Here is a 288358-nt window from a genome sequence, read left to right as displayed (position 1 = left end):
TAAAAACATGTATCCCTCAGAAATAATAAAACAGAGGAGTGAGGAAATACCATAGTAATACTGGAACTCTTTAAACACTAGAGCTATAGAAAGCACCAGAGCAGTTCGAGTAGACTACCCAAGAAGAAGAATAAGGAAAAGTAGGGGTGAGGTGGAGGACAAAGAGAAGGATGAGAGGGAAGGAGGAACAGGAAGGGGTAGATAGGAGAACATAGTGTGGTCACAAGCCATACACAGTCCTCTGGGGGCAGAGGGTGGCAGAGCAGGAACAGCTACTGGTAGGAAAGACTGTGTGAGGTCTTGAGAGGCAGCACTCAGATCCACTTTCTTGTTTGCTGGTCAGGACTTTGGAGATGGGGGTTTCCCAGTCAATAAGAAAGGAAACCAGAAGGAGAAGGGTCCCTAGCCAAAGGAGAGAATCAGGCAAAGAGAAAGCCCAGAAATCTAAACGTTAGTGATAACCACAGATAATTTTGATTCAGAAATACTCTAGCCATTCTTTGAGAAACACTGAGCCAGATAAGACAAAGTAAAGTTAAGAAGCATGTTGGTTAACTATTGATGGAACCAAGAACCCAGAAGTTGGAACTGGCAATAGAAATTAAAACATTGCATAAAGCCTGAGAAGCAAAGAAGAGACAAACAAAGCAAATTTAAGAGGAAAAGAAAAAAAGACCTGAAGGAGAAAAGACCTTAAATGCAAGTTTTGGTAAAGCAAGACTGAAAGCAGATACATGGGGAACAAATGGCATAAATATGAGGAAGGATAAAGAGAAATCTTTCCTGCAGGTTGATTTTCATTTTTTAAGGATGAAGATGAATAGAGAAATTTATTACTTATCAAGTATGCTCCTGGATTCAAGGATGGCAATCACGTAGGGAAAGCTTTTCATGGAACCCTGGACTTGTAGACACTGCTGACCCTGAGACCTACAGAAATGATAACCAAGGAGAGAAACAGAGGAAATGTGAGACAGAATAGTCAATCAGATTCAAATGAATAAGTGATGCCATAAGGATAAGTAATGAACAAATCGGATGGGCTAGAGCCCAAGAGGTCAGCATGAACTCAGGGCAGTGAGCTCAGGACCATGGATAGCTCTGTGCCTGCCCTGTGTCTGGAATAAGAGTGGCCTTTTAACCCATTGCTACCTTGATTGGCTTCACTGCCTGGGTCTCATTTTGGATGTTAAAAAGATCTGCTTACCCAGTTAAGGTTTAAGACTTCAGAGCTAGGGAATAGTTGCTATCTAGCTGGTGGCCTGGAGAAGGTGGTGGCACCCCACTCCAGTACTCTTGCCTGGAAAATCCCATGGACGGAGGAGCCTGGTAGGCTGCAGTCGGGGTCGCGAAGAGTCGGACACGACTGAAGTGACTTAGCAGCAGCAGCACCAGCAGCTGGTGGCCATTGATAACTCCATTCAGAGATATTATAGGATGTAGAAAGAAAGAGTACCTTGGAACCAAAGACTAGGTTTTACTTCCAGTATTACTACTTGCTAGATGTGTGACTTTAGTGAAATCAAACTTGATAAAGCTCAGTTTTCTCTTCTGCAAAATAGGGTTCATAAGGTTTTCCCTACTTCCTATAAAAACCTTTGTGCTCATCTGCTCAATCATGTCCAACTTTTTTCAGCCCCATAGACGGTAACCTCCCAAACTCTTCTGCCCATGAAATTTTCCAGGCAAGAATACTGGAGTGGAGTGCCATTTCCTACTCCAGGGAATCTTCCTGACCCAGGGATTGAACCTGCGTCTCTTGCATTAGTGGGTGGATTCTTTACCTCTAGTGCCACCTGGGAAGCCAAAAGGACCTACAGGAAAAAGCAAATAAGATTACGATGCAAAACACTCTTAAACTGTAAAGTAAAAGTGAAAGTGAAGTCACTCAGTCATGTGCGACTCTTTGCGACCTCATGGACTGTAGCCTATCAGGCTCCTCCGTCCATGGGATTTTCCAGGCAGGAGTGCTGGACTGGATTGCCATTTCCTTCTCCAGGGGATCTTCCTGACAGTTAAATATGTATAGTTGTGACTAGCTTCCTACAAAATGAATACAGAGGTTCCCTAGGAACTCTACAGGGTCAGGAGACATGGGTGATAAGCTAAAGGTGTATTAGAGCCCAGCATCTCTAAAGGTAGAGATAAAGCTGTGAGAGGAATGTGGATTTTCAAAAGCTATGGGAGCTGGTTGGAAAAATGAATGAATGTAAAAGGAAGTAAAAGAGGGAAAGGGAAAGTAAAAGGACAGACTTGCAAATATTCATGACTTTCTCAAAATGAGCAAAGTTGATTATTTTATCAGTTTACAAGTAATACCTGAAACAAGCTAAAATATCAAACAGGTGAAACAGATTTATTAGAAATTCAAACCCATTTCAGCAATATCTCTTCCTGCAATATGTAAACACAAAACACCTCTATAGCAAAACTGAATCTTTTTTAATTATTTTAAAGCCTTTATTTTAACCTTATTACAAAAGTAATATATGATCATTATAGAAAAAAAAAACAGAAGAAATAAACAAATCTAAATGATTATATTAAAAATACTCTCAATCCTATCAACCCAAAGACAATCTTGCATTCTTCAAATTCTTCTGTACATTTTGAAGGAACTAAATTCACTCACCTTTTTAAAAAAACATATATGGGCTCATCTTCATGCTGTTTCACAATATGTCTTATTAAGTAACCATGTCAAGAATATATTGTCATATAGATAACAATAAATAAATTTGAGCAGCAATTTAAATGGCTACATATAATATTTATTGTGTAAATATTCATACTTATTTTACCATTCCTTTATTTTTGGATAGTCTATTCCCAACATTTCTTTATTATATACTGTGATATAAGGAGTTCATGTTGAAACCTGTGGGTTCCAGTGACAAGTTAAGTTCTGCTCCCAGATTCCTTGAATGTTGACTGTGTATCTTTGGGAAAGTTAATCTCTTTAAGGCTCAGTTTCTTCATTTGTGGAATGAGTTTACTAATAGTATCTACACTAAAATCTCTTGTTAGAATTAAGTGAAATGATATATTTTAAACTCTTTGTACAATGCCTGGCACATACTAAGTACCTACTAATATGATGACAATTTTGTTCAAGTCCTTACAGCAGATCTCTGTGTTCATCCTCAAATAAACTTCCAGAAATAGAATTTTTATCAAAGGAAGGACATATCTATTTCAGGACAATGCCATATTTTAAATAGAGAATAATTCAGTTGTCATGAAGAAAAGGGACAATCAGATATTAAAAAATAATATACAGATGTAAAGACTTTAGACTCATTGCTATTAAACGAAGAATGAGCATATTCTAAAAGCTGTGATTCTGTATCTTAGAAAATGTCTTACAGAAGTAACTGCATGAATACATATGTACAAGTACATTCATTGCAGTATTATTTATAATAGCAAAAAAACAGAAAGCAACCTGATTATCTCATTTTTAGGAGATTGATTAGATTAGATTATGGTATGTCCATACAGTTGAATATTATGCAACCATTAAAAAGGACAAGGTAAAACTACATATCTAACTTTGTATTGAGTTCCTAATATAAACTTATGGGGGAATGTAGAGTGACAAAGGGGAAGCATAGCCTGATCATAATCTATGTGATAATTTTAGGGATGCAGAATGTAAGGCTCATTAGTTACACGCACTACCACTGGAACAAAGATAGATAATAATAATAAAAGTATTGAACACTTTAAGTGGTACAGTAGGTTCATTATCCTAGTAATCTGACATAAACTTACTAAAAGTGAGAAATAGCTCATAAAAAGGACAGGATAATCATGAAATAAAAGTTATTACAAAACAAAAGCCATCTCTTTTCTAATCAATAGAAGTCTGGGTCTTAAAGCAGAAAAGATGCTTGAGAAGTTAGCTTATCCATCACTTTGCCTTTCAGTAAAGTATGTTTATCCCTTTATTAAAATGGAAAAGCAGAGATGCACAGAGCCAAGTGATTGACCCAAAGTCACATGGCTCAAGGAAGTGGGGTGATGACCAAAATTCTCCCTCCTGATCAAAATGGTATTCTCAAAATCTTGGAAACTTGGCAAGATCAAATACAGCATATGCAAATTCCTATTGGAACAGGAAGAAAGTAGAACTATAAAAGGGATCATTAAGGGGAGAGGAGACTTGCTCCCTTTTCAAGATGCCATGAAGAAGTAGGACATGTTAAAAATAAATTTTAAAAATGCTCAAAGGGAGGCACCAAGCCAAGGACTTTAAATAACAGAATAGCTCTTCTCTTACTCAGGAATGATCAATGCAAAGCAAGTTTCCCCTGTAAAGGTGAAAAAAGAGAAACAGAAATAGGAAAAATCAAAGAATAAATGAGGAAAGTTTCCATAAACATGGCCATGGAGATGAGTGACTATAGAGAAGGTTAGACAAGAAAAAGGACAAAGAGAAAGATGGAAAGTGACACACCAGAAGGAGAGGTCCAGAATGTAGCCTGCCTTCCAAGAGCCACTCAAGGATCAGCCCCGAGAGTGGTCACGACAGACATCAGTGCTCCGGAAATCAGTGCCCATCAGGCTGATGAGAGGGCCATGCCCCAGAGTTCTGTAACCTCACTGCTAGGGACCACACAATTTCCCACAAATGTAGTGAAGTATGGAAAAACGGTAAAATGACCAACAGGTGCAGCCAAGTGGTGGTAATGCACAGCTGGTGGGAGGGAAATCAATGGTTCAAGGAAGGAACACTGGTGAAAACCTGAGATGAACGCAGAATCTCAGCAGCCTTCCTATCCTTAGAGTTTCCAAGTCTCTGCTCTAGCTTAGCTGGCTTCTCCCCACTTCTCTGCCTGAGAGGGCCATCAGCAGCACTGTGCCTATCTTCAGTTCATGGATTTTTCTCATTGTGCAAATAGAAACAATGGATACCTTTCAAGTTAAAACCTATAAAGAAGAATATTTTGGAAAAGGAAACCCAAACCTCACTCCCCCAGTACTCACAAATGCAGTAATCATCAACAAAGGAAACTAAGGATTAGTTTAACGAGCATGCACGATCTTAGTATCCACAGCTCTCCAGCATGTCATACCTTCCCGAAGTACAATCAGGATTGGTCAGCCTGAATGTTATTTTGTGAATCTATTGTTCTACACTGTGCCTTGAGCCTAGCCTCAAAGGGGTCCCACAGGCCATCCTCCAAGGAGCCTCTAGTCCTCAAATTAACTCTTGCATAAGAGACAAACTTCTCACCTCATCTAAAGCTCACAGCCCCTGTGTGAACCAAATGCTCTCTGCTTCAGGTCCAGAATTACCTAAGTTCTTCATTGCACAAATAGACAACTCCTTCCACATCCCCAGGTGCTTTAAGGGACCCCGTTCTCAGGGAATAGTTACTAAATTTTTTTAAAAGTTTAGCACCCTTGCCCCTATATAAGCTAGTGTTACAATGAATTTTTTAAAGAAAGGAGAAAAAAAGGAAAATCAGCTATGGCCTAAACAAATAGGAAGTTCACATTTCATGTACTGGAGACATAGGGTCGGGGAAGCAGTTGCTCAATCCTTCCACTGGGGACACTTGGGCACCTTCTTCCCTTACCTCCAACTTGGCTTCCCGGCTTCCATCTTCTTGCTTGTTGTCTACAGCCATGAGGTTGTAGCCTTGCATCCATGTTTAAGGCAAGAAGAGGGGAAAAACGGATGAAGGGCTTTCTGCCTACAAGTCTTTGTGCTTTCATTCAGGAAGCTAAGACTTTTCCAGTGGACTCATCCACATTTCATTGACCAGACTGCATTATACATCACCCTCAGTAGTAAGGTAGCTGGGAAATGGAGAACTGTGTCTTTACACTAGGAAGATAGCAAAGAAGGTAATTTAAAATGAATACTCATAAGTTACTGAATGATATCTGTCATAATTACTTCTTTGGCTCTTTGGAACCCAAGGGTTCCTATTCTTTTACATATTCTCACACACACCCGCCCCCACCCCGCAACCCACCCGTCACTAAGGAAGAAAACCCAAAGTTTTGTCCATTTCAAAGTATAGGATTTCTGGTTACTGTGCAGAGTTCCCTATCAGCCTGTGTGTGCTTCTCAGGACCACAGTCTGTTAAATTGAAAAGACAGTTCATCTGCCTGCCTATACCTGATGTTCAGAGGTAAGGAAGAAAACAATAACCACAATAAAAACTCCAGCACAACTCACAGAAAGGGAAAGTACCAAATGCACGTCGCACCATAGAACATATCAATTCCTACTATCAGAAACAGGGAAAACTTCCTGGCCTGGCAGTGAAGTAAAACCAATCTGGCAGGTCCTAGATCTGCTTTCTGGGAGGAAATTCCTTTTCCATTATTCCCAATTGTAATATCCCCACTAAAACTCTCTGTGGCAAAGACTATTCCCATTCTAAAGATAAGAAAACTGAGACACAGAGAATAATTTGACCATGGTCATATAGAACCAGGATCCAAGCTCAGACAATCAGATTGCAGGGTCCCTGGCTCTTTACCATCAAAGTTTTTGTAACATAACAGGAGTTCTCCCCTAAGGGTCCAGGAAGAGTTCTGGAGGGTTCTACAACAGTGTGAAATATACTTAGCACTACTGAAATGGACACTTAAAAATGGCCAAGTGATACATTTTATATTTGTATTTTATTGCTATTTTTGAAAGCTACATAGAAAGTGACAGGAAATTTTTAAAAATAGGACCAAACGGTATTATGCTAGGAATGTCTTATCAGTAATAATTGTGCTGGCTGGTCACATTTTAGTTACAAAAGCATTTTTACACTCTTCCTATTTGATCCTTACAACCATGTTGACTGATGGATATAGAAGACTTTTAGTATCCTCATTTTATGCACATGCCAAATGAGACCAGAATGAACGTCTGTCCAAGGAGGCAAAAGCTGGAGTTAAACATAGGTCTTGTGATTGCACAGGTAAGTGTTCCTCTCATGATACTATGCTCCTGTTAGTGAGGAAAGAGGGAAAGTGCAATGGTTGGCTTAGGAACTGACATTTATAGGCAGTGGCACCCCACTCCAGTACTCGTGCCTGGAAAATCCCATGGGCAGAGGAGCCTGGTGGGCTGCAGTCCATGGGGTCGCTAAGAGTCGGACACGACTGAGCAACTTCACTTTCACTTTTCACTTTCATGCACTGGAGAAGGAAATGGCAACCCACTCCAATGTTCTTGCCTGGAGAATCCCAGGGACGGGGGAGCCTGGTGGGCTGCCGTCTATGGGGTCACACAGAGTTGGACACGACTGAAGTGACTTAGCAGCAGCAGCATGCTGTGCCAGGCACGAGGCGCTATGGTACCCAAGCCTCATTATCTCTTTAAGGCTCAACCATGTGAGGTCAGGCCTCCTAGTATCCTGATTTACAGTTATGGGATTGAGACTCAGAGAAGTTAAATAACTTTCTCAAGGTCACCTGGCTAGTAATGGAAGCACTGTATTCAAGATAATATGATGCTTAGGGGCAGAAGGCGGCCACAGGGAGAGGATGTCGGCAGGAGGTGATTCAACAGCACCTATTTTTGTGCCTCTAATTGCCCTCTGGTCAAGAAAGAATTTAAAGACAGTTGGTTAAACAAGTGTGGGAGGAGGAGGTAAAGGGGCAAGCCACAGGTGCAAAGAACAAGCCTTTTCCAAAGGTAAGCGGAAAAAGGAACAAAAGGCTTACAATCTTGGAGATGTAGACAGGAAAGCAAAATTGCAGAAACCAGTAATTACGGTGTCAAGAGAACTGGCCAGAGGAGGAAAGACTGCTTTAGAAAAAAACAGAGAAAAAGGTGACAGGATTTTTTTTTTTTTTGCATGTGCTGCATTTATTAGAAAGTAAGAGACAATGTTTGTGGAAAATATGTGGGTTGGGTGGGGAGAATTATAAATACATCTGACGCTAGCTAATTTTTAAACAATTTTAAACGATGAGGGATCCAATGAGACAATGCATGGGAAATGCTTAAATTATAAAGTGTTTTACAAAACTAGAGTGGTACTTATTTTTATATGAGTGTATTTACAATACAACTGGAAAGTCGAAGAAAAGCCAGGCCAAGGGTCTGCGCTGATGCTGCGCCAGGCTCTGCCGGGCTCCCACTGTGCTTGTCTTGCCCAGGAGGTTCCTCCTTATCTGGCTGAATTACTGCTCTGCTTCACCTCTGGTGCTGAGTGCTGCCGTGGTTCAGCTGTTCAACAGCTGGCCTTCATTTACCCCAGGTGGTGGTATCTGAGGGATCAGTTGAGCAATGTCTCCACTATGCGTTGTTTGGGTTTTGCAAAATCCCATCATGATCCTGAAAAACCAGAGTCATCTCACAGGACTCCCCCAGATTGGCTGGAAGAAACCAGCATTGTGTGTTGGAGAAGTGGGTTCTAGGAATGACGGGGGAGCGAGGAGAAGTCCTAGGGAGAGAAGTTCTGGGAAGGAGGAGGCAGGGTACATTTGTAGGGAAGGCACATTCTCCTTCCCTGAGGGTTTGCAAAGGATGCCATTGGCGTTGGGGCCACAGCTCTCTCACTGACCTTATTGATTTTAGGCGGGACTGATCATACTCCCCTTTTCCCTTTTCTCATCTAACTCTGCATCTCTCTTCTATCTTCCTGCCTCACTTTTCTTCTTTACTTTTCATTATCACGCTTTCTTACTCTTTGCTCCTCTCCTTTTCTTCTCATGCTCTTTTCTTCTGGCCAATGAACATTTCCAGAGTAGATTATGTGGGGCTGAGAGGGAGGCTAGACGGAGTTTTTTCAAAAGATGAACTATTCTTAAACCATATGTCACACGCAGACAGCCTCTCCTACCACCTGGAGAGTCAAGCTATGTGAGCAGAGTCCAGGGTTAACAGAAGGGGTTTTGCAGGAGCCATCACTTCCTTCAAATAAAACCCATCAGTCTCCCTCCAAGAGAGCCTTTTGAGAGCCCCACACTGGGAGAGACTGTCCCAGAGTGAGGGTGTGTGTTTTCTGCCCCATCTTACCTAACATGCTAAGAACTGCTTGCTCCTGGGTATGGGATCTGTTCTGCTGGTGAAGAGGCTGATCGTTCCGGAGACGGAAGGTTTAAAGGAGTGATTCTCAATATTTTGTTTCCAAGAGCCTCTGCCCAAACATTTGCTTTTAAAAGATTTGGTCTCCAGGCAATTAAATGACTTTTTTAAATGATCCATTAAGATGACTTTGTTTCTCCATGTTCTAATTAATCATAGAGGAATGTGTTTGCCAGGCAGGCTTCTGAGGAGTACAGCACTCAGCGTCCCCACAAGAGCAGGTACAATGCAGCCCTGTGAGGCTCCAGTTGACATTTCAGTTGACCTTTGAGGTCTGATGACTGATAATGTGCTTCTCCCTCTTGGCTTCCCAAAACGTTTGAACACCGTTGGAGACCCAAAACACCCAGTCTACCCTCCTGGGGAACAGGGCTTTGAGGTGCAGAAGATGATAGTTAAGGTGACAAATAAGGGGTGGGCACACTCAGGACCAAGAAACCTGGCATTTGAACACTTAGGAAAGAATAGATGCCCCAGGAATAGGGAAGGAGGAGTCCTGCCTGCGAGAGAAGAAAGGCGCTCTGGATGGGGGTGGATCCGGCTCTGATGGAGTTTGAAATTCGTGTCACCTGGGGGATCCTCTCAGAAGTAAAGGCTATGCAATCACAAATGCAACAGTAGCTACTGGACCTTAAAGGGTCCTGCAGGTTTAGGTTTGCTAGCTTCCCAGAAAAATCTGCTCTGACCAGTGGACAGCTTCCTCGTGGGGTTCAGCTGCTCAGGGGACCCTGGGAGCAAATGTTGCGTAATTCCTCTAAGGGGGTCCCTGAATAGTAGAGAAGTTCAGAAACTCTTCTAAAACAGCTCTCATGCTGTCCTTTGGCCTCAGAGGCTGTCGTGAGGCAGGAGAAGTTGCTGTGGACAGAATGCCCTTGGCTTCATGTTGCTGTTCAGTTGTTCAGCTGTGTCCAACTCTGCAACCCCATGGGCTGCAAAGTTTGGAAGTGTGATTTTGGAGCCCAGGAAAATCAAAGTCTGTCACCATTTCCATTGTTGCCGCATCCATTTGCCAGGAAGTGATGGGACCGGATGCCATGATCTTAGTTTTTTAAATGTTGAGTTTTAAACCAGATTTTTCACTCTCCTTTTTCACCTTCATCAAGAGGCTCCTTAGTTCCTCTTCACTTTCTGCCTTTAGCTGGTATCATCTGCATATCTGGGGTTGTTGATATTTCTCCCAGCAATCTTGATTCCAGCTTACGCTTCATACAGCCTGGCATTTCTCATGATGTACTCTGCATATAAGTTAAATAATCAGGGTGACAATATACAGCATTGTCATTGTTGTTCAATCACTCAGTCATGTCCAACTCTTTGCGACCCCATGGTTTGCAACACACCAGGCTTCGCTATCCTTCACTATCTCTCAGAGTTTGCTCAAACTCATGTCCACTGAGTCAGTGATGCCATCCAACTATTTCATCCTCTGTTGCTCCCTTCTCCTCCTGTCCTCAGTCAGGGTCAACTAGGATCAGGGTCTTTTCCAATGAGTTGGCTCTTCCCATCAGGTGGCCAAAGTATTGGAACTTCAGCTTCTGCATCAGTCCTTCCAATGAATATTCAGGACTGATTTCCTTTAGAATTGACTGGTTTGGTCTCCTTGCTATTCAAGGGACTCTCAGGAGTCTTCTCCAGCACCACAATTTGAAAGCATCAATCCTTCAGCTCTTGGCCTTCTTTATAGCACAACTCTCACATCAGTACACGACTACTGGAAAATCCACAGCTTTCACTGTACAGGACTTTGTCAGCAAAGTAATGTCTCTGCGTTATAATATGCTATCTATGTTTGTCATAGCTTTTCTTCAAAGGAGCAAGAGTCTTTTAATTTCATGGCTGCATCACTGTGTGTAGTGCTTTTGGAGCCCAAGAAAATAAAGTCTACAAAAAGTAGACTTTCCATTTTTTCACCATCTATTTGCCATGAAGTGATGGGACCAGATGCCTTGATCTTAGTTTTTTGAATGTTGAGTTTCAAGCCAGCTTATTCACTCTCCTCTTTCACCTTCATCAAGGGGCTCTTTAGCTCCTCTTCGCTTTCTCCCATTAGAGTGGTGTCATCTGCATATCTGAGGTTATTGATAGTCCTCCCGGCAATCTTGATTCCAGTTTGTGCTTCATCCAGTCCAGCATTTCACATGATGTGCTCTGCATAGAAGTTAAATAAAGCACAGTGACAGTATCAGCCTTGATGTACTTCTTTCCCAATTTGGAACCAGTCCGTTGTTCCATGTTCAGTTCTAACTGTTGCTTCTTGACCTGAATATAGGTTTCTCAAGAGGCAGGTAAGGTAGAATGGTATTCCCATCTCTTGAATTTTCCAGTTTGTGGTGATTCACACAATCAAAGGCTTTGGCGTAGTCAATGAAGCAGAAGTAGTTGTTTTCCTGGAATTCTCTTGCTTTCTCTGTGATCCAACAGATGTTGGTAATTTGATCTGTGACTCCTCTGCCTTTTCTAAATCCAGCTTGCACATCTGGAAATTCTCAGTTCATGTATTGCTAAAGCCTAGCTTGAAGGATTTTGAGCATTACCTTGCTAGCATGTGAAATGAGCCCCGTTGTATGGCAGTTTGAACATTTTTTAGCAACGCCCTTCTTTGGGATTCATTTAGACTTGCATTAAAATCTCCAACTCTGTCACTTACTGGCCGTAAATGACTTCATTTGATTTACTTTTTTTAGCTGAGTGGCTTTAAGTTCATTTGAAAAAGGGGATAATATCTTCTGCTAGAGGGAAAATCTTCTTGTAAAGATAACATACTAGAATATGTGTCAGGGACTGGGCTCATTAAAGAGCGTGTATTCCCTCTTCCCCTCATCCTGAGTTTGTGTCTATGCCTGAAAATATACCTGGACTGGATTTTATTAATATGTGGGCAGTTTAGTGTGTCCGAGTTGGACTTTTTGTAGACTCTAAAAAAAAAAATGTGTACCATTGCCCTAGTAGTTACTCTCCTAAAGCACTGTTTGTAGTGAAAGATTACTTATGACAACTCTGTGAATATGATAAAACAAAAACTTATTGAATCACATACTTTAGATGAGTGAATTATATCATATGTGACAAACATCACAACAATATAGTTGTAAAAAAGAAAAAAAAAAAAGATGATTTGTGGAGGTTAGTTTTCTGCTACCAGATTATTTGGTTGCAAAGAACCAATGAGAGCGAAACATCAGTCACCATGATTTTCTTGTCTTCATTTTCTCAGTCTTAATCCTCCTTGAGATATCTATGTCATTTGGGGGATAATTATGATTGCTCAAACAACAGTGCAAAGGGGGTAAAGCCAATGTCTCTTTTTTAACTTACAAATTAAAAAATTTTGAAAACCTAATTGTTCTATTAATATTTATATGAGAGTTTTGTTGAAAGAGGAAAGGCTCATGGCATCAAAGAGGGTATCCTTGAAGGAAACAGGATGGCAAGTTTGCGCTCATCATTGATTAGGAAGAACCTGACCACCCCACTTTAGCCCCTGCTCCCAGGGAAACCAGAGAAGTTCCCCAGGGTGGGGAGCTGCATGGGAGGGCGATGAGCAGAAGACCAATGGCTAGGGTGGAGAAGGTGGTCCTGGCAGATTCAAGGAAACAGGTGGAGTCAGCAGTGACCCAGTCAGTCTTTTCCACTGAGGGGGGTGGAACACTTCCAAAGACCATGCCTGTAGGCCGCCATCAGCACTGAGCTGTACACGTCTATTGAGCGTGCTGATGAACAGCATGGATGCAAGTCACTGCCCTACAGCTGCTTGTCACCTGTGGACGTGATAAGTGACACTTGTCCATACCCCAGGATTTTGCTGAGCCCCATCCCGACTGCCCCAGTTGCCTGATGGTGCCACTTCCTTTTCTATGGCCCCAGGCCCAGAGAGGGGATCCTGTAGCATTGACCCAGCACACCCTGCAGGCAGAGCCCTGCCCTCACTGTGTTCCAGCATCAACTGAAGCTCCAAAGCCTTGCATGGTCCCCTGCTGTGCGCTTCTTCTAAGTACTCTGTGTGGGAGTCCTTGGTTATGGTTGAGTTCTTTTTATCTTTTTTTAAAAGCTTAACTCCTACTCTGTCCAATTCTTGCATCAGCCACTGCTCTGCTTCCTGGCACCAAATGTGAAGCATGAAGAACCCATTCAGCTCACTTTCTGAATCATTTGAGGCTTTCCAGACTCTCTAGCCTGGGGGTAGCCAAGAATAGGAGGAGGTAGAGGAATGGACCCATATATGATTGTCACTTCTGAGTTTACTTCATCAGGAACGTTTCCAGCTTGAATGAAAGAGTTGAAATGGAGGACAGGGAAGGATAAGATTCTTGCTTTCTAAAAAGAGGAAGGCTGCATGCCCAGAGGGGAAAGGGAGAAGAAATCACTCAGTTTCTCCTAGAAGCCCCCACTCTGAGCAGTGCCCTTCCCCCAGAAAGCCTTCAAGAGAGAGTGTTGAGATTGGGATCAGGAAGATAAACAACTCAGCAGGGTTCCAGGCTGAGCTGAGTTCCACGTTGGCATTGAGGTCCAAGTCAGACCCTGGCTTACCAAACTGAGCCAAGTCTTGAATTTTAAAATTATGGTGAGGCTTTGTTGTGATTATTTCCAGAAAAAGAGAAAGATGAAGGGAGGTGGGCTTGCTTAAAATGTTCTTTATTCACCCCAGAAAATGTCCCCTGATGTTGGAAAGGGATTGAGCTAAAAGCAAAATCCTGCAGGTACAACACCCCGGCTGAGAAAGGGTAGGGGTGGAATACCTTAAGGACAATTCATGTGCAGAGGATTTAGGGGTGTTACCTGAGTGTCCAGAAGAAGTGTTGAAGCTTCAGAAGGGCATGTGTAATTCAGACCTGGACTTTTGTTAAAGGACTTGGAATAAGGAAATGGTTCCCTTTGTGCCCCTCACTAGTTGGACGATGTCTGAAATGCTGGGTTGAGTTTTGATAAAGGAGGCCTTCCAGCTGCAGATACCTTTAACCCATTGTCACTGCCAGCTGTTCCCATTGTCCCATCCTGGGCAGTATCCCCAGACCCAAAGCTAATCCAGAGTGGTAGACATCTACCAGCTATGCTTTTCCAGAATTCTGGGAAATCACCCCTCCATCATTCTCTGCCTTACATAGTTAGACATCCGCTTCTTTCTAGAAATGTGCACATGACCCAGTTCTGGGATTTTGTATTAGAATTCTTAGGAAATATAAGTTCGTTTTCAGCTGAATGTGAAGCTGAGAGGAGCTACCTCTCAGCTTTCTCAATGAAAGCTGCTAGAAGCTACCATTTGGGCACACCTGCCTGAGAGGAACATCAACTTAGAGCTGAGAGGTGAAGTCACCTGGGTCCAGCAGTCCCTGAAGCAGAAGCTGCCCTCAGTACCAGTACTTTGCAGTTATAGGAATCTTTGTGCTTAAGGTTAGTTGTGTGTCTGCCCTTCCAAGCAAAGGAATCCTTATAATACAGACAAGGGATAGGTCAGCAGCTTTAGTCCTATCTTCTGTTGAAGCTCAGAGTTAAATAAAAATTCTTGACTCAGACTGCTCCTCCAGCTTCCCCCTCCCCAAGCCTCCCACACGTCAATCATGTCCAGGCTTAGAGACTAGAGTAACCTTCAGTTGAAGGTGACTACTTCCTCCTTCCACATTATCCCAGTGGGTATCACTGGACTCTTTCTTTGATTTTGACTCTGTGGCCTAGACTTCCAGATTGTTCTGGATTCTCTGGTCTGGGACTCTATTTGGACTTTTCAGAGTTGGCCTTTAGTTGGCCAGGATCTGAATTTAGTGTGAACCTTGAGAAATCTTTGGTCAACCCTGAACTGCCTCCATATATCCAGGTCCATTCTTTGTCTTGGGAAGAAGGATCTTGAGCCACGGAGACTTAAATATACCTCAACAATACTTCTTAACTCCAGTGTGAATCAGACATACACCCAAAGGGAAATCCCAAAGAAGACTCACCAGTATGACAAGGAAACGGGAAACCAGGTCCTTAAAGTCAGATGCAAAGAACCTGTGGCATTTGGCCTGTGAAAGAGGTTAAAAGAGAGACATGATATCTTTCTGCAAATGTTTATAGGACTGTCATATAAGACTATAGCCAATGAATGAATGTCCCAGGGAGGTGAATCCAAAAGAATTACTTTGGATTATTTTTATGCACTTGAGAATTGCCCTTGGCTTTAGCAAGAACATCTTTAACTTTCTTTTCGTCTTTCAAATGCCAATCTCTGTGTCAGTGCATGAACAATAGTAGATGAATTTGGGGGGATGGCATCTGAGTATTGCCTGGAGAGGGTGGGGAAAGCTTGGTGACCTTCATGGAGAACATTCACTACCCAGAGCTGGAGCAAACTCCTGGACCTTAGGAGTCTGGGAGTAAGAATCATTGCCCATGAGCCAAACTCACTTCTAGGGAGCTGAAATATTTCCTTACTGAGGGACAAAGAGGGAGAGCCCCCTATGCTAAATCAGAAGGCAGCTATCTTCATAAGGCTGGTGGGAAATGGGGGCCCAAGTTTAATAATGGTAAATCTATCAAAACCAAACGGACATAGCTCACATCCTGTGGGCAATAAACATCCACAGGTGAAATTTTATGAGGTTTTAAAGGGAACTTTATGAGTTTTGAGGGAGCCTTAGTATAAACTGAAACCAGCCATGGAAAAACAATATAATGTGAACTGTGGAAAGCAATATCTGAAAATTCTGTCACTGTACCAGACCAAAGAAATTGTTCAGGAGCAGGAGAAAGATATGCTAACCTTCACATCTCTCCCACAATTTCTGGTGAGGTAACTGTCTCACCGGCAACACTTTTAAGTCTTTGGGAGCAGAGGCTATTGAAGATCTCTCATTTCCCATATAGCACTTCATACAACATAGGTGCACATACACATGAAATATTTCTAAGAGATGGCCAGTAACTTTTGTGAGTACTTCCATAGGAAGTCCCTACTATTCTGGGGACTTTGTGTATCATGGGAAGGAAACTTGAACTCTGAGTGTTAAGAAGCTTTCCCAAGGTCACATAGTAAAGAAATAGCTGAACCCTGATTTCAATCCATGTTGGTCTGTCCCTGGAGCCCATGTCTTTTCAGCCACAGCCATGGTTGCCAGGCTTTTGGATTTCATCAACCAATGCAGTTTCAAAAACACTCAAGAGAACCCCGATTGGGTTGCCAACATTTTATTGAGAGGCTATTGTTAAGAACTGAAAAAGTTGGATTAACAATGGGCAAAAAGACAGGACATGATCTAAGGAGAAGGAGAACAGACTGGGCATTATGAAACGCTCCACGCCTTCATGTGCGTGCATTTGTGTGTGCATATGTGTGTGTGTACATGTAAAAATGCTGTCATTCGTGAGCGGGAGACTGGCTCTTGGGACCTCTACTCTCTGCCTCACTTCACCTTCTTTAATCTTGTAGTATCTGGCACAAAGCGTCCTACACAAAGTAGGTACTTAAGACTTGTTACTGAGTGAGTGACATCATTTGCTCTTTTCTGTTTGGTCTTCTGGAAACACCTCCATGATGCAGGTTCTCAGCAGCATCCCAGACTAGCTTCACTTAGAACATATGGTTTAGTAAAACCTGGGTTTTGCCACCACCTCCTCTCCCTCTCCTCCCTACAGCTGCAAGATTTCTCCTTTTGGCAGACTCTCTTGATACAACTTCATTTCTTTTCGCTAAAGAGATTCCATCACTACCCACTCTGGCCTAGACTCTCACCCTCCGAGATTCTTTAAGAAGTGGGGTCAAGGAGGTCTGTCCATCCCTAAGAGATGAATGGGCACCTCAGTCTGGGGGTTCTGTGTTTCAAGAGTTCCATTCTCTTGTCTGGGTTCTTCCACTTAGGGAAATCTCTTCTCTTCTTTGGACCTCAGTTTTTTCATGTACAAAATGAGGGGGACTGAGCCAAAACATCTTACAGGGTACTTCCAATCTTGGCAATCCACACCTCTCTTCCATCTGGCTGATTGCAGCTCCTTCCACATCAGGGCTCCTTTTGTTTGAGAAAATCTGGAATTTGGGGATGGATTCAATGACAAGTTGGCTCTTGAAGAAGGGTCTGTAATATGATCGTGCAGCTGTTTAGTGATTCTACATGAGTGTACGATCACTTCAGGGTGGAATGTCAAAGTTTACCAGACATTATCTTGGACCGGTTCTCCTTTTTCCATGAGACCAAGTCATTATCCTCAAAAGCATTACTAATTGTGCACATCCACCAGATGCTGGAAGTCCCTCGCTGGAAGCAGAGGACCCTTGCCGGGGGTCAGCCACCTCATTCTGCTTTCTCCTTGGCTGGGCTTATGCTGGAGGGCCTGGCAGGAAGCCAGCCTGTGCCCTGGAATAAATGACTTGTCAAGTCACCAGCCATAGCCCGGGGAGGTGCTCTCACACCCACTCGGCCTTTCATTTATCTTTATGGCAGTAAAACCAGCTGTCCTAGAAGTCTACCTCATGGAGGGAAAGGCTAAGTTAGAGGACCTAAGTTTTATTAAAAAAAAAAAAAAAAATTTTTTTTTTTGCAAAGACTTTCTTTTTAATTTTAGAATAGTTACTTTCTGGCAGTCATCAGAACAGGGCTGTTTGGATGTCATCTAGAAGCAGAGAAGAAAAGGAGATGGCTAGCTGACTGGGCTGCCTGCTGGATCGACTAGGGTTGCTTTCTCACAGGCAGATCAAAAGCCTCCTGAGCAGTTAACCCTCAGCAAGGGAGTTACTCCTACAAATGCAGAGGATTTAGCAAAAGCAGGCGAGTACTGCATGCAAATGCTTTGCATGTATCAGCACTGGAGATTTCCAGTGGCCTCTATAAATATCCTGAAGGTGAACTTTGGCTCCACTCTAAAAACATCCCTGAGGTCTATTAACCATCCTAACCCACAGGGATAAGGTTCCCCAGACTCTTGGGATGGGGCAGAAACCTCTTCTCCATTGCAGTAACTATGTTGGGCAGGGCTGTTTAGGTCTGCTTGATCTCTTTTTCCTTGGTGACACCTCGGTGAGACACTATATTTTAATCTCTGATAATCACTATAAGAGCTAGAGTAAAAATAGAAAATGAAAGTCTTGGAGAAGAGGCAAGACCGAAAAGGAAGAGATACAATGAGTCATATGTCCAAACAAGAAATATTGGTAAGGTCAGTTGTGAAAAGGAGTTGACTCAGGGAAGGTCTTCAGGGAGTGGTCACGAAAAAAGTTTGGAGATCAAGAAAGGACATGAAGAGCCGCAGAGAAGCTGACTTGGGGAAGAGATGCCTCAAACTAAGAACACACTTATAAGAAGTTCCTGTAGGGGGAGGGCAGGGCAGAGCGCCCTCGAGGAGCCTGGGGACCTTCTGAAGTCAGATCCAAACTGATCTCTATTGAAGGCCCAGAGAACCCAAAGAGAAGGCTCCCCACTCATGCAGCAGCCAAGGAACTCAGGGGTAAAAAACAGTTTTTGGGAAGGTAGGCAGAGAAGAGGGAGGGGACTGGGGAAGGTGTTGGGTAGAATTTAATGGGGCTCTAACCACCAAGATAGAGTCCAGGTCCTCTGAGTGCCTTTGACCCATTACAAAAAGTTACAGGGAAAGAGTCAAGAAATTGAAAAGGCAAAGGAATGCTTTCTATTTAGGAGCCTCCTGGGCCATTCCACCACCAACCAGGTGAGCCACAGCAGCTTTTCTCTTCCTTCTGTTGAAAATTCCTCCCGTATCTGTGAATACAAAAGTGCGTCAGCATCACAGAATTGGAAAGCAATCCTGCCTTCTCATTTCACCAATGAAGAAACCCAAAGTCACCTCGAGAGCTGGTGGTCGAGCCCCAACTGGAGCCAAGTTCTGCTCCTTCCCATGCCCCAGTTTCCTCCCTTTCTCCATCAGTCTCTGGCCCCCCCTGAGGGTGTGTGTCTTTACACCCCCACTTTAAGGATCTGAGAGTCTCCCGTGGTGTCTGTCTCTCCCTCTGCCCTAGAGAGCCTCCCATCTTGGCCTCTTGCTCATGTGAACCTCTGCTTCCTGGGTTCCCACCTGTTTGGCAGCATCTGCCAGCTGCTGTGGGCCTGTTGGCTGCCACCTCTCGATGCCAGCTCAGGAACCTCTCCCGGCCTCCTCAGGGGTGTGGACTTATGCTCTCAGATCCACATGTTCCCTACCTCCTTCCAGGGTAGGCACGTGTGTGATTCCAGGGGAGGGAACAGGCAGGTGGCTGCTAAGACCTGTCCCCAGCGCCCTGCACATGTGCAGACACACAGATGGGAGAGATGAGCATGTGGGAGTCTGTGGGTAACACATGCCTGAGTGCTAGTTACATCCTGCTCTAGTCCAACAATGAACAGTGAAACTCCCGTGACTGAGAAATGTGGATTTCCTTGACTTCTGATTGTGGGTTTACTGCTGAAGTCCAAAGCTTCTGTCTTTTTAAGAACTAGTTAAAGGTTAAGGGGATCCATCCAATAGGGGGTCAAAAAGATCATTTAAAACAGGTTCCATTAACCAAGATCCTGTACAAATCCATGCAGGAAAATAGAAGTGAGACTTAGGGGCCAGAACAGCGGCTCTGCAGGAGGACCTGGTTTCTGTCTGGGGAGATGAGCTGTCAGATCCTTTGCTGTGGAGAATCACAGGCTCCCAAGTGGCACTGAGCTAGGATGGAAGCGAGGCTCAAGATAGGCTATAGGAAATGATCTTTCTCCTGGACTGTCACGTGGGCTTCATAGAATCTCTCCAGACCAGAGGCCCTAACTTTGTTCTTTCAAAGGTAAATGACTCAGGTTCTCCCACTGAGACCCTCTAGGTGCTATTTATTCCTTTGAAGCCAAAACAAACTTCTCAAACACCTGTTCTGAGCCAGGCACCGTGGTTGGGTTTCTGGGGAAGCAAAGATAGGCTGAGCAGGATCTGCAGCCTCGCAGAACTTAGAACAAGGTCAAGAGAGCTCAAACTGCCTTGAATTGGGGAAGTTTTAAAATAGCTTTCCAAAAATGCTTCCCCTGCATGGCTGAGAAGTCAGGTCCCCAACAAGCCTGGGTGCAGGTGGCATCAGAGCCCCTCTCTGATGGAGAGGTGGCTAAGGGGTCATCTGTCTAGGCCCCTCTCACTTGCCTTTCTGTGGACCTTACTGAGCGGCTGCCTCTGCCAGGGGCGGGGCTGAGGCAGCTCCTGGCCCTGGGAGTGGGAGGCACTATGGACCTGAGCATCTGGTGCTCTGGGCCTCTTTTGAAGGAGTCAGGTGGGGACATATCTGTACCTCAACTCATCCTGAGCATCCCCAGGGAGATACAGGATGCTTCTCTCCTTTTCTATCCACAGCTTTCCTTAACGTCAGTGGATGGATCAGGGTCTTGAATGGAACCCCCAGGGAGGCTTTAAACATTGAAAGTCAGTCCCAGGCCAGGGCCCCCACCGGATGGGGAGAGAGCATGGGAGGAAGCAGAAGTGCTTGTGTTAACAGAATGTCATTTCCCAACATGATTCAGACCCCGGCGCAGAGGCAGGAAAAGGAGAGCAAAGCCTCCCCATCCATCACGGCGGACACAGCTATTTTTAGAGCACACACCACCAGCTCGGCGCTGGGCTCCAAGGGCCCTGCCGTGCAAGGAGATGAGGCTGGGCTGATAGAGTCAGTCAAGAGTGGAGATCTTGCAGGTGTGTGTATGCGTGTGTAGGAAAAAGAGGACTGGTGGGCAGGCAGCCTTCTTCCCAAAGTGCACCCCTGAGCCTGGCCCTCATGTGAGCATGAAGGGGAGACTGAGCAGGAGGTGATCTTGGGTGGGGGGTTGTCAAGGGAGAAGAAAGGCCCTCGGCTGTCTCAGAACCGCCTGCCTCCCTCCCCAGCCCAGCCCCATGGGGGTCTGACCTGCCCTTTCATATGTTTACGGGACTCTCCTACCCCCTCCCCCACCCAGGTAGAGGGCAAAGCAGCCTGAGTCCTAGGCTTGACAGGATGTTGGCAGCCTGTTTGTGCCCTTGGTTTTGCTATCCCAGACTTGAAAACATCTGGCCAACGTGAAGGCACCCATGCCCAGATGAAGAAATCCATGCCCAGGGGCATCGGGGCCCTCTGCACAGGGGCGTCTAGGAAATAGTTTCTGCCCCAGTCAGCACCTCAGCACCCGTGTTTCTAAAATACAAACTCTCACCTGGGAGTAGAGAGAGAGCCCTTTGTATAGGGAACAGAAAAGTGGCTTCTCTTCGTTTCCCCCCATTCCTGGCCCTCTCTCTCTCTCCAGCTGAAGGGAAGAGGAGGCCTGCCTTGAACTCAGCCCCTAGGGAAGACTGGGCCCAGGAGTAGCCCCAGGCAGTCTGTCTTCTCAGTTCCAATCAGTCTCCTCTCATCTTCTTAAATGTCCTGCCCTCCTGACTTCCACTTCTATCCTAAAAGACGTGCCTAACCTGGCCTGTCCTAATCCTGACCAACATGAACTGCCTAGGAGGAGGCTGTCTCTCTCTTCCTTTTCTCCATGAGGCTCTTCAGATGCACTGTGCAGTCCACAGAAATGTCATTTATCCTACATGGGCCTCACAGGGCCTTGGAGTTGATCCACTTTCCCTTAATAGCTCAGATATCCCTGAGGTTCTGGCCAGTTTTGAACCTTCTTACTGGCAGAGAGTTGAGCTGACTTCCGGCACAGTCACGGGGTGGCCTTCCACAAGCCAAGGCTGCTGGAGAAAGCATCCCAACATGACAAGTCCTTGCAGTCCCAGGAAATCAGGTCAAGGCTTGAGGGAGCCACTAGCTTGCTGTAGGCAGGAGTCTCTCTGCTGCCTCCAAACAGCACCCAGGAGAGGGAGGGTTCTCTGCTTTGTACCATGACCTGGGGTGGTCAGAGGATGGGGAGGAATAAGGAGACACACAGCTAGTTCATTTAGTTTTAACCTGTATCTTTTCCTCTGAGGAGTTATCACAAAGAAGTACCATCCAGTTGGTAATATAGCAGGAGAAAATGCACTTGACTGTGTCTGAGGACAATCAAGATGGATCAGCTGCACAAACAGGCAGGCAGGTGGGGAGGAAGTAGTACTGCCTTGGAAGCCAGGTACCCCATCCCAGCTCTGCCACCAGCTTACATCCACTCTGATCTGAAATTCATTTTTCCTGTCCATAAATTATTTATTATTATAAAAGAACTGCAGTGCTACCCACCTCAAACTGTGCAAGGAAAAGCAAGGAATAATGTTAATAAAGCAGCTGTCCCAATATGCCACCAAATCAACCTTTTTACAAGTGATACTCAGATGACCTCATCTGTGTGTTCCGGGAACTTGGAACAGAGTAGGATGAGTCAGATGCCAGCCTACTTCTTTTCCAAGGACTTGAAACCAACTAACCTCTGCTCTTTCTTCCTTTGAAGCCCTGTGTATGATCATGCTTGAAGTCCCTGGGAGGGTTAGGCTATTTGTCCGGCTCCATCACGAGCTTTGTGATGTGGGAGGCAGAGGTGCCCCTGTATGCCCCATTCTTCCTGCTAAAGCTTTTCCCCTTTTCCCTTTGGCTTGCCCTGGTACTTTGAAAACCTATCACCTACCTCTCCATTATGTTCTTCTCCAGCTTTCTCTTTTCATCTTTCCAGTCCCTCTCCCTGGTGACTGTTTGACCTTTTCCCTCTGATCTCTCTGTCTTCCCATGCTTCCTTCTCTTTTATGAGCAGGTGGCTAATGAAACTGGGAGACAGTTTATACACACCGCAGGTTGAGATCGCCTTCCTGCAAATGCAGAAATCTTCATAATACTGCAGTGCCAGATGCGGGGTTCCTGGGGGGCCGACAGAGGAGACATTCCACTTGATGCTCAGCAGGGTCTGGAGCTGAATGAACCACATCATCAAGACCCTAATGCACAGATTGCAGCTGCTGCATGGAGCATTCAGTTGTGCAGGAGAGACTTCAGCCTGCAGATCCTCAAGAGCTCATAGCTCTGCTCATCTTTCCTCCTCACACACCTGACTTAGCCATGTGGCACTTTGGTCATAAGGATAGCAAAGGAGTCCCAGGGACACAGGACATAGGCAGCCTTCCAGGATAATCTGGCACTCTTCTCTTCCATTCACAATAAGGTTTACTTGAGAGGAAACTTGCAAATAAGTTCCAGCCTCAAAGACTGGCACCACTTTTTTTCGGGTCCAAGAAACTCTCCAAGTTGAAAAACCAATGAAACTGGCATCCTTCACTGCAAGCTCAGCACAGATAACTTCTCATTCTTGGTAGGTGGGTGAAGGCAATTGTACAGGACTGTTGGAATAAGTTGAGGCTGTGTCTAGACACATTGATCTGTAGGTTCAAAGGCTGTTCTGTTATGCCCAGTTCCACCTCTGACTTTACCTGACCCTAAACATTGTTTCATTTTTTTGCGTGTCTCGGTTTGCCTCATTTATAAGACAGACTGATAACAGGGAGAAACCAATACATAACTGGGGGGGAAAAAAAAAGGAAAATGCTATGTAAATAATAGTAGAGATTCCCCTGCTGTTTGCTTGACAGCAGTTCACTTTAGAAAGTTCAAGATCCTTTTGATCTGAGATGAGAGGGACCAGCTGCTGAGAGATGGAGTCTGATTTAATCCAGAGTGAACTTTCCAGAAGACCTTTGTAGATAATTTGCGATGCTTCTTTGTAGTCTAAATGCAGGACAAAGGTGGAGACAATGGTTTGTGGCATTGCTAACAACCACAAACTATAATTTCTGATCAAACCATTTTCTTCTTTCTGCCCTGTTTATGCTTCCAACGTAGGTCATTCTGTAAAGACTCAAGTGACCATTCCTCCGAACAGGTACTTCTGACTCAACCAAGACCATTCAGGCTATATATTAATATTTAAGTAATTGTAGCTCAGTTGGTAAAGAATCTGCCTGCAATGCAGGAGTCCTTCTGCAAAGCAGGAGACCCGGGTTCAATTCTGGCTCTGGAAGATCCCCTGAAGAAGGAAATGGCAACCCACACCAGTATTCTTGCCTGGAAAATCCCATGAACAGAGGAGCCTGGCGGGTTACAGTCCATAGGGTCACAAGAGTCAGACACAACTTAGCAACTAAACCACCAATAGTAAGAAATGATAACTCACTGTATCAGTAGGTGTGCAAAGTTTATGGAAAGTATTTCCAGCGTCTCTGACTCCCTACTTCAGGGATGTTAAGACCACGTGACTCAGGGAACCAGTATGGAAGAGGGCTAGTTGTGGGGCAGGGGGGTCACAAAACGTACTTACTGGACCACATAGAGCTGTCTCCCAGCCGTCCCCCCTCACGTCTCCACGGCCAGATTGGAGCAGGCTGTGGAAAAAATTCCTGTCTATTTTCAGAAACAGATAAAAGCATTCAGATTATGCAGTGCAAATCTCAGCCTGAAAGCAGCTGGAAAAATCTGTTCCTTGCCACTGTCACTGACCCCCCTGACCCCTTCAAGTAATGACATTCAGGCCTGCTTCTCCTCGTCTCCCCTCATCCCTACCAGCACAGTGACCCTTCCACCACAGACCTGCTCCTTGTCTGCACTGTCAGAGCGGTCATGCCTCTGAGAACTGGAAACAATGAGATTGAAGACAATAATACATATACATATACATATACACATACATATACACACACACACACATATATATATATATATAAGATCAGCTCATTCAAGGAGAAATCGGCAGTAAGTCCATGTTTCTTTTTCTTAGGATTTTAGGGGAGCATTTTTACAGCACTGCCTGGCCCGGGACTCCCTCCCTGGGGCTCACAGGGCAGGAGCTCCAGTCTCAGGAGGGCACACTGGCCGCCTCTGCTAACAAGATCTCCTCTGGGAGAACAATACTCTATGCTGAACAAAGCTGCCCGAGACCAGATGTCTCTGTGTCCTGATCTCCCCCAAGCATATGAGGCTTGCGAACACTGAATAGTTCATCAAACTGGACCTCTGGTACAGGGAATTATTCCTGGCTTTAGGGTAAAGCCTATTCAGAGACGCCTCCACTGTCCAGAGCATTCTGGTTTGCAATGAATCAGTTATGCTCTGAAGATACGCAGTTGTAAACACAATAAAGCAGGCTTAGTGCCTCAGGGAGCAAGTAACAGTCATTCACAGTCCTGAGGACCATGCTGTTAGCTTTTTACCTGGGAAGCCCTGGGGGTCTCAGGGCTCCATATTGAAATTTTCCTTCCTTCCAGAATGTCTTCTGCTTAGTCCTCTTCAGTGAATAAGTCATTAAGCACCAAACTCCTCCTATAAGAGCATGTCTAGATTGCTTGTTTTCCCACTTTCCACTCAAAGCAATGGGTTCACAGTTCAAACAGCAGCCAAAGCAAGCAGCTGCTGAATGAACCAGAAGGGATGACTCTCCCCTGAGGGAGTAGGGTGGGCCTCTCTGCTTTCCTCCTCTGGATACGCCAGAGAGAAGGCAGGGCTGGGATGAAGGAGCCACTATTCAAGCAAGAATCTGTCTTTTCAAGATAGAACAAGGGCTCATCTATCTAGCAGATGGATGGAGCCAGTTGTCACAGCCAACAGGGCTCTTGGATTGGAGAAACGGGGCAGGAGCACATCTGCTGCCATGTAGGTTCCAGGCGCTCAGACAACCACAGGATGTGGGGAGAGCTGGGAACCTGGGACCCTGCTAAACCCCACCAAGGCTCAAGCTTCACATTTCTGTTTCTTATTTTTACACTGAAGGCTCATATTCTGTGAAGCAAGAATCAAGGATCAAAGTGGACATGATTTTGATGTTTAATAAAAAGCAGCAGCAGACAACAAGCACATGAAAAGATGTTCAATGCTGCTCATCATTAGAGAAATGCAAATCGAAATGACAATGAGGTGTCACCTCCCACACCAGTCAGAATGGCCATCATAAAAAAATCTACAAACAATAAATGCTGGAGAGAGTGTGGAGAAACGGGAACCCTCTTGCACTCTTGGTGGGAATGTAAGTTGATATAGCCACTATGGAGAACAGTATGGAGATTCCTTAAAAAAGTAGGACTAAAACTACCATAAGACCCAGTACTCCCACTATTGAGCATATACTCTGAGAAAACAATAATTGCAGAACATATGTACCCCCATGTTCATTGCAGCACTATTTACTGTAGCTAGGACAGGAAAGCAACCTAGATGTTCACTGGCAGATGAATGGATAAAGAAGCTGTGGGACATAGCTTCCATTCCAATACAATGGAATATTGCTCAGCCATAAGAAGGAACACATTTGAGTCAGTTCTAGTGAGGTGATTGAACCTAGAGCCTGTTACACAGGGTGAAGTAAGTCAGAAAGAGAAAACCAATATATATTAATATATATATATATAGACTCTGATGCTGGGAGGGATTGGGGGCAAGAGGAGAAGGGGATGACAGAGGATGAGATGGCTGGATGGCATCACCGACTCGATGGACGTGAGTCTGAGTGAACTCCGGGAGTTGGTGATGGACAGGGAGGCCTGGCGTGCTGCAATTCATAGGGTTGCAAAGAGTCGGACACGACTGAGCGACTGATCTTATCTGATCTGATATATATATGGAATCTAGAAAAATGGTATTGATGAGCCTATTTGCAGGACAGGAATAGACACAGAAACATAGAGAAGACTCTTAGGACATAGAAAAGGAAGGGGAGAGTGGGACGAATTGAGAGACTAGCATCGAAACATATACATTACCATATGTAAATTAGTTGATGGGAAGTTGCTGTATAACACAGGGAGCTCAGTTTGTTATTCTGTGACAACCTAGAGGGATGGGAGGGAGGCTCCAGAGGGAGGGGACATATGTATACTTATGGCTGATTCATGCTGTTATGTGGCAGAAGCCAACACAATATTGTAAAGCAATTATCCTCCAATTAAACATAAATTTTAAAATCAGTGGCAGAATACTAGGAAAAATCATAGCTAAAATCACACCATCTGTATGTCTTTGAATGCTTCATATAGCTCCAGGTCTTTGCTCAGGTGTGTCTGTCTGCCTAGAATGTACCACCTTCTCTGCTTGTCAAACCCCTCAGTTCAGTTCAGTTCAGTCGCTCAGTCATGTCCGACTCTTTGCGACCCCATGAATTGCAGCACACCAGGCCTCCCTGTCTATCACCAACTCCGGGAGTTCACCCAAACTCATGTGCATCGAGTCGGTGATGCCATCCAGCCATCTCATCCTCTGTCGTCCCCTTCTCCTCCTGCCCCAAATCCCTCCCAGCATCAGAGTCTTTTCCAATGAGTCAACTCTTTGCATGAGGTGGCCAAAGTATTGGAGTTTCAGTCTCAGCATCAGTCCTTCCAATGAACACCCAGGACTGATCTACTCATCCTTAAAAACCCAGTCCTAGTATCTCCATTTTTGCAAAGCTTTCCAAATATTCCTTCAAGCAAAATAAATCACTTCTTCCCTTGTATTCCAGCAGAATCATTTCTCTTTCCATTGAGATGCTTACTGTCTTTTGATTTGTGGACTAGTTACTAAAGCATGCATTGGTGTCCTCCATCAAGGTGAGCACCTTGAGGACACAGCCTGTGTTTTATTCATATTTTTTTCCCACCCACTCCCAGAAGCTACCATAAAAAGTGCTTGTCAAATTGAATTATGTCACACATGGTCACAATAGAGTCCCAAATGCCAGCTTAAATCCAGAGCAGTGATGTGTAAAGGACCCTCCTCATTCTATTCTTTTTTTTTTTTTGAGATAAAATTTACATGACACAAAAGTCACCATTTAAATCATTTTCAACTGTAAAATTCAGTGGTTTTTAGTATATTCACAGTGTTGGGAAACTATCAATTCCATTAATTCCAACATCTTATCATCCTTGAAAGAGACCCCATAGCAATTATATAATCACTTCCTATCATCTCCTCCATCAGCACTGGGGAACCACACTAATCCACTTTCATCTCTATGGATTTGCCTATTCTGGACATTTCACATAAATGGAATTACATAGTATGTGGTCTTGTGTTTCTGGCTCCTTTTGTAACATAATATTTGCAAGGTTCATCCACATTGTAGCATTTGTCGGTACATTTTGTTTATCCAGTCATCAGTTGATGAACATTTGGGTTATTTCTACTTTTTAGCTATTATGAATAATGCTGTCATGAATATTAGTTTACATGTTTCTATGTAGACATATGTTTCCTATGAGAGGAATTGGTGGGTCATATGGTAACTCTATATTTAATATTTTGAGGAACTGCCAAACCTTTCCAAAGCAGCTGCATTATTTTGCAACCCCACAAGCAATAGATGAAGGCTCTTCACATCTTTGGCAGTGCTTTCTATTTCCTTTCTGTTTTGTTGTTGTTGTTTTACTTTATTTTTTAAATTACAGCCATCCTGGGAATACCAGACCACCTCACCTGCCTCTTGAGAAATCTGTATGCAGGTCAAGAAGCAACAGTTAGAACCAGACACAGAACAACAGACTGGTTCCAAACCAGGAAAGGAGTACATCAAGGCTGTATATTGTCACCCTGCTTATTTAACTTATATGCAGAGTACATCATGTAAAATGCTGGGCTAGTTGAAGCACAAGCTGGAATCAATATTGCCAGGAGAAATATCAATAACCTCAGATATTCAGATGACACCACTCCTATGGCAGAAAGCAAAGAAGAATAAAGAGCCTCTTGATGAAAGTGAAAGAGGAGAGTGAAAAAGTTGGCTTAAAACTCAATATTTGGAAAACTAGCATCATGGCATCCGGTCCCATCACTTCATGGGAAATAGATGGGGAAATAGTGGAAACAGTGCCAGAGTTTATTTTGGGGGGCTCCAAAATCACTGAAGATGGTGACTGCAGCCATGAAATTAACAGACACTTGCTTCTTGAAAGAAAAACTATGACCAACTTAGATAGCATATTAAAAAGCAGAGATATTACTTTGCCAACGAAGGTCCATAGAGTCAAAGCTATGGTTTTTCCAGTGGTCATGCATGGATGTGAGAGTTGGACGATAAAGAAAGGTGAGCACCAAAGAATTGATGCTTTTGAACTGTGGTGTTGGAGAAGACTCTTGAGAGTCCCTTGGCCTGCAAGGAGATCAAACCAGTCCATCCTAAAGGAAATCAGTCCTGAATATTCATTGGAAGGACTATGCTGAAGCTGAAACTCCAGTACTTTGGCCACCTGATGCGAAGAACTGACTCATTTGTGAAGACCCTGATGCTGAGCAAGACTGAAGGCAAGAGAAGGGGGCAGTGTTGACAAATGATGAGATGGTTGGACGGCATCACTGACTCAATGGACGTGAGTGTGAATAAGCTCTGGAAGTTGGTGATGGACAGGGAAGTTTGTCATGCTGAAGTTCATGGCATCACAAAGAGTCAGACACGACTGAGTGACTGAACTGAACAGCCATCCTAGTGGGTATGGAATGGTATAGCACTGTGGTTTTGAACTGTATTCTCTTTAATGACTAGTGAGGTTGAGCATCTTGTCAGGTGCTTACTGGCCATCTGTAGATCTCCTTTTGATGACATGTCTATGCGAGTCTTTTTTTTTTTTTTTACTTATTTTTAAGAGTTCTTTATATATTCTGGATACTCCTATCAGCTGTGTGATTTAAAACTGTTTTCTCCCACTCTGTGGGTTGTCTTTTCAGTGTCTTGATAGTGGCCTCTGATGCACAAAGTTTTTGATTAAGTCCAATTTTTTTTCTTTTGTTTTTTTTTGTACTTTTGGTGTCATATTTGAGAAACTATTGCCTAATCCAAGGTCCTGAAAATTTATACCCACAGTTCCTTCTAAGAGTTTTCTATTTTAGCTCTCATATTTGTCTTTGATTTATTTCCAATTAGGTTTTATATCTGGTAGGATATCCAAGTCCACTGTCTTGCGTGTGGATAGCTATCTGTCCCAATACCATTTGTTCAAAAGATTATTCTTTCCTACTCAATAGCCTCATACTCTTGTTGGAAATCAATTCCTCATTCATATTTTATACTGTTACTTTCTTGAACTCATCACTTGAAATAAGGTTATTTATTCATTCCTGGGATATAAAAAATTTGACAATACCAAGATTTTAAAATATATATATAGCAGTTGCATCAATCTGACTTCCCCCTACACACCTCAGAATCCATTCCAGAAAAAGGTAACAGCATCCAAGCTTGCTACATGTTCACAAGTGGAAACCACATGGACTTTTAAACTAATAATGTAAAACAAAGGGAGTTAGAAAGTAAATCTCATGGGTTGTTTTTTGGTAAGCAGAGCACATGAACCGATAGGAGGAGGTGAGCTGACTTTACAGCCCTCCATAAATGTGTATGTCTTGTTAGAATCTGTCATAAATTAAGCAAAAAGGGAGTCATTCCTTGCCTGTAAATGGTGACTCAACACTAACAGTGGAAGCAGCACCATAGAAAATTCTTTCCCCTGCCTCAAACCAGGGTTAGACAGGAGGCTGAAGGATGGTGGGAAAGCTATAGAAAATGTAAACATGGGGTTAGAGATGAAAGGCAAGGACTTTCAGGAAGAATAAAGAAATAACGCAGAGACAGAAGCAGAAAGGAGGAGACCAGGAGTGAAAGTGGATCAAAGACTGGGGTCCCCAGTATTGGGTTGACCAAAAAGTTCATTCCAGCTTTCTGTAACCTCTTACAGGAAATACCCAAAAAAATTTTTGACCAACCTAATATAATGCTCAAGAGAAGGGCTTCTCTAGCATACCTGAATGATTAAAAGGAGTGGATCTTGTCTCTGACACTAAAATAACTTGCTTCTTAAAAAAAGCAGCAGGGAGCTGAAAAGTAGTTCTCAGCATGCTTCCCATGCTTGCTGTCACTCAGACTGGTCCTTGCTAACGCTGTTACCCCTGTCTCAAGCACTTCCACTTCCTCCCACCTCACCCTTCCCTGGTAGCTCAGCTGATAAAGAATCTGCCAGCAATGCAGGAGACCCCAGTTTGATTCCTAGGTCTGGAAGAGCCCCTGGAGGAGGGATAGGCTACCCACTCCAGTATTCTTGGCTTCTGTGGTGGCTCAGATGGTAAAGAATCTGCCTGCAATGGTGGTCCAGTGGTTAAGACTGCACTTCCACTGCAGAGGGCACAGGTTCATCCCCTGACTGGGGAAGTAAGATCCCACATGCCGTGTGGCCAAAAAATAAATTAAAAAAATAATGATAATAATAGAAGTCACCCTCATACAAATATTTTCATACTTTTGCATATTTTCTTCTTGTTAAAACAGATAATTCCTTCTACATAAATTGTAATTATTATCTTGATACAATATTAAATCTCATATTCTCATTTTTGTCATTTTGTCATAAACATTTTCTATACATTAACTATTTTTTTTTAATTTATTTTTGGCTGTGCTGGGTCTTTGTTGCTGCAAGGGTTTTTTACTAGTTTTGGCGAGCAGGGGCTGCTCTCTAGTTGCAGTGTGAAGGCTTCTCATTGTGATAGCTTCTCGCTGCAGAGCACAGGCTTTAGAGCATGTGGGCTTCAGCAGTTGAGATATATGGGCTCAGAAGTCGCAGCTCGCAGGATCTCCAGCACAGGCTCAATGGTTGGGGGCACAAAGTTGCTCTGTTGCATATGGGATCTTCCCCAAACAGGGATCGAACTGGTGTCTCTTATACTGACAGGCGGATTCTTTATCACTGAGCCACCAGGGAAGCCCTACATATCAACTTTTTATTATCTTTAGTTTAATATCAGCATAGCATTCTTTTTTAATGTAATTTTAAAAATTGAAGTATAGTTGATGTGCAACATAATATAAAATGACAAGTGTACAATATAATGATTACAATTTTTAAATGTTGTATTCCATTTATATCCCTGCATAGTATTCTTAAGTTTTCATAATCATCACATTTTTCTATATTGTGCCCTCTGGGTGAACACTCAGTTTATTCTTTATTATTATTATACAAAGCTGAAACAACATTGATCATATAGATTTTTCTTATTGATTTCTTTCTTTGGGATAATTTGCCAGGAGGGCACTACCTAGCTCATAGTGTGTGACTGTGTCTGTGGGTTGTGAGACACCTTGTCATATTCCTTTCAGAATGGGTTACAATGATTCAGATCACCACCAGTAATGGAAGGCTTTCCCTTGTCACTCATAACCTGACTAGCACTGTCTGTCACCCTGTATCTTAACCTCTCCTGGTTTTACAATGTAAACTCATGCTTCGATGTTGCTTTTATCTACATTTATTTTGTTGCTCAAAAATCCAAATGTACTTTTTGGTCAACCCAATATTTAATTATAAACTTTTCTTCCTTCAGTTTATAAGCTATCTACAGTGGTTTTTTTTTTCCATAAATTACTTCTCATTTCATTTTCTCATTCACATATTGAGATCTTACTATTCTGTTCTGTGTTTCTAATGATTTCAGTTCAGTCGTTCAGTCGTGTCTGACTCTTTGCGACCCCATGAATCGCAGCACACCAGGCCTCCCTGTCCATCACCAACTCCTGGAGTTCACTCAAACTCACGTCCATCGAGTCAGTGATGCCATCCAGCCATCTCATCCTCTGTCGTCCCCTTCTCCTCCTGCCCCCAATCCCTCCAAGCATCAGAATCTTTTCCAATGAGTCAACTCTTTGCATGAGGTGGCCAAAGTACTGGAGTTTCAGTCTCAGCATCAGTCCTTCCAATGAACACCCAGGACTGATCTCCTTTAGGATGGACTGGTTGGATCTCCTTGCAGTCCAAGGGACTCTCAAGAGTCTTCTCCAACACCATAGTTCAAAAGCATCGATTCTTCGGCACTCAGCTTTATCCACAATCCAACTCTCACATCCATTCATGACCACTGGAAAAACCATAGCCTTGACTAGACAGACCTTTGTTGGCAAAGTAATGTCTCTGCTTTTCAATATGCTATCTAGGTTGGTCATAACTTTCCTTCCAAGGAGTAAGCATCTTTTAATTTCATGGCTGCAGTCACCATCTGTAGTGATTTTGGAGCCCAAAAAAATAAAGTCTGACACTGTTTCCACTGTTTCCCCACCTATTTCCCATGAAGTGATGGGACCAGATGCCATGATCTTCATTTTCTGAATGTTGAGTTTTAAGCCAACTTTTTCACTCTCCTCTTTCACTTTCATCAAGAGGCTTTTGAGTTCCTCTTCACTTTCTGCCATAAGGGTGGTATCATTTGCATATCTGAGGTTATTGATATTTCTCCCGGCGAACTTGATTCCAGCTTGTGCTTCTTCCAGTCCAGCATTTCTCATGATGTACTCTGCATAGAAGTTAAATAAGCAGGGTGACAATATACAGCCCTGACGTACTCCTTCTCCTATTTGGAACCAGTCTGTTGTTCCATGTCCAGTTCTAACTGTTGCTTCCTGACCTGCATATAGGTTTCTCAAGAGGCAGGTCAGGTGGTCTGGTATTCCCATCTCTTTCAGAATTTCCCACAGTTTATTGTGATCCACACAGTCTAATGAGTAACTTCAGTATATACTCTTTTCCATGTTCAATAAAAATATTTCTCCAGTCTTCTCTTGGTATTTTATATTAGTTAACATTTCCCATCATTTAAAAACTCTTAAAATATTTACTTGTGCCTATCAATTTTGATGATTTCCTTTATTGCTTCAAAACTGGTGAAACCTTTATGCTGACTTTTTTGGTAATTTTGCCCTATAATTCATCTGTTTATATATAATTCTTAGCCTATGTGGAGTTTCCTTTATGATATGATAGAGAGTATTGATCTAAATAGATCATTTCCCAAATGTATGATGAGTGATGGTTATTAAAGTAAGCTTTTTTTAAACTCTCTTATTTATTACAGATCAGATTTATACTTTTGTATAAGTATGACTGAGTTCTGGAGTCTCTCTCCTTCTGTGTTGATTCATTTTCCCTATTTTGTGATTTAAAAAAAATCAACCTGTTTTAATTATTTGTTTTTCTTAGTATCTCTGGTGTTAGCTATATTGACTGCCATGTAGTATGTGTTAAATGAATCTTTATTGACTTGTATTAAATTGTTAGCACATACTAATACCATCCTAAGGTTTCAATTTGGAGTATTTTTTTATTTAAAAAATCAATTTTTACCTCTCTTTGCTGGGTGACTGAATCATACAGAGGAGTCTTTTACTCTTTTATCTCCAAAACATCTCAATTTCTTCCTACATTCATTTCCTGTCAAGTACTTTTGAGAAGCAAGAGAAACTGAAATAATAGAATATGAGGGTAGGGAAGTTTCCAGCCGACCTGCACTTGTGCACGGTCTCATCTAGTCCTCAGAGCATCCCCAAGAGGCAGTCACTCTCTTTGAACAGAGGAAGGTAGAGCTCAGAGCGTTTTGCTCTCTGCCTAGGGTCATACAGCTTGGAACTGTGGCTCAGACCTGGGTCATCTGGTTCTAAGTCCAGTATTCTTTTTCTTTCTGTCTTTAATAGATTTTATAGATCTAGGATTTTGTGCCTTAGTTATCTAGCCTGTACAGCTTATGAGCCAGTCAATATTTTCAAGCCAAAGGCTGACACGAGATATTTCGAAGGAACATTCTGGCAGATCAGCCACAATATTGGAGAGACACAGCACAGCACCCCACCCAGAAGTAATTCTGACCACAGCACAGGCTACGTTTACAGACATGTGACGGGGATGAGGGAAGCCACACACCCAATCTGATACATGGCATACCAGGGCAAGGGGAGGGCAGCTGGTGAGCCCTTATCCCCAAGATGGCAGACTGAAGGGAAGCTGCGGTGGTAGGCTTGAACTTGAGCACTGCTGCTGCTAAGTCACTTCAATCATGTCCGACTCTGTGTGACCCCATAGACAGCAGCCCACCAGCCTCCCCCATCCCTGGGATTCTCCAGGCAAGAACACTGGAGTGGGTTGCCATTACCTTCTCCAGTGCATGAAAGTGAAAAGTGAAAGTGAAGTCGCTCAGTCGTGTCTGACCCTCAGCGACCCCATGGACTACAGCCTTCCAGGCTCCTCCATCCATGGGATTTTCCAGGCAGGAGTACTGGAGTGGGGTGCCATTGCCTTCTCCGGAACTTGAGCACAGAACAGCTCTTTTTAAACACAAACCTTGAGCCGAGCACAGGGGTCACAGGCAGAATGGCCAACAAGAGACAGGACTATAAACAGCAGTTGTGACTGGAAAGCACAAGACAGGCTTGACCTGTGCAGAGTGTAGAAAGGACCCTGGGGCAGGCATCAGTCTCCCCAGATGCTCCCTCCTGCAATGTGAGCACCCCCCACCCCCAACAGGCATCCTGGTCTCCTGCAGAGCAGTATCTCTGGGAGGGCATTGCTCTTAGATCGATTTCTCCACTCCAGTCTTAAGAGTTAAAACTCAAAACGGCAAGTCAGCCTGGGATTTGGGGACAAGGCTCTTCTGGGTCTGTCCTGCAGGCGGCCGTGAGCTGATCCTTTATTTATGCTGGGTTGTCTGTCTTTGTTCAGTTCTGTCTGCTTCGCCAGATTGGAAATGGTTTGCTGGAAAAAATTATGGTGCTGTCTAACATGATGTAACAAGATGTCATCTTCTAACTCCAACGCATAAAATGGATTTACAGGAAGGAGGAGGGAGAAAAAAACAAAGCCCCAGGGTGCACTTGACTCAGATAAAAACCACTGGGTTTTGTTTGTGAACGTCAAAAAGCTGCATGTTATTTTACTTAGAAGAACATGAGAACATACTGGCGTTTCAGGGGGAAAGAAAAAGATATGTGCTCTCCAGCCCAGAGGAAAAGTTTGCTGAGAAAACTGAAATTAATATTCATTTCACAAGGCACACATGGACAAACACACCACCAACGCTACATACAAATCACACAGACACACAGAACATGTGCCACAAATCCCGTACACACAAACAGGTATTGCCCTCACCATCTAAACCTCACCCAGACAAAACACACACTCACCACCCACACACATCAGCACACATCCTCCAGAATCACCCCAGTGATGTCACCACAAAGGCAAACGCCCCTTATTTTTAATCAAGAATTCAGTAATTCCTATACCACTGGGCCATGGGAGTGAGCCTAGATTCTGGGTCAAAGCTTTTCTAAGGAACATTTGCCAAGTCTTACAGAGCTCTCTTTTATGAGGAAGCATAATGGAAAAGACAAAGTGGAAAAAGGGTCAAAGGTTTTGTGGTTCTTTTTAAATATACAGTGCTTCTAGAAAGGCACATTCCAACCCAATGTTAATATAGTGCAGGAAAGTAACATGAGTAGGAAAGGACATGATAGAGTTCCTCAGCCATTTGTGTTTCTGAGAACACCAGTGCCTTATTTCTGGGGTGGCCTTATATTCTGGGGTGGCCTCTGGGGATTGTCTACATAAACACACGTTGACATAGAAGGGAAGGCACTCATAGGGCAACTGGTGGTCCTTTTTCCTTTTTTTCCTTCCTTACCCATCAATAAAGTGGAAGACAGTGTTGGTAAAATATCGTGTATCAAGAAATTAAAATGAATGAGTTGTATGCAGCATTTCCATTGTTCTGGAAAAAACCGAGTGGATATGCAAGTATGAGCTATGAAATGCTCATTATGTAATGTCATGATCACATGGGAGAGTTAAATGCTCTTGCACGTAAAGTGGCATTGCATACTATAAAGGTGAATGGTAAAATTCATGCAGATAGGTTTGAAATGATAGTTTTCTTGGAATGACAAAAAATAGGACATAAAAAGTGCTATGACAAGAGGGAGATCGCAGGGGGAATAAAAGGAAAAACTGTATAATTTTGTACATCTCATGGCACTTTTTCCTGCTGTTTGAACAAGAGGCCCCACAAATGACACAATCAGCCCTGATTGTAAGTCTCTATCACTAGAATGTAGAATTCTGGTGCATCACAGGTGAAACCATCTGAGTACCACGAGAGGCACACGTGGGTCCCAGTCCCCAGATTCCTGGGGCTAGAAAGGCCTCTAAGTCTGATACCCATGTCTGTAGGGAAGAATGTCAATCCTTGAGTTGGCCCAGACAGATGTGAGGTCCTCTTCTTCCGAAAGTCTCAACTTGGCAGGATGGGACTGGCACTGGGAGGTACAATGACCTCTGAGCACTACCTGAGAAATGTGAAAAGAGTGACTCTGGGCTCTGAAGCCCCTGTGTTCAAGCCACTGTGCCAGAATGGAATCATCTGATGCAGATGAAAAAGCTATTAATTAGCTAACCAAAAGCTGTTTCCACTCTGACTAGCCTGGGCAGATGTTCATTCTGGATTCAGCTTTTCCACAACCATAGCTAAGGGTGCCAAGACACCAAGTCAAGCTGGCAGCCTCCTAGCCTCTGAGGTTCAGCATTCCCTCTCCAGCTGTGGGTGAAACACTGAGTTGCCAATAATGAGAATTTATCCCGTGTATCTCCCCTCTCTGGGGCACAGTGGTTCAGGGCTTGAGGCTTGAAAAGTGTTACTTTATAAAACGCAAGGTTGGCAGACTGAAGGACCAGAGCTGATGAAGAAGTGATCAAGATAAAACCTCAAAAGCAGGATCTGTGGGGCCATTGGATTCTTAATGCAGCTGTGAGCTCCAGAGAGCTCGGGGCTCTTTCGTTTAAAGTCAATTGAACATTTATTGAGTTCCTATAATATACCTAGCCCACACCTGTAGGGAAATTCATAACACTTTTTGTTGTTCAGTTGCTTAGTTATGTCTGACTCTTTGCAACCCCATGGGCTATAGCATGCCAGGCTTCCCTGTCCTTCACCATCTCCTGGAACTTGCTCAAACTCGTGTCCATTGAGTCAGTGATGCCATCCAACCATCTTGTCCTCTGTCGTCCCCTTCTCCTCCTGCCTTCAATCTTTCCCAGCATCAGGCTCTTTGCATCAGGTAGCGAAAGTGTTCGAGCTTCAGCTTCAGCATCAGTCCTCCCAATGAGTATTCAGGGTTGATAATACTTTTATCCACCAAGAAAAAATAAAGTGATAGGGAGAAGTAGAAGATTATGAGAGTAGTGAGCTTAATGGGTAAGGTACAGGCTCTTGACTGGAGAAGGAAATGGCAACCCACTCCAGTATTCCTGCCTGAAGAATCCCATGGATGGAGGAGCCTGGTGGGCGACAGTCCATGGGGTCGCAAAGAGTCGGACACGACTGAGTGACTTCACTTCACTTCACTTCACAGGCTCTTGATGTGATTGTCAGATCTACTATTCCCCAGATGCTTAAATCTGGGCAAACTAAACCTCTCCTTCCTCATCTAAAAATGGGGATGATAATAGTGCTTTCTTCATAGTACTGAGATAAAGATTACACAATGCGTTAAATTTAAATCTCTAGGCCCAGTTGAACGCCATAGTGCTCAACATCTGTTTGGATGGCAATGGTGATGATGATTTATGATGCTGATGACAACAACAAAAGGAGGAAGGGGTCCTTGATTTTCTTTGAAACGTGGGGGAAGTATCTGTTTGCAGATATATTTTTCCCAACCTTAAGTCATTTTTCCTCAATCTCAGAGTGCAGAGAGGAAGGTCTTGAATCTTGTGACAACCTAGTAAATATTCATTGGTGATGGAGATGCTGAATTGATGATCTGGGAATGGGACACCAGCGGGTTGACTGAGAGGAGAATCCAAAAGGGAGGATCAGAAGCATGGGGTCCAGGCCTTTTGTAGGAAAGCCATGACCTGCATCTAGCCAGAGGGGCAGCAAAGACCTAAATGAAGAGGACTTGAAGGTCAGATATATACAGAACTCAAGTCTGTGTGCAATCTCACGGGTTCACACAGAGGTTAAAAAGGCCAGTTTTAAAATTCTACACTAGTGAGGCTGACCAAACAATTCCTTGGTGCCCTTGCATGGGAACTGCAAAGCTTGGGGATCTCAGAAGCTGAGATCCTCTGTAGCATTTGGGAGAGCTGTCATCAGCCCCCACGTGTGTCACGGACATATTGACAAGGACAATAGGGCTCTTTTCTGGAAAAAGACCGAGACTTCTAAATACTTCCAATTATCCAGCGTCTTACAAAATATTCTTATCCCTTGTTCCAACTACCCACTCTAACCCCTTGTCTTTCTTTATCCTGCTTTGTGTAATTGGATTTCCTATTTGGTTCACATATTTTCCCCTTTATTCCCTCGAATTGGTCTCTATTTCCTTGCCTTGCACCACATCTGCCTTTGCCAACTATAGTAACTAAATAAAATAAATCTTTTTTTATTTGATTGTTTTGTCCTGTATTATTGCTTTGCCTTTGTTGTTACTCTACAACCAGGAAACTTGGATATGATACATTGGTTGTCAGCATCCAAAAGTAATAAAACGTTGCTCTCCCAAATCTCTTTCTGGCAGTTCATCACCAACAATGTCTTCTTACCTTGAAACATTCAGTTTTATTGCTCCCCTTTATTTCCTGCCCTCAGGCCAGTCCATGTTCTGCCAGTGCCAGTTTTCCTCTTGCCCCTCACACCCCATCTTCAAAGCCATTGTCATTTCAGGCTCTGATATGTGAGTCACAAGATTATTGCTTTTCTGAGCTCCTGTCTTTCTGGCAGAGACCCTCCCTGAGCAGCAACATTTTGCTTGCAATTTCCCCGAGTCCCCACCAGCCTTCATCTCAACAGAAAAGGCAAGGCAATAACTCCTCTGCCTTCTTTATCTAGATCCAGAGCTGTCTGTCTGATGCAGAGAACCCTCCTGCATGTGTTATCTGAATCCTCCATCTCTTCATCACTTACAGAATTGCTCCTGTTTATGTTTAGCAGCATCCTGTGTTCAGAATCTCTCAGATAGGACTTTTTTTCTTTTTTTGCTTTTGTTTTTGTATGGTTCCAAGTCTGATGAATCAGGAGAGAACTGATTGGTTATTTACATATCAGTTCAGATAATGGAGAAATTCCATAGCTTGTTTTCATTCACTTTTCTGATTTGATTTTCAGAAACAACGCTTGAATGCTTTTGTTTTTCACACTTGAAATCTGCTAGAGTTCCACCCTGCCTCCTCCTATGTACTCTTTTCAATCTGATGCCATCTCCTGGGTCCGGAGAGCTGAGTACCAGATAATATCTGTGAAGTAATTGTATCAACTGCAACAGAAGCAATGTTCAGATTTTATCTTCGTGTCCCGGTGAAGGTGTTCTGTCCCAGATTGGAACTCTCCACTTCTCTAAAGCAAATTGAAGTGGTGATAAAAGTTTTGCAGCCCCTAAACACATTTCTCTCCTCCCTGAGTGTCTGTGTGTGGGTGGGAGGTACACTTCCTGTGTCATGGTGATTTTGAGGAACAAGAGTGGGCTGGGGTGTTTAAACCTACTCCATAGAGAAGTCCTTCTCAGTTTGCAAAGTCTCTGTGTCCAGGACTCCCTGGAGGTCATTTTACTCAGTTTGTCTCCTTGTCTTGCTTGGAGGAGAGACCATAGAGTGTAGGAGGTAATTCATGGAGTTAAAATGAGAGTAGGAACTGATCCCCAGCACTGGATGTTCTGAGGTTCCCATAGACTTCATTAGCAAGGATGGAGGTTCTTTTTTTCTTTTTCCCCCAGAATGAAAAATAGCATTATTGAGTCTGTCATTTCCAAAGAACCAAAAAGAAGAAGAAAAAGGAGAGGAGTGGGCAAAGAGGAAGAAAGAAAGAAGGCTGAAAGGGAAAAGGGAGGGAAGTAAGAGGGAGGAAGGGGGAGAGAAAGGAGAAAAAGAGAAAGAAAAGAAAGAAAAAGTGGCCAAAGAAAGAAAATATGTCTCTATATTGCAGGCCCCCTCCCAGTCTCAAGCTGCCATCTGCCTTGCAGGCAATGCAGGCCTAGATGGGGTGATCTATAGATTCTTTTGAAGCTGCTTTTTGCTTCAATTCCTTGAACCTCTCTTCCACTGGTTATCTCATCTAAGGAAAGCTTGAGCTAGATGAAGGGATGGGTGTATTTGGTGACATTCTGCCCTATTATGCTTAACTTGGAATGTTTAGATGAGAGTTTTAGAGTCTGGCCTTTAAAGTAACACAAAGTGAGTCTAGATTCACTATTTACTGGCTGTGCAATTTGGACCAAAGTCACATAACCTCTCTGATTCTCAATTTCCTCTTCTGTGAAATGGCAATAATAATACTACCGACTTGGTAAGGTTTTGTGAGATTTAAATTAAATAATCCACAGTTCTTGACCCATGGTAAATTCTTAGAAAATGCTATCTATTGATCTAAATGTATTTCAAAACTATTAGAGAATAAAAAAGAGATAAACAGTTCTAACAATATAATTGGTCAGAGCTTTACAGTATTTCCTGCTATGCATCTTTCCAGTGCCCCCTCTCTTTTTTTAAACACACTTCTAATCATATTATTTAATCATATAGTTCTAATTATATAATCATAAATCTAATCATATAATTTGGGTTTCCCTGGTGGCTCAGGTGGTAAAGAATCCGCCTACAGTGCGGGAGACCTGGGTTCAATCCCTGGGTTGGGAAGATCCCCTGGAGAAAAAAAGGCTACCCATTCCAGTATTCTTGCCTGGAGAACCCCCATGGGCAGAAGAGCCTGGCGTGCTACAGTTAATGGGGTCACAAACAGTCGGACACAACAGTCTGAGCACCTAAGCACAATCATGTAATTTGGTGCCCTGCATCATTCCAATTAACATCACAATGAGCATTTTTCATGTGGTTACATAGACTCCATAACATATGGTTGGAGATTAGGACACAAACTGATTAAACACAAACCATGTTAACCTTGTAATGCCTCCTCATCAGATGAGGAAACCCCATTAGCCAGGAGGTGAGGGCATTGCAGCTGGCAGATAAGTAACAGCAGCCTGAGCAGCTCTGTGGCTCAGTCCCAACTCCTCCCAAAAGAGCAGCCAGACCTTCTCCATTTGTCTATGCATCCCAGCATTCACAGAGAAGGCACTGTGTTACCTCTTAGGATAAAAAAGACTAAACGGACCCCCACCCCTGCCCTTGGGAGCACTTAGTCTCCTTGACAAGAAAGTAAGGGATGAAGTACAGGAGGCTTGCCACTCTACCAGAATTGTCACAGGAGGCTGTGAATCAGGTGGGGAGGCTCACCTCGCTGAGTGGGGAGACCGGCGCAAGCTTCCTGGAGGAAGCTTCTGACTTCTTACCCGTCATCTCTTTGGCATCTTAATCCCGTCCTTGCTGTCTTCTGACATTCATTGCCCTTCACTCCATTCTATTCATTTGACCCTCTGGCCTTGCTGTCTGCAGTGCTCTCCCCAACTTCTGTTTCCTTTACAGTCTCTCTCTCATTCCCTCCTCGTGGTTGGCCGGGCTCCATCAAGTATAGACTTGGCAGGAGATGACCTGGAAGAGAGAGCAGCCAATTCAGTTCATTCAACTAGTGTTTTCAGAGTTCTTTTAGATGCAAGATGTGCAAGGGGCTCTTTGGGTGTGGAGGGATACAGAGACCAGGAAATGAAACGGTTCCCTTCTTGGGAGGATCATTTGGTTCAGGGGGTGGAGTGGTAGAAAGAGTTGAAAACTGTAACAGCTAGACCTGTGATCGTGCTTTGGTGAAGATACAAACAAGAGATAATGGGAACACAATACAGAAACTCATGAATAAAACTGGTTGGTGGTGGGATAAGTATCTGAATAATCTGATATTCAAAATTAACTGGGCATCCCGTGTCTTTATTTGCTAAATCTGGCCAACTTATTTTTATTCAAATTCATAGTATCAGATGTTAAAATCAGAATGCTATTATCATTCAGCCGGACCTCCTGGCTGAAGTTCATTTTCTTCCCCCTTAAATTTCATTATCTTCTTAACTATTTGTTCAGTTTTCTGGAAGATCTCATTAACTTTATTTTCAAACCTCTACTACGATTTTTTCTACTTGTTTTATTGTTGTTGTTGTTACTGTTTAGGCCCTGATTCATGTCCGACTCTTTGTGACCCCATGGACTGTAGCCTGCCAGGCTCCTCTGTCCATGGGATTTCCCAGGCAAGAATTCTGGAGTGGGTTGCCATTTCCTTCTCCATGGGATCTCCCTGACCAAGGGATTGAACCCACATCCTTTGCACTTCCTGCACTGGCAGGCAGATTGTTTACCACTGAGTCACCAGGGAATTTCTACCTTTTTAAAGAACTACTTTTTTGTCCTGCTATGGTTCTCATTTATTTTATTTTATTTTTTTTTAGGATGAAGATTTTTTTTTTTATCTTTAATTTTATTTTATTTTTAAACTTTACATAATTGTATTAGTCTTGCCAAATATCAAAATGAATCCACCACAGGTATACATGTGTTCCCCATCCTGAACCCTCCTCCCTCCTCCCTCCCCATACCATCCCTCTGGGTCGTCCCAGTGCACTAGCCCCAAGCATCCAGTATCGTGCATCGAACCTGGACTGGCATCTCGTTTCATACATGATATTTTACATGTTTCAATGCCATTCTCCCCAATCTTCCCACCTTCTCCCTCTCCCACAGAGTCCATAAGACTGTTCTATACATCAGTGTCTCTTTTGCTGTCTCGTACACAGGGTTATTGTGACTATCTTTCTAAATTCCATATATATGCGTTAGTATACTGTATTGGTATTTTTCCTTCTGGCTTACTTCACTCTGTATAATAGGCTCCAGTTTCATCCACCTCATTAGAACTGATTCAAATGTATTCTTTTTAATGGCTGAGTAATACTCCATTGTGTATATGTACCACAGCTTTCTTATCCATTCATCTGCTGATGGACATCTAGGTTGCTTCCATGTCCTGGCTATTATAAACAGTGCTGCGATGAACATTGGGGTACACGTGTCTCTTTCCCTTCTGGTTTCCTCAGTGTGTAAGCCCAGCAGTGGGATTGCTGGATCATAAGGCAGTTCTATTTCCAGTTTTTTAAGGAATCTCCACACTGTTCTCCATAGTGGCTGTACTAGTTTGCATTCCCACCAACAGTGTAAGAGGGTTCCCTTTTCTCCACACCCTCTCCAGCATTTATTATTTGTGGACTTTTGGATCGCAGCCATTCTGATTTAATTGTTCTCATTTAATTGCATATGGTTCTCATTTAATTGCATTCTATTCTTGTTTTATAGATAAAACACCTTTTCATATCTCTTTTTACATCCCCCACCCTCTTATTCCCTAAACTATCTCTTTTTCTTCTGAGTTCCTTTTTTTTTTTTCTGTTCATTGAGTTAGTCTTTTTTATGTTGGGTCTTTTCTCAAATGTCAGGTGATTATTGGTTGTTTGTAGATATTTAAGAGCATGGTAAAAAGCTATTGGAAACTTTGAGGAATGGTAGAGGTTTAATCAGAGAAGGCGATGGCAACCCACTCCAGTACTCTTGCCTGGAAAATCCCATGGGTGGAGGAGCCTAGTAGGCTGCAGTCCGTGGGGTCGTTAGGAGTCAGACAGGACTGAGCGACTTCACTTTCACTTTTCACTTTCCTGCATTGGAGAAGAAAATGGCAACCCACTCCAGTATTCTTGCCTGGAGAATCCCAGGGATGGGGAAGCCTGGTGGGCTGCCGTCTATGGGGTCACACAGAGTCGGACACGACTGAAGTGACTTAGCAGTAGCAGCAGAGGTTGAATAGTGGAGGAATTCCTTTTTATTGATGGGGCAAATTAGACATTTCACTAGCACAGTGGAATCTCATGGATCAATTTCTGGAGGCTCCTGGGGCTGTTCTTTGTGTCTAAAGAAGGATTCTTTGAGCTACAGCCTAGAAGGTGAACATCTGGTTGCTAATTTGCGTCTCATCTCCTGTGATTACCAGATGTGTTTTGTATTCCGGTGGTACCAATGAGCTCCTCTCCACACAATTTCATTTACTTCTAAGTCTTTGTTTCTGGAATGTCTTCCCTCCATATTCTCCACTTTGCAAAATCCTGCTCATTCTCCAAAACTCAGATATATAACACTTTCCCAAGGTGTTGATTCTTCCCAAATTGATGTGCAGATTCCATGTAATTCCAACCAAATTAAAACAGAATTGTCTGCAGAAACTGACCAGCTGATTTTAATAGAAATGCAAAGGTCCTAGCAGAGCCCAAACCACCTTTTTAAAAAAGGACAGAGTTAGATGACTAATTTTGATTGTGGTAATGGTTTTGTCAACACAAATAATCAATAAACAATCTATAATAGAAACAGGAATGAGTTTTATTTGAGCCAAACCAACTACAGTCCAGGAGACACAGATTCAAGAAGTACTTAATTGTGTTCTGCCAGACTACAAAAGTTATGTAAGTAGTTCATCAGGAATTAGGATTGGAGCTGGTAAGAAGTAAGGGTGCTTGTTAAGCAAGGATTGTTTGGGATCCAAAATGGCTGCATAGTTATTGCTACAAAGGGAGACTTTGGCACCAGAAGGTTGAAGCTGGAGCTATTAACACTAGCAGGTGTTGTCTTGAAAATAGCTAGTGATGTCCCTGAGTTTGATACAGTTTGGAAAATTCAAGCTCTCAGTGATGAAGGAATGTGTCTGCAACCACATCCGCTAGGGCCACCAGGCTCCCTTGTGAATGCCTGAATCACTGTCGCTCCATTTTGACTTTTAAATACATTCTTTTCTTTAATGGTTAAAGCAGATGTACAATGTATATTTGATAGGCTGTAAGGCTGTTCTTAGCATAAAGTTCAAGCCAAACCATGTATAAGTCAGAATGACTTCCCCATGCCTTAGTATGTGAAAATTTCTCCCATCAGTTTCATCAGTGAACCTTTGTCAAAATTTATGGAATTGTACACTTTATGTGCAATTTACTATATGTCCATCATAGTTCAATAGCACGTTTGCAAATAAAAAAAAAAATCCTCACCTACATATAAAGGAGGTAGCCAAGTTTATTGTTTTCTTTAACTTTTTGTATTTATGTATTTTTGGCTGTGCTGGGGCTTTGCTCCTGTGCATGTGCTTTCTCTAGTTGCAGTGTGAGAGTTTCTCATTGAGGTGGCTTTTCTTGCTGCAGAGCACGGGTTCTGGACACATGGGCTCAGTAATTGTGGTGCACAGGCTTAGTTGCCCGGCGGCACGAAGAATCTTCCCAGACCAGAGATTGAACCCATGTCCCCTGTACTGGCAGGCAGATGCTTAACCGCTGGAGGACCAGGCAAGTCCTGCTATAAACCTTAAAATTGAAGGGTTGGGAAATAGCAATATAAGCAAACTATTTAGAAACATGGAGCTAAATGGCACAAGAACTGCCAAAAAATAAAGAAGTAGAAGTTAGCTGCCTCTGGTAGCTAGAGCTGGGGCGGGGATGGTAGGAAATCAGTGGGGAGTAGAAGCAAGTGAACGATGTTTCCCATTATGGGCCTTTTGTTTCAGTTTAATTTTTGAACAATGTTCAGGTGGTACTTGCTTTTCACAAATATCAAAAGAGAAAAAAAATGTGTTTTAATATTTATCTTCTTGTTTGCACCAGGTCTTAGTTGCAGCATGCAGCATCTTTGATCTTCATTGCAGATGTGAGTTCTTTTTAGCTGCCTGCTGCAGCATGTGGGATCTAGTTCCTGGATCAGGCATTAAACCTGAGTCCTTTCACTGGGAGTACAGAATCTTAGCCACTGGACCTCTAGGGAAGTCACAAGAAGAGAACATTTTAAACAAGAAAATATAGAGAGTATAAAAACTACTCAGGGTGGCATTTGGGGGAATGAGTCATGAAGAATGGCATTCGGAAGCAAGGGACCTCAGTTCAGAAGTTCCTGCATAACCTTGGTGGGAGGATGAACCCAGAAGGTATCTGAACTTAACCTCTCTTTGTTTGATGTGTGTTGAGAGTGATATTGCCTGTCTTCTCTCTCAGTCTGACTCCTATCACTATCCCTGCAAGCCTCCATGCTCTCCCCTCCACCAGCCATCATGCTTCTTATTCTGAGGCATAGCTTTTATAGGAGGTGCCGGAGGTGTGCACGTGTGTGGACTTGGCAGAAGAGCTCCATAGATCAGGGGAGGAGACCAGGCCCCAAGGCAGTGGGGAGGGGCTTCTCAGGATACTGTTAGCCAGCTGCATGGTTGCCAGAACCTGAATCCTAGCCTGGGTTCATTCTTTATACAAATACGTGTTATATGCCTGCTACCTTACCCACTCCGGGGAGGGCCAGTGCCTGTAATCTAATTTCTGGACGCAGATGCTGGAAGCCAGTAACTTCTGGTCATTTTCATCGAGTTTTTGCCAGTTACCCATAGTCTCTCTTAATCAAATTCTTCCCTTCCTTTGAATTCCTACATTCCTTTCTTGCCTGGGCTGTTGACATTGGCTGTAGCGATGGAATTTTCCAGTTTCATAGAAACTGTAGCAATTTTAAGGTTATGGCTGCTCAGTAAACTCTTTGTTTCTTTTACAGCCTGAGCCCTGGAGCCCTTGATGAAACAAACATTTCATGGGATGTAGGGCTTGTTTCTGAGCAGACACCACTGCTCAAAGCACAGATTACCACTGCATCAGTTAGTGAGAAATGCTCTCCCCGTTGCTGACTGATTTGGGTTGTTTGGACTTATGTTGCTCATTTTGTAAATAACTATAAGCAATTGATGACCACAGAAGTGGGTCCTTGGGGGTGGGGATTAATAATAATTCAAGATGACCATTTAAGGCAGCGAGGCATTGTTCTGTGAACAAAGCAGGTCACAAATCACTAAGTACAGGATGACCCCATTTTTCTAAATATGTCTGTGTGTGTGCATGCACGTGTGTGTGTGTGTGTGCATGCATACACAAAACTAGGAACACTAAACAGTGATTCTCTAAGACTTAGGGATTTATGAAAGATTTGTGCTTAATTTTTGCTTGCCTGGTTTTTCCAAGCAAACATGTGTTATTTTGTAATAATATGAAAAACAAGTTATTTAAAAACATAAAAACAGCAAGGTCGTGGGCAAACACCATATGTTTTGTCTGAATTTCAAATCCCCCTGAGTGAAGGGCCAAGGCCTGGCCTGGCTGGTGGGGGCCTAAAGAGCTGTGGGTGGTGGGGCAGATGAGTCTCCCATGTGCCATCAGGGCACATCCAAACTGAGGAGCCAGCACAGTCATGCCCCTTTCAGGAAACTAAGTCCACAGCCACGAGATACGTGGCCAGAGAGTTGACAAAACAAAAGAGACAGAGGCACATATTAAAACTGTCCTCAAAGGCAGAAATCCAGGCACATTCATTTATTCATCCACTGAGGATCCACTTTGGGCCAACACTGTGTTGAGAATCAGGGACTTATGAGCAAAGGCAATCAAGGACGGCCTGGGGAGCGTCTGACTGCTCATGGCTCGCTGGGATGTGGGTCAGCCTGCATGGCTTCAAGATCCCCAAGAAGAATAGCCAGGCTAGGCCCCTACTCAGCGGGACAGAAGCAATACCACTGCAGTGGGGGCTTCCTTCCCACTTGGACCCCTCCATCAAGCCTCCACACGAGTAGTTTCTGCATGTTTCCAAGTTTGATAGAAAAACTAGGCAGCAAGGATGACTGTTAGGTGTGATTTCTAAAAACGTTAGCTATACAATACAAATAGGCACTCTTCCAAACATTATTTTCACAATAATGTTGTGAATAAAATAAAGTAGGCCCTATTATCATAAGAGAATAAACTGGGACTTAGAGAAAATAATTGCCCATATTTATATAGTGGTTGGGTCAGGGCAGGCCAGTAGTGACTGGGATCAATCCCCAGCTCCTCTCCCTTTCCCAGAGGTCAAGGTTAGGAGGAAAAGTTCCAACCCTCTAATCACAGGATTGGTTCACCTGGAAACCAGCCCCCATCCTTAGGTTACCTAGGAGCTTTCCAAAAGTCACCCCATAATACTACAACTGAGGACATGGTTTTCTGGCCTTCAGTCCAATACTCTTTCTGTATACTATCTCATACTTATTTGTTTATTCACGTGTTTATCTGTCTGCCAAACGTTTATTGCATACCTACCATGTGGGAGGCACCTTGTTAAGTACTGGGGATTCACGCAACTATGCTACTTCAGGCCTATCCCTTGTGCTATTGCAGGTGTGTTCAGAAACTCAGGTACGGGCCCCAGCAATTACATTCCAGCCTCTGACCTAGATCGATGCTCGTCAATCTTGAATGCACTTAGAATTGCCTGGGGAGCTTTTAAAAAATACCAGTGCCCAGGCCCCATCCCAAACCAATACAATTATCATCTCTGCCGGTTTAAAAGCTCCCTTGGTGATTCTAAAATGTAGGCAAAGTTTAGAACCACAGTTCTTGGGAGTAAGCATAAAGCGCGACCCTTTCAGCTACCTTAAAGGAAGCAGCAGCCACAAACACCTGACTGATTCTAACAGGACTCCTCTGAACCCTGGTCTTGAACCACCTTTGATGACAAAACCACCTCTTTTGTCATCAGCCACTCTCTGAGGGGTCAAGATTGAGTTGAGCGTGGTGGGTGATGACTTTGTCATAGACAGATCCAGGAGAGCAAGTGTTTTGGCCTGACATCAGAGGCCCCAGTACATACCTCAACTTCATGCTGGAGAGAACTTGCTCTAAACATAAGGGCTTGGCTTAGCTTTCCATCACTATTACTAGTTTCTGTTTTGTTTTGTTTTTTAAATTCAAGTAGACTTATAAGGAACAGGCTCCTAAGTAAAGGTGGAACAAGTGGTAAAGAAACCACCTGCCAATGCAAGAGACATAAGAGACTCGGGTTTAATCCCTGGGTTGGGAAGATCCCCTCAAGATGGGCATGGCAATCCATTCCAGTATTCTTGCCTGGAGGATCCCATGGACAGAGGAGCCTGACAGGCTCTAGTCCATACGATCGCAAAGAGGCGGACATAACTGAAATGACTCAGCACGCATGCGGAGGAAAATGGTAGAAGAAAGAACTGAGAAGAATTAGACGGATCATAAGGAGGATCTTGCCAGGCTCATGCTTTAACTAGCTGAGATCCTGAATCCTAGAGAGGGGAAATGACTTGAAACAATTAGCGAACAATGCAAAACAGGACCTGATTCTGTGCCAAAACCTGGCTGCAGCCCAAAACTGCCTGCTCTCAGAGCTTTTGAGGACTAATGGCTCGCCATGGGTCGCGGTATCCCAGCACTTTCTTTCTAGGTTGATTGACGTTCACATTCTCATCTCGCCTGAGGCATTTAGCTGGAGCAAATTCATAGCCCAAATTAGATAAAGGTGGACGGGAGAGGAAGATGAGAAAAGCAACATCCATCTGCTAAGGATCTATTGCACGTGTCTGCGCCTTGTAACAGCTCCATGAATCAGAAACGATTTATTACTCTGGTTTGACAGATGAGGAAACCGAGGCATAGGGAGTTAAGCTAATTTGCCTCAAATCATGGAGTGGATCAGGAGCAGTGGAACTTAACTGCGCTGGCTCTCTCTTACTGTATTTACCACTCCTGAAATCATGACTATAAACCTTAAATTCACTTTATATACCAAATTCACTTTGGTAGATTGCCTGCAGGTCTATGAACTGGACAGGGCTTTATGGTGACAAATGAAGATTGCAACATCTGCTATTCCCCCTCCTCTTCTTTTTCATCATACTTTTGATTTATTTATTCCTATTTTCCTAATTTTATTGATGTGACCAACATAAGCTTAATGTGATCATCTAACGCACAGGGCCTTGGGTGGGAGAAGTAGACAGAAAGGTCAAGAAATAGGAGACGAATCCAAGGTGAACCCTACAACCTGAATCAGAAGCCTAGGACAGCCCCATCAGGGATACAGTAACTAATGAAGAATTCCAGAGGAAATGGGAAATGTGAACCCTTTCTTCAAGACATTTTCAGTTTATCTAGGAATAGAAGATGCTATCTTCTAAGCACAGGAGTACCTAAATGAGGGAAACATGGGTACATTTTCTTCTTTTGAGGAAACCATGGAACCAGTTTTGGGTTTCTGGAAGCATCATTCTGTTTTATTTCACCACTTTGGATCAAGTGTGGTACATCAGTCAAAAGGGCTTTGTGATCTTGGGTATAGCAAGCATTTATAACCCTGTTTACAACAGTGGGGGGCTTCCACATGCTTGCCTCCTCTTGCTTGTTCGTGAGCATCATCTCTCATCACCAGGCAAACAATTACACCAGCTGAGAGACCCAAATAACACACTTATGTCAGATCCTATGTGTTGATTTGCATTGTAGAGTCTGAGATGTTTCTGGGTGGGGGGAGACCTATTTAGTAGCCTGTTAGCTCCATTTTTCTTAGATACCTTTCTCTCTCTCTCATGGAGAATATGGTGATTTTCAAGCTCTTCAAACTAGAATCTGTTCCAGGATACTCAGAAATTTCGACTAAAAGGAGAAAGGGAAGGAACTGGCCATTTATGAAGCATCTAACCATGGACTCAACAGCCCTAAGGGGCAAGTATTATCATCCTAAATATGATAAGAGGATAAAGGAAAGGGCACTCTATCACAGGCATAGATTTTCAGCATCAGGTTAACTGACCTGGATGTATATCTTAGTTTCACTATTGCCTAGTTCTGTAAACTTGGCCAAAGTCCTTGAGCTTCCGGGGTTTTTCTCATTTAATTTCTTTTTACAGCTTTATTGAGATATAATTGACATACAGCTTACTGCATGTATTTAAAGTTTGCAATTTGTTCAGTTCAGTTCAGTCGCTCAGTCATGTCTGACTCTTTACAATCCCATGAACCACAGCACATCAGGCCTCCCTGTCCATCACCAACTCCTGGAGTTCACCCAAACCTATGTCCATCGAGTCGGTGATGCCATCCAACCATCTCATCCTCTGTCGTCCCCTTCTCCGCCTGCCCTCAATCTCTCCCACCATCAAGGTCTTTTCAAATGAGTCAGCTCTTCGCATCAGGTGGCCAAAGTATTGGCGTTTCAACTTCAACATCAGTCCTTCCATGAACACCCAGGACTGATCTCCTTTAGGATGGACTGGTTGGATCTCCTTGTCATCCAAGGGACTCTCAAGAGTCTTCTCCAACACCACAGTTTAAAAGCATCAATTCTTTGGCACTCAGCTTTCTTTATAGTCCAGCTCTCACATCCATACACGATCACCAGAAAAACCATAGCCTTGACTAGATAGACCTTTGTTGGCAAAGTAGTATCTCTGCTTTTTAATGTGCTGTCTAGGTTGGTGATAGCTTTCCTTCCAAGGAGTAAGCGTCTCTTAATTTCATGGCTGCAATCACCATCTGAAGTGATTTTGGAGCCCAGAAAAATAAAGTCAGCCACTGTTTCCCCATCTATTTGCCATGAAGTGATGGGACCGGATGCCACGATCTTAGTTTTCTGAATGTTGAGCTTTAAGCCAAACTTTTCACTCTTCTCTTATTTGTTAAGTTTTGATATATGTGTGGTATATCCATGAAACCATCATCCAGTCAAGATAATCACACTGATCACCCCCCAAAGTTTTCTCCTGCTCCTCTGCAGGCCCCTCTTCCTACTCCTCTCCACCCTGGTTCCCAGAAACCACTAAGCTGCTTTCTGTCTGAGTGGAGTAGGCAAAAATAACATCCCCCCTCTCAAAGATGTCCATGTCCTAATCCCCTGAAAGTGTGAATCTATTACATTAAAGGCAAAGGTAGTTTGCAGGTAAGATTTCCTGAGCCTAATATAATCATAAGGGAAAGAGGGAAGGAGGCATGAGGGTCAAAGAAGGAGATGTGATGATGGAAGCAGAGTTTGAGTCAGTGAGATATTTGAAGATGATACACTGCTGACTGTGAAAGTGAAAGTGGAAGTAGAAGCCACAGCCGAGGAATTCACGTGGCCTTTAAAAGCTGGAAGAGGCAAGGAAATGGATCCTCACTTAGACCTTCCAGAAGAATGCAGCATTCAGGAATGCTGACACTACCCAGTGTGTTAGGCTGAATACTGCTAAGCTAAGTCACTTCAGTTGTGTCTGACTCTGTACGACCCCATAGACAGCAGCCCACCAGGCTGCCCTGTCCCTAGGATTCTCCAGGCAAGAACATTGGAGTGGGTTGCCATTTCCTTCTCCAATGTATGAAAGTGAAAAGTAAAAGTGAAGTCGCTCAGTCATGTCTGACTCCTAGCCACCCCATGGACTGCAGCCCACCAGGCTCCTACATCCATGGGATTCTCCAGGCAAGAGTACTGGAGTGGGGTGCCATTGCCTTCTCCGGTTAGGCTGAATGGTGACCCTCAAAAATACCCAGTGCTAATTCTTGTAACCTAAGAATGTTACCTTATATAGCAAAGGGACTTTGAAATTCTATTGTGAAAGGAATAAATGCCTTTATTACATGAGCTAAGATAGGAGGGAAGAGGATTTAAGATGTTACCGGAAAGCCCAAAGGAATTTTTTGGCCAACCCAATAACTGAATATTCATTGGAAGGACTGATGCTGAAGCTGAACTCCAATACTTGGCCACCTGTTGTGAAGAGCTGACTCATTGGGAAAGACCCTGATGCTGGGAAAGATTGAAGGCAGGAGGAGAAAGGGGAGACAGTTGATGAGATGGTATCACTGACTCAATGGCATCACTGACTCAATGTTCATGAGTTTGAGCAAACTCCAGGCAATAGTGAAAGACAGGGAAGCCTGGCGTGCTGCAGTCCATGGGGTCACAAAGAGGCAGATACGACTTAGCAACTGAACAACAACAATAAATTGAGAATTTTGAGATGAGATTATCCTGGATTATTTGGATGGGCCATAAATGTCATCACAAGTGTCCTTAAAAGAGGAAGACAGAGGTTTTCTTTTATGGAAAAGAAGGTGATGAGATATTGGAAGTAGAGATTGACATGATGTTTATGAAGGTGAAGGAAGGGGCACAAACTAAGACAGTAAAAGGTAAGGAAAAAGGTAAGGAAATGGATTCTCCCCTCAGAGCCTCCAGAGGGAAACAGCAGAAACAGCATGGCCAGTACAATTGATTTTGGTCTCCTGACCTCTAGTAAGAGAATGAATTTGTGTTGTTATTTCAGGCCACTGAGTTTGTGGAAATTTGTTACAGCAGCAATAGGAAATGAATACACCGAGTCTTAGTTTTATATCTGTAAAGTGAGGACAATACATCTTTTCTGGGGTTATAGTAAAGTTAAATAATTTAATTCCATAAAGATGGGATTCTAGTCCTACTTTGCCTCTTATTCCTTTGACCTCCACTCTGAGAGCGTGTGGTCTTTGATGTAAGTTATCCTAACAGAGGTGGCCAGTATCAGCAAGGAAAGATTTGTTGTAGGCACTATAGTAGGAAGACTAGGGGACATATGAGCTGACTATGGAGAAGGAGAGTAAGACCTGACCAATTGGAGTCCAGGGGCAATAAATTCACAGAGTTGGCCCCTGAGTAGAGAAGGCAAATAGGTAGAAAACCACCAAGGGAAGTAGGTTATCGGGAAGGGTTTCGTTTTTAAAGGTGGGTTTTGTTATTATTCAGGACCGGTGAGACAACAGATCAGGGGATTACCATTGAGAAAATAGGTTATTACTGTTCCCAAGAGGAGGGGCGGCTACATGGGGAAGTACCTGATTCAGTCAGGAGGTAGAGTGGTGGAAGAAAAGGTGGGCAAAAGCCCTTATTGTGGTTTCCTTGGGAAGGAATGGGGGAGATAGGATAAGTGGTTTAGGATTGGTTGGTTTGAATAATTTCAGCAGACTCTGGGGAATTTGGGCTGTCTCAACAAGTCTGGTACCTGGCCTTGGGGGATTAGGGCAGGGAAAATTGCCTAGAGTTGGATGTAAGGGTGTGTGTGTGTGTATGTTTGTGTGTTGAGGCAGGTCAGAGTAAGCCCTGGATGGTTGGTTTACATATAAAAAGTATGTGTGTTCCCCATTCCTTGTGATCCTATGGACTGAAGCCTGCCAGGGTCTGCTGTCCATGGGATTCTCCAGGCAAGAATATTTAAATGGGTTGCCATGCCCACCTCCAAAGGATCTTCTCAACTCAGGGATAGAACCCACGACTTCTGCAATTCCTGCATTGCAGGGGGATTCTTTACTGCTGAGCCATCATGGAAGTCCACATAAAAAGTGCTCCCAGGCTAGTTGTTTGCTATCTCTAGGAATGAGGCCTCAGATGCCAGTGCGTCAAGAATGCAGAAAATAAGAAAATATATTAAGTACAGTTTTCTAGATGGCCTTCCCAAGCAGATTATGTGGACATCAAGGGTATAATTCAATGAAGGTCATAAATAGATGTTGAAAGAACTTGAATTGGGTCTTAAAGTTTATTACTATTTAGAAAAACAACAGACAGACAAGAGGTAACAGGCATTTCTTTTTGGAAGATAGCATAAGTAATTTCTCAGAGAATGACACTGGGCTGAAAGTTTACCTGCAGCATAGGATGTGACAGACCCTTGGCTGGTTGCTCAATTTCTATTCCCAACCCCACCTTTCTTTTGACACCTCCCCATACAAAGACTAGGGTGCCAGATACTTGCATACTCTCTTTGTAGAGGTAGCCATGTGACTAAGTTCTGGCCAGTGAGACAATTGGGGACATTTGTTATGAAATTTCTGGGAAGGAGATTTCTTCCAGGAGAAAAAGATAAAGCCTCACAAAAAGAACACCTTTTCCTCTGTTTACTGTTTCCTGCCCCTGGATGTGACTGTCATGCCTGGAGTTGTGGCAACCATCTTGTGCCTATGAGGCAGCAAGCATGAAAATGTAAAGCCAACATACTTTATATTGGCAAAGCAGAAAGATGGAAAGAACCTGGGTCCTTGCTGTCATCCTTGAGTTAACAGAACCAATTAGGAGACTGCTTACCTCTATAGTTCAAATTGCTGCTGCTGCTGCTAAGTTGCTTCAGTCGTATCCGACTCTGTGCGACCCCACAGATGGCAGGTCACCAGGCGCCCCCGTCCCTGGGATTCTCCAGGCAAGAATACTGGAGTGGGTTGCCATTTCCTTCTCCAGTGCATGAAAGTGAAAAGTGAAGGTGAAGTCGCTCAGTCGTGTCCGACCCTCAGCGACCGCATGGACTTCAGCCTTCCAGGCTCCTCCGTCCATGGGATTTTCCAGGCAAGAGTACTGGAGTGGGGTGCCATTAAATTAAGTAACAATAAATGTCCTTGTGGCTTAAGCCATTGTAAATTGATGATACTTTTGGCTGAAAGCATTCTTTACAGATATAGAGAGTTTGCTTTAAATAATAAAAGGTGAGCTTCCCTGGTGGCTCAGTTGGTAAAGAATCCACCTGCAATGCAGGAGACCTGGGTTCAGTTCCTGAGTTGGGAAGATCCCCTGGAGAAGGAAATGGCAACTCATTCCAGTATTCTTACCTGGGAAATTCCGTGGACAGAGGAAACTGGGGGTGTGGGGGGGTTGGGCTACAGTTCATGGGGTTACAAGAGTTGAACACAACTTAGTGACTAAACCACCCATCAGGAGAAAGGTCTATGTTGGATGAGTGGCTAGATTTGCTTTCTTGCATTTTAATTTTTTTAGCCTAAGTGAGATTTCAGTTCATCAATATATCAGTTAGGGTTTTAGCAAGAAACAGAAGGAATGACTAGAGAGAGTTAAAGGGATTACTACAAAGGTGTATATTGACTATGCCAAAGCCTTTGACTGTGTGGACCACAATAAACTGTGGAAAATTCTGAAAGAGATGGGAATACCAGACCACCTGACCTGCCTCTTGAGAAACCTATATGTAGGTCAGGAAGCAACAGTTAGAACTGGACATGGAACAACAGACTGGTTCCAAATAGGAAAAGGAGTACATCAAGGCTGTATATTGTCACCCTGCTTATTTAACTTCTATGCAGAGTACATCATGAGAAATGCTGGGCTGGAAGAAGCACAAGCTGGAATCAAGTTTGCCGGGAGAAATATCAATAACCTCAGATATGCAGATGACATCACCCTTATGGCAGAAAGTGAAGAGGAACTAAAAAGCCTCTTGATGAAAGTGAAAGAGGAGAGTGAAAAAGTTGGCTTAAAGCTCAATATTCAGAAAATGAAGATCATGGCATCTGGTCTCATCACTTCATGGCAAATAGATGGGGAAACAGTGTCAGACTTTATTTTTTGGGGGCTCCCAAATCACTGCAGATGGTGATTGCAGCCATGAAATTAAAAGACACGTACTCCTTGGAAGGAAAGTTATGACCAACCTGGATAGCATATTAAAAAGCAGAGATATTACTTTGCCAACAAAGGTATGTCTAGTCAAGGCTATGGTTTTTCCAGTGGTCATGTATGGATGTGAGAGTTGGACGGTGAAGAAAGCTGAGCGCCAAAGAATTGATGCTTTTGAACTGTGGTACTGGAGAAGACTCTTGAGAGTCCCTTGAACTGCAAGGAGATCAGTCCTGGGTGTTCATTGGAAGGACTGATGCTGAAGCTGAAACTCCAATACTTTGGCCACCTCATGCAAAGAGCTGACTCATTGGAAAAGACCCTGATGCTGGGAGGGATTGGGGGCAGGAGGAGAAGGGGACAGCAGAGGATGAGATGGCTGGATGGCATCATCAACTCGATGGACATGAGTTTGAGTGAACTCCGGGAGTTGGTGATGGACAGCGAGGCCTGGTGTGCTGCAGTTCCTGGGGTCGCAAAGAGTCGGACATGACTGAGCGACTGAACTGAACTGAACTGAACAAAGGTGTTATCAGCAGATGATGAAGCATCCTGGGGCTAGATACAATAAATTAGGCTGCCACACAGTGGGCTTTGCCCAAGGGAAAAGGAGGGAGTGAGGCCCAGAACTCCTGAAAGCTGAGCTGTAGGAGAGAAGAAGTGAACGTGAAAGTCGCTCAGTCCTGTCCAGCTCTTTGCAACCCCATGGACTGTATAGTCCATGGAATTCTCTAGGCCAGAATACTGGAGTGGGTAGCCTTTCCCCTTCTCCAGGGGATCTTCCCAGGAATTGAACCCAGGTCTCCCGCATTGCAGGCAGATTCTTTACCAGCTGAGCCACAGTGGAAGCAAAGGAGAAGAGAGGTGGCCTTCAGTTCAGTTCAGTTCAGTTCAGTTGCTCAGTCATGTCTGACTCTTTGCCACCCCATGGACTGTAGCACGCCAGGCCTTAAGTAGTGTATGAAGCCACCTCCACCCTCTAATCCCACAGGGAGGGAGGGAGTCAAGAGAGCAATTCTCTTCTCTTTCTCAGTCCACCCTGCAGACTCCTTCCAGCCTCGCCTTGGCTTAACTCTGCCAGAGACAAAAGACCAGGAGATGCAAGCTAGATAAGTCCTTGGCATAATATGTGGGTGTGGGTATAGGGGAAGCAGTTAGAGGAGCAAAAAGAGAATAATCAGAATTCATTTCCACCACTGGTCTGTGTTAATGTGAAATTGTCACTTCTAAGCTACTCCTTTTAGCACCAAGACTCCTCCCAAACTACCAAAGACTTGGCTGCCTTCTCAGAAAATCAAAACCTTGGATTTCAAATACCTTTTGAATTCCAGAATATCACTGGGTAGCACAGAGGATGCTAAGTCCCAGCCATAGGGAGACTGGAGGTCTCTAAGCCTCTGGTTCAGTATCTGCGGCCTCTGCCAGCTCTGGGCTGCTGTTCCCTGCACTCATTACCACTGAAGAGTCGTCCCAGTGTTATTGGCTGCAGCTCTCTTAGCTCTTTTCTGAGGTCTGTTATTGAGTACATATTTTTGCACCTTATTGCTCTCACGTTTTGAGGAGGAGGAAGCCATTATACAGGCATAGAGAGTACCCCAATAATAATAAAAGAGCAATAGAACGAAGAATTGGGATTCCCTGCTTGTCACAGGGCCTCTCTGAGCACTGCAGAGAGTGCCCTATTAAATCTGATTGTTAAATCGATGGCTCATAAGGCTGAGAAATCCATCAGTTATGACACTCTGTTGCAGGAGTCAGGGAGGATTCAGAAACCTCTGGGGAAAATGACTTTTCTGGGCAGCAGAGAAGGTTAACCCCATCTCTTAAGCTCATAGGCACCTCAAAGGGGTTTTTAACTTTCTCCTTCCTTAAATTAGAATGGTAACACATATATCTGGCTAAAATGCTGTCAGTATGAAAGGAAATATCATGATGTGTCCATATGCTGTGTCCAGTTTCTCTTCCCAGCAGCAACTACAGCTGTGGTTCTTGCAGAGCCTTCCCAGATATTCTGGGCATATTTGATCATAAATGTATTCTTCTTTTTTTTTTTTTTTTTGGCCTCTTTGCATGGCTCGTGGGATCTTAGTTGCCCAACCAGGGATGGAAACCACACTTCCTGCAGTGGTAGTGCTGTCTTAGCCTTTGGAGTGCCAGCGAAGCTCCGAAAAAACTGACATTTACTTAGTATTTATGTTGTGTCTAGTGTGGATATTGTTGGTGCTCTACTCAGATGGGGCACTGGTCACCCAGCTGCTGTGACCACTGACAGCTGATGGGTCACAGCTGCCCCCGGGCTGCAAGGATTCCCTGCAGCCAAAAAGGAGCTGCCTTACTCAGCTAATTATGCACCCTACTCTCAGGCAGCCTGCAGTCGATAACTGACTGATACAGGAGAATAAGAGCCTGGACCCCTGTCTCAAAGTTGAATAACCCTGTGGTATAATTCACGCTCCAGAACTTCTGTTAGATCAGACTAGATTCTCAATTTTTTTCTCCTACTTCTATTACTCCCCTGCTCTTGAGAGCAATACTTCAAAGAATAATCTGTACAAGGGTACTTGCCTTAGGTCCTGCTTCTAGGAAGTCTTCTTAAGAGAGCTGGTTCTAGAAAACAGACTCTAAAGATGGAATTCTGAAGATAAATCATTTGATGGCAGGGTGGTGATGAGGATCCATCAGTCACTGGTTATAGGTGGGATATTGATTGTTTCTGATGTGCTGTGGTGGGGCACACTGCTTCTGGCGAGCCAGGAAAGGACGCAGGTGGGAAAGGATTCACTGGCTGGTGCAAAGTCCTGGGGTTTGAGAGAGATGGAGCAAATTAGTATCCACAAGGACTGTGGAAATGGGTGACTATTGCTAAGCAAGCAATGTATATGAATCCAAAGACTTTTTAAAAAAATTTTATTTATTTGGCTGTGCGGCATGTAGGATCTTACTTTCCTAACCAAGGATCAAACCTGCACTCAGTCTGTTGGAAGCATGGGATCTTAACCACTGGACAACCAGGGAAAGTCCCCCCAAAGGCTTCTTATAGAAGCATTTAAAGAGATTCTCACCATCTACAGCCAGAGGACAGCCAGGGCTGAAGATCAGACATAGGGCTTAGCTGTAAGAGTGACAGAAGTTCAGAGAAGGCTGTCTTCTCTGCTTGGTAAATCACCAATGTCAAGGTCACCACCTTGATAGGAAACAAGTAGAACCCTGAGAAGACAAGAGATAAGTGCTGGCCAAGTTGTGAAGACAAGGGAGCCCTGGTGCACTGTTGTGGGAATGTAAACTGATGCAGTTGTTATGGAAAACAGTATGGAGATTCCTCAAAAGATTAAGAATAGAATTATTATATGATCCAACAACCTACTTCCAGTTATACATCCAAAGGAAATGAAACCACTATCTCAAAGATACATCTATACCCCCATGTTCGTTGCAGCATTATTTATAATAGCCAAGGTCCACTAACTGATGAATGGATAAAGAAACTGTTTATATATATATATATATATATATATATATATAATATATATATATTATATATATACACACACACATAAAAAATATTATCCAGCCATGAAAAGAAGGGCATTCTGCCATTTGCAACAACATAAAAGAAGGCATTATGCTAAGTAAAAAAAAGTAAGAGAAAGACAAATACTGTATGATTTCACTTATATGTGAAATCTAAAAATAACTGAACTCATAAAAACAGAGAGTAGACTGGTGACTGCCAGAGATCAGGGGAGGAGTGTGCAGTAAGAGGTGAAGGTGGTAAAAGGGTATAAACTTCCAGTTATAAGATAAATAAGCTCTGAGGGTGTAGTATACAGCCTGGTGACTATCGTTCACAATACTGTACTATATACTTGAAAGTTGCTAAGAGGGTAGATTTTTTAAAAGTTCTTATCACACACACAAGATAACTATGTGAGGTGAGAGATGGGCCAATTATTTCTTGTGGTCATCATTTCAGCAATATATGTGTATGGCAAATCATTACATTGTACACCTTAAATTTACATAGTGTTATATGTCAACTATATCTGAGTAAAGCGAGGAAAAAACCTTGAAATCTGGGGATGGGATATCTGAGTAGATGTACTTGAGAATCCTAAAACTTCAGATTCTCTAAGCTGTCTGGGCTGGCAGAAGTAGGTCTCTCTGCCTTGTTGGAAGAAAGAGGCAACCCTTACTTAAAATGGGTCAGGTCTCACCTTGGCCTCACAAGGCAAGTTCTGGAGCTATAAGGAAGAGAAAGGATTCTATGCCACAGGGGCTGTAGGTCCTGACCCACCAGACTACATTCTGCCTACATGTAGAACCTGAGGTGCTGGATTAAGGGGATAAGAGCACATAAAGCTAGTTTAGAGGAGTTTGCCAATGAGGCCTATTCCCATGACATAGTATTTAAGAACATGGTAGGAGCTCTGGGACTCAGTTCTAATATACTGCTGGCATGGTACTTGGAAGTTGGGAAAAGCACTGACCACATTAAATAAAGCAGAGTTGCCGGAACAGTCATAGCAGAATATGGATGTGGGAATCAAAAAATTCCAAGAAACAAGCATCCTAAAATGCATCTACCAAACAAGACCAGAAAGCTTTCAGTTGACTCTCTTCTTCAGGAGGGCCTGGACAACTGTCCAGGTGACAGCAAATGCCCTGGAAAGGGGACCAGCATCATTGAGATGCTCAGTTGTGTTTGTCCTCTGCAGATCAGGGCTCATGCCTTTATAGAATAAGATCTAGTAGCAGTAGAGAGGACAGGATCCTAGGATAGTAGAGACAACTAAGAGAAGCAGTGGTGATCTGATTACCATAATGGATAGTAAGGATCAACCTGATCAATGGCAATGTCTAGTAGAATGCAGTATTTCTAGGGACAAGATAGATGGGCAGACAGAAAGGATACCGATTAACACACAATCAGTTCAGTTCAGTTCAATTGCTCAGTTGTGTCTAACTCTTTGTGACCCCATGGACTGTAGCACGCCAGGCCTCCCTGTCCATCACCAACTCCTGGAGTTCACTCAAACTCATGTCCATCGAGTCGGTGATGCCATCCAACGATCTCATCCTCTGTTGTCCCCCTCTCCTCCTGCCCTCAATCTTTCCTGGCATCAGGGTCTTTTCAAATGAGTCAGTTCTTTGCATCAGGTGGCCAAAGTATTGGAGTTTCAGCTTCAGCATCAGTCCTTCCAATGAATATTCAGGACTGATTTCCTTTAGAATAGACTGGTAGCATACAATAAGAAGAGATTAATAGTAGAAGGCTGGGGTCAACATTACTCCAATGAAAAGTTATAATAACTTGCCTGATTTAAAGACCTGAGCCTGTACTCAAACCTAGAATGCATGAACCAAAGGAAAGACTATGTGTATGTGAGAAAGAATCTGGAACACCAGGGCAAGTGTGTACAGATTTTTTTTTCAGTTCTTCTCCAAAGTGATTTATGGCTATTTCCTTGGACAGGAAAGAGGACTAATCTAATATTTTGAGGGATGTTGGATACAGGGTCTAAGTTGATGAGGATACCCAGGAGTCCGAAGCACCACCAGGCCCTCCTGTTGGAGGAGGGGCATATTGGAATCAGATAATAAACGGAGACTTCACCCAGGTCTGTCTCAGAATGGGCTCACTGGCTCCTTTTATCAAACTGGCGGTCATTACCTTGATTCCCAAATGTATGATTGGAATGGATGCACTTAGTAGCTGCCAGGATCCTCACATTGGTCCTTAGACCAATAGTCTGTAGAGTGAGAGCTACTGTCTAGGAAAAGCCAAGTAAAGCCCCTGGAACTGTGTCACCTCTGCCCCAACCAAGTAGTAAACCACAGCAACGTTCAGAGGAAGAGAACATTCACGTGGGCAAGAACGCAGTTCTACTTTTATAGTCTTGCTCCAGGGCTATGTTTATTTTCCTGTTTTCTGTCATCATACATTCCAAAGGGACCCAGGCCATCTGGCCATTCCACAGAACACCACATTAGTCTATCATAGTGAAATATCACGTTGCTTGGGCCTGACAAGCAAGAAATGCAAGTAATCCGGATGTCTTGATGAGATACATGCTTTCCAGAGGGTGAATAAACCCTTCTAAATAAAAATTCAGAAGCCTGCTATACTGATGAAAATTTTAAATGGCAATTATTACTTTTAACATTTTGAGATAATTTTAGATTCATAGGAGAGATGCAAGAAGAACACAGATTTCTGCAAGCATTTTACCCAGCTTGCCTTTATATTAACATCTAATATAAGCATAGAACATATATCAAAACTAAGAAAATAACCTTGTTGCTGGGCCATGCTTCAGTCATGTCTCATTCTTGCTGATCCTATGGACTGTAGCGCACCAAGATCCTCTGTCCATGAAATTCTCCAGGCAAGAATACTGGAGTGGATTGCCATGCCCTCCAGGGGATCTTTCTGACCCAAAGATCAAACCCACATCTCTTATATCTCCTACATTGGCAGGTGGATTCTTTACCACTAGTACCACTGGGGGAAGCCCAACCTTGGTATAATACTATTCTCTAGAGCACAGACTTTACGTGGATGGTGAAGAAGTCCAATGGTCAAAGGCATGCCAGAGATTTTTCTCCACAGTAAAGGACAACTTACCTTCTACCACTAAGAAAGAGTGCTTGGTAGATCTCTTCAGGTTAAGGTGGAAGGTTTCTAGTTTTAAGAAGGGCTCAGATCCATAAAGGACTCAGTAGCAAGTCCAGCCTCATTACAAGCAGCCCTGGGGTTTGTGCTCTATCACTTGACACATCTCATGATAAAAGAAGTATCTGTGGTAGAGAAAAGGCTGACTGGAGTCTCTGGCAAGACCCAAAAGAAGAGACGCAGCGCAGCCCATTACAGTTCTGGAGAATGGCCGAACCAACTGGGGGAGAGAAACATACCCATTTGAAAAGCATCTACCCTGGTGGTCCAATGATTAGACTTGGAGCTGGATGGGCTGGGACTGGGGGGTGGGGGAGGGCAGATGCCTGTCCAAAGGCCTACTCCCCCCTCTGAAAATTAGGGGGTAACAGTTTTATAGACAGGGAATTCCCTGGTAGCTCGGTGGGTAAAGAATCTGCCTGCAGTGCAGGAGCCTCCAGTTCAATCCCTGGGTCGGGAAGACGTCCCGGAGAAGAAAATGGCAACCAAATCCAGTATTCTTGCCTGGAAAATCCTAAAGACAGAGGAGCCTGGTGGGGTACAGACCATGGGGTCGCAAGAGTTGGACATGATTTAGTGACTAAATCACCATCAGTTTTATAGATCTATAGATGGGGGTTGGGGTTGGGGGTTGGGGTGTACATGCAGAAACAGCATAATCAGCTCTGAGAGTTATTTGAACTTGATTACTGGTGGGCTGAACAGCATCATCTTGATTAACTATAATCTTTAGTTGCAGGATTGATTTGTTCCCATTTCCTTGAGGCCAGTTCTCAGAATTGTGGCAGCTTATGTCATGGCTACAGTCTGGTCATCATGTAGGTAACTTCTTCCACCTGGTAGGGGTTTCGGTATCTATAAAACAGCTCATAGGATATGGCTCAGAATATTATCTATAGCCCTTAAGAAGGAAATAAACATCCTTGACTTTGCATAATGACTAACCTATTATTATTTGGTCTTCTTTGGTTGTTTCTGCATTTTCCTCACTTTTCTGATTAAACTTATTATTTGGCTAAAGTTTTTCCACAGACAAAAGGCAGGTGAAACTTATGGTGGGAAAGGACCACAGAGTCCTGCTCCATTTCAAAGGCGGATAGGAGGGTCTTTTGGTATTTATAACAAGCCTCTCTGAGCCTGAGTTTAAGCTAATGAATTGACTCTGGGAGGAGGGAAGCTGGTTGCCAGAGGAACAAACCCTGAGATTAGAGGCTTGAAACTTTCAACTCCATCCTTCAATCCCCCGAGGAGGGATTGAGTTAATCATTAGCGGTCAGTGATTTCATTAATTATGCCAAGATTGGAGTCAGGAGAAGAAGGTGATGACAGAAGATGAGATGGTTGGATGGCATCACCGACTCAATGGATACGAATTTGAGTAAACTCCGGGAGTTGGTGATGGACAGGGAGGCCAGACGTGCTGCAGTCTATGGGGTAGCAAAGACTCCGACACGACTGAGTGACTGAACTGAACTGAATGAGATCTCCATTAAAAAAAACACTGACAACAGTTTCTGAGAGCTTCCTGGTTCGAGTGAACAGTGGGGTGCTGGGAGGGCGACACACCCAGAGGGGGAATGAAAGCTGAGTCCCCTCTCCACAACCCAGACCTTGCTCCATGCCTCTCTTCCATTTGACTGTTCCTGAGTTGTATCCTTTAGAATAAGCCAGTAGACAGAGGTAATGCGTTCTCCTGAGTTCTGTGATCTGTTCTAGCAAAGTAGACCCTGAGCAGGGTATTGTGGGATGTCCCGATTTACAGCTAGTTTGTCAGAAGTACCCAAGGTCTAGACTTCCCACTGGCATTTGAAGTAGGGAGCAGAGTTGCACAACTAAGCCCTGAACCTCTGGGGTCTGCACTACTTTGGAGTTGTGAGTGTCAAAACTGAATTAGCTTGCAGGACACTCAGTGGGTGTCCATAGAGCATTGGAGAATAGCTTGGCGTGGAAAAGCCACACACGTGGTAAACAAGAGCTAATGCCTTTAGTCTCCACGGTTTTGACCCTTTCCTTCAGGTTCTACTGCTCCATTCCTCAAAAACTCCTAAGGCTAGGGAAGTGAGATAGAGAAGAAACCAGGATGATTCATCAAGTCAGTTAATGTTCTGACTTGATGTCAGAAGTCAGTTCTTCATCAGTTGGCACTGTTTATTCTAGGAGTTACAGAGACGCAAAGATAAACTATTATATAATCCCTTCTTTCAAAAATCCATCTCCAAGGCTTTTAGGATTTTCCCCCTGGCCTCTAATAACAACAAATTAAAAAACTTGTCGGGGTGAGCGGAGGAGGTAAGACTTTATTTAGATAACTTTTTTCCTAGAAATCTTAAAGATTTTTTAAAAATGAGGCTTAAGGTCACAGGGGTAATTGATAGAGCTGGCTTTTGTATTGGTGTTTCCCTCTGTTGTTTAATCTTCATTTTCTAACACAATTTCAGCATTTGAAATATTTCAATATTTCTGAATAGAACTGGAGAGTTTGTGAAGCTAATTTTAGAAAAAGAACATGTAAACTTTTGATTCACAGAGAGTTTGGAGTATAATTTTTTGTTTGTTTGGTGCACCCTGTGGCTTGTGGGATCTTAGTTCTCTGACCAGGGATCAAACCCAGGCCTCAGCAGTGAGAGAACAAAGTCCTGACCACTGGTCCACCAGGGAACTCCAACGGAGTATAATTTAGCTATACTGAAGCTATGCATCCTAAACTTAGATGTTCATTATTGTTTACACTCCATATTTTGTCAGAACAGGAATTCTGTATTTTGAAAAAAAATTCTTTCCCCTCTGTACCCTGATGAATAAACGAACAAAACGCATAAACATAGGTAAAGTGGCTAAGTGTGTGATGGGTAGTTAAATTTATTTTTTTTAGGATTTTAAATCAGTGAGTCTTCGTTGAAAACTAGCAGGAGGAAGGCACTGTGCAGGAAATGAAAAAAGGCTTAACTGCAGTCCCCAGCATCATGGAGCTTTAGAGTTTAGGTTAAGGAACAGATGTCCCAGGACAGAAAGTGGCAGTGAAAGCCTTCTGTGAGGGATGCTCAGAGGAGGTAAAGTTTCCCTCTGGGAAAACTTCATGCTAGGGAGAGCTTGGTGCTGCGCGTCGGGAACCTGAATTCTAGAACTGGTTCTATTACTGATCTGCCTCTGTAGGTTAGGCTTTGTGGACAACGAGTATCACCAGCCATATCAGTAAAGACAGGATGTTGTGGCCATCAGCCACTCCCTCCAACGCCGCCACCCTCTAGATAGTTATGGTGCCTGTCAGAGGAACTATTTCAGTGAGCTCAGACTCTTGCATCTTCCCATAGGTAGAAAGTGCTAACTTCATTAATTTAAGCTGGCTTTTAATTAATAGTAATTTTTTAATATTCCGACTACCTAGTTTTTGTTGCAAAAGTTCCTAAATATCCTGGCTCCTCCCTTATCTCTTCTGAACAGCCCCTCAGAGCAATATGAGAGGCTGCCTCCTGGGCTTAAGTCCTCAGTATGTTCCTCCAGGAAAACTCGGTTCTCAATTTTTAGGTCATACATTTTTAAGCTCCCCAGATTTCTATTGTCACTCTGAAACTCTAAGGGTTAGAGGGACAATGACCTTCAGATTTCCTATTTCTTATTGCTACTCGCCCCTACACCTCCTCGCTCTCTATGTCCCTCTTCTTCTGGAGGCCAGATGGAGAAATGAAGGTGGTCCCTTTAAGGGAGCCCTCAGAGTCTGGCCCCGGGGAGCCCCAGGCCGGGAGCAGGGGCGGGGCTCCGGGGACCCGGGCTTCCCACGCAGCCGGGGACGCCGCTGCGTCATGGCGCTCACAGCCAATCAGGATGAAGTCTGCCTGGACGCATTACTAGGGCGACGGGCCCGACGCCTCCTGCTTCGGGATGAATTAGCGGCGGGTTCTGCACCCAGGTTGTGACCCCCACGGATTCTGCAGCTCACCCACGCGCTCTCCACTGCGTTGCGCGTAGTCCTCTGCTGGCCACAGGTGAGAAGCTGGAACCGTCAGGTGGGGGTTCCGGCGCCGGGAAAATGGCGGCGGCGGTCGGGGGATCCCCGGTTGGCGGAGGGGGAGCAGTCCCATGGGCACCTCCCTGGACCGCCGGCCTCCCCGGGACGCGGCCCCCTGTAACGGTCACTTGACGGGAAATTGGGGTCCGGATGCGGGTGGCTGTGCCACCGGCTCAGGTGAGAGGAGGCGTGGGGAAGCGATTCCCGGAGGCTAGCGGAGGCGTCGGGGGCCACGGAGCAGCTCGGCCGGCTCGATGGGCCGCTTTGCTCGGTGTTTACAGAAAGCTCACCAACACGTCCTTGCTACAGACCTGGTTGGAGCTGCACCGTTGCGAACACAGTCCAGCCTTTCACTGTTAAATCGGATGTACAAAAGGTCCCAAGTGGCCGCCACGTGCGAGGCTTAGATGTGAACTGGAGAAGGCAGGGGCTGGAACTGGTTTACCTGTATCCTCCAGGCGCCTGCTTGTAGGTGACAAGAGGGGCAGTGCAACGAAAGGAAGGGTAGGCCCCAACGAGGGGCTGATGTCAAGTCCGATCGTTAAGGCGAGTGTCTGAGCTCCTGCTTCTCCACTGGAAGAGAAGAAATACAAAGTTTGGGTGCTTAGGTGTTGGGGAGACAGTCTTCCTCCTTGTACTTTCTGGGTTCGGGTGGGTTCCCCGGGGGCATTGCCCCTGCCTTCGAAGTTCTTTAGCTCTATTCCACGTGCACGTGGCTGCATGTACAATTGAGGATTTGTTGCCAAAATCTTGGCTCTCTGTGCACCAAAACCAAACAGAAATAGAGTTATGGAAGAGAAAGAAAGAGTGGCTTTATTACTTTGCCAGGAGACAAAGCAGGAGCTCAGTATGCTAGCAGGAGAGGTTATGTAGTCAGACAGCAAGCAGTATGTGATAAGGATCAAGGCAGTAACAGTCTTGTATTTACCTCTTCTGAGAAGTTTCAAAACGGTGGGGGTTGCTAACAAGATGAGGGTGTGTACAGGGTCTCAGCAGGTCAATCTCCTAATCTTGATGAGCCTCTCTGTTCCCTTTAATCTTTGCCTCAGGTGGTTACCCTTGCTGTTCCTCCTGCCCTTTAGAACTCAGAGAAGGTCATGGGAGGTCAGAACTTGCCTACAAGGAATGGGGAGCAAAAGAGGTCTCCATGTCCAGGAGCCCGACAGGGCCCTGCTCAGTATCAGACTGACATTCAGTTTAAGCTCAGGAATGTAAAAGATAGACGTATCTGTGCAGGTCTTACAGAAATGAAATTTTGTCCATTTATGTCAGTCCGTTATTTGAGCAAAGACTTGTAATGATAAATGAGGAAGCACAAATCAATAATTGAAGAAGGTTTTAAGTTTTTATTAAACTCTTCAAAAGAATACTTTGCAAGATGACTTTTACAACATAATTTGTGTTAGGTGTTAAGATTTATTGCTTTGATGTATTTTTCTGGTTTCTGTTTATAGAAAAAAGGTAACATTGGTTCTTTCATTGAGCCTTGGTGGAACTGCCCTGCCAAGTCCTTGGGATATAAAGATTAATTGCTGATCCTGAGTGAGACAAAGAAGTTTGATTCACTAATGCAGGTGATAAGGACTCAAGTATAGTTGAGGTGGGTACAGAGAGCTGCAGAAATGCATACCAGGTAACAGTTGCTTCTGCTGTGGTCCTGTCCTAGAAGGAAAGGGAGCTGATTGCAAAGTAAAGGGGAAAAAAGCTTTAGGCAAAGGAGGAGGCAGTGCCAAGTTAGGTTGGGTTAGTTTTTTAAAAAAACTATCTTGATGAAAGTCCTTTTTGCAAAACTTGTATCTTTTGAGAGTAAAAGAAAAAGATTCATTTTAATTTTTTCCCCCGTTTCAAAGAAGTTCCTATTGTACATTGCATGAAATGTACTTCCATGTGACAGAAAAGCAGGTTAAGTGATTTTTGTTTTCTGTAGCAGTCTTGATTTGGTGGAGCACCTTGTTCTGTTATTGAGAGAGAGCACAGTGGCACTTTTCATTTGCCATCTTTGGAGTGCCCGCTGTGAATCAGGCACTGTGAAAATGAGGTGTCTTCCTTGTTCTAATTTGAGCAAATGATGGTCCATTTCTTCCCCCCGGGTGCTTAAAAGAGACTTTGTTTCACACTGCATCTGTGGAGATTTGGTGTTGGGCTGGAGTTAGGTACAGTTTCTAGTTCCTACTCTGCCACTGAAAATATCTTAGGGAAATCATTGTTTCCTTATTACCTTGTCTTTGACATGGACAAAGCGTTTCTCCTCCAAGCAATCTCACTGTTGTTGTGAGGAGAAAAAAAAAAGTATAGGTAAAAGGACTTAAAAAAAGTGAAAAGCACTGTGATGACAGTGACATTATAGACACTGTTCCAGGAGCCCTATACAGGCTCACTCAGCCAGCAGCATTGTGAAGTGAGTACTTTATCATCTTTGTTTTACAGATGAGGAAACTGAGACACACTGAACTTTTAAGTTTTTTTCCCCAATTGCACTACTAGTGTCATGGTGCCAGGCTGTGTTCTTAGCCACTGGGCATACTATCTTCTGTAACTTGCAGATGTTAAAGTGTTAGGGGGATATATATGAACAGGCTTTCAGTGAAGTAATTTTGTGTGTGTGGTCTTTTAGTCGTATAGATAATGACCGTGACTCATTCCATTGGCATCCAATAGTGATTTATATAGTGATGACTATAGTTACTTTGGTTAAGTGATATAGTCATCCCACCTTTAATGTCCATTATTTTTAAAAGTATTTTAAAACAGGGTTGTTACTGACTTCTAAGAGGAAGCACAAATCAATAATTGAAGAAGGTTTTAGTTTTTATTAAACTCTTCAAAAGAATACTTTGCCAGATGACTGTTACAACATAATTTGTGTTAGGTGTTAAGATTCATTGCTTTGATGTATTTTTCTAGTCTCTGTTTATTAAAAAAAAGGTAACATGAATTAAAGTGGCTGGGACGTTTGTTCTTTCTTTGAGCCTTCATGGAACTGCCCTGCCAAGCCCTTGGGATATAAAGATTAATTACTGCTTCTGAGTGAGACAAAGAAGTTTAATTCACTAATGCAGGTGGTAAGGACTCAACTATAGTTGGGGTGGGTACAGAGAGCTGCAGGAACGCATAGCGGGTAACAGTCGCTTCTTCTGTGATCCTGTGCAAGAAAGAAAGGGAGCTGATTGCAAGGTAAAGGGGGAAGGAGCTTTAGGCAAAGGAGGAGGCGGTGTCAGATTGGGTTGAGAGGGCATGAGTGCCCAGTAGTCAGGCCAGAGTTTTGCAAAAGTTGGTGAGAAAGAAGCCAGGAAAGGTCAGGGCCATATTATGAATTCTCAGTTGAGAGAGTGATTTTATCCTGTGGGCAGTGGGACCTATAGAAGGATGAGTAACACGACCAACTTTATGCTCTGTAAAGGGAACTTTGGTGATGGCAGGGTCAAAGACAGAATGTGAGGAAGAAACCAGTTAAGGGCAGGTTCCATACTCCAGATCAGAGATGGTGAGGGAGTGAGGCAGGGCATTAACTGTGACAGCAAAGTTCAGAGTCCACCACACACATTTTGAAGGCAGAATGGAAGATGGCTGGGTGTGAAGAATAGTGGGGTGGGGAGGGAAGCACCTGCTGAGCAAGTGAAGGTAAGACTAAGGTGTTATATTTGGGGTGTTTTGGTAACCATATGGTTAGAGATCAGAAATACTGTTAAAATTTTTAGGGAAAAGGATGGAGCAAGGAGTTCTTTGTTACTGGGTTTTGGGAAACCTGTAAACCCTCTCAGGTGCTGGGTTACATAAAGTGTAACAACCAGGTTTAGCAGAAGCCTCTAGGCTTTTGATTTCTGAGACTACAGAACTTTTCATTATATCCTTGAAGACAGTAGGCTTTCCATTGAAGGAAAGCCACTCAAAGGGAATGGGAAGAGGGTACGGTTGAAGTAAAATATTAGAATAACAAGTGTTACAGAGTGTTCTCCCCCCCTTTGTTAACATTATGTTTTAATATATTTGTACAGAAATCATATTACAAATGTAGTCACAAATGAATTCTCTAGTTGTAAAACTGACCACTGCTCAAACTTCCATAGTACTAGAGTTGTCTTATCACCAACAGCATAACATGAATGCATTTGAAATCCACCACATGGTGAAATTGTAAACCTTGGAGAGAGGCAGGAATTCATGAATTCAGAGCAAGGCCAAGAACTGTTCAAACCATAAGCAGAAATCAAAGGACTACTGAGTAGAGTAGGCATAGATTTCTTGAAAAAGACTTAAGGCGATGAGTATAACAATGATTGACAAATTTGACTTCAGACTTTGTTAAAATTGAGAATTTTTCCCCATCTAAAGATAACAACATTAAGAGAATGAAGGGCAAAATACAGATTGGAAGAAGAAAATGGCAGTTCATCTGGCAGATGTATGTATATCATGTAAACTTAGTAAGAAAAAGACAGTTTTATTTTAAAATGTACAAAAGTTCTGAATAGAATCTCTGTATGGCCAGTATGCATATAGAGAAGTGTTCAACATCAGTCAATGGAGAAATGCAAATTAATTAATACAATAATGAAAAAACAACAGTGAGATACTATTGTCTGCCTTCTGGAATGGCTAAAATGAAAGAGTGTCAGTGCCTTTATTGGCAAGGATGTGGAGCCACAGGATCTCTTAAATGTTTTGGTAGGAATGTAAAATGGTACAGTCATCTTGGAAAATTGGCTGTATCTAATCCTACCCATGACCCATCATTTTCATTCTTAAGAATATACCCAAGGGAAATAGATGTATATTCTACCCCTCCCCCGAAAAGTAAAAGGATGTTCAAAGCACCTTTATTCATGATAACCAAAAATGAGATGAAACCCAACTGGACATTGGCAGTAGAATGGATGAATAAGTTGTGGTTTATTTATATAATGAAAAATTAAAGAAGCAATAAAAGGGAAGGAACTACTGCTTATGTACACATCAACATTGATGGATCTCATGGACTTAATGAGCCAGAAAATTCATTGAATACTATGTGACTCCATTCAAATGAAGTTCAAAAACAGGTAACAACTGTTTCCAGGTCAGAATAGTGGTTCCTCCAAGGGGTGGTGTTGGTAATGACTAGAAGGGGCATGAGGGAACCTTCTGGCATGTTGGAAATGTTCTGTATCCTGAGATGGCATGGGTGTATGTGTATGAAAAATTCAAGTTGCATACCTAAGATTTGTACAGTTTCTCTTACACTTTAATTTAAAAAGAGGTGCTAGTGAGAATTTGGCAGTGTTAGACCAGTTAACTTTTGATGAGGAAAACCAGCAGGAATGACAGTGAGAAAGGTGCTTTAAAGGAGTATAAAAGGAGTATGAGAGGCCCCAGGGAAATGATGAAATCTAGATTTTTTTATTTTTTATTTTACAAAAATGTCTTTTATATAATTGTCTTGTAAAAGGCAAATGTGAAATTAAGGCTGTTATATCATGCTGTTTTACAGTTTGGTCTCAAAGTTACGTTCCAAACTCTGTACCAGATGATTAGTTCCTTGTCCTAAGAATTAATGCAAGAAACTTCAAGTGTAACCTAGGTTTTGGTAAATACAAGATATGTTATGGGAAATAAATTTATGTATATTTTGCTTAATTTTGAGGGGAAAAATTCTAATCAAATCTCTTTTTCATCAATATGAAATGTGGTCCCTGTTTAAGAGAAGTCACTGTGTGGCTTTTCCACATCCCTACTGATGGCTCTTGAGAATGAGCCCTGAGTTGTGATTCCTTTGGCTGCAGGGTCTCGAATGTAGTGATGGAGCTAAGAAAAGCCTTTGGTGAGCTACCTGTAGCAGCGAGGTAAAGCTCAAAAAAGGCCTTTGTGAGCTACCATCAGATTTGACAGTGTTTATCACACCTCTCCCTGCTGGTGATGGTGGTTTAGAAGCTAAGTCGTGTTCGGCCTTGGCGACCCCATGGAGTGTAGCCTGCCAGGCTCCTCTTCCATGGGATTCTCCAGACAAGAATACTGGAGTGGATTGCCATTTCCTTCTCCAGGGGATCTTCCCAACCCAGGGGTCAAACCAGGATCTCCTGCATTGCTGACTGAGCTACTTCTCTCCCTAGGTCTCTCTAACTGACAGTGAGGACGAGGGGTGGGTGGATCCTGCTGTGAGGACCTGGGAGGCAGAAGTCTGAGGGGCAGCCATCAGTGAGAGCTGACTGGATATGATTAACCACAGTATCAGCTATAACTCTGTTACAGTTGAGGTTTCTGCACAGGTACAATGCTCACTTCCTCCCAGGAAGGAGATTACTATTCCAGGGATGATGAGGAGTACTTACGCTGTCCTTAGTTTTCCATCTCAATTAGAGATCACCTTCTTTTTATGTTTGTAAGTGAAAGTTAACCCCCTCCGGAGACCTTGTGGAGCAGGGACATAGCTTATTTCTGTGGTGAGCTAGTGTCTACTGGTGTCACAAAGCAAATGATGGATAAGAGACAGGAATAAAGATGCAATGAGGGAAGAGATGTGAGTGGTAGCAGCCATTCTTAGGCTCTATGTGGCCAGTAATGTGGACTGAAAGGTTTTTTTTTTGTAACTCTGACAGTGATTCTTTCCACACATGAATGTTAGGTATCTTGGGGAAGACATCTTTGTCTGGGTTCTTATTATTTCTGCCTTCCTTTTCAAATACGAATACTTTTATTAGATTTATTTTTTAAATTGAGTTCAGTTCAGTCGCTCAGTCGTGTCCAACTCTTTGCGACCCCATGAATCGCAGCACGCCAGGCCTCCCTGTCCATCACCAACTCCCGGAGTTCACTCAGACTCACGTCCATTGAGTCATTGATGCCATCCAGCCATCTCATCCTCTGTCGTCCCCTTCACCTCCTGCCCCCAATCCCTCCCAGCATCAGAGTCTTTTCCAATGAGTCAATTCTTCGCATCAGGTGGCCAAAGTACTGGAGTTTCAGCTTTAGCATCATTCCTTCCAAAGAAATCCCAGGGCTGATCTCCTTCAGAATGGACTGGTTGGATCTCCTTGCAGTCCAAAGGACTCTCAAGAGTCTTCTCCAATACCACAATTCAAAAGCATCAATTCTTTGGTGCTCAGCTGTCTTCACAGTCCAGCTTTCACATCCATACATGACCACTGGAAACACCATAGCCTTGACTAGATGGACCTTTGTTGGCAAAGTAATGTCTCTGCTTTTCAAAATGCTATCTAGGTTGGTCATAACTTTTCTTCCAAGAAGTAAGCGTCTGTTAATTTCATGGCTGCAGTCACCATCTGCAGTGATTTTGGAGCCCCCCAAAATAAAGTCTGACACTGTTTCCACTGTTTGCCCATCTATTTCCCATAAAGTGATAGGACCAGATGCCATGATCTTCATTTTCTGAATGTTGAGTTTTAAGCCAGCTTTTTCACTCTCCTCTTTCACCTTCATCAAGAGGCTTTTGAGTTCCTCTTCACTTTCTGCCATAAGGGTCGTGTCATCTGCATATCTGAGGTTATTGATATTTCTCCCAGCAATCTTGATTCCAGCTTGTGCTTCTTCCAGTCCAGCATTTCTCATGATGTACTCTGCATAGAAGTTAAATAAGCAGGGTGACAATATACAGCCTTGACGTACTCCTTTTCCTATTTGGAACCAGTCTGTTGTTCCATGTCCAGTTCTAACTGTTGCTTCCTGACCTGTGTACAAATTTCTCAAGAGGCAGGTCAGGTGGTCTGGTATTCCTATCTCTTTCAGAATTTTCCACAGTTTATTGTGATCCACACAGTCAAAGGCTTAAATTATGTAGCCTATAATAATTTGCCTTTTGAGGGTTATGGAGAAGAATGATGGTAACCAGGAGTGGCTTGAATACCGAAATGTTTATTTGTTTAATCTGAACATTTTTGAACCGTTACTATGAGCTTGGTGATGGAGACAGAATTGAGTAGGTACCGTTTCTGCCACCTCCAGAGGTTCTAGGGGAGACTCTGCTCCTGGCCTCTTCTAGCCTCTGGTGGCTGCCTGCATTCCTTGGCTTGTGGCTACATCACTCATTCCTTGTCTCTGTGGTCACTGCCTTCTCCTGTTCTGTCTGTGGTCAGATTGCCTTCTGCCTCTTTTTTGAAAGAATATATGTGATTGTATTTAGGGCCCACCATGATAGTCCAGCTTCCCAGGTGGCGCTAGTGGTAAAGAACTTGCCTGTCAGTGCAGGAGATGTAAGAGACAAGGGTTCAGGTTCGATCCTTGGGTCGGGAATATCCCCTAGAGGACAGCGGTGTAACCCACTCCAGTATTCATGCCTGGAGAATTCTGTGGACAGAGGAGCCTGGCAGGCTACAGTCCATGCGGTTGCAGAGTCAGACATGACTGAAGCAACTTGCGGGCATGATATTCCAGGATAATCCCTCCATCTTAAAAGATTTAAGTTAATCATATCTACAAAGTGTTGGTTTTTTTTTTTTTCCTTTTCTGCTTAGGTAATATTTACAGGTTCAAACGATTGATATCTTATGTGGCTATCTTTTGAGAGGGTCATTGTATAGTCAAGGTATTTGTTAATCTATGTATTGCAGGTGAAGAGATTAATTACTTAAAGTCACAAAGTTAGAATTAACTTCTCTTTATATATATGTTTCCCATCTGTGTACCACCTTTTGGAAGAAAGTAATATTCTGTGTTTATGTGGATTTGTTATACAGTCAAGTTTAGGGATTTTTTTTTTTTCTAAAAAACTTGTTATTTTGAGATAATTGTAGAATTACATGCAATTTTAAGAAATAATACAAAAATTCCATGTCCCCTTTATACAGTTTTTCCCAATGTACAGTATTACAACCAGAATATTGACGTTGATACAGCCAAGAAGGTGAACAGCTTCCCCACACAAGATTTCTTATATGGTCCTTTGATAGCTTCACATCCCCTTCTCTGACCTCTGGCTATCACTAATGTGTTCTCAATTTCTATAATTCTGTCACTGCAAGAATGTTACTTAAATGGAATTATACAGTGGGTAGCCTTTGGCGATTTATCTTTTTTTCACTTAGCATGATTCCCTGGACATTCATCCAAGTTGTTTTATGTATCAGTAGTTTGTTCTTTTTTCTTGCTTAGTATTTCTCTATAGTCTTCAGTATTTTTTGGTATTGCGCGAGCATACTCAGTTGTGTCTGTCTCTTTGCAACCCTGTAGGCTGTAACCCTGATGTGAAGAATTGACTCATTGGAAAAGACCCTGATACTGGGAAAGACTGAAGGCGGGAGGCAGAGGGGACGACAGAGGATGAGATGGTTGGGTGGCATCACCGACTCAATGGACCTGAGTTTGAGTAAGCTCCAGGAGTTGGTGATGGACAGGGAAGCCTGGCATGCTGCAGTCCTTGGGGTCACAAAGAGTCAGACATGACTGAGCAACTGAACTGAACTGAGACTGTAGCCCACCAGGCTCCTCTGTCCAGGGAATTTTCCTCCAGGGGATATTCTGGACCCAGGGATGGAATCCGTGTTTCCTGTGTTGCCAGGCAGATTCTTTACCATAGAGCTACCTGGTAATGTAGCTACCAAAGGACATCTTGGTTTTTTTCTAGTTTTTGGCTGTTTTCCCTAAAGCTACAGTGAACATTCATGTACAGATTTTATGTAAACATAAATTTTTATTTTATTGGAATAAATGCCCAGGAATGCAGTTACTATACCATATGGTGGTTGTATGGGTACATTGAACTCTTAATTCTCTTCTGTCCTAATGCTAATACCAAACTGTCTTAATTATCGTTGCTTTGTGGTAAGTTTTGAAAATGGGAAGTAGTTCTCCTACTTTCTTTTTCAAAATTGTGTTGTTTTTTCCGGGTCCCTTGTAAGGCCTTACAAATTTTAGAATCAGCTTGTTGGTTTCAACAAAGACGTCAGTTGTGGATCTGTTTGTCAGTAATTTTTAATACTATTTTCATTGAGTTGTACAACCATTACCACAATTCCTTTTAGAACATTTTCTTCACCTCAGTAAGAAGCCCTGTATCCATTAACAGGGACACCTCATCTTTCTTCATCCTCCTCTACCTTTGACCTAGGCAAATACTCATCTACTTTCTGCCTATCCTAGGCATTTCCTTTAAGTAGAACTACACAATATATGGCCTTTTGTAACTGGTTTCCTTCACTTTTTAGCATAATATTTTAAAGGTTCATCCCTGTGGTAGCATATAACAATACTTAATTCCTTTTTATGTTCGAGTAATACTCCATTGTATGGATACACTACTTTTTATTTATCCATTCACCAGTTGATGGACATTCATGTACAAGTTTTTGCACAATTTTTTTTGCATAATTATGCTGTAATTTCTTTGGCGGGGTATATACCTAGGAGTTGAATTTCTGGGTCATAGGGTAGCTTATGTGTTTAATCTTTTCAGGGCTTTTCCAGACTCTCCCATTTTACAATCCCCTTGCAGTGTGTGGGGATTTCCATATTTCTCCATCCTCCTCCAACACTTGCTATTATCTTTTTGATTATAACCATTCTAGAGAAGTTGTAATAAAACATTCTCTTGTAATAAAACATCTCTTAAAGAATAAAAAAAATCTTTATTACAATAAAATACAATATTATTTATTATTTATTGTAATAAAATATTGTATTTCATAATAATTCAATCCTAAATTCTTCACCATTTATCTTCTAAAAACAAGGTCATACATAACAAGAGTATAATAATAATACTCAGCAATTTAATATAATACTGTTGTTTAATATACAATCCATATGTATGTTTCCTCAGTTGTCCTTTATAGATGTTTATTTCTGTATTAAGAATCCAATGAAAGAAGTGTTTTCATGTCTGTTTAGCTTCTTCAATCTAGACTAGTTGTAAGAAAACATTCTCTTGGATGTGAGGTAATCTCTCATTGCAGTTTTGACTTGCATTTCCCTGATAAGAAATGATGTCAGACATATTTTCATGTGGTTATTAGGCATTTGTGTATTTTCTTTGGGGAAATATCTATTCAGATCCTTTGCCCATTTTTTCCTTTTTTATTTTTTAAATTATGAAAATATAACACATTTGCAAGAGACTTGGAAAATACAGAGCAAATTTATATATAGTTCTATATATTACAATTTCTTTTAAATAGATAAATAAGAGTTTTAGTTGGAGTTTCAATATCAAGCTCAAAAATTAATAGAATGACTATACATAGAAGTAGAAGGGTATAGTAGACCTAAAAAGCACTGTGAACCAATTCAACATAATTAAGATTTATACAACTCTGCCCATTTTTAATTGGGTTATTTGCCTTTTTACCACTGCTTTATACAAGTTCTTCATATATTCCAGTTAGAAGCCCCTGATCCTATGTGTGATTTGTAGAAGTTTTCTTCTATTCTGTAGTTTGTCTTTTCTATTGAAATGCAGTTTGCAGTTGATTTTCTTTCTTTCTTTTTTTAAGTTTATTTTTAATTGAAGGATAATTGCTTTACAGTATTGTGTTGGTTTCTACCAAACATCAACATGAATCAGCCTTTCCTGGTATGTTTATCTTGTATCTGTAGCCTTACTGAATTCACACTTTAGGAGGTTCTAGGACGTTTTGGGGCAGATTCTTCGGGATTGTGTATGTAAACCATCATGTCATCTGCAAATAGGGACAGGTTTATTTCTTCTTTCTGTATGGCTTTTATTTCCTTTTCTTGCCTTCTTGCATTGAGTAGAATTTCCAGTACTGTGTTGTACAAGGGTGGTGAGAATGAACATCCTTGTTCTCAATAATAGAGGCAATGAATGCAGTGTTCATTTTTTTCATTTATCATTATGTGTAGTAATGTTTGCTGTTTTTTTTTTTTAAAGATGCTCATTATCTAGTTGAGGAAGTTCCCTGTATTCCCTTATTTTTATGAGCGCTTTTCTCTTGAACAGGATTGACATTATTATTATTATTATAGCTCTTACCAAGTTTTCTGGTCTCTTTTTTTAACTTTTCATTTTATGTTGGGGTATAATTGATTAACAGTGTTGTGATAGTTTCAGGTGTGTAGCAAAATGATTCAGTTATACATGTGTATATTCTTTTTCAAATTCTTTCCTATTTAGGTTGTTACATAATATTCAGCAGAGTTTCTTGTACTATATGGTAGGTCCTTGCTGGTTATTCATTTTGTTTATTAAAAAAATTTTTTTTTTCCTTTGTATAGCCCAACTCACTAAATTTTTATTTTAAATGAATTGGTGTTTATGGTATGTATGATGTCACAGACAGTGACCATACAACAGTTTATATTGTTGGGAACAGGCACAGCTGAAAAGTGGCTGACTTGCTATTCTTACATTACACAGGAGTAGGTCAGTTAGGGAGTTAAAATAATAGTCAACAGAATGCTATTTTTTTTTTTAACTTTTTATTTTGTATTGGAATGTAGAACTCCGGCAGACGGTGATGGACAGGGAGGCCTGGCGTGCTGTGATTCATGGGGTCACAAAGAGTTGGACACGACTGAGGGACTCAACTGAACTGAACTGATAGCTGATTAGCAAACAGTGTTGTGATAGTTTGAGGTGAAGAGCGAAGGAACTTAGCCATATACATACATGTGTCCATTCTCCCCCATACTCCCCTCCCATCCAGGCTGCCACATAACATTGAGCGGAATTCCATGTGCTCTCAGTAGGTCCTTGTTGGTGGTCCATTTTAAATACAGCAGTGTGTACATGTCAGTCCCAAACCCCTTAACTATCCTTTACACCCAAAACAGGATTGACTTTTATCAGATGATTTTTTTCTGTGTAGACTGGTATGATTGTGTAAATATGTGTTTTTTTCAGTTTGTTAGTATGTGGGTTACATTGATCTTGAATATTGAACTAAGGAGTTTTGTGATTATATTCATGTATTGGTCTATAGTTTGTTTTTTTTTTTTTTTGTAGTAATGTCTTTTCCTGGTTTTTGAGGGTTTTTTTTTTTTTGAGGGCTTCCCTTGTAGCTCAGTTCGTAAAGAATCTGCCTGCAGTACAGGAGGCCCAGGTTTGATCCCTGGGTTGGGAAGATCCCCTGGGGATGGAAATGGCAACCCACTCCAGGATCCTTGCCTGGAAAATCTCATGGACGCAGGAGCCTGGCGGGCTGCAGTCCATTAGGTCGCAAAGAGTTGGGCATGACTGAGCGACTAACACTAACACACTGCACTTCCTGGTTTTTGCATCAGGGAGATGCTGGATTCTTAACGTGATCTTGTGTTTACCAAAGAGATTGTGTTAATTCTTGAAACATTTGGTAGAATTCTCTAATGAAACGATCTGGGCCAGGAGATTCCTCTTTTGGGAGGTTTTTAATTATGAGTTTAATTTCCTTAATAGTTATAGGGCTGTTCAGATTGTTTCATTTTGAGTGAGTTGTGTGTTTTGAGGAATTGGTCCGTTGACATACAAAGCAGGGCTCTTCACTGCTGCTGGGCAGCCGTGGGAGTTTCAGCTCTTCTGTAGGCCTTACTGATAGACTCTGCCTTCTTGCTGTTCCCCACACGGCCTAAACTGACACCACTGGGAGGGGATGGCCTTCTTACACCTGCAGATAGAGGAAGTCCTGACTCTCTGCTAGGCTGTCTCATACCATTCTGGTGGAGATGAGAAGGGGAGCCTCGTTACTGTCATAGGAGTAGAAGTACAGCTCTCCAGGTGTTCTTCCTAGATGCTGTGTGGCAGGGGACAGGGGTCCTTAGCAAGGGAAGGAAGTTCTGCCTTTGGTATCATCCCCACAGGTGAAGGTAGGAGGTAAGGGAGGGAGTAAGAGGGTAGCCTCCTGTAATGTTGAGGCACAACAGTATATAGCCTGGTGAGAAGGAAAGTTTAGACTCTTTACTTGGCTTACCTTGTCACAGGGTACGGGTGAGCTACAGTTTATCCTATGGTTTTTGGCTGGAGTGCCAGTGGTTATTGTCTACAAGTTTTCTGTTTTGCTCTGCTGCTCTTTTCTTGGTTCTCTGAAAGAGCAGGGACTTTATTTGTCTGCCTCCATTGGCATTTCTGGATTATTGGCTGCTTCAGCTCTGTGTCTATGCGGTATTTGAGGCAAAAGGAAAACCCAGAGAATTCACCATCATGTTGTTCCACAGATCCCAGGGTCCTTCCCAAACTAAAGTGCCTTCTCTCCACCTTCAGAGTCTTCTTTTGTTTGTTTCACATATAATGTCCTGAATATTCATCGGAAGGACTGATGTTGAAGCTGAAGCTCCAATACTTTGGCCACCTGATGAGAAGAACTAACTCATTAGAAAAGACCTTGATGCTGGGAAAGATTGAAGGCAGGAGGAGAAGGGGACAACAGAGGATGAGATGGTTGGATGGCATCACTGACTCGATGGACATGAGTTTGGGCAAGCTCTGGGAGTTGGTGATAGACAGGGAAACTTGGCGTTCTGCAGTCTTTGTCCAACTCTTTGCAGGGTTGCAAAGAGTAGGACATGACTAAGTGACTGAACCAATAATGTCCAGGGTTTTTATTTGCCCTTAGCTGAAGCAGTAGGTTTTTCCTGTGGTCATGTATGGATGTGAGAGTTGGACTGTGAAGAAGGCTGAGCACCGAAGAATTGATGCCTTTGAACTGTGGTGTTGGAGAAGACTCTTGAGAGTCCCTTGGACTGCAAGGAGATCCAACCAGTCCATTCTGAAGGAGATCAGCCCTGGGATTTCTTTGGAAGGAATGATGCTAAAGCTGAAGCTCCAGTACTTTGGCCACCTCCTGCGAAGAGTTGACTCATTGGAAAAGACTCTGATGCTGGGAGGGATTGGGGGCAGGAGGAGAAGGGGACGACAGAGGATGAGATGGCTGGATGGCATCACTGACTCAAGGGATGTGAGTCTGGGTGAACTCTGGGAGTTGGTGGTAGACAGGGAGGCCTGGCGTGCTGCGATTCATGGGGTTGCAGAGTCGGAGACGACTGAGCAACTGAACTGAACTGAAGCAGTAGGAGCAGTACATTTACTGGATTTTATGGAGCAGTAAGTAGTTGGACTGAGATTATTTTTTTTTTTAATGGAAGAAAACATAGGGTAGAAATTAAGATACATAATTGGCTAGTTAGATACTTAAGTTAGTTTTGGGTCAGTTACTTTGAAGTGACAGTTCAACTATGTCTTCTTTTCCCCTAGAGAGTAATTCTGTTTGTCATTGTTCAGTAAAACCAAACCCTCATTAGTTTAAGATCTCTTTTAAAGAAGTTTGAAAATCCAATGAACTAATTTATTTCTGCATTTATATATTATAAATGCATCATAATTCTACATTTCTGGCTTAGTGTGTGATAGAAAAAAAATTTATTGTAGTGAAAGATTAGTTTTATAGAGGGATTAACTCAGTTTTTCTAATAGAGATCTTGAAGCTGTGGATTCTTTTCTTAAAGAGGAAAAAGGCATTGTGGTTAAGAACTACATAAGGAAAATTTGTGGAAGTCTTTGAAATGTACAAAACAGATCATGGGGTATCTTGGAAACTGGGTGGTCTAAAACACGTTTCCTGGAGATGTGATCTATGGAATCTGCAGCTTTTATTATTTTTTGACTGACTTTATAACTTTGCAAATTGTGGATAACTGACAGGAGTGCAAATGTCTTTAGACATGCGGCTGAGTTTTGTTGATTGGAGGTACTATTGATTTCTTTTCCTCTTTTGTGGGAGAAGCCGGTTTTAGATCTATTAAACAAATACATTTCACCATTTCCAGTTATCTGTGTGTTCGTGTTCTTTGGATTCACTTTTGAACCAGATGAAGCATGTTATTTATTCCATAATTAATTAATGAGTTAAGTAAAATCATAGGTGTTCATTTTATATTAGTATGGGAGACACAATGTTATCTTTTTGTTTGTTTGAATTATGCTGTTAACAACTTGAACTCTGATGTGCTTGAATCCCACTGTAACACTTACTGTCATTGTGATTTGGAGCAGGGAGTTTTATCTTTTAACCTAAGTCTGTCTACCCACTATAAAAAGGGGTCACAGTGCTATTTTCCTGTTGATGTTTTTGTGAGGACTGAAAGAAATGTTGTAAGGAACACTCATCTCACTGCACCTCATACATCTTAAGAACTTTGCTTTCTACTGTTACAAGGCTGTGGGCAACCATTTTACCTTCCTGAGACTTAATCTATTTAAAAAAAAAAAAAGGAACTTTTTTACTTGGTTGTTAGGCCATAACAACCAAGTAAATTTTACCTTTCTGTAAAATTTACTAGTCATAATTGCAAAGAATGGAAGAAGTAGCAGTAGTTGCTTTTGGAAGGAAGAACATTTTAAACATGGAAGTCACCTTGCTGCTCTGAGAAAGAGAAATGTAAAGTTGGATCTGGTGAGCCATTCATTAAAACAGCAGCCTGGTAATTCGATCAGTAAACTTTGATTGAGGGGATCCTGCTATGCTGGCCTTTGGACTAGGAAGAAGCAATCGGGCTGGGAATGGGGCTTACCAGAGTAACAGGAATGCTCTTTTTTGCCATAAAACAATTTGGAGAGTGGATCAGGATAGATGAAAGACTTGGAGCTCAAGTGTGTGGGCATGCTCACTAGTGAGTATAATTGGAAAGGGCTGAGTTTTGTTAAACAGGGAGGGCCATTTGGAGTTGTAAGGGCAATTTGGGGGCAAGTGGGGAGGTGGGACAATTGAAGAAGAGGGAGGAGCTGGAAAAATGGCTCCAGGATAACTGTTACTTAAATTGACCATTCCCTCTGACCCTCAATATTGACCAGTGTTTTTACCTAAGGGTTTTTTGGGCCTTTGGGGGTTTAGGTAGATGCGAGCAGGATTCAGTTGGTGAACTGTTCGAGCTAAAAGAGGGGATCCTTAGGCTGAGAGAATTTAAATCCCTCAAAAATTAGCGCTGGTCTGGGAGAGACGTTGGCCTTCTGGGAAAGACCTATAATTGGAGCAAGCCAGGGGATAGTTCAAGGCAAGGGTATCCCCAGCCACTCTTAGTTTAGGATAGTGAGAATAATTTCAGCTGCACTGCCAGGTCAGTATGGGGAGGAAGACGACTTTCCTCTGCCTTCGTAATCCTTCTGACTGGTCTAAGAATTAAATTGACACGATACAGATTATTGGGAGAAATCAATCCTAACTTTGTAAATACAGGAATCCCACATACATGAGAAGGTCAGAAACTTCACATCCATGGGCTATTCAAAGACAGAAAGGTAAAATTGAGGTATGTATGTCTTTCTGAGCTAAGGGACTTCCAAAGTACATGTGTGTGTGCTAAGTCACTTCAGTCGTGTCCAACTCTTTGTGACCCTATGGACAGTAGACCGCCAGGCTATTCTGTCCATGGGGATTCTCCAGGCAAGAATACTGAGTGGGTTGCCATACCAGTCTCCTGGGGATCTTCCTGTCCCAGGGATTGAACTCATGTCTCTTACTTCTCCTGCATTAGCAGGCAGGTCCTTTACCACTAGCCCCACCTGGGAAGCCCAGGACTTCCAGAGAGGAAGGTTATTCGCAGGACAGAAGAGCAGGTGTTGTCCTGTCTTACACATGGGGCCACTTAGTTAATTTCTGATAGTTACTCTTTTTCTGACGGAAATCCCCAGTTTAGATTCTTCTTGGGTGGTCAAGGGAGAGGCAGTAGTAATAGGCAAACAGTGTCGGATTTGTGATCTCCGAAGATTGACCTTCGGGACCAGAAACCAGGCTTGACCACTCAGGGCTCTTGTGTGGCAGAAGTTTTATTACAGCGAAAAGGGACGGAAAAACTTCTGACATAGACATCAAAAGGGGGTGGAGAGTGCCCCACTCGCTAGTCTTTAGCAAGGGAATTACATTCTTTTTAATTAGTTATTACAATAAATCAAAAGAATGTCTCAAGGTTGTAAAAATATTGTCAGACCCACTCCCACAATTTACATTTTAGGATAACAGGATTAGAACTTAACAATAGGAAGACCCTACCAGACCCACTCCCCTAATATATGTTCTAAGATATCAGGATTAGTTGGAAGGTTTTCAGGAAGGAGAAACTGCCCTCAAGCAGGATACATTATTGTTATATAATCCCTAGTACAGAGTTTAAACTGAGTTGTGTAATCATCAGTTTAAAGGACTTAAAGGAAAATACTGTTCTATGTGACTAAGGCTAAGGAATGTAGAGGAAAAAAAAAGTTTGTCCTTTCCTCTTCCTTGAGAATTCCAGATCCCTATCTCCTCCTTGAGAACCCCAGGCCCCTCTCTCCTCGGGGACCCCCGAACTTCTTATAAACCTGCGTAGGAATTGACTCTCTCAGTAGTATCTCTTGGACCTCCAGAATCTGAATTGATTTCAGCTCAAAATAGTCTTCTCGCAAGAGGGACACATCTTGGGGATGCATGTTCTGAACCTTTTCATGAACAAGGAGTTTATTCATTGACAGATAACCATAGTTATAACCGGCTTATACACTGATTCTGACTTAACAAAATTAAGTACTACTATACACGAAAGCAAGAGTCTGCCCAAACATATTTTAAACTTTTATGCACAGTAAAATAGTCCTTGTAATTTGGCTTTAGACTTGGGGCCCCAGAAGTGGGAAGAGTGTGGGGTCTGCTTGCCTTCTTACAGAAGGTCTTAAGGTTCCTCTTGCCATCATTGAAACCCGAATACCCCAAGTGTTGGATGTGGGGAGGGGAGCTGCCGCCTACCCCATTCCTTCTGGAGGTTGAGATCTGAGCTCAGATTTTGCCTTCACTGTCCAAATTCTGCCTAAGGGTGTTGCGGTGAGGGGAAAGCTGAAGCTTCAAGGACCCGGCTGGTTTTAGCACGCCAGCCTTGGGCTTCCCAGGAGGCGCTAGTGGTGAAGAACCTGATGCAGGTTTGATCCCCAGGTTGGGAAGATCCCCTGGAGGCGGGCACAGCAACCCACTCCAGTATTCTTGCCTGGAGAATCCTGGTGGACAGAGGAGCCTGGTGGGCTACAGTTGCTGGGGTTGCAAAGAGTCAGGCACACCTGAAGAGACTTTGCACTCACCTACTCCATGTCTTCTCTCTCTGGAGCCTGAGGGCATGGGAGCACGTACTGAGTTCTCACTGCTCTCTGGCATTCCTAACCTAAGCACAGTCCTGCAGGCTTCCTGAGTTAATAAGCCTGTTCATCAATCTAGTCAGTACTTGAATGTCTCAGTTCCATGGCCCCTTAGCCTTATACTAGGAACCATATGACTACCAGTGTACTGGCCCAAATTCCACTTTCCGTTTCTTCTCCCACTTGTCACCTTCACTGGCAGAAAGGGTTGGGGCTTTGTTCTGTTAGCAACAAAGGGATAAGATGATGTGTAAGTTGTAGGGAAGAGTAAATTGTGATGCTTCAAAACGGTGGGCAATTAACAACACAGTTTCTAGTTACTGAATGTGCTTTCTAAAAGCTGGCAGTAAAAGCTCTGAATGTCTGTGTAATGGTTTCCATGCTTGAAATGTTCATCCTGCTTCATGTATCTTTACAGGAAGCTTCCCTAAATTGATCATAGTTGTCCTGTTTATGTTGTGTTGTTGAAATGTTCTGTGGTTGTTCCATAAACTTTTCTTTGAAAAATAAACATTTCTGTTAGAGAGATGTAATATAGGTTTCCTGTTGATAGAAAATAAAATGGTCCTTTTCTATCAAAGAACAAAACCCAGCATTTCTGTTTGGCATTTAATCATGTGATTCTGTTTGAATCTTTATGTTAAAAATGAGGTACACCCTTTTGTTTAGAGTTCAAAATATTAAACCAAATATGTCCTAGAATTCAGCCCTTACATTTTATGTTGTGTGTGGTAATTTGCTTTTTTTTTTTTTTTTGACTTAGATGGTTATGTAACACCATTAGCTGATATCCTCCTTTGAGTAGTGATGGCTTTTTTGTGTGTATGTTGTGGGTGGGGGCAGATTTTATCTCTGTGGAAAACTCTGACAACTGATTCTGGCTGTGATCTCCCCAATCTCTGGGCTCACATTCTCCTTCTGTCTAGGTCCGTTTGAAATCCCTGGTCATTGCTACCGGTCTCAACTTGGCTAACACTAAATTCATTCTCAATCTCCTCTTTGTCTGCCTGGATGTGCCTGTTTCTGTCTGTTTAGTCATCCAGGCTTGAATCAGTTGACACCCCCTCCTTTTTCCCTCCTAGTGTTTCTTCTATTGTAATGCTTCTGATTTTTTTCCTTCCTTATCTTATGCTTGTATTGTTTTTATAGCCTACTACTTGGTTTCTAAAATGATAGCTTCCATTTATTGTGTATGTGAGATAATAAAGAATATATCTGGTCTTTGTCCTTGATTCCAGACACAGACCTTCAAAAACCCTTGGAATTTCCTGAGTAATTGGAGTATCCTTTGTTCATAAGTCCCCTTTAACCATACCTGCTGCTGCTGCTAAGTCACTTCAGTCGTGTCCGACTCTGTGTGACCCCATAGACGGCAGCCCACCAGGTTCCCCTGTCCCTGGGATTCTCCAGGCAAGAACATTTATGCTAATAAACTGACCCAGGGTGGGCCCACACATAGTTTTAAGGGAGGGGCTGGTCATACCGGAGTTTGCTCTTTTTAAAATTTTCTGTGAGGTTGTCATTTTTATTTAATCTATAACCTGAAGCTGATAATTGGTTTTTGTTTTGTTTCTCTTAAAGAGTATACTCCATTTATAGTTCCTATAAAATATTGCTGTATTCCTTGTGTTGTACAGTGTATCCCTGTAGCTTATTTTGTATGTAATCGTTTGTATCTCTTAATCACCTACCCCTATATTGTCCCTTTGCTGTCCCCACCAGTAACCTACTAGTTTGTTCTCTATATTTGTGAGTTTGTTTATTTTTTATTATATTCACTAGTTCGTTTTACTTTTAGATTCTGCATATAAGGAATATCATCCAGTATTTGTCTTTTTCTGACTTATTTCACTTACCTTCCAGTTGATCCATGTTGCTGCAGATGGCAAAATTTCATTTTTTTTTTCATGGCTGAGTATTCCATAATCCATTCATCTATTGATGGACACTTAGGTTGCTTCCATATCCTGGCAATTCTAAATAGTGCTGCTGTGAACATTGAGGTGCATGTATCTTTTTGAGTCAGTGATTTTTTTTTTTTTTACTTACGTATCCAGGCATGGAATTACTGTTCAGTACAGTTCAGTCACTCAGTTGTGTCTGACTCTTTGCAGCCCTATGGACTGCAGCACACCAAACCTCCCTGTCCATCACCAACTCTTGGAGTTTACTCAAACTCACGTCCATCGAGTCAGTAATGCCATCCAACCATCTCATCCTTTGTCGTCCCCTTTTCCTGCCTTCAGTCTTTCCCAGCATCAGGGTCTTTTCCAGCAAGTCAGTTCTTTGCACCAGGTGGCCAAAGTATTGGAGTTTCAGCTTCAGCATCAGTCCTTCCAATGAATTTTCAAGACTGATTTCCTTTAGGATGGACTCGTTGTATCTCCTTGCTGTCCAAGGGACTCAAGAGTCTTCTTCAACACCACAGTTCAAAAGCATCAATTACTCAGTGCTCAGCTTTCTTTATAGTCCAACTCTCACATCCATACATGATTACTGGATAAACCATAGCTTTGACTAGATGGACCTTTATTGGCCAAGTAATGTCTCTGCTTTTTAATATGCTATCTAGGTTGGTCATAACCTTTCTTCCAAGGAGTAAGCGTCTGTCAATTTCATGGCTGTAGTCACCATCTGCAGTGATTTTGGAGCCCAGGAAAACAGCCTATCACTGTTTCCTTTGTTTTCCTATCTATTTGCCATAAAGTGATGGGACCAGATGCCATGATCTTAGTTTTCTGAATGTTGAGTTTTAAGCCATCCTTTTCACTGTCCTCTTTCACTTTGATCAAGAAGCTCTTTAGTTCTTCTTCACTTTCTGCTTTAAGTGTGGTGTCATCTGCATATCTGAGGTTATTGATATTTCTCCTGGCAGTCTTGATTCCAGCTTGTGCTTCATCCAGTCCAGCATTTCTCTTGATGTACTCTGCATAGAAGTGAAATAAGCAGGGTGACAATATACAGCCTTGACGTACTCCTTTCGTATTTGGAACCAGTCTGTTGTTCCATGTCTAGTTCAAACTTTTGCTTCCTGACCTGCATACAGGTTTCTCAAGAGGCAGGTCAGGTGGTCTGGTATTCCCATCTCTTTCAGAATATTCCACAGTTTATTGTGATCCACACAGTCTTTGGCCTAGTCAATAAAGCAGAAGTAGATGTTTTTCTGGAACTCTCTTGCTTTTTGGATGATCCAGTGAATGTTGGCAATTTGATCTCTGGTTTCCTCTGCCTTTTCTAAATCCAGCTTGAACATCTGGAAGTTCACAGTTCACGTAAGGTTGAAGCCTGGCTTGGAGAATTTTGAGTGTTACTTTGCTAGCGTGTGAGATGAATGCAATTGTGCTGTAGTTTGAGCATTCTTTTGGCATTGCCTTTCTTAGGGACTGGAATGAAAACTGACCTTTTCCAGTCCTGTGGCCACTGCTGAGTTTTCCAAATTTGCTGGCATATTGAGTGCAGCACTTTCACAGCATCATCTTTTAGGATTTGAAATAGCTCCACTGGAATTCCATCACCTCCACTAGCTTTGTTCCTGTGATGCTTCATAAGACCCACTTGACTTCACATTCCAGGATGTCTGGTTCTAGGTGAGTGATCACACCATTGTGATTATCTGGGTCATGAAGCTCTTTTTTTGTACAGTTCTTCTGTGTATTCTTGCCATCTCTTAATATTTTCTGCTTCTGTTAGGTCCAGACCATTTCTGTCCTTTATTGAGCCTATCTTTGGATGAAATGTTTCCTTGGTGTCTCTAATTTTCTTGAGGAGCTCTCTAGTCCTTCCCATTCTATCGTTTTCCTCTATTTCTTTGCATTCATCACTAAGAGGTAAGAAACCTCTCCTTGCTCTTCTTTGAAACTCTGCATTCAAATGGGTATATCTTTCCTTTTCTCCTTTGCCTTTTGCTCCTCTTCTTTTCACAGCTATTTGTAAGGCCTCCTCAGACAACCATTTTGCCTTTTTGCATTTCTTTTTCTTGAGGATGGTCTCGATCACTGCCTCCTGTACAATGTCACAAACCTCCATCCATAATTCTTCAGGCACTCTATCAGATCTAATCCCTTGAATCTATTTGTCACTTCCACTGTATAATTGTAAGGGATTTGATTAAGGTCATACCTGAATAGTCTAGTGATTTTTCCCTACTTTGGCCACCTCATGCGAAGAGTTGACTCATTGGAAAAGACTCTGATGCTGGGAGGAGAAGGGGACGACAGAGGATGAGATGGCTGGATGGCATCACTGACTCAATGGATCTGAGTCTGAGTGAACTCCGGGAGTTGGTGATGGACAGGGAGGCCTGGCGTGTTGCGATTCATGGGGTCGCAAAGAGTCGGACACGACTGAGCGACTGAACTGAACTGAACTTTCCCTACTTTCTTCAATTTAAGTCTGAATTTGGCAATAAGGAGTTCATAATCTGAGCCACAGTCAGCTCCTGGCCTTTTTTGCTGACTATAGAGCTTCTCCGTGTTTGGCTGCAAATAGTATACTCAGTCTGATTTCAGTATTGACCATCATCTGGTGATGTCCATGTGTAGAGTCTTCTCTTTTGTTGTTGAAAGGTGTTTGCTATGACCAGTGCATTCTCCTTGGCAAAACTCTTTTAGCCTTTGCCCTGCTTCATTCTGTACTCCAAGGCCAAATTTGCCTGTTACTGCAGGTATTTCTTGACTTCCTACTTTTGCATTGCAGTCCCCTATAATGAAAAGGACATCTTTTTGGGGTATTAGTTCTAGAAGGTCCTGTAGGTCTTCATAGAACCGTTCAACTTCAGCTTCTTCAGCGTTACTGGTTGGGGCAAAGACTTGGACTTGCTGGGTCATGTGATAATTCTATCTTTTGTTTTTTGAGGAATCTCTATGCTGTTTTCCATAGTGGCTGCACGAGTCTGCGTTCTCACCAGCAGTGTACTGTGTTTCCCTTTTCTCCACATCCTTGCCAACCTCTTGTATTTGTGTTCGTTTTGATGGTAGCTGTTCTGACAAGTGTAACGTGATATCTCCTTGTGGTTTTGATTTGGTGATTTCTGTGATGATTAGTGATTTTAAACATCTTTTCATGTCCCTGTTGGCCATCTTTATGTCTTTTTTGGAAAAAAATGTCTGTTCAGGTCTTCTGGCCATTTTTTAAATTGGGTTTTGTTGTTGTTGTTGTTTGGAAAGATTTAGCTTTTGATTGGGGGGTGGGAAGCACCACCCCCTGATCTCTGGGGTGGGGAGAGGAACTAGAGATTAAATCCAATCACTTGGCTAATGATTTAGTCAACCATGCCTGTATAACGAAGCCCTTCATATAAACCCTGGGATACAGGAGTTTCTGGGTTGTTGAATGTGCTGGCCGGGTGAAAGAGAGGGCATGGCATCTCTGAATCTCTCCATCATCTCTTCCTAGACCTTGCCCTGCACATGCCTTCCACTTGGCTGTTGCTGAGTTGTATCCTTTGATTATAAACTATATTCATCTAAGTGTAGTTTTTGTTTGTGTTTTTGTATTTTAGTGAGTTCTGTGACTCGTTCTAGCAAATTATTGTACTTGAAGGAGGATCATGGGAGCCCCTAAATTTATAGTTAAGTTAGACATTGGTTCTGATAGCTTGGGGATGTCTGAAGCAAGGGTGGTCTTGTTGGGTGTCTTGCCCTTTCACCTGTGGGATCTGATGCCCACGCTCAGTAATAAGCATCAGAATTGCATTGTAGGACACCCAGTTGGTGTCAGAGAACTGGTGTCCGAATACAGTGTGCTTACTCCCTCATCAGGCATTGTGTTGTGTGTTATATTCTGTAATACTCCCTACGGCTAGGTAGGCTCTGGTTTTCTCATCCTTGTTTTGTAGATAAGGAAAAGGAAGCCTTTAAGAAGCCATATTACTTGCCCAGAGCTAGAAGGGTTAGAGAGTGCAGTGCTTTCTGACTTTAACCCTTTATGCAAAGCTGACTGCCTCCCTTGCTTTAGATGTTACGGCCTTTTCCAAATCTAGATGAAAGAGTGCTTTTTCTAAAATACGCTTTTATTACATCATTTTTGAGCTTAAGAACTTTATATTCTAGATCATTGCAGGATAAAACCCACACTTCTTAGGCCGCTATCCAAGGCTCACCACGGTCCATCAGGCCCAAACTAGTAACTGTTGTAATCTCTATATAGAAGCAAAGGAATCAAACAACTATTGTATTTCTTGGATGGGCTTCTCATCTTGTATCTCCAGTGAATTGCATTAGAGATGGAAGACATATCTTCCAGTTCCTTATAAACTATAACTGGGAAGTCAGAATATATTTAAAGATTGTCAGTATAAAAATAGCACGTGCTGATCAAATACAGATACTGAAATGCTTCTGGAGTTCCAAAGAGCAACAGCTTAATGGAGCAGATGTATTTTGAGCTCAGTCTTAAAGAGATGGTAGGATTTTGATAATTGTCGTATCTGGGGAGAGGACCCTTGTAGGCAGGATGCTCATGAATGAAAAGGAATGGAGTGGGTTACTGGACATGTATGGAAAGGTGATGTTGATGGCAGTGAATAAGCTTATCTGGAGGGAACCTTTTTCTGAAGACCAGGGTTCTAGTCCCTGTCTCAAAACATTATTTCAAAAATGGCAGCATAATATTTTAACTAGCTGAATTTGTACTCAGTCTCTGTTCTTTGAAACCAGAGTTGTTTGAAATGACTACAAAACTATTTTAGGACCTCTTTAGGTGCAAAGGTGGAGTGATCATACTGGTTAATACAATTTTACTTAAATATAAGGTACAAGTATAATTGAGGACAAGTATAATTAAGGTACAAGTATAATCTTTTTATATGTCACCTGAGCTGATCAAAGGATAAAAGTTTCATTTTTATAGTTTGAAAAACATTTCAAACTATAAAAGTTCAAAAATACTTTCAGTAATGCAACATCAGAATAAATACAGTATTTCAAGTAACCAGTCTGAAGGAGACAGCATTGTTTATATTGGGCTGCTGCTAAGTCGCTTTAGTTGTGTCGGACTCTGTGCGACCCCATAGACGGCAGCCCACCAGGCTCCCCCGTCCCTGGGATTCTCCAAGCAAGAATACTGGAGTGGGTTGCCATTTCCTTCTCCAGTGCATGAAAGTGAAAAGTGAAAGTGAAGTCGCTCAGTCATGTCCGACTCTTAGCGATCCCATGGACTGTTCCGTCCATGGGATTTTCCAGGCAGGAGTAGTGGAGTGGGGTGCCGTTGCCTTCTCCGGTTTATATTGGGCAGGTTTTGGTAAATATGTATTTTAAAAGGTCTTCTTTGTACCTGAAGTCACTGCATAATTTTATACTTAGTATTCTATATTCTGTAGGGTTTGAATCATTTCTGACTCTAAAGTATAAGAGTTTTTGGGCTCCCATTTAAAAACAAAGCTTTAATTTTTGTTTTGATTTTTTAAATAACATGCATTTTGGAAAATAAATGTATAAAGAACAGATTAAAATCACATTATTACTCAGGTAATCACTCACCCTTATTAATACTGCACTGTTTTTGTTTATGTAATTACATACACAATTTTGTAATCTATTCTTTTCATTTAATTTTATAACAATTTTCCCATTTCATAAGATTTTTTTGAAAATATGGCTTCTATTAATATTATAATATGTATAACTTTGTTATATTGTTTTTCCCTTTAAGTAAAAACAGAATAATTTACTTACTATATTTCAAATGCTTTTTTCACTTAATGTATCGTGGCTGGCTTTCTAAATGACAGCTTGTATTGTTGTGTTTCATTTTTTTACTGGCCACATTGTATTCCATTTTAGATATATGCCATCATTAGCCATTTCTCTATTGATGGGCATTTATAATATTTCTTTCACATGTGAATAGAATTTCAGTGAGCATATACAATATTTATTTATTAAACTGAAGTACACTTGATTTACAAATATAGTTTCAGATGTACAACATAGTGATTCAGTATTTTTATAGAGTATATGTCATTTAAAGTTATTTTAAAATATTGGCTGTATCCCCTCTGCTGTACAATATATCCTTGTAGCGTATTTATTTTATACACAATAGTTTGTCTTTTAATCCCCTACCCCTATCTTGCCCCACCTCCCTTCTCTTTCCCCGTTGGTAATCGATTAGTAGCGTGTTCTCTACATCTGTAAGTCTGTTTCTGTTTAGATATATTCATTCGTTTCATTTTTTATATTCTACATGTAAGTGATAACATGTAGTATTTTCTCTGACTTATTTCACTAAGCATAATACTCTCCAGGAGGTCCATCCATGTTGTTGCAAATGGTTCATTCTTTTTTATGGCTGAGTAATTTTCCTGAGTAGAGAATATGGCTGAATAGAGAACATACTACTGATTACCAAGGTACTTTTATGAGTATTTTTGTAAGATAGAAGTTAGAAGTGGAATTATTGGGTAGAAATCTATTTAACTTTTAAATCTTACTCAGTTTATACTCAGGTAATAGTATGTTTAAGAGTCCCTGTGTCCCCACACCCTCACCTTTGCTAGGTATTATCATTATCAAATATGGAAGGGTAATAGTTGGAAACATGACATCACATTGCTTTCTTTTTTTTTTTTTAAAGTGGCTTCATGTGTGACTATTTTTCTTGCTTATTTTTTCTGTTGCTATATTTTATTCTAATTCTTAATGCTTTCATACTTTATATATAACTCTTTAATTCATCTGGAATTTATTTTGATTTTATGGAATGAAAATGCTTGATTCTGGAGGAGATTCAAGGGCTAGTGGGCCTTGAAATTATGTATTGGAAAAATTTAGACAATAAAATTTTTGCTGTTTTTGGAAAGTAGTCCATTTCAAATTCATTTAAAAACTTAGTTTATTTTTACCCAATTCTATAAAGTTTGTTGGAGAAATAAGAAAACCCTGCCAACAAAAGAACCTCTCTTTACCAATGTAGAAGGGAGAAAAAACTTGCTTTATTGGGTAAATTATTATTTATGTAGAAAGTTTAGGAGAGACTGCAAAATTTGAGTAGAATTTCATTCATTTTACAGTAAATAGAGATTTAATTTTTCTTTTGTATTTTCAAGAGACAAATGGATGTCTCCTGTGATGGTTTCTTATGTACCTGGTGATATATTGCAGAGAGTTCTGAGAATCAGAAGGTTTGTGACCTTGCATTGTAAAATCTGGAGACTTAAGATTACCTACTTCTGACTAAAAGGTTGCCCTATGTTTTTAAGGAGACACACTGTGGTAGGCTGAAAATGGCTCTCCTAAAGAGTCAAGTGCTGATCTCTGTAACACCATATGCCCAGAAAGGGTCTTTACAGATGTGATTAAATTGGGGGTCTTGAACTTCTGAATGCCGGCAGAGGACATCAGGCACCCAGAAAAGCAATCCAACTCTTCGAAAGGAGGTAGGAAAAAATATGAAAGACAAAAAAAGAGACAAAAGAGGGAGGGACGGAGTTCCGTCCCGGGAAGGGAGTCTTAAAAAGAGAGAAGTTTCCAAACACCAGGAAATCTTCTCACTGCCGAATCTGTGCCGAGCTTTGGAAGCACAGAGGGCAACATAACAGGAAGAAAAAATAAATAAACAATTAAAACTCGAAGATTGCGAGTCCTACGGTAACTCCCCCAGCGGAGAAGCAGCGCAGACGCCTGCACGTGCCATTAGCAAGCAGGGGCTGGGCAGGGAGGCGCAGCTGCATCGCTTAGAGTAAGAATCTGGCCTGAATACCCTGAGCACTATCTGAGCGAAATAATTTGGGCTAGCAAACCGGACTCTGGGATATCTACCACGCGAAAAGCCAGCCCCAACCTAAGACACCGCCAGGCCCGCGCACGGAACAAAGAATTGAACAGAGATAGCCGGCTGCAGACCTTCCCCCTCTGGTGACAGGCAGCCAGAGCCAGAAGGGGGCAATCGCAGCCCCAGAGAGACATTATCTATAAAACTGTAAGCAGGCTTCTTTGCTAACTAAAACTTTTTGGGAGTCTGGACGGTTAACATCTGCCTGAGAAGGTGCGCCGGTTTTACACCCAGATAACCGAGTGGCAGGGAGGCGATAAGTCGCAGCATTGGCGCTCGCCAAACACCTCATCACTTGAGCTGCTTGGACCTGGGAAGAGCACAAAACTCAGGCCCAACTGAGTCTGCGCCTCTGAGGACTACCCGAGTGCCTGAACCTGAGCGGCTTGGACCTGGGAGGTACATGCAACCCAGGGCCAGCCTCGGATTGTTTCCGGCGGAACAAACTAGAGCCTGAGCAGTGTGGGCAGGGAGGCTACACGCGCCGTGAGCGGGGGCAGACCCAGTGTGGCTGAGGCACTGCGAGCGCATGCCAGTGTTATTTGTTTGCAGCATCCCTCCCTCCCTCCCCACAGCGCGACTGAACAAAGAGAAGAAATACAGCTCCACCCATCAGAACACCGACACAAGCTTCCCTAACCAGGAAACCTTGACAAGCCATCTGTACAAACCCACACACAGCGAGGAAAAGCCACAATAAAGAGAACTCCACAAACTGCCAGAATACAGAAAGGACACCCCAAACTCAGCAATTTAAACAAAGATGAAGAAACAGAGGAATAGCCAGCAGATAAAGGAACAGGATAAATGCCCACCAAACCAAACAAAAGAGGAAGAGATAGGGAATCTACCTGATAAAGAATTCTGAATAATGATAGTGAAATTGATCCAAAATCTTGAAATTAAAATGGAATCACAGATAAATAGGTTGGAGACAAGGATTGAGAAGATGCAAGAAAGGTTTAACAAGGACCTAGAAGAAATAAAAAAGAGTCAATATATAATGAATAATGCAATAAATGAAATTAAAAACACTCTGGAGGCAACAAATAGTAGAATAACAGAGGCAGAAGATAGGATTAGTGAATTAGAAGATAGAATGGTAGAAATAAATGAATCAGAGAGAATAAAAGAAAAACGAATTAAAAGAAATGAGGATAATCTCAGAGACCTCCAGGACAATATTAAATGCTACAACATTCGAATCATAGGGGTTCCAGAAGAAGAAGACAAAAAGAAAGACCATGAGAAAATACTTGAGGAGATAATAGTTGAAAACTTCCCCAAACTGGGGAAGGAAATAATCACCCAAGTCCAAGAAACCCAGAGAATCCCAAACAGGATAAACCCAAGGCGAAACACCCCAAGACACATATTAATCAAATTAACAAAGATCAAACACAAAGAACAAATATTAAAAGCAGCAAGGGAAAAACAACAAATAACACACAAGGGAATTCCCATAAGGATAACAGCTGATGTTTCAATAGAAACTCTTCAAGCCAGGAGGGAATGGCAAGACATACTTAAAATGATGAAAGAAAATAACCTACAGCCCAGATTATTGTACCCAGCAAGGATTTCATTCAAGTATGAAGGAGAAATCAAAAGCTTCTCAGACAAGCAAAAGCTGAGAGAATTCTGCACCACCAAACCAGCTCTCCAACAAATACTAAAGGATATTCTCTAGATAGGAAACACAAAAATGGTGTATAAATTCGAACCCCAAACAATAAAGTAAATGGCAACGGGATCATACTTATCAGTAATTACCCTAAACGTAAATGGGTTGAATGCCCCAACCAAAAGACAAAGACTGGCTGAATGGATACAAAAACAAGACCCCTACATATGTTGTCTACAGGAGACCCACCTCAAAACAGGGGACACATACAGACTGAAAGTGAAGGGCTGGAAAAAGATTTTCCATGCAAATAGGGACCAAAAGAAAGCAGGAGTAGCAATACTCATATCAGATAAAATAGACTTTAAAACAAAGGCTGTGAAAAGAGACAAAGGTCACTACATAATGATCAAAGGATCAATCCAAGAAGAAGATATAACAATCATAAATATATATGCACCCAACACGGGAGGGCCGCAGTATGTAAGACAAATGCTAACAAGTATGAAAGGAGAAATTAACAATAACACAATAATAGTGGGAGATTTTAATACCCCACTCACACCTATGGATAGATCAACTAAACAGAAAATTAACAAGGAAACACAAACTTTAAATGATACAATAGACCAGTTAGACCTAATTGATATCTATAGGACATTTCATCCCAAAACAATGAATTTCACCTTTTTTTCAAGTGCACATGGAACCTTCTCCAGGATAGATCACATCCTGGGCCATAAAGCTAGCCTTGGTAAATTCAAAAAAACAGAAATCATTCCAAGCATCTTTTCTGACCACAATGCAGTAAGATTAGATCTCAATTACAGGAGAAAAACTATTAAAAATTCCAATATATGGAGGCTGAACAACACGCTGCTGAATAACCAACAAATCACAGAAGAAATCAAAAAAGAAATCAAAATTTGCATAGAAACGAATGAAAATGAAAACACAACAACCCAAAACTTGTGGGACACAGTAAAAGCAGTCCTAAGGGGAAAGTTCATAGCAATACAGGCACACCTCAAGAAACAAGAAAAAAGTCAAATAAATAACCTAACTCTACACCTAAAGCAACTAGAAAAGGAAGAAATGAAGAACCCCAGGGTTAGTAGAAGGAAAGAAATCTTAAAAATTAGAGCAGAATAAATGCAAAAGAAACAAAAGAGACCATAGCAAAAATCAACAAAGCCAAAAGCTGGTTCTTTGAAAGGATAAATAAAATTGATAAACCATTAGCCAGACTCATCAAGAAACAAAGGGAGAAAAATCAAATCAATAAAATTAGAAACGAAAATGGAGAGATCACAACAGACAACACAGAAATACAAAGGACTATAAGAGACTATTATCAACAATTATATGCCAATAAAATGGACAACTAGGAAGAAATGGACAAATTCTTAGAAAAGTACAACTTTCCAAAACTCGACCAGGAAGAAATAGAAAACCTTAACAGACCCATCACAAGCACGGAAATTGAAACTGTAATCAAAAATCTTCCAGCAAACAAAAGGCCAGGTCCAGACGGCTTCACAGCTGAATTCTACCAAAAATTTAGAGAAGAGCTAACACCTATCCTGCTCAAACTCTTCCAGAAAATTGCAGAGGAAGGTAAACTTCTAAACTCATTCTATGAGGCCACCATCACCCTAATACCAAAACCTGACAAAGATCCCACAAAAAAAGAAAACTACAGGCCAATATCACTGATGAACATAGATGCAAAAATCCTAAACAAAATTCTAGCAATCAGAATCCAACAACACATTAAAAAGATCATACACCATGACCAAGTGGGCTTTATCCCAGGGATGCAAGAATTCATCAATATCCGCAAATCAATCAATGTAATACACCACATTAACAAATTGAAAAACAAAAACCATATGATTATCTCAATAGATGCAGAGAAAGCCTTTGACAAAATTCAACACCCATTTTATGATAAAAACTCTCCAGAAAGCAGGAATAGAAGGAACATACCTCAACATAATAAAAGCTATATATGACAAACCCACAGCAAACATTATCCTCAATGGTGAAAAATTGAAAGCATTTCCTCTAAAGTCAGGAACAAGACAAGGGTGCCCACTTTCACCATTACTATTCAACATAGTTTTGGAAGTTTGGGCCACAGCAATCAGAGCAGAAAAAGAAATAAAAGGAATCCAAATTGGAAAAGAAGAAGTAAAACTCTCACTATTTGCAGATGACATGATCCTCTACATAGAAAACCCTAAAGACTCCACCAGAAAATTACTAGAACTAATCAATGATTATAGTAAAGTTGCAGGATATAAAATCAACACACAGAAATCCCTTGCATTCCTATACACTAATAATGAGAAAACAGAAAGAGAAATTAAGGAAACAATTCCATTCACCATTGCAACGAAAAGAATAAAATACTTAGGAATATATCTACCTAAAGAAACTAAAGACCTATATATAGAAAACTATAAAACACTGGTGAAAGAAATCAAAGAGGACACTAATAGATGGAGAAATATACCATGTTCATGGATTGGAAGAATCAATATAGTGAAAATGAGTATACTACCCAAAGCAATTTATAGATTCAATGCAATCCCTATCAAGCTACCAACAGTATTCTTCACAGAGCTAGAACAAATAATTTCACAATTTGTATGGAAATACAAAAAACCTCGAATAGCCAAAGCGATCTTGAGAAAGAAAAATGGAACTGGAGGAATCAACCTACCTGACTTCAGGCTGTACTACAAAGCCACAGTTATCAAGACAGTATGGTACTGGCACAAAGACAGAAATATAGACCAATGGAACAAAATAGAAAGCCCAGAGATAAATCCACGCACATATGGACACCTTATCTTTGACAAAGGAGGCAAGAATATACAATGGATTAAAGACAATCTCTTTAACAAGTGGTGCTGGGAAATCTGGTCAACCACTTGTAAAAGAATGAAACTAGAACACTTTCTAACACCATACACAAAAATAAACTCAAAATGGATTAAAGATCTCAATGTAAGACCAGAAACTATAAAACTCCTAGAGGAGAACATAGGCAAAACACTCTCTGACATACATCACAGCAGGATCCTCTATGACCCACCTCCCAGAATATTGGAAATAAAAGCAAAAATAAACAAATGGGACCTAATTAAACTTAAAAGCTTCTGCACATCAAAGGAAACTATTAGCAAAGTGAAAAGACAGCCTTCAGAATGGGAGAAAATAATAGCAAATGAAGCAACCGACAAACAACTAATCTCAAAAATATACAAGCAACTCCTTCAGCTCAACTCCAGAAAAATAAATGACCCAATCAAAAAATGGGCCAAAGATCTAAATAGACATTTCTCCAAAGAAGACATACAGATGGCTAACAAACACATGAAAAGATGCTCAACATCACTCATTATCAGAGAAATGCAAATCAAAACCATTATGAGATATCATTTCACACCAGTCAGAATGGCTGCGACCCAAAAGTCTACAAATAATAAATGCTGGAGAGGGTGTGGAGAAAAGGGAACCCTCTTACACTGTTGGTGGGAATGCAAACTAGTACAGCCACTATGGAGAACAGTGTGGAGATTCCTTAAAAAACTGGAAATAGAACTGCCTTATGATCCAGCAATCCCACTGCTGGGCATACACACTGAGGAAACCAGAAGGGAAAGAGACACGTGTACCCCAATGTTCATCGCAACACTGTTTATAATAGCCAGGACATGGAAGCAACCTAGATGTCCATCAGCAGATGAATGGATAAGAAAGCTGTGGTACATATACACAATGGAGTATTACTCAGCCATTAAAAAGAATACATTTGAATCAGTTCTAATGAGGTGGATGAAACTGGAGCCTATTATACACAGTGAAGTAAGCCAGAAGGAAAAACACCAATACAGTATACTAACGCATATATATGGAATTTAGAAAGACGGTAACAATAACCCTGTATACGAGACAGCAAAAGAGACACTGATGTATAGAACAGGCTTATGGACTCTGTGGGAGAGGGAGAGGGTGGGAAGATTTGGGAGAATGGCATTGAAACATGTGAAATGTCATGTATGAAACGAGATGCCAGTCCAGGTTCAATGCACGATGCTGGATGCTTGGGGCTGGTGCACTGGGACGACCCAGAGGGATGGTTTGGGGAGGGAGGAGGGAGGAGGGTTCAGGATGGGGAACACATGTTTTAAAATTATTAAATTAAAAATTAAAAAAATAAATAAATAAATAAATTGGGGGTCTTGAAGTGGTGCAGTTATCCTGCATTATCTGGATGAGTCCTAAAGGCAATCACATATACCCTTCTAAGAGGGAGGCGGAAGGAGATTGTACACATACAGAAGAGGAGGAGCAAGGTGACCCATCAAGGAGGCAGAGATCGGAGTGATGAGGCCACAAGTCAGGGAATTCTGACGGCGGTCGGAAGCTGGAGGGGGCAGAGAATGGATTCTCCCTAAAGCCTCTGAAGGGAGTGTTGCCTTGATACTTTGATTTCAGTAACAGCCTACTAATAACTGATTTCAGACATCTTGCCTCTAAAACTGTGAAAGAATCTTTCTGGCATTCTAAGCCATCAAGTAATTTGTCACAGCAGCCATGGAGAGGAAATAGGTCTCCTAAGGAGAGGAGAGCCTTAGCTCTCTCCCCTTTATTAAACTAAGACCATTTCATTTTATTTACCCTTTTATTAATTATTGGTAATAACACTTGGCTCTTGGCTTCTCTTAGCTAATGACCATTATATATTTGTTCCTATGGACAGAGGAACTTGGTGGGCCACAGTCCATGGAGTTGCAGAGTTGGACATGACTGAGCACACACACACATACATTGTTGAATAACAGAGGTTAAAGTTAAACATGCTTCAAAGTGACTTTAAGATAAAAATGAAAAATTTAACTTCTATGGTATTTGTAAAGATTGTGATAAAAGTTGACTGATAAAAATTTTCAGGTTTTTTTAAACCTGAAAAATGAGTAATTTAGAACCATTTATATCATGAGTTTTTTTTTGTTTTTTTTTTGTTTTTTTTAGATTTGCTTTTGAATTGAGAATAAAGTCTATTGCTCTTATTAGTCAAACTGGATGATATTAACCAGTTTGAATGTTTGACTTTTTTTTTTTTCCTGCAATGGAAGGAATTTAAAGTTCATAGAATTTTGTTAAGATTTTCCTCACTTTACAAGTTCTAATTTTTTTTTAACCAAGTAGCAGATTAGAGGGCTTCCCTGGTGGCTCAGGTGGTAAAGAATCTGCCTGCAATGCTGGAGACCTAGATTCGATCTCCGTGTTGGGAAGAGCCCCTGGAAGAGGATGTGGCATCCCACTCCAGTATTCTTGCCTGGAAAATCCCCATGGACATAGGAACCTGGTGGGCTACAGTCCATGGGGGTTGCAAAGAGTAGGACATGACTAAGTAACTAAGCACAGCACTGCACAGCAGATTGTAACTAATGTCATAATTGAAGTTCTGACTTTTTCATTGACAAATAATTTCTTATATTTTTGATAAACTAACCATGTAGAGATTTAGAGTTATTAAAAAATCTATTTTCCAGAGTTTTCTGAAAAGTTTATGTTTTATTTTTTAAAAAGATGATGATTAATTTTCCTCCAATTCTACATTTGTCTATTTGAGAATTTATTTTGTTAGGATTTTCAGGACTTTAACCAAACTCATTTTAAAGTTTTGCTTTTTTAGTTTCCTATTCATGTAATTTTAGTTTCATTTATGTTTGCTTTCTTTTATAATACCTTTATTTTAAAATTTTAAGTTGACTGCTGAGTTTATGTTCTCTTAAGTTCTATTATTTTAGACAGTGTATATGAGTACAGCTTTGTGTGAATTCCATAGCTTTTGATACGCAGTATCTTTAGATTTTTTAATATTTTGTTATTGTTTTTAAACTTTGCTGGAGGGCTTATTAAAATACGGATGCTCTAACTCCACTCTTGACCTATTAAATGAGAATCTCTGGATGTAGGGCCTAAGCTTCTTTGTTTTAAACAAGCTCCCCAGGTAATCTGAGTGTACACCGAAGTTTGAGAACTACGTCTTACTTATCTTTTAATTAAAAAAAGTAATTCAACGTTATTTAGGAGTTTAAAACTTCCCATTCATTAGGATTCTTTGTTTTGAATTTATTAATTCCTGGTTTTATTGTGTTATAATCAGAAAATACGCCTTGTAAATTCATTAAGATTGCCATTATGGCTTAAGAGATGACTGATTTTTTTTGTAAATAACCTCCACTCTGGATACTTGATAAAGAGATTATGACATTTGGTTTCTATCAATTTAAAGAAGCTGAGATGAAAATCATAAAATTAACAAATCATAAAATTAACCTTTTTAAAGTGAACAAATCAGTGGCATTTAGTACGTCCACATTGTCGTGCCACTGCTGCCTGTCTAGTTCCATGACGCTTCATCACCCCAAGAGGAAATCTCATTTCTCCCTTTTCTCCTGAGTCCCTGGCAACCATCAGTCAGCTTTCTAGCTCTGTGAGTTTACCTATTCTGGATATTTTATATAAATATTATAAATATGTGACCTTTTGTGTCTTGCTTATTTTGCTTAGTATACTGTTATCAAGGTTCATCCATATTGTAGCATGTATCAGTACTTGATTCCTTTTTAAGGCTGAGTAATATTGCCTGTATGTATATACTATAGTTTGTTTACCCATTCATCCATTGATGGACCTTTGGGTTGTTTCTGCCTTTTGGCTGTGGTTAAATAGTGCTGTTATAAACATTTGTGAACATGTATTTGAGTATCTAGTTCTAGTTCTTCTGGGTATATACCTAGGAGTGAAATGCTGAATGATAAAGTAAATCTGTGTTTAACTTTTAGAGGAACTGCCAGCCTTTTTTCCCACAGTGGCTGCACCATTTTCCATTCTCATCAGCAGTGTATGGGGGCTTCCAGATTTTCTGCATCTTCACCAATACTTGTTATTTTCCATTTTAAAAATTATGGCCACCTTTGTTGGGTCGGTAGTGGTACCTCATTGTGGTTTTGATTTGTGTTTCCGTAATATTATCATTGAGCATTTTTAAAATGTGCTTATCAACCATTTGTGTATCTTCTTTGGAGAAATGTCTAAATTAAGTCCTTTGCTCACTTAAAAAAGTTGTCGTTTTGATGTTGAATTGTAAGAGCTCTTTAATGTTCTGGATACTAGGCCCTTGACTTGCAAAGGTTTTTCCCCATTATGTGCATTGTCTTTTCACTTTCTTGATACTATTTTTTGATGTACAGATGTTTTAAATTTTTGATCAAGTCCAATTTATCTATTTTGTTTTCTGTCACTCGTAGTTTTAGTGTCATATCTAAGGATCTGTTGCCAAATCTAAGGTTGTGAAGATTTACCCATATGTTTTATCTAGGAGTTTTATAGTTTCAGCTCTTACGTTTAGATTATTGATCCATTTTGAGTTAATTTTTATCTGTGGTGTAATACCAAAGTCAGTTCATTCTTTTGCATGTGGAACTCCAGCTGTTCTTGTATTATTTGCTGCAGACTGTTCTTTCCCCATTGAGTGGTCTTGGCACCCTTGACAGAAATCTGTTGGCCACAGACATATGGGTGTATTTCTGGACTCTCACTTTTATCCCATTGATCTGCATGTCTTTTCTTATACTACTACCATACTGTTTTCGTTACTGTAAGCTTTGTGGTAAGTTTTGAAATTGGGAAGTGTGAGTCTTTCAACTTTGTTCTTTCTTTAAAATTACTGTTTGGCTACTTGGGACCCATTGCAGTTCATACGAATTTGAGGATCAGCTTTTCCTTTTCTGCAAAAAAAGCTATCAGAATTTCAAGACATTGCACTAAATCTGTAGTTTATTTCACTGTTAAGTATGATGTTAGCCATAGTTTATTTTTCTTTTAAACCTTAAAATTTTTCGAAATGGGGTTAATTGTAAAACTTTACATAAGCTAATTTAAGTATTTTTGCCAGTTTATGGGAAGTAGTCTCAAAATTGAGAACAGAATAAATTTTTGCATGGTAATAACTTTTGGTTCATAAATGTTCAAGAATATACAAAAAGCATTTATGATAAAGGAGAGAAAAGGAGACAGGACCTTGAGAACTCACTGAATACAGAGTGTTACTCTCTGAACTACTGCCAGATTGAATCTTTTAAAATTTAAACATGGGTCTAAAAAATTTTTTTTATCATTTGGCCATGCTGCATGGCATATGGAATCTGTTCCCAGACCAGGGCTCAAACCTGCACCCCACCCCCACATCCCCCCCCTCAAACTGGCCTCACAGTCTTAAACACTGGACCCCCAAGGGAAGTCCCGAAAAATGTTTTTTAATGTGTTGATTTCTTTGTTGATTTGTAATAAATGTTTATAAATATCAGTAAGTTTCTTTTTATGAGGCCTACACAAGAGGAAAGAACCATTGACCAGTAACTAATTGACCAATGACTACATCAGAAGTTGCTCAGAAAAATGGAAATTCATTTTCTTATTAAAATGGAGTGGCCCTAAGAGTCAGAATGCACATTGATCTTGCAAGATATTACTTGACTTCCTTATAGCTATTTTAGTGACATTTAGATAGGCTTTAGGAAAAATATTTTTGATGGACAAGGTCTTAGAAATATATTTCAGAGAGATAGGAGGTAATTACCTTTCTTTTTTTTAAATTTTTTTTTATTTTATTTTATTTTTTTTTAATTTTATTTTTAAACTTTACAATATTGTATTAGTTTTGCCAAATATCGAAATGAATCTGCCACAGGTATACCTGCGTGTTATTTTCAGTTTTCCTAAACATTTTTAGGAAAAATACCCAAGAACTTTTTTGGGCATTTTTTGGTATTCAGTATTATGGTATTTCAGCATACCAAATTTTGCTTCTTTGAATCTTGCCAGCCGTCCTCCCCCCAGCCCTGCCCCTCGTCTTTTGTGCCGTGTTCAGCTAATGTGTTCAGGTGAGACATTTTAAGTCACAGAGGTAAGGAAGAGAAAAGATTAGCTTGGATCAGTGTGTTTCCAAAAACTTTTTGCATTAGACAAACCATAATTATCCTTTTCTCTCCATCCTCTCTGGAGTTTAAAAAATAGTGTAATGATTTGTTATCTCTGAATATAGTTGATATTTGTATACAGTGTATCTGTGGCCTCACCAGTCAGTGGAGAGCAGGTGTTTCCTCTTGGAAAATAGTTTGCCTGGACTAGATATTTCTGATTGCTAATTTATTTTATATCTATATTTATTTCTGAGACAGCTCTGAACAAGGGCAGGATGTCTGTGTGTGTGTGTGTGTGTGTGTGTGTGTGTGTGTGTGTGTGTCTATTAGCGTTCTCCAGAGAAGCAGAACCAGTAGGAGATAAGATATTTGTATATATATCTGTATCTTAAATATTAAAAATTTAAATGTATTTATGTATTTAATATACATAGTATTAACATTTGAATGTAATATAATATTCTATTCAAATGCTAATATTATATTGAAACACCCTCATAGACACATCCAGAAATAATGTTTAATCTGGGTACTCCAGTTAGGTTGACCTGTAAAATTAGCCATTACATTGTGCCTCTTATAAGTAAATGGAGTTGAAATCCATTAAGATCCTTCTTACCTAAGCTCATGTCTTTTCGTTAAAGGGAGTGGGTAGATGCAGAAGAACCTGGTTGGCTTAGAAGTCACCTGGTTCTCCTAATGTGAGTTCTTGCATCTGGAACATCTTCTTTGACTCTGTTATCAGTATGTTTCTCATCCTGATATGTTTACTTCTCTTTATATTAATGATTCTCCATAATTATACTTTTATGAAACTAAACAAAGATTTTGCATTGATTTCTTCTAGAATGAGATAAAAATTGATTAGTACCTGCTTTTATGGGTGGGAGATGAGCGTGGATATATGCAAAGGGATGGTAAAACCTTTAATAGAACAGGGACTACAAAATGTATTTTTCCATTTTCTGATATGAATTCTGTCATTGGATTGGCCGTTATCTTTAATCGTTTGAACTTCTTAAAGGGAGTCATTGAATGGATAGTGGAAATGAGTAGGCAGCAGCTTGTGATTGCTATTCCTTGGCTTCACCATCATCCATTGTCTGAATATGGGCTTTCTGGTTCTGAAACCTGGTTTTCTTGCTTCAAGTGTGTATGATTTCATTCATTTCATGCAAGCCCAAGTCACAGGATTGATTTTTCAGAAGCCAAGGGTTAGTTTATTAATTTACATGGTGAGATGGACCTTTCCAGTCCGATTCATACTCACTGTTGGAGTATCATGTTATGTTGATAATCTTAAGGACTGAATGGTGTCTTTCCAATAGCAAGAAAGTTGACTAGTGCATTAAATGATAATATAATGAATGAAGTTGTAAAGTTGCTCAGTCGTGTCTGACTCTTTGGGACCCCATGGACTGTAGACTACCAGGCTTCTCTGCCTATGGGATTCTCCAGGCAAGATTTTATTGCTTGAACCTTATTTGTACATTTTAAAATAGCTATTTGTATGGGAAGCAACTTATTTTAAAAGAAATAGAATATTTTTCCTCTTTGTGGTGGGAGAATAAAATATGTAGGTTTGGGGAAAAAAAAAAAATGGAGTGGGTTGCCATTTCTTTCTCCAGGGGATCTTCCCAACCCAGGGATTGAACCCAGGTCTCCCGCATTGCAGGCATATGCTTTTACCCTCTGAGCCACCAGGGAATCCCAGTGCATTAAACGATAATATAATGACTTAGATATAAAAATAAACATGTGTTAAGGATTTTATTTAATTCATACTCAATGTGGGAATCAGGCAAATGGTATATAACGAGTTCAAAGAAAAGTAAAAAAAAGTTTCATTAAGTGTATATATGGAGTAAAGTAATGTTGAAATGGATGGCAAACGGATACAAAAGTGGTTTGTGGGGGAGGGGGAGCCACTGAGAAGTGAGTGAAGTCAGTTGAACCCTCTTCCTGACAGGATGTATCTGCTCGTCTTTTAGTTACTTACAATCTACAGGTTTGTAAAATTTCCATAGAAGTTGGAATATGATGAGGTGTGAGGGTGTGCTATAAATAGTGTGCCTGGTTTTCCATGGTTTTTTCTCTGTGAGTAGGAGTTAGAAGATGTTCTAGGACTGTTCTTCTGGATCCTCTTAGGACCTGATAGACCTCTACAGTTGTACCATCACTCTGTGAATGAATGTGGACATGTTAAAATAATTTGGTTTTGGATCATATAAATAGTTGGTAATACACAGATCCAAGTTTGAAGATTTTTTTTATAGAAGTTGGTAGTTTTCTCTCTGGTACTGGGTCTTTTTATGGAAAGCTGGTGATGGAGTATGGCTGCTGCTGCTGCTGCTGCTAAGTCGCTTCAGTCGTGTCCGACTCTGTGTGACCCCATAGATGGCAGCCCATCAGGCTCCCCCGTCCCTGGGATTCTCCAGGCAAGAACACTGGAGTGGGTTGCCATTTCCTTCTCCAATGCAGGAAAGTGAAAAGTGAAAGTGAAGTCGCTCAGTCGTGTCCGGCTCTTAGTGACCCCATGGACTGCAGCCTACCAGGCTCCTCCGTCCATGGGATTTTCCAGGCAAGAGTACTTGAGTGGGGTGCCATTGCCTTCTCCGAGTATGGCTGCAAGGAACATTAATAAATCACCTGGTTTTGTATGCTTTTCTCTTATAAACACATAAATTTTGAAATTGCTTAAAAATTTTTGGAGGCCTTATTGTGGGGTTGGAAAGAGCCCAAGGTTTATAATAATCTGAATTACTTACCTTAGATTATACAAGGATATGTAAATTATGATTTTATAGTTTAACTTTCTTTTAATTCCTTCTGAACATTTTCATGTATGTTTAAACAGAATAAGTTAACGTACATGTTTTATACAGTTGGGTGTAGTATTTATTAGCCAGAATAAATGTTGAGTGATTCTTTTCTTTTCATGGTCTTTTCTGATAGATGATTTTTCCTAATATTGTGATGCCATCTAGTGAATTTAGCCTTTCAGATAAGAAGTTATGAGAGGAAGTAATGAGTACAATGAAATCTTCAAAGGGAACATTCTAGCAATTAGAACTGTTTTTATATGTCTTGTTGAGAAGGCAAGTTTCTGTTCCAGGAAGTGTTTAAGCAAAGATTTGATAATCTCCCACAAGTCTTATTGTTAAGTGAAACTATTCCAGATGACCTCTAAATTCTCCTTCAGTTTCAAAGTTCTAGATTTCATATGAATTGCTAGTCTTCAGTCATAAATACTGAGCATCCAAAGTGTTTGGCACTGTCCTGAGAGTTGTGAAGATTTCAAAGGTATTGTTACAGTACGAATGTGACTTCAAGTAACTCTTTTTTGTATCAGTTTGGAGAAAACAATAGTGTCTACCCTTTATTGAACACTTACTCTGTTCCTGAAGCTGCTCAGAATAATTTACCTTATGTCATTTAATCCTCACAATAATCATGAGGTAGTAACCTCTTTAGTTCTATTTTAATAGTGCAGAAATCAAGACTCATAGAGATTAAATTATCTGTCCAACTCATACAGTAAGTGATAGAACCAGGATCATCTTGTGTAAAGTAACAGTGAATAGGTTAAGGTGATTTTTAATTGTTTATAGGTTTCAGTTCAGTTCAGTCGCTCAGTCGTGTCTGACTCTTTGCAACCCCATGAACCTCAGCACGCCAGGCCTCCCTGACCATCACCAACTCCTAGAGTCCACCCAAACCCATGTCCATTGAGTCGGTGATGCCATCCAACCATCTCATCCTCTGTCTTCCCCTTCTTCTCCTGTCCTCAATCTTTCCCAGCATCAGGGTTTATAGGTTGGTAGCTCTCTGATTGGGTGGTTAGTTCTCTATTTCAAGCTAGTTCAGATTACTTTTGGATACATTATCTTTACATTGCTACACTTATGAGTATGGTTTCTTATTTCATAGGAGAAGTGGTAGTTTAGTAATTTGTATCTAAATTTTTTAGTCTATTAATACTTTTTGGTCCATTAGATACTTATTTTAAAGACTTATTTGACAGAATGATACAGTCGTACTTTACTAGTTTGCTTTCTGTAAAATATCTATTCTTTAAAGTTCAGAGAATCTACTGCTTATTCCTATGCTTAAGAATTCTTTGAGGGCATTTATGACTTTTGGCTTTCAGAGTCATTTACCATCTTCTTCATTGAATCTTGAGGCCAGTGTAGCTTTCTCCATTTGGTTTTCATTATTTAGACCAAGTAGAAATTGATTTCTCCATTTGTTGGTAAGTTAATTTCATCAGATCGAGAGTGTTGGCTTTTTGATACCCTGGATTTTATCTACTTGTGGTATACTCTGGTCAGTGTTAGTCATACAGAAACAGTATAGCATGCATTTTTGGTATAATTATTGGAAAGAGAAGGTGCACCCTAGAACAAAAGAATATTGTGATATATAAGGTAGATTTTTCTTATTTCTGGAAACTTATTTGGTGTTCATTTATGAAACTGTGTCTTTGCTCTAAATCATTTGTGTACACTTCCTAATTTGTATTTAATAATTTACATTAATGTTGACCTTAAAGGCCTGACTACTCCTTAATCTCCATTTCTCCCTATTTCGGTTCTGTGTTTATACCTAGACTTGTTATCAGTGTGCCCTTTTCTTTATTTTTCCATTTAGGGTCTCAGTAAGAAGTGAGAGAGAATGTGAAAAGGAACAAAATAGCAGCTTTCTTAATGGAAAGGAGATACTCAAAGTGCCCAGCCTAGGATTTTTAAAAGTCTAGAAAGGTTGAGCAGGGCTCTAGAGAAGGTAATGTCAATGAAAGTAGGAGCTTAGAAAAATTGCATGCAACTCCATGTGCCTTTTGGCACATGTTAAATTTCTTAAGATTTTGTGATCCTGCTTCATTTGTTTTTCCTATTTCTCTTTGTCCTTCTCCCAAAAGTTTTTTATAGTGGTGAAAAATCTTTAAGAGTTATTTCAGGGATGAGAATTATGGGATACGTTGTGGTCTTGAATTCTGTGGCCCAGGATCTGGGAAAATAAAATGAAGAGTTTTGGTAAGAATAGGTATAAGCTGGTCACGTTCAAGAGAAAAGACAGAGATAGGAGTAAGGGAAAGGAAAGAATGAAAGATGACTCCTAGGTTTCTTGGTGGAGAATCTGAGTGGTTGCTGATACCATTTACAGAGGTGGGGAAGGACAAAGGCTGAGTGGTGAGTAGAGGAATGGGGGAATGGCATTTATTCTGGATATGTTCTGGATATGCTGTCGGCTTCCCAGGTATCTCAAACGGTGAATAATCTACCTGCAGTGCAAGAGACCTGAGTTCAATCCCTGGGTTGGGAAGAACTCCTGGAGAAGGGAATGGCAACCCATTCCAGTATTGCCTGGAGAATTCCATGGACAGAGGAGTCTGGCAGGCTCAGTCCACGGGGTCACAAAGAATCGGACACAACTGAACAACTAACACTTTCACGCTCAGTTTGATAGAACTATTAGACACCCAGGTGTCAGGTAATCAGCTGAATCTGTGAGTCGAGCTTGGAGGAGAGGATTGTGTTGGAGATATGTTTTGGAAAGGTCACAATGTGGAGAGTAGAGAAGGAGGGAAGGAGGAAAAGGATAGAGGAAGGATAGAGAGAAGACAATGTCCCAGTGATAGGAAGCCCTAGAATTGAGAGGTCCAGTAGAGGAAGAGGAGCCACAGGAGATCCTGAGAGAGGGAGCAGTGAGGTCACAAGAAACCCAGGAAAGCGGTATTGCAGAAGCAAAGAAAGGCAAGCCTTTCCGGGAGGAAGTGGCCATGCGCGTGAAGCAAAATGAGGACAGAAAAGTGGCCATTGGATTTGACAAGGTGAAAGTGGACTTTTTTTGCTGACATGGTTACAGTAGAGTGGTAGAAGCAACAAGTCAGACTGTAGTTGATTGAAGAGGGAGTGGGAAGTGAGGGACTCTGTCATCGTGATGCATTCCTCTATTGGGCAGACATAAACTTAATGTACATGAAGAGTCTTCCAAACCCATTCAGTAAGCCTGGAGGTTTCCATTATCCATAAATGACTGTAGGAAGCTAGCAGTGACCTTTGTCTCCCAAGTAATTTTCTTTGGTTAGCAGTTGACTGTTAATTTATAAGGTTCTAAATTTCATAGGTGGCTTCCATTTTAGAGTAAAATCAAATGTTCAATCTGTGTTAACTTCTAGAATTAATATTAAATTAAGTTAAAACTTAGAGTATTTACCTTTTCAGGAAGGTAATTACAAGCCTCGAAAGTTAAGCCAGGACTGTTTCATCTTGAAACACTTAGAAATTCATTTTGGTTTTTTGTAATTACAGTGTTTCAGTGAGTGACAGCTAAACAGGGATTGAGTTTGGCAGTTATGTACATGTTCTAAACTAAGCACCGTTTCTGTGGTTTAGATTTCCCTTTATAAATAGAATTTTAATCAGTATAGCTTAAATTTTTTTCCAAGCATGTTATAATTAGCACTGGCAACAACTTAATCCTAAAATGTGCATAATAAATTTAATAATATTTTGTAAGTACTGCTATTAAATGAAAGTAAATGGGACTTATTTGACTATGTAGAAACATCTCTGGTTTGTATTTTTCTGTTACAGTGTGGGAAGAGAATATGGCTACTTAAAAAGAAGTAGTATTACCTGCTTGGTCATATCACTGGGAATGATGTTATACTTACATTTTGGAGTCAGATTTTTATATTAGAGTGACATGGTCTTAAATACCATGACAGCTCATTCATATATTCTTCTGAATATACTATGTATTAATGTAGTTACTGGCACAAAAACCCTATTTATTGTAGGATCTGCTTTCCAAGTGTGATTGATCTGCCAAGTTCAGGCCCACTGCACTGACCAACACATGGGACTTTTAAAAATTCTAAGGACAAGAAATTTGATTTATAGGAAATTGTTTTACAGAGTTGTTTTTCTGTAAATTTAAACCTGTTCTAAAATAAAAGTTGATTTCGGGGGAAAAAGAACACGTGGGATAGGAGATATTTTTGTAGCCATTGTTGGGAAATACAGTCTGCCATACTTTTTTACTCTGGTTATGTAAGCTTTGTGGATTCGAGTTTCCTTATCTTTAAAATAGGGATATAATGTGCCTTCCTAGTAGAGTTGTTTTGAGGGTTAAATGAGGAGATACAAGTGCCTAGCATACTGTCTCGGTGAAGGCAGTGGCATCCCACTCCAGTACTCTTGCCTGGAAAATCCCATGGAGGGAGGAGCCTGGTGGGCTGCAGTCTATGGGGTCACTAAGAGTCGGACACGACTGAAGCAATTTAGCAGCAGCTGCATACTGTCTGGTGTTGTAAATGTTCAATAAGTGCTATTAAACAGTAATGATGTCAACTCAAAAAAATTTTTTTTAAGTCTGCATAAGAAACAAAGCATATTCATACATTTTGACTGAGCTATGAGAAGTGTGGCCTTCCCATGCTGGCTCTAGTTTAGGGCCTAACCTCATTGAACCTCTGTCCTTCAGTTGACTTTCTGTAGTCCCTGTCTCCTCTTTATAGCAGTTAGAATCGACATCTCTAAAATTACGTGTATTTCAAAATCACATTGCATATTATTAGAGAATTTGGGGGATTCTCAGTTGCCTTAACTTTAAAACAAAAACCCTTAATGAATTTTAAAGGCAATTCTACTTTCCTCTTCTCAAGCCTTGAAGACCATAGGCAATATAGTGTATAGGAAAGAATACTGAACAGGAATTAGGAGACTTGATGTTTAGTTCCTAGTTTGGTTCTAAGTATTGATAGGAGATTTGGGGTCAGTCAGTCAGTTCAGTTGCTCAGTTGTGACTCTTTGCAACCCCATGAATTGCAGCATGCCAGGCCTCCCTGTCCATCACCAACTCCCGGAGTTCACGCACACTCAAGACCATCGAGTTGGTGATGCCATCCAGCCATCGCATCCTCTGTCGTCCCCTTCTCCTCCTGCCCCCAATCCCTCCCAGCATCAGAGTCTTTTCCAGTGAGTCAGCTCTTCACATGAGGTGGCCAAAGTACTGGAGTTTCAGCTTTAGGATCATTCCTTCCAAAGAACACCCAGGACTGATCTTAGAATGGACTGGTTGGATCTCCTTGCAGTCCATGGGACTCTCAAGAGTCTTCTCCAACACCACAGTTCAGAAAGCATACTGATCTCCTTTAGAATGGACTGGCTGGATCTCCTTGCAGTCCAAGGGACTCTCAAGAGTCTTCTCCAATACCACAGTTCAGAAGCATCAATTCTTCGGCGCTCAGCTTTCTTCACAGTCCAACTCTCACATCCATACATGACCACTGGAAAAACCATAGCCTTGACTAGACGGACCTTTGTTGGCAAAGTAATGTCTCTGCTTTTTAATATGCTATCTAGGTTGGTCATAACTTCCCTTCCAAGGAGTAAGCGTTTTTTAATTTCATGGTTGCAGTCAGCAACTGCAGTGATTTTGGAGCCCCCCAAAAATAAAGTCTGACACTGTTTCCACTGTTTCCCCATCTGTTTCCCATGAATTGATGGGACCGGATGCCATGATCTTAGTTTTCTGAATGTTGAGCTTTAAGCCAACTTTTTCACTCTCCACTTTCACTTTCATCAAAAGGCTTTTTAGTTCCTCTTCACTTTCTGCCATAAGGGTGGTGTCATCTGCATATCTGAGGTTATTGATATTTCTCCCGGCAATCTTGATTCCAGCTGGTGCTTCTTCCAGTCCAGCGTTTCTCATGATGTACTCTGCATAGAAGTTAAATAAGCAGGGTGACAATATACAGCCTTGACGTATTTGGAACCAGTCTGTTGTTCCATGTCCAGTTCTAACTGTTGCTTCCTGACCTGCATATAGGTTTCTCAAGAGGCAGATCAGGTGGTCTGGTATTCCCATCTCTTTCAGAATTTTCCACAGTTTATTGTGATTCACACAGTCAAAGGCTTTGGCGTAGTCACTAAAGCAGAAATAGATGTTTTTCTGGAACTCTCTTTTTCCATGATCCAGCGAATGTTGGCAATTTGATCTCTGGTTCCTCTGCCTTTTCTTTAAAACCAGCTTGAACATCTGGAAGTTCACGGTTCACGTATTGCTGAAGCCTGTTCTTTCAAATTCAGTTTTCTTAGAAATTTCTTAGAAATTCAGTTTTCTTGTTGATAAAAGAGTTGTAATGAATGATAGTTGTAAAAGTTGATTCACATTGACATCTAAGTGAAAAATGTGCTTGGAACAGACACTTTGGGATACTTTACTTTTCCAGGGTTTTCTCACAAAAGAAAATTGCCATTGCCTTATTTTATCTCTCTCCCTCTCTCTTTTTTTTTTGGCTGTGCTGCAGAGCATGAGAGATCTTAGTTCCCCAGCCAGGGATCAGACCATGCCCCTTGCAGTGGAAGTGCGGAGTCTTAACCACTGGACCACCAGAGAATTCCTGTACATCCCATTTTTAACCAAATATATATTACTCTGCTGATGATCTCTATAGCAAAACTGTGTGACTCCTTCATGTTCTCCATAGCAAACCTTGTGACGCCTTCATTGGTTTAAAAACTCAAATATGCTAAGTTGGAAGATTCATCAAGGGTAGTTAGTAAAATATGCTAAACGTTCTGCAGAGATTTCCCAAAAAGGAATTGTGAAAAAATACTATAAGCATCAGCAGCATGTTGGAGCCAGTTTTTTGTTTTGTTTTGTTTAAGCCAGTGTGTTTTGAAGCATACACATCTTATTTGGGAATAATGACTCTGGTATTTCTTTATAAGTTGATTTGCTTTATGGGACTTACTTCCCATTGGTCTCTGTGACCCTAGATTTGAGACTCTTATTTTAAACTCTTATTTCTAATGATTTTTCAATGTCATGTAACTCTTAGCTTTCCCATTGACCAGTATTATTGTAGTGCTGGAGGAGAATTGTAGGCAAGAGCTATGTTGTACAGAATAAAATCTCTAATGCAGATCTGGTGTCTGTTTCTTTTCCCTCGCTTAGGGGGAACTACAGCTTGTCCATACATATAATAATTCTTAGCTAAAGATTTTAATATTACTAAAACTAGTATGATCAGTGTGTATAACAGTGTTTGTCTAAGTGTGTAGCATTTAGTAACATGTCTGCCAGACATTTTAAAAAAGTGATTTCATTTTAAAATAATGAAAAATTGAACAGTTTATCGGCTACTATTTCATTTTGCCAAGTATGTGGTAAATTGAGTTTTAGTAAACTGAAACTCTTTTTATTTGTATAAATAACTTTTCAGATCTTTTATCATGGTAATGGTATGTGAGTGTTAAATTTTTAAAAAGCAGTAACTTAGGGCTTCTCTCAGAGAAGGCAGTGGCACCCCACTCCAGTACTTTTGCCTGGAAAATCCCATGGATGGAGTAGCCTGATAGGCTCAGTCCATGGGGTTGCTGAGGGTCAGACACGACTGAGCGATTTCACTTTCACTTTTCACTTTCCTGCATTGGAGAAGGAAATGGCAACCCACTCCAGTGTTCTTGCCTGGAGAATCCCAGGGACTGGGGAGCCTGGTGGGCTGCCGTCTATGGGGTCGCACAGAGTCGGACACGACTGAAGTGACTTAGCAGCAGCAGCAGGGCTTCTCTGGTGTCTCAGAGGTAAAGAATCTGCCTGCCAATGCAGGAGACACGAGTTTGATCCCTGGTCCCAGAAGATCCCCTAGAGAAGGAAATGGAAACCCACTCCAGTATTCTTGCTTGGGAAATCCCATGGACAGAGGAGCCTGGCGGGCTGCAGTTCATAGCATTGCAAAAGAATCAGATATGACTTAGCAACTACACAACAACAACAGCTCTCAGAAAGTGCTTTAGAACCCAACTGAATGATCCAAACTCTAACAGACTGCTATGTGGTAGTGCTACGTGCTATGTGATGAAAGTGAAAGAGGAGAGTGAAAAAGTTGGCTTAAAACTCAACATTCAGAAAACTAAGATCATGGCATATGGTCCCATCACTTCGTGGCAAACAGATGGGGAAACAGTGGAAACAGTGACAGACTTTATTTTTTGGGGCTTCAAAATCACTGCAAATGGTGACTACAGCCATGAAATTAAAAGAAACTCCTTGGAAGAAAATTTATGACCAACCTAGACAGCATATTAAAAAGCAGAGACATTACTTTGCCAACAAAGGTCCATCTAGTCAAAGCTATGGTTTTTCCAGTGGTCATGTATGGATGTGAGAATTGGACCATAAAGAAAGCTGAACATCGAAAAATTGATGCTTTTGAACTGTGGTGTTGGAGAAGACTCTTGAGAGTCCCTTGTACTGCAAGGAGATCCAACCAGTCCATCCTAAAGGAAATCAGTCCTGAATATTCATTGAAAGGAGTGATGCTAAAGCTGAAACTCAATTCTTTGGCCACCTGATGCAAAGAACTGACTCATTGGAAAAGACCCTGATGCTGGGAAATATTGAAGGCAGGAAGATAAGGTGACGACAGAGGATGAGATGGTTGGATGGCATCACTGACTCAATGGACATGAGTTTGAGCAAGCTCCGGGAGTTGGTGATGGACAGAGAAGCCTGGGTACTGCAGTCCATGGGGTCGCCAAGAATCGAACATGGCTGAGCAACTGAACTGAACTGAACTGATGTGGTAGAAATGGTTTTCAATGATTCCACTTAGACTGATCTTTCCACGGTGAATATTTGAACATTTTTCATGGAAAGCAAATTCTAAACTGCACAGAAAGATGTGTGACTAATATTTGCATGATGTTTGGAACTTACTGAAGCATACTCCAGGCTTCCAATAAATAGAATTCACATTGGTTCTACTTCTCTTGACAGCTTTTTCCTCTCCATTTTTAAGAAAGCATGCTGTGCAGTGTTGTCATTTCAAGCCTTGCCATTAGTGGTATATAGGATAAAAGGTAGAAAAAGTGGTTTTTATGGGCTTTGTTCTTTAAGAGGCTTGGAATTAGCTTTCTGTCTTTGATAAGCACATATTTCCATTTATTATAAGGACTTTCTAAGTGTTCATTTTCTTTAGTGTTTAAATTTAACACTCCTTTATTCCAAATAAAATTCTTATTATTATCTGAGTTGAATGATGACGCTTGAATTTCTCTAGCGAAAAGAGCATTTCACCTGAAGTTTTATTTTGGTTTTTCTAAATAGACAGTCACTTCTGTAAACAATAAGATTTTTGTTTTGGCTGCAGCCCCTCATTCTTTACGACTTTTTGCTCTCACATATTGGCTAGAACTGTCGTTGTTTAGTTGCTAAGTCATGAGACTTATCTGTCCATGGGATTTCCCAGGCAAGAATACTGGAGTGGTTTGCAGTTTCCTTCAGTTCACTTAGATCACCATTCCTCCCTTCCCCCCCGTTCTTTCATACTTATTGCAGAGAGTTACATGTGTCATCAGTTGTATCTGACCCTTTGTGACCCCACCAAGGCTATATAGCACACCAGGCTCCTCTATCCATGGAATTTTCCAGGCAAGACGACTGGAGTGGGTTGCTCTGCATTGGCAGGCAAGTTCTTTACCAGCTAAGTCACTGGGGAAACCTTTTGTTACTTATTAGGTATTTGCTAATCTTTGTAATATAAAGCATGGATTGTCTGCAGTGGTGCTAAATTTAGTTAACTTCATTTAATTTTCTCTGGTTACACTTTCATTCTAAAGGAGAAAAATACTAAAAATCCTTTTAATAAATTAGAACAAAGATCTCTCAAACTAGTAAAATTTGCAATAGTAAAGTCACTTTCATCTCTTCTCCCTCCCCCTTTCCCTTCTACACATGTGAAACATTTACAACAGGGTCCTGTTCCAGGCTCTAGGGCTACAGCAGAAAATAGACAAAAATTGTTGCCCTTTTGGAGTTTGAAAGTGACAGTCACTCAGTTGTGTCCAACTCTTTGGGACCCCATGGACTACCCTGCATGGAATTCTCCAGGCCAGAATACTGGAGTGGGTAGCCTTTCCCTTCTCCAGGAGATCTTCCTAACCCAGGGATCGAACCCCAGTCTCCCACATTGCAGGTGGATTCTTTACCAGCCGAGGCACAAGGGAAGCCCAAGAATACTGGAATGGGTAGCCTATCCCTTCTCCAGCAGATCTTGCCGACCCAGGAATCAAACTGTGGTCTCCTGCATTGCAGGCGGATTCTTTACCAACTGAGCTATCAGAGAAGCCCTCATGGAGTTTACGGACAGTCAACATTAGAATGCTAGATGTGATCAATATCTGGGGAAAAAGGAAGTGCATGCATGGGGTAGGGGTGTGGGGTGGCAGGTGATATGACGCTTGACGTGTGTGCTGCATGGGTTGCGTTACAGGTTTTAATTGGGTGGTCAGGGAAGGCCTCTCTGAGAAAGTGACCTTTGGGCTATGACCTGAACCAGGTGAATAGAAACCATGTGGCTAACTGGAAGAAGAGCTATTAAATAGAGGAGACCACAAGTGCTCTTCAGCCTGAGGTGAGAATAATGAAAATGTTCTAAAGTTGGTTGCGGTGCTTCCATCTCACTACTCTGTGAATACACTAAAAACCACTGAAAAGTACACTTTAGATGCATGAACTTTCTGGTATGTGAATTATATCTCAGTAAAGCTATTAAGAAAACCATCAAGCTTTAGAGATTTTCAGCTTTGACCCAGGGAAAATCCTTCTTTTCCTTACTTCTCTCTTTAGAAATGGTAGGGTGTGTAGTAGTAGTCATTGCAGTGAATCACACAAATTATGTTCCGGTTAGACCAGATACTGGGAAGCACAATAATCATTATGAATTATTAGTGAATCCATGTCAGGTTACATGGACTGTTTTAAGTTTTTAAAAATTTCAGCACTAAAATCTGGTCATGTATATGCAGTCTTCATAGCTTGCTGCTAAAGTCACAGTAGATGATTATCCATTTTTTATATAACTTGGGAGGAAAAGGTAATGTTGGCTTATGCTCAGTAATGACTGATTTGGGATGGAGACTCGCTTGACTGGCTTTGCAGTTGCATCCCTTACTGACATGGCACTTGCCCAAGAGCATTGCCGTTAGACTCAGGCTTGCTTTTTGTTTCCTTTTAGTGATTTATATTCAAAACATCTTGGCTGTCTTAGCTCCTTTAGAAAGATGGTAACAATAACCCTATATGGGAGACAGCAAAAGAGACACAGATGTATAGGACAGTCTTTTGGACTCTGTGGGAGAGGGTGAGGGTGGGATGATTTGGGAGAATGGCATTGAAACATGTATATTATCATATGTGAAAAAAATTAGCTACACCAAAAAAAAAAAAAAAAATTAGAGCTAGAAGGTGCCTAGTGTTCAGAGTTACATAGTCACTGCAAAGCTTGTGTTAGATTCTCAGTAATCCTAAATTCCATCCTCAGTGTCTTTTTCCAGTTCCATCACTGTACTTCCATAGGAATAAATAATGCTTATAAAGGTAGGCTCCCATTGACCCTAAGGAGATTATTTAGATTCTATTACAGTGTCTAATGGAGAAGGCAATGGCAACCCACTCCAGTACTCTTGCCTGGAAAATCCCATGGACAGAGGAGCCTGGTAGGCTGCAGTCCATGGGGTCACTAGGAGTCGGACATGACTAAGCGACTTCACTTTCACTTTTCACTTTCCTGCATTGGAGAAGGAAATGGCAACCCACTCCAGTGTTCTTGCCTGGAGAATCCCAGGGATGGGGGAGCCTGGTGGGCTGCTCTCTATGGGGTTGCACAGAGTTGGACAAGACTGAAGTGACTTAGCAGCAGCAGCAGCAGCACAGTGTCTAAAAGTATTGATTCCAAATATCTTATATAAAGCATCAGATCATTTTGTCTCAGTCTGTAGTTACTCTTTGTCACAGGACTACTTTCCTCTTGTAGGTAAGGAGGCAGGTAGGTGGTCTGTTATTCCCGTCTCTTTAAGAATTTTTCACATTTTGTTGTGATCCACACAGTAGAAATCTGTATGCAGGTCAAAAAGCAACAGTTAGAACCTGATATGAAACAGACTGGTTCCAAATTGGGAAAGGAATACATCAAGGCTGTTTATTGTCACCCTTCCTATTTAACTTACATGCAGAGTACATTATGCGAAATGCTGGGCTGGATGAAGCACAAGCTGGAATCAAGATTGCCAGGAGAAATATCAATAACCTCAGATACACAGATGACACCACCCTTATGGCAGAAGGCGAAGAAGAACCAAAGAGCCTCTTGATGAAAGTGAAAGAGGAGAGTGAAAAACTTGGCTTTAAACTTGACATTCAGAAAACTAAGATCAAGCATCAGGTCCCGTCACTTCATGGCAAATAGATGGGGAAACAATGGAAACACTGACAGGTTGTTTTCCTGGGCTCCAAAATCACTGCCGATGGTGACTGCAGCCATGAAATTAAAAGGCGCTTGCTTCTTGGAAGAAAAGCTATGACAAACCTAGACAACATATTAAAAAGCAGAGACATTACTTTGCCAACAAAGGCCCATCTAGTCAAAGCTATGGTTTTTCCAGTAGTCATGTATGGCTGTGAGATTTGGACCATAAAAAAAGCTGAGTGCCAAAGAATTGATGCTTTTGAACCCTGATGTTAGAGAAAACTCTTGAGAGTCCCTTGGACAGCAAGGAGATCCAACCAGTCCATCCTAAAGGAAATCAGTCCTGAATATTCATCGGAGGGACTGATGATGAAGCTGAAACTCTAATCCTTTGGCCACCTGATGCAAAGAACTGACTCATTGGAAAAGACCCTGATGCTGGGAAATATTGAAGGCAGGAGGAGAAGGGGATGACAGAGGATGAGCTGGTTGGATGGCATCACTGACTGGATGGATATGAGTTTGAGCAAGCTTTGGGAGTTGGTGCTGGACAGGGAATCCTGGTATAGTGCAGTCTATGGGGTCACAAAAAGTCGGACACGGCTGAGCGACTTAACTGAGTTTCCTCTTGAACTGATTAAGTTAACAAATGATTTTATTGCAGTTTGAACTGTTTACTTCCACAGTGATTCTAGGCCTGGCTCTGCCACTGACTTACTCTGTGACTTTGTCAAGTGGTTTTCTGATTAAAGACAAATTTTGTATTTTAGATAAAGGTAGGTTTTATAAGCAGGATTTCCCCACCCCCACTCCCCACCAAGAGAGTGGATTTTATGTTGCTATTATAGCTGAAAAGGTATGAGAGAAAAGCAAATGTAACATAACTTTTGTAGACCTCCCGAAGGAAAGGAAGGGATTTTCACCCCATAAAGAGCTTCACAGCTTCTTCTTTTTTTTAAATGGAAATGATTATTATTTATTTATTTATTTTAATTGGAGGCTAATTATTTTACAATATTGTGGTGGTTTTTGCCATACATTCACATGCATCAGCCATGGGTGTACATGTGCTCCCCATCCTGAAACTCCCTCCCACCTCCCTCCCCATCTCATCCCTCCCTTCAGAGTTATCCCAGTGCACCAGCCCTGAGGACCCTGTCTCATGCATCGAACCTGGACTGGTGATCTGTTTCACGTATGATAATATACATGTTTGAATGCTGTTCTCTCAAATCATCCCACCCTCGCCTTTTCCCACAGAGTCCAAAAGTCTGTTCTTTACATCTGTGTCTCTTTCACCGTCTTGCATATAGGGTCATCATTACCATCTCTAAATTCCATATATGTGCGTTAATATACTGTGTTGGTGTTTTTCTTTCTGACTTACTTCGCTCTGTATAATAGGCTCCAGTTTCATCCACCTCATTAGAACTGATTCAAATGCATTCTTTTTAACAGCTGAGTAATATTCCATTGTGTATATGTACCACAGCTTTCTCATCCATTCATCTGCCGGTGGACATCTAGGTTGCTTCCATGTCCTGGCTATTGTAAACAGTGCTGCGATGAACATTGGGGTACACGTGTCTCTTTCAATTCTGGTTTCCTCGGTGTGTATGCCCAGCAGTGGGATTGCTGGGTTGTATGGCAGCTCTATTTCCAGTTTTTTAAGGAATCTCCACACTCTTCTCCATAGAGGCTATACTACTTTGCATTCCCACCAACAGTGTAAGAGGGTTCCTTTTTCTCTGCACCCTCTCTAGCATTTATTGTTTGTAGACTTTTTGATAGCAGCCATGCTTCACAGCTTCTTACCACACAGGCAAGATGCAGTGGGGAAGGAATCCAGCTCTGTGTCACGTGGTCAAGGAAGAAGGGCTAATTTCGCCTGCAGAGCTTTGTAAGACAGGAGTTGGGGAGTGCGCTGTGGCCTTGGCCTGGCCCAAGAGAGCTCTTAACTTTCATATGAAGCATTTGTATCTTGATTCAAACAAGGGCATCTTAATCTAGAGCCTACTGTTAATAACAATGATAAAAACAAATATTTACCCAGTATATACTGTGCATCAATTGCTGCTCCAACCACTTTCCATGTATTAACTCATCAGATTTTTCACAACTCTATCTGCTATTGACCTGACTTGGTACTGCTATTACCCCTATTTTTGAAATTGAGGAAGTTACAAGTTGGCAGTTCACAATTACGTGGTGGAGCTGGGATTCAAATCCACAGCCTGTCTGACCACAGGCTGTGGTAGATAGGGACAAGCCTGATCTCAAGGACGAGTGAGTTTCATTGTAGAGGCCTAGGACTGCCTGAGAGCCTCTACTCATAGCACTGAATTATTTCTCTGAGTTTATCTCTAAAATAAAGAGTTTTAAGAAATTAGGCCTTTAAAGTGCTTGCTGTTGGAGAAGTCTTAGGATTTTGAATCCACAGATACAGTGCCTAAGTACTTCTTTTCAATAAATGTGAAGCATGAAGATTTTATTACAGATTTAACCTTACCTATAGTCATCAGTATGCAGTATATACTACATGCGTTGCCCTGTGTCTAGTTGCGATGTGCCATAGGGTTAAAATACACAGCAGATTTTACAAACTTATTGTGAAAAAATGAATGTAGAGTATCTTTATTAGTAATCTGTTTAAATTTGATCACGTTTTGAGACGATATTTATTTATATTGGGTTAACTATTAAAATCAGTTGTATCTATTTTTCTTTATTTCTTAATGTGTTTGCCAGAAGATTTCAAATGACAGACGTGGCTCACCTTGTATTTCTGTTGGACCGTACTATTATAGGGAGTCTTAAGTGAGAGAAAGAAGGTATTTTTCCTCTGGGCAGGAAACGAGTGAAGTAGATGGGAAAAATATGCATATCTGGTAAATCTGAGTGCATCAATGTTGTCTCCTACTTGGGTGAATAATATATGTTATAATAACTTGAAAATGTTTGAAGAAATAAATTAGTTGAAAGAATAGATATATTTATACCATATATAAGTCAGTAGTATATTTATTGAACTCTTACTATATACCAGGCACTCGTCTAAGCACTTTACATATATTAACTCTCTTAATACTAATAGTAACACTGTTAGGCAGGTACCGAAGAGGGTGCAGTAAGGTTAAGCTAAGGCCACGTAGTTAGTATAGTGAGTAACGAGTTACTTCAAGTCTATACAGTTTGGCTTCAGAGTCAATACTCTTAACCATTCTTTTTATTACCTCTTTAAACCATTAGGTTCCCCAAAAAGTTCGTTTGGGTTTTTCCATAAGATGGAGTGAAAGTCCCAAATGAACTTTTTGGCCAGCCCAGTACTTGACGTTGTGATTTGCTGTATTTTTGAATCTTATGATTTAGTATGGTAGTATGTTCATGAATATAACCCATGGAATTTTTTTTTTAGTTTGGCAGTTATATTTTGTTTATAAATTTAAAGTTCCTAAGAGTGAGTAATTTTTGTTTAGCTTCCTCTTAAAAGGCTGGTTGTTAATGCCTTAATTTTAGCCTATTAACTGTATTTGTGATAATATTCCATAAATTTTGTATATTATAAAAGTTCTGCCTGGACTTTCAGGGAGAAATGTATATGACCAAATGGTAATCAATAAACTTTTTATAATTTAAATGAGTGGGATCAAAAGAAAATACAGGAATTTGGCCTTGGGTTTTCTCTTTCTGAGAGCTATCATTTAGGCATTAGACTTAGTAAAGATAACACATGTTTTAAAAGTGTTTATGCTGAAGGGGAAACGATAATACTTTGTCTAGGTGGAGCGTATATTAGATACTTATACCACATGTATTACATAAATATTTAAGTACAATTCTAAATTAGTTGTTACCTAAAATTAAAAATATTTTTCTGCCTACCAAAAGATGTGGTATGCTGTAGATGATACAAGAATAGCTGTCACAGATCCCTGTCCTATAGAATTAAGACACACATGAAAAAATGAAATACCAGTTCAGTTCAGTAACACTGTGTACATCGTGAAGGGACAAATAGGTGTTATAGGAATTCTGAGAAAAGGAGGAAGCTTTTGAACTAGTAGCTTGGGAAGGTTGTAGGAAGAGGAAAGAATTGAGCTGGTCTTAGAGGATATGTTGGATTTCCTTAAGTGGAGTAAAGAGGGCATGTGAACAAAACTTTAGACATAGAGAGGGACATGTAGAGATTAAGAAACAGGAAGAATTCAGCCATGTAATAGAGTGTTAGGAAGATAAAGACTTGGGCCAGACTTGTAGAAGACCTTAAATTCCAATGGTAAGAATTTGCATTCCTTAAAAAGTTTGGAGTTGAGGGGAGAAAAAAAAGCTTTGGATATATGATACTTTATCCTTGATTTACTGCTTATGTGATGGACATCACCTAATAAGTTATATTCTTGACTTAAAATGCTAGATATCTTTAGTTCTTGGTAACAAGAAACACTGAAGGGCTTGTTTTCTTGATTCCTAGTAAAGTCTAATGCTTAAAATTAGCTTTTGTTAGCATCATCTGACTTCCTGATTGGAAGAATTTTATATCACTAGCAAATACTTGACTGTTTTTAGAGATGACAAATCAGTATTTTGCACTTATGGTTAATTTTGTTTATAAATTTCCATATTTGTATTATAAATTTCCAATTAATGTATACCCTTATTACCAGGCAAACTAAAACTTGCTCATATTTTAAAGCTCTGGCTTATCTTGGCCCTGCTGTCTCATTAATTCAGCAACTGTGGGCTGCATTGTTTAACCTGCTGAACTCCATGTTCGTTCTTTGTAAAACTGGAGAATTATCTCTCCCCCATCGGTGGGAGATTGTTTAATGAGATAAGACTGTTTAAAAGAGAATGCAGTAATGGTGTTTGGCCCATTTTGGAAGTATATATTGAGTAAATTTTCTCTCCTTCCTTTCTGACTTTGAAATGGTTGTGAGTAGAGACTATTTCTTAATTTAAATAGACTCATATAACAGAACTTAAAAGAAATTTGGAAGTCAGTTACTTTTGCAAAGTCTGACTTTGTTGTATAATAACTTGAATCTTTAAAATGTCGATATGCTGAGAGAACTTATCGACAGTTAAAAAAAGATAAATTTGCAGTGGTTTAATTAGAATCTCCATAAAAACATCTGAACTGTTAAAGGACTAAAGTGTTTCTACCAGGTTATTTCATGAGCTGAAAGTGAAATTGGGCTGTGGCTTTGAAAGGAAATGAAATCCAGGAGAAATATTCTGTATCAGCCATTTTCTATATCATGTTGTTATGGAAATACATTTAAATTTTTTTCTAAATGGATTTTTTTTTTTTTTTGGTGTTCATCTATCGCTGTTAATGTATGTATGGATTGTGTAACTCCCACCATAGTCAGGAGCAGAATAGTTCCCCCAGCCCCAAAACTCCTTTGTGCTATCTGTCCCTTTATAGTCACACCCTCACCTGGCCACCACTGGTCTGTTTTTCATTTCTTCCTTTATGGATGTATTAGTGAAGGCTGTCAAATGATAAATATCTTATCAAATATGACAAAATATGAGGAATATCAAGTAAGAATGTATGCAAAAGTGCTTGGCATATGTAAGTACCAGGACTTAATGAAAATTAGTTTCATGTATAATATTAGGTCAATAGGTAAAGCTTAACTGTACTCTTCTTTTAGGGTCAACTTTGCATAATGTTTAACAGCTCTTTTCTCCTTGCTCAGAGGCTTTTAGGCATATTTTGGAAAGATCTTTTGTTCTACATGGCTTTGACTGTTGGAAGTGTCTGTGTTAAATGTCTTTTAACTTCATGTCCCCTGGAGAAGGAAATGGTAACCCATTCCAATTTTCTTGCCTGGGAAATCCCATGGACAGAGGAGCCTAGTGGGCTCTAGTCCATGGGACTGCAAAGAATTGGACATGACTGAGCAGCCTCATGTTCCTCATAAGAAAGAGTGGAAAATAGTCTCTACCTTGAGAGTTGTTACAGTAATTAAATGTGATGATATATATATATATAAGCATATATATTTGAAAAAATAAATCTATAAATATAAATACATGTTTACACACAGACACAGGTGTGTATGTTCATATATGTGTAAGTGCCCTGATCCATAGTAAGCATTCTACCAATTTAAAAAAATTATAAATAATACAGTTTACAGTAACTTTGGAATAGCTTGGGAAAAGAATATCATGTCCTCTTGTTATCTGGATTCTCACCCACCCCTCCATCCTTCCAAAAGCTTCTGCAATAGGAAGGTTGATCCTCAAAATACCAACTTTCTGTTTTAATAATTTTTTCATAAGTTTATTTTTTTCCCCCAGAAATTTATCACCAATAAATTTCTGTTTTGGGTTGGAGGGGAGAATACCAAGTCTGTTTAACTTTACCTTAATATTTCAGAGTTCATATCACAGTATACCCATTTCATAAAAGGTGATTTTGTTTTTTTAATTGATGATTGGGACATATGGGCTGAATCTTTGCCAACCTCAGGGCTGCCTTTCGATCATGTATCCCTAAGCTTCTGCTTATAATAATGAGTTTTCTGGCCATTTAAAATTTTTCCTTTAAAGCACACAGTATTCTGATATATAACACTAGGCAGTGGGATATGATTGTTTTTTAACAAATTTAATTATTTAATCAAGTACAGAAGCAGATTTAGAGTTTTTTTCCTTACCCACAGATCATCTCCATTCTTTATCAGTGTGTTTTGTCTCATTATTAGCATTGAACATATTAATAGAATCAGGAAATTACAAGACTAGAAAAACCTTTGAAATCTTCTAGTCAAATACTCTTAATTCTGTCTAACCCAAACCCCCTTTTTGTAATAAATATTTTGCAGTACTCTTTAGTGTCCAGAAGTGAAATTCAGTTAATGAAAAATTTTACCCACTTAATTAAAATAAATCAATTTAATTCTGTAAGTGTAATATAAAAGAAAAATAAAAGGAAAATTATTGGAAATATAATATGAGGTATGCTGAAGAAGGAAATGGCAACCCACTCTAGTATTCTTGCCTGGAGAATCTTAGGGACAGAGGAGCCTGGTGGGCTACAGTCCATGGGGTTGCAAGGACACGACTTGGCAACTAAATCACCACCACCATGCTAGAAGTCAGAACCTCAAAAGGCAAAGAGCAACCCAGCAGATTTCTAAAATGCTCCTTGTGGGATGGGCTGCTCCATAGAGAACCATGAGTTTTCTCATTTCATAGGTAAAGTAAGTAAGGGGTGGGTGTAAGAGAGCAGAAGGTGGATATTGGATGGGCCTTGGTATACTTCTCAGAATTACACAAGTGTTATTAGCAGTAGAGCTTGGATGGGGACTCTGGGTTTGAGGCTCTGCCTTGCTGCTCTTGCTGTTTAGTGCTCCTGAAGCTGCCCTGGATTCTGAAGGAATCCAATGGGCCAGGAGTCCAGGTGCCACTTTTAGTTAGTCAGTAGGTGCCAGACTTTGCTTCCTGGTTTTTCTGAATACCTGCCTTCGGGATGTCACGCATTTTGTCCTCTCCCCAGCAACTATCTTCACCAGCTCAGTCCTCACCTCCTCCTCTTCCATCCCTCAGTAAGCACACAAACAAAAAACTTAAAGCAAAATTTTTCTCTTTTAGCCTCACTACTTGTATGTCAAGGAGGCCTTCTAGAAGAACACAGAGCCTTTGGTTAGATGCTTGCAGAGCTTTTTTTACATTACACTCTTTACTGATTTGAATTTTTATTTCCTTGCTCAATTGTAGGTTCCATGAGAATTTTCTAGTCTACCCTATGTGCTTATGTTGAAGGTAAAAGTATTATTTCCAAAATACAGTAATATTGACTCTCAGTGGAGAAGTGCTGTTTATATTCCAGTCTCAATCCTCTGCGATACTCTGGTGTTTCAGGAAGTGCTTGGAGTAGAGCCCAATATAAAGCACCACCAGCACACAAATTTGGGTTCCTTTTTATTTTCATCCCATTTAATTTCTTGGAGGAAGCATCATCCCCTATAACTTTCGGACTGTTGCTCCTGAATTTTACCAGTTACGCAGAATTCTGTTGTAGCTTAATTTTGATACTTTTGACTTTAGCCTTATACATTGAATTTTTTTATAAAATAGATTCCAAGTAATCAAGATCAAAGATCAGTTAATGAATACCTTTGTGGTATTCATGTTTTTGCTTAAGTACAAAAAATCTTCATGTTTTTGCTTAAGTACAGTAATTTCATTTCTCATCGTTGATTTACTGAATATGCGTTGGTGATACTTTCTTTACATTTGGCAGCTATGCCTCATTAATTTAAACCTGGCTTTGCTTTGTCTTACTGTGTTGTCAGCTATACTTCTCACAACCCCATTTCAGTGCTGCTAACTTAGGGGGTTCATGTCAGTAAATACCTTGATACTATTCTGGAGACTCTCTGGATGTTTTTCCTGGCTTGGACCATGGATTCCTCTTTCCTTTTTTTTGGCATTTGTGCTTTACAGCTGTAACACAGTTCATTGGAAAGAGCACAGGCTTATGAGTTAAATGGATGCAAGTTTAAATCCTAGCTTTGTGACCTGTCAACTGTATAGTCTGGGAATATTTGGATGCTTTTGAGGTCACTTTCTCCAACCGTAGAATGGGTATACTTTTACCCATTTTTCAGAGCTGTGAGATTAGGAATATTGTATGTAAAGTACTTTGTCCTTTTCTCTCTTCCATGTCTCTGAAAGAGAGGCAGAGTAAACTTGAGGGAGATAGACTGAGAGTGAGAAGTCCTGGATAGCCCTACCCTTCTGTCTCAAAAATTATGTGTGTTTGTGACTGACCCAGAATTCTGTATTTATGAATAAAAGCAGTTAATGGATTTCAGTCAGAAAAACCTTGAATTAAAAATATTTGATTTTATTCATATTATGAGGTATTAAATAATAGTGACATTTCAGATATTTTTAAGACAAGGCTTACTATAAATAAATACAAATAAATGATCTGTATTATTTCTACCCTTTTCCACCACACTTTGTTGGTTTTTTGACTTCTTAATGAGAATAGTGGCTATATATGATTTATCCTTGGTTCTGTTTCCTTTTTCAGATACTTGTGTTTCATGGAAGAAAATTACATAGCATAGTTTCTTGAGAGTTAATGTCTTTAGAATTCCTGGTAACAGGAAACCATTTTAGGCTGTGGTTCAAGTATTTCCCTAAAGCAGTAGAGCCCTGAATACATTCTGTGAACTACCTCTAGGTAAACTACCCTTTGCTGTATGAAGATTAGATTGTAAATATTTTCTTCATTTCCTTTTATCTATTAAAAGAAAAAAAATACTATCAATGATTTTTTTGTTGTTGTTTAGTCACTAAGTGATGTCTGACTCTTTGGTGACCCCATGGACAGTAGCCCACCAGGCTCCTCTGTCCATGGGATTTTTCCTGGCAAAAATACTGGAGAGTGGGTTGCCATTTCCTTCTCCAGGGGATCTTCCTGACCCAGGGATCAAACCTGTATCTCTTGCATTACAGGTGGATTCTTTACCAGCTGAGCCATTGGGAAGCCCCACATCCGTAACTTTGATGTCTTTTATTAAAGCTATATAACTATAGCTTTTAGAAATAATGTGATCAACTTGTTTTGTAATAATAAATAGGAAGAAAAACATTTTATTCATTGTCCAGTCAAATCACTTGTTAGATGTTTCCCTGTAACTGGTATTTTATGCCTTCCAGTGAATACCAGTAATTGGAGGGGGGGAACTATTGATGTCAGAATATCAGCTCTTTCATGTAGGGAGAACATGGGGCCAGTGTCTTTAATATCGGATAGTTCACACTTTATATCTCTCTTGGTGGTTAACTCTACCCTCAGTATTTTCTTTGTGATGCACCTTGTCCAGTCTCTTAATGTAAGAAATTCTGGCACTTGATTTTTCCCTTTGAAATAAATGTTGTTGGGACTTTTGAAAAATTCTTTAAAAATAATACTGTTTGTCCCACAATTTGGGGAAAAAAACCAAGCATAGTCTCACTCTACAGGGACAGTCATTGGTAACATTTTGATGTCTTTCTGTGGTCTTTTTTCTGTTCTGTGATTTCATTCTGTCCATGTTTTGGTCCCCTTTGTTCTCTGGCTCCATTTGTATATGCTCTTGTTTCTAATTTCTTTTTTTGTCTGTTTGATAGGTAAGAAGTAGATTTATTTAGAGAGAAACACACTCCACAGACCAAGTGTGAGTCATCTCAGAAGGCAAGAGCATCCTCTTGTTTCTAATTTCTGAGATGTCAGTTATCATTTCTCTTTTCCTTCCCGATTCATGATTTCCAGGGTAGAGTTGATTATAGAGTTACTCATGTCTTGGTAATCGCCCAGCTAATTAACTTCTATTTTGAGATATAATTCACCTGCCATACAATTCAGCCATTTAAAATATACAAGCAGTAGCTTTTAGACCACCACTGTTTGATGTTAGAAGACTTTTTTTTTTTTACCCTCAAACAAACTTTATACTCATTAGTAGTCGCCTCTTAGTCCACTTGCCTTGAGCCCTAGTCACTAGTGCTAAGTTGCATCAGTCATGTCCAACTCTTTGTGATCCTGTGGACCATAGTCCACCAGGTTCCTTTTCCATGGAATTCTCCAAGCAAGAATCCTGGAGTGGGTTGCCATTTCCTTCTTCAAGATATCTTCCCAACTCAGGCTTGGAATCTGCGTCCCTAGAGAACCACTAATCTACTTTCTGTCTCTGTAGATTTGCCTATTCTGGAGATACATAAATGAAATCGGAGAATATGTGGACTTTTGTAGCTGGCTTCTTTCACCTAGCATGAGTTTTCAAAGTCCATCTGTGTTGTGGCATGTATCAAGCACTTTGTTCCTTTTTTTGTTGAATGATAGCTGATATCTATACCACTTATCAAATGAAGAAAATCGGGTTGTTTCCACTCTATTATGAATTGTCCTGCTATGAGCATTCCTGTATATGTTTTTGTCTGGGCATAGAAGTGCTGGGATTATATAGTACCCTATAGTTAACATTTTGAGAAGTATGTAAGTAATTTGAACAGGGAAAAAACTCTTATGAATAACAGGTAAGAAATATAATAGCGTTATACCAACCTGTCTTTCATGATTTTATCTAGTAATGTTCCACTTAGTGTGGGTGTTTGTGGTTTAAACTTTTACATCTTAAAAGGAAACCTCATGTAATAACAGGAAATTGTTAACATATAGTGAGTGTGCATGCCATTTATGCAGAAGAAAATTGGTGACGTTTTCATTAAAAAAAAAATACTTGCTCTTAATAATTCATATTGTTTGAAACAATTTCAAAGAAACAAAACCCAACAGAAATCCTGAGACTTTGAAAAACTTCCTTATGACTAACTAGCCCCCATGCAGCGTGCATCATAAAGAATAATGTCAAGAAGTCGGCCTCTTGCCTAGCTTTTGCCTCCCAGCTTGACAGGGTACTGTTCTTCCTCCAGGCCCAGGCCTTGTTTGCATCCTGATTCATTCAGCATGTTTTAGTTGATTGCCTTAGACCTTTAGGATCCCTTTCCAAGGGAAAGAACCCTGAGCTGCTGCCTGGAGATGGGAGGTCTTCACCTAGTTCCATCATCACTGGTTTTGCCGCTGTGAGCACAGTCAGGTCCCTAAACGTTTCTGCTTTTCACTTTCTTCACTGGTGTGATTAGAGAAACATCTGTGAAACCAAAAGAGGTTTAAAGCTTGGTGATCTTTGTTTTTTTTTTTAATCTACCATTTTCTTTTTTTTGGCCATCCCATGTAGCCTGTGGGATCTTAGTTCCCTGACCAGGGATTGAACCTGGGTCCATGGCAGTGAAAGGACCAAGTACTAATCACTGGACCACCAGGGAGCTCCCATAGCTCAGTGGTCTTAATTCTAGCTCTGGACTTCTAAATGTTACACACTGAGTGTCATGCATACTGGTTTTTCATGAATTTAGCATTTAATATATACTTTGTTGTGTTGCCTTCTTCCATTTTTTTCAGATTTGTTCTTCCCTCTCCACCTAGATAGATGATCTGCCCTAGAAGGGCAAAGACTTCTGTTAACAGTAACAAACAATAGTCTTTAATACCTTGCCTGAGGCTGGTTAGTATTTGATAGTGCAAGTATCATGAGTTTTCAGTGACTGTAGAATGACTCTAATTGGTCATATTCTCTGTGTAAATGAAACAATGAAAAATAACTTGGTAAATTTAGATAGATATTTTAACTTTTTTCTTTTGAAGAGTATGCTTTGACTAAAGTAGACATGGTATAGTCAGAAATGAACATTCTGTTTTTGATAACTTTTCTTTACATTAATTGATTTATTTTAATTAGAGGCTAATTACTTTACAGTAATTAAAGACTCGCAAAAAGTCGGACACAACTGAGCGACTGAACTCAACTGAACTTTACAGTATTGTGGTGTTTTTTGCCATACATCGACATGAATCAGCCACGGGTGTACATGTCTCCCCCTATCCTGAACCCCCCAAACCCCCCTCCCACCTCCCTCCCCACCCCATCCCTCTCTGTCATCCCAGAGCACCAGCTTTGAGTGCCCTGCTTCATGCATTGAACTTGCAATATGGTAATACACATGTTTCAATGCTATTCTCTCAAATCGTCCCACCCTGGCCTTCTCCCACATAGTCCAAAAGTCTGTTCTTTACATCTGTGTCTCTTTTGCATATAGGGTCGTCATTTCTGGGTTTCTAAATTCCATATATATGTGTTAATATACTATATTGATGTTTCTCTTTATGACTTACTTTACTCTGTATATCTAGGCTCCAGTTTCATCCACCTCATTAGAACTGACTCAAATGCATTCCCTTTTTTTATAGCTGAGTAATATTCCAGTACTTTGGCCACCTCATGTGAAGAATTGCCTCATTGGAAAAGACCCTGATGCTGGGAGGGATTGGGGGCAGGAGAAGAAGGGGACGACAGAGGATGAGATGGCTGGATGGCATCACCGACTCGATGGACATGAGTTTGGGTAAACTCCAGGAGTTGGTGATGGACAGGGAGGCCTGGCGTGCTGCGATTTGGGGTTGCAAACAGTCGGACATGACTGAACTGAACTGAATATTCCATTGTATATATGTACCACAACTTCCTTATCCATTCATCTGCTGATGGATATCTAGGTTGCTTCTGTGTCCAGCTACTGTAAACAGTGCTGCAGTGAACATTGAGGTACATATGTCTCTTTCAATTCTGGTTTCCTCAGTGTGTATGCCCAGCAGTGGGATTGCTGGTTTGTATGACAGTTCTCTTTCCATTTTTTTAAGGAATCCACACTGTTCTCCATAGTGGCTGTACTGCTTTGCATTCCCACCAACAATGTAAGAGGGGTTCCCTTTTCTCCACACCCTCTCCAGCATTTATTGTTTGTAGACTTTTTGATAGCAGCCATTCTGACTGGCATGTGAGCACTTCATTGTGGTTTTGATTTGCATTTCTCTGATAAAGAGTGATGTTGAGCATCTTTTCATGTATTTGTTAGCCATCTGTATGTCTTCTTTGGAGAAATGTCTGTTTAGTTTTTTGGTCCACTTTTTGATTGGGTCATTTATTTTTCTGATATTGAGCTGCATGAGCTGCTTGTATATTTTGGAGATTAATTCTTTGTCAGTTGCTTCGTTTGCTATTATTTTCTCCCATTCTGAAGGCTACCTTTTCACCTTGCTTATACTTCATTATGCAAGCCTTTAAGTTTAATTTGGTCCCATTTGTTTATTTTTATTTTTAATTTCCATTCCATTCTGTTTTTGGTAACTTTAATAACTGTTTTCTGCTAGAACTTTATCCTTATGACACTCATATGTGTATATATTCATGGGCTTATATTTTGTGTATAAGAAAAGATTCAGTTAACTTGCTTGCTTTCTGACAGTCTGTGTACCTCCATTACTTAGTACTTTAATTATACATTTTACTGGGTAGCTCTGTGTCTCATGAGGGAAGAAGCACAACATGAGTTTAAACTTCAGGTTGATGGAAATAAAGTGCTGTAAAGTAAACTGAACGATGGTTTTGAGTGACCTTTGTTGGGACAAGGATCCTTGAGGATGCCCGTGTAGTTTTAGTTTACCTAGGACGCTTTAATCATTCGTGTCTCAGTGTATGTTTTGAGTGGTTTTTAATTTGTCTGTAAAAATTAAAGTTTGGCAAATAGTAATTTGTTTAAGAGATATGGGTTATTTCTACTCTCTGATTTTTACTTTGATTATGGCATCACGGAAAAACTGGCATTACCAGCAAGCTGATTTTTTTTGACTGTGCCTAAGCTGCTGCTTTTTTCCTTTCTCTTTTCCTCCCTCCCTTTGTTCCTTCCTTTTTTGCCTTTTACTATGTAAGTGGAAATGTTCTCTTTTTAAAACATTATAGAGCTCTATTCCTTTTTGACCACCCTTAGTCACAACCTCATCCATCTTCACCAAAGCAACCATTGTGATGTTGGCATGTATCCTTCTGAACTGATTTATGTGTATTTACATTTATTTATATAAGCCAGATAGCATAGCGTTTTGTGTGGGTGGGGGGAGGAAATGTGGTTCCCCCGCTTCCAAAAATGGTACCATATTCTTTTTCACTTAGCAATACCTCTTGGAGAGTTGTTTATCTTAGAAAAGACAGCTTACCCTCTGTTTCTTTACAGCTGCTGGTGGTGTTTCATGCACCACAGTTTATTTAGCCCTTCTCTCATCAGTGGGCAGTTATATTTCCAATTTTTACTGTTGTTATAGACAATGCTACAATGAAAATCTTTATACCTAAAACTAAAGTATTTCTCAAGGGTAGATACTGAGAAGGCATTATGATGGTAGGCACTCAAAATTCTAATAACTGCTTATCTGTTTTCCCTCTAAAGTTTATATTCCTCTCCAACTGTGAGGGCAAAGATCCTACCACATGAGTTTCAGAATATCGAAGTCAAGACATAGGCCTTTTTATCAATCTTTGAGAAGGAATGGTGTTTGTTATTTTAACTTTTGCATTTTCTAAAAATAGGTTGAACTTTGTTGACTTGACCATTTGTGTTTTTTCCTATAAATTGCATATGTTGAATTGGATTCATTTCAGTTCAGTCGCTCAGTCGTGTCTGACTCTTTGCGACCCCATGGACTGCAGCACGCCAGGCCTCCCTGTCCATCGCCAATTCCTGGAGTTTACTCAAACTCATTATCCAGTTTAAATGATAACTTTGGGGGTAAATATTATTAAAATATACATAAAGAAAGGTGTATAAACCACAAGTATACAGCTCAGTGAATTTTCAAAAAATAAATACACCATGTGTAACCAGCACCCAAATAAGAAACAACATTGCCAAAGCCCTTGAAGCCTCCTGGTGCCCCTTTCAGTAACTAACCCTGCTCTGCACTTCCAGGATAACTGCTATCCTTACTTTTAATAGTATAAGTTAGTTTCTGTGCTTTTCATTGTTAGGTAAATAGAATCATATAGTACATACTCTTTGCTTCTTTCTTAGTATTAGCTTTTGAATATATTTTAAGTAAAAAATTGTATCAGTGTAGAGATCTTTATATTTATACAGATAATTTCTTCTCTTACTAAACTTCGAGAGATACGTTGTGTCATTTTATGTAACCCCCAATGTCCTTATACAGGTGTAAGAACTCAAGAGTGGACTCCCCCCACCAGGGCATTAACGGACTTATTTACTCAGCTCCAGTTGATAGCTGAAAGTTCTTGCTTCATTTTGGTTTAGTTATGGTTTGATCCTATTCTGCTCATTAGCTGTCTTTTTGTGTTTTGTCAGAATTTGCAAACCAGTTTTATTTCTTCTTAGTGCTCTGTAACGAGACTGCTGCTTAACCTTTTATCTTCTTTTTGTATCTGGGAAAGTATTATTATTCTCTTGTGCTGCTTTAGGAAGAATGAAACTCTATAGTTTGTCCCTTTCCTGTTATCATTGTTTTCCCAAACAGGTAAAGGAACCTGCTGCAACTTTAAACATTATCCTTTCCAGCTTCCCCTGGTTGCCTTATAAGCATTTAATTGATAAGCAACGGTTTTAATTTCTGTCTTTTAACTAGTAAAATGTGTAAAACTGAGTAAGGTTCTTTATAGATGACATTGTTTAAAATTATTTTTAATTGATAGTCTGCTTCCTAAAAGAATTTAAAGTGATTTACAGTAAAAGACATATGAAGTAATGCCAATAAGAATAAAAATATAAGATTGTAAGAGGAGAAAAAGATAATAATTACCATAATTTTTGCTTCCAGAATTGGGTGTTAAATTTAGCTTTGAGCCTCTGTCTTTTGAGACTTGAAAACAAATATAATTGTCACTTGGGAATAAGGAAGCTCATTATTTCATCAGGCAAGGCAGATGTGTTTGTTACTAAATTCCAAAAAATGAATAAATGTTCCTCAGAATCAGGTCATGCAAATTAGCATGTATCTAGGGATTTTACAACGTATTGATGGGTTTAAAAGAAATCAGTCAGCTCATAAACATTTCACTTACGTTTGTGAAAAAACTAAGTCAGTGTGATGGTATTTGGTTGTGAAGTATTCATCTAGCTTACAGGAGTAGAGCATAAAGAGCATGTGCTTAAATTATTTCAGTAATGAACAGTGTTAGCTTCTTTCAGGTTGTGGAATAATTTCAATCATCAGGCTATGATTGTTGTAGCTGTCTGTTAAAACTATTTTCATTGCAAAGTGATCATAACTCTTATTATATATTATATATATGCAGTGATTGATACTAGTGTTTATGCTCTCAGTTTATGTATTTGATTTTGTCACGTGAATCAGGATCAGCATGTTGCTTATTTATTTTGGAGTAGTCTTAGAAAAATTATAAACTTTTCCCATATGTTTGTTTCAGCTGATTCCCAAGGGTTGCTTTTTCTGGCAGAGTATTTGATTAGGGATTATAACATCATCCTAACTTGCATTAACGTGTTCTTAAACACTTTTATAATTAAAATATCTTTAACTGTAAATTAATATGTTTATTCTTTATAAAATTAGAGTAATATAGAAATACATGAATAAACATGAAAGCTGTGTTCTTTCCCTGTTTCCACCAGAGATGGTAGTCACTAAAAGGTTTTGTTACTCCTGCTAATGTACTATACAATTAGAATACTGTATGATGTATGGAGTGTGTGCAGACTGGCAAAAATTGCCTTTGATATTATATTCTAAAAGTCAACCTATAAATAGCCACCATACTTAAGAAAGCTATTATCCTTTTCTGTTGTTCTTTTACTTTAAAAGTTTACCTATGTTTGTATCCCTGGACTATATATATATATATTTTTTTTTTTTTTCTTTTTTTGAGAACTTGAGAGGTCAGCATAATCTGTTAAACACTGCCATCGAACACTGCCACAGTTAGATGAAGGCTCCTAGAGGTAGAGCGTCACTGGGTGATAGTCAGACCTCAGCTTCCCAGAAGGCTCACCAGATAGATTCTTTTTAAGGGGAAGACAGTGGGCAAGTTCCTGCATAAATAAGTCCTAGAAAACTACTGTGGGAGGGCTCACCGCAGTCAGGACTCTGCAAGTGTTTACTATTTGTGCTTCTATTTTTTTTTTTTTAACTTTACAATATTGTATTGGTTTTGCCAAATATCAAAATGAATCCGCCACAGGTATACATGTGTTCCCCATCCTGAACCCTCCTCCCTTCTCCCTCCCCATACCATCCCTCTGGGTCGTCCCAGTGCACCAGCCCCAAGCATCCACTATCGTGCATCGAACCTGGACTGGCGATTTGTTTCATATATGATATTATACGTATTTCAATGCCATTCTCCCAAATCATCCCGCCCTCTTCTTCTCCCACAGAGTCCAAAAGACTGTTCTATACATCAGTGTCTCTTTTGCTGTCTCATATACAGGGTTATTGTTACCATCTTTCTAAATTCCATATATGTGTGTTAGTATACTATATTGGTGTTTTTCTTTCTGGTTTACTTGACTCTGTATAGTAGGCTCCAGTTTCATCCACCTCATTAGAACTGATTCAAATGTATTCTTTTTAATGGCTGAGTAATACTCCATTGTGTATATGTACCACCGCTTTCTTATCCATTCATCTGCCGATGGACATCTAGGTTGCTTCCATGTCCTGGCTGTTATAAACAGTGCTGCGATGAACATTGGGGTACACGTGACTCTTTCGATTCTGGTTTCCTCAGTGTGTATGCCCAGTAGTGGGATTGCTGTATTTGTGCTTCTAAATTCACCATGCCCTCCCTCCATCTCTCAGGAGTAGGTCAGAGCAGAGTATTTATGATAGATAAAATGAGTATCATCCACTGATCTGGCAGCTGGGTGTGGAAGAGAGAACAGAAATTTTACCAGCACCTGTTCAAGAAGCCAAGTACAGATTAGAACCTGTGCTGGGTTTACCTGGGCATTCTGTTCTGTTTCACAGCAAGGATTTTGGTGATACAGCATTCAAAGTCTTTTTCTTGAGTCAGCCCCACCACCCCTGGTTTGTTTAGATTGGATATCTTCTCTGTCTTATGCATGACTATTACCCTGGGATCTCCCTTCATGATTATCTTAGAGGTTTTCACCTAAGTTGGATCTCATTTCCTGTGTTTCGAGTCTCCGTCAGTCTTGTTTACTCTTTTGTTTTAGCAGAGCTCATTTTTCCAATGGCTTCTTGAAAAAAAGATTTTATGAGAGGTAACTTTGAGACCTTGTGGTAGTGTTTTTACTGTCCTTATACTTGATTGATAGAGTGACCGAATGGAATAATTTTCTTGAGAATTTTGTAGGGGTTGCTCTGTTTTCATCTTGTTTTTGCTATTGCTGCTGAGTCCAAAGCCAATCTGATTTTTGATCCTTTTTGACCTATTTTCATCCCCTCCAGAGATTTTGTAGAATGTCCATTGTCTCCTCTAATCTGAAAGCTACAGCCATGTGCCAAAGCGAGCATTTGTTCTCTTCTGTAATCCTAGCTTTCAGTAGGCTCTGGTAATGTGGAATGTCATGTTCTCCAGTTCTGGGGAGGTTTTTGTTACTTTGTTGCTGATTTCCTCCAATTTCTCACTGCTTTCTTTTTGGAGTTTATATAATTTGCCTATGGCCCTTGTCTTGGTCCTCTAATATTCTTTCTACTTGCCATTTCTCTATCTTCTGCTTGACTTTTGGGAGGATTTCTTCAGGTTTATTTTCTAACTCTTCTGTTGAGTTTTCATTTTTGCTGATGTTTTTACTAAACATTTGCCATGTTTTAAACTTCCAATTGCTCTATTTTCTGAAAGTTTCCATTTTTCATTTTACTTAAATTTCTTTCCCCACAAGAACATATTATTGTTGTCTACTGGACACAATATTTCTTGTCTTTTTGAAAATGTTAAAGATTGTTTTTTTTCCCTTCCTAAATAGTTTGTTTCTTTCAAGTATACTTTCTTCTTGTTTTCGTATCTAATGTCATGTTAAAAAGTCTTTTCCCAGATGTCTTATAACCTACTCAGAATAAAAACCAAGGGACTTACAAAGCCAACTAGAAGCCTGCACATCAGTGTGGGTTATATGAACTTTGGGCTTCACAGTAGAGTTAATAGGTCAACTTTTTATTAGGGAACCACCAGTGTTTCTATAGTTTCATCTCGCCTCATGGTCTGGTAAGATTCCTCAGAGAAGTTTGTTCCTGTAACTCTGCATAGAGCTGTGCTACTCATACTCAACACAGTAGCCACATGTGCCTGTTTAAATGTAAATACCATTGAATTAATAATTCAGTTTCCCTATTGTTCATTTCTGTTCAATCACTCAGTCATGTCTGACTCTTTGTGACCCCATGAACCGCAGCACGCCAGGCCTCCCTATCCATCACCAACTCCCAGAGTCCACCCAAACCCATGTCCATTGAGTCGGTGATGCCATCCATCCATCTCATCATCTGTTGTCCCCTTCTCTTCGTGCCCTCAGTCTTTCCCAGCATCAGGGTCTTTTCCAATGAGTCAGCTCTTCACATCAGGTGGCCAAAGTATTGGAGTTTCAGCTTCAACATCAGTCTTCTACCAATGAACACCCAGGACCAATCTACTTTAGGATGGACTGGTTGGATCTCCTTGCAGTCCAAGGGACTCTCAAGAGTCTTCTCCAACACCACAGTTCAAAAGCATCAATTCTTCGGTGCTCAGCTTTCTTATATAGTCCAACTCTCACATCCATACATGACCACTGGAAAAACCATAGCCTTGACTAGATGGACCTTTGTTTCCCTTTTGAGCTAACCACATTTCAAGTGCTCAGTAGCCACATATAGCTAGTGGCTGCCATGTTGGACAGCACAGCTACTGAACATTTCCATCACTGCAGAAAGTTTTATTGGAGTGTCCTGGACTAGAACTAAAATGTTGTTGCAGTCATCTGAGAGCTCAGTGAAGGAAGACTCTGTGGGGTCTCAATGTTCACAATTTAGTAGGTATATGGTTACCTAATCCCACTCTTCTTAGAGCAGTGACTGCCCTCAGCTGTGTATCCTCCAGCCCAGAAACTCTTGTTTTATCTTCTCCAGAGAAGACAAAGGCTTAAACAATATGCCTGACTCTTCATTTTACTTTAAATACCCAGTATTTACTTTTTGGCCTTTCAATCCTACTGGTCCCTGTTCTGAATTCTCCACTACATTTTGCAGGCATGCCCCTGGTAATAGATCCTCTCTCAGTATAAAGTGTTAGGGACTTTTCATTAAGAGAACAAAGTCCCATATTTCTTCACCTGTAAATAACCACTGATATAATTAATATCTTGTTTTGAAGTATTTGAATTGGATGAGAATGTTTTATAAACTGCCTTTTTCAGGACACATTGGGCATTATCAAGTTTTATAGCAAAGTCTTTGTAAGTGAAAGTGAAAGTTGCTTGGTTGTGTCAGACTCTTTGCGACCCCATGGACTGCAGCACACTAGGCCTCCCTGTCCATCACCAACTCCCGGAGTTTACTCAAACTCATGTCCATTGAGTTTAAATCTAAATTTGGTTTAGATTTGTGACATCTTGATTTTATATACAGAATAAAGTGTGTGTGTTTAATTACAAAAGCAGTATCTGCTTGAAAAGAGCAAAGTGTTTATTAGGCTGAGCATGGACTCTGACTCCAAATTACCCAGATTCAAATCCCGTCTCCGCCACTTACTAGTTGTATAATCTTGAGCATGTTATTTAACCACTCTGTGCCTCAGTATACACATATAAAGTGTGGGGTAATGAAAATATCTATACCATGGGATCACTATATTAAATAGGTTCACACATTTGAAGTACATGAAACAATGCCTGGCATATTCTAAAAGCTTGGCATAATTCAGATATGATTACAATTGAAATAATCCAAACATATAGAATTCTCCAGATCATAAAAGGTTAATGAATATTCTATCAGATTTTATCTCACATAGCACATTCCTTTTAACTTAGTTCTTATTCTTTTTAACTTAGTTCTTACTCTACATACAATAAAGATCAATATTAAAATATGTTCTGTGAGCTTGTGTAGTCTTGTAATCATCACTGCAATCAGGAAATAGAACAGTTTCCTCAACCCCTAAAAATTCCCTTGTGCTGTGCCTTCATAAACTCACTCCCTATTCCTGACCTTTGACCACCATTGATCTTTCCTTGCTTATAGTTTTGCCTTTTCCAGAGTGTCCTATAAACGAAATCATATAGTTAAAAACAAATCATTCCTTTTGAGCCTGGCTTCCATCATTCAACATAATGCATTTGAGGTTAACCCCAGATGTTGCATGTATCAGTCTTATCATTGCTGAGTAATGTTCTTTTCTATGGATGTATTAAGTGTGTGCATCCACATACTCCCAGGCTGACATGAGGGTTGTGTCTGCTGCTGCTGCTAAGTTGCTTCAGTCGTGTCCGACTCTGTGTGACCCCATAGACGGCAGCCCACCAGGCTCCACAGTCCCTGGGATTCCCCAGGCAAGAACACTGGAGTGGGTTGCCGTTTCCTTCTCCAGTGCATGAAAGTGAAAAGGGAAAGTGAAGTCGCTCTAGTCATGTCCGACTCTTTGCGACCCCATGGACTGCAGCCTACCAGGCTCCTCTATCCAGGGTTGTGTCTGGTCTTCTGTAGTTATGAAGAATGCTGCTATAAAAAACTGTGTACAGGTTTGTGTATCAGTATGAGTTTTCAGTCTGTCCTGTATATTCAGTAGTGGGATTGCTGGGCTATATGGTAAATATACATTTAATATTTTAAGAAACTAAGAAGCTATTTTCCAAAGTGGAAAATAGCTTCTCATGCCATTTTGCATTCCCACCTGCAATGTGAGTTTTGATTGCTCTGCATCCTTACCAGCACTTGGTTTTGCCAAAAAAGAAAAAAAACCCCAAATTTAGTTGCTTTAAATAGCTGTGTAGCTAGCATAATTCTTAACCAAGTTTTCTAGCAAAGCCTTGAGACTTGGAAAAAGAGATAAAATAGGGCTTGATTAAATGCAGGTATCATAAGGAGGGGTTGGAAAGACTGTTCAATTTGTGAGAGCTTGGTTTATCTGTGGTGTTCACTGTTGTATCCCCAAATGACTGACACAGTGCCTGACACACTGTAGGAATCTCGTTGCATGTTTATCAAATCATTGAACAAATGATGGAGAGGTTAGGGAAGAAGTAGAGATTAGGAGTAGAATGGAAAAGTAAATTTAGGTTAGACTTGGTCTGACTAATATTCATATTGACACATCTCTTAACTTTTCTGGTTCTCAACTTCATCACTATAAATTGAGAAGATTCTCTTAGATGATATCTAAGCTCTTTTAATGATTTTTTTTTCCTTTTTATGACATCAAATGAAAAATAATTCAGTAAGTGAAAAAGAAGCATGTCAGATCCTTTGATGTGGACGTGTGGATGTAATGGGAAGTACAGCCCTTCAGGGAGTTTAGGGGTGAGTGTCTAAACAGAAGCTAGCTAGCTAATGGCAGAAACAGATTAAAAAGTAGTTACAAGAGACTTTTCAAATCAAGTAGCAACATTGCAGTGATATATTTGGGACAGGGGCTATGAAAGGAAGTAGCGGTTGAAAATACTGAATTTAGAAGCTCATTTTTATGGATACTATTAGTTTTAAATGCTTTAAGTTAGACTAGAGAGAAGCAGCCTATGGTTAATGCAAAGAGGAGGAGCTGAGCCTCAGTGAAAGCAAAACCAAGGGTGTGTAGAACTTTACAGAGCATCCTGGGCCCTGTGTGAGCAAGTGTTTGGCTGCTATTTTCCAGTGTTCTTTTTCTCTGCCCTCATTCCCTCAGCCTTGTTCTTAGAAGTTCCGATCTGGAATTGAGCAGAAAGCCAATTCTCAGCAGATATTTGTTCTATTTGTACTTTGAAGGATTTTGTGTATCACACTGTCAGGTATTGGTAGGGATTTTTAAAATATACCAAATATACAGATAAACTTGATTCTGCGTTAAGGGATTTGACTTGTTTTGTCTGTCATTTTTTAAAGCACCATGACATTTGAAAATTTTTTTTTTCTTGTTGCAGTTCTTTTCAAATATTCAAAGGTCTTGATTGCTGAAATGCTTTTTTCAGTGTATAGATTTTTAAGGCCATTATTGTTTTCATGGTTTTAATGTTTCCAACAGTTTTATTATCCTGAAGCAAACCATATTTTTGCTCAACAGAGTTTAGGTTGTAAAATCAAACATTTAATTATTCATTTTAGACTGTGCTTGCAACACTTCATTTTAAAACATCAATATTATATTCATCTGGTTATGAGGACCCTCAAAAGTAATCCTCTGGCAAATAATTGAGGCAAGTGATTGAGGAATCTGACTTCTACCTAACCTTTCAGCTCATAAAGACCAATTGCCCAAAGATATTACTTTTAGGTTCTCATGTAAAGAATTAATATTTCTAGACTAAAAAAAATTTAGTGCACTCTGTAAAATTGCTATCACTTTTAAGCACAGTCACCCTTAGGAAGCTGTTCTGCAGTTCTTAGTCCATTAAGTCTACTTTTTATTTTTTTTTTATTTTTTTTTTTTTAAGTCTACTTTTTATAGTAAGGGATTAAGAAAAAAAAAAAACTGTGGAATATTTTAAGATTTTGTGTTGGATAACGTCTTGGAAAAGAAAATATATAGTTTTGTTTTAAGACTAATAGCCAGGAAAAAAAAAAACCCAAGACTTTTAAAACAGCTTTTTTGGGGGGGGTGGGGGTGGGGGTGGCAGTCAGACATTTACTCTTTAAGCGTATCTATTTCCTTTTTTAATCAAAGTATAGTTGATACACAATGTTGTAGTTTCTGCTGTACAGCAAAGTGATTCAGTTATACATATACACACATGTATATATACACACATACACATTTTTCCATAGTCTTTTCCATTATGGCTTATATAGAATATAAACAGGATAGAGAATGTAATTCCCTGTGCTATACAGTTGGTCTTCCCTGATAGCTCCGTTGGTCAAGGATCCACTGGACTCTGTTGTTTACCTTGTGGGACTGCTCATCTCAAACTCCTACCGTTTCCCTCCTTCCCCTTTGGTAACCATGCTTGTTTTCTATGACTTAAGTCTGTTTCTGTTTCATAAGTTCATTTGTCTCATATTTTAGATCCCATATACAAGTGATAGCTTACCAGTGTTTGTCTTTCTCTCTTTTTTTTTTTATAATCTCTGGTTGCATCCATTTTGCTGCAAATGGCCTTTTCATTTTTTTAGAGCCAAGTAGTAGTCCACTGTGTGTATATACCGCATCTTTTATCTGTCAGGGGACAATTAAGTTGCTTCCATGTCTTGGCTATTGCAAATAGCCACTGATAGTGTCTTTTTGGATTATGGATAGATATATGCCCAGGAGTGGGATTGCTGGATCATATGGTAGTGCTTTTGTTTTTTAAGGAACTGCCAGGGACTTCCTCGGTGGTCCAGTAGTTAAGACTCTCTGCTCGCAATGCAGGGGACACAGGTTTGATCTTTGGTTGGGCACTTAGATCCCATATACTGAGCAGTGTGACCTGACAGAAAAGGGTGCAGGGGGGCTTCATGTTGTTTTCTATAATACCTGCACCAGTTTACATTCCCACCAACTCTGTAGGAAGGTTCCCTTTCCTCTATACCCTCTCCAGCATTTGTTACTTGTAGATGTTTTGATGATGGCCATTCTGACTGATGTGAGGTGGTACCTCATTGTAGTTTTGATTTGTGTTTCTCTAATAATTAGCAGTGTTGAGTATCTTTTCATGTGCCTTTTGAGCATCTGTATGTCGTCTTTGGAGAAATGTTTATTTAAGTCTTCAGCCCATTTTTTAAATTGGGTTGTGTTTTTGTTACTGAGTTGTATGAGCTGTCTGTACAATTTGGTAATGAAGGCCTTGTCGGTCACATTATTGGCAAATATTTTCTCCCATTTCATAGGTTTTTTTCATTTTGTTTATGCTTTCCTTTGTAGTGCAAAAACTTGTGAGTTTTATTGGTTCCTATTTAATTTTGCTTTTGCCGTGGGAGATTGATTGACCTAAGAAAACATTGCTAAGTCATAGAATGTATTGCCTGTGTTCTCTTTTAGGAGTTTTATAGTCTCGTGTCTTAATATGTAAGTTATTTTGAGTTTATTTTTGTATGGTGTTGAGGGTATGTTCTAAATTCATCAATTAACATGTGGCTGTCTAGTTTTCACAATACCACTTGCTAAAGAGACTAGCTTTTCTCCATTATATATATATCCTTGCCTCCTTTGTCGAAGGCACCACACACCATGCGGGATCTTAGTTCTCCAGCTAGGGATCCAACCTGTGTCCCCTGCAGTAGAGGTACAGAGTTCTAACCACTGGAGCACTAGAGAATTCCTGTCAAAGATTAATTGGCCGTAGGTGTGTGGGTTTATTTCTGCTCTTCATCCATTGATCCATAGGTCTGTTTTTCTGGAGTGCATCCATTTCTAATGTACTGACAACTTGTTAGAGCTGTAGGACATGTAAGAGGGCATTCAAACTCAGATTCTTTATCAGAACCTATTCTGTAGCCCTATAATTAAAAATCATTAAATGTATCATTCTGAAATTGAATTTGGGCAGTTGTAGTAATAAAATATATTGATTTTTTTGTGTGTGTCTTTCAGAATCATGGTGTCATGGAGAGGGATATACTTTATACTCACTCTGTTTTGGGGAAGCTTTTTTGGAAGCATTTTCATGCTGGGTCCCTTTTTACCTTTAATGTTTATAAGCCCATCTTGGTATCGCTGGATCAACAACCGGATTGTGGCAACCTGGCTCACGCTACCTGTGGTAAGTTACACACACAGCAGAGAAAGGGGTCGTACCAAAGTAGCCTATCCTATTGATTTGTATTTTGTGAGTCAGATTTAGTCAAATATTATGAGAAACATATTCCTATTACGTAAGAGGCACATTAGTTTTTGTATTTTCATCTTTAAATGCTAGGAAATGAAATAATTAATGTGTTTAAAATATAATATTTTATCTATTTAAACAGAATATCTATTTAATAGAATATCTTCCATATTCCTCATGAATTTTCCTTTAGTGAGGTGTGCTTTAGTAAAATGCACAAATCTAAAGATGCAGACTGAAGAATTTTTACATTGTTAGTTTTATATTGCATTTTAGTTTTTATTTCTCATGTTTGTCTTATTTATTTATTATATATACATGTATCCTTTTTCAAATTTTTTTCGCATTTAAGTGATTACAGAATATTGAACAGCATTCTCTGCTATACAGTGGGTCCTTGTTGGCTATCTGTTTAAAATATAGTAGTTTGTAACTGTCGATCCAAAACTCCCAGTTTATCCATCCCCTCAACTTCCCCCTTTAGTAATGACAAGTTTGTTTTCTAGTTTGTGAGTGTGTTTCTGGATAAGTTCATTTGTATCTTTTTTTTTTTAAGATTCTGCATATAAGCAATATCATACGATATTTGACTGACTTCACTTAGTATGATAATTTCCAGGTCCATCTCTGTTGTTGCAGATGGCATTGTTTCATTCCTTGTGATTGGTCAGTCCCTATTTTCTATTTCTTACTGTTTCAGTTTTGGGAGATGGTTCCTTTCTAAGAATTTGTCCATTTCTTCCAGGTTGTCCATTTTATTGGCATATAATTGCATATAGCAGTCTCTTATGATGCTTTGATTTCTGTGGTGTCTACTGTAACTTCTTTTTCATTTTTGATTTTAGTAGTTTGAATTCTCTCCCCCGTTCTTCCTCATGAGACTGGCTAAAGGTTTATCACTTTTGTTTATCTTTTCAAAGAACCAGTTTTTAGTTTCATTGATCTATTGTTTTCTTCATCTCTATTTCATTTATTTTTGCTCTGATCTTTATGATTTCTTTCCTTCTACTGATTTGGGTTTTCTTTGTTCTTCTTTCTCTAGTTGCTTTAGGTGTAACATTAGGTTGTTGGCATTTTTTTCTTTCCTGAGGTGAGATTGTACTGCTGTAAACTTCGCTCTTAAAACTGCTTTTGCTGCATCCCATAGGTTTTAGATCATCATGCTTTTTTCATTCGGAGAAGGCAGTGGCACCCCACTCCAGTACTCTTGCCTGGAAAATCCCATGGACGGAGGAGCCTGGTGGGCTGCAGTCCATGGGGCTGCTAAGAGTCGGACACGACTGAGCGACTTCACTTTCACTTTTCACTTTCATGCATTGGAGAAGGAAATGGCAACCCACTCCAGTGTTCTTGCCTGGAGAATCCCAGGGACGGGGGAGCCTGGTGGGCTGCCATCTCTGGGGTTGCACAGAGTCGGACATGACTGAAGTGACTTAGCAGCAGCAGCTTTTTTCATTTGTCAGTATTTTTGATTTGCTCTTTGATTTCTTCCGTAATCCATTTGTTGTTGAGTTAGCATACTGTTAGGTCTCTACATGTTTGTGTTTTTTACATTTTTTTTTTCCTTGTAGTTGATTTCTATTCTTATAGTGTTGTGGTTGGAAAAGATGCTTAATATGATTTTGGTTTTCTTAAATTTACTGAGGCTCACTGTGGCCCAGCATGTGGTCAGTCCTGTAGAATATTCCATGTGTACTTAAGAAGAATGTATATTCTGCTATTTTTGGATGGAATGTTCAAGAAATATCAGTTGAGTCCATCTAATTTAATGTGTCATTTAAGGCCTGTGATTCCTTATTGAGTCTAAAGCAAACATTTAGAGGTAAATAACTTTTTTTTAATGTCATATGTTGCCACTATACTTCATTTTCTTTAATGTCATAAATTTTCCATAGTGTATGATCTTTTGATTGTAAATCACGTGTTTTTGGCTGAATCTCTCTACCAAAACCTTAAGAGTTCAAAGATTTCCATAGGTTACTACATCGGTAACTCATTATAACTGTTATGCTTCTCAGTGTCTAATCAATCTAATTTCTTTGGAGAGCCAGTGTAGGCAGAGTGCTTATTCAGATATTAGAGACAGACATTTGGTTTCACTATTGGCCTTCCCACTTTCTAGTAATTTGAACTTGGCTACTTGGCGTCTCTAAATTTCTCTTGCTTCATCAGTTAAGGAAAGTTAATACCACCTACCACAGAGTGTTATTGTGATGACTAGATGAGATACTGAATGTAGACTTTGCAAAGTAAGCAGTAAATGTTTTCTGCTTTACCAGCTTTAGGGGGTAGGCTAAACTGCATTATCAAGGAGAATTTGGAGTGGCTTGAATAAGGCAAAACCTTTACCTTCAAGTCCTGGTTGTCAGGTTAGCTCTGCTCCCTGCTGTTATGCAAGGACTCAGATTCCTTCCACCCAGCCTGGCATAGCATCTTCTTCTGTATGGTTAAGACTGTTCACTACCCCTTCTTTGCCCTACTCAGCAGGAAGTGAGGAGGGAAGGAAGGCCAGAGCAATAGCTTTTCATTTATACCAGTGAATTACAAGTTATATATAATACCTCTTGCTCACTGCATAGGTAAGAACAGCTAAAAGCTCTTACAGAATCTGGAAAGTGTTGGAAATGTAGTGTTTTGTTTTCTGGATGGCCACGTACACAATTAAAATCTATTACTTTGGAAGAAATGCTGGATTTTATTGGACAAATTAATGGACAGATTTTGCCATAGCTGCTACTACTGCTATTACAACCAATAGCAATCAATTACAGCAGAATTGCTGCTGCTGCTGCTGCTAAGTTGCTTCAGTCGTGTCCGACTCTGCGACCCCATAGACGGCAGCCCACCAGGCTCCCCCGTCCCTGGGATTCTCCAGGCAAGAACACTGGAGTGGGTTGCCATTTCCTTCTCCAATAGAGCAGAATTATGTCATATCTATTTACCTTTGACAACTTCAATTCTGTGCCCTAGAATGGATGAGGGGAGAGATAAGAATGAATGTTTGAAATCTGAGTGGTCTGGTGCTAAATATGCTTCATGTGTTTAAAACCGCATGCAAATCAATAATTTCATCTGATGGTGGGTTGGAGAAATCTGGTCCAACATTTAGAAAAACTGGCTAAGCTGTACTTACTGATGTGTGCTAGTCTCTTGTAAGTACTTTTGTTTGAGATTTTCAAGGGTGATTTCAGCTATTCCTGACTGTTGCCTTATTACCTGTCTTGAGAACTTATCATAGAGGCAAGATTCAACCACCATTGTAGTGTCAAATTGGTATATATTTGTAAAAACTTCTGTTACCCAACTGTTTCACTCACTGACTTGCTCGATGGTAATGGTATATCGAGCAGAGTCTTTCAGTTAGAAATCTATAGAAGTTGAATCCCTTGTAGCTAGGTTACAGAAAATCATGTTCTGATTTTGAGAAAGTGAACATCTCTATTAAAAAGAAATGAAGAAAAACTGTCATGGTGTCTATGATTTTTTATTTCGTACTTTTGCAAAGTGCTAATGGAATTTCTACTTTGAAGCAAATAGTACAATAGATCACTTTTTATTCAGAAGGAATTTTAGTTTTGTCTCCTCTATAGGTGTACTTTATTTGAAATACTCTTAAACAGTTAAAAGTCATTTTTCACTAAAAATAAATTAGGGTAAATGCATTTAGACTAATTATTGCTTCATAGAAATAATCAAAAATTATTCTTTTGTATAATCTTTTGTAAGTTTCGCTTGTGCATTAAAATGATTTCATTGGCAAGATTTTTCTTATCTTACTATTTTTAATTGGTACATTTTCTGTTAAATGAGGTTCCACAGTAAAATCGTCTAGAATTTTAGAATTAGATGAGAATTAATTAGAATTAGAGGTCACCTAGTCTAACTTACCTGTGTGTCCAAGAATCCTTTCCCAAAGTCTGCAAAGTACCTGTAGTCTGCAAAGTAGCCATTCATTCTCCTTTGAAACGTTTTCGTAATGAGAAGTACATGTCTTTGTTCATTTCATTTTTGGATGGTTCTATTCAACATAATCAATACTGTCAGGTCAAACTTTGTTTGTGCCCAGAGAAATTTTTGCTTCTCAAAATTCTGAGTCTTTCCAACTGTCTGATTGTTAGCCAATTAATTACCAAGATTATGAGAACTACTTGGAGTTCTGTCCTTTCACCATAAATCATGTCCTAGGAATTTAGTGGTCATTTTCTAACTCGCCATCTAGGACACATCTCTTCCCACAGCTTGCTGATTCCACTCCCGTTCTAGAACACAACAGGTGTTCAACAAACATAGATGACTGAATATAATTTCTGTCTAGACTGCTGCTCTTAAAAAAGAGGGTCTCGGTCTTTGAGTGACTTCAGATTGTGCATCCTTCAATACCTAAGGATTTGAGGACCTGGGTCTACAGAGCCAAGGCAGACTTGGAGATGAGGAATGTCACAGATCTTTCTTACATCAGACTAAGTAAAGATCCACTGGAATGATAAATAGGAGCGCAGGCATCATGGCAAAACTGATTCTCTTTGATCATGAGGGTAACCCCTTATTTTTGTTTTCGTACACAGTGGAACACTTGGAGGTAGTAAACAGTGGTATATAAAAGATTCTCAGAAATTCCTCATATATTTCTAATTCTAGGTGAGATCTTTGATCAAGTAAATAAAAGTCCTAAGAATTATTACCACTCTTGATTCAGACATAAAGCATTATAAAATTTTATAAGATTCATTTCTTACTGCTGAAACTTATCTTCTATACTAGAAAGAGAATAAATATAAGAATAATGGCTTTTTTTAAACAGTTTTTGATCTGTATTATTTGAATTCTGGAATTCTTTATAAGCATTAGAACTTTGTGTAGTGTATTTGTTAGTCTGCTTTTGCAGGAGCTGTAAATAATGTTGACTAGATATGTCTTTCCTGGCATTAAAAATGATTAATGTGAACTAGAGCTCTAGGTTGTCCAGAAGGTTATATATTATAACTCTCAAGCACATTCTGATAGAGTGCTGGATGGCAGGAAAGAGAATACTTTATGATATGCTCCTCAACAAACAGTCTGGGATTTTTTACTTTTGACATTTACTATAATGAAAAGCTAAAGATTGTTTTGGGGTCCATAGGAAACACATATTGGAAATTTCACATGTAAGGCTAGAGTTGATGTTTGGGATTTATAGGCTTAAGATTTTCATCCCTTTTCTATAGTACAACATGGGCTGTCCCAGGTGGTGCAGCAGTAAAGAATCCGCCTGCCAATGTGAAAAACGTGGATTCTCCATGGGGTTCCCAAAGAGTTGGACATGACTGAGTGAGCATTCACACACACATAGTATAGTACACAATTAGTAGTCAGCTTCCTCTTTTGACTCTTAAAGGAAGTGTTCCTGTATTTTAGTTATTTGCACACTCTGAAAATTATATATCATATTTGGAGTGCAGAGTGGAGCCAATCCAAATTAACCTTGGATGGTGACTTCATACACATCACCTGGGCCAAGACATATAATTCAGTGATTTCATTTTGGTAGTTGACAGCCCTTTACGCCTGTAAGTGGAAAATGGATATTTCTTGCTGTGGGTCCAAGTCTAGAGGACTCCTCCCTGATTTTCTCCATCCTGAAGTCTCTTCTACATTGGAATTTAGCTTTCCAAACTTTGGGGGGAGGGGGTTATAATTATTTGAGTGGTTATGGACGCTTTAGAAAATTTAACAAAAAAACACAGGCATTTTTTAGCTACTTTAGCCTAAATGATCATGTTTTACATCTTAACACTCTGACTCTGTGGATATAATAACAAACGTATCTAATCTTTTATTTTTTAGCTTGTATTCCTTTTAACCTTTTTTTTTTCTTGGGCCTATTTGAAGTCCTGTTGTTCTTTTGTATGTTTTTAAAAAAGCTCTTTTTGGAAATATAATGAAAAATTAATAAAACATGAAAGCACTTTAATAATTTTATTGAAGTATAAATATCAACCAGGTAAGGAAATAGAAAATTGTCAGCAAACCACCTAACTTCTCAGTCACAAAACCCTTTTCAACAGAAGGAATATCCTGACTTTTAGTTATTTTGTTGCTCTTCTTTTTAATTTTGCCACCTCTGTATTTACCCCTGGGCTTCCCTGGTGGCTCAGTGGTAAAGAATCTGCCTACCATTGCAGGAGACACAGGTTCAATCCCTGGGTCAGGAAGATCCCCTAGAAAAGGAAATGACAGCACACTCCAGTATCTTGCCTGGAAAATCCCAGGGACAGAGGAGCCCGGTGGGCTGCGGTCCATGGGGTCGCAAAGAGTTGGACACAACTGAGCATGAACTGAGCACGCAAGCATGTTTACCCCTAGAATATCGTAGTTACTGTTTTAGAAAGTTTTACATATGGACAATTATTATGTTCTTGTTTTGTTTCTCAACATTATGCTCGTATGTTGTCCATGTTGCTACTGATGCCAATAGTTCATTTATTTTCACTGTTGTATTATATCCCATTGTATGACTATACCACAGTTGGCTTATTTGCTACATTTTGATCAAAGTTTTTTTAACATTGCCAAAGAGAACTTTTTATTTTCTTTTATCTGCCATGGACCAGTTTTCTTTCCCTAAGTTTATTACTTGGAAATTATTCAGAAATTTAAATTGGCATTGCAGTCAGTAATCAGGGCTTCTTAATATCTGTTACTGTTCTTTCAAGAACCTCAGTCTATAATTTATTCTAAATATTTCATATATAATTTAATGTCTCTCCATCAGTAAAGTTAATTAAATAAATTCAGCAAATATTTGAGCATCTCCTATGTGTCAAGCACTGTGGCTGAAGTACTTTAGTAAACATACACTGCTTATATATTTAAAAAATAAACAGATATATGTGTTTGTTTAAAAGAAACCATAGTACAAAGAGGTATAAAATGAAAATTTTGGCTGTTCCCTCAGTCATATATCCAGCATTACATTTCTTGACTGTTCTTTTATTTAAAAATGTAATAATCTTATATATCTGTAGACTTAAAAAAATTACACAGTGGAGATCTTGTTGTATGACTTTTGCACTTTGCATCTTAATAATCTATCTTGAATATTTCATTGAAAGTTAGCATTTTTAAGTTAAGGAACTGCTAGAAGCTTAAATTAATAGAACTGAAAATACAGACAGTACTTTGTTCCAGATTAATTTATTATAGAAGCAAGAATAATGGGGGGAAATATGCTTTTGACTTATTAGAAATCAGATTTATTTATAGGACATGATAAACTTTTACCTATGGGAAATCATAACTTTAAATTGTTAAATATCTATGTGGTTTTTTCTGTAGGCATTGCTGGAGACGATGCTTGGTGTGAAAGTGGTTATAACAGGTGATGCATTTGTTCCTGGAGAAAGGAGTGTCATTATCATGAATCATCGGACAAGAATGGACTGGATGTTCCTATGGAATTGTCTGATGAGATACAGCTACCTCAGATTACAGAAAATTTGTCTGAAAGCCAGTCTCAAAAGTGTTCCTGGATTTGGTAGGTTTACATAAATTCTTTTAAGTTGTTCATTTATTTTATATGTGATGTACTCAAAAACTACAGAATAACTTACTAAATTCCACTTAAGTACTAAAGCCATTTCCATTTTTTTACAGTCTGTGGACTGTAGACTGGCAGGCTACAGTCCATGCGTTTGCAAAGAGTCAGACATGACTGAAGGGACTTACAGGCATGATATTCCAGGATAATCCCTCCATCTTAAAAGATTTAGTTAATCATATCTACAAAGTGTTTTGTTTTGTTTTGTTTTTTCCTTTTCTGCTTAGGTAATGTTTACAGGTTCAAACGATTAATACCTTATGTGGGTATCTTTTGAGAGGGTCATTATATAGCCAAGGTATTTGTTGATCTATGTATTGCAGGTGAAGAGATTAATTACTTAAAGTCACAAAGTTAGAATTAACTTCTCTTTATATATATGTTTCCCATCTGTGTACCACCTTTTGGAAGAAAGTAATATTCTGTGTTTATGTGGATTTGTTATACAGTCAAGTTTAGGGATTTTTTTTTTTTTTCTAAAGGACTTGTTATTTTGAGATAATTGTAGAATTACATGCAATTTTAAGAAATAATACAAAAATTTCCCCATGTCCCCTTTATACAGTTTTTCCCAATGTACAGTATTACAACCAGAATGTTGACATTGATACAACCAAGAAGCTGAACAGCTTCCCCACACGGATTCCTTATATGGTCCTTTGATAGCTTCACATCCCCTTCTCTGACCTCTGGCTATCACTAATGTGTTCTCAATTTCTATAATTCTGTCACTGCAAGAGTGTTACTTAAATGGAATTATACAGTGGGTAGCCTTTGGCGATTTATCTTTTTTTTACTTAGCATGATTCCCTGGACATTCGTCCAAGTTGTTTTATGTATCAGTAGTTTATTCTTTTTTCTTGCTTAGTATTTCTCTATAGTCTTCAGTTGGAGAAGGCAATGGCATCCCACTCCAGTACTCTTGCCTGGAAAATCCCATGGACGGAGGAGCCTGGTGGGCTGCTGTCCGTGGGGTCGCTAAGAGTCGGATATGACTGAGCAACTTCACTTTCACTTTTCACTTTCATGCATTAGAGAAGGAAATGGCAACCAACTCCAGTGTTCTTGCCTGGAGAATCCCAGGGACGGAGGAGCCTGATGGGCTGCCGTCTATGGGGTCGCACAGAGTCAGACACGACTGAAGCGACTTAGCAGCAGTAGCAGCAGCAGCAGCCAAAGACAATCACCAGTTTTTCTTTTTCCTTAGGGGATAATAGATTATTTTAATCTCTTTTTTGGAAACATCTTATGTTGAAAGAGAATAAACTATTCTTAAGGAAGTATATATGGTCCCAGAAGGACAAAAATTTGAAGGATATGAATTAATAGTTCAGTAACTTCTTATTTCATGCCATACTTGTGGTAATTTAGACCAGAAACTGGTCTGTGCTGATAAGATACTTGAAAGGACCTGATTCCCTCACATGCATCTAATAAATAGTAATGAATACCCTTTGGTTCCAAGCAGTATACTAGGTGCCATTGTTTTCTGAACTTACCTAATCTATCATTTTTAAATTCCTAGAAATGTTTACTTTCCAAAGTTAGAAACGCAATGTGTTCATTGAGTGGTGGATAAGTATGGATTTTTCAGCATTGCTTAATTGCCCTTCACTCCTTGATGTGAAGAAGGGGTAAGGAACAGACGAAATGTATTCAAACCTATTGTTCACATGTGAGTGGATGAAGCACCCACTAAATTCCCTGACAGCCTCATCCATTACATCTGTACTTCTTTGGTTCCTATGTAATATTTCTTATTTGAATTCTTTGCTCTCTAAACCATGTCCCTATCAATAGTGTACTGAAACTGTGTAGGATTTTGACAGCAAAGGGCAGGCATTGTCCTCAGAACAGACTGGTAAGAAATATTGCCTGTTTGTGTTTTACTTGTCTTCATGCTTATAGTTTTGTCTTTGTCACATAACAGTATTATAGTGTCAGTATAGTCAGACTAGTTAACTCATTGTTGCCCCAGGAGATTTTCACAGAAACTAAATGCCCACGGCTGGCAATTTGTTATGTAAATAAATATTGAAACATCTCCAATCAATAACATTCAGGTAACAAAAGACATATTAATACATCTCTGTTCAATAATACATTAAATGTCAACTGACTTTCCCTCGAGCAAACATCTCCATAGAACCAGCAGAAAGCTGCAACATTTTATGACATAGCGCCAAAATTCATATAACAGCCTATCCACAGTACCTTACTGGTAGAAGCTGTCACTGTCCTTAAAGAGACTAGGGGAGGAAGCATACACATCACCTCTTGATGGTAGAAATATCAAAGGTTTTTCAGTGTTTTAAAAACTGCCACATTCATCAAGAATGATAATGTCTTGTTTATCATTCCTTATTCTACATAAATATATTAACAGAATATTAATATTACGTGAATGAGCTTGAAAATGTATGTGAAATTAACACGTTACATTGAGAAAAATAGAAATGAAAAAGAAAAATTAAAACAGTTTTGTGTTTAATAGATTGAATCCATAATAAAAAGCCTTCCCAGAATGGTTTCTGGAGGACAGTGGCAGCTGCCTGATTTTCCTTATCCTTAAAAAAAAAATTCATCCAATCAACAAACAGAAAATATAACCACATATCACTCATCTCTTCAGCATGATCAGGAGACAAAGAAGGCATTTAGAAGGTATGGTATTAAGTAGAGAAATAAAAAGTCTACATTCTCCCATCCATCATTGCAAACCTTTGGGTTTTAAGAGTGAAGAAAGGCTTAAGAGTAAAGGCATTGACAACTTAGAAGAAGCACAGACAAAAGCATCCCCAGAAAGATTCCCGTCTAATGCTAAATGCCAAAATACCAACTAAACACAGGTCAGGACATAGTAGCTCATAGCACAAAACACAGGAAAGTGATTAGAAAGAGTGAGACCTGAAGATGCCTCAGAGAAGCATTGCTTCTGAGGGAGAATCAGATATATAGAGATGGGGTAAACTTCCCTTGAAAGTATGGCAGTGAAGGAAAAGGAAATTGAAGATCTGGCAGGAATAAAAAGAGAAACATGAAATAAAAATCTTTGCTCATCACATGCAAATTATGCACCCAAACTCCATAACCATAAAAAAAAACTTAAGTAGAGGGGAGAACTGAAAAACCAAAAAGTCAAAAAACATACACCATAACACAGCACTCTAAATGGACTGAATTATTAAATAAGCATTTGACAATTTTGTTTAAAAAAAAAAAAAACTTTTGAGAAATACAATGAATAGTAATGAACAAAAAAATTAGAAATATTTCAACTGAATTCAAGCAAAAAAAAAAAAAGAAAATTAAAAAAGGCAAAACCAGAAATAAAGAGTGAATTATGAAATATCCAAGAGGAAATAGAGTAAAATGACTCAGTGATGAAAAGCTGGAAGCATGTCCTCTAAGATCAGGAACGAAACAAGGATGTCCACTCTCACCACTTTCTTTTGGCCATGCCACACAGCTTGTGGGATCTTGGTTCCCTGTCCAGGGACTTGAACCCGGCAGTGAAAATGCTGAATCCTAACCACTGGACCCCCATGGAATTCCCATTCTCTTGCCACTTCTATTCAACATAGTTTTGAACGTCCTAGCCACAACAGTCAAACAAGTAAATAAAAGGAATCAGAACTGGAAAAGAAGTAGTAAAACTGTCACTCCTTGCAGATGATATGATACTACATAAAGAAAAAAATCCTAAAGATGCTACCAGAAAGTCACTAGAGCTCATCGGTGAATTTGGTAAGGTTGCAGGTTACAAAGTTAATACACAGAAATCTCTTGAATTTCTACATATAACAACAAAAGATCAGAAAGAAAAATTAATGAAACAATTCCATTTATCATCATATGAGAATACTAAGTACCTAGAAATAAGCCTATTTAATGAGGCAAAGGATTTCTACTCTGAAAAGTGCAAGATGCTGATGAATCAAAGATGACACAAACAGATGGAACGATATACCATGTTCTTGAACTGGAAGAATCAATATTGTCAAAATGACTGTTCTACCCAAGGTAATCTACAGATTCAATGCAGTCCCAATGGCATTTATCACAGAGCTAGAACAAAAAAGTTTTAGATTTGTATGGAAATACACAGGACCTTGAATAGCCAAAACAATCTGAGGAAGAAAAACAGATGGAGGAATCAGGCTCCCTTACCTCGGAATATACTGCAAAGCTACAAAAACAGAAATACAGATCAGTGGAACAGGATAGAAAGCCTAGAAATAATCCCACACAGCTGTGGTCAATTAGTCAATGACAAAGGAGATAAGACTACACAATGAAGGAAAGACAGTCTCTTCAATAATCAGTGCTGAGGAAACTGAACAGCTACATGTAAAAGAATGAAATTAGAACATTCTCTTAACACCATACTCAAAAATAAACTCAGGATGGATCGAGGACCTAAATGTAAGGCCAGACACTATAAAATTCTTATAGGAAAATATAGAAAGAACACTCTTTGACATAACTTACAGCAGGATTTTTTTCAGTCCATCTCCTATTAATTGAAATTTTAAAAACTAAATGAAACCTCATTAAACTTTTTTTGTATAGCAAAAGAACCCATAAACAAAACAAAAAGACAGCCCATAGAATGGGAGAAAATATTTGCAAAGGAAGTCACCAACAAGATTAACCTCAAAAATATACAGTTTATGTAGCTCCATGTCAAAATAAAAACAACCCAATCAAAAAAAAAAGGGCAGAAGATCTAAACAGACATTTCTCCAAAGAAGACATGTAGATGGTGAAGAGGCACATGAAAAGATGTTCAGCATCACTAATTATTAGAGAAATGGAAATCAAAACTACAGTGGGGTATTACTTGACACCTGTCAGAATGGCCATCATCAAAAACTCTACAAACAATAAATGCTGAAGAGACTAGAGAAAAGGGAACCCTTCTATACTGTTGATGGGATGTAAATTGGTATAACCACTATGGAGAACAGTATGCTGCTGCTAAGTCACTTCAGTTGTGTCCAACTCTGTGCGACCCTATGGACTGCAGCCTACCAGGCTTCTCCGTCCATGGGATTCTCCAGGCAAGAACACTGGAGTGCCATTTCCTTCTCCAGTGCATGAAAGTGGAAAGTGAAAGTGAAGTCACTTAGTCAACACATATGCTACTTCTACCCATTTCCCTTGTTCCTTACAGAACCAGTCTAATTGTAGAACAGTATTATACTTAAGAGACCATCCAACTGGCCACCGTTCGCCATCCTCCAGTGGATACTGTGGCCATTGGAGAAGGAGCCCAATGGAGAAAGATACAATGGAGAACAGTATAGAGGTCCTTAAAGAACTAAAAATAGAACTACCATATGATCCAGCAGTTCCACTCTTTGGCATGTATCTAGAGAAGACCATAATCCAAAAAGATACATGCACCCCACTGTTCAATGCAGCACTATATATAATAGCTAAGACATGGAAACAACTTAAATGTCCATCAACAGAAGAATGAATGAAGAAGAAGTGGTACATATATAAAATGGAATATTACTCAGACATAAAAAATAATGAAATAATGCCATTTGCAGCAACATGGATGGACCCAGAGATTATCATACTCAATCAATACAAATATCATATCACTTATATGTAGAATCTGATGTTTTTTTTAAAAGATAAAATGAACTTATTTACATAACAGAAACAGACTTACAGATATCAAAAACAAACTTATGGTTACCAAAGGGGAAATGTGGGAGGCAGGGCAGAATAAATCAGGAGCTTTGGATTAACATACACAAACTATATAAGATAACCAACAAGGACCTCCTTTAGCACAGAGAACTGTTTAATATTTTGTGATAAACTACATGAGACAAGAATCTGAAAAAGAATGAACATATGTATAACTGAATCACTTTGGTGCACACCTGAAACTAATAACAACATTGTAAATAAACTATATTCCAACAAAATTTTTAAAAAAGAATGAAAAGGAGGAACAAGAAAAAAAAAGTCCGAGGAAGTAGTTGAAATGAACGATAGTCATAGTTATTCTAACATCTATATAACTGGAGCCTCTAAAGAGTCAATCAAAACAATGTAAATATTTTAAATATTACAAGGGTTATATTTTAAAGTATTACCAAGAGAAATCTTGGGCATAAAAGATGACTGGAGAGGCACTTCCAGCATGACAGCATGAGGAGCTGTCTATACCCACTTCCCAGTGAAACTGGAAAATCTAAAGTAGCAGTCATTTAAAGTCTCTGGAAATGGTCCGGAAGGCATACAGAAAATGAAAATACATTTATTCAAGAAAAGTTATACCACGATTTGTCAAGAACGAGAATCTGTGTTTTTTAAAACAAGACACACTACCAGGGTCCAACCCTGGTAGGATCCAGGAATTCCCTCAGGAGGATGGCGTCGGCGATAAGGAAAGTAAAAGGGGAGAGAAAGAGGCTTGATCTTCCTTGGTTTACACAGAAAGCTAATAAAGCTCCTGACTCGGAACTTGCTCTGTTCACGGAGGCCGCAGGCGCCCTCTTGGTGGGGTGAGGACGCAGGATGCCCTCTCCCTGGTGAAGACGCAAGGCTCCTTCCTGATCGGGTCTTAGAAGCCCAGGCAAAAAGGTGAACTCAGAGAGCCCCTGTGTCCCAAGTAGTCATCCTGAAAGAAGAAGAGAGAGAGAAAAGGAGGGAAAAGGAAAAAAGAATGACACGGGGGGGAGACCAAGCTCTGATGAAGCCGGGTCCGTAGCTTTATTTTCAAAAGGAACTTTTATACCCTAAGTTGTACATAGAGGATAATAGGGGGTGCAGAGTCATGCAAAGTCAGCAGTCCTTGACCCTTATCAAGACCAGGGTTTCTTTCTGCAAACCTATCATATACAAATGCTTTACGTGATTTACATCATCTTCTTGCCAGAAGGCCTGTTAACATTTTATGACTCTCTGTTCTGATAAAGGTTAGTTAACCAGAAAACTTATTTTCTCTAAAAGTAATTTTTCTAAAGTTTGGCGCCACTCTCCAAAAGCACTAGATAAATTTGCATTCCAATAGGGCAAAGGTGCAGTGGGCTGTAGCAAGGAAAGAATTTACTACCTCAAGGGTCTAAAGTTGTTAACACCAAGGCCACTACTTATTTTTTCTATATACCAACTATATTAATTAATATATTCCCAGGGACACAGTGGGTAAGGGATATGGAACTTGGCAGCAAGCACTGGCTCAACAATGAAATCCTTCACCAGTTCCATTCTAATAATTCTTAACTCCTCAAAAGGCTCTATATTGTTTGAATATGTTAAGCTTCCCGTGCCTCTCACGGTTGGGAGGCTGTAAACAATCATATGCGTAGCTGTAGGAGTCCGGATAAACCTGTCAGGCAAGTTAGAAAGCCATCTGAGGGGTTTGGATTGAAACACTCGTATTGTGCCCAGGAGGCTTATTAACTAGAACTCTAAGTTGATTTCCTTCAGAGAAAGGTGATCAGGGATAGCCCCACGTTAATGTCAGAGGAGTTGGTGAAATTCGTAAAATAGTAAAACAGACAGATTCTGGTTTTGGGGTAAATGCCCAAGCAGGTCCAGGGGGTCCCTCGAGTCCTGATTTGCCTTGCCTGTCAGGCCTCTCCCGCATGACCTTGTCATGGGTGGGATCTCCTGTGCTGGCTCCCTGCATCACACTCATTTTCTCCCACCTCCCAGTTCAGCCTGACAGAAACTCTGTCCCATACTGGTGCAGCCAGGAACACAGGGTGACCCACAATCAGGAGAAATCTGAGCTTCTCCCTCAGGAGTACAGGATTTGAACCCCACATTTAGCTCCCCAGTTTTAACACTGGCACCTGAGAGAGGAGTCTTCAAAACATCTAACTTTGAAAACCAATAGTTTTACATCTGTGAGACTCATATAGGAAACTAAACCTATATAAAATAGGATAGCAAAAACAATTTTTAAAGGGCTCTTACATACTTGTGTTCCTATACTCCTGGATCCAGTGCAAAGGCAGCTGAATAGAAAGCACCCAGTCTTGCTGTGAAAGAGGGCTTATCTGAAAGATTTGCTTGTCTTCCTTGCTGTAGCCAGAGGGGCAGGGTTCTAATAAAACACACATCTAAGGGCACACATCTAATCCTCTCCAGAGACCTTGGAGGGTGGGTATATCGTTCACATACTACCTCTGGTCACCAGTGTCTCTGAGAAGGAAGCTTATATACTCTGGAACTCTGACTTTATGGCTGTTACCCAGAGAATACATCCCTTGGGAGTCTGGCTCTTGTAACCAGGGGTTTGTGTTCAGGGGGTAGGGGGTGGGGACAATGGGATGGTAGCAACCAAAGAAGAAACAGTTCTTAGCTAACCATTGCTCTAGGGCTTAGTGTGGAGGGAGCAGGCAGAAGAGCCCATCTCCAAGTCTTCTTCTAAAAGAAGAGAAGTGTATTTGCATAATTTAAAAGCTGCTGTCTGAGGGTGTGACTTCCACTTGGCCTGAATCAGGGTGTTGAGATCCTCTCTATTGGCACATCTGTCCTCAACTACTGGGAGCCACTAAGAATAAAGTAGGTAGGCTGCTTGGACAATCACAGAAGGTGAGACAACCAAGAACTAGAGTATGGTTGAATGGTAAGGTTTATCTCCTATACGAGGACACTCCTTCAAGACTGAGAGAGGTAGGTGTTTTATCTAATGCATAAAAATGAACACAGTCAAGGAAAATGAAGAGACAGAAGAATATATTCCAAATGACAGAACAAAATAAAACCTTAGAAAAAGACCTAAATGAACTGGAGAGGAGTGATTTACCTGGTGTAAAGAGTTCAAAACAGTAGTCCTAGAGATGCTCATTGAGCTCAGGAGAACAATACATGAGAAGTCTAACAGAGATAGAAGATATAAGAAAGAACTCACAGTGCTGGAGAACTCAATAACCGAACTGAAAACATAGGAGTTTAACAGTTTAGATAAAGCAGTAGAAAAGGTCAGTGAACTTGAAGATGGAGCCATACAATTTTCCAATCAAGGCAGCAAACAGAAAAAAAGATTGAAGATAACTTAAGGGAATTATCCCTGGAGATTCCCATGGACAGCCCTAGCAGGCTACAGGTTATGCAGTTGCAAAGAGTCAGACACAACTGAGCAACTAACACTACTACTTCTACCAAGGGGATTATGGGAAATATCAAGAGGCCTTACGCTTGCATTACAGGGGTCCCAGAAGGAGAAGAGAAAAGGGAAAGGGGAGAAAACTTATTTGAAGAAACAGTGGCTAAAAACTGCCCCAACCTGGGGAAAGGAAGGAAACAGTAGATGAACTTAAAGAGACTCATGTCAAGACACATAATTAAAGTGTTGAAATCTAAAGACGGAGAGAATTTTAAAAGCATCAAGTGCAAAACATGTTATGTACAAGGGAATTCCCATAAGATCATCAGCTTATTTTTCAGAAGCACCTTTGCACACCAGAAGGGAGTGACATGCTATACTCAAAGTGCTGAAATTTAAAAACTGCCAAAGAAGAAGACTGTATCTGACAAAGTATCTCCTTCAGAATTGAAGGAGAGATACAGATAAGCAAAATCTCAAGGAGTCCATCACCTCTAGGCTGGCCGTACAAAGAAATGTTAAAGGGACTTCTTTAGGCTGAAAAGAAAAGGTGCTAAGTACAGGGAAACAATAAATATCCTTGGTAAATATAAATATGTAGTAAAATCTAAAATAATCTAATGTTGTAAGGTTTGTGAATTAACTACTTCTAAAGCTAAAATAAATTTTAAGACAGAAGTATTAATAATTATAACTACAGTAATTAAGGGATACAGAAGATAAAATGATGTAAATTGTGACCTCAGAAACAAAATATGGAGTAGTAAAAATGTATAGCCTTGGAATGTGTTCCAAATTAAGTTGTTATTAACTTAAAACAATACTATTTTATGTCTCATGGAAACCATAAAGCAAAAATCTATAGTGGATGCACAAATGATCAAGAATAAGGAATCCAAGACCACCACTACGGAAAATCACAAAGGAATAAAGCAAGAGAGAAAGAAAGGAACAAAGGATTCTAAAACAGCCACAAAGCAATCAAATGGCAGTAAGTACATAGCTATCAGTAATTAAAAGATATTCCATGCAATAGAAATAAAAAGAAAGCTGAGTTAGCTGTATTTCATATCAGACAAAATAGGCTTTAAGACAGTCTTTGATAAAAGACAGGGTCATTATATAATGATGAAGGGGTCAGTCCAACAACAGGATATAACATATGTAAATATTTATGGGTCCAACATAGGAACACCTAAATGTATAAAAAAATATTAAGAGACCTAAGTGAGAAATAGCAGTACATTAACAGTAGATGATTTTCATCAATGGGTGGTCATCCAGACAGAAAATTAATAAGGAAACATTGGCCATAAGTCCAATTGGTCTAATATGGTTTAATAGACTTATATAAAACATTCCAAATTCCATGGACTGTGCAGTCCATTGGTCACAAAGAGCCGGACATGACTGAGCGACTTTCACACACACACACACCATTCAAAAGCAATAAAATACACACTTCTCTCATTTTCCCATGGAATATTCTCCACAATAGATCATATGTTAGGCTGCAAAACAAGTTTTATTACATTTAAGAACATTGAAATCATGTCAAAACAAGTTTTATTACACTTAAGAAAATTGAAATCACGTCAAGGAAACTTTTTCAATCATAGTGTTATGAAACTAGAAATAAATTATTTGAATTTTCCAGTTATTTTCTTATATGTGGAAATTAAATAATGTACTACTGAACAACCAATGGGTCAAAGAAGAAATCAAAAGAGAAATTTAAAAATACCTTGAAACAAATGGAAATACAACACACCAAAACTTATGGGATGCATTAAAAGTAACTCTAAGAGGGGAGTTCAATAAGCAACCTATCTTTACACCTCAGGGAATTGGGGAAAAAAAAGACCAAATGAAGCCCAAAGTTAGAAGGAAGGAAATAAGTTAGAAGGCAGGAAAGAAAGAAATGGAAGAAAGACTAAAAAGACAACAAAAAAGATCAGTAAAATTAAGTTGGTCTTTTGAAAAGACAAAATTGACAAAGCTTTAGCTAGACTCACCAAGAAAAAGAGGACACAAATCAGAAATGAAAGCGAATAGGTACAACTGATACCACAGAAATACAAGAAATCACGAGAGACTGCTATGAATAATTATTATATGTCAACAAGTTGGACAAGCTAAAAGAAATGGATGAACTCCTAGAAACACATGACTTAGTAACACTGAATCATAAAGAAACAGAAAGACTGTACAGAGACACCACTAGTAAGGAGATTGAATCAGTAATCATAACCCCCCACAACAAACAGAAGTCTAGATGACTTCAGTGGTGAATTCCTACCCAATATTAAAAAAAAAAAAAAAATGCTAATCCTTCTCAATCTATTCCAAGAAATTAGAAGAGAAGGGAACACATCTAAAGTCATTTTATGAGGCCAGCGTTACCTCAATACCAAAACCAAAGATGCCACAAAAGAAAATTATAGGCCAGTATCCCCAATGAACATAGATGTAAAATTCCTGGACAAAATATTAGCAAACAAAATTCAGCAATATGCTAAAAGGATAATGCATTATGATCAAGTGAGATTTATCCTAGGGATACAAAAATGATTTGACATCTGTAAACCAATCAGTGAGATATACCACACTGGCAAAAGGAAGGATAAAAATTATCTTATCATCTCAATACATGCAGTAGATGCAATAACAAGAAAAACATTTGTCAAAATTTAACATACATCAGTGATTAAAACTCCCAATATGATGGATATAGAGGAAATGTATTTCAGTGCATTAAAGGCCATAGATGACAAGCCCATAGCTAACATCAGACTTAATAGTAATGAAAATTTCTAAGTTCAGGAATAAGACAAGGATGCCCATACTGTCCATTTTTATTCAACATTATATTGGAAGTTCTAGCCAGAGCAATTAGGCAAAATTAGATAGATAGCATCCAGATTGGAAAAAAGTAAAACCATCACTATTTGCAAATATCATATTACATATAGAAAACTCTTTTAAGGCTCCAGCAAAAACTGTTAGGATACGTGAATTCAGTGGGGCTGCACAATACATAATTAATATACAAAAATCTGTTGCATCACTATGTACTAATAACAAATTAATCAGAAAGAGAAACTAAGAATATTACCCCATTTACAATTCCATCAAAGAGTAAAGTAGGAATAAATCTAACCAAGAAGGTGAAATACTGAAAATTATACAATATTGATGAAAGAAGTTGAAGAAGACAGATAAGTGTAAGGATATTTTATGCTTGTGGATTGAAAGCATGGTTTTCAATTTGAAAGGTTTTCAACTTGAAATTGTTTCAAAAACAATTTCGTAGTTTTCATAGTTGGCATTTTTTGACAGAAATATAACAGTCCTAAAGTTTGTATGAAACTGCAAAGGCTCAGAATAGCCAAATCAATCTTGAGAAAGAAGAACAAAGCTATAGGTATAATATTCCCTGATTTTAGGCTATACTATAGAACTATAGTAATCAGAACAGCATGGCATTGGCATATAAACAGACAAATAGATCAGTACAACAGAATACAGAGCCCAGAAATAAACCCACACATATATGGTCAATTAATTTATGACAGAAGAACCAAGAGTATACAGTAAAGAAGGGATAGTCTTTTCAGTAAAAAGTGTTGTGAAAACTGGACTACTATCTACACCATATACAAAAACTAACTCAAAATGGAATGAAGACTTGAACATAAGGCCTGAAACCTTTAAGGTCCTAGAATAAAAAATAGGTGGCAAGCTCCTTGACATTAGTCGTGGTGATGATTTTTTGGATTTGGTACCAAAAGCGAAGGAAACAAAAGCAAAAATAAGTTGTACTACCTCAAACTGAAAATCTTCAGCATAAGAAAGGAAACCATCAACAAAATAAATAGGCAACCTCTGGAATGGGAGAAAAATATTTGCAAATCATATTATCTGACAAAGGGTCAATACTCAAAATATATGAAGAACTCATAGAACTCAATAGCAAAATAACAGTTCAATTAAGAAATGGGCATAGGACATAAAGGGACATTTTCCCAAAGAGATGTACAGATGGCCAACAGGTACATGAAAAGGTGTTCAACAGCAGTAATCATCTGGGAGATGCAAATCAAAAGCCATGAGATACCACATCACACCTGTTAGAATGGCTACAGTCGAAAAACTGAGAAATAATAAGTGTTGGGAGGATGTGGAGGAAAAGGAACCCTGGTGCACTGTGGATGGGAATGTACATTGATACATACATGGTGGAAAACCATACAGAGGTTCTTAAGATTAAAAATGGCACTACCATATGATCCAGTAATTCTGCTTCTGGATATTTATTGGAAGAAATCACACACACTAACTTGAAAAGATATCTCATCCCCATGATTATTGCAATGTTATTTACAATAAACAATAGATGGAAACAACTTGTGTCCATTGGTAGATGAGTGGATAAAGAAAATGGTAAATATAGACAGTGGCATATATTATTCAGGTATAAAAAAGGATATTCTGTAATTTGTATCACCTGGATAGACTTTGAGGGCATCATGCTAAGTGAAAAATAAGATAGAAGAGAATTCCATGTGATCTCACTTACATGTGCAGTCCCCCAAAATAAACAACACAAACCCAAAAAAACCTGAACTGAATATAGAGAATGGATAGTGGTTGTTAGAGGCCAGGATTTGGGGATGGGCAAAATGCATGAGGTTGGTAAGAAGGCACAAACTTCCAGTCAAAACATAAATAAGTTATGAGGATGTAATGTATAGCATGGTGACTATAGTTAATAATATTCTACTGTATATTTGAAAGTTTCTGAGAATAGATGTTAAACATTCTGGTCTTAAGAAAAAACTTTGTAACTACATGTGGTTATAGATGTTAACTTAGACCTACTGTGTCATCATTCCGTGAATACACATATATGGAATCATTTTGTTGCACACCTAAAACTGTTATGCCTAATGTTATTTGTCACTTATATCTCAGTTTAACAAAGTAGTAATACAGCTTTATTGGGTGATTGTGAAGATTAAATTAAATGCCAGTACAGTATTGCTGCTGCCTTTTATTTCTCTAGTTCCTTTTGGTACATCTACACTCTGACCTTTTGCCTTACAGAGATCTGTATCAGACCTCTGATTTTTCCAGTGTCTCACAGACCCACATTCTCTTTCCTTGACCACTTGATTTTTACTTCCTCCCGCTCTGCAGTGGTATAGTCATTTTTAACAATGTTAAACTGTCTCATTTTGAACCTGTATGTATTTCGTTCTTAGCTATCCCATTTTCTTATCTCAAAAGTTACAAGCTTCTTATAGAGTGTCTTTCATATTGTGGGCCCACAAAGTATATGTAGACTTGATAGGATTTCTTGAAAAGGCAAACCATTAATGAGAACAGATTTTGGATTGAAGAAAACCCAATTTTAGAACCTTTAAAGTGAATAAGTGCAAAGTACATTAAACAAGGCAAAAGTGTAGGCAGGAAAAATAAAACAGAGTGTGTCTGCAAATGGAGTATTAAGGTTGGACTTTGCAGGAAAAAATGAAAAAAAAGAAAAAGAATGGATGTGTCTTACTGGTGAGCTCCATCCTGCTTCAGACTATGCTAGACTTAGCTTGTTGACAGTTGCCATGACCTTCAGTTCAGTTCAGTTCAGAAAAAGAATGGATTTGTCTTACAGGTGAGCTCCATCCTGCTTCAGACTATGCTAGACTTATTGTTGACAATTGCCATGACTTTAGAGTGTATTTAATGTTGCTATTTATAATCATTTCTAAATGTTTGCTTACCAGAGTTTGGAATATAATCATCTGGTTCTTCTAGTTCATTTATAAATGACTAAAGGGAAGTAATAATATCTGTATTATCCATTTGGAGAAGGGATGAGAATTTAGAATTTGGAAATTTTTTCTTACAGTATGTAAGTAACAGACGTTGTGTAAGAAACCATTAAGACTGTTTAGATTCCAGTTCAAGTAGTGAAGAGTTTTGGTAAGCTAACTAAACAGTTTAGAGTCTCCTAAGTTACGTGAAATTAGATTTTAAAGAAAAATGTCAGATAGTTAGATTTCAACTGTCTGTAATGGTGGTTTAGACCTAGATTTTCACTTTTCGCTAACTTCGTAACTACTTAGTAACAGTGAAGGAAATACTAAGCCCAGAGGTGTCATAAGAAGCCCATTCTCCCGGTGTTTTGTACCAAGGAATTCATGCGCCGTTTGGCCCACCTGGCTCACGGCTCCGTGGGTTTTTCTGTGGTCTGCTGACTGATCACACTTGACTGGCAAAGAGAGCTTGGCGCTTTTAGAAAGCACGAAAAGAGGAGTAAACATTAAAGAGATAGTGATTTAAAAAGCGTCTAGGTCATGGATTCAACTAAAAATCTACCTCACATACCTCATGGTTTCAACGTAGATTATCATTTAATCCTGCTGTTGTCAAACTGCAACATAAGAATTGTGGCAAAAACTCGGAACCACCACAAATTGTGAAATTTATCTAGATTGTTCAGGATGAGACCAAGGAGAAGTGAGAAGTAACCACATGACTTCTGATGAATGCTTTTATCCATTCTCAGTGTGTTCAAGGCATGCAAAGTCTGAATGAAGCCTCAGAGGCTCCTGTGGGTCCTGCTTTAGCAAGACATTTGAAACTGGGTCAGACACCACTTCTCCTAAGTCTGACCTCCCTGAAAATAACCTGTCTGACAAAATATTAAACATTTTTTGGTCAAATCTGATTTACAAAAATAACTGGAATTTTAAAAAATCGCCCTTGGTGTTGTATATGCATTCTCCTTTCTTCACAGTTGGACTGTGAAGAAGGCTGATCGCCGAAGAATTGATGCTTTTGAACTGTGGTGTTGGAGAAGACTCTTGAGTCCCTTGGACTGCAAGGAGATCCAACCAGTCCATTCTGAAGGAGATCAGCCCTGGGTGTTCTTTGGAAGGAATGATGCTAAAGCTGAAACTCCAGTACTTTGGCCACCTCATGCGAAGAGTTGACTCATTGGAAAAGACTCTGATGCTGGGAGGGATTGGGGGCAGGAGGAGAAGGGGACGACAGAGGATGAGATGGCTGGATGGCATCACTGACTCGATGGACATGAGTCTGGGTGAACTCCGGGAGTTGGTGATAGACAGGGAGGCCTGGCGAGCTGCGATTCATGGGGTCGCAAAGAGTCGGACACGACTGAGCGACTGATCTGATCTGATCTGAATATTTGACAAGGGAGCCAAGAATACTCATTGGGAAGGTAGACTCACTTCAATAAACTGTGTCGGAAAAACTAGATATTCACATGTTAAAGAATGAAATTGGATCCCTATTCTATACCATTCACAAAAATTAACAGGAAATAAATGAATTGTAATACCAGAAGCCATAAAACGCCTAGAAGAATAAATAGAGAGAAAGCTGCCTGACAGTGGTCTTGGCAATGATTTTTGGATGACACCAAAAGTACTGGCAACAAAAGTGAAAATAAGCAAGTGGGACAACATCAAACTAAAGAGTTTCTGCACGGCAAAGGAAACCATCAGCAAAATTAAAAGTTAAGGTATAGAATAGGGAAAACAGTGACAAACCATCTATTTGATAAGGGGTTAATATCCAAAATATATAAGGAATTCATATAGCACACACACACAAATCTGATTTAAAGAAAAAACAGTTTTCTGAAGAAGACAAATGGCCAACAGACACACAAAAAGATACTCATAATCACTAACCTTCAGGAAATGCATATCAAAATCACAGTGACATTACACCTGTTAAAATGGCCATTATCAAAAAGATGAGACAAGCGTTGGCAAGAATGTGGGGGAAAGGGAACCCTGTACACTGTTGGTGGGAATGTAAATTGATACAGCTACATGTGGGAAATAGTATGGTGGTTCCTCAAAAAATTCAAAACAGAACTACCATACAGTCCAGTAATTCCACTTCTGAATGTGTATTTTCAGGAAATGAAATCACTCTCTTGAAGGGTAACCCCATGTTCCTGGCAGCATCATTCACAATAGCCAAGACATGGAGACAACTGAAGTGTCTATTGGCAGTTAAGTGGGTGAAGAAAAAATAAACATATAATCTTAAAAAGCCAAACTCATAGAAATAGAGACTAGAATGGTGACTGCCAGGGCAGAGGCTGATGGAAATGGGCAGATATTGGTCAAAGGATAAAGACTTCCAGATTTAAGATGAATGAGTTCTGGGGATTTGATGTACAGCATGGGGCTTCCCTGGTGGTTCAGACAGTAAAGAATCTGCCTACAATGCAATAGACCTAGATTCGATCCCTGGGTTGGGGAAAAAAAAATAACTGGAATTTTAAAAAATCGCCCTTGGTGTTGTATATGCATTCTCCTTTTTTCAAAGATCATGAATAGAAACTACTCGGTTAAAATCTGTTGTCCACCTTGCCCAATACACGGGAGAAACAGTGATTATAGTGCACACTTTATTACACGTGAACATGCAACAAAACGGGTCATACATTAGCTGGGAACGTAATCCATTTTATGGGGTCAAATTTTCGGTTTTCACTGTATTTCATTAACTATTTATGTTAGGTATAAATTCACTTAAAGATGTTTCTCACACAGTTTTAAGAGTCACTAAATTTACTGAAGTCACCTAAATTTTATTATCTGTTGTATATTAAGTAGGGCTTCCCAGGTGATGCTAGTGGTGAAGAACCTGCTTGCCAATGCAGGAGATTTGAAAGAGATGTGGGTTCGATCCCTGGTAAAATCCCCTGAAGGAGGAAATGGCAGCTCACTCCAATATTCTTGCCTGGAGAATCCCATGGACAGAGGAGCCTGTTGGGCTACAGTCCATAGGGTCACAAAGAATTGGATACAGCTGAAGCGACTTAGCACACATGTATATTAAGTACAAAGAATGGATAATTTTCTATTTGAAATATTGTGTTTATAATACCAAACTTAACTCCATGGAGAAGGGAAACTCTCCGCTTCCTACCCAGCTTCCTCCTGGTTAAAATGGACATTCACGAAGACTAGAACCATCTTTAAGCCATAAATGTCTTTGATATCATCCAATTTGGTGGATCCCCCTAAGGTGGGGGTATTATATTATCCCCCTGGAGGAGGAAATGGCAGCCTACTCCAGTGTTCTTGTCTGAAAAATCCTATGAACAGAGGGGCCTGGCAGGCTACAATCAATGGGGTCACTAAGAATCGGACACAACCGTGTGAATGAGCACACATATCATTTTTACTATAGGTGGTTTTTTTAGCACACTTTCAATGTTATAAATAGGTTATATGTCATGCATCTCATATTATATAAATTCAGTAGTTTTACATGAATTGACAGAGTTCTCTATCAACTGACCAACTCCCTGTCAGTCATTTTTTGGCTGAAATGTCTCAGCCTTTTATGTCATCCACAGCACTAATAAGCTCCCACCCCTCAGTACCAGGTTAATATCTGAAGTTTTCAATAACTCTCCATTTTCTTTTTGCTGCTATCAATAGAAAGTGTCACTTTTTATAAACTTCAAGATTAATTAAACTCATCTTAAAAACTCATTGATTGCCTCTGACCCCTTCACTCCCTCACTTGGTTATGTTTACCAGGATCAAAGAGAATACACAGCTTGCTGGGCACATTAAGTTTCAAAGGCAACTATTATAGCAAATAAAACATTTTTATGTGACTCTTTCTCTAAATTTCCTCCCAATTATGAAAAACGACACACCCGATTCCTCTCTTCAAATTATAGAAAGACATAAACACAGAATTACCCACCAGGACCGCTGTTCTTGGTATAGTGTGGACACTTTCTAAATTTAACATTTCATGCCTTTCTTCTGTTTTACAACTCAAGAGAAAAGATGAATACATTCCTAGATTGAAGTAAGACTCTCCACAAGAGTTAATAATAGCCCAGTCCTGCCAGTTTCTTTGGTACACCTGAGACATCAGTTTTATTACCTTCATTAAGTAAGTGAGCCTAGTCCCCCTGAGTAACAGCTGCTGAGGATCTCTACAGCAAATATATTTGAAGCTCCCTCTGTGACCCTTTCTTCAAAGGGCGCTTCTAGTCAAGGATTCCTAACCATTTAATGACTAAACGGTAGATTGATTATTTTATTGCTTCCTGGTGCTGCTAAGTCGCTTCAGTCGTGTCCGACTCTGTGCGACCCCATAGACGGCAGCCCACCAGGCTCCCCCGTCCCTGGGATTCTCCAGGCAAGAACACTGGGGTGGGTTGCCATTTCCTTCTCCAATGCATGAATGTGAAAAGTGAAAGTGAAGTCGCTTAGTCGTGTCTGACTCCTAGTGACCCCATGGACTTCAGCCCACCAGGCTCCTCCATCAATGGGATTTTCCAGGCAAGAGTACTGGAGTGGGTTGCCATTGCCTTCTCCGTATTGCTTCCTACTGTATCTAAATCATGGAAGGTTTCATAGCAGCTTTCTTTCCTGTGTTGTTGTATCTATTACAAAATATCTAAGGCCAGAGAAGATGTTTCACTATTTTTAACAATGTATTTCTGTGATAAGCACATCCCATGAAAGCATATGAAAATACCCCATATTGCCTTTCTTAGCCTTCCATCAGCCAGTTCCACCAAAGGCATGTAATAGGGAGACTTCTTAGGAGGCCCTGGGAAGGATTTTCTTCCTTAATAAAATAGGTTCATGAAGGGACAATGCCATTCCTTTCCTACTTTGGGACATTATTGTGAGAACACATCATACTTGGAGCTGCTGCAACCATCTTGCATCCAAGAGGATGGCCAAATAGAACTGTGAGAGACTGGTTTCTGAACCAGCCTTGGGGCCAGACTTGACTTGACGTGAGACACGTACACCCACGGTTTAAGACCTCTGGATTGGTATCTGTTATTTAACACAGCCTAGAGCATCCTGATACAACTTCTTTCCCACATTTCACCAATGTATACAGAAAAGTATCCAACAATTGATTTACTCATTCAGTAAATTTTATTAAATGGTTATAATGAATTAAAATTTATATGAAAACTGTCAGAAGAAATAGGTATATTAAAATATTTTACTTCTTTGGCTGGATATCATATACAGCTGTATTTTCAGATACATAACCCAGACCATTTTCATCTTAGCTGTTCTACTAGTTGAAAAATAAGTTTTTGTAGTTTCAGTTGCCAGACTTCCTTGGCTGAGACTGAGTTTTGATGTGTTTTTTTTTTTTTTTTTTGTCAAAAAGGCAGGGAAACCCATTGGGAACAAAGGTTTAATAAATTTAGTTAAGTCATCTGCCAGGCGGTATACCAGGATTATACTTTTTTCTAGAATTACATTGAGAACTAAGTAATTTTTTTAGGGTTGCATTGAGATGTGTGCGTGTGTGTATGTGTGGCCCCATGGACTGCATCCCACCAGGCTCCTCTGTCAATGAAATTATCCAGGCAAGAATACTGGACTGGAGTGCCATTTCTTATTCCAGGGGATCTTCATAGCCCAGGAATAGAACACCATGCAGGTCACTTGAGTCTCCTGCATTGGCAGGCAGATTCTTTACCACTCACACCACCTGGGAAGTTAAATGAGCTCTTGTTTTGACTGTGTTCACTGACTTCCTAACAAAGCTCAAGCTCTGAGCTGTGTGGAAGTTGACAGATTCTTTGGTTGGGAGAAATGGTTTTGGGCTTTAAGATTATTCAGTCAGTCACTTACTGGTGTTACTATGGTAAAAGTGCAAGGAAAAGTAAAAGTTGCTCAGTCATGTATGACTCTTTGTGACCCCAAGGACTATACAGCCCATGAAATTCTCCAGGCCAGAATACTGGAGTGGGTAGCCTTTCCCTTCTCCAGGGGATCTTCCCAACCCAGGGATCGAACCCAGGTCTCCCACATTGCAGGCAGAGTCTTTACCAGCTGAGCCACAAGGGAAGCTCTTACTACAGTTCAGTTCAGTTCAGTCACTCAGTCGTGTCTGACTCTTTGCAACCCCATGAATCACAGCACGCCAGGCCTCCCTGTCCACTGCCAACTCCCGGAGTCCACCCAAACCCCTGTCCATCGAGTCAGTGATGCCATCCAGCCATCTCATCTTCTGTCATCCCCTTCTGCTCCTGCCGCCAATCCCTCCCAGCATCAGGGTCTTTTCCAGTGAGTCAGCTCTTCTCATGAGGTGGCCAAAGTACTGGAGTTTCAGCTTCAGTATCAGTCCTTCCACTGAACACCCAGGACTGATCTCCTTTAGGATGGACTGGCTGGATCTCATTGCAGGCCAAGGGACTCTCAAGAGTCTTCTCCAACACCACAGTTCAAAAGCATCAATTCTTCTGCATTCAGCTTTCTTCACCATCCAACTCTCATATCCATACATGACTACTGGAAAAACCATAGCCTTCACTAGATGGACCTTTGTTGGCAAAGTAATATCTCTGCTTTTAAATATGCTATCTAGGTTGGTCATAACTTTCCTTCCAAGGAGTAAGTGTCTTTTAATTTCATGGCTGCAGTCACCATCTGCAGTGATTTTGGAACCCCCAAAAAATAAAGTCTGACACTATTTCCACTATTTCCCCATCTATTTCCCATGAAGTGATGGGACCAGATGCCATGATCTTCATTTTCTGAATGTTGAGCTTTAAGCCAAGTTTTTCACTGTCCTCCTTCACTTTCATCAAGAGGCTTTTTAGTTAGTGAAAAGCACTTTCTGCCATAAGGGTGGTGTCATCTGCATATCTGAGGTTATTGATATTTCTCCCGGCAATCTTGATTCCAGCTTGTGCTTCTTACAGCCCAGCGTTTCTCATGATGTACTCTGCATAGAAGTGAAATAAGCAGGGTGACAATATACAGCCTTGATGTACTCCTTTTCCTGTTTGAAACCAGTCTGTTGTTCCATGTCCAGTTCTAACTGTTGCTTCCTGACCTGCATACAGGTTTCCCAAGAGACAGGTCAGATGGTCTCGTATTCCCATCTCTTTAAGAATTTTCCACAGAAAATGACATTTTCTCAGGATTAGTTGGGGGTTATGGGTTTTGGGGAAAAGCCCCACAAATGTGAACTGACTCATTTCATGGGGAGGGTTCATTATATCAACCTAGCTTATCATGGTGATATTAATTATAATCATTTGGTTAAGGTGCTGTCTGCCAGAATTCTGCACCACAAAATTAATGTTTTCTCCTCTATTTTATTCAGTAAGAGCAGTCCACATACAAGTGCTGGTTGTGGATAGCAGAATTAAACTTCACCTCCTAGAGTGGGGAGTATCTACGTATTTTATTTGTAATTGTGTGAAGGAGATTTGTCCCTTCTCCTCAGTTGTTTAATTATCCAATATGAATTATCAATTTTTATTTATCAATTTAATTATAAATTATTTTTATAATAATTTATATTTAATTATCAATATTTAATTTAATTTTTAAATTTAATTTAATTTAATATTTAGTTTAATTATCAATATTTTATTCTTTGGGTTATAATCTAATAGTACTGTTGTTTATTTTGTAAATTCTGAGAAATAGAACTTACTCTCCTGGATTTATTTGTATAACCATTGTTATGCACAACCACAGTCAGTAAATAGTATTTGCTCATGATTGTTGTGATATGAGTTGATATAAAATTTGCATCTGTTCATATTATCACTCATTCTCATTTAAGAGAGGCCTGTGGGTAACATTTCCTTGGTGCATCCATACCCTATATTCAGGATTACAAATTTGTAGAAGAGAACAGTTTGTCATCTCTTGCACATTGCTTTTTTGTTTCTGGCATTGCATCCATGGTCTCATAGTAGATACTGTAATGAATTAATAAAAACTTGGACAATAGTGATAAATTAATCTATCTTTGAAGTTCAGTTTTTAGCACATTAGGTGAGTAGTATAGATATTTCTGTGGTTCTCATAACTACAATTTATCCTTGAACACCACTGGTTTCAACTGCATGTGAATTTAATCCACTTGAGGTATTTTTCCCCTAATAAATATGTACTGTAGTACTATACAATGTGTGGTTGGTTGAATCCATGGATGTGTAACTATGGGTATGGAGGGAATAACAGTAAAGTTATAAGTGGATTTTCAACTGAGCTCGAGGGCAGGAACCCCTAACCCCAACGCTGATCAAGGGTTAACTGTATATTCATCTACACTAAAATGAAAAAAGGAAAAATAAAATGCTGTGGAAGGCTTACTTTTTATGGAAAAAGAATGCATAATGTTAAAAATACACTCAAATAGTTTTTTTTCCCCCCTAGCCAACTCTAAAACTTGATAAAAGAAAATTTAAGCCAAGGAAAACCAGGTTCTAAACTTATGGAATATCTTTAGACTATAGAGTATGGTCAGAGATTATGCCTGTCTGTTTTGAGAAGGCAGTGCTGATAATGTAAATGGGGTTTTTGAAAAAAAGATGGTTGTAGCAGAGCCATGCCAGCACCCACAGAATCTACCTTTATAAACCTGCTAGACTCTCCATCCTTGGCTGAGAAATTCAGGTGATAAGACGAAATGTCCTCCAATGGAAAAAGTATGAGACAGGCAGGTTATATAGACTAATTCCAAATTACATGATTAGTTGCACGGTTATTTATCAGTCCATAAAATTATGAAATAATATATGATAACCTCAAGATTACTAAGAAAACTGTTAAGAAAAATCTGGATATTGCTTTTTAAGAAAAATAGGGATATTGCTTTAAACATAAATAACATGTAGAATTGGTAATGAAATGGGGAGAAAAAGACTCACAAGGCTTTGTGATTTTTATGAAAGAGAGAAGAACATTTAAGTTGAAGAGAATAAAAAAGATTGAAAAGCATTAGTGATGTATAAATGGAACATGAGAAGGCAAAGCACAAAGAATCATCATATCTTCAGAGGAGAGTTCTAAGAAGCTGACGATTCAGTCATTTTACTTGCCATTCTGGGATTTCTGAAACATATAAAATATTAGAAAAGTTTTATGACAGTCCTGTGGGTCTTCCTATAGCTGTCTCACTGGGAATGGAGAAATACACTCAACCTGTCAGTGTGTTCAGTCTAGAACAACTGTGAAGACAATGCAGAATTCACATTTGAGGAAAGTCACAGCTTTAAAGAAAGTCTGAGAATAGACTCTCTGAAGAACAGGTATTTCTTTGAGGAGAACATCAACTGTGTTTAACTAACCCTTAGAGAGATTCAAGTACATATTGCAAAGAGGCTGTTTAGTACAGTGGTTAAAAACATCAGCTTTGGAGCCAGACTGCCTGCATTTGAAACCTGGTTTTACCACATACTAGTTCTTTGAGTCTCAATGTACCTTAGTTTCCTCATCCATAAAATCGGAATAATTTTACCTAATTTATATAGTTGTCTTGATAATTAAATGAATTAATTCAGTCAACATTTTTATTAAAACTACTTCTGTCTGTATGTGTCATAGCTTATTATAGTTTTTGTTCTTTTTCCGTAAAAAATTGGCTTCTGTGATACAGAATCAGTTGTAAATTTTGAAAATTAAAGAGTTGCTTGCTGAAATGATCAATTAGTAGACCAGACACCACAGAAGAACAAATTAATGAGTCAGATGACCAAGCTAAAAGATTTTCCTTAAATGATAGGAGATGAAAATCATGAGAGGAAAAATCCAGAACTTTTAACATCTATCTAAGAGATGTTCCAAATAGAAAGTCTAAAGGAATGAAGAAGAGAAAAAAATAATGTTTTCTTAAATAATGGAAGGAATATTCCCAATTTTAGAGACATTCATGTTAGAAGAGTATCCTCACTGCTGAGCAGAATTAGTGAAAAAGTTGCATACCTGTATTCATATTGGTAAAGTTTCACAAAACCAGGGATACAGAGAAAATCAATAAAGCTTTCAGAGGGGGAAAATTAGGTGATCTACAGAAATAAGATTGATATCAGACTTCTTATTAGCTATATCAAGTTAAAGAAGACTGTGGGCAAAATAGCTTTGAAATTTTGAGGGGAAAATGATTTGGTAGTCTCAAGTTCTGTTTTAAGCAAAACTAGCCTCCAAAATTGAGAACAACAACAACAAAAATTACATTTCAGAAATATGAAGACTCAAGCATTTTTTGACAGAAATTCCTTAAGGAGGACTAACAGAAGGATGTGAGATATAAGAAACAAATGATACGAGAAGCCAAGACAGACTTACTGAGTCAAGTCTAAATATTTAGAAATATTTCTGTGACACATAAGGAATGGTAGTAGTAATAATAATGGCAGTTTGGGGGAACTATTGGATGATTTGTTCGAATTTTGGAAGAGAGACAAGAGGAAAGCATAATTTTTTGTTTAGGGGAAGATTGTTTATTAACTCAGTGTTGACAGTTATTAAAATGTTTGTTAGAAATAGAAAAGTGAAGTTATTTAAATTTAAATCTTTGTTCGAAATAGAAAAGTAAAGTAAAGCATGACCTTTAAAATAATAGAGTTTATAATTTCCAAGTCACTAGAAGAGGGGTGAGCGATTGTGAGTGGGAGAATTTTTTGTCATACTTTTCTGTCCTTGACGCAATATCCTTGGTACTTTTGTAACTTAAGCATAATAATGATGATAGTGAGTACTTATTGAATACTTTGTGCTAAATAATCTTATTTATTTCTTACAATTCCTATCAGGTAAAATACTATTGTGACATTATGCTTATTATTACATTTGGGATCAATGAGGGACAATGGCTTAAGGCTGACCAGCTGGTTTGTGGTGGCTCCCTGATTCTAACCCACACAGTCTCACTCCAGAGTTACACAAAGCCTACCGACTGCACTGTGGGTGTAGGTGTCCTCAGGTGAAAGAGGAGAGACATGTAGGTGTCTATCCGGTGGCTGTCACTGACAATAAATACAGTGGGTGAGCAGCAGTTGAACACGTGTCAGCAAGACCTATGCTGCTAAACTTATTTATATTTGTAGACTATAGTATTCTAGTTTGAACTTGCTTGTGCTTAGTCACTCAGTCATGTCCAACTCTTTGAGACCCCATGGAATGGAGCCCACCAGGGTCCTCTGTCCATGGGGATTCTCCAGGCAAGAAAACTAGAGTTGGTTGCCATGCCCTCCTCCAGGGATCTTCCCAACCCAGGGATACCACATTGCAGGTGGATTCTTTACCATCTGAGACACCAGAGGAAGCCTAAAAATACTGGAATTGGTAGACTATCACTTCTCTGAGGGAACTTCCTGACCCTGGAATTGAACTGGGTTCTCTTGCATTGCAAGCAATTCTTTACCAGCTGAGCTACCAGGGAAGCCCCAGTTTGTACTTACTCAAACCAAATAATATGGTCAAAATCCTTCAAGCTAGGCTTCAGCAGTATGTGAACCCAGAACTTCCGAATATACAAGCTGGATTTAGAAAAGATAGAGGAACCAGAGATCAAATGGCCAACATTCATTGGATCATAAGAAAAGCAGGAGAATTCCAAAAAAACATCTGCTTCATTGACTACAGTAACGCCTTTGACTGTGTGGATCACAACAAACTGTAGAAAATTCTTGAAGACACCACCATACCTGTCTCCTGAGAAACCTGTATGCAGGTCAAGAAGCAACAGTTGGAACCAGACGTGGAGCAGTAGACTGGTTCAAAATTGGGAAAGGCATATGACAAGGCGTATGTATGCTGTCCTCCCTCTGCATATTTAACTCCTATGAAGAGTACATCATGTGAAATGTGAGGCTGGATGACTCACAAGCTGACATCAAGATTTCAGCTAGGAGAAATATCTTCAACTTTAGATATGCAGATGGTACCACTCTAATGGCAGAAAGTAAAGAGGAACTTAAGAGCCTTTTGATGAGGGTGAAAGAGGAGAGTGAAAGAGCTGGCTTAAAACTTAACATTCAAAAAACTAAGATCATGACATCTGCCCCCATCACTTCATGGCAAATAGATGGTGAAACAATGGAAACAGTGACAGTTTATTTTCTTGGGCTCCAAAATCACTGTGGACAGTGACTTCAGCCATGAAATAACCAAAAATAAAATCCAAATAAAGTCCTACAACTTTACTAAATAACCAAGTAAAGTCAAAAAAACCCCAAAAAACAAAACCCTACAGTCTTTAAAGTCACTGATTAAATGATGTAATGATAGTTCTGTATGTTTTCAGGGTCCTACCGTATCTACCTAATGACAGTAACTATTGTTTTAGTTGTGTTTGATTGCAAGAAACTACCACTCATCCCCTCTAGCTGAAATAAGAAAAGCATGTTGTAAAGATACACATGGCAGTAAGGGAGATGGAGTCTTGTGGATATTCAAGAGGTGAAACCAAAGACTGACCAGCCCTTGTGGAAAACTGCCTGTTGTTCTGGATTGCAGTCAGCTTTAGGGGCCTCAATAGCAGAGGTTGTTTAGGTCTTCACTACAGTGGGCCCCCTTTATTTTGCCTTGGGTACTACTGTCTCTGTTATCTGCTTTTTTGTCCTCCGTTTGTCTGACATACCAACTTGTTTTCTCCATGGTCCCAGGTAAAATTTCTGAGAGAAAACATTGGATTGGCCAGATAGTTACTGTGCATGGCCCGGGGTTTTCATGCTTCGTGGACTGTCAGATAAGACTATTGATTATCTGCCTTAAGTCAGGTGTATTTACCACAGTTCAGTACAGTTCAGTCACTCAGTTGTGTCCGACTCTTTGTGACTCCATGGACTGCAGCACTCCAGGCTTCCCTGTCCATCACCAACTCCCGGAGTTTATCCAAAACTCATGTTCATTGAGTCAGTGATGCCATCCAGCCATTTCATCCTCTGTCATCTGCTTCCCCTCCTGCCCTCAATCTTTCCCAGCATCAGGGTCCTTTCAAATGAGTCAGCTGTTCGCAAGAGGTGGCCAAAGTATTGGAGTTTCAGCTTCAACATCAGTCCTTCCAATAAATATTCAGGACTGATTTCCTTTAGATTGGCCTGGTTGGATCTCCTTGCAGTCCAAGGGACTCTCAAGAGTCTTCTCCAACACCACACACAGTTCAAAAGTATCAATTCTTCAGTGCTCAGCTTTCTTTATAGTCCAACTCTCACATCCGTACATGACTACTGGAAAACCCATAGCTTTGACTAGATAGACCTTTGTCGACAAAGTAATATCTCTGCTTTTGAATATGCTGTCTAGGTTGGTCATCACTTTCCTTCCAAGGAGTAAACGTCTGTTAATTTCATGGCTGCAGTCACCATCTGCAGTGATTTTGGAGCCCAGAAAAATAAAGTCTGACACTGTTTCCACTGTTTCCCCATCTATTTCCCATGAAGTGGTGGGACCGGATGCCATGATCTTCGTTTTCTGAATGTTGAGCTTTAAGCCAACTTTTTCACTCTCCACTTTTACTTTTGATTGAGTAGTACCGAAAGGGAAATACTAAAGACTTTGTACACATGGCTTGAGAACAGATCCTTTGCTTACTGCTTTTGTAAGCCTGATAACACATAGTAACTTGGTTAAAATGTCTGTTTAATTTGGGATTTTAACTTTGGATGAGTTACTAATAAATATTAAGGCAGTTCTTCTTTGTATTTCAATAGCTAGGTTTGGCTTGAAAAGAGGCTTTGGAGAATTTTGAAAATCTTACAATTTAGCTAACTCCTTTAAGAATGTCATCTGGTGTATCTGTTATTTAATCCAAGGTCAGTGCCAAATTTAAGGTATGTCATGAGATGCTCATTATGAAAGTAATTTATAGTAAAACCCCAAAACTCTAAAATATATATTTTAAATGTGGATATTGGTTAAAATTATATGTAAATACTTGTTAAATTGATTCTAGGTTGGGCTATGCAGGCTGCTGCCTATATCTTCATTCATAGGAAATGGAAGGATGACAAGAGCCATTTTGAAGACATGATTGATTATTTTTGTGATATACGTGAACCACTTCAACTCCTCCTATTCCCTGAGGGGACTGATCTCACAGGTAAGGTGGCCTGGGCTTGGATCACAGAACTTCACAACATGAAAGGAAAGTGAAAGTGAAGTCGTTCACTTGTGTCCGACTCCTTGACTCTTTGCCACCCCATGGACTGTAGCCTACCAGGCTCCTCTGTCCATGGGGTTTTCCAGGCAATAGTACTGGAGTGGATTGCCATTTCCTTCTTTAACATGAAGGTACTCTGAAATCAGCTATCTGGTCTAAATTTCTCAGTCCTCAGGCAACTGAACACTAGTGAGATTAATGGCCCATCCCTGGGGTCATTCAGTTGGCACATCAGAACCCAGAACTCCTGATGTTCAGCCCATAGAATTTATAATTGGCAACTCCAAGAAATAGTGTTTTTATATATTAGTATTATATACTAAATTATATACTTAGTATGTTTATATAACTAATATATATGTTTATATTATATAACTAATTATATATTAGTATATTTGATTTTTATAGTTTAAATTCTATAGTAGTTAGATCACAGAGGGTAATACTGAGCATAATATTGGCTGCATATTATTTAACCTTGAAATTATATTGTAAGTTTATTAATTCCCAGAGCTGAATTATCATTGGGAAGTTTTAATGGACAGACTGCCATATTTACATTTTTTAATATTTAGAATGTGTAACAGTTAAATTTGGGTATTGAAATCAGCTGTATTAGAGTAAGAAAGTCATTTTCGGAAGTGATAGATTTATATTTGTGAATGCCAAAATGTACACCAAAGAGTGGCAACTTTGGAAGTTATTTAGTTATTAAAAAGATAATTGGGTAAAAGCTCATGGGTTGCTGTTACTTTGGTATATCAGTATAAAAATGTTCATACATTAGATATTCAGAAGTTATAAGGTAGATATTTTAAACTTTTTTCACTCTATTTTTTCTCAAGTATCGTTTTTAAGTGATGAAGTTAACATCTATTTGAGTATTTTCAGGGTCCAGAATACTCATTATTCCATGATGTAGTTGCATGTTTTTAAAGTTAGAACAGTATTTGCCAGATAGAGGAAACAGACTGATCTTAAAGCTTAAAAAAAATTTTTAAACAGTATTTTACAAATAGTTTTGAGTTGGGATATGATTTTTTTTTTCTAAGTAAGCTAGCAAATTACCTTTGGTGTGAAAAAATATTTGTTAAAGGTGTTTTTTACCTTCCATGATTAACTTTAAACTTGGGTTTTTAAGCCCAAAGAGAATGTTTTATGATCCTCTTTAGGTTCTGAATCCAAATTGTTGGCACATTTTTTAATTAGTGCATTTAAATGTAACTTTAAATATATTTCTATTTTCATATGTTATCATTGTTTATAAACCTTTTTTTTGCTTATGCAAGTAATATACACAATACTACACAAGTTAATTTGGGGAAATTTATACTTTTTGTACTTAATGTTATATTGTAATATCACACATTGTTAGTCATGGTTCTTCAGAAAAATAGAACCACCTCTGTATGTGTGTGTATGTGTGTAGAAAGAGAGGAAAAGAGAGAGAAGGGGTGGGTCAAATTAGGAATTGGCTCACATGATTGTGGAGGGTGGTAAATTAAAAATAGATAGGGTATGTCAGGTGGAGACTAGGGGAGAGTTGCAGTTTGAGTCCAAAAGCAGTCTGCTGGCAGAACTCTTTTTTTCGTTTGAGGAGTGAAAGTGAAAGTCGCAGAGTCATGTCTGACTCTTTGTGACCCCATAGACTATACATTTTCTCCAGGCCAGAATAAATGGGTAGCTGTTCTCCTCTCTAGGGGATCTTCCCAACCCAGGGATCAAACCCAGGTCTCCCATATTGCAGGCAGATTCTTTACCAGCTGAGCCATCAGGGAAGCCCAAGAACACTGGAGTTGGTGGCCTTTCCCTCCTCCAGTGGATCTTCCCAATCCAGGAATCGAACTAGGGTCTCCTGCATTGCAGGCAGATTTTTTATGCTGCTGAGTTACCAGGTAAGCCCTTGTTTAAGGAGATTAGTCCTTTTCTCTGAAGGCCTTCAACTGATTGGATGAAGCCTACTCACATAATGCAAAGTCTATTGGTTTAAATATTAATCTCATCAAAAACACCTTCACAGACACAGCTCAAATAATGTTTGACCAATATCTGGGTACTTTGACCTAGCTGATTTGCCACACAAAATTAACCATCACAGTTGGTATACTATGATTTTGTGTTTTGTTTTCCTGATTTGGAAAGGAAAGCTTTTCTTGGTATTTAACAACTATAATATTACATGCAGTTCAACACCCTTGTATATTTAGTAAACTTCTTCATTTAATAAATATATGAGTGCCTGGAGCCTCATATACCAAAAAATCTCTACTTTCATGAAACTTATATTCTAAGAGGAAAGACAGATAAAAAAACAATAAAAATATGCCAGGTATTCATGCATGCCTTACAGGAAAAGCAAGATAAGGAGAGAGTAATAAAAGATGGGGGCATAGGGTGCTGTTTAAGTAAGGTGGTTTGAGAGGGCCCCTTGAGTGATAGTTGCTCATCATGGCTGACTCTTTGCAACCCCATGGACTGTAGCCTGCTAGGCCCCTCTGTCCATGAAATTCTCCAGGCAAGATTACTGGAGTGGGTTGCCATTTCCTTCTCCAGAAAAGACCCCTTAACTTTTCATTTAAGTAGAGACTAAATGAACAAAGTAGAAGATCATGCAGATGTCTGAGTAGAAGGCATTCTGGCTAGCAGGAAGAATCTGAGGTGGAACATGACTGTTTGGTTTGAGAACATCTGAGCAGATAGTATCATTGAAGTGGCAGGGCATGCTGGTGTTAGAGTGTTAAGAGGGAGCCAGCTGATGAGACAGGAGGCTGTGGTGAGAAAGTGAGGTGCTAGTCCATTAGTCCTAATAATCACAGAGTCTGGGGGTAGGCAGATGAAGTGGGCAAGGAGGAGAAAATCTGCAGCTCTGATCTATGTCTGATTATTTCTGTCTTCCCACGTCGTGCCCATGCTTTTTAGAACTACTTCCACCTGTATTCACATTTTACATCAGAGTTCAGTTTTGGTCTTCAGATCCCCCAAGTCTATGACCAGCTGCAAGAGAGAACTGAAGAGTAGTTACCTACTCATCTTTGTGGTGACTCTGGGATTCCCCATCCCATGTAAGATCCTGCCAGTTGTCTATAAAATACTGTTCTGTAGTCCCATGCCCACAATACCCCCAGAATAAGAGAGGAGCTTATTCCTTTTCTTGTTTAGGGCTTTTACTTTTGACCTGCTAGAGATCTGTTTAATCTTTTGACTCAGTTTACAGGAGTGTTCTTTTAGTGTTTTAGTGTTGTGGAATCCATCTATACTTTTTTGAGATTTTGAGAACTCCATGGTCTTAAATGTACTCCTCAGAAAATAGTATTTATTTATATAGGTTTTTTTTTTTTTTTTTTCCCACCCCCTGGTGACTTGGAATGGTCTAAATTTCAGGATGCAGCTGAGAATTGCAGGTTCTAACATCTGTTGTCATCAGAAAGTATTTCATGATCTCCACCAGCAGCTGAGGCCAAATTTCTAAACACTTTACTTTTTCCAAATATAATTGCTGAATAATGGGCTTGGTTCTTCTTGGAACTTACAAAGTTACCTCATGGAATGGAAAAAGTTTTTGCCAACAGTTGGAACATATACTTGACTCAGTAACTATATTCAGCCAAACCATGTTCAGATGTTTGTACATGATGTGCTAATCATGTGCCCATTCTGTTGTGGAGTGGTTTTAGTTAGTAGTATTAGTGTGCTGTGCGCCTGAGCAAGGCAGATACTTCACATTGCACTGAAGCCCTAAATTATGGGGTTAAAACAGTGTTGATCTGTTTGGCAAATTGTTGGTAATTTCTTCTGGATGTCCAGATCCTTATGTTTTATTACTATTTTATTTCATCTTTATATTCTAGCATTTCAATTTTTATTATGTTATGAAAATTTTAGTTATTAGTATTTTATTTATATTTCAGTTTTCATTGTGTATTGACTATTTTATAAAATCTCTTAAAGAATTGAATATGTTATAAAACATCTTTGATACCTTATTATAAGAATTTTCAAAATTCCAGTAAGTAGGTAACTCTAGGATTATTGTTAGGGATTTAATAAAGTATTTCTATCATTTGATTCAGCATGTTATATTGAATAATTACAGAAAAATTAATTGCCATTTTTATAAAAAATTTGTACCATTTCCTTTCTTTACTTATCATTCTTTATTTTATGGCTTCTACTATCGTTTTGTTTAGAAAATAGCATGACTCGAAGTAATGAATTTGCTGAAAAGAATGGACTTCAGAAATACAAATATGTCTTACATCCAAGAACTACAGGCTTTACTTTTGTAGTTGACCGTCTAAGAAAAGGTAAGCACCTGTCTCAAAATGCACTTTTTTTATGTAAGTGGCAAAAATTGGTGAACTTCACATGTAGCTCTTTTGAATTTACAAAGCACTTTTTTATACTTTATTTCAAGAAATAAGAATAGTACTGTATTTTTATACTGACTTGACTCCATGCACTAAAATGTTTTAAAACAATCAAAAGAAAACATTTTTTCCCCTTTTTTGGAATAGAAAATAATAAAATAATGCATAGTTAGACTATCATTCCATTTTTAAATGTTTCTTAAAAGTCGTGAAACTGTCTTGAGAGTATCTTATCACCTATAGTTATTTATAGCTTAAAAAATATTTTTATATTCATTATTCCACTAAGTGCAACAAATGATTCTGGTTGGTAGAAAGGAAGTACTGCTACCTCCATTTTATTGTTAAATAGAAGTTGCATCCAAGGTGGTTAGTAAATTTCCATAGGTCATGGATAGAACCTCATTCTTCTGCTTCCTACTCTGTGGCTTGTACTACCCTCTGCCCCTCATGTCCTCTAGAACCATGTCTATCGAAGGGCATCTAGAGATAAGGTTGATTCCATTGACCATGTCACACTCATTTAAATGTTTACATTTTGATATTTTTATGGGGAAAGAAACAACTGTACATTTTGTTCTAGCTGCATATTTAAGTATTTATATCTTCATACACATATGTACATACAAATAAATAATAGACATATGGATATATATGGAAAAGGAACTATCCAGAATCACCCTAATTGGCATCACTGTTGTTCCTTTAGGGTTTAATGTACTTTAAGATGGAATGTATAACCTCATTTAGTGAACCCTGCCAAAAGAAGTATCTTTACAACTAAGTACTCATGAGTTTAAAGAAATGTATAAGAAGTCCAAAATCACATTAGTATAGTAAACTAAAGATGTTGCCCCTATTAGTTTGGCTTGCCTTTGGAATTCAGTGGTTATAACTAAAATGAAATGGAAACATGGGCTTGATGGTCATATTGTATATGACCGTCTACCCATAGAAACTCATGGAGAACACAGTTCTTTATGCCCATGGAATAGGACAGGGAGCCCCAAGACATTAAAGCAGTGATCCTGCTATTTTTTTTTCTTCCCCAAAACATGGTACCACTTACTGTGGCATTCAGTTTAGGCTCACCCTTCTCATTCCATAATATGTTTTTTACTTTCTAATTGTCTACTATTTTATAGTATTTAATGATTACTTTTAAAGTATTTCTGACATCATGGAACATTCTGTTGGAACACATCTTTTGCTAATAAAGATCTTTTTAATTGTAGGCAGGATAATGGAGAAATTATTTTACAGTGGATAAGGATATATCTATAGAACTATCTGTTCTGAAATCTGGAAAATATTTTAGTAGCACACTGATTTATAACTTTGGGGAACGTGTATTGCTTAGTCATCACTCAGAGTACTAGTTAACAACCACAGTATATAATTTTTCCTGCCCAAACTGGCAACTGTACCCCCTTCAATGTACCAGTCAAAAAAAAAAAAAAGGTAATACACACGGCTCCATTTGCTTCAGTTAAAAAAAGTTGATGAGTCTCTTTATTTCAGTTAGAAAAGTAGAATGGGTCCTATATACTATGATAATAATAGAAACAAGAAATGTGATGGCTATAATAGTAATCTAATTAGAACAGTAGCTAACATTTATTGAACATTTACTAAGTACCAGGCATTATGCTAAGTGCTTTGTGTGCGTAAAGTCAGTTAACCCTCACAACAACCAATATTTAACTTATAGAGCAGAAATTGAGGGGAAGAATCAGTTCAGAGTTATTGGAATATAGTTTGTCTGACTGAGTAGGCTGTGCTCCTTCTACTGTAATATGGTGCCTCTTGTATTTATAGTGTGATTTCAGTTGAAGCACCTTTGTAATAGTGAGCTGGCTGGTTTCTTCAAGGAAAGTATTTAAAAGAAAAAAGAGGCTAAATGGCCAGATAATGGAGAGATGGTAGTCACAAGTTGAAGTGGTTATGATGCTACCTGAGATAACAAGGGGAGCAGGCACAGTCTGGTTGGGGTGAGGAGGTGGCAAGTGGACAGAAGGAGAATAGGTTTCATCAAGAATCAGAGGTAAAGTGGTTCTTAGACCACCATCTAGTCAGAGTGTCCTTTTAGAAAAGCAGTCTAATACTCAAACAGGGCCCAGCACAACTGTCTTATCTTTTTGAGATCTGCTTTTAGTAGTCAATTAAGTGAAAAAGCAGCTTGTGTTAAACAAATGACCATCATAAATAAATATTCCAGTGGCAACCTGGAGACCACATATTAAAACCAATTACTGAAGAAATCTATGAAGACAAGATGGCAGAGTAGAAGGACTCAGACCTACCTCCTCTCACTAAAACACCCAAATCACAACTGCTGAATAACCATCAACAAAAAAGACACAAACCTACCAAAAAAGATACTTTACCCACAAAGACAAAGCAGAAGCCACAAAAAGATGGTAGGAGGAGCACTTTCATGATATGATGAAATCCCATCCCTCTGAGTGGGCGACCCACAAACTAGAAAATAATCATATCAAGAGGTTCTCGCACAGGAGTGAGAACTGAGAGCCCTGTTTCAGACTCCCCAGCCTGCAGGTCCTCCCCTCCTGGCAGGAGAAGGAGCCCCCAGAGCAATTTGGCTTTGAAGGCCAGTGGAGCTTGAGTAGAGGGGCTCCACAGGACTGGGGGAAACAGATTCCACTCTAAGAGAGCACAAACAAGGTTTCATGTGCATAGGGACCAAGAGCAAACCAATGACTCCATAAGAACGTGGGCCAGACCTGCTTGTGGGTCTTGGAGGGCCTCCTGAGGGAGACAGAGGTAGTCTGTGGCTCACTCTGGGGACAAGGACACTGATGGTTGACACCCAGGGGATTCTCTTGAGTGTGAGCTTTCCTGGAGGTTGCCATTTTGGCACCAAGATCTTGCCCCACCCAACAGCCCGCAGGTTCCAGTGATGGAACGCTTCAGGCCAAACAACCAACAAGGTGAGAACACAGCCCCACCAATCAGGGGACAAGCTGACTAAAGCTGTCCTGAGCCAACAGCCATTCTATAAACACACCCTTTGACACAGCCCTGCCCTCCAGAGAGCTGGAATCCAGCTCTACCCACCAGGAAGCAGGCACAAGCCTCCTTGGCTTACTTACTGGGGGACAGAAACCACAACCAAGAAGAATTATAATCCTACAGCCTAAGAAACAGAGACCATGAATATAGAAAGTTACGCAAAATGAGATGGCAGAAAAATATGTTCCAGAGAAAGGAATAAGATAAAACTCCAGAAGAACAGGTAAGCAAACTAGAGATAGGTAATGTATCTGACAAAGAATTCAGAGTTTTGATAGGAAAGATGATCTAAGATCTCAGAAAAAGAATGGAGGCACAGACCAAAAGGATACAAAAATGTTTAATAAAGAGCTAGAAGCTTTGAAGAACAAACAGATGAACAATACATTAACTGAAAAAATACACTGGACAGAATCAATATCAGAATAAATGAGGCAGAAGAATAATTGAGCTGGAAGACAGATTGGTGGAAACCCCTGCTGCAGTACAGAATAAAGAGTAAAAGAATGAAAAGAAATGAGGACAGTACCAGTGACCTCTGGGACAACCTTAAACACACCTTGCATTCCAGGGGTCCCAGAAGAGAGAAAGGGCCTGAGAAAATGTTTGAAGAGATAATAACTGAAAACTTCCCTAACCTGGGAAAGGAAACAGTCACCTGAGTCGAGATGTACAGAGAGTCCCATATAGGAGAAACCTAAGGATAAACACACCAAGACAAACACTAATCAGATTGACCAAAATTAAAGGCACAGAGAAAATATTAAAAGCAACAAGGCAAAAGCAACAAATAGCATAACAGGAGCTCCCATAAAGTTATCAGCTGATTGTTCAGCAGAAACTCTGAAGGCCAGAAAGGAGTGGCATGATACATTAAAGTGATGAAAGGGCAAAAGCTACAACCAAGAATACTATAACCAGGAAGACTCTTACTCAGGTTCCATGGAAAGATCAAAACAGACAGGCTAAACCTGAGAGAATTCAGCACCACCAAAACAGCTTTGCAGCAAATGCTAAAGGAACTTCTCTAGATGGAAAAGAAAAGGCCATAACTACAAACAAAATTATGAATGAGAAAGCTTTGCCAGTAAAGGCAAACATACAGTAAAGCTAGAAATCACCCACTCACAAATGCAGGATCAAAATGAGCAGCTCTGACAAGAGGAAATTACAAATGAAAGATGTTGGAAATGCATTTGAAATTAAGAGTCCAGCAACTTAATTTGTGTGTGTCTGTGTATGTGTGTGTATTTTCATACACACACGTATAGACTGCTATATCAAATCCTCATGGCAACAGCAAACCAAAATTCTACAGTAGACACACACACACGATAAGCAACACAAACAAAACACTAAAGATAGCCATCAAATCACATGAGAGGAAAACAAAACAGGAAGGGAAGAAAAACAACCAAAAAAAAAAAGCAAAAAACACACCCCAAACAATTAACAGGATGGCAATAAGAACATAAATATTGACAATTACTTTAAATGTAAATGGATTAAGTGCTTCAACCAAAAAACACAAAATGGGTGAACTGACACAAAAATCAGACCTGTATATATGCTGTCCACAAGAGACCCACTTCAGTCTAGGACATATACAGACTGACAGTAAAGGAATGGAAAAGATATTCCATGCAAATGGCATTCAAAGAAAGCTGGAGTAGTAGTCCTCATATCAGAAAAAATAGACATTAAAAAAGACTACTACAAGACACAGAGTAGGATACTACATAATGATCAAGTGATCGAGAAGATAAAACCACCGTTAATATATACGCACCCAGCATAAGAGCACCTCAATATATAAGGCAAATACTAACAGCCACAAAAGGAGAAATTGACACAGTAATAGTGGGGGACTTCAACACCACACTTAGATCAATGGACAGAATCATCTAGAAAGAAAATCAGGAAACACTGGCCTTAAATAGCAAATTAGATCAGATAGAGTTAATTGATACAAATTAACTTATTTAGGCTGTATGCTGTCACCCTGCTTATTTAACTTATATGCAGAGTACATCATGAGAAACGCTGGGCTGGAAGAAGCACAAGCTGGAATCAGGATCCCTGGGAGAAATATCAATAACCTCAGATATGCAGATGATACCACCCTTATGGCAGAAAGTGAAGAGGAACTAAAAAGCCTCTTGATGAAAGTGAAAGAGGAGAGCAAAAATGTTGGCTTAAAGCTCAACATTCAGAAAACGAAGATCATGGCATCTGGTCCCATCACTTTATGGGAAATAGATGGGGAAACAGTGGAAACAGTGTCAGACTTTATTTTGGGGGGCTCCAAAATCACTGCAGATGGTGACTGCAGCCATGAAATTAAAAGACGCTTACTCCTTGGAAGGAAAGTTATGACCAACCTAGATAGCATACTCAAAAGCAGAGACATTACTTTGCTAACAAAGGTCCGTCTAGTCAAGGCTATGGTTTTTCCTGTGGTCACGTATGGATGTGAGAGTTGGACTGTGAAGAAAGCTGAGCACCGAAGAATTGATGTTTTTGAACTGTGCTGTTGGAGAAGACTCTTGAGAGTCCCTTGGACTGCAAGGAGATCTAACCAGTCCATTCTAAAGGAGATCAGCCCTGGGATTTCTTTGGAAGCAATGATGCTGAAGCTTAAACTCCAGTACTTTGGCCACCTCATGTGAAGAGTTGACTCATTGGAAAAGACTCTGATGCTGGGAGGAATTGAGGGCAGGAGGAAAAGGGGACAACAGAGGATGAGATAGCTGGATGGAATCACCAACTCGATGGATGTAAGTTTGAGTGAACTCCGGGAGTTGGTGATGGACAGGGAGGCCTGGTATGCTGCAATTCATGGGGTCACAAAGAGTCGGACACGACTGAGCAACTGAACTGAACTTATTTACAAAATAGAAATAAAACTCAGACTCTGAAAACAAACTTACGATTACCAAAGGGCAAATGTGGGAGGAGGGATAAATTATGAGTTTGGCAGTAATATCTACATACTACTGTATATAGAATAGGTAATCAACAAGGACCTAATGTATAGCATAGGGGACCTTACTGAGTAATCTGTAACAACCTATACGGGAGAAGAACAGATATATGTATAACTAAATTATTTTGCTGGACACCTGAAGTTAACACAACATTGTAAATCAACTATACTCTAATATGAAGTAAAAATGAAATTAAAAGAACAATTATCATGAGGTAGCATATTAGGTTAAAGCGTCTGCCTCCAATGCGGGAAACCTGGCTTTGATCCCTGGGTCGGGAAGATCCCCTGGAGAGGGAAATGGTAACCCACTCCAGTATTCTTGCCTGGAGAATCCCATGGACGGAGAAGCCTGGTAGGCTACAGTCCACAGGGTCGCAAAGAGTCAGACACGACTGAGCGACTTCACTTACTTACTTAGCATATTAAAAAGCAGAGATTACTTTGCCAACAAAGGCCCATCTATGGTCAAGGCTATGGTTTTTCCAGTGGTCATGTACAGATGTGAGAGTTGGACTGTGAAGAAAGCTGAACACCGAAGAATTGATGCTTTTGAACTTTGGTGTTGGAGAAGACTCTTGAGAGTCCCTTGGACTGCAAGGAGGTCCAACCAGTCCATCCTAAAAGAGATTAGTCCTGGGTGTTCATTGGAAGGACTGATGCTAAACTCCAATACTTTGGCCACCTCATGTGAAGAGTTGACTCAATGGAAAAGACCCTGATGCTAGGAGGGATTGGGGGCAGGAGGAGAAGGGGATGACAGATGATGAGATGGCTGGATGGTATCACTGACTTGATGGACATGAGTTTGCGTGGACTCCAGGAGTTGGTGATGGACAGGGAGGCCTGGCATGCTGCAATTCATGAGGTCGCAAAGAGTCGGACATGACTGAGCGACTGAACTGAATTGAACTGAACATCTTTACTGCTAACTCATGCATGTAACTGAATTCACTGTTTCTGACACCTAATAGCTAACACAAGGCAGGTGAGAAGTTTAAGACATAAAGAAGTTACGGTTAAGAAGTCTTAGCAGGAAATACTGAAGAAGAGAAAATGCTTAACAAAGAAAGTCGTTTCTGAGCCTGTGTTTACAATATATTTCACCAAGACTAAGAATATTTAGAAACACACACTTAACCTGAAATACAGCACCCATTATATAACATGATACAGATGTGTTGTTCTTGTAATAATAACGGTGAAAAGTTTTTCCTGAGTACCTTGATCTCCATCATTTTTGTACTTGATTCTATATTTTTACTAGATGATAACCTTCTTAAGGATATGTATTGTCTTTCACGTAATAAAGACTAAATCAGTATTAGGTGAGTTGAATGTTTTCTTTTGTCTGAATAGATAAGCACAGTGTACTACCATCTTCCCAGCACAGTGTGTGTTACACTGATCAGTATCTATCACGGATATTTTATTTTATGTCCCCCCTCTAATCACGGGACAATTCAGTAAGTGATTATGTAACTCTTTTTGGTACTAGATTAACCCAGATCCAAAAGAAGTTGCTCACTTAGAAAAGAGCTTTTCCACGAGAAAGTTTTTGGTTTTGATTTTTAGTTACACAGTGTTAATAAATTTATCACACAACTCAGTGCACTGAAATGTAGTTATACTCATTACTATCACTGCTGCTATACTATTTTTAACAATAGTGGCTTTATTCTTCTTTGATTTTAAACAAGTAAGGATTTCCTCCAACCATTGGTTTTGTTACATGTTTGGAAGCCATCACTGAGTTGTAACCATGCAGTAATTGCCTTCATCATTAGAGGGCACAAGTGTGCACATTTGAGGCAACTCAAAATCAAGTTAAAGTAGTTGGGAGTGAGTCAAACACTCCCAAGTCAAACACTCCATTGAACAAAACCCTGCCTTTAAAAAGTTTATAATCTTCCTGGATAGATAAGAACAGTGTTCATGGAAATATAAAAAAAATAATATGACTTTAATTATGTGCTGGGTTGTGTGGTATATAGTATACACTATTATGCTGAATTACACAATCACTTCATGGCAAAAAGTTGGGGAAACAATGGAAACAGTGACAGGCTTTATTTTCTTGGGCTCCAAAATCACTTCAGTTGGTGACTATAGCCATGAAATTAAAAGACACTTGCTCCTTGAAAGAAAAGCTGTGACCACCCTAGACAGCATTTTAAAAAGCAGAGACATTACTTTGCCAACAAAGGTCCATCTAGTCAAAGCTATGGTTTTCCTGTAATCACATTTGGATGTGAAAGTTGGACTATAAAGAAAGCTGAGCACCGAAGAATTGATGCTTTTGAGCTGTGACGTTGCAGAAGACTCTTGAGAGTCCCTTGGACTGCAAGGAGATCCAACCAGTCAATCCTAAACGAAATCAGTCTTGAATATTCATTGGAAGAACTGACGCTGAAGCTGAAGCTCCAATTCTTTGGCCACCAGATGTGAAGAACTGACTCATTGGAAAAGACCCTGATGCTGGGTAAGATTGAAGGCAGGAGGATAGGGGGACGACAGAGGATGAAATGGTTGGATGGCATCACCGACTTGATGGACATGAGTTTGAGTAAGCTCCAGGAGTTGGTGACGGACAGGGAAGCCTGGCTTGCTACAGTCCATGAGGTCACAAATAGTCGGAAATGACTGAGCAACTGGACTGACTGACACAATTACAGATATGTTCAGTGAAGAGAGCTCATGTTGAAATACTCAGGTAAGGCTTCTTCAAGAAGCTGCATTTCCCTTGGAGCTTAGAGACCTTATGTAATTAGGATAGGCATAAAAAAAATAAGGATGGCTGAGGACAAGAGAGAGTACAAGAACGGGCACCGAGTTTGGGCCAGGTGGAGCTGAGTGGTCAGCTAGGGGAAAACCAATCTGATTGAGCTGAAGCCCTGTGCCGTAAACTAACAGATAGTACTTAAGAAGGCTGTGTGGAGCCATTATTGTTGAAAAACTTAATTCCTGCGCCCAAAGAGTCGTGTTTTTATTTTTTTCCATTTCTAGATCAAGTCACTCAAGCAAACAGCTCATGTGTTAAGACTCTAAAACATATGGATATATTTAAGTTTCAGATTTGAAATAAAATATTTTTTAAGTCAAAGTAAAACAATCCATATTTTAGCTCATATTTAGTTCATATGCCTAAATTCTGAATATGAAGAAGAATACTGTCTTGCCACTAATCTAGGGGATATACACTTAACAGGTAAAGATTAAGTAAATTCCCACTAGGCATTTTGGATCAGCACACCTGACCAAAATTCCTCAGTTTATATTCAGGGAGAGAGAAGCATTAACTGAACACCCAGATTACACTTACAGTATCTGATAGTCCTGAGTTGGGCTCCCTCATTTTGGTCTGTGGTAGTTCTTATTTGTTCTGAGAAAGCTGGTGGTTTTCTAGGAAGTAATAACCATATATTGATCATAGAGAGCTCAGTCTTCAGTGGCGTTTTTAGACCATTTTTATGTCTTGGGCTTTTTGCTACCTGCTGATAACCCAGTCTTTTCTTGCCCATAGTGGCTGTGTGAATGGGGGATGAACAGTGGCCAGCAGGAGCCATAACACTACATTTATCTTAATTGGTGAACCTCCCCCAGGATTGCATTTTGATGACCCTTCCTACCCAACAGCGTGTTCGAGGAGGCCAGGAAGAAAAGGCAGACCAACTGTTGGAATATTCTGTACATTAAGTGTCATTGCACTCTGACCTTTCTATGTGACTTTTTTTATTGCTGGAAACTATTTATAAAATACAATAAGAACTTTCCCCTTATGTTAAAAAAAATGTAATTCTGGAAGTAGATCTTTGAGATTTATTAGAATATTTCCTGAGACCTAAATTTTCATCTTTCCCCAAATTTGCAGATATCTTTGTAGACTCTCTTTTGAGGCCATTTTAAAAAGCTTTTAAAAGCTTTTATCTATGGTGATGAATAAAATACAACAAAACCTAAAGGAAATTTGGATATTGATCAGTGGGAAATCACACAGATCAACTAAATAACTTGGTCTTAATACATCATGAAGCAGAAATGATCCACACTCGCCTGAGCAAAATTATATATGACCATATGTTAAAGACCTTTGGAGTCACTCATTTCAAATCTTTGAATGCCATGGTACTGCTTTAGATCATAAATGGCATTTATATTGTTCATTTTCGTTTTCTCTCTCTTTGTCATAGCAGAACATCTGAGATGCTCACTTCGGACAGAACTTGCCATTGTGTTCAGTGAAGAAAGTCATGACAGTCTTAATTAAAAATGGTAGAAACCCTATTAGGTCCATAAAAACAACCAGGTCACATTGATCAAGTACTTGCCAGGTTCCATGCACTGAACTGTTCACATGTTGCTGTCATGCAGTAGAATTGCCCAGGGAGCTTTTTAAGACATACATACTCGGGTTTAGGCTCAGATCTGCTGAGTCAGAGTCTGGTGGTACACTCCCGGGCTCAGCTACCTCACTAGCTGCTTTCTTACGAATCACTTAGTTTTCAAAACTGTGCTTCCTGGTGGTTGGCCTTGTGCTACACCAAAGGAGACTGGCTCAGTTAGCAGCGTGCCCAGGTCTCAATGGCTGCTGAGTGGAGTACCATGAACTCAGGTCTCTTTGATGGCAAAGCCTATGTTTCCTCCTGCTATGTAATAAGTTAACAGTTTTTCTATTCCAGATGCTACAAAAATACCATCATCATTGTGTAGAGGTTTTTTTCTCTGTTACCCAGATTGCTGTCTGATATCCTTGGCTATACTATTGAGTTTTGTTTAAATGGAAAAATACATCAAGGATTTCCTTTTTGTAAGCACCTTTTTTTTTTTTTCTGGTTCCTTTATTTACCAGCTCTTCCTTTATTTTTCTGATCCTTAAAGCTTAAACTATCTTTTTCTTTCTTTTTGCCACCAACTCTCAAATAGCTTGATGACTTGATATTCTCCATATTAGCTCTTTTCATATATATGTGTGTATACACACACACACCTATATATGTAGGATATGTATGTGTGTGCTAAGTTGCTTTAGTCATGTCCAACTCTTTGAGACCTTATAGACCATAGTTCACAGGTTTCTCTGTCCATGGGATTCTCCCAGGCAAGAATACTGGAGTGGGTTGCCATTTTCTTCTCCAGGGGATTTTCCCAAACCAGGGATCCAACCGCCATCTCTTATGTCTCCTGCGTTGGCAGAAGGGTTCTTTACCCACTAGTGCCACCTGGGAAGCCCCATATATAATGATATATATCTTTTTATTTATTGTAAAAAAAAAAAAAAAAGTTGGAAAATTAATTACAAAAAAGAAAATGGCACCCATAGTCTTGGCAGGCACTTCTCAGAAACATCCAGTGCCTTATGACATAGTCTTCTTGTGTTTCTCCATGTTTTATTTTTAAAATCTGGGTAAATTCTATTTTGTTAGTAAAGTTTTTCTTTTGTTATTTACTATAATGTGCACATTTTCACCATTCTTACATAATTTTTTATAAGTATGCTGTGTTAATATATGCATGGGGCTTCATCAGATAGAGGTACCACTTTATTTAATGAGGCCTCTGTTATTCAGTTAAAATGGTTTCCAGTTTTCCACTCTTATAGATAATGCCAAAGTGTGTGTACATCTCTAATTATTAGGATATATTTCCAAATCTAATTACTGAGTCCAGGGAATGTTTTTTTTAAGTTAAAAAAAAAAAATTTGTCTTATGCTCTGCTGCATTTCATTCAGTCACCAAATTCTATGATATTGCCTTGGAAGCATCTCTTAGAGAAACTTCCTGCATTTCCAACAGTGGCCCCATTCAGTGGGGTCCCATTACCTCTTTGCACTCCTCCTGGCTTTCTCACTGGTCTGCCTCTGGTGTCTTCTTTGCTAATCCGTATTGCACACAGCTAACAGTTGGTCTTCATAAAGTACCACTCTAATGTAATTGTGTGTGTTTCCGTTTGTTCAGAAAATATTTCTTGGGCACATATGTTACATGACTTTCTGAGACACCAAGACATCAGGTTAGGAAACATTAAAATGCATTATCATTCAAGAGATATGAATAAAAAGTAACTTAAGCACATACAGAAAAGTTAGTCTTTTTTGATATGGAATAGGTGGCATGTGAACCGAGAAAGAATAATGAGGCATTTTCCAGGGAGAAAGAACATTTAAATATTTGCCTTAGTTCCATATTCCTTAGTCAGGACTTTTTATAATGTGGTTCCAATCTATTTTTTAAATTTTATGCAGTGTGAGCCAACCTATTTGAATTAATGGACTGTTCCTGACTGTGCCTTATGCTTTGTGACTTTTGCCTCTGGTTATATCTGTCCAGGCTGAAACCTTCCCGGTTTTGCTCTTATCTTTAACCTCCAAATGCTATTCTTCCTTTAATGATCTTCATCTAAGGGTCCATTCTCATTTCCCCTGCCTGGCAGACATCTGGACTGAATATCCTTTTCCTCTCTAATAGGACTTAGCACTTCCCTTAATAGCCACTTTAATACATTTTACCTCTTACCTTCCTAAAAGGACAGCAACGGCTATGTCACTTAAACCATTAAGGGCAAAGATTTTATTTCTAAATTTAATGAATACCTTCATGCTTTTATATTACGTTCCTCTTAGCAACATTTGGCACTGTTAATTCTTCTTGATATATGCTCTCCCTTTGGCTTTTACATTTTTTCTCCTACTTCTCTGGCCTCCTCTCAAGACTTCTGCAGGTTCTTCGTTCCTTTCTGTGTTCGTCATAAGGGTCTCCCAGACTCCTTTGTTCTGTGCCACACATTCTCCCTGGGACGTGTCATTCGGGGTGGTGGCTCAGATAATCATCCATGTGCTCGCGACTCCTAATTCTAAATCTTTAGTCCAAAACCACTCTTAGTTCAGAGCCATATCTGTGCCCTTTGCCACATGGAGTTTCTGCAGGCATTTCAATATGCTCATAATTGAGTTTATCATTTGCCCTAAACTGCATTTCCTCCTCTAGTCCTCACACTGTGGCATCATTATCGTCACTGTCAATCAGGCCACTTCTAGATGAATGTGACAGCACACTACATTAGGCACTTGGGGCCTGGAGTCAAAAGACCTGGCCTCGAATCCTGGTTTCCTTGGGACCAGGAAGTATGTGGCTGGTCAGATCCGTTTCTCTCATCAAGCTTCATTTTCATTTTCTGTAAAATAGGTGTAATAACAGTGCGTACTTCCTGTGATTTTGTAGGACTCTGGAGGATTCAGTAAAGCCAGGCACGTAAAGCACTTAGCCCGTGCATGTGTTTGTGTGTGCACGTAGTTGCTCAGCTGTGTTTGACTCTGCAACCCTATGGACTGTAGCCCACCAAGCTCCTCTGTCCATGGGATTCTCCAGGCAATAATACTGGGCCTGGGTTGCTGTTTCCTCCTCTAGGGGATCCTCCCAACCCAAAGATCGAACCCACGTCTCTTGCATTGGTAAGTGGATTCTTTACAACAGTGCCATCTGAAGCAGCCAAGAGCACTTAGCACAGTGCCTGAAAAATAGCAAGCACTCAATAAATGTTACAGTGCAAATTGGATTCCGTCAGCTCCCAGCGAACGGTTTCGGGTTTCACCGTGTTCCAAGGTTAAATCTACTCCTTTGACTATTTGCCAGGCCCCGTGTGACCTGGTCCTTGCTTGCCTTTCTGGGCAGCTGCCATCTCTGATTGTCCCACTGTCCTAGCCATGCTGATCTCCTCTCCTCTCCCAGGGTGCACAACACTCTGAGCCTTCCCCTAGAGCAGAGCTTCTCCTGCTCAGCCTGGAGGTTACAGCTTAGATGACAGTTCATTTGGGAAGCCTTCCCAGCTATTTTAAGACTTCTTTGTTCTCTATGTGAATGCTTTTCCTACTATATTTGCCCTATATAAACATTCTTTTCCTGTGATATTGTCACTTATTTAATTATCCATTTTGTCCATTAACTCTCAGTTTCCTGACCATAAGGATCAGGTCAGGTCCATTGACAGCTTTTATCCTAGACTTCAGCACAGGCCTGGCGTATTAAAGATGCTCTTCAGATTTTTTCAACTAATCCCTATTTGGTTGAGGTAATTTATACTCTGCCATGGTACAACTCTGATTTAAAGTGGCAAACATAAATATGTATATTATGATAACAGCAGCAGCACAACATAAGAAGAAAAATTAAGGTAAAGGGACAATAAAGGTATGAATTTAATAGACAAAGTATGTCTTACAAGGTTATTGTATATGTAAAATATATTATAAGCTCTATATTCCTATAAAATATGGATCTATAAATTGGCCCTGAACTTTCTGGCACCTTCTATAAATAAAGGAACCGAATGGTATCATTGACAAGGGGCCATAAGATTACAGCAAACCACATGCCTCGGAAGCAGAAAGACACATAGAGGAGGTAGGGTAGCAAAGGCCAAGAAACAGCAGAGGTCATGAGTTGATAGAAGACATAATTAAAAGCTGTAGAAGAACCAGAAGATATTAGAAGGCAGAAGCCATTAAAGAAGGAAAGGGAACTTCTCTGGTGGGAAGGAGTGGTTGGGAGTCTGTCTGCCTCTTCAGGGGACATGAGTTCGGTCCCTGGTCCAGGAGGATCCCACATCCTGTGAAGCAGCTAAGCCCCTGCCGTGACTGCTAGGACTGTGCTTGGAACCCACAAGCCACAGCTACTGAAGCCTGTGTGCCCCAGAGCCCATGCTCTGCAAAAAGAGAAAACCATCACAATGACAAACCTGTGCATCGCAGTAAAGAGTGGCTCCTGCTCGTCGTCATATCTAGAGAAAGCCCGCACCCAGCAACAAAGACCTAGTATAGCCAATAAACAAACAAAGTAAACATTGTTTAAAAAAGAAGAAAAAGGAGGATGCAGTGGTGGTGGGGAGGAGGAGGAAGAGAAGATGACGAGAACAAGAACTAAGAGGACCCTTGAGTAAAAGAAGCTAAAGGATATTAACATTGAAGAGGAAGATGATTGTTTGGAGGATAAATATCAAAGAGCTGAGCCCCTCCAATTGCAGAGGACCTCAGTTGGGACTGTCAACTCCAGCTGCTTGGGGGATGTGTGACCCAGCCACTGGACCCCAGTGATCTCCTTGTTCACCAACCCTGTTCCCTCCTGTGCCTCTGAGGCCTGAGTGAACAACTATTCCTGAGTTCCCATGAGGCTTGGCCCTGGGGCTAATGGTCCAGTCTACTTATGCCCAAGGGTATCCTCATGATAAATCTATTGTGTTTTTTTTTTTTTTTGGAAAAAATAAAGCAAACCACATGCTCGGAAAAAGCATGCCCATTTATGAAACTAAAGCTCTTTGGTTCCTCACCAAGGACATTGTGTACCGTGGTGTCCAGCAGCCTTCATGTTCAGTGTTCCACATAGCCTCAGAGTGCTTGCCCACATTGGCTAATGGCAGAATGAGAAAGAGCAGTTCAGTAAAAGCAGCCTCATAAGAGGTCAAGACATTGTTTTAACTAAAGGTATGGAGAGGCTGCATGTCCTTTAAACCATTCTCCATAATTGGTATTTCACTCATGAGCTTTGGATGAGAATTAGTTTGTACAGATTTTGGTGACTCTTCATAAGGCATATTTTGTATCATAAGTTAAGTTCTAGTCCAAGGGCTTTAGTTGTAGGTGGAGCTGGAAGTAGGCTTCTCTACTGAGATTTTATGCAGTGACTGTACCTCTGAACTGAGGGTGGCCAGTGTGGTCTGCAGAAAACAATTGGATTTATGTGATACTGCTGGCAATGTTTAACAGAATGGTGCCTTGCACAGAGAGAAGACCATTGCCCAAAGCTCAGTCCCTGTCTGTATGGCCTTTCTGGTCTTGTTTCTTGCTGTAAGAGCATGCCCTGTCTTCATTTTAGACAGGTGGAACATGCTTTTCTCATGCTATTCCTTTTCCTGAACTGGTCCCAGTCATCTGGGTAGCTCTTCTTGGTCCTTCAAAACAATTCAAATGTCTTTTCCTTTTCAGACAATCTCCTGATCAGGTTCTGTCCTCTTAACTCTCATCATACTCTATGCATTTGTCTTAATCATTTTTCTATATTTTTTTAATCAGTGATTTTTTTTTTTTTTAATCTCTCTCTTGGGCCGTCTATGGGGTCGCACAGAGTCGGATACGACTGAAGTGACTTAGCAGCAGCAGCAGCAGCTTGGACCCTGAGCTCCTTTAGGGTAGATACTGTCCTGTTTTTATGTCTGAGGTCCTTGTGTCATGAATATTACCGGTACTCAGTGTAGATTTGTACAGACTTTTGTAGATACTGTTTTCAGCATCTCACAGATACACAGATGGACCTCACTTGCTTGTTAATGCACTTGTGATTGGTAATGCCTTCTATCACGTTCAGTCTAGAGATCAGACACCCCACATAGACCCCTTCATTTTAGTGGAGGTGAGATTTATGGCAGTGCTTCAGGGCCACATAAGGCAGGTGCACAGTTGATTTTTTTTTTTAAAAGCCATCTTAAGACAGTTTGCCTGTTTTGTTTTGTTTTGTACTACTACAGGATACATGTAAGGCTCTTTTTTTCCAGATTATTTATACTATTAGAAGGGACATACAGAAGAATATTATTTGTAACTTAGATGACCAGCTCTTGGCATTTGATCATGTAAAAATCAGTATAGAATTGGAGTTCTTAAATGTTTGCCTGGTTTATTAGTATTTCTACTCAACCAGTTTCAGCTTCTGAGATAGCCCTCACAAGACAGTCACTGCAGACTTTTGCCTCTCTGTACCACTTGAATTCAGTAGGAGAGAAATCTTGTTCTTGGGTTATGTACTATTTCTCTAACACTAGCCATCTATGATATATGTCAAGGTAGTTATTTATCATAGTGTGAAAGGTAGGCCTGGTGATGAGTTCATGTCTTATGACACCATTATTTAAAATTTTCAAAATACATATTTTCCTATTGGTTAGAAGATTATCATTTGCGTAAATGAGTGAAAATTATATACAAGTATTGGTACTCTGTGTAATGTTTATATTATTATCTTAAAAGTAGTACACTGAAAAATGCTGATAACTGACACTTATAAAATATGTTTATTTTAAAGTTTGGAATTGTGGAAGAAGCTTTGTGAGTAAAATTTGTGGAACTTCCTATGCGTGATAATTTTCTGTACGCTGTATCTGATTGTAAAAACTACTGTTACATACATTAAAATCTTTCAGTTTTTCACTCTGAACGTGTTAGGGAGAGAGATGAATCAAGAGCAGAGAATGCTAGCAGCTCTGCCCTCATGGTGTCATCTCACCAACTGGCACCTAAACACTCAATCTTCATGTCCTTATGATGAAGCAAAACAAGAGTTTCAGTGCATATGCACAATGTATGTAACAATATATTTTATCTTCCTGTTCATCTGAAAATCAAAGTTAATTCTCAGCGTGGAGATGTTGGCCTGAATCTAACTGCTGTAGACCTTTTCATACAGAAATTCTTTTGAACAGGAAATTATGTCTGCCTTTTTGGTTTTATATAGTGTATAATTTCATTGTGGATGTATCATTTTTCTTTTTGGGGCCTGTCCTTTTTTCTGAGCACATGTCCATTTCAGTACTTTTAAAAGTACCTTTCTCTTTTAGCTTTGTAGATTTGCTTTATAGGCTTTTTCCTTCTTTATTTAAAATAATTAAATATAATTAAAAATAATTTTTTTCTATATTTTGCAGTTGCCAGGACCTCTTCTCATTTTGTTTTTGTTTTTTGTTTTTAAATGAACTGACGCTCATTTTGAGTATTGCAAAGGTATTTTTAAAACAATACTGACCTTTGCTGGTGGGTGTGTGTGTGCTTATGCGTGTGCACATGTAGGCCAAGTTCATGTGCCTTCACTTTTTAAACATAGATTCCAACCAGGAATCAGTTCCACAAGAACATGAAACTAAGTATAGAAATTATTTGCTTATTAATGCTGAAAATTACCTGAATGGCTTTCTAGATGAAAGAATTATTCCATTTTATTTCACATAATTATATTTCATATAAAATAAAATAATTACATTTATATGTGCTATTATATATTTTACTATATAGGCATCCCCTACTTATCATCTGATTGCTAAGAGCACTCAAATGCACTGTGTCATAGATGGACTGAGCAAAACAAGTTCTGATGCAGTTATCCCAAGCTGGCCCCTCTGAACTTCATGAAATGTAAGATGTGAAAAGTGTGTTTGTAACTTTCTAATTCACCTACTTTCTCATAATAGAGTTATATAGGAGGGGAAAGCACATGTGTCTCAATGGCTTGAATTATTAAGAAAACTAATATTGGAACCAACATATTAATGATATTTTTACAAATAAGAGAGGGTATTATTAATAATTTAACAAAATAATTCATTAACTATTTGGAAACTTCATTTAGATTACTGTTGTGAACCTATTGTCATTGTTAAATGTCGTTGTTAAAATTATGTTCTGGATGAAAGCAACTAAGTCCTCTGACCCAGAAAAGCATGTTCAAAGTATAATTTCCATGTACTCACACCAATAGTGTGGAGTCCCTCTCCTGACTAGAAGCATTATCAGGGCCAAATGGTAGATCTTTTATAATAATGATGTCTAAGTGCAGTCTGCAAAAACAGGAATAATTTGTTGTTCAGCTTTGAGGAGTGCTAGTTAACCAGATTCAGTCAGGTCTGCTCCCCAAGAGCAGTGATAACTGTGCCCAGAAAAGACACTGACTGACACTTCTTTTCTGCTATAAGCTAGCTCATCACCATTGTAAATCACCAAAAGCTTAATGCAGTGAGCAGAAGCTAGGAAGACTATGCCTTGACTTCTGAGAAGGTCATTGTTAAGGTTTATGTTTGACTAGAGCAGTTTGTCTTAGCTTGTATAATAATATGCCTTTCCTGCAAGCCCTGTGCACACACATATTTTAATACCTGACTTTGGCACTGTGAGCCATGTTTTTCTTATTTTATCTTCTGTTAAAGGCCATTTTAAATCTATGAGGAAATGGGGAAGATGTAAATCATAAATAAACTATGAATACAGGATTTTAAAACTTTCGTACCACAGTCTCAAAAGTTCTATCAAAGTCTTCCACGTGGAACCCCAAACTGTTTTCTTTAAAAAACATAATCCTATATGATCAAGGCATGCTGCTGACAGCATGAGAATAAAAATTTATGATGAGCATCTTCTTGTGCTCACATTCATTAAGTTAGTGTATGGTCAGTTACCATGGAGACAGTACACCAGGCAGAAGAGAAGGGTGAATAACAGCTGGCAGAACAAGGGGAGAGTTTAGGGAACCAGACTTTCACTTAGATCCTGAGGAACAGTTGGCATTTGATTTGGTAAAGATATTGGGAGAGTACAGTTGGGGTTGGAGATCCAGTGATGGAGACTGGCCTGACTGGAACTCAGAGTTCATCTTTTTAAGTGATAAGAGTTAGATAGTCTTCAGATCAGTTCAGTTGCTCAGTCGTGTCCGACTCTTTGCAACCCCATGAATCGCAGCACGCCAGGCCTCCCTGTCCATTGCCAACTCCCAGAGTTCAGTCAAACTCACGTCCATCGAGTCGGTAATGCCATCCAGCCATCTCATCCTCTGTCGTCCCCTTCTCCTCCTGCCCCCATCTCATCCTCTGTCGTCCCCTTCTCCTCCTGCCCCCAATCCCTCCCAGCATCAGAGTCTTTTCCAATGAATCAACTCTTCACATGAGGTGGCCAAAGTCCTGGAGTTTCAGCTTCAGCATCATTCCTTCCAAAGAACACCCAGGACTGATCTCCTTTAGAATAGACTGGTTGGATATCCTTGAAGTCCAAGGGACTCTCAAGAGTCTTCTCCAACACCACAGTTCAAAAGCATCAATTCTTCAGCACTCAGCTTTCTTCACAGTCCAACTCTCACATCCATACATGACTACTGGAAAAACCATAGCCTTGACTAGACGGACCTTTGTTAGCAAAGTATTGTCTCTGCTTTTCAATATGCTATATAGGTTGATCATAACTTCCCTTCCAAGGAGTAAACATCTTTTAATTTCATGGCTGCAGTCACCATCTGCAGTGACTTTGGAGCCCCAAGAAATAAAGTCTGACACTGTTTCCACTGTTTCCCCATCTATTTCCTATGAAGTGATGGGACTGGATGCCATGATCTTGGTTTTCTGAATGGTGAGCTTTAAGCCAACTTTTTCACTCTCCACTTTCACTTTCATCAAGAGGCTCTTTAGTTCTTCGCTTTCTGCCATAAGGGTGGTGTCATCTGCATATCTGAGGTTATTGATATTTCTCCCGGCAGTCTTGATTCCAGCTTGTGCTTCTTCCAGCCCAGCGTTTCTCATGATGTAGTCTGCATAGAAGTTAAATAAACAGGGTGACAGTATACAGCCTTGACGGACTCCCTTTACTATTTGGAACCAGTCTGTTGTTCCATGTCCCGTTCTAACTATTGCCTCCTGACCTGCATACAGGTTTCTCAAGAGGCAGGTCAGGTGGTCTGGTATTCCCATCTGTTGAAGAACTTGCCACAGTTTATTGTGATCCATAGATAGTCTTAGTTGTTGTGAAATCTCACTTCTAACAAAGTGAAAAACAAAAGGAGTCAGAAATGGTGGAAGTTGTGAAGGTAGTTTTTGTTACTTTGTAAAAATTCTGGGCTTTTTTAGTAAATTGTTCCCTTCTTAGTATTCTAAGAGAGTTGATTATCTTCCTAAGCAATTTACTACTTGTTCTCAGATAAAATAAGATCTATTGGCTTTCCATCCTCATAGTCATCCCAAAATAGTCTTTTATTTTGAGATTTCTGCCTTAATTATGTTCATCTTAAAGGAAGACTCAGTAAAAGTGATTGCATCTCATGTTTTTTTTTTTAAACATCTTTTTTGATCTATGAGAGAGGTATTTGCAGACTGCATGATGGCATATAGTAGGGAAAAAAGTATGATTCATCCTAATTACAAAGCTGTTCCCTAAGAAAGAATCATTGGAGAAATGTCTTACTTGTGTTTTTACAAATAGTTTTCAGACTTAAAGAAAATTTTTTTGGCTTTTTCTGTATATGGCTGTAAATGGCCATGGTTTTATATTGCAATTTTTTGTGTGTGTGGGACCATTTACTTAGTGACTGCCACTCTAGTGACCTACAGAGTTAGCCATAAAACCTAATCCCTACTCCATAATACCCCAGTTCATACTTTTAATAGCTATGCCTTAAAGTGTGTTTTTGAAGTTGGAAACCCATGACCTGATAGGGAGTCCCTTAATAAATATCAGTAAATATTGATTTCATCTAAATCAATCTTCTTCAGCAATAGTTGGCTGATTTGCAGGGCTCAATATTCATTGACTTTGAGGGATTCATTTTCTAAAATAATATCAACTTATCTGAAATTCTAGGTGCCAATAGATTTTTTGGATGTAAAGTCAGAGAAGAACCCTTTGGGTGCAGCATTAGAATGCATTTGTTAACCTTAGAGTAGTTTCACGGGAGTTGGGGCTGCCAGAAACCAGATGTGTATGGAGTGAGTCAAGACAGCAAGTATAGGTGCTTCCTACAGGGAGTTTGCTGCAGTAATCAGCAGAAGAGGAAGCCATATCAAGTATTACTAGTGGAGCTGAGTGTTTTTAAAGGCTGAGGAAATTTAATAGTGGAAATTCTGAAAGAGAAATGGATTGATGATGGAGCAAGTTTTCTGAGAAATAGGAGTGATTAGGAACAGAAACAAAATTAAAGGGATTCCTCATTTCCTAAGGCAGGAAACATAGCTGAGCTTGAATATATATATATATTGGTTTGGGGAGTAAGGGGTAAGAGAGAGGTGCTTTGATGAAAAACTGTTTTGTCAGGTCAGAGGTTAGGTGGTAATGTGATGTTTATGATGGAGAAAAATGGGGGCAGAGGTGAATGATGCGAGTTTGGAATAGTTGCTGTAGAAAATGAGAAAAGGAAGCTGATAAAAACAAGTAAAAGCATTGTTGAGCTCTCTGATCTCATGCTCCAGGCCCAGTCTGGCTTCCCACAATAACTGAAGCTTCAGCCAAAGTGGAGACTCACTTTGCCTGCACCCATCTCACTCCTTCCTTCCCGTCACCTTTTACAACTGTCTTGTCTCTTCAGCCTTTCTGCAAAACTACCGTTCTTTTATACCCAGCTCAGGTAGATCATTTCTTGAATTCTTCAGCTGGCACCCTGTAGTCTTCTACAGTAGCTGAACCACTCTTAAGAATCATGTAATTTGCAAGTATGTTTTATCTTCTTTCCTAGATTGTAGGTTTTTGGGGGGCTAAGAATCATGGGTTTGCCAGTTGTCTTTGTTTCCGTTTCTCTGCCTAGGGCAGTGCTCTTCTATCGGTCAGTAAAAGTGAATGAATAAATTAGTGAATGAAGCAAATCCACCAAATTGTGTGAGAGTGGTGGATGGACCTCTTTATGAACCAGTTAATTCCATTTTGTACTTTAATTAGCTCCTCTTGAGGGGGAGGTGTTTTTAAAGTGTTGGCCTACACAAATTTAAGATATAGGTAAGTTACCTAAGAGATACAACTAGTCATTTATTGGGTATCAATTCAGAGGATATTATTTTGGCTTATTGATAAAGTAAAACTCTGTATTTAGATCTTAATTTGCATTACAGAATTTCATTTGGCATTATTCATTTGAGGAGCGAAAATAGAAGTTTCTCAGATGCTTCTAATTGCCTCTTTTGCCATATGGGCACAGAGGTACAAATAGCAATCATAATTCAACTCCAAGATCACAGACTTCATTATTTTCATTGAAATGTAGTAAAATGTTGACTTCTACATCACCATAGCAATAGAAGTATTCCCCATCACCATTGCCCATACCCAAAGCCCAGAGAACATACACTTGATTTTTTTCCTTATTTCAGTGATACTCGTCCATCCATTTGTATCCAGGTTTTCCCATCTCAACCCCAGCACAGTATCTGGTAAGATACTGTTAAAATGTCATACTCTTGCCTTGAGAAGAAATGGTTACAACAGATAAAACCCTCAAAGTCTAGGTCTATCTCTTGACATGTCCAGAGTAGGCCAGTGTATTATCAACTGAAGTAAATAAAATGCAGAGGAAAGAGGAAAAGCAATTTTGCCAAAACTGCCATCAATTCTGTGCTGGTTTCTGCCTATAATGTTAAATTTCCACTCATTGGATTTTTCAGGTTCCTATGTATTGGTGTATGTATCGTATAGGGTATTTTCTTTGGATAATCACTCAGTATTTTAGCTTTGTTTTGTTTTTCCTGCTGAAATTATTAAATAGAGATATTTGATATGGTCAAGAAGATGAGCTAAAGAGGATCATATTAGTTGTGGCCACCTCATCCATGCACCTTCCAGATTCTATCATCTAGAAGTAATCTCTTCTTTCCCTAAATTTCTATAGCCATTTAACTGTATTCATATTGAGACAACTCAGTTTTAACCAGATATGGATACAATCTATTAGCAGATGAGTGGATAAAGATGTAGTATATATAAATATATATACACATACACATTTATACACACAGTGGAATACTACTCAGCCATAAAATGAATTTTTGCTATTTGTATATCTGCACAAAAAGATATGTGAGCCACTGTGTTCACAGCAGCACCATTCACAATAGCCAAGACATGAAACAACCTAAATATCCACTGACAGATGGAAAGATAAAGAAGATGTGGTATATATATACAGTGGAATGCTACTCAGTCATTTAAAAGCAGAAACATCATTTTGCCAATAAATGTCTATATGGTCACAGCTATGGTTTTTCCAGTAGTAATGTATGGATGTGAGAGTTAGACCATAAAGAAGAATGTGTGCCAAAAAATTGATGCTTTCAAATTGTGGTGCAGATGACTCTTGAGAGTCCCTTGGACAGCAGGGAGATAAACCAGTCAATCCTAAAGGAAATCAACCCTGAATAGTAATTGGAAGGACTGATGCTAAAGCTCCGGTACTTTGGCCACCTGATGCAAAGAGCTGACTCACTGAAAAAGACTGGGAAAAATTGAGGGCAAGAGAAGGGGGCTACAGAGGATGAGATAGTTGGATGGCATCACTGACTGAGTAGACATGAGTTTGAGCAAACTCCTGGAGATAGTGAAGGACAGGGAAGCCTGGTGTGCTGCAGTTCCTGGGGTCTCAAAGAGTCAGACATGACTTAGCAACTGAGTAACAGCAACAACTACTCATTCATAAAAAAGAATGAAATAATGGCATTTGCAGCAACATGAATGCAACTAGAGATTATCATGCTAAGAGAAAGATGAATACCATATGATACCACTTATATGTAGAATCTAAATTATGACACAAATGATACAGAAACAGAATCTATGAAACAGAAACAGAATCTCAGACATAGAGAACAGACTGGTGGTTGCCAAGGGGGAGAGGGTTGGAGGAGGGATGGAGGAGAGGTTGGGGTTAGCAGATGTAAGCCTTTATATATAAAATGGATATATACAAGGTCCTACTGTATAAGCACAGGGAACTATAGTTAATATCCTATGAGAAACCATAATGGAAAAGAGTATATAAAAAATGTATATGCATGTATAACTAAATCAGTTTGCTATATAGCAGTAATTTACACAACATTGTAAATCAACTATAATTCAATTTAAAAAAAGAAATTTTGCCATTTTCAGCAACACGGGTAGATCTAAAGGATATTATGCTTAGTAAAATAAGTCAGACAAAGAAAGACAAATACTGTATGTTTTCACTTATATGTGGAACCTAAAAAATGAATGAATATAACAAAATAGAAACAGATTCATAGATACAGAGAACAAACTAGTGGTTACCTGTGGGGAATGCGTAGAGGAAGGGAATGATAGAGGAAGGTGATTAAGAGACGTAACTTAGGTGTAAAATAAATAAGATAATATGGTGCACAACACAGGGAATATAGCCAAAATTCTATAATACTTTTAAATGAGTAAATCCATTAGATAACTATGTTGTATACCTAAAACTAATGTAACATTGTAAATCAACTATACTTCAGTTTTTAAAAAAGACACCACTTTTTGTTGCAGTTGCATACATGAACCTCACTTTTCTACACTACTAACCTGTTGACTACCCTGCTTTTGATCCCTGTTTTTGCAGTCCTCAGTACATATAGCCAAAAATAGCTTCATTGTTTCAGTTAGGTTTTTTTTTCTGTTGTTAATTATTCTGGTGATCTGATTCACATCTCAGTTCAGTTCAGTTCAGTTGCTCAGTTGTGTCCGACTCTTTGCGACCCCATGAATCGCAGCATGCCAGGCCTCCCTGTCCATCACCAACTCCCGGAGTTCACCCAGACCCACGTCCATCGAGTCAGTGATGCCATTCAGCCATCTCATCCTCTGTCGTCCCCTTCTCCTCCTGCCCCCAATCCCTCCCAGCATCAGAGTCTTTTCCAATGAGTCAACTCTTCACATGAGGTGGCCAAAGTACTGGAGTTTCAGCTTTAGCATCATTCCTTCCAAAGAAATCCCAGGGCTGATCTCCTTCAGAATGGACTGGTTGGATCTCCTTGCAGTCCAAGGGACTCTCAAGAGTCTTCTCCAACACCACAGTTCAGAAGCATCAATTCTTTGGCGCTCAGCCTTCTTCACAGTCCAACTCTCACATCCATACATGACCACAGGAAAAACCATAGCCTTGACTAGACGGACCTTTGTTGGCAAAGTAATGTCTCTGCTTTTGAATATGCTATCTAGGTTGGTCATAACTTTCCTTCCAAGGAGTAAGCGTCTATTAATTTCATGGCTACAGTCACCACCTGCAATGATTTTGGAGCCCCCAAAACTAAAGTCTGACACTGTTTCCACTGTTTCCCCATCTATTTCCCATGAAGTGATGGGACCGGATGCCATGATCTTAGTTTTCTGAATGTTGAGCTTTAAGCCAACTTTTTCACTCTCCACTTTCACTTTCATCAAAAGGCTTTTTAGTTCCTCTTCACTTTCATAGAATGGCTTTATTTTTTGCTAGGGGTGGGTGCTTCTTGGTGACTTGAATGAATACATTTAAGATATGTTTTGTAGGTACAGATGCCAGTCTTAAAGAAGGTTAAAGAAGATCATTGTTTTGTATAGTGTAGAGATTGATGGCATATGGCCACACTCTGACAGTATTCTGGAAGGTTCTTTGGATGTCTTCTTATAATTGTCGTCTAAAATTGATCACAGTTGATAATGCAGCTTATAGAAAAAAAATCTTTCTGTAGTGACAATTAGTGTGACTTTTTTTCCACTTTTAGGTTACTAGACTTCCTTCATGATTAGAATACATAAGAACTGGTAAGCTATTCTAGACTGATATAAATCCTTATGTCTTCAGTGATGTCCTATGCTGCTCAAGCACACCATAAAGTATTAGTGATCTTTCTTTCCAACAATGTTCTTTGATGCTCATTGAAAAAGGAAGAACCAATCAATAAGCTACCAACATCACTGTGTTTAAAAACTCTAGGCTTCCTTAAAAGACATGAATAAAGGTAAAGTGTTAGATATTAGAGTAGCTTTGTACTAGCCAAGTTGCAATCTCTGTAAGAGAAATAGGAGGTAGATACGAAAAATTCAGTCAGCAGCAGAGTAGGTTCTTCCCTGTTCTCCTCTCAAGGAAAAACTAGTCATTGTCACACCTTACTACCTTATGATCTTAATTCAACTCTAATGTAATGCAACTTGGAGTTAAAAAAAAAAAAAAAAACAAAACTTGATTCTTTTCTGAGCCTTCTGTGTCCAAATATGGCAACTTTTACCATTCTCAGATATCAGTCAAACCCCTCCATCCTCTGCCTCAGCCCTGATTTCACTGGAGAGAAGAAACTTAGCACCTCTCTTAGCCTTCCACTCCACCCTGGTCCAAACATCCGCATACTTCATCTACACAGTAACACCTTTAGCTCAGTTTCTTCCTTTCATACACAAACTTCTTAGAAGAGCTGTGGACACTATTGCCAGAGCCTTACCCCTAGCAGCTGTACAAGCTTTGCAGTCAGTCTCCCACCCCTACATTCAACTGAACCATGACAGTCTCCCCAGTTTCATAAAACCCCAACCTTGTCCATTCTTGCCCTCCCCACCAACACTTGACTGTGGTAGATATTCCCTTCTAGAAACAGCCCCAGCCTTGAGAACTAGGGGAGAGGATAAAATAGAACTAGGAGACTTCTGCGATCTCTCCCAACTCTCAGTAAGGCTTGATGATTTTCTGAGATTTCAAGAATCTTCAGCTCTTTTTGTTTATAAAAATTCTCAGCAATTTTTGGCTATTTAAACATAGTAGTGCTTAAAAAAATATTGAGACTACAGAATGCAGCATCTTTCTCATGCGGTTACTGTAATTTCAAAGAGATTATTCTTAGTAACTGTATTTGTTATTATACAATTTCTCAGAAATAGAAAACACATTAGGGGAACTTTAAATAGAAACAAACTGTACTGAATTTAAAATTCTGTGATTCAGAGATACAGATTTTGATGCATCAACTTATCATGTGAAGTTCTGAAGCCTGAAATGTCTCTTGTAATATAAGGTTTTTACATCTATTAGAATAGACTTTTTATCTAATTTATTTTTTTCAGAGAGTAGGATGACAAATAATCTAAGAGAAAATGAAAACTAAATGGCATAAAAGAGTTAAAACTGAATAGTTTATAATTTCCTCCCTTTCCTAACAATATCTATAGTATGAACTCAGTTGTTTAAGGCAAATTTTTTGAACAGTTCTTCCTTTAGACAAATAATTTGTCTCTATTAGAAGATTTTTTAAAAATTTTTATTTATTTATTTGGCTGTGTCGGGTCTCAGTTGTTGCAAGTGGGATCTAGTTCCCTGACCAGGGATTGAACTCAGGCCTCCTGCGTTGGGAGCTCAGAGTCACTGGACCACCAGGGAAATCCCTGTTTTTTTTTTTTCTTTAAGCAACAGAAATTTATTTCTCCTAGAAATCTGAAATTGGGGTGTCAGCAGAGCCATGGAGTAACTTGGTTTTAATTCAAGAACAGTGTTTAAAAAGTATGTCGCCAAGTCTTCCTGGACCAAAGGTGCAGATGAGCTCGGAGTAATGTCAGAAAGTCCTATCTTGGAGCCCCCTCCAACCTGGCTGCTGAACCTTGTCATTTCTCCCCAGTGTCCACCAAGAATTTCCAAGTATTGCTGTCTCATGGACTCTGACCTGCTGGGAGAAGTCTACTCTGCAGTCCACGCAGGGAAGACACCATGACCAGGTCATCCCATGGCTGGCATGAGCGTGAGACACTGTGTCGCTGCCTAAGGCATGGCTCCATGTCTCTACAAGGGCCAGGCAGCCCTGTGTTCCCACATCCTGGCAAAAGTCCCTCCGGAAAGAGTTCCTTGAGCTTTTAGTCAGAATTTTCTCTTTCCTTGGGACTCAGTCCTTGGGGAAAAGCACCTTGCCTCCTTTTCACCAGTTTCTGCCCCGTGTCTAGGCCCCAGACATCCTCTTCAGAGGGTCTCTTTTCTCTGCCAGACCATACATTCACATAAGTGGCGGCAGAGAAGGGGCAGAAGAGTGGAAGCAAAGTCCCATCAGAGAGGCCAGCACAGCCGTTGGAACCAGAGGTCCACGATCCTGAGGCTTCAGACTCTCCCTTTACCTTTCAGTCTCTACCCCTTCCCCCTCAATTTTGTCCAGCTGTAGCAAATTAATAAAATAGCCAATGAAAGCCAATCAAAACCTCAGAAGTCGTCAAAAGTTATTTAAAAATAAAAGTTTTTTCCTTTCCAATTTGAATTGCTACGAACTGCATAGTTAAACAAGATTTTGGTAAAGAGTACATTTTGTAAATTCTGCAAATTGGTTATTTGGCAAATCAAACCTCTAGCAAATTGGCCTGCTTTCCAGTTCATCAGATAGTAAATCTCAGTTTCCCTTGGGATTTCCTACTGCCATAGCTCTTTCATGACAGTGTGCTTCAGAACATTTAAATATTATGTCTTCAAATTCCACATTTAGTTTTATTGAGAACAAAATGTTGTCATCTCTCTGGGGTTTTTGCGTGCAGCACAATAACACGAGTTCTAGGATATCATGTTAGAGTCCTCTGTAACAGAACTGGATGCTGACCTTGCTTCTATTTATTTTTAATTGGTTGAATTTAGGAAGGAGTGGTACTGAAATGTGTGTTTATTCTGAGCCTGGAGCACCACTACGAGGGGTGCCATGTTGAGAAAAAAGCAGAGAAAGGGGATAGTGTATTGCCATCTACTAAAGACTTAAATTAGACATAGAGCTGAGTAAGAATGTGTTTTTCTCCTGTTCCCCTAATTCCCAAATTATAAAACTATTGAAATTAGATGTATGTTCTTTAAGCACTAGTAATTATCAGAGTGAATCGAGTTTATGTATTACACTAGAAATCAAAGCAACAACACAAACCCAAGATTTGTATACCTGTAGATAGATAAACTCTAAATAAAAGCTATTTTATATTTGCTATATCAGAGTATCCTACTATAAAGGGATGAACTTTCACCCACTAGATTTGTATCAGTAGTGCCCTTTGGGTCTTCTGTTGCTCTCACAAGCTTCTGTGGCTCTTTTGCTGTCTTTGACGAATATTTAGCAACAGGGTAGGATTCTTTCTTGCTGTTTGTCCAGCATTTGAGAAAGATCCCTTGTAACCAGCTTCTCTAATATATGGCATTTTCTATTTTATCCTATTGAATTGTTTGTTTTAAAACAGAGGTGATATATTAAATATGTTTCTTCATGATTCAGAGTTCAAGGACATCTACCTTCAGCTCTGCCCTTCAGGTGTATTTGATTTCACTCATGCTGCTGCTGCTGCTGCTGCTAAGTCGCTTCAGTCGTGTCCGACTCTATGTGACCCCATAGACGGCAGCCCACCAGGCTCCCCCCTCCCTGGGATTCTCTAGGCAAGAACACTGGAGTGGGTTGCCATTTCATTCTCCAATGCATGAAAGTGAAAAGTGAATGTGAAGTCGCTCAGTCATGTCCAACTCTTAGTGACTCCATGGACTGCAGCCTACCAGGCTCCTCTGTCCATGGGATTTTCCAGGCAAGAGTACTGGAGTGGGGTGCCATTGCCTTCTCCATGATTTCACTCATAGAATCATTCAATTCGTAGACAAATATCTAGACAAGATTCTTGGAACCTCCTGTGTAAGAGTTCTGGATCCTTCTGCTTAAAAAGGGGTTTCCTCCAAACTGTTCCTAATTCTAGAATATTTGTGGGTAAAGATGTGGCTTAAAACACCACTTAAAATAGTTCTTGTCAGCTATTTACTTTGAACCTCTCCCACTGATCTTAAAATACTCAAGGGGGCTTTTGAGAGACTGCCTTTTAGAGAAGAAAAAAGGCAGTTTGCTTAGCTATCCATTAGCTGAAACAGCTTTATAGGGGGCAAGGAAATCACTTGATTTTTTAAAAGAAGTGAAGAATGCATTAGAAAGGAGATTTGATTTGTTCTACCACGAGGTAATACACCTATTTGTTAGCCACTCTTAATGTGACGGTGGGTCCTCATATATATTCTGGGAGTGATGAAGCATGGCTCCCACATAGCAGAGAGAAATTAATAGACAAATTACAAACTTGGAATGGAAACTTGACATTAAAACAGATCATCATATGTGCTCACCGCTTGAAACTCAGGAAGAGTTTCAAGAACTAATTATCTAGCAGCAGGTAGTAACATGGAAATAATATTAAATATACATAGAACACTCAGATCCTTGAGCATGCAAAAGGATCAGGTCAATTTATTTTTACATAAATAAGTTCAAGGTTGCCAAAATCATATTAAAGCCAGAAAAAACAGTAAGGACCTGTAAACCAGCAAGGATATGCCTAGCCAAGGCTAATTAATGTGCCAGACATTACTTGTCCAGATACCACTAATGAAATACACTAATGTAACATCAAAGCATGCTGTGATGATACAGGTTTAATGTTCTAAATGTTCCCTTCTTTTCAGTCCTTTAACTTAGAGGTAAAATTGGGTAGCTGATATGCAGTTTTCTTTGCATTTGTCAATCAGCAGGTAAAAGGGTGCTATTTCCACAGATTAGTGCATTGTACAAATAGTTTGTATATCTAAAATGTATGTATTACAACTATAGAAGAAAAAAAATGTTACTTTCCACCTGCTAAACTACCCTCATCAGATCTGTAAAATGAGGATACTCACCTTTTGGGATTATTGTTGGGAACATAAATGACAGTCTGTATAAAGAATTTAGCTCATTACCTGGGCCACACTAAAGTGTTCCATAAACACATCGTAAGTATTACTAATTAACTGTTCAGGTACAGGTTTTAGCACTCAAGCTTTGAGTTTAGCATTGAATTAAGAACTAGAGTATTTATACTGGACCCTTTAAGGGCAAAAACTGAAAGTCCTTTTGGCACTATTTTTATTGCATTAAATAAAATAATATATTTATTTAATTTTTAAATGTAGGTTATCAGTGTGTACAGCTGTTAAAAACAAGTATATTATATTCTTGTGTTATTTTTGAAATGTTATGGTAACAGAGGAAATAATCCTGCAAAAGTTTTATTGAGCACTCCCTATAATCAGACCCTGAAACTACAAGTTAATAAAACATAGCCTATCTTCCTTAATGATCTAAAGCCCACAGGCTATTAAGGGAACAAACATGTGAACAATTAATAACATACTGCACCATTTCATCTTTTTTTTTTTTTTAAATAAATAGAATAAGTATTTACTTGCCTCACCCCTTCCATTATATCTCTTTCTTTCTTTGAATGTTTCTGTATCTAGTACATTCTTATACTGGTAGTATCAGTTCAGTCCAGTCATTCAGTCGTGTCTGAGTCTTTGCGACCCCATGAACCGCAGCACGCCAGGCCTCCCTGTCCATCACCAACTCCTGGAGTCCACCCAAACCCATGTCCATCGAGTCGGTGATGCCATCCAACCATCTCATCCTCTGTCGTCCCTTTCTCCTCCTGCCCTCAGTCTTTTCCAGCATCAGGGTCTTTTCAAATGAGTCAGCTCTTCGCATCAGGTGGCCAAAGTATTGGAGTTTCAGCTTCAACATCAGTCCTACCAACAAACATCCAGGATTGATCTCCTTTCGGGTGGATTGGTTGGATATCCTTGCAGTCCAAATGACTCTTAAGAGTCTTCTCCAACACCACAGTTCAAAAGCATCAGTTCTTCAGTGCTCAGCTTTCTTTATATAGTGATTTGTTTATTTACATGCCTGTCTCTCCTACCAGACTGTTAATATCATAAGAGTTATCGTTCATCTTTGTGATTTCAGTTCTCAGCACAGGGCTTAGCACCTACCAAGCACTCCATAAATGTGGATGGATGGATACTGTCTACCCTTCCCTCTCCAATCCGTTTCTCATTTTCTAACACACACCTTGAAAAGAAGTGATGGAGCATCTCAGAAATGAACCAGAACTCATTAGTAGAAGGGAATATTAAATATTTTGATAGACAAGAAAACATTTTTTCTAGCTTAATAGTTAGTCATGTATAATGAAACTTTATGAATGTGACTTTCTCAATTCAGAATGAGTTATATTGTTTATAGAACAGTACTGAAATACATCATTTCACATATAAGGAAGGGGGTTGCAAAGCAGAGAACAGTGTGAATAAAACTGCTGGAGGGGATTGTTTAATCTGTTTCATTTTAATAGCATCCATTTACATCCATTCAGTTACTGGACTGATTACAAATGTTAACAACAGAGTCACTTATTTATTAAGGTATGTCCATTAGGAACTGTTATTTGCCAAAGTGCTACTGGTTGTTTCCTTTTACAAAATATACGTAAAACAATCAAAATGCCATTCTTAAAGCAATCTGAACTGGGAAGTAGCTCTTCCCAGTTAATTCAAATTAAAGAGCTCCTGAATTCCCTACCCTCAATGTTGAAAGACTGGACAATAAAGGCTTAGTTGAAAAACTTTTATAATTTCAAATCAAATCCAATAGATAAGTATATTGTGGCATATGGATCATACTAATAATCATTATTTATGACAGAGCATTCACTGGTGGTTAATTTTAATCAAGGATTTTAGTAGATGTATCTCAAAGCTGTTATTCAAAAATCGTTCTCAACACTTGAAAGTCCACTTTTTGTGAAATGAAAGGAGCTAAATCTAAGACTTCATTAGGAAAAAGAATTATATTTACTACTTATGCTGATTTTTGTTTCAGTGTTGCCCTGACTTGACCCTTTTATGATTCTATGCAACAAAATTAAATATTTTAGGATAATGTTCTAATTCTTTAAGTTGTTTCTTGTCAACCATATTTGTTATTTGAAAACAAAGACATTTAGTTTTACATGTATATTAAAATGAAATTTGTTTTGTATGACCAAATTGGACTTAGATAAAAACTTAATAGACCTGGAATTGATTTTGTATCTCCTGGACTTCGTGAGTGTTGTTTAACTGCGTATCAGTCTACCTGCCTGCCCCTCACCTCTGCATTCACCTTTGTGTCTTTTTGATTCTCAGTTCATGTAAGTTAACACTCCAGAAATCCAATGCTATTTTCAGTTATCTAATTACTTAAGGCAAAATGAAAAAAGTCCTAAACTTAAAAATTATTGAGAATATTATACTTAAATAATACAATATTAAACATCAGTAAAGTATCAGATTGATTATATTTTGTCTTTCCAAACAAAGTCATATTTAAGAAAATACTTTTTCTGTGCTTGGTAAATTGTTCATTTAAATTATTTTTGGGATTATTTAATTAGAATTTATTATCGCCTTTAAAAAATAGTATCACTAGCCAGTTAATCTGGCTGGTCGATTAAATCTTAATATGTCTGCAAGCTCCATATGAAAATATTAAAAGTCTGGCAGATGGCATATTTTCCTTATAGATTTTACCTGAGATTGATCCTAGCATCTATCTGCTGCTGCTAAGTCGCTTCAGTCGTGTCCAGCTCTGTCCAATAGATGGCAGCCCACCAGGCACCCCCATCCCTGGGATTCTCCAGGCAAGAGCACTGGAGTGGGTTGCCATTTCCTTCTCCAGTGCATGAAAGTGAAAAGTGAAAGTAAAGTCGCTCAGTTGTGTCCGACTCTTAGCGACCCCACGGACTGCAGCCCACCAGGCTCCTCCGTCCATGGGATTTTCCAGCCAAGAGTACTTGAGTGGGTTGCCATTGCCTTCTCCGCATCTATCTAGTTAGAGACTAATACAAAGTTTTTTCTGAATCACTTTTCAAGGAAATATAATCCAGTCTTCTCATGTAATATTTACTCAGGCTGGAGTTTTAATCAATGGATTGGGCAATGATACATATTTTCAGGTCTCAGTGATTATTGTTTTGTTTTCTTAGTCAGCTGAGCTTTCTCCTTTTTCTCTTGCCTCAAAGCACCACTAAGAAACTGCTGCTGTACTAGGCTCCCTGTGTTTTAGAAAACAACTTCCTGTGAGTTTCATCAGAATATGGAAAATTCTAAAATTATCATTCCATTACTCTCCATTTTATTCCCCCCACACATTCAAAGATATGGTAGGGGCGTGCCATTTTTCATCATGAGCCTCATTGTGTTTATTTGAATTATTACTCTATGTGTGTATGTTATTGTAAAATTAAGGAAAAATAATCAAAACTTTCAGAAACTTGTTTATGCCAGAATACATGTTTTCTCTGTATTCAGAGTCCTGTCAATTCACCTAGTTGGTTTTTATACAATTTTTTCTTTATGAAAAATTTAAATATACAGCACAATTCAAAGGAATTAACAGTGAACACCCATGTACCCACCATCTAGATTCTGCCCCCCAAATTTTACTCTATTCGATAAAAAATCTGTTAGATAACTGATTGTTAGGTAATCTTAGACTGCTGCTGCTGCTGCTAAGTTGCTTCACGTGTCTGACTCTGTGCGACCCCATAGATAGCAGCCTACCAGGCTCCGCCGTCCCTGGGATTCTCCAGGCAAGAGTACTGGAGTGGGTTGCCATTGCTTTCTCCAAATCTTAGACTAGAGCTCTTTTATGAATTCCTTTTTTGGCTTACTAGTTTTATTAATTGGCATCAAGTTGTACTGCTATTTCATTTAGCCTCATTATCTGAGATTCCTTTAATAATGTGTGTGGGGGTCTGTATACATTTTCAAAATCACAGTTTCCAGGTATTTATACCAAAGTGGCCAGTTTTTTTCTGTTGTATTAACTATTATTTGGGAAGGTCTCTTTGTATAATGTATAAGATTTTGATTTCCCATCTTTCTACTTTTGTCTCAGGAATTCCATTTTAATTGAAATGTAACAGTACATAATTAATACTTCTCTAGGAATAAACAATGAAACAAAGTATTGGAAATTTTTAAAAGTATCTACAACATTTATTCCATACTGGAATCTTGTTATATAATCCTCTTATTTTAATGAAACATAAAATGAGCATTATATACACATATATTCCCCGCCATCAATCATGAACTTAAAGGCTATCTCCTTGATTATGCTAGCTTTCAGAAATGCTGCCTGTAAATTTTATTGGTTTGTCTTTGACCTTTTTTCCTTCTCTTTGTGTTCTCTAAAGATCAGTTTTAATCCTAGCTTTTTTTGTGAATAAGTTTCTTATGTATCTTTTATTCCCTGAAACTTAAAGAGAATCAGTTTTCATTGTTTTCTGGTATACACCCATTTCTTAGTATGGAATTTCTTCCATCTTGTATCTATTTTCTTTCTAGTTACTGTTCTATGATAAATTATTAACCAGTGTACCCCAGCTCCTGACTTTTTTCCTTCTTACTTGGTTTCCCATTCCTTGTCTCTTTCTCTTCCTGATTTTTATAGGAGACCTAGAAGTTTTCTTAAGTTTTCGTCTTTCATTCCAGTCACTAATGAACTGAGTACAGTTATGTGCAAGCTCTAACTTGAGCTATCCTGATACCTCCACCTTATCTTCATTCTGCTAAACTGGAATTCTCAGTGCCTCCTGAACACACTGTGCTCATTCTCAACTGGAATATTTGACCTTGTTCGCCAGTGCTGTTCTCATCCATCCATCAAGACTCAGCTACGCTGAGCTTTTGCTGACCTTAATTAGGTATATTTAAAAATAATACCTTAAAAGGTTTATTTATATCAAGGTGATATTTATACCAAGGCCTTCAAATAATAGGTCTGCATAGTTTTGCAGGAGAGCGCCTTGTTTTGGGATTCTAAGTCTGAATATGGTATGCTATCACTTTTCAAATATTTTTACTACATGCCAAGAACTGTTGTCATATTTCTGGGCGATTTTTCAACACTAAAGTTCCTCTGTGAGTGAAGATAATTATTGAAGTGGTAAAACAACCAAGGCAGAACACTTACTTTACTTCAGTATATTTATTATTTCTTTTGGTTAAAGACCAATAAGACCAAGATTGTGGGTTTAATTGCATGTGGGCTGTTAACTTCCCACCCAAAAATATTTTTCATTATTCACATGCATATGACTGGTTTAGCACAAACCCATTTATCATGGTCAGTGGTGCAAATTTCATATTCCAAAGTTAACAGATGCAGAAAATAATACATTTTAATGAAAGCATTTAAGTTATTTGGCAAGGTTTTTTTTTTTTTTTCCAATGCAGTGCCAGAGACATACCAACAAAGTGACATAGATATTGCATGTAATTTCTTTGTAAACAGTATAATTCAGTTGGTGTATCATATAAATATCTTTCTTTTTCTCCTTTGCCTTTTGCTTTCAGCTATTTGTAAGGCCTCCTCAGACAACCATTTTGCCTTTTTGCATTTCTTTTTCTTGGGGATGGTTTTGATCACAACCTCCTGTACAATGTTACAAACCTCCATCCATAGTTCTTCAGGCACTCTATCAGATCTAATCCCTTGAATCTATTTGTAACTTCCACTGTATAATCCTAAGGGATTTGATTTAGGTCATACCTGAATGGTCTAGTGGTTTTCCCTACTTTCTTCCATTTAAGTCTGAATTTGGCAATAAGGAGTTCATGATCTGAGCCACAGTCAGCTCCAGGTCTTGTTTTTGCTGACTGTATAGAGCTTCTCCATCTTTGGCTGCAAAGAATATAATCAGTCTGATTTAGGTATTGACCTTCTGGTGATATCCATGTGTAAAGTCTTCTCTGTGTTGTTGGAAGAAGGTGTTTACTATGACCAGTGTGTTCTCTTAGAAAAACTGTTAGCCTTTGCCCTGCTTCATTTTGTACTCCAAAGCTAATCTTGCCTGTGACTTCAGGTATCTCTTGACATCCTACTTTTGCATTCCAGTCCCCTCTCATTGGAAAAGACTCTGATGCTGGGAGGGATTGGGGGCAGGAGGAGAAGGGGACGACAGAGGATGAGATGGCTGGATGGCATCACTGACTCGGTGGATGTGAGTCTGAGTGAACTCCGGGAGTTGGTGATGGACAGGGAGGCCTGGCGTGCTGCGATTCATGGGGTCGCAAAGAGTCGGACACGACTGAGCGACTGAACTGAACTGATGATGCAAAGGACATCTCTTTTTTGGTGTTAGTGCTAGAAGGTCTTGTAGATCTTCACAGAACCAACCATTCAGCTTCTTCAGCATTACTGGTGGGGGCGTAGACTTGGATTACTGTGATATTGAATGGTTTGCGTTGGAAACAGAGATCATTCTGTCATTTTTGCGATTGCACCCAAGTACTGCATTTTGGACTCTTGTTGACTATGAGGGCTACTCCATTTCTTCTAAGGGATTCTTGCCCATACAAGGCTGAGCACTGAAGAATTGATGCTTTTGAACTGTGGTGTTGGAGAAGACTCTTGAGAGTCCCTTGGACTGCAAGGAGATCCAACCAGTCCATTCTGAAGGAGATCAGCCCTGGGATTTCTTTGGAGGGAATGATGCTGAAGCTGAAACTCCAGTACTTTGGCCACCTCATGCGAAGAGTTGACTCACTGGAAAAGACTCTGATGCTGGGAGGGATTGGGGACAGGAGGAGAAGGGGACGACAGAGGATGAGATGGCTGGGTGGCATCACTGACTTGATGGACGTGAGTCTGAGTGAACTCCGGGAGTTGGTGATGGACAGGGAGGCCTGGCGTGCTACGATTCATGGGGTCGCCAAGAGTTGGACACGACTGAGCGACTGAAATGAACTGAACTGAACTGTATTTTGGACTCTTGTTGACTATGAGGGCTACTCCATTTCTTCTAAGGGATTCTTGCCCGTAGTAGTAGATATAAATGGTCATCTGAATTAAATTCACCCATTCCAGTCCATTTTAGTTCACTGATTCCTAAAATGTCAATGTTCAATCTTACCATCTCCTGTTTGACCACTTCTAATTTACCTTGATTCATGGACCTAAAATTCCAGGTTCCTATGCAGTATTGTTCTTTACAGCATCAGACTTTACTTCCATCACCAGTCACATCCACAACTGGGTGTTGTTTTTGCTTTGGCTCAGCCTCTTCATTCTTTCAAGCAGCTATTTCTTCACTCTTCTCCAGTAGCATATTGGGCATCTACCAATGAGGAGTTGAGAACTCCTCCTCCCAGTTGAGGAGTTCATCTTTCAGTCTCATATCTTTTGCTTTTTCATATTGTTCATGGGGTTCTCAAGGCAAGAATACTGAAGTGGTTTGCCATTCCCTTCTCCAGTGGACCACGTTTTGTCGGAACTCTCCACCATGACCCATCTGTCTTGGATAGCCCTACAAGGCACGGGTCACAGTTTCATTGAATTAGACAAGGCTGTGATCCATGTGATCAGTTTGGTTAGTTTTCTGTGATTGTGGTTTTCAGTCTGTCTGCCATTACTTTGCCAACAAAGGTCCATTTAGTCAAAGCTATGGTTTTTCCAATAGTCATATATGGATGTGAAAATTGAACCATAACCAAAGCTGAGTGCCAAAGAATTGATGCTTTTGAACTGTGGTGTTGGAAAAGACTCGTGAGAGTCACTTGGACTCCAAGGAGATCAAACCAGTCAATCCTAAAGAAAATCAGTCCTAAATATTCATTGGAAGGACTGATGCTGAAGCTTCAATACTTTGGGCACCTGATGCAAAGAACTGACTCATTAGAAAAGGCCCTGATGCTGGGAAAAATTGAAGGTGGGAGGAGAAGGGGATGACAGAGGATGAGATGGTTGGATGTCACCATCGACTCAATGGAAATGAGTTTGAGCAAGCTCCGGGAGAGGGTGATGGACAAGAAAGCTTGGTGTGCTGCAGTCCATGTGCCCACAAAGAGTCGGATACAACTGAGCCACTGAACTGAACTGATCATATAAATAAAAAACTAAAAATACAAAAGAAAGGAATAGCATAAATTTGGGAACAAGAGAGATTTGGGGCCAACTCCAATAGTAGGCTATTAGTGTGAAAACTCTGTTAGGGGACTGGTTGGTTGTTATCTACCCAGTTTCTTTCTCAAAAGGATTTCCAGCCTTAGGCTACAGTAGGTTTACTCAGATAGAGAAATAGAAGACTCACTGGGTTTTTACCAGGAAATAATGGGCTGATAAGTGTGTGTGAGAGATTATCCTTGCAGCTGTGTTAACAGTGCAGCAGTGTAGATTACTGAGCTTTTAAAATCTCAGACACTTTCTACTATGGTGGATCTTATTGAATCTTACTAGCAGCTTGGAAAATGCCCCCTCCAGAAGAGTGTTTATTTCATTCCTTCTGCACTATACAACCAGGTCAAGTATTTGAACCCCAAGAGTTAGAGAGCCTTGAGAAGTTCTTTCATGAAGCCAGTCTTTAGTAACATGGTTAAAGAGATAAAGTTTGTGTCAGAGGTAACCTGTTATCCTTTCTGTACTCCTCATCCTGGACTGAGATCCTGCTCATCTTTGGCCGTCTTAGTTTTCTACTTGGACACACATGCACTGGGGATTGTTCTAAACTCTGAGCTTGTCCAAAATCATTGGTTCTGAGTCTCATTTAAGAGCTTTTGATGACCAGTTAATCTAATCATTTCTCCCAAATGCCCTTCTCTTTCTTCCTTTCTATGTATTATACACATTTAGTAATGGAAAGCTTTTGTTTTAATGCTCTGAAATACAGGAGTGATCCTAAGCAAGCCGTGGCCATCTACTTCAAAGGCTTTGCCCACACATCCATCCTTGAATGGTGTGCTCTTTCAATCATGCTAACTCAGCCCGTTTCCCACCACTTGTCTTTAGATCAAGCACATATAAATCTAGAGAAAGATGACATCTCTAGAAATGGAGACTGTACAACTTTTCTTTCAGAGAGAGTAAAACAATAATAAGATTTCAACTAGGAAAGGGAATCTCCAGCATGATGATGAAGGGAGATCCAGGATGGCAGCTGCAGACTCAGGACTTGAGACCATCGTCCTGATCAGAGCAGGAGCATGGAGAGTTCTACAAAAAACTTCTCCAGGGGGATGAACCTGATAGACTGTCTGGTGTGTGTGACTGTACTGGAAGATTTGTACTTCTGGCTAAGTTGGGAGATGAACTAGTGGCAGGTTTCTAGAAAACGAAGCAAACAGAAAAACAAGACGATTATTAACTCCAGGGAAAGTGATTAGTAGCACAAGAAAAGGATGTAACAGCAACTAGAAAACAACACTGTGAATAGCTGCTTTTTTAATGTGAACACTATAAATGTTAACCTTACCAAGATTATGATACAACTGTATTTAGGGCCATTGAGAAAGGAAGGAACCGGAATAAATGTTACAAAATCCTCATTTTTCATAGTAGAAAGTAGATAACAGGAAGAGTGCAAAAAAAAAAAAAAAAAAAGGAAATGTCAGCATAGGCATTTTACATAGCTGTATGGAGGTAAACATGAGAATAAACAGCTTAAAGTGTTGGAAGTGGTTATCTATGGGGAGTGACGTTACAGGTTAGGGAGGAATTGGGCAGGTGATTGCTTTTTATATTGATTAGAAGCCATGGTGGTTACTAGTGTTCATCCATATTGTTCTCTTATTCCTGGGGGAACAGAAACATACGTGCCCAAATACCATTCCAGCTGCTGAACCATAGGACTAGCTCTGGCCCACACAGAGGTGAAGGGATGTGTGTCATTTATGGACTGCAACTGTGTGACCCGTCAACTCCTTCTTCCGGGACCTCAGCAACCTGCAAGGGACAAGGACAGACTGGAATCCGTCCAGTAGTCTGGAAATCTTTCCTGCATTCTTTGGAACTGTGACTTCTTAGAAAGGACTAAGAGAAGAGTTGACAAACTTTGCTGGAGAGGTCCAGATAGTAAATATTCTCGGCTCTGCAGGCCATATGGTTTCTTTCGCAACTACTTGACTCTGCTGTTGTGGTGCAAGTGAATAAGGGTCTGTGTTCCATTAAAACTTTATTTATGGACACTGCAATTTGAATTTCATGACTTTCACATGTCATAAAATATACTCTTTTAATTTTTTTTTCCCAGCCATTTAAAAATGGCAGGAAAAAAAAACATTTTCAGCTCATAGGCTGCACAAATAGAGGTGGAACTGGCCTGCAGTTGGCCTACCCCTGCTCTAAATATTCAAAAAATCATTACACACAAAAGCTAATAGCATCATACGTTTGCTTTTAGAGAACAAAACTAGAACAAAGGAGTGAGAGTCCCAAGGGGATCAATTTCAGCCTCAAATTTCCTCCCATAATGAGAGCATTACTGTAAAATAAAAGCTGCCTGCAATGAAAAAGACTGCCCCAAGGTGTCCCTGTGCTTGAAACGTTCACCCTAAGGTGGGAGGGGGCACTTGGTGTCCATGTGCCTTTATCCTTACATTTCATGGCCCTGTAACATGATTAAGATGAATCATTCTGATGAAGCTGTTTATTGTTTTTCAAAGTACAGTCATTTCCCACTGGTTTTAGGACAGTGCTTAGGAAAAGTTAGGCTAGAACGTGTGCTTGAGGGCTGAGGGTGAGGAGAGGCATAAATACTTTCTATTAAGCATTTATGGTGCCAAGCTTTGAAAAGACCACTTGCTAGCTTAAACATGTTTGCACACAGCAGTATCTTCTAATTTAAATTCAATCATAATCTCCAAACAGCCCTAGCCTAGACTAGCTGAAGGTATAAACTTCATTTTCATCTCATTAGGCCACCTGGAAGCTGCAATCAGTGAGTAGTCCTGACGTCAGTAGTCTGTCTGCTTCATTAAAATGTTAATTTCATGGCTTTAATTCTCTTTGTAAAATGTACCACTGCGGGACACTATATGCAGATTTATTCTAAAGCAGACCAATTTGCATGTCGCATTTTAGTACATTTATTTCTCCAGATTTCTCTCTGTGTTGCTTTTCTTAGGAATTCCTTTCATGTTTAAAGAAGTGTTTAAATATCTAATATATTTAGATATTTAAAGCAATTTTAGCCTCGCAAAATTAATTTTTAAAAAATTTTGAAAGCTATTTAATAGTTTCCGCATTAGTGACATAAATCCCCTTTCTTAGAGTGAAATACACATGGTTTTTTCCCCCTGTAGCACTGAACCTTCACCTTAAAGAAAGATTGAGTAACCGTTTTCATGAACAATCAGAATGAATCTAGATAGTGCCAGGTAGAAAAATGGATGAGCAAAATCCTTTGTCATATGAAGTTCTCTAAATTATCCTTTATGTTTTGAAAGTGCCCATTTAAATGCCAAGTTCATATTTTTATTCCTAAAAATCTTGAGTTTTGACTGATTTCCCACGAGGAAACATTAATCAGGAGATAACCAAGAGGCTGCTGCTACATTGACAAAACTTAAGACTCTACTTCCCAGTCTGTGCCCCAAACCGGTAATCAGAATGCACTACACAAATGCAGATGCCAGTGGGTAGGGCCGACTAGATCCTTGTTGGTATCTTGGACTCTTCCTTACACACATGTACCAGGACCTTCACATCTTGCCGATTTTCCCCACGATTATTTTTCCTTTTAGGTGTCCTTTGCTGGCGTCCTTTCCTCCTTTCTGATCTCCAACAGAAAGATCATTCCCGAGAGTTCTGTCCTCTGCTATCGGCTCTTCTCTCAGTATAGTCTCTCCTTTGGAATACGCCTCCATTCTGTGACTACCACTGCCATCTGTTTGCTAATAATTCTCAAATGTATGCTTCAAACTAACCTGTCTCCTGAGGTCTGACCTACCTGGATCTCCAACAAGTAGACATTTTATTTATAGATATGTCTCTATCACCCCAAATATAATATTTCTAATACCAAAGTACTTACTTTCTTCTCAACTTCTCCATTTTGTTCATCAGTGCCATTTTTATGTACTCATCAAGCTAGAAGTATTCTAGGAGGAGGCCCACAAAGATTAATTTAGAAAATCAAAGGATAGTTCACCTCTTCCTTTTCATGAATGCTCAAAATTTATCTTGTGCTAGACCCACTGAATAGAGTCAAGTACTTCTTCGCCCAAGCATACACATGAGAGTCCCATCCCGTGAATAATGACCTAGTGAAATCATAGTTCTCCCTCATTCGTGTACCTTCAGTTTCCTCCATGGCCACCATACAGAGATTTATGTTATTCCTTCTTAGGAATGGAGGATGGGGGCTTAATTTTATCAACAGTTTCAAATCATCTGAAGTTTTTATTGAACATAATTCCCAGTCAGTCCAAAATTACTCTGTTCTCAAGCTTCATGAGTAAAAGGTAGCTCAAGGTACCACCCTAGGGCTATTGGTTGCTTATGGGCTATAAATGTAGACCTGCCTTAGTGACATTATAAAATAGTTTAGCAAGTGGCATTCCACTCTGTGTTTCTTGGATGAGTAGCTCATGCAGCTTTTTTTCAGCTTCATGACTGCGGATCAGATACACCTAGGCTTCAGATTCAATAAGAAAAGCAAGCACCCAATTTTCTGGCCAGTGTGATATCATTATCATTAATTATCCCAAGGGTATATGAGTCATGAGTTTAGAGTTTAGCCACATAAGTCACTGTTTTAATCATTGATTGAAGGATTAAATAATCATTTTATCTTAAACTAAAATGTCTCTTATTGGTACTTTAATGGAAATGATTGTTAGCAAGGCTAAGGCATTTTTATTAAGCCAGTTACAATAGTTATAACTCACAGCAGATATTTATTCAATGTCCATAGTGAGACTGCATCAAACTGTAAGTGCTATATGACATACAAAGACACTGCAATACTCAGACATTACTCCTGAGGAACCTGTACAATCCAGTATAATTTCTGACTGAGTTGGTGAATTACAAACAAAACAATTACAAAAACTATGAAATTAAAAGCATTCTGTTTCCAATATGAGTTGATGAATTTCTAAGGTCAGTTTTGGGATGCCTATTTTTTTTTTTTTGGGACGCCTAAGTATTAAACACCTACTTATGTAGGCATTCAGAGGGCTCTAGATCTGATCCTGTGACTACTTTAAACCATTCTAGACACGAGTAGAATAAAGAATGATGTCTTTTTTCAGGGACCACTCTAAGCCCCCTGCCCCATGTCTCCCACAAGCAAGGACAGCTTAGTTTGACTTTGAAACCAACTTTGACCTTGGAACTCGGGGCAAATAACACACACACACACACACACACACACACACACACACACAAGTGATCTCAAAAGAAGCTACATCAAGGAGAATATGAGAAAATGAGAAAAACAGCAGTCAGTCAGTCTTAGAATGACTGAGCTTTTTTCCTAGACTGAAAGATGCACCAAAATGTAAGTTCAGCCTTCATTTTAACTGTGCAAGCTTCTGTCTCTGAGTGAGTCTTATTGAATGTATGTTACTATCAATTTGCCTTTCCTAACTTTCTCCATGTAGGCAATGGTTTTGTATGTATACTTATGGTTAAGAAAGGTGGAGGCCATATCTACAGAGAGACTTACAGAGAGTCATGTCAGACTCAAAGTAATGCTATACCTCCAGCTGAGCCAGGTATAACAGAGTATTTCTATTTCTTTAGAGAGAAAGGGAAATATTGCCCCAAGAGTCATTGATGGGTTTTCAAGAGAATGATGGATAGTAGCAGCACCATAGAGATAAAACTGTAGACAGAGATGAATGAACCACAGGAGAATATTCATTTATATGGTCATCCTGCTCACTTAGTAATCTTTAGTTTTCTGTCAGGCTGGATATAATAGATACTTTACTAAAATGAGGTGTATTCATATTAAGTAGCAAATTTATTCTAAAACAATGTTCATTCACTGGAATAAAAAATAACCTAGTTTGCCCTAGAAGTGTGATAGACCATACCATTTCTCACTTTATTACAGGTCAATTAAAGACCATTTAAAAGTTCACGTGTGAGCTGCTATTTCTTTCGGGTAGAATTAGGTATTCATAATCATACCTAGAAGAGTAATGGAAAACTTTTCCATTTCAGAAAAACGTGCAAGAAAATATACCATAGCCCAGTCCTTTTCCACTGGACACGTTCTCAATTAAAATAGTGTGTTTCTTCTCTTGTGGGTAAATGTTGATTAATTGATGTTTTGTTTGTAATGTGTTTCAGAAACGGAAAGAATTTCAGTTATATTTGCAGTGAAATAAAATTAAGATATTAAGTTGTCTAAAAGGCTTTTGCTGCCAAACTTAACTTTTTGAGAGACTTTTTAAAAGATAACATAAAGACCAACTATATTCTTCTAGATCTTAACCTTTAAAAATTGTGCTTATTGAGAATACTAAAGTACAGTTTAGGGGCCTGCACTCCAGTCCTTTTATGCAATGGAAAGAGCTAACTAGAGCTCGGAGGCAGGAAACCTGACTTCTAAATTTAGTCTTTTTAATTCAGCTAACTCTAAGCCTCTTTGAAAAATTACTTAATCTCTCTGATCTTCAGTTTACCAAACTGAAAATGAGAAATCCTGAACTGTCTCCCTATATTGAATTCTTGATCCTATCCCCAGGGCTTTAGAATCAGATTGCCCTAGGTTAAAATCATCACCTTGTCCCTTACTGGCTTTGTAACCTTGCATTAATTACTTAACCTGGGATTCAGTACCCACTTCATAGGGTTATTTTGAATATCGAATAAAAATAGTATGAGGAAGTACATAGCATACTGTTTGGTTTAGTGTGTTTCTTTTTTCTTAGCCTTCATAATACAGAGGAATCATTTCTCTAACAGGTTTTGTATAAGTGGTATGTCCAAAGCAATGTAGAGAATATGAAGAGAGAGACATGCAGCCTGCCCTTGAATATATAATCTAATCCAAGAAATATAAGTGACAAAAACTCCTGATATAAACTAGAAAAATGTTAAGTGCTGTAAGAGAAGTTTACAGAAAGAGCTATAGAATTTAGAGAAGTGATAATATATATATATTATCATCGAATCCCAGAGTTCAAATAACTGGGAAAAAACATAACCTTTGAGTGTTATCATCATTATCATAAACCACAGCAGTGTGTACATTGAAAGTGAATGTTGCCCATCCAAGTTGCATCAGTTTGTATTAAAAGTCAAAATGGCTGTCATCAAAAACCTCCACAAACAGTAAATACTGGAGAGGGTGTGGAGAGAAGGGAACCCTCCTACACTGTTGATGGGAATGTAAATTGGTACAGCCGTTATGGAGAACAGTATGGAGGTTCCTTAAAAAACTAAAAACAGAGCTGCCATATGACCCTGCAGTCCCACTCCTGAGCATGTACCCAGAGAAAAACATGATCTGAAAGGATACACGCTCCCTAACAGTCACTGCAGCACTGTTTACAATAGCCAAGACATGGAAGCAACCTAAGTGTCAACTGACAGAGGAGTGGATAAAGCAGATGTGCTACATATATACAATGGAATATCACTCAGCCATTAGAAGGGAGTGCAATAATGCCATCTGCAGCAACACGGATGGACGCAGAGATTGTCACACTGAGTGAAGCAAGTCAGACAGAAGGGGAATACTGTATGACATCTCTTATATGCATAATCTAAAAAGAAATTATACAAATGAACTTATTTACAAAAAAGAGACAGAGAATGAACTTATGGTTGCCAGGACGGAAAGAACGGGGAGAAGGGATAGTTAGGGAGTTTGGGATCGAAATGTGCACACTGCTATATTTAAATGTATAACCAACGAGGTCCTGCTGTATAGCATATGGAACTTTGCTCACTGTTACGTGGCAGCCTGGATGAGAGGATACATGTATATGTATGGCTACGTCCCTTTGCTGTCCACCTGAAACTGTCACACATTGTTAATTGACTATACTGCAACATAATATAAAAAGTTTTTTAAGAGAAAGATAGTGGATGGTGATATGCTTCACTGAGCAGAGTGCATCATCACTTCGAAAGTTTTCATGCCAAAATGTATAACTTGGATTTAATCATAAGGAAACATCAGACAAACCAAATTGAAAGAAAATAATTGTCAACATTGGTTCCTGGATTGGATCCTGAATCAGAAAAAAGGACAATAGTGGAACAAATAAGCAAAGTTTGGGTAAAATTTGATCAATAGTAAAATCTATTATTAGCTAATATAGTAAAGTGTCAATGTTAATCTCTTGGTTTTATTTAATTGTATTATAGCTGTATAATATGTTAATCTTTGGGGATCGTGGGTGAAGTTCATTCCGAGTCATTTTAATGCTTACTTTGCAACATTTTATAAACCTTGAAATTATAGTTCCTCATATAAATCCTTTGCAGATGAAGATAGTTCAAGTAAAGATCTGTCTTAGATTCACATGTGAGAATTAAAGGGGACTGAGCTGAGCAGTCACAGCAAAGCTGTTTCTAAATTAAAAAATATTTTGACAGGTTTCATTTGACTTACAACCCAAAACTAAAATGTTGCACATTAAAACCAGAGATCTAAATAATCTCATCCTCAGAATTTGTAGTACTCCAGTTTAGAATAGGTTCTACTGGCCAAGACAAACCTCCCCCATCCCATGATGTGTATTAAAATTATACTGTTCCATGGCAGTGAGGATTGAGCTTTAAATCTTGCTTCAAAAATTTTGTTAAATCTTCCCTTCTAAACATGTTATTTATTTAACATGTACCTTTTTGCTTCTATTGTTCCTGTAAAATTTTTGTTGTTTTGTATTCCTGTATTTTTAAGTTTACACAAATGAGACACCCTAGATATCTATTTCTTGCATTTTCACTTAGCCTTTTGCTTTTAAAATATCAATACATTTGTGTTTGTTCACCAAAATTTTAGGAGACTTTATTGAAATAAGGTGTTTATGTGGGGTTTATTAGGACAGCACCCAGGAGCTACAGATTCAAGAAGCGCTTAAATTGCGTTCCACTAGACCACGAAACTGGGAAGCCTTGACGTACTCCTTTTCTTATTTGGAACCAGTCTGTTGTTCCATGTCCAGTTCTAACTATTGCTTCTTGACCTGCATACAGATTTCTCATGAGGCAGGTCAGGTGATCTCGTATTCCCATCTCTTGAAGAATTTTCCACAGTTTGTTGTGATCCACATAGTCAAAGGCTTTGGTGTAGTCAATAAAGCAGAAGTGGATGTTTTTCTGGAACTATCTTGCTTTTTTGATGATCCAGCGGATGTTGGCAATTTGATCTCTGGCTCCTTTGGCTTTTCTAAATCCAGCTTAAACATCTGGAAGTTCACGGTTCACATATTGCTGAAGCCTGGCTTGGAGAATTTTGAGCATTACTTTACTAGCGTGTGAGATGAGTGCAATTGTGCAGTAGTTTGAGCATTCTTTGGCATTGCCTTTCATTGGGATTGGAATGAAAACTGACCTTTTCCAGTCCTGTGGCCACTGCTGAGTTTTCCAAATTTGCTGGCATATTGAGTGCAGCACTTTCACAGCAATGCCTAAGAACTGCTGAAACACTACAGGCCTGCCTTGGAGGTACTGCAGGTTTGGTTCAAGACCACAGCAATAAAGCAAATATTTAACAACAACAACAAGAAAAAGTAGAATTGCTGAGTCAGGAGGATTAATTAGGTAGCCCCAATTTGACTAGCTCCCAGTTGCTCTCCAAAATGATTACTCCCCTCTTAATTCCCTATGGCAATGCATCACCCTCTCACTGCTACCAGCATTTGGCATTATCCAGCATTCTACTTTGTATAAAGAAGTCCCTTATTGGTATTTGTTTGCTGTTGTCTGATTTCAAAGGATTTTCATCTGCCAGTTAGGTTTGTGCATTTCTTTTTCTATATTTATATCTTCTATTTTTCTCTTGAGATTACTTTAGTGACTTATTGATTTGTACTGGTTCTTTTTGAGTTATAGATTTTAATCCCTTGTTCATTTTAGGTATTGCAAATATTTTATTCTATTACATATAGACTGAACAGAAATGTTCACTATAATCAAAATCATTAAGATTTTTTTCTTATAATTTATGCTCTTAGAAATATTTTAATAAAACCTTTCTTGCTACTTGATTAGAAAAATAGTCTTCTGGTAAGTGTATAACTGTATCTTACATTTAAATTTTTATCATCTCAAGTCCTCCTTTAAATATGTTGTTGGTGAGAGGATGCTGTTTTATTTTTCTCCAAGACTATGTATTATACATCTGTCATTCCCCTGTTGATCTGTGATGTTATCTTTGTTGTACATTAAATTCCCATGTATCCATGAGAATGGCTTTGAACTCTATTCTCTATGGTATTAGTCTTTTTTTTTTTTTTTTTTGAGACATCTGATTTTGTTTTTTATAACTACTTGATTCTTTTAGATTGTATTTTCCATATCGAAAATGCTATTTCTTTTAAATCTCAAGGAACTAGTTCATGCATATGTTAAACCGGAATATCCTTGTTTTCAGAACTGTTTAGGCCTTTAAGCCCTGAGATCTTGTCCTTCTCTGAACTCACCCGTAGTATTTATTTTCCACTGCACTTAGTTCTTTTAAAATTTTGTGTTAACTTTGAATGATTTCCCTTGTTATTACTTTTCACATGATTATATCTTGTATTTCCATGACTTTGAGTTTACCATAGTAGCTATAGCTAGCACAGGATCTGCAATTGTCATTGTAGCCATGATTTATTAGACTTTCTGGGGATTCCCAGGTGGTGCTAATGGTAAAGAACCTGTCTGCCAATGCAGGAAACGCGGGTTCAATCCCTGGGTCAGGAAGGTCCTCGAGCAGGGGACAGCAACCCACTCCAGTATTCTTGCCTAGAGAATCCCATGGACAGAGGAGCCAGGTAGGGGGCTACAGTCCATAGGGCAGCAAAAAGTCAAACACGACTGAATCAACTTAGCACTCATGCACTAGACTTTACATCAGTACCTTTGATTTGATGGATGTATGTCTTCTTAACTGAATTGTAAGCACATAAGGGCAACGACTAACTTAAAGCAGTGGTCTCCAGCCTTTTTGGCACCAGGGACCAGTTTCATGGAAGACTTTTTCCATGGACCAGGATTGGGTAGGGGGGAATGGTTTCATGATGATTCAAGTGCCTTACATTTATTGTATGCTTTATTTCTGTTATTATCACATTGTCAGCTCCACCTCAGATCATCAGGTATCAGATCCCTGATCATTAAAGAATGTTGGACAGACATCCAGTTTCTAGATGTACTAGTTGAACACAGCCCTGTCTAATACAGCAGGACTTCCCACCCCCCCACCCCTGCATCATTAAACTTTTTGTTACATCTGAATTTCTCCACACTTAAAAAACAAAGCTTTAATTTACCTATTTTTTGTTCCATTTTTATTTTTAGTAATTGCATTTTACTTAGTTTTCTTTAGTGAACCAAGTGAAAAGCAGTTGTGGTAAATAAATCATGTGCAGGGGAAAGCAATATATTATAATTATGATTCATTATCATTTAATTAGGCCTTCCATTATTGAATTAGTATCTCTGGTTTCCCCTGGTCTCTGACTAATCCTGAAACAAATTCTTCTTTGTGGACAAATATTAGCCTGTAATAATTAAGAGGATTCATCTATGCCAAGGCTTTTCATTAAATCTCTTTCTGAATAAGTACAGACCGATTTAATTTAATATGATTTATCCACTTGTATATCAAGGTCTGGTGGAAATTGTTTTTAACACCAGAGCATTAGAAATATTAAGATCATCTTTATAGTCACAGATTTCTCAGGTTTTTAAGACCTTGCTCTTTGAATCGTTCTGTACACCTAGGTGTGATGTCACTGCTAAATTCAGGAGTGTCACATGTACTGAAACAGCCCCTCATTGAAAACAGAAGACTCATTCTGTTTTATATTAAAATACTGACCTTAAAGTTACATATTCTTATGTTCCTTTGGTTTGGGAGTCAGTTTTCATCCCAATTAGTTGGTTCACCACATTTAAATATGCCTTTTCAGTTTTACCAGAAGTTCAGTTTTAATAGAAACAAGCTTTATAGATGTATATTCTGAAATGGGGGCCTCCGTGGACACGAGTGTAACTTTTTTTAACTCCTTGAATTTGACCATTATTGCTTCCTCACCCTTTACCTTCCTTCTGTTTTCCCTCTGTTTTTCATTGATGGACCTTTAATAGATATTGAATTTAATTTTGTTTGGTGTCTTTTTCTTCTTCCTTAATCATCTTTTCCCCAACATTCCTCCTACTTTATCCACGTCTGGCCCCACCACTTGCTCTTATAATTTTTCCTAACCCTTTTGTCCAGGTTTTCATTTTTTGGTTCTTTTAGCCCTTCCTCTTCCCCACTATGTGTGCAAGAGAAAGTTTACATTGCTGTCTGCATGTGAATTGATTAAAGCTACATCAATTAACTATATGAACCCAAAACATATATTCTAATTTGCTGCAGCTTAAAAAAACCTGAAAATACATTTTTGTGTGTATGTGATACCAATGAAGCCTATTATGAAGCCAACTAAATGATGTCTTCTGATCACAATTTAGCTCCAGTTTCAGGAAACCCCGGGGAGGGGAGAGGTGAATGAGTATATGTATTTGTGTCCACGCATAGTCTCAGTGGAGCCCTCTGCAGAGGGCAGGCGGGCCATGGGGCAGGAAGGAAAGGCAGTCCAGCATCCTGAGCTGCCATCTGCTGCCGGGCCCTCTGCTTCCACCTTCCTGAGAGTGGCTGACTGCCTCCTCTGCCCCCATGTGAACTACTTCTCGTGTGGAAGCTGGTTTGGTAGGGACCTGAGTCAGTAGGGCGAAAGTTAAATAGAAGGTGCTTTGGAGTCCGAACCAGCAGCAGAGGAATCTCAGACCAGGTCAGGCTAAGATTCCTCACAGGTCTGGGGTGGTTTGAGGAGGCTTAAGCGGCTTGTCTGGTCAGCAGGGGAGGTGGTTGATGAACCCAGTGGCAGGCCATGTGAAATAACAGCGTGGAGTACTGTGGTCATTTGCAGAGGAGACCCCTCTGGGCAGCGGTTAGAGTAGACATGGCATGTCATGTAAGGCAACAATTACTGGTTTCAGAGTAATGGAAATGCCAGCTCTGCGAGAATTTTTTTCAAGCTAGTGAGAACCCTATGTGTCTCATGGATAGAAAGAAAAAAATAGCACGGTAGAGAAATTACAAGGCTTTGAGGAGGTTGGTGATTCTCTTTAAAGACATATGTTTGGAATTGATTAGGAAACAAATGCCTCTGCTTTGTAATACTTCAATTAATGAAGGGCAACATGCCAGCAGGCTTAATGACGTATCTTTTGTTGTTCAAGAGTAATGATGCAGAAAGCTCTCAGTATTCCATTCCAGAATTTCAGGAAAGAATTTTACTTTAAAAGTAGCGTTATGTATTTAACGTTGTCGAATATGCCATAAGCCAGAAAATATTCATCTGGGGATTTGAAGGGAGTGAGAGGGGGAATGTCAGCCTCACTCAGCTCTCTACACCTGTAAGGGGCGCCTATGCACGGTGAATAGACCCCCAGCTTCCTGGCCTTGTGACAGCCTGGAGATGTCCTCGTGTTCCTAGGTTTGCATCGTCGACCTACTGTTACTGCCCCACACACATGATCTTGAGTCCCAGTATATCACCTGAAATCTATTATTATCTCAAGTTGCCCAATAACCTGTGAAGAATACCAGTGCTTTAAAAAAAATATAAAGCAGTGTTTGCACAAATGGAGGTGGAGAATACCCGAAGCACAGCATGTCTGGAACTTAGCAAGGAGTGTCTGATGCTCACAGCACAGAAGCATAAATCTCCGTCTGCCTTCTCTCCTCTGGTGTGGAGGATCATTCATCACAGTTACTGTACAGCAGCAAGCCCCAGCCACCACCTCCTCCCTCCCCCGCCGTGCCCCTTCCTCCTGCAGGCCGTTAGCAAAGGCTCTATTCTTGGGGTGCTTTTCCTGCCAGAAGTGTTCCAGAGAGGGAAGCTTTGCTCAGTTTCCCTCTTTCTGCTCACTCAGTGTATTCAGTAAATAGCTATTTCACCGAGCATATTGAAGAAGCACTGGAGATAAGTCAGTGAGTAAAAGCAACAAAAATACTACTCCCCTCTGGTGCTTTCATTTTAGCAGCAGAAAAACAGGCAATACACAAGTAAGTAAAAACAAATATAGTTCATCCAATAGTAAGCCTACAGAGGAAAAATAAATCTGGGAAGAGGAAAGCCTGCCATCTTAAGTAGGGTCCTTGGGGCCCCCTGAAAAGGTAAATTTGGGGGAAGAACATCTCAGGTAGAGGAACAGCTCGGGTCCCGGAATGGGACTGTGACTGGTGTGTTCAAAGGAGAACACAGAACTCATTGTGGCTGGAGCAGTGAGTCTGGTGGGCAGCAGAATAAAATGAGTGCTGAAGGGTAACGGGCTTTGGGTGAGTGTAGGCTTTGGGCGTTTTCTCTGAGTGAAATGGGGTGAGGAAACCAAGGTGGGTTATAATGACTAACATTCTGAAAGGATGACTCTGGTTGCTGTGCTGAAAAGAATCTGTAGAAGGGAGGGTGGTCAAACAGAGAAACCAATTAGATATTTGCAGTAATCGGGTGGGAGGTGGTAGCTTGAGAGAAAGTTTGGGGAGGTGGCCAGAACTGGCTGGACTCTGGATCTATTTTAGGTAGAGCCAATAGGACCTTATGATGGAATGCATGTGGAGTATGAGAGAGAGGAAGCAAAGATGACTCAAGGTTCTTGGCCTGGAGGAAGGACAGCTACCTTCCTCCTTGAGACAGACATGGTGGGAAGCAAGACTGTGTTAAACTTGAGATTCTAATAGGCATCCAAAGGGAGAAGTGAAGTTAGTAGTCAGATACGTGAGTCTGAAGGGAGAGAGGCAGGCTGGAGGTACAGATTTGGGAGGCATCAGCACATAAGCTTTAAGACTGAAAGAGATCACCTAGGGAATGAGTGCAGATAAACTAAAGTAAAATAAAGACTTGGCACTGATCAGTGAGTCTGGAAAAGCAGCGAGAAATTAATAAGGGCAGGGAACAAGGTGAAATAGTTTTTCAAGGAGGTGGGGAATCACTGAGTTGGTTTTGTTGAAGGTCACTGATGACTCTGGAGAGCAGTTTTGGCAAAGCTTAATGGGCACAGGTTCAAGAGAAAGATGAGACTGAAGATGGTGAGTGTAGACAACTCAAGACGTTTAGCTGCATGGGTGAGGACAGAAGTGAGCAGTAGCCAGGGGACATGTGTTAATAGGGGAGGATGGGAGGAATTACATGCACGTTGATCCGCAAGACAGGAGTGATTGATTATCGCTGGAGAAATGTCATCATCAGAATCACTAGATTAGACAGGATGAATAGAGACACAGGTGGAGGGACAGGCCCTAAGTAGGAGTGTGGGCAGGTCATCTGTATAAAGAAGAGAAAGCAAAGTATATGTATGGACTTACCTGCAAGTAGGTGGGTAGATGCGGTGGTAAGAGCTTGTAGAAGTTTCTCAGGAGTCGTTTTCTTAGAGAAATCGGATGAGACTGAGGGATGATGAAGTGTAGTGGAGGTTTGAAAGAAAAACGGAGGCATGAAATACTCAAATCCGGGTGGTTGGGACACAGAACAGACTAAAGAAACCAGTGTGGTTACCGAGCAGTGCTGAGGGCCAACTTTCAGCTAATAATCATGAATTTACCAAGGACCCTCACTAGCCTCCAATCCCAGTAAACAAACAACAACAACAAAAAATCAAATACTCCTGTCAAAGCATGTACCCATCCAACAGGCTCAAGTGAGTGTCTGGGCAAGGAGGAGGCAGCAGACAAAAAACCTCCAGCAGGCAGAGAGGTTATGTAAATGAGTGAAGTGAAAGGAGGTATAAAATCTTAGGAACTGAGCCCGCAAATTCCATTTCACTTACTTGCGTTACGAAGCTATGGAGGAAAAGTTGTACCAGGAAAAGGTAAGTTATCATCGGGAGGACTAAATCAGATTTCTTCCTGGTTTTATGTCTCAAGACTGGTTGAATGGTTAAGAAATCTATTCATATCATATAATCAGTCAATAGATCAGCCTGTGTAAAGTACTGTAATGAGACCCTTCCCCATTGAGTAAAGGCGAGGAGGGCACTAGATTCCAGGGCAGGAGCCTCTGGACGCACAGAGTGACCACCTCCCCATCAGCCTGACCTGGCCTTGTCATTGGCCACTGTGTGTGAATAATTCAAAGCTAAGCAAAGTAATCTTGATGCCAGGGTCACGTATTCTGTGGCACTGACAGAGTGCTGCTGTTGAGTTGCTGTGGTATGTGAGAAGACTGGTGCTCCATTTTGGATGGTGGTAGAGAAAGTATTTGGTGGAGGGCAGTGGTAGGGGCGGCTGGGGGGAGAGGGAGGTTACAATGGGTATGTTAAACCAGTTCCCAAATGTTTCATAAGTTTCTATGTCCTAGTGTTGATTAAAAGCAGAAATATATCCTCCAAAATCTGAACTATTAGAACAGATGATATACTGTCTCAGTATTGAAGGGTGCAATGGTGTCTGTGTGTGTGTGTACATGTGCGCACACAAGCTTTGTTTGATAATACTGAAGCCCTGCCGTGCTACCACTGTGGTAATCTAATCAGAGGGCTCTGCTTCTAAAATATTGATCGCAAGACACATGGTCTCCCACTTTATTGTTATCTTTATTCTTTGTCAATCCTAATTGAATTATTTGCAACTGCTCCAAAAGTATGTTGATTCAATCCTTTTCCTTTCTAGATGGTTAAGCAAGAAAACATTTGAGTATTATTTGTGACCCTGAAAGAAATTAGGATGGTAGAAGTTTTAAAATGTCATGTTGCACTTAACATAATTTTTTAATTAGGGAATTATATTAGCCAAGAAAGGAAAAACTTGTGCAAAACAATAATGCAAAACTTATGAATATGTCAGTGTTTATTTGAATAGGAAAATGTTCTGTTTCCAATAAAATGCTAAAACCAAAAAAAATCATTAAAAATTAGTGCATGTGAATAAATTTTGGACTTGTTTCAAACTTTAAATACTCTGTTTTCTAACATTTTAGTTTGATGAGAATCCAACCAGTGTAAATAATGCTATATTTGGATTATAGCAGATACTACAAATTTGTTTTATTGTATCTCTTATATATTACTTTAGAGTACATATTTGATAAGCTTTCAAAAATAACAACTTTTAGAGGTACAATTTATTTGCTTTAAAGTGCAAATACATTTTAAATGTACAGTTAGATGCATTTTGAGAAATGCAGTCATATAACTACTGCTACAGTCAAAATACAGAGTATTTCATTATCCCTAAAAGTTCTCTTAGGACCCCATTTGCCATGAAACCTCTTCCTTGAACCCACAGCCTCTACAAACTGCTGATCTGCTTTCTGTCACTATAACTTGGCCTTTTGTAGGTTTTTATATAAATGGAATTAAGCAGTATGTAGTTGACTTTACCTTGCTTCTTTCACTTAGCTTAATGCTTTTTAAATTTCGTCCATATTGTTTTACATTATCAGTTTATTCCTTTTTATGGCAGAGTGGTACTCTGCTGTGTGGAATATAACACAGTTTTCCCATTCATGGACTGATAGCTATTTGGGTTGCTTACTGTTTAAGAATATTATGTATAACATTGCCATGAACATTTCCATACAGGGATTGACATAGGCTAATGTTTTCCTGGGTAAATACCTAAAAGTGTGATTGCTGGGCCATTGCCGAACTGTCTTTTCCAAAGTGGCTGTACTAAGTTACATTCCCATCATCAGTGCTGGAGAATTGTTAGGCATCATCATCAAGACTTGTTATTGTCAGCTTTTTCAGTTCTAGCCATTCTGTTAGATATGCAGTGGTAACTCACTGTCGTTTCAGTTTGTATTTCCCTAATAATAAAGACATCAAGCATCTTTTCCTGGATTTACTCACCCTTCATATACGTTCTTTGGTGATGCCAATTCCATTCTTTTACGTATTCTTGAAAACCCAGCCGTCTTCTTATTACTGAGTTGTAAAAGTTCTTAATATTGGGTTGGCCAAAACGTCCGTGAGGTTGTAAGTAAAAATAAGTTTTTTTTCATTTTCATCAAGAATTTTATTGAACAATCTTATTCACTAATGAAATGAACTTTTTGGCCAGCCCAATATTTTAGATTCAAGTCCTTTATCATATATATGGTTTGCAATTATTTTCTCCCAATATGCAGCTTACCTTTTCATTTTCTTAAAATTGTTTTATGGAGAGTCAAGGTGTTTAATTTTGATGAAGTACAATTTCTCCACTGTTTCCTTTCTTATTTTTGCTCTCTGTGACCTAAGAAATTGTTGCCTGATCAGGGTCACAAAGATTTTCTCCTATGTTTCACTATAGAAATGTTACACTTTTGCATTTACATTTACTCCTCTGCTTAGAGCCATCCTTATGTTTTCCAAAGTGTGGCCCTCCAACCCTCTACATCAGATCAGAATCTCCTGCAGTGCCTATTAAAACATAGATTCCTTGATTTCACCCATACACGTTAAATGAGCATCTTGGGAATGAGGTCCAGGACTCCTCGTATTCAGCTAGTTCCCCAGGTGACTTAGGCCACTGAAGGCTAGTAACCACTGGCACAGCCTCTCTTTCTCAACTAAGGAACAAGTCTCAGCAGTCTGTAGGAATTGCCATAAAATGGTAGCTCTGCATTCTCCATAAGAACCTGTAGCTACTTTCCTCAGATAAATTTAGGAAACAAAGTGTTCATTTTCCGTACAGCTGTCTTTGACAGTTAGGTGACCTTGCTCTTTATTCTCAAAATGCCACTTTATAACTCAAAAGTACAATAAATCTCTAGAAGAAATGTCCTTTCCCAAAATAAAGCCTCAAAAAAGAAGCAATCCTTGACATTCAATATTGCTTAATGTGTATTGTATCAGTTTCCTAGGCCGCCATTAAAAAAATCACTACATATTTGATGCCTTAAAAATAAAAAAGATAAGTCTGAAATCTAGGTACTGGCAGAGGCCATACCCTTGCCCAAAGCTCTAAGGGAGAGTCTTTCCTAGCCTGCGCTAGCTTGTTGGCTCCTGGCATTCCTTAGCTTGGCTACATAACTCTAGTCCTCCCAGCATCTTTACACGATCCCCTGTTCTGTCTTAAAAGGACATCTTTTAAGGTGCATTTAAAGTCCACCTTAATCCACTGTGGCCTCATCTTAGTCCTTAACCTTAATTACATCTGCGAGAACCTATTTCCCAATAAAGTCATATTCTGAAGTTTTGCTGGACAGTAAATTTTGGGGAAGAGAAAACTCAACCCACTGTGCTGTGTGTTTAAGTTGCTCAGTGGTGTCTGACTCTTTGAGATCCCATGGACTGTAGCCTGCCTGACTCCTCTTGCCCACAGGGTTTCTCCAGGCAAGAATACTGGAGTGGGTTGTCATGCTTTCTTCCAGGGCATCTTCCCAACCCATGGGTCAAACTCAGGTCTCCCACATTGCAGGCAGATTCTTTACCATCTGAGCCACCAGGGAAGCCCAAGAATACTGGAGTGGATAGCCTATCCCTTCTCCAGGGGAGCTTCCTGACCCAGGAATTGAACAGGGGTCTCCTGGATTGCTGGCTTATTGTTTACTAGCTGAGATACCAGAAAAAGACCATTCAACCCACTACATATACTGATTTACTTCCCTAATTTTTTGTTATTCATACAGCTCAAGTTTCATAGTAGCTATTCATCCAGATGTTAACTCTCCTTACATTTTTGAATTTAAACAGAAAGTCGAGTTATTACCCAAATGACTTTTTATGCCAGTTCGTAGGAGTTGATCCCTGGATGGAAGCACTTTTCTCTACTTCCTGTCTTCTAATGAATATCTTCAAAGAAAGCATCTGCTCTTTAATACTTTACTTACTGCAGTGTTTCCATCCTGATTCCCCCTCTCTGGCTCACATAAAGCAGCTGTTTAGTCAACAGTTGGGCTAGATCATCAGCACTGACCTCTGCTTGAGGTCTGACTGAGGAAATTTGACAGAGTTAACTAGAAAATGAATTCACCTTAATATCTTCCCCCACCACCCAGTCTCCATTGATGCTTTGGGGAGTATTGTTTTGAGAAGTTTGTCAGCACTGAGGAACTTCTGGTTGGTTGATGGTTGAGAAATGTTTAGAAGAATCCTTGATCCTTTCTCATCTTAGGAATAAAATACACTGAAAAAACAAGCGTTATATAGAACATGCCCTCCCCTGTATCAGCAATTGACTTCTTAGGATGCAAGAAAATAAGTTTCCTGCCTGGAAGAAGATACAGCAGGCCACAGCTATTGAAAACCAGGAATTTTAAGTCTATAAATGTAGATAACCACGTGTATGGATTCTGCTCATTTACAAAGGTGTAGAATACTTGGATTCGTTTTCAATTTGGTGTAATGTTAGCATGTGTCTTTGAACTTTATCCACAGAAAAAAAGAAAGAGAGGGAGGGAAGGAGGGAGAAAAAGTACAAAAAGGAAAAAAAAGTACTAAAAGAAAAAGAGGAAATTGTCACCTCTTTTGGTCAGAAGTATCAATTGTATATGATATTATCGGTATGTCTGCTCTGTTCTTCAAAACACATCTTTCTGAACTGCACAAAGTCCATTTTCTTTTTCTCATTTTGAACTTCAGAAGATACTCTATAAATGCTGTAAGAACAGAGTCTATTGTTCCTTTGTCACATTGGAAGAACCTGAGAATTTTATCCTTCAGCTGAGCTACACACCGTCTGGTTCTTTATCATTTTATTGGAAGAGAAGTCCCAGTCCCATTAGATGATCCTGTCTTCCCTTTTGCGTAAGTGAAGACCTGCATTTGAGACTTCACCATTTGAAATTTTGGATATTTCCTGTGTTGACCCATTTCTTTACTACCACCACTACACTTTACAGGACTCATTAAAACAAAGTAAAAAGAATGAATAAATGATGACTATTCCTACTAAAAGAGTACAAAAGCCATAAAGTTCCCTAGTAGAATATTTAATTTGGTCATTTAGGAGAACAGAATATTAGTGGGTTGTGGAAGAGGGAAGAAGTAGGAAACCCAGCCTTCAGAATAACCTTGTTCAGAAATACCACCTCACACACCTTCCATCAACCAAAAGGACTTTGGGATTGCTAAGCCCCCGCTGTAGAAGGTGTGCAACCATGGTTGGATCTGTCCTGGTTGATGGGGGAAAAAAAAACAGCAAAACCTTGTAGTAAGATCCTCAATCCCCAGTCAGGCGGAGGTCAAGTTTACTGATTGGGATTTTGATTTCCAAGTGACTGAAAGCAGGTAACTTAATTCTTGGGTCATCTACGTAGAAGACTAGGCAGGAGGTGTAGCATAAACCTAACCTTGAGACCGATCAGTGTGGCTTCCAATGCAGAGCTCAGGGCCACAGAAAGGACAAAATGTGTCACCTGCAGCAGAGACCTTCACTTCTACTCTACCTTCTACCTATTTTTGAAGAAACCAACTTGGTCTCTACCCACTAATAAGATCACATCCCCAACCAAATTAACTTTCCCTCTCAAAGGAGAAAAGGATGAAACTGCGGCAGACTCTGTGTTATATGCAAAATCACATACACAATAAAGCTGTAGAGTAGTAGTGTTAGGCTTTGATTTGGGGCCATACTTTTTACTAGTTTAAACTGTATTGTTAATATTAATTTTCTAGATTTATAAGATTATAATTTACACACTCCACTGTGGTTTAGGTAACTGCTACAAAGTGGATGGTAGGGTCTAGCTTGTGGTTTGGTGAACCAGTCAATTAAGCTTGTCCTAGAAGGCAATGGCACCCCACTCCAGTGCTCTTGCCTGGAAAATCCCATGGACGGAGGAGCCTGGAAGGCTGCAGTCCATGGGGTCGCTGAGGGTCGGACACGACTGAGCAACTTCACTTTCACTTTCATGCATTGGAGAAGAAAATGGCAACCCACTTCAATGTTCTTGCCTGGAGAATCCCAGGGACGGGGGGAGCCTGGTGGGCTGCCGTCCATTGGGTCGCACAGAGTCAGACACGACTGAAGCGACTTAGCAGCAGCAGCAGGAGTATATAGTTAGAACTGGACATGGAACAACAGACTGGTTCCAAATAGGAAAAGGAGTATGTCAAGGCTGTATATTGTCACCCTGCTTATTTAACTTCTATGCAGAGTACATCATGAGCAACGCTGGGCTGGAAGAAGCACAAGCTGGAATCAAGATCGCTGGGAGAAATATCAATAACCTCATATATGCAGATGACACCACCCTTATGGCAGAAAGTGAAGAGGAACTAAAGAGCCTCTTGATGAAAGTGAAAGAGGAGAGTGAAAAATTTGACTTAAGGCTCAACATTCAGAAAACAAAATCATGGCATCTGGTCCTATCCCTTCATGGGAAATAGATGGGGAAACAGTGGAAACAGTGTCAGACTTTATTTTTGGGGCTCTAAAACCACTGCAGATGGTGACTGCAGCCATGAAATTAAAAGACACTTACTCCTTGAAAGGAAAGTTATGACCAACATATATAGCATATTGAGAAGCAGAGACATTACTTTGCCAACAGAGGTCCGTCTAGTCAAGGCTGTGGTTTTTCCAGTGGTCATGTATGGATGTGAGAGTTGGACAGTGAAGAAAGCTGAGCGCTGAAGAATTGATGCCTTTGAACTGTGGTGTTGGAGAAGACTCTTGAGAGTCCCTTGGCCTGCAAGGAGATCCAACCAGTCCATTCTAAAGGAGATCAATCCTGGGTGTTCTTTGGAAGGAATGATACTAAAGCTGAAACTCCAGTACTTTGGCCACCTCATGCAAAGAGTTGACTCATTGGAAAAGACTCTGATGCTGGGAGGGATTGGGAGCAGGAGGAGAAGGGGACGAGAGAGGATGAGATGGCTGGATGGCATCCCGACTCGATGGACGTGAGTTTGAGTGAACTCCGGGAGTTGGTGATGGACAGGGAGGCCTGGCGTGCTGCAATTCATGGAGTCGCAGAGTCGGACACGACTGAGCGACTGAATTGAACTGAACTGAGGAGTATATAACAGAAATGTATACAAGATCTAATCATTTATACTTTGTATAAAACTACAGCAAGACTCTGTTAATCAGAATATGTGAATGATATACTTGAGAATAATATAGTGCAAGACTAAAAGAAAAACACCAGGATCTTTCATTTTTGTAGAATTGATGCCCTTACTAAGTACTGCCTTTACAGACTGGCTGACAGATATGTTTTGTTTCTTCGAGCCCTCCAAGGGAAGCATTATTCCCAGATTGCAGGTGAGGAGCCTGAGGCCCAGGGAGGTTAAGTAACTTGTTCAAGGTCACATGGCTAATAAGACTGTGCCTGGGTACAAACCAGGTCAGTCTGGTTCTGCACCTACTGTTCTTAATGTGCAGTTCATAGAAGGTAGAACGGCATAGTGGAAAGGCTTTGTAATCAGCCACAATGATTTCTACTAACTGATCTTCAGCAAGTGACACTTCTTTGTGCCTCAGTTTCCACAACTGCTAAAGAGGGATACCACCACAGAAGTGTTGTCCTGATAAACGCCACAAGGGAAGGGTCTTCCTTTTGTCCACCAGTATACCCCAAATGCCTACAGCTTTTGGTCCTACTGTTGAATCAGTTATGCCTGGCACTTAGTAAGCACTCAATACATGGATAAAAGAGTCTGATGGTCCATGGAGTCACAAAGAGTCAGACACAACTGAGCAACTTAAGCACATACACACATAATACATAGTAATGTCCAAGTGCATCATTAGGCATCTTCAATCCTAACCTCAGAGCACAGAGACTATAATAATGTGTTGTCTCCGATCTCATTTAATTCAAACACTAGCAAAGTAGTAGAGTATGCATATGCTAACATTTCTGATCTTTTAATCCAGTATTGATTCATGTCCATGGGCTTTGGAACATCTAAACAAATTTGTTGAATCCAACAGTACGATAAATTATATTGCTCTTGTTTTTTTTGCATTGAATTTTGAATGCCTTCTCTAAACATTCTACCACATGTTTTTTTGTTTTTTAAAGAATAATGAAAACAAAGAGTATGAAGTTTTGAAAGAATAGGCAAAATAAGTCTGTGTCATCAAAAACACAATCTACAGATGCACCAGTGTAAGTAGCAGTTATGCTTAGTAGATCCTGGGAATGAAAACAGTTTGAAACTAGAACTCGTCCTTTTCCCATCATAGCACGGTGTGGTTTTATCCCTCGCTGTCTATGTTTGCTCTGTAAATTCTATACTAAAATCCTGAGGGCTAAGGAGCCCCAGCGCATGAGCTACATTGGCCTGCCTGTAAAATTAGCACCCATGCTCTTTGTCCTTAGTACATAGCAAGAAGAGCTTGCATTCTGTTCAAAATAGACTGACTAATGATATTTTACAATTTTTGAACCAAACACAAATTTTCACCAATCAGATTTGAAGCACAAAGTATAGTATATATGTACATGGATCCGCTACTGTGGTTTTTTTTATTATTATCTCATGTGTAGACTGACATTGTTACAGTTGTTTTAATCTCTTCTGTATTTGTGATTTTGCTTCGTTTGCTATCTGTGATCTGAAATATGTATGCTCTCTTTCCCCCTTAATCTCCTTCATAGAGTTTAATCTTTTATTCATCAAATACCTAGTTTTTGCATTTGTTTATTCTTTGACTATTTATTTTTGGTGAATTTTGCTAGAATGCTAAAATGTTTAGGGAAGGCATTCAAAATTTAACTATATCCCATTGATTCTCTTTTTCATTCTTGATAAAGCATTCATAATAAAAATTATAAAAAAATAGAAGTTATTTAAATGTAGTACTATGTTTCCAAAACTCAACAGTATCTGATATGCTAAAGCATTTAAACCCACATTTTAGTTAATGTCAGGTCTGTGCTTTTTATTATTAAGCAAATGCTAGTGAAAGCACTGAGAAAAGACCATAAAGATGAGAAAATTGAACATAAAGCTATGTTTTTGCTGCTGATAGAAAATCTAGAAAGTCAGAGTCTAGTAAAAAAAAATCAACTAGACTTAATTTTATGATGTTAAGATGGCTACAAATAAGATAAATATACACAAACAATTGACTTTCTGTATTCTAAACAGAGAAAAACAATAGAATGGTAAAGACTAGAAATCTCTTCAAGAAAATTGGAAATATCAAGGGAACATTACATACAAGGACGGGCACAATAAAGGACAGAAATGGCAAGGACCTAACAGAAGCAGAAGAGATTTAAGAAGAGGTGGCAAGAATACACAGAACTATACAAAAAGCATGTCAGTAACCAATATAACCATGATGGTGTGGTCGCTCACCTAGAGCCAGACATCCTGAAGTGTGAAATCAAGTGGGCCTTAGGAAGCATTACTGTAAGCAATGTAAGTAGAGGTGATGGAATTCCAGCTGAGCTATTTCAAATCCTAAAAGATGATGCTGTTAAACTGCTGCACTCAATATGCCAGCAAATTTGGAAAACTCAGCAGTGGCTGCAGGACTGGAAAAGGTCAGTTTTCATTCTAATCCCAAAGAAAGGCAATGCCAAAGAAGTGCATGAACTGAGAACTTCATGATGTACAAGCTGGATTTAGAAAAGGCAGAGGAACCAGAGATCAAATTGCCAGCATCTGCTCGATCATAAAAAAAAAAAAAGGCAAGAGAATTCCAGAAAAACATCTGCTTCATTGATGTTTTGAACTGTGTGGAACACAACAATCTGTGGGAAATTCTTAAAGAGATGGGAATACCAGACCGTCTCACCTGCCTCCTGAGGAGCCTGTGTGCAGGTCAAGAAGCAACAGTTAGAACCAGACATGGAAACAAAAAACTGATTCAAAATTGGAAAAGGAGTATGACAAGGCTGTTTGTTGTCACCCTGCTTATTTAACTTCTGTGGAGAGTACATCATGTGACATGTCCGGCTAGATGTATCACAGGCTGGAATCAAGATTGCCAGGAGAAATAGCAACAATCTCAGATATACAGATGATACCACTGTGATAGCAGAAAGTGAAGAGGAACTTAAGAGCCTCTTGATGAGGGTTAAAGAGGAGAGTGAGAAAGCTGGCTTAAAACTCAGCATTCAGAAATCTTAAGATCATGGCATCTGGTCCCACCACATAGAAGGAGAAAAAGTGGAAATAGTGACAGATTTTATTTTCTTGACCTCTAAAACCACTGCAGACTGTGACGACTGCCATGAAATTAAAAGATGCTTGTTCCTTGGAAAGTAAGCTATGACAGACTTAGACAACATATATTAAAAAGCAGAGACATCACTCTGCTGACAAGATCCATATAGTCAGAGCTACGGTTTCTCCAGCAGTCATGCATGGATGTGAGAGTTGGACTATAAAGAAAGCTGAGCACCGAAGAATTGATGCTTTTGAACTGTGGTGCTGGAAAAGATCTTGAGAGTCACCTGGACTGCAAGGAGATCCAACCAGTCAATCCTACAGGAAGTCAACCCTGAATATTCTTTGGAAGGACTGATGCTGAAACTGAAACTCCAATACTTTGGCCACCTGATGTGAAGAGCCAACTCATTGGAAAAGAACCTGATGCTGGGAAAGACTGAGGGCAGGAGGAGGGGGCAGTAGAGGATGAGATGGTTAGAGAGAGTAACCCACTCAATGGACATGAGTTTGAGCAAACTCCGGGAGATAGTGAAGGACACAGAAGTTCAGCTTGCTACAGTCCTTGGGGTCACAAAGAGTCGGACAGGACTTAATGACTGAACAACAAGCAGTGATTGCCTAAAAGCATGAAGTAGGAACATATATCCCATCCACAGTAGTCCAAAGAATTATGAAATTATTTAGGAATAAATTTTAAAGAAAGTCACAAAAGTTTTGTTAAGAAACCTGAAGTCTTGTTGGAAGATAAACTAAGATTTAAGACAATGGAAATACATTTTTCTTGAAGAAACAATATAAAAGCATCAGTTCTTTTAAAGTTCAGTTCAGTTGCTCAGTCACGTTCGACTCTTTGCAACCCCATGGACTGCAACAGGCCAGGCTTCCCTTTCCTTCAACTCCCAGAGCTTGCTCAAATTCATGTCCATTGAGTCAGTGATACCATCCAATCATCCCATCCTCTGTCATCCCCTTCTCCTCCTGCCTTCAATCTTTCTCAGCATCAGGGTCTTTTTCAATGAGTCAGTTCTTCACATCAGGTAGCCAAAGTACTGGGGTTTCAGTTTCAGCATCAGTCCTTCCCATGAATATTCAGGACTTATTTCCTTTAGGATGGACTGGTTGGATCTCCTTGCAGTCCAAGGGACTCTCAAGAGTCTTCTCCAACACCACAGCTCAAAAGCATCAATTCTGCAGCACTCAGCTTTCTTTATAGTCCAACTCTCACTTTTGAAAGAAAGACCATTTCTTTCAAAAGTATAATGTAAATATAATGCAAATGCAATTTCAGGATAAGTTGAGAGGGGGGTGGTTTTTTGTGTTAGAATTGTGTGTGTTAATTTGCTTCAGTTGTGTCCAACCCTTTGAGACCCTATGGACTGTAGCCCACCAGACTCCTCTGTCTATGGGGATTCTCCAGGAAAGAATACTGGAGTTGGTTGTCATGCCCTCCTCCAGGGGATCTTCCCAACCCAGGGATTGCATTCCTGTCTCTTAAGTCCCCTTAATTGGCAGGGTTATTTACCTGGTTGCTCTTAAATTTATATTGCAAAATAGGTGCTAGCAGGAGCCCAATACAGTGTGAAAAAGAAAGATTTGCTTTATTACATATTAAGTAACTAAGGAAAGGAGTAAACACAGCTCATTGGAGCAAAAGAGAGAAAGGAGACCGGATAGCTGTATATTTGAGAATCTTATATATGACCAAGTGGTATTTCAAAATAGTAGAAAAAAGAGTTATTTAATAAAGGATGCTAGAAAAACAAATGTCTTGAAAGAAAGTAAAGGTGGGTTATAAAATTAAATGAAAAATGTTTTTTCATCTTGTAGAAAACTACAAAGTATACAAACAGTCTAGGGGCCGGAAAGACAAAAGATAGGAATCTAAAAGCTATAACAGAAAAAAGAATGAACTTGTATAGACACAGACACCCACACATATTGAAAGCGTGCCATAAATAATAGCAACAGATAACGGATTTATAAAACTGTTTGCAACAAAGGATATAGAGTATTAATAATCCATGGTAAAGAACAAGTTTTGCGAATTGACTAGAAAAGACGTAAAGCTACATTTCATAGACAGCAACAAAATAAACCCATCAGTGACCAGGGAAGCACCAGTGTCAGATGACCAACACTGGTATAAAAGATTTAAAGCATGTATAAAGAGGTCTTACAAATCTGTAAGATAACAAATCACTGAATCCCAAAACCTATAGGGAAAACCCTAGAGTATGTACCCAGTGATACGTTGTTTTATCTAACCAAAGACATACAAATTAAAACAAAAATGACATATTTTGGCAACTTTCTAAAAGTAGCGATTGCAAGCATTAGTAGCATGAAAAAGAAAGCACCATCATACATTTCTTGTGTGTTTTTATTAAACTGACCTTTCTGGGGGTCAGTTTCCCATATGAGGGAAAAACCTATTCATATTCTTTGATACAGCAAGTTAAATTACTGGAATTTGCCGTATAAAATCTTTATTATTAGTTACAAAGATACCTGTTTAAATATTGATGTTTAATATTATGTGAAAACAAATATCTGATAAAGTAATTTTTAATGTTGTATACACATCTATAAAACGATATTTTAGAAAATTACGGTGGCATGAGTGGAAAGTACATGCAACAGTCATAAAACAGTATATACAGTATGATCTCATTTTTGAAAGTTTCTGAATCTTTTTTTGAGGCACATGTTTTATATACATGTGTGCATATGAGTGTATGTCTGTCTGTCTGTCCTCAGCAAGTGCTATACTGTTATTCATATCTCGCCTTAACGATCTTCTAATGCACCAATATTGTTGAATTATGGAAAATGTCAACAGGTTCCCATTGTACCTAGAAAATAAAACTTGTTTTGAAGTTCTGTCAGAAGATAGAGATTTGTAATTGAACAGATTCATGCATTTACACAGAAAACAAAAAGTTCAACAGATTTAGGACAAGAAAGTGAAAATATGTCTCCCTAAAATTGTAGGTAAGAGCTGAATTCCTGGATAAGCATGATTATTCACAGGGATACCATTTTTAGTGTCATCTTTCAGCTGAAGGTTGCTTTTTAAGTGCAGAATGGTTCTTTCTTAGAAAAAGAGTAGACACTAACTTCAGCTTATTAAAAACTGTAACAGCAACCTGGGACAAGAGACCAGTGATCCTAGAGCACATGTCATCAGCTTCTAATTCTAAATGCCATCAGAGGATTCAGTTTCTATGCTGAGTTTAAAATGTCCAAGAGATGAGTTATTAGGTTGGAAAAGAAAATGTATCAGGAGATAAATTGGGACCTTGATGCACTTGGCTTGATATGCTTGGACTTATTTGGAGAGCCAAGGTCAGCCCCTGAATGACTTTACTGCTCTACCGGGGAGAGGAATGGACAGAATATTAGACAGTAGACCTCAGTGTCTCTACAAGAGACTTGTCTGTCTCCCAAAGAAAGAGGAAATCTAGAGGAAAATGGAAGGTAAAGGATAGCAGCCTAAACCAAGCAGGTGCTGTCAGTGATCTTCCCACGTGGAGCAATAACAGAGTTTGAGCACACACCTGCCAAGCCCTTCTGTAGGCCTCCTGCAGTCTTGTTCCCAACTGATCTTCACAAAACCCTATGAGGGTCGCTACTGTTTTCATTTGCATTTACAGATGAGGCTTCTTGTGAACTTGCCAAGTCATAGAGCTGATAAGAGGCAGGGCTGGAAGCCTCCTGACACCACCTCTTGTTCCATATGCATCCAGTTTGTACAAGGAAAAATGAATAATGTTCCTAGGAGGGAACAGTAATGTTTTCTCTAACAAAGAAAATGGTACTGTTTGAGCCTTAATACTAGTTGGTTTTAAGTGATTCATGCATGCCCCATTATTTTGAAGCTGAAAGATTTCTTCTTTATTGGTATTTTTTGTCTAAATATATCCAAATCTGTCCATTCAAAGCTGTTCTTCAAAGTGTACTAACTAGTGTCAGTCTGTCATGCTTATTTTTAGCCATGTACTATTCAGTATCAAAGTGGCACAGTGAATGACTGCTTAGTTACTAACTCCCACTTTTATCCTGGTTTTTTTTCAGTCTAATAAAGTAGTGCACAAAACCAGTGACCTCAGCATTTTAACACAAACACATCTTAGACGACAAGCTGCTTTATTGAAAACTCTCCAATACATATAGGTAGATTTATGGATCTAGATGTAATAGAAAGTGTGTGTATAATTTTTTAAAAGCAGGCATTAAAATTAAATTCTAAATTTTTGTATATTTTGCATACATTTGATTATGGTATAGGGAAAGAAAAAACACTTCAGTTGTTATCAACTTCATTAAAGTTGTCCAACTCTTTGTGACCCCATGACTATCCAGTCCATGGAATTCTCCAGGACAGAAAACTGAAATAAGTAGCCTTTCCCTTCTCCAGCAGAGAAGGCAATGGCACCCCACTTCAGTACTCTTGCCTGGAAAATCCCACGGACGGAGGAGCCCGTTAGGCTGTAGTCCATGGGGTCGCTAGGAGTCAGACACGACTGAGCGACTTCCCTTTCACTTTTCACTTTCATGCATTGGAGAAGGAAATGGCAACCCACTCCAGTGTTCTTGCCTGGAGAATCCCAGGGACGGGGGAGCCTGGTGGGCTGCCGTCTCTGGGGTCACACAGAGTCGGACACAACTGAAGCGACTTAGCAGCTGCAGCAGCAGCCCTTCTTCAGGGGATCTTCACAACCCAGGGATCGAACCCAGGTCTCCCGCACTGCTGGCAGATTCTTTACCATCTGAGCCACCAGGGAAGCCCAAGAATACTGGAGTGGGTAGCCTATCCCTTCTCCAGCGGGTCTTCCTGGCCCAGAAATTGAATCGGGGTCATCTGCATTGCAGGCAGATTCTTTACCAGCTGAGCTATAGGAGAAACCCCATTAAAGATCACTTTGGATTAAAAAAGAAATAAAAATAACATTTCTGTTGTTCTGCCACTGAACTATATAATTGAATCTGGGCAAAATGGGATTTCTTCTCTTGGCTCTTTCATTTTAAACATACAGATGTGTAAAGACTTGGCCCTCCCCCATTCCTGGTGAGTAGAGCTCTGTGGATAATCATCGGCTCCCTTGCTATTCGGGGAGAACCGCTCTTCTGCATAGGACACTCGTGAAGTCCAGGCATGCCTTTTAAACTTCTATTGGTTAAACACAACTGAAGTATTAAGAATTCCCCCAGTCTCAGTCTGAGACTAAAAATTAAGACTTGGAATATCAAGCAAGTGCTTTTTGTGTTCTAGAGAACAAACATCTCTGGACCCAGCTGAGTGTTGTTCTTCAAACAGAATGGTTGCTTTTCAAAATTATACTGAAGTATGAAACTGTCCAGTAGACACAGCATCAGAAACAGAGCAGATCCATTTTCTAAGCCCCATGTAGGCAGAGAGCATCTAGCCCAGATGGAGCATCTAGATTTTTAATTTAAACTGTCTAAAAAGCAATAGTCTTCTAAAAATGGCTTTTACTGATGGCAACCAACCATCATGATTCACATACTAAAAAGTCTCTTGTTCTCATACCAGAAAATTTAAAGGTAGTGTAACTTCTTTGTCATTGCAGGAACTTATCTCAATCTATTATGCATTATTTTAGCTATTATAAATTGGTAAATGAAATAAAGGCACATCTCAACTTTTGACTATCCATTTCATTATTATCACTTGTATACGAACCAAGCTCTGCAAGCCTGCCCGCCCCTGGGAGGAAGATGCCTTGTCTGGTAGTAAGGACTCCCCTGGGCTAGAGGCCCCAGGGCAGGAGGTCTTGAACAAATGGTGTGAAAAGTAATCTCTTTTCTTAGCAGTATTATGTTGATAGAACTCAACATAATTAAAATAATATCTTAGTAGTATTTTAAATACTATTAAATATAAATAGCATTTAAATACTATTATAATACTATTTTAATAATGTTGAGTTCTATCATTCCACAGCTCTAAATTCCAAACAAGCAACTTATAGAAACTTCTGGAATATTGCCTTTTTGTAAGGTGATCTCCCAACACCCTCATCCAAGATTGTTGTAATTCTTTCAGAACCAAGAATTCACAGAACCAAGTTGCAAAAAGATCCAGTGGAGGAAGTTAGTCTCATTAACTGAATATAGAAGTTGTAGTGGATGCTAACATTTAAGAACTTCCCATGTGCCAGTCTTATGCAAAGAGCCTTGTGTATAAAAGTTCACTGAATTGTTTACACAGCCTCATGCAGAAGGCATGATAATTCCCTCCTATATCTTTAGATGAGAAGATAGATAGACTATAGATATTGGTAAAATATGTGTTTTTTTAAGTGCAGGGCAGTATGTTAGTTACTAAGGTTCTAAGGAGTCAAAGACATGGTCCTGCCCTTAAGATTCTTGTTTTCCTGGGACACTGGGTTCTCGTGAGCTTCTCATACTGTCCTGCAGGATGGCGGGTGAATGCCCAAATGAGCACATCAAAACATATGTCTTAAGCACTCACTGCAGGCAAGACCACTTGGCCTGAATACATACGGAAACTCTTCTTAGAACCCTTAGAATTTGAGCTGGTCATTGAATAAAGCTGAGATAAAATATTTCAGGGAAAGAGTCTGAAATATTTGAGGCAGAGCAGTGTCCTTGGCCACTTTGTGAAATAATAGTTTGAACATTTGTCTTATGTGGAAGACATGCGGTCTGTAATTGGTGTCTTCAGGGCCCAGAAGAGCAGTGCCCTGGACAGTGGTTTAAAGAAGATGCTTGAATGCAGTATTTCCCCCACTGTCCATGCTGGCATCTGTGGACTCAGTTCAGTTCAGTCCCTCAGTCGTGTCCAACTCTTTGCGACCCCATGAACCGCAGCACGCCAGGCCTCCCTGTCCATCACCAACTCCCGGAGCTTGCCCAAACTCATGTTCATTGAGTCGGTGATGCCATCCAACCATCTCATCCTCTGTCGTCCCCTTCTCCTGCCCTCAATCTTTCCCACCATCAGGGTCTTTTCAAATGAGTCAGCTCTTCGTATCAGGTGGCCAAAGTATTGGAGTTTCAGCTTCAATATCAGTCCTTCCAATGAACACCCAAGACTGATTTCCTTTACGATGGACTGGTTGGATCTCCTTGCTGTCCAAAGGACTCTCAAGAGTCTTCTCCAATACCACAGTTCAAAAGCATCAATTCTTCAGAGTTCAGCTTTCTTTATAGTCCAACTCTCACATCCATACATCACCACTGGAAAAACCATAGCCTTGACTAGATGGACCTTTGTTGACAAAGTAATGTCTCTGCTTTTTACTCAAAGCTAAATTCACATTAGAGCCCAACATGCTAACGATATGATTCAGTAACAGCCACAGCAGCTAACATTTGTTGAGCGCTTACTACATATCAGATCCTGTTTTGTGTTTTTACTTATCTCATTTATTCCTCACAACAACCCTATGAGGTAATTTATAGATCTAGGAACTAATAAATAAGCCACAGAGATTAATTCATTCACTTACTATGAAGCAGAGCTAGGATTTGAACCCAAGCAGTCTGCCTCCACAGCCCTCGTGCTCTGCACTACAATAAATCTAGAAATTTTTTCACAGAACATTTCTGTAAGTGGTACCATCTCTGTCCCCAAACTTGCTGTATTTTGAGCAGACACTTGTCTGCATGTACACACACACCTCCTACCCTACAGATTGCTAAGAGGAATGCAGAAAGGGGCATCTTCAGTTTCTTACTACTATATAGTATGTATTCTATATACTTTGCTACCAATTTGTGTTAATAAATTGGATTATGGAGTATGGTTCTGGTTGGTGGGCATCGATGAACAGGCTCTGAGGTCTGCAGGTAGAGGAGGCACTAAAACATTAAACTCACTTGTCAAGGAAAAGTTTGATCAATACAGAGCAGGGTAATCATGATTAATGTTGAATTGACAAAAGGTTGATCAATTTGTAATGCAGGTGAGGTTAACAGGTAAGACATATTATCATCTTAGTGGATGTATCGTGCTCACTGTACCAGTGAGAATTGGTCTTTGGATGCTTGACCAGACAGCCTTCCTTCCTGTGGATAGGTTCCTGCTACAGCCCACTAGGTGGGAGTCAACCAGCCTTTTCTCAAACAGTGGACACATCACCTCTTGACAGCCGTTAAAAAACATCTTCCTGTGGTTCCTCACCACAGGACCCGTTTCCCTCCTCTGAAGCTGAACAGGCCTGGCCTCTTTTTTCTCCCAGGCCATCAGGTATGAGTGCACTGGAGTTGCCTCCACCAACCTTTCATTGCCTCCTCTGCTGCCAGGTAAACAGTGCACAGCGTCCCGAAAGGACTTCCCTCCAGTTCTGAGTGTAAACCTTGTTGATACGGGTGTTCTCATTTCTTATGACATAGCTCTTAAGGGCTGAGTATTTTATAAGATAGTTCTGGAACCAGATTGAAACCTAGTCCTTTCCCTAAAGTAAATCACAGAGGAGAGGAGACTGACTGCCAACATTACAGAGAAATTGAGCACAACCTAATGGTTCAGGAGGAAGGGGAAACATGGTGATATAAGGTGGGGAATTTGCTTCATATCTTTGTTGTTCTTAAGACTGAGGTAAAATTTGGAGTGAGTGAAACTGCACAGATCTTAAATGTACCATTTCATGGAATCCAAACTCTTAATCAAGATACAGAATGTCTCTGCCCCCGCCCCCGAGAATTTCCTCATGCTCCCTTCCCACTAGTCCCCACCCCCACAGGCAACTACGGTTCTGATTTCCACCACAGGTTAATTTTGCCTACATCATAGAGTCCTGTGATGAATCAAGAGTTCACATCAAAAGTCTGTCACTGAAGATAACTTGGTACGGAAGAAAGCAACATTCAGAGATTATGCATCAACACGCTGTGTGTCCTTGGGCCAAAAACTTAACCTTCCTGGGCCTCTTACAGGATTCCACGGGTGATCCTCTTGATTCTTTAAAGATGGCACTCTGGTCACATTTCTAATCTCAGAGATCCCCTCTTCCCCCAGTCCGTTCAAGAACCCCAAACAGAAATAAACCTGGGCTCATTCCACCCCCTCCAGTTGAGCACTCTGTCAGGTCAGTCCTTCCTTGTGATTTGTTTTAACACGCCACTTCCTTCAGTCCCTACCTCCTCTTCACTTCTTGCCTTGTGATGACCAAACTACTCTTCCAACCTTTGCCCCTGGTCCTCTCCAAACTATTCTTGTTACTGCTCTCAAGCTAACCCCTGCTCAGATGAAACACTCTGGTTCCTTGTCTATTTAAAATCCTTAAGAGGTTCTCTACCACTTAAGGTGCTTCTCTGTCACCTACAGGCTTGAGTTCCCGTTCTCAAGGTTGACAGTGAGGGCCTTCACTGAACGCCTTCAGCCCTCCAGTGCTCTCTGCTGGGAGGTTCACCTGCCATGGCTCCCCTTTAGGAGACTCTGCTTGCCCATCTCCCTGATTCTGCTGTGAGCTCTGGAGTGAAATTAGGGATTGGCATTTTTTGGTTCACTTCTCCATTTCCAACACCTGGCATATGACTTTGCTGAAAACACTTAACCCCACAGTATCTAAACAATGAAATTTTTAAGGATGATGGCATACTAAATCAGGGTCTCATTCAGTCTCTGAATTCGACTTCACACTTTTTAATTTCTAGAAATTAAAAAGTCATGGAAGTTTTCAGGTGTGTCTGACCACTGTATCAACTCTGACACGGAGTTTTTCTTTCCAGTAGCCTTCGTAGTGATATTGGGTCAAAAGTAAGAAAGTTTTTTATTTGGAGAGAAGGATGTCTATTGATAGGAGATCTCTAAACAGTGAATCCTGTTGGTGGAGAAGAGCTGTGTTCTTTAATTCCTATCTCAAATCTAATTTAAGGTGCTTATTTATTTAATTCTTGAATGGCAGATTCCTATTTCTAGGAACAAAGATAATTTCTTTTTAAAGGTCTTTGTGGTAATTAACAAGCAGATAAAAAACAAAGTGACTGGTAAATATTGACGCAAGAGCCCAGGAACACAGGTATTTATAGCCCTTGTTTGTTCATCTTGGTTCACTCTGTACTGATTTTTTTTCCCCTGCCTTCAATGTGAATCAGCATTGCTGTCCAGATGGATCTTTACTCCATCTGTATTTTTATCTTTTCCAAAACCTAGGTAAGAACCTTGATGCCGTCCATGACATCACGGTGGCGTACCCTCACAACATTCCCCAGACGGAGAAGCACCTCCTCCTCGGGGACTTTCCCAAGGAGATCCACTTCCACGTCCACCGGTACCCCGTGAACACCCTCCCCAAGTCGAAGGAGGACCTCCAGCTCTGGTGCCACAAGCGGTGGGAGGAGAAAGAAGAGAGGCTGCGCTCCTTCTATCAAGGGGAGAAGAATTTTTCCTTCACGGGGCAGACGGTCGTTCCTCCTTGCAAGTCAGAGCTCAGGGTCATGGTGGTCAAATTTCTCTCCATCCTCTACTGGACCCTGTTCAGCCCCACAATGTGCCTGTTCATCTACCTGTACAGTCTTGTCCGGTGGTATTTTATCATCATCATTGTCATCTTCGTGCTGCAGGAGAGAATATTTGGTGGACTGGAGATCCTCGAACTTGCATGTTACCGCCTCTTACACAAACAGCCACATTTAAACGCAAAGAAAAATGAGTAAGATGTTTAAGGTTCAGGGCGGAAAAGCCTAGGGCGTATTTCGGAAATGTTCTAAGCCTTTGTAAATGGAGACGCATTTTTGCATGACTGTGTCAAATATTTCTTACAACCGTCATTATTTGTTAAAGATATTTTGCACTTAGTTTTGTGGAACAATATTGCTACACACACGATTTTTTTTTTTCTTTTTAAATCTCTGAATGTAATTTCAACACTGTGTAGCAGGGAGCGATGGCGGCAAAATTATCGCAGGCCGGAGTATTAGTAAACAATCATCAGGCTGTTAGCAGTCAAGGTACACACAGATCTCACAGGTCGTCCTGCTTCCTGACAAATTCCCCAGAGGCAGAGCTGATGCTCCTGAGCACCAGCCCAGATCAAGTGCTGGCACTTGACTGTGGAGGTGAGGGGCCTTCCTCCCAGCTCCCTCTCGGCGCTGTCCCTGCACCCCTTTCTATGCCAATCAAACCCTCGCATCCTTCCTTAAGACCAGAAGACAGAAACCCCTTCTCCTTAAGCCGAACAAACATTTTGATAGGAAGCCCTTCATTATTCATGAAACCTTGGCATTTAGCCTTGCACTGACCGAGACATCAGAAAACCACCGGTGCCCTTTTCTCACGCAGAAAATAAGACCTAGACGAGTCTCAGGGAGCAACCACAGGCTCTCCACTCAGAACCCTTAGTTTAAATTTTTAAAGCTCGGAGTTCAAACAATTTAGTTCTTCACTTCTGTGTACCTTTGCATATTTAGCACTTGTTTCATTACAGCTTGTTGGCAGGTGTCGCTTTTCTGCATTAACAATGGTATACATCAAAGTCACTTACCTTTTTGAGAACAGTCTGGTATTGCCGTCAGAAACTCACTTTTGAAGTTGTGTCTCGGTTGAAATATTTCTTTAAAACCTGCCACAAAAAGGAAGGTTATTGCATTTTCTACATGTGCATATGTGTCTAACCTCTGCCACTAAAAAAACAAAAACACTTGCAGACAGGGCCGTAATGGTTTAACCTAAATTATTCAACCCTTGTAGCCTTGACAAATTTTATTAAAATCAAAATGGTCACAAAAATGAATCCTTTCTTAATGATAGGGATCTCTTTTTTAGTCTCAGGCTTCCTCTTTCACTAGTAAAATTTAAGCCCACTTTTAACCAATTGTTCTCCTAAATATTCCTGTCGTTTGGAGTCAGTGGAAAATCCAGCAAGCCAACAGTACCAATCTCCTTCTGAGGCAAAAGAAAAAAAAAAAGCATGTGGTCGAGGTTTCCACTCCACTGGAGCCTTGCAATTACTTTTTAAATTTTATTTATTTATTTTGTCCTAATGGGAATGCTGGTCAGAGTAGCAGAAAAGATGGGGCAATTAAAAGTCTTGTGCTGAACCAGCCTCAAACACTCTTTCTGGCTTGGTTTACTCTTGGCACAAGTGCTTTCTCCTTAATGACGTCTTATTTTGCTGGACGGTGATTTCCATCCAGTGAACAGCAGACACAGGCATCGCCAGGAAAGGCAAGCATGCTGTGAGCTGGACTTACCAGGCAGACTCTTCCGGAAGGTCCTGGTTGAGCAGCCCTCTGTCAGCACACCACCCTCACTTGGAGAGTTCTAACTTGTGCCTCTAAGGAAGGCCCAGCCTATTTAACTCCTCCCCCAAGGCTGTTTTCCCTACTGCTGGGGCTTCTGATTTGTTACTACCCACATCTGCTCCAGACCCAGCTCTTCAGTGGTTTTTAAGGTGGTTAGTTTTTTAAACCTTCTCTCCCAACCCCCAGTAAAAGAAGTTTTTAATTTAGGTCTTTCTCAGACTTCTTCTGGCTATATTTGGAAACAAGAAATAGTTTAGCAATCAGGATTGCCTTTGTCCTGGGTGAGAGAGAGAGGCCGCACTTTCTACCCTACAGGTGTTTGTAATGTAGGCGGTTAACCCTTCCTCCAAGCTTCTCATGGCTCCTCTGGCTTTAATGGCAGGTCCTCTTTAACCCTCTGAGACCTGTAAAGGGGGAACTCTTCCTTTTTAAAACATGATTTCTTTTGGTCTTAAAAAAAATACAAACATATTTTATGATAAAATGCAAGCTCCTTTTTTAGTGCCCAGAACTCATAAGCCCAGAAACTGAGACCTTGTACTTGCTCTAAGACTTAGAAATGGTAACTTTAAAAAGAAAAAAGTTGCCTTTTGGGGTGTTTTTTCTGTGTGTTTGGGAGGGTGTGTTTTGTTTGTGTTTTTTAGGGGGGGGCGGGGAGGGGGTTGCAATAAGGCTTCTTTTAAAATTGTAATTATTTGTTTTCCTACCCAACTTTTTCTTCTCTTCTTTAAAGAAATATATGGTCCATGGTTTGGACTCTAAAACGGATAGCAAGTAGAGATTAGTAGTATTGTCAAGTAGAGGTTAATGCAGCTTCGGTCCTGCTTGGCCCAGGAAGGAGCCCCTCCCCACCTGCCACCCTCACTCTGGACTCAGCAGCCCCTTGTCTGGCTGCATATGGGCCCTCGCCTTCATCTTAAAGCCCTTTCAGTCCATCAAAAGTAAACTCAGTGGAGTTTGAAATATTTACAGTGCTGTGTGTCCACTTGTCACATCGTTCCCATTCGGAAACGTTTTCAATACAGCGAGTGTGCTTTATTACACTTAAAATAGGAACCTACAAGGAAGGGCACTGATGAGGCTGCAAGTTTTCCCACCAGGCCTCTCTGATGAAACAAGCCAAAGGAATTGTAAAATTCAGGGGAAGAACATGGTGGAAGACCGAAAGAAAAATAAACGTCAGAGCCCATAATTTAAAACTCTTGGTAAAATCCTCTCCTTGTTTGTCATGCTACTAAAACACAGTCCTGTTGAGTCACTTTGAAATGAGTTACGTCCACAGCCCCAGGTCAGACGTTGTTGACCGTCGGCAGCCGAGACTCCAGGGAGACGTTCCCATCTCACCCGGACTTCAAGCGCCTGGCCCTGCTGCCCTTGTGCACTTTTATAACAGAGACTAATGGTGGGAGCCTGTTGGTATTAAATTGTTTACATTTCTTTATATAAATAATGTGCTTTCAGTGCCTTAGTTACAGGTCCCTTTCTTTTTCCTGTTCCAAGAATCCTGCAGTGTGTCTCTTAGGTAAAAGTCTCTTTGCTATTCACTGGGAGAAACATGGTTTATAGAACACTGGTCCCTGTGGGCAGTACTACTTTATGATGACATCTGGAAAAGAGAACTTGATGCTGAGGGCAGCGGTTGCCTCAGGGCTGTGATTTATGTCGTAGAAAACAAAGATGCTCTTGTCACATGATGAGCTTCAGATTAGATATGGCCCTAAAGTTGTCTTATGCCGACCTTATATTCTTATTTCAGAAGAGAAATCTTGGTTTTGGTAATTCACTTTTTTAAAAAAGATCATTATGTGCAAAACACTAGGTTTTAAAAATAACTCACAGAATGGCCTTAGTTTTCAATGTTCACTGGTATGTTTGTGAGTTGTGGTCTCTAGTATCCATCCCAGAATAAAGTGGAATGAATTCAAAGCGTTTACATGTGTGTTGGACTTCTCTTCGTACAGGGATGACTGACTGGGTGCCATGTCGTTACAGGCTCACCGTGTGTCCTGTTGGGGAAGAGCTGATCAGTTAGGACTCTCTTTCACAGATGTTTGAAACAAAATGCCAGAGCAAAAAGGGGATATAATGCTTTCATTCTTGAAAAAGTCCAGGGGCCACAGCCGAATTCAGGGCTTAGTGAACATCCTCAGAACATTCTCTTCCTCCATCTCTCAGTTCAGCCTGAAGGGAATGTGGTCATTCCACAAGAATAGGGGTCAATGGGAAATATCCACCTCAGCAGCTGTAAGAGGCAAGTGGGACTCTACTCATTGCTCCTCCACTGTCAGGGAATCTGGAACTAGGAAGGCAAACCTTTTACCAAAGCCTGACAAGTGCATAAAAACATACTTGGCCAACAGACACAAAAGTTGTGGGACTTAAGGGTAGCAGAATATGCCCACCTCAATACAGGCATATAGGAGTTCAGGGCATGCTACCTCAAATAGACCACGTTGGTATGTTGATTATTTTCAGTTGTAGGAACTTGAAAAATAGCAAATACAGGGAAGGGCTGTCTCTGAACTCCCCTTTTCTACCTAAAGAGATCCTCCGAAAGGAACTCAGTCTCCATAAATGCCCTCCCTGGCAGTTTGATCAAACTGACTGACTTGTCACAGGAGAGGAGAGAACACACCCACACACTTTGTCACAAAAGGCCACACTCCCAACCCCCCACCCCCCACCACCCCCATCCATTCCAAGGTCCCATTCATCTTTCCTGATCACCATTCACTCTCCCCTTTCAATTAAGTGGTATTTCAGCCTGAATTCTAAGCCACCTCAGGGAGTTAGTTACTCAGTTTTCCCTGGGTATCTCCATGAATACAGGAGGGATGATACATGCTAATCAGTTTTTTATTATTCTCCGCTTGTTAATCTGTCTTATATTTCAAGAACCCAGAAGGATAGAAGGAAAATTATTTCCTTTCCCTGCAGAACCTGAGCTCTGCAGTGCCCCACTCTGTCTTCGGATCTTCCAATGAGCATCTGCTTGAAAGATTGACTCTGAGGGGAGCTCCTATCGCCATTCTCTGGGAAAGGGGTGTGCAGGACCAGAAGAGCCACGTTGCCAGGACGGCAGTCATCAGGCTGGTGGCATGTCTATAATCTGATCAGACAGAGGGGAGAGGAGAGCAGGGTCTTTCTGGTCACCCATGTGCTTCCACATCACTCATTTCACTGATAAATTATATAAAGGGCTTCAGCAACTCCCTGTGAAGGGCAGGTTTCTGATGAGGTACTTCAAATGCCAGCTAGTAGGCCATAGGATGGCACAGAATCTAACCTGCACTCAGGCAGTACACTCTTCATGCCAAAACAGTTTTAAAGTAAATACTTAATAGACAACCTGTGCTTTCTTGGTGGTGTTGACTTGATTCCCAGGAGCCACGTGGTGACTTGATGCCCACAGTCACCTCAGCCTTACATCCTCTCCGGTTCAAATCCAGGGGGAAAGAGCCAGAGAGACCCCTTCCCCAGTGGCTCAACACAAATTCTAAATTGGGTTGCAATGGTATTCCTGAACCACACACTTGCCTGGAAATATTAGGTGCGTTGCATCCTTGGATTACTCACCACCTCCTAGAGCCAGGTCTGGAGGGTGTCCCCTTGGACCACAGGGACAAGGTGTTGGGGAGGGATGAACTTTAATAAGAGGATTGCTATTGAGAACAGGATAAAAATGATGCTGGATGGCCAGATGTCCACCTCGACTCTGCAACTTGGAAAACCTCCCAGTGGAGTCAGGAGGAAATTGGCACGGCTTCCAGCGAGAGTCGCAGACCCTGCACTGTGAGAGACACACAGGAGCTCGGCCGCCTTCTCCCTCACCCCAGGAGACACCGGAGAGCCCGCAGGTTCTCCAGAGTTGCACACAGACAACCTCATCAACAACTGGCCCCTCTGAGGACTTCAGTCATGACCTCCACCCAGATCACCTGGACTTAAGACAGTATGTACATACAGCATTTCCATGGGAAATCGGTGAAAGTATAGCTCTCTCCCTACTGGCCAATGCAGTCCTCTTTCCCCCAGCACTGCAGACACAGAACCTCACCATGTCACTCCTCCCTCACCTGCCCTGACAGTCAAGTCATCACCCCCACGTGTGCCTTCCTCCTCAGGGGCAGTTCTTCATTCCTGTTACATTAAATCTGGCAAGTCTGCACCATCTACCAGCTCTCCCTGCTCCAGGAGATGATGCCTTTGTCCATAGGACCTAGCTGATATCCCCACAGTGCTAGTTTAATCATGGAACCCCACTTCTCATTGCCCTCAGGGACTTCCTAATGATGTCAGGCAGCCCAGACTCAACCTCTCTCTCCCTGTTCCTCCCAACCCAGCCTAACCTTGGGCCCAGGATTGTCCCCAGATGTGGACCTTCGCCTAAAACTCCCGTGCCCCCTGCCTTTTCCCACCTTCGCTCATAAAGGTGCTTCCTTCACAGCCCAAATTCAGTCAAGTCTCACTTTTTCTCTGAACCATTTCCTGATCAAGCTAGCTTGAAATGTCCTCCTCCTGTGGTGATATTTCTCTGCAAATCTTGCTTAGCTGTATTACATACTATCTTATGTTATAGTTATTTTTCAGTCCTATCACCTCAGCTGGATTATAAGCTTCTGGAAAGCCAAGATAAGAATGTCTCATATTTCTCTTATCCTGAACAGTGTTTAGCCCAGCATCTCACCAATTCCTTTTGCACAGTAAAGTCTAAACAATGATTCCTTGGAAGTCGTTCAGAAAGGATCCTGAACTAAACTCAAGCTGGGTACAAAATTTTATAAATTTAACATAACAGAAACAAAAATTTGAAATGCAAACACATCTACTTCTGGGAGATAATTAGCTTTTTTTTTTTTACATGAATCAAATCATTTTTGATTGATGGTATGATTTACCAAAATAAATTAGCATCCAAAGTCTTAAAAGCAGAAACTTGTCTCAAAATGTGCATCCTGAGGACATCCCTGGTGGCTCAGTGGATAGGACCCTCCTGCCAATACAGGAGACTTGGGTTCAATCCCCAGTCCAAGAAGATCCCACACACCACGGAGCAACTAATCCCATGCACCACAACTGTTGAGTCTGTGCTTTAGAGCCTGGGAACCCCAACTAGTGAGCCCATGTGCTACAACTACTGAAGCCCAAGTGCCCTAGGGCCCATGAGAAGCCCCCGCAATGAGAAGCCCAAGCATTGCAACAAAGAGTAGCCCCTGCTTGCCTCACTAGTGAAAAGTCCACACAGCAACAAAAACCCAGACAGCCAAAAATAAATAAATAAAATTATTTTTTTTAAATGTGCATCCTTAAGAGTCTTGTCCAAATAATCTCACCTCCACCCAGCTACACCTATAGAGGAGAATTTTCCAATCAGTTCAGTCGCTCAGTCATATCCGACTCTTAGCGACGCCATGGACTGCAGCACGCCAGGCTTCCCTATCACCAACTCCCAGAGCTTGCTCAAGCTCATGTCCATTGAATTGGTGATGCCATCCAACCATCTCATATTCTGTTGCACCCTTCTCCTCCTGCCTTCAATCTTTCCCAGCAGCAGGGTCTTTTCAGATGAGTCAGTTCTTCGCATCAGGTGGCCAAAGTATTGGAGCTTCAGCTTCAGCATCAGTCCTTCCAATGAATATTCAAGACTGATCTCCTTGAGGATGGACTGGTTGGATCTCCTTGCAGTCCAAGGGACTCTCAAGAGTCTTCTCCAACACCACAGTTCAAAAGCATCAATTCTTTGGTGCTCAGCCTTCTTTATGGTCCAACTCTTACACCCACACATGACTACTGGAAAAACCATAGGTTTAACTAGACGGACCTTTGTCAGCAAAGTATTGTTTCTGCTTTTTAATATGCTGTCTAGGTTTGTCATAGCTTTTCTTCCAAGGAGCAAGCGTCTTTTAATTTCATAGCTGCAGTCACCATCTGCAGTGATTTTGGAGCCCAAGAAAATAAAGGATTTTCCAATGTCTAACATAATTCTTATGCATTGATCTATCCCCCAAAATGCACTGACCAAAAAAAAAAAAGATGCATGCACAAAACTCTCCATTGTAGCTCTATTAGTAAGAATAAAGTACTACCAACAAGCTAAATGTCCGTAGTAGGGAATGATTGAATACACCATGGTAAAATTATATGATTGAGTTCTGTACAGAGGTATGATGCACAGTTCCATGCACTGATATGAAATATTTCTCCAAAATACTATGTTAAGTGAAAAAAGAAAGAGAGAACAAGGTATATAGTTATGCTATCTTTTATCAAAAAAGGTGAGGCTACACACATGCTTAATTTCAAAGCTAATTCATTCAAAATAATTTTAACATAGAAATTATAAAAGTAAAATGGTAATATATGGGGGAAGGGAAGGAGCTTGATGGATGGGACTAGGATAAGAACTAGATTTCTTGTATGTACCTTATTTTATGCTATATGCTTGACTTTGGAACCAAGTTAATGTTTTGTATAATTATAAAACTAAATGAGAGTTTTGTAAAACTAACCACGACTCAGCACTTTCACTGTGGTGGCCCAGGTTTAATCTTTGTTTGGAGAACTAATATCCTGCATGCTGTGTACCATGGCCAAAAAAAAATTTTTTTAATGTTTTTAAATAAAATTAAATGAAAAATGTAAAAAGCAATTTCTAAAAATAAAAAGGAAAATTAAACAAATGACCCTAACATATCAAATTTGTGGAATAGCTACACACAGAAGAACGGTTTCAGTTAATTATATATCCTTAACAGTATATATTTTAAGGCAAAAACAATTTTTAAAAAACTTGTTATTATCTTCATTTTGTTAGTAATACCAGTTTATTTTCTGAAATTATTGCATTTATTGTTAAATTTAAGCATATAAGTGATTATGATAATGTTGCTAGAACCAAGATCTTCAGTGTAAAAGATATATAAGTATAGAATTTTAAAAGTTTCAATAAAATCCCCATAATCCTAAATTTGAACTGAAAATAATCAGTATAAATTTATGACGTATTTGGTCTTGAAAATGAAACAGAAACAGAAGAGAGCTACTTGGTTGTCCTGTCCATTGAAGACGCCATAAATAATGGCCAACCATCGAGTAGCCTAGTTTCCATATAATGGAAAATCATTTTCCATTCAAACAAACCAGAGATTCTTGGACAAATGGTCCAGGACTGTAGAAGGTAAACCTGGACATCTTGAGATACTATTTCAAAAGCAAGGAAGTTTTCAAAGACTTCTGAAGTCAGTGATTGGGGCTTAATCTCCAAAACATACAAACAATTCATATAGCTCAAAAACAAACAACCCAATATCAAAATGAGCAGAAGACTTAAATAGACATTTCTCCAAAGAGGATATGCAGATGACCCAACAGGCACATAAAAAAGGGCTCATCATCACTAATTAGTAGAGAAATTCAAATCAAAACTAAAAGGAGGTACCATCTCACACCAGTCAGAATGACCATTATCGAAAAGTCTAGGACTTTCCTGGTGGTCCAGTGGTTAGAAGCCTTCCTGCCAATGCAGGGGACACAGGTTTGATCCCTGATCTAGGAAGATTCCACATACCACAGGGCCGCTAAGCCCATGCACCACAACAACTGAATCTATATGGTCTCCAGAGCCCCTGAGCTGCATCTACTAAAGCCCGTGCACCCTAGAGCGTGTGTTCTGCAACAACCAGGGCCACCGCAGCAAGAAAGCCACACATCGCAGCTAGAGAGCAGCCCATGCGTGCAACAAAGACCCAGTGCAGTCAAAGATAAACAACAAAATACAATTTTAAGAGTCTATAAGTACCATGCTGGAGAGGTTGTAGAGGAAAGGGAACCCTCCTACATTGTTGATGGTACTATAAATTTGTTACAGCCACTACAGAAAACAGTTTGGAGATTCCTCATAAAAACTAAAAGTAGATCCAGCAATTCCACTCCTGGGCATATATTCTGAGAAAGTCATAATTCAAAAAGATACATACACCCAATGTTCATGGCAGCATTATTTAAAATAGCCAAGACAAGGAAGCAAGCTAAATGTCCATTGACAGATGAATGGATAAAGAAGATGTGGTGCACACATACAATGGAATATTACTCAGCCACAAAAAAGAATGAAATAATGCCATTTGAAGCAATATGCATTGACCTAGAGATTATCATACTAAGCAAAGTAAGTCAGAAAGAGAAAGACAAATACCATATGATATCAAATAATATTATATGTGGCATCTAAAATATGGCACAAATGACCATGTCTATGAAACAGAAACACACTCAGAGATACTATACAGAGAACAGATTTGTGGTTGCCAAAGGGGTGATAGGAGAGGAAAGGACTGGGAGGTTGGAATTAGCAGATGCAGACTACTCTCTATACGATGGATGAAAAAGGAATATATATAGGTGTAACTGAATCACTTTGCTGTACAGCAGAAATTAACACAACATTGTAAATCAACTATATTTCAATAAAATCTTAAAAATAACAACAACAAAACCCGAAAAACCTTTGATGTCAGGACCGAAAGACTCAGGAGCCAACTTAAACAAGCTCCCGCGGCTCAAAGAGGGACAGTTTGAATATCAGTAAGAGAAATAATTGAAATACAGAGAAAGATGTCAAGTGTGGTAAAAAGCCCAGAGTTAATGATGCTCAAAATAAATAAAAACACACATTGATACATTTAGAGGATTCTGGATAACTAATTATTTACTCTGAACAGTGGTATCTAGAGGAAAAGAATTTAGCGTTTAACCTTCCTTTCCTACATAAATTGTATCTCAAGCTAAGTATTTGATGAAGGAAAATTTCTCTCAATAGAAGTAATCCAGCTTATAACTGATAAAAACTATAGACTAAAAATGACTTCAGAGTCACATTAATCAAATGCAGTGGGTAAATCTTGTTGGGTCCTTTTTTGAGTAAATAAACCATAAAAATAAACTATGAGATAGTCAGTTACACGAACTGGATATTTAATGATCTTAAGGAATTATTTTTAGGTGTGAAATGGTGTGTGATTATGATTTTTAAAAAGTCTTATCTTTTGCAGAACCTGATGCAGTGCTGTGCTGTCTGGGGCAGAAAACGACTGCGCAGACCCCGAATGGGTGGCTCTGTGTCTCCTGATGGTAGGAGAGCCTGCATTGTTCTGGTCTCTCTAAAGTGTGCCCTTGGAGTAAGAAAATGGTAAACAAAATTGCTGCCTTGAGAGATTTTAGGATCCATACTTGTTTTAGCTCTCTTGCTGATGACAAGAAGGCACAGACGTCTGGTGAAAGCTGGGCGTGGAGGGCTGGGGTCCTGTCTCGTCCCTCAGGACAGCGGGACTCTGAGTTTGGCCCTTTCTCTCTAGCCTGGGCTCGGGACCACCTTGGGATGCCTTGCTGCCCCTTAGCCTGTCCTGGGTCATCCAACTGCAGTGCAGGTTTCTCGGCAGGGCCAAGAGACACAAGATGCGCATGTGTTGGAATGCCCAGTGCTCTCTCCATCCACTCAACTCACCAAAGATACCCCTCCTTGTTGGGGGTCGGTAGGGGCACAGACAGCACCCTCTCTGGTCTGGTCTCCACATATAGGCTCTGCCTTCACCTACCCCTGAGGCCAGGGCCTGCCAACCAGATCACCTGGATCATCTTCAGAGCTTTCACACCTCCACCTGGTCCCACCCCAGAATTCTGACTTAATCGGTCAGGATGCCAGCTGAGCATCAGGTGCCATCAAGGTTCCCAGACAATACTAACAAGTGTCCAGTGTGTCCACCCTTCTCAGGCCCCACACAGAGGGCGTCCCCTCCCCGGGTCCCCACACCCGCATCTGTAAAATGAGCCCCTTGGTCTGAGATGCTCTGGATGAAGTTTGAGCTGATTTAATTCAGTAAATATTTATTATCTTCTCACTGCCTGTGGGGCCCTGCACAGAGGACAGAGCAAAGATGAGGGGGCTTTACTCTTTGTCCCTCCTGCCCACACACAAGCTTTCCTTCTCTGCAAAACACAAACCGTTTACAAGGTGTGAAGCCAACCAGACAGAAATGAAGAGGGTCAACAAGAGAGGGCATCTTGCCCAAAGCACAAACTGTTACCGGTGCCAAAGTCTGGGCACAGGCGGGGCTGGAGGGGCCCCGCACGTGGTAGGTGAGCAGGGGCACCCACCCTCAGTCCACTGCCCGGGGAAAGAGGCGTTGCAGATGGTAGCTAGCACTGCTATGTCAGAAACTGCCGTAAGATGACAAAGGGCCATAGCCCATAGGGGTATTTCCATCTCACGGGTAGGCTGAAGGGAGGGTCCATCTTTCTTCACCTCTTTATTCTGCAAGACCTCTGTTGGAACCGGGAGGTTACCATGAGTGACCCACCCTTGCAGGGGATCGAGTGGCAGATTCAGTTTCCCCGTTGGGCCCTCAGAGCAGCGAGTGGATGAGGAAGGGGACAGGCTGCCTGGAGGGTGCATGCCCAGTGATAGGTGAGTTTGGGCCTGCAGCCAGATGCCAGGCACACGGGGCTTTGAGGAACCAGGTCATTCTGAGGAGAGAGGCCTGCAGCTGCCAGCTCCACCCTGCCCGCCCCTGCTGTGGCGATGCCCTCACTGGTCCTGAGGAGCCATGGGACTGGCTGCCTTGAGGCCACCCGTGACTCTACTCGTGGCACTAAATACAGACGGGGACCTCAGACTGGACCCTGGCAGGTTTGCCTGTGCTCTGTAAGTTAGTCAGCACTCCTGTAGGAACGTTCAGTTCCTGGGTTGGATGACCGTCCTCTGGCTGTGTAAGGGTGTCAGATCTGGGGAGCTGGAGGAACCATGCTCATCAAAATTCTTTCCCTGCGGTCCCTGCTGCCACACTGTTTCCCAGATAACACATGGCTTGTTCATTCAGTCCCTTCCCGGCTTTATTCAGACACCTCGAGGCCTGAGGAGTCATCAACTTTTCCACTGCGGGCGTCTGTCATTCAAGCAAGCCACGTGCTCCCCACTCACTTTTTGGGAAACATCCCCACAGTCTTCCTATTGAGATGAGGAGACAAATATCAAATCTGGGAGCGGCCAGGCCAGTGCGTCACCTTTTCTGGCTGGATGAAAAGAAGGTCAGGGGATAGGAGTGTGAGGGGGGCTGCTCACATCCAAATGGGGGTGCTGTCAGGCAGAACAAGGGGCAGCTTCTGCTCACCACTTTTCTCTCATGGGCTGGGGGCCAGAAGCAGGCTGGTCAGTGATGAGGCCCGTGGCACCCTTTTCCCAATCAGAGGTGGGGGCAGAGGTTCCCGGACACCACGTGCTCTGAGGCCAGGGCATGTAGGCCTACTGTGTGCCCCTCACCATCTGGTGCAGAGCGCATGCCCACTTTGGGCATGGGAAGAGGCCAAACCCTGTCAAAGATTTCTGCAGAAAACTGCCAAAAACCCATCCCCCTGTTCCACACACACTTTGCTTTGAATCTCACAGCATTCCCTGCTGGAAGCCAGGCCCCATGCACTGCGTCCACTTGTGAGATGTGGAACCTAAGACTTGCTCTAAGTATTCTGCTTCTAATCACACACTAAGGATGGGATCCTAAGATAGCTTTTTCTAGGGAAGCGTTACATCTGCGCTGTTGCATTTCTTCCCAAGACCAGTCATCGCTGTATGTGAGCAAGTGTTTGGGGTTATGTGGCATGATGCTTGGGCTATGGATGTTGTGAGTCTGGGTTTAGCCTAGCCATGTAGGCACTGAGTCATCGTGGGCGTGGCCCTTAATCCTTTTGGGGTTTCTATTGCCATAATATAAGTACAGGAAAGTGCTTTGCAAACTTCTTGTCTGTGTGTGGATAGTGAGAGGGCTCATATTCTACGGCTGTGTGAGAGTGTATGTGTGTGTGTAAGTTGCTCAGTCATGTTCGACTGTTTTCAACCCCATGAACTGTAGCCCACCAGATTCATTTGTCCATGGAATTCTCCAGATAAGAATACTGGCTAACTGCTAAGTCACTTCAGTCGTGTCCGACTCTGTGTGACCCCATAGACGGCAGCCCACCAGGCTCCCCCGTCCCTGGGATCCTCCAGGCAAGAACACTGGAGTGGGTTGCCATTTCCTTTTCCAATGCATGCAGGTGAAAAGTAAAAGTGAAGTCGCTCATTCATGTCCGACTTAGCGACCCCACGGACTGCAGCCTACCAGGCTCCTCCATCCATGGGATTTTCCAGGCAAGAGTACTGGAGTGGGTTGCCATTGCCTTTTCCATTGCTATTCCCTTCTTCAAGGGATCTTCCTGACCCAGGGATCGAACCCAGGTCTCCTGCAATGCAGGCGGATTCTTTACCATATGAGCCACCATGGCTGGTGGATGATAAGTGGCCACAGTACAGTCACTACCTTTACGGAGCACTTGCTTCTCACCAGGCGCTGTGCTGCACATCTTATGTGGGTTATCCTTTTGAATTTTCCCTGGCATTTCAGGGGACCATGCTTGGGTTTTCTATTGCTGGGTAACAAATCTCCTAAGCCCTAGAGACTTACAGTAACAACATGTACTCTCTCTCGTGGTTCTGTGCATTGCCCAGGCATTTCTTCTGCTTCACATGGTGCTGACCAGGGCTCTGGACCCACTGGACAGTCCACAATGGCCTCAGTCACATGGCTGGCCGGTGACGCTGCTGCTGGCTGGTGGGAGCTCAGTGGGGCTCTTGGCCAGGCCTTGCTCTCCTCCACAGGCCTGCCTGGGCTTCCTCAGTGTGGTGGTTGGGTTCTAAGAAGAGATGTCCTCAAAGGACCAGGTCCAGTGTGCAAGTGCTTACCGGACCCCCACTTGCTTCACCTGTGCACATGTCCCTTTGACCACAGCCTGTCACAGAGCCACACCCAGAGTCAGGATGGAAGGGGACTTCACCAGGGTAGTAGCATGCTGCACTGAGGGCCTCTGAGTAGGAGTCTACTGTAGAGTGGTACCTACTGCTCTCCTGCTTCACAGACAAGGAAACTGAGGTTTAGAGAGTTAAGTGACTTAGCCAAGGCCCTAGAGTCAGAGCTGAGATTGGAAAACTCAGCAGGTTTGGCTCTGGGGCCCCTGCATTCATCCCCGCTGTGTGGACTGTAAAAAGCAATGCTACCTGCACGCTTTTGCTACGTTGCTGCACCTCCTTTCCTCACCCCGGGTCCCTTCTTCCATTAACTGTGAAATCTTCCTTCTGGGAGCATCTTCCTCTCCCACCTCACAGTGAACTTAGATGCCTCCTCTATCTTCCTCCTTGGCTTCCCTCTTGCTCTTAGAACAGGGAGGCCATCCTCCTTGGGGCTGACTCAAGATGTGCTCAGAGGTCCTGGAGGCAGCAGGGGCTCAGGTTCAGCCAAGAGGCTGTTGTGGAGTGAGCAGGGTACGCAGATGCTGGACTACATCCCATCCTGGGTCACAGCCTACTGGGGTCCAAAGGAATGCTGAGGCCACTGGCTCCATCTGGGGGTCCTCCATGGTGGCTGCAAGTCCCAGAGTTTTCTTCCTGACTTTGGAGCCCAGGCCCTGCCCTGCCTCTCCCTAACCTTGGCCCAGTCACTTCCCCTCTTCAGGGCTCCCACGATCACTGCGTCAGGATGTATGTTTGGCTGAACAAGTCCCTTTAAGAACTTCTTCTATTAGTAGATGCTGGGAGGAGTGAATGGGAATTTGGTCAAATCTAGTCAGAGGAAAGTGGAAAACTGACTTTCTCCAAAGAAGTCCTTATGCTCAGAAGAAGGGGATTGGAAAAGATAAAGGGGCTTCTGCACAGCAAAAGAAACAATCAGCAAAATAAAAGGACAACCTACAGAATGTGAGGAAATAGATGAAAATCATCTGCCTGGTGAGTTAATATATAAAATACATAAGGAACTCACATAATAGCTAAAAAATGGGCAAAAGATTTAAATGGACATATTTCTAGAGAAGACATACAAATAGCCAACAGGTACATGAAAAGATGCTCAACATCATTGATCACTAGGAGAAAGGCAAATTAAAACCATGAGATATCACCTCATATCTGTTAGAATGGTCACCATGGAGAAAATAAGTGTGGGTGAGGATGGAGAAGGGGAACCCATGTATATTGTTGGTGGGAATGTAAATTGGTTACAGCCATTATGGAAAACAGTATGGAAGTTCTTCAAAAAAATAAAAAATATGACTACCATATGATCCAGCAATTTGATTCCTGGGTATTTATCTGAAGGAAATGAAAACACTATCCTAAATATCTGCATTCCACATTCATTGAAAAATTATTTACAACAGCCAAGCCATGGAAACAACCTAAGTGTTCATCAATGACCTGAATGAATAAAGAAAATGTGATACATACTACAACAGAATATTATTCAACCAGAAAAAAGAAGAAAGTCTTGCTATTTGCAACAATATGGATTGACTTTGAGGGCATTCCCTGGTGGCTCAGACAGTAAATAATCTGCCGTCAGTGCACAAGACCAGGGTTTGATCCCTGGGTCGGGAAGATCCCCTGGAGAAGAGAATGGCTACCCACTCCACTATTCTTGCCTGGAGAATTCCATGAACAGAGGAGCCTGGTGGACTACAGTCCATGGTATCATAAAGAGTCAGACATGGCTCAGTGACTAACACTTTGAGGGCATTATGCTAAGTAAAATAAACTGAACAGAGAAAGACAAATACTGTATGTTCTCACATGCAGAACCTAAAAGAGCTGAACTCATGGTAAGTAGAATGATGGTTGCCAGGGGTTGGGTGGAAATAGGGAGTTGTTGTTTCAAAGGGCACAAACTTCCAGCTGTATGCAAATAAGATCTGGGGTCTACTGCACAGCATGCTGACTGTAATTGACAACTGTGTTCTATATTAGAAAGTTTTTAAGAGACTAGATTTTAAATGCTATCACCACACACATAAAATCATAATTATGTGAATGGATAGAGGTATTAAGTAAACTTACTGTGGTCGTAATTTTGTAGTGTTTTTAGATATAACTAATTTTTAGATATACACCTAAAACTTACATATGTTGCAGGTCAATAATACCTCAGTAAAGCTGGAAAAGGGGCAGACACAATCTGATCAGTAGCTCAGGTCTGCTTGCCCACTTACTAAGTCGTTCAGCACTTATTGAGTCTACACTGGCTGAGGTGTACATGGGGAATATTTGCTCAGTTTCTACAGCAAATAAACTGAGGTGCAGAGTGGTAGGAGGTGGGAGGAAGCTGGGTCTTGTGGGCCACAGTGTAAGATGTACATTGCACATTGCTTGTCTACTGGAGAACTGTCACACTGAGTTACGTGGTGAATAAAGAGATCACACTAGGGCTGTGTGAAGGATGGACTTTGGGGTTAAGAGTGGAACCAGAGTGATGAGCTTGTGAGGTCAGGGCAGGCCACCAGATGAAGGCATCTGTTTGCCCTACAAAAGGGAGCACCAGCATCTCACATTCCCCTGCCTTCTGCCAAACCTGCTCTGGAATCTCTCCTAGATTTTCCTAAGGCCTAGTGACTTTGCCCACCCTCCTAGCCACTCAGTCAATGTCCTGCTGCTGCTGCTAAGTCGCTTCAGTCGTGTCTGACTCTGTGTGACCCCATAGAAGGCAGCCCACCAGGCTCCCCCATCCCTGGGATTCTCCAGGCAAGAACATGGGAGTGGGTTGCCATTTCCTTCTCCAATGCATGAAAGTGAAAAGTGAAAGTGAAGTCACTCAGTCATGTCTGACTCCTAGCGACCCCATGGACTGCAGCCCACCAGGCTCCTCCGTCCATGGGATTTTCCAGGCAAGAGTACTGGAGTGGGGTGCCATCGCCTTCTCCAAATCAATGTCCTGCTATGTGTCAAAATCTGCTTAGTGCAGATCCAGGCAAAGACATGTGCTCTCAGGCCCCAGATCCTGTCCTAGCTCCCACAACTGGTTTCGGCCCACCCACCTTTGGCAGATATCTTGGAGACACACACTATGGCTAGTATCTCTGAAATTCTGGGCAGCCTTAGAGAATTAAAGGTGGGGAAATGTCCGCATTTGCAAAACGTCCCATGATAGAGCAAAGCCTTCATGGGGCACCACAGGTCCAGTTTAAATGCTGGCTTCTTTCCCCCTATCCTTTCTCAAACTAAAGATAGAAGGCTAAGAACCCTCTGCTTCCCTTGGAGCCCTAATACTGGTGTTCACGAATTAGCTAACACTATATGATGAGTGAAGCCTGGCTTGGCATCCCTGCCCTCATTTGTACCCTTGACATTCACCATGACTTGACCTCTGGTGCCAACAGCTCTTTTTCCTGCCTGCCTTGTCAGTAAAGCTCCAGCTTGAGTTGCCTGTCTTCAGAAGAGATTGAAAGTCATTCCATTCTCAGGGTGGAACTTTGGACTTTTCCAAAGGGGAAGTGTGTGCTGTGAAATGAGCACAGGCTCTGAGAACAAGCCAGTTTGAGTTCAACCTCAAAGTCATCATGGAGCCACTGCTTGAACCTGGGCAGAGCTCAGGGCTGCTCAACCTTTCTGAGCTTCTATTTCTTCAACTGGAAATTAGGGATGATAATGCCTGGCTCAGGGCCACCATAAGGATGATAAAATCCTGAGTGTCAAACACATGATACACGGTAGGTGATGAAAACACATCACTTCCTGCCCCCCACGCTGGTAGCTAATATGGGCTGGCTCTGCATCTACCACCATGCATTTCAGATTTATCCCCATAATTATAATTTGGAATGCATGCATTATAGAGGTTAGTGTGAGCTGCACATATGCAGTGGTCTCATTTTCACTGTGAGGTGGAATAGTTGACCCTTCTAGAGTGGCCTGCAGTTTTCTGAACTGAATGTCACCTCCATTCAGTGGTCCCTGTGGAAGGAAAGCACAGAAAGACCCTCTGATCATCTGGTCCAGCTGTTTCATGCACAGATGGGAAGACAGAGCCCAACAGCAGATGAAGGTTTACCTAAGTTTATAGAGTAAATAGTGGCAGAGTTGAGCTAGGACTCAGGATTTCGATACTTGGATATCCTGGTCTCCAGGGAAGCCTTTATATGGGCTTGGAAGAGCTGAATTGATGGATTGATATGAAATGGGACTGAACTCACAGTACTGGTTTCTTGATTCTTAATGCCAGTTGGCGCAGATGATGTCTAACAGACATTTTCTAGATTTATTCTGGCCTCAAGTGTCCCACAAGAGGTCCACAGTCTTCCAGCTTGGCCCTGAACTTCTAAGGCATGACTTATTTCCTGCCCCCTTTATGCCTTGCCAAAGAGTTTCAATTCATTCATCCAACAAACATGAATGGGCTTCTTCTAATACAAAGAACACAGCTAGCACGCATTGAGAATTTAGAATATGACAACTATGCATGTATTTCTCACTGAATATTTCCAGTAATCTGAGTTTGGTAAGTATGACTATCTCTACTTTACTGATGAGGAACCAAGGCTCAGAGAAAAGTAATTTGCTACAGGCCAAAAGCTGCATGGTGCTGTCAGTCCAGTTTAGATGAGAGCTACACTTCCCAGATTCCCTTCCCCATCCGGCAATGGGTTATAGGAGATTTGGAAGGTGAAAGTGGAGCAGTGGCCATTATTCTCTGAAGGTTACCTGGGTTGCATATGGTGTTGGACAGATGCAAAGGCATCTAGCAGGTCACAGCTTGTCCTCATTCTCCTCTGTTTCATATCTAGCTTGTCACTCTGACTGCTGATCCTCCAGAACAATAGAGGCCCCCCACTCCCAACTGGAAGATTGACAGTAAGCCCGCAGAGGCAGTAGGTAGGCATAGGCAGGGGGCAGTTTTCACTGGACCTTACTGTGCATCCATCTACTCTAGGGGCTGGGCACGTTGGTATCATCATTTCCCAGAAAGCTCTGACTTGTCCACTTCAGACAGACAGAGTAGACACTCTGAACCTCTGACTCCCCTTCTAGACCTCCATCCTCCCAGCTCTTGCCATATTTTCTTAAGGTCCAATTCCTGGAATAAGTCTCTTAGGCTTATAATACTCTTAGTAGCTCTTCTGCCCTAACTGAACCCTGACTGATACGGCCACACAACTGGTGTGGAGTAGAGATCAACTCCAGGCCCTTTGAAAACAGATTCTGAGTTCTTAACCACTGAGCTAGACCACTGCACTAGATGCTGGGCACATAAATATGACCAAGACACTGGCGCCTGTCCTCCAGAAGTTTACAGTCTGGCAGAGCATACAAACAAACTGTTTCAGTTTTCCATCACTTATAACAAATCACCCAACACTTAGTGACGACAAATAATTCTTATTATCTCATGACTGTGTTGGTTGCCTGGGTTCAGCATAGTGGTTCTTCTGTTCCACATGATGTCGGCCAGGGATGCAGTCCTCAGGAGGCCCAGACATCCAAGGTGGCTTGCTCACATGGCAGCAGCAGAGAGTGGAGCAGAGACTGCAACTGGAGGGACTACGTGTGGCCTAGCTCTGCAGCTGGGCTTCCCAATGCATCATGGCTGGATTCCAAGGAGCACCCCAGGAAAAGTATTCCAAGAGGAAAGAGGCAGAAGGTGCCTGTTCTGGCACAGGTCATTTCCTCAAAGCAGCCACAGGCCCAGCCAAAATTCAAGCAGAGAAGACATAGATTCCGATTCTGGATGGGGCAGAAGAAAGCACATACAGGAAGAGGCAGAATTGTTTGGGGGTCATCTTTTGAGCTCAGCACCCCCAAGTCCATTGATGTGGTAAGGACTCTCAGAGAAGGTAGGCACCAGCTGGGTGGGATCACAGACAGACAGACGTGGCCTGTGCCCACAGTGGTTCTAGAGGTGAAAGGAGACACGGTGACAGGTTCTAGCTGTGTCCTAATTGAGGAAGCGTTCTCCAGATAGAGACGTGGCTTGGGGGAGGTGAAGTAGAAGAGGGTGGAGACAGGATTCAGGCAATGGGAAGAGCAAGTCTTCAGAGACTTGAATATTATTTCAAAGGGCTGCTGCGAGGCTCAGAGACAGCAGAGGAGTTGAAGTGCCTTAGTAACCAGAGCCACAGGAGAGAGGCAAAGGGGCAAGTAATGATCATTATTTTGTGATGTGCAATTATCTTTTCAAGAAACTTAGGCTTCATAAAGACCTAAATTTGGTGTGTGGGGAGAAGGAGGCTTAAGAGTCTTGGGACTTGGGAGCCACAGCTCCAGGGTCTTCAAGTCACATAGCCCCTGGGATCTCCATAGTAGATGAGAAAGCCCCTCTGCTGAAGCCCAGACCTCTGGGCACCCAATTCAAAAGTCCCTGGACCATCAGGGAAATGGATTTCCCTAGGCTGGGGCAGGCAGAGAAGGTGATGGCACCCCACTCCAGTACTCTTGCCTGGAAAATCCCATGGATGGAGGAGCCCGCTGGGCTGCAGTCCATGGGGTTGTGAAGAGTCGGACATGACTGAGTGACTTCACTTTCACTTTTCACTTGCATGTATTGGAGAAGGAAATGACAACCCACTCCAGTGTTCTTGCCTGGAGAATCCCAGGGATGGGGGAGCCTGGTGGGCTGCTGTCTATGGGGTCGCACAGAGTCTGACATGACTGAAGCGATTTAGCAGGCTGGGGCAGGATAGAGGCTGGAAGGAAGTCAGGCACACTTAGAGTTGACTGGGCTCACATGGATTCCCAAAATTCATAGCCTTGGACACATCCTGCTGCCCCAAGGTCAGACTAGTGTGAACATGCAGCTCTGGGTTCCTCCATAACCCTCCAGGCAGGAATAAGGCCCAGAGCCAGAAGACAGCAGCCAATGTCTCCTCGGAGCTGGAGGATTTCTAGGAACCTAGAAAGAATCAGTCAGTCCTTGAAGACAGGAAGGCATTGATTTCACCATGCCATAGAAACAAGACCTTGGAGCTCAGCAGGCCCTGGAGGCCGCCAAGTCGGTCATGGAGAAGTGGTCAACTATGTGCTAAGGAGGCAAGACAGGAAGACGTGTGCAGGCAGAATTTAAGACTTGAGCAAGCCAGGCAGTCCCACTGAGTTCTGATGTTCTCACCTGCAAAGTGGGGTGAATCTCATTTTTTCCCACTTCCCAGGGTAGATCAGTTAAAATGGTCAATGTGGGCACAGCTTGGAAGCCCTCTCCAAATGGAACAGATGATCACAAGTCCTTCATGGACAGAAAGGATGTAGAGACCAATTCCTGAGTGTATCTCCACATACCTTTCATTTGAGGTCCTCAAGTTGTTTTACAATCATCCTTTGGTAACATTCCAGAAAAAGGTCCTTCCCAGGTTTGCAGTTGTAATTTTTATTCTAGGTCCCATGGAATTATAGTGCAGCTCCAGATCTGGAAAAGGGCACCTGGCAAAGAATGTGAATGGCAGGAAGGTGGGGAGGGCTGGCTGATGATGTCCACAGCTCCTTTGGCTCATGCACTGATCACGGCGGATGCTAATTCTCCCCAAATCTCCATCACACACAACTCTACTGGGGAACAGACTCCAGTGTCACTCACTTTTCTGAGGGTACCGGGGGGTTGTTCTGAAAAGCATATGGTCTCCCTCTGATGTGAATGTTCCATGGGGTTAATCATTCCAACTGAGGGGTTGTGCAAAAGTATGCAGTTGCTCACTGGAGCAGCTAATAAGATCTAGATCCATTCTTAGCTAAAAATAAGAAATCTGTGTAGAACATAGGCCTCCTCTGGCCTGACAGCTGTTGTGCTGGATGAGTGAGCTCAGGACACATGTGGCTTCTCTTTGAGTAGAGCTTTTATTAGCAGAGCTGGGAGGCTTATTAAGTAGAAGAACATGGATGCTGTTTGAATAATGAAGATGTTCCTCATTAGCTGTGTGGCCCTGGGTCAAAGTCCTGCCTGTTCTGCCAACCTGCCCAAGTACTCTGGTACAGGTGAGGGGTGGGGAAGTGGAGGAGAGCTAAATGTGCATAAACCTCCTAGGCCTTATGGGAACTCTTGGGAAGGAGTCTTTGAAGCAAAAATTAAGCCTTCCAATATCAGGATGAAGGGTCCCTCCCCACCTCCAACAAAAGTCAGCCCTTTAACTTGTGGAGAAGGAGTACTCTGGAGGAGACAGGAATTCATCACAAGGAGATGAGAGAGGAAGGGAAGACTTGTGCTTCACTTTGTTCAAGGTAGTAATTCCAAATATGAAGGAGGAATTGTAGAAGTTCTTGTTGTGTAGCAAGAGCATTGACCTTGAGTAGAGGGATATTGTGGTTGTGCATAGTCGCTCAGTCGTGTCTGATTTGTTGAGATCCCATGGACTATAGCCCACCAGACCCCTC

General features: G+C 40.3%; 1 protein-coding gene across 3 annotated transcripts; it reads left to right on the top strand.

Annotated features, from left to right (window-relative positions):
* The first annotated feature begins 67439 nt into the window (after positions 1-67439).
* LCLAT1 (lysocardiolipin acyltransferase 1) lies at positions 67440-269089 on the top strand. Of its 3 annotated transcripts, XM_010810157.4 has the most exons (7): positions 67440-67556; positions 69034-69179; positions 148326-148494; positions 155878-156076; positions 184977-185123; positions 189371-189487; positions 265067-269089. In XM_010810157.4, the coding sequence occupies exons 3-7, from the start codon at positions 148330-148332 to the stop codon at positions 265567-265569; spliced, it is 1131 nt and encodes a 376-aa protein (XP_010808459.2). In that variant the 5' UTR covers positions 67440-67556; positions 69034-69179; positions 148326-148329; the 3' UTR covers positions 265570-269089. The 3 variants fall into 3 exon arrangements, with proteins under 3 accessions (XP_010808459.2, XP_002691491.2, XP_005212965.2); XM_002691445.6 differs by lacking the exon at positions 69034-69179; XM_005212908.5 differs by lacking the exons at positions 69034-69179; positions 148326-148494.
* Positions 269090-288358: the final 19269 nt, after the last annotated feature.

Source organism: Bos taurus, chromosome 11 (genome assembly GCF_002263795.3).
Source record: "Bos taurus isolate L1 Dominette 01449 registration number 42190680 breed Hereford chromosome 11, ARS-UCD2.0, whole genome shotgun sequence".
NCBI classification, from domain to species: Eukaryota; Metazoa; Chordata; class Mammalia; order Artiodactyla; family Bovidae; genus Bos; species Bos taurus.
Note: the sequence above shows the minus strand (reverse complement) of the source record. Positions and strands in the feature narration are given on the sequence as shown.

Coding starts and splice junctions, on each gene's coding strand:
- LCLAT1 (XM_002691445.6), top strand. CDS start 148,330: ATGGTGTCATGGAGAGGGATATACTTTATACTCACTCTGTTTTGGGGA. Junction 185,124..189,370: donor TGAGGGGACTGATCTCACAG/GTAAGGTGGCCT, acceptor CGTTTTGTTTAG/AAAATAGCATGACTCGAAGT. Junction 189,488..265,066: donor AGTTGACCGTCTAAGAAAAG/GTAAGCACCTGT, acceptor TCCAAAACCTAG/GTAAGAACCTTGATGCCGTC.